Source organism: Scardinius erythrophthalmus (assembly GCF_964197995.2).
Source record: "Scardinius erythrophthalmus genome assembly, chromosome: 12".
Lineage (NCBI taxonomy): Eukaryota > Metazoa > Chordata > Actinopteri > Cypriniformes > Leuciscidae > Scardinius > Scardinius erythrophthalmus.
The window spans coordinates 5965307-6246566 of record NC_138232.1 but is presented as its reverse complement, the minus strand read 5'-3'; the positions used below and the strand labels follow the sequence as shown (position 1 = coordinate 6246566).

Sequence of the window (281260 nt, the reverse complement as noted above, 5' to 3'; positions counted from 1 at the left end):
CTATGTTTAAAGAGCGGTCTTGAGCCTGTGACTAAAAAGAGAAGAGAAAACTCCAGAACCGTAACCCTGAAGCCAAGTTCAGATCCAGAATGGAGAATTCTCTGGTTGATATGAACTCAAGAGCAACAGAATTCCCAAGATTCCAGACTCAGTGTAGCAGAGAACAGCTAATGGTCTGTTCCTCCTCACGACCTTTTGGGTAATCCTTAGAATCCAATAGTGTAGAAGAGATATGGAGGACCTCTATAGTGATGGCTGCCACAGAACGAAGAATTCATTTTTTAAAGGCTTGTTTATTATTATAAAGCAATTGTAAAATAAAAATTAGCAAGGCAAAATGGTTAAGGACGGATGATTATGATTTACTAGATTTATATCTATAAATAAATGCACATGTGTCTGCCATTTTTCCCCTTCACAAAACACCCAGAAATCGGTTTTAATTACAGAGACAAAAAAAGTGCAGCTCTTCAGCAGATGTTTGCACTCACTTTCCTTCAGAGACCCTTTAATAATAATAGAGAAGTGTTGGTGATGAAAAACATCAAACAATTCAATCAAAGTGACATAAAAAAACGGGCAAAGAAAAAATTGCGGTTTCTCTTGTAATTCATTTATTTATATTTAAATGCACGTGAAAACACCACATTTTTTAACATCTTGTTCTGTTTCTGTGTACTCACGTTTATAAGCAGCGTTTCATCCGAGTTCTTTCTGCGCCAATTCAAGTATCATGCCAGAACAATTACAATAAATAAATTACCCACATGCATTAATATTTTGTCTTCTGATTTGACTTACAAAAAGTACCATGATAATATATGTTTTTGGGACATGAATAATAATTGTCTTTGAGCATTACCATGGTGTTCTTTATTAAAGTACCTTAGATGGGGTTATCCTATCATACAATACCATACCATAACATTTGTGAAATATTATTGCAATTCATTTTAAAATATATTTTGAAACTTTATTACATTTCACTTCAGTGTCACATGATCCTTCAGAAATCATTCTAATATGCTGATTTGCTGCTCAATACACATTTCTTAATATTATCAATGTTGAAAACTTTATATTTTTGTGGAAACTAATACTTTTTCAGGATTCTTTGATGAATAGAAAGCTGAAAAGAACAGCATTTATTTGAAATCATTTTTGTAACAAAAATACATATGTACAAAATATATATACTGTATATATAGGGGTAAGTAAGAAATGTTTATATATGTAGCATTGAGTTTGAATAAAGTCTATTTGTACGGGTTTACATTCGTGCTAATTCATGCTACTTTACACTGAAGTTTGATGAGTATATTAATCTAGTGATGAGAGACGTAGGAAAAACAAGCAGCACTGTAAATTATGGTAATCCCAGATGTTTCACACATACCAAGCAAAACATCTGTTGTGTTTGGCAAGAGAACTGAATATCTTATTCTGAGACTCCTCTTCTTGCAGTGGAATTCAAACGTGTGTGTGTGTGTGTGTGTGTGTGTGTGTGTGTGTGTGTGTGTGTGTGTGTGTGTGTGAGAGAGAGAGAGAGAGCAGTGAGCACACGCACTGTATAGAGTGCATATGTACCATATACAGTAAGAAGAGAGGAAGGTTTATCTGGATGATCACACTGTTTCAGTTGCAGATTGACTTGCCTGTGATAAGAGTGGTATGTCTGTGGTTAATGAAGTGTGTGTTCATATGCAGCTTTCGTTCCTTTGATCTTCAGTGTTGATGGATGATGATAAAATAGAAGCAAAGTTGAATGTACTTTTCCTTACCATGGAAAATACCTTGCATATAATCCATAAAATTCCATAGAATTTTCTATTCAGTTTTAATGATTCTATAAATTGTTTAGCCTATAGTTCATGGCATCACTATTTCTCAAACTCTATATGTTCTTCCTCTCTCTCTCTCTCTCTCTCTCTCTCTCTCTCTCTCTCTCTCTCTCTCTCTCTCTCTCTCTCTCTCTCTCTCTCTCTCTCTCTCTCTCTCTCTCACACACACACACACACACACACACACACACACACACACACACACACACACACACTCACACACAAAACCTCACATTCTTTCTAGTCTGAACCTTTGCCCTTCAGATTCTATCCAGTCTGTAACACCTATATAATCATGCCACCACTGCGCCCCCTCTGTTGCATGTGGGCCAATAATAGACAGGCCAGGTAGCTCAGCGATGAGGAATTTCACATTGATATTTGATCCCACCGGCCCGTGTGTGGTGAGAGCTTATGGGACACAGTGCATGTCAGAGTTTGAGGTTTCCTCAGCTCCTTCTGAAGCATCTTGGGTAGCTCATAAAAGAGTAATGGATGTTTTATCAAAGCTAATAGCCTATGACAAGCAAAGAAAACAAAAGACACTGAGAATGTTATTGCTGAGGTGTTTGAAGAATTGAGGGCGCAGAGCTGGAAAAATAGGAGACCCCCAAAAATTGGTGGACTGGTGTTTAACGTCCTGATTAAGGCCATTGAAATAAACTAAATATTAAAAGGTGTCGTTGTGTCAGATATTCATTTATTTGTAATAAAGTTACTCAAATGAACTTCTAAACTAATAAGCTCATAGATAGATGGATGGATGGATGGATGGATGGATGGATGGATGGATGGATGGATGGATGGATGGATGGATGGATGGATGGATGGATGGATGGATGGATGGATGGATGGATGGATGGATGGATGGATAGATAGATAGATAGATAGATAGATAGATAGATAGATAGATAGATAGATAGATAGATAGATAGATAGATAGATAGATAGATTCATTGTATTCAAAACTCTTACTGACCCCAAATTTTTTAATTGTAGTGTGTATTTATTAGGCCATTTTACTGTATATTCTGTAATATTATAATGTTATCATTACACAGTGACTGAGGAAAAAATAAGCCTACCCAATGATGATGACCGTTTAAAGGTGATTCATGGATTGTGGCAGGTGTGTTCAGTTTTGGCTGGCTATGGAAACATGATTCGTTTTGGTCCTCATATCATCATCAATCACCTTTAACCCTTCTCATGTCAAAGTGTCTAAATAGCCAATGTCTGAAAGTTTACACAACAAATACATGCGTTCATTGTAAGAAAGAAACTCAAATGCACTAAAGATAACACAAACAGCCATCAAAAATAACTTTTGTATAATATTTCTTCTGTAAAAATGCAGTTAAAAAGCATTGCCCACCCTGTGTGGAGATCCAGCTGGCGGAGCTGAGTGGCCGGGTAATGGTGATTTATGAGAGATGTGGAAGGAATGTTTGAGGAGCACATGTGTCTACGGCCGCTGTGTGACAGGTGCTGCGAGAGGCCTCGGCGGGTGGCGCAATCAAGCCTACCGCTAGCAGTTCTATTAGCTATTGTAGGCTATTTAGACTGTGTAAACTACATTTGCATGTCACATGTGTTACTGTTACATGTAACAATATTTATGTGCATATTTTAAAATTGAATTAAAAATGATAAGGTTCTATACATTCAAATTAATAATTAAAATGACATGAAATAACAGTGAATAATACTTTTATAGCATTTACAAATCTTGGCTATATGTTATGTAGCCTAGGCCTACTAATTCATTTTTAACATTTAAAGCTGTATAAATTAACATTATGAACAGACAATTTGAGGGAGCCTATATGAATTAATATTGCATATTTACAGTAGGCTATATTTAAAAATGAATGTTAAAAGTGCAGTGTGTGATTTTTCAAAATCGTTGTTGAACAGTGTTGATATCTGAAATCAACCTAAATAAACACACTCCTCCCTTCATTGCTCCGCCCCCAAAATGCACAAACACACAATGCAAGAGTGTCTCTTTATCATGGCAGAAGCAGAGAAAAATAATGCTTTGCGCAAAATAAAGCGAAGACGACGAACGAACGACAAGGAAGCACAGCGCTGCTTTGGCCTCTCCAGCGCTGGAAAGCTGTTCTAATATTAAAGCTACACTGTGTAGGATTTTCTCCCATCTAGTGGTGAAATTGTTTATGACTACCAACTGAGTATTACTTTCTAGCCCCTCCCATTTCGAGGGCGTTTTAACTCCTACGGTGGCCGTATTATTTCAAATCTGCCGGCAGTCGCGAGTAATCTTCCCCTCTCATTCGTCATGGTGCCACTGAGTGTAAAAACGCGAAAGGCAAAGCTTGAATTTCCAGGTATGTCCCTCTTTGGCTAATGTATATTCAAGATGGAGGCGCAACATGGCTGCCACCATTCGAGCGACTCAGTCGTATGTATTCTAAATGGCAGATTCTACGCTTGCGAGAATACTTGATTAGTTGGTAGAAGTAATTACACATTAATGAGCACATATCATTTTGAAAGAACAAAGTGTTTTTTGCTAAGAATCAACTTAAAAAATTACACAGTGTAGCTTTAATGCTCTTGCCTGCATAACCTTCTTTTTCCAGCGATATTCCTCAGAGCTTTTCTCTTTTGTAATGTCTCTCAGCCATCTCTCTTTCTACAGTCGTTCTTCAAATCTCCCTCTTGCTCACTCTCTCTCCTCCCTCATGATGAGTGACACGCCCCCTACTGCTGATTGGCTACAAGTGTGTTGTGCTGCTCGGTCTGATCAACTTTCAACAGCGTTTCTCAGAAATCGCTTACTGCACCTTTAACTAATTGAAAACTTTATGAAAATTGTTACCATTTATTCATTTGGTTGAATGTCACAATGAGCAGTTTTTTAATGACATGCAAAAGATGAGATGCAAGACCCCTGTATTATTTATTTTGTACACACTATGTGGATTGTATCCCTTCTGGCTTCCTTTAAATTGTGATGTTTTGCTAATAGCCCTGCTATCTTTTCAGTGACAGGGCAAATAGAGCAACACTAGGCTGCTGTCACTCATATCCGCTCTCAGGTCGAACAAAATCAAAGAGATTCCTCTTCCGTCAAGGGCAGATAGATGTCATCACTCAGGGCCACAAAGCATGAAAGCACTGTAAACAGTCTGCATTTGCACTTGAGCACACACCATTCATATTACGTACACATGCGTTCTCCTTCCATTCCCCGTGAGTTCCTCCGCGCTGTGGGGAATTGTGAACTGTGAGAGGCTCGCTGTAAAACATTAAAAACCCAACCACAGCCCTAAATTCCATGAGATGTTTGCTAACCCCATGCCTGTGTCTGAGAGAACTGTGGGGGCTCAGGGGGGATGTGATGAATGGGCCGAAGGAGCATGATGAATGTGGCTGTCGGGGTCAGTGTAAAAGTGTGTGTGAGGACGGCCATCGGGTTTGTGTACGCATGGAGGGTTAAGATAAAGCAAAGAGGAGAATCTCACACTGAACTGTGAGGGGGAAAAGAGAGGAGAGACAAGTGTGCGAGAAGACAAAGAAGGACAAAGAAGTGGGGAGATGGGAAAAAGCTTGTAATTTATCATTTAAAGTTATATAATATATAACTTTATACAGTTTATAATGATCTAACTAATGATAAAAGAGATGAGTAAATATTTGAATAAACAAAAATCAAAATAGATGAAGATTACTGGTCTGTGTAAACACTAAAATGACTCCATTAAGTCTGTTCTGCTGTTGGACATCCATTTTTCACAATCCAATCAATTTCTGACGGATAAATTCAAGTCCTGTCCTTTTTACTTTGAAATTTGTTGTATTATGAAAGTAAAATGAATCGCAAATTTCATGTAAAAATTCTACATCATATGTGCCAAATTCCAAAAATAATAATGTGTATATTAATGTGATTATATATATATTATAGAGAGATTTTGCTGTGTATACATACCCCCCCCCCCCCCCCACACACACACACACACACACACACATGCATCACGATTAAGATATGAATGTTTTCAATATTGATAATAATAAGAAAAGTTTCTTTAGCATCAAATCTTCAATGCTTTGCCATTACAGGAATAAATTATATATTTTAAAATATATTAAAATAGAAAACAGTTATTTTAAATTGTAACCAAATCTTACATCATTACTGTTTTTAATTTATTTTTGATTAAATAAATGCAGCCTTGGTGATTATAAGAGACGTCTCTCAAAAACATTAATAAATATACAGACCCCAAACTTTTGATCTGTAATGTACAGTACGTGGCGTGTAATATGGCAAAAATCCAGATTGAGAGTATTGAACAGTTTAGGAAATGGATTTGGGTTACAGAGCTGGTCTTTTTGTGAAATCCTTGGTCACAGCTTCTCTTTTCTGTTACTGTCCAGAAAGACTGCTGGGTTTTGTCTGCTTCATGGCCCCAGTTAACCTCCCTAACATACTACGCTCTCTACTTATGAACTTTTATATGCAATATGCATTCTGTAGTCGTCTGTTCATATTCTTGTTACATAAACCCTCCAGTTACATCTGTCTTTTCTCATTGTGCAACCTCAACTTTGTTTTATTAGGCCTTTATAGTTTATTTAATATTTTATTATGTATACTCTATTCCAGAATATTCTGTAATCTTGGATCTATTATTGTAGTTTAACGTCCAACCGTTCACTCACACATATCTTTAAATGATGTTCCTGTGGGGTTGGCTGCTGGTCTTTGGCAGTAAGTCACAGTTCTTTATGTAGCATGGCAGGAGGGCCCTTTTAAGGTTGTTATAAATTGGCAGTGTATGCAATATTAATTTCACCAGCCCTGCAGAACATCTTTGAAGGGTCGCTCTAAGGTGCACGATTCTAAGTTATATAGACAACAGGTCAACAGGGGTGGGCTCTTACGTAACCCCAGATTTGGCATGTCACACTGGTTAGCACATGGAAAATAAAGCAAACTCTCTCTTTCTTTTCTTCTTCTTATAAAAAAAAAAAAAAAAAAGTAAATACCAGTCAAATCTTTGGACACACCTATATGCGTTCTTTACTACTATTTTCCACACTGTAGAATTATAGTTATGTCATCAAAACTATGAAATAACAAATAATAGATAGATAGAATAACATCTCGACATGTTTACCGTTTTCACAGATGGAGTTTAGACACTGTCTGGTTAAGTGAGATAAATGACTAGTTCCTCTGTTCTGCACATGGGAAAAGCAACAGCAGTGCAGATCCTCAAAGTCTACTTCCCACCAGACACTGGAGAAAGGTATTTTATCATAGTAATCCCTTTAATAGATCCCCAGCGAATAGACATCCATACGTTTTCAACATTTGGAGTAAAACGTTTTCTAATAGCGTTCACACAGAGGTTTCCCCTATCATCTTCGACACTGATGTCAGATTGTGCGTATGATTTTTCAGGTAGGAAACACTGACGCCGTGTGGCGAAACTTCAAATGAAACCGTTTCGCAAGTGCAGATTGTGGAAATGCCAAATGGCGCTTCTGAGGCGCCGTATTATTCTCAACTCAGGAAATGTTATATCATTGTTTTTAAACAAAATTGTTTTTATGCTCATATTTGAGGAAGAAACTAAATTTACGAATATACGTTTATTTATATGGCTTGCAACTAATAAGTTTTATATTTGCAAAACTACCATATTCTTTTTCCATTTTTAACAAACAAAAAAATAAAATAAAATAAAAATACAAACCATAACCATCAACAGTAGCCTAGATACTAAAAAAAATAAAAAAATAATTCAAGATATAAACTGGAATAAAAGAGAAAAAAGTAAATAAATGACATCACTTACTCGTCGAATAATATATCGAATTATATAACTCAATAAACAAAGCAAAATCAGATGTACAAATACTGAAATATTACAATATTGCTTTTGTAATGTGATATTTACTTCACATTTAACTACAACTATAAATAAATAAAAACCGAGTTTCTGATTTTTGCATATTCATTGCCCAAAGCGGAAGTTTCATTGTGATGTCACGTGTACGTATTCCACGTCACGGAAGTCACAGACATGATCCGTTTGCAACCCAAACCAAGCGGATAACTTGGGTTGTCGGTCTTGTAATGTTGTAGTGCTTCACAGGATATAGACTCAGGACTGCATTGGTCTAAAAGAGAGCCGAAAACTCTCGAAATCGGAGGCGCTGAGTTGCTGGGCGAGCCCGCCTGCCGTTTTGCAGGCTAGCTCGCTAGTTGAGTAGCCAGCAGCCTTGACGACGAGCTGAGTAACTAATCTCAAGACAGCCACCGAGGCAGCCTGTAGTTATTTCATTTGACCGTCCTCTTGTATTGCGTAGCCATGGCAACTCGGCGACTAACCGATGCCTTCTTATTAATGCGGAACAATGCAATCCAAAACCGGCAGATTTTGGCTGAGCAAGTGAGTACATACGACCCCCGTCGTACTCTGAATACACGTAGCAATGCTGCGGTGAGTCTAACGTTCATTGTCTGAATTGAATGTTTTCGCGTGTGTGTGTGTTGGATTCTCAGCTAGCTAGACAACATCCCTAGCTAACGTTAGTGATGTTTGTTGATGTGAGTTGTCCAACAAACCTCCACTGTTTTGTTTGCTGTGTGCGGAGCTGGCAGGTCTGTGCTAAACAGCTAGCTGATCATGAAACACTTTACATACAGTCGCATTTTCAGTTAACTCACACGGGAATGGCAATGAAATAACTAAAAAGGTGATGGTCGTGCTAGTTTGCGGACGTTTAGATCATCAATGTATCTGCAAGGAACATCATGATGTCAGTGACCCCACAATATATAACGTTAACTTAAACCACCCCCTTAAATGTAAAGCAGATGTATATTTTCCGACCCATTTTTATTGTATATGGAACAATATTAAGCATTATATTATAAGGAGAAGTTCATTGGCTTTTATATTGTCAATGTAGCAAAAATAAGTGATGAACATATTAGCTGCGTGATAAAGTGTCACTTGAAATTATGAAATTATAATGTCAAATTCAGTATACACTACCGTTCAAAAGTTTGATTAGTTTTTAAATCATGTTTTTGAAAGAAGTCTCTTCTGCTCACCAAGGCTTCATTTATTTGTAAAATAACCTTTTTCTATCTCAATGTTTTATATTTAAATGTGTTCCTTTTGATCAATTTAATGCATCCTTGCTGAATAAAAGTATTCATTTCTTTTACAAAAGTCGTACTGACTCCAAACATTTGAATGGTAGTTTTTCCTGAAATTTGTAACATCATTTTAATTAAACGTATATAAATTCTGGTTATCTGGGAGTTTATATAAAACAAAGTTAAAAGATTTTAAATTTTTTATAAAATCATTATTTATGCCTCTTTATATCACCTCCCCTTAAATGACTCGAGGCTGTTATAATACCTGCTGTTTATGCATTTAAATACATAATTAATAACTGTAATGGTGAGCTTTATTGCTACACTTGTAAAAGGTTTTTGTCAGACAACTTTGATGCTCTAGTCTACAGGATATACTTTGGTCTAGTTATGTCTTTACCGTTCTAAAAATGAGACTCCAGACAGAGGAAGGCAGTATGTTTTGTCTTCCAATCTTCCAATCTTCTATAGATATTTCCTACAGATTAGCTATGCATTTTTCCTTCTCTTTGATGCTGGTGGGTGGCTGGTATCCAGCATGATTTTAGATAGTCCTGTATCTTTATAGGGCAGGGTTCCTCAAATCTTGCCCTGGAGTGAGTTTAGCTCAAACCCTGATCAAACACACCTGAGCAAGCTAATCCAGGTCTTCAGGATCACTAGAAAAGCACAGGTAGGGGAGTTTGATCAGGATTTAAGCAGTGGCCCTCCAGGACCGGATTTGACAAACCCTGTTATAGGGTATTGATTGGGTCTTGACAGACAGATCTGTCAGTGCGATATTTGTACCTGTGAAGAGTGATAAAGTTACTAGCACGGACGTCATTCCAATCATATAGCATGCCTGCTTGTGTTTTGTCTGGTGTAGTGGCTCCATTCCTTACCATCTGCTTGCATGTGGATTTTTCCCTGTTTGCACTTCTTGTGATCTAACTGAGCACTTCTTGCACTATCTTGCAAAAATCCTTACTGAATCTTCTGCCGTGAAATCATTGTGCAGATCTACAGTAATCGTGTCACTTTGTTGTTTTGGGTTAAAAATATGATTTATCTTCCAGCTTAATCATTTTAATTCAGTAACATCAGAAAATGGGTTGGTTTTTTTTTTTTTTTTTTTTTTTTTTTTCTTCTCCAAACCTAACATTTTATCTAGTGTGTTTAGGATTGAGGATTGATATGTTGAAGTTATTGGGCTGGAATGGACAAATCTTTCATGCCTTGGCTTGAACTTTATAGCAACGTTATGCATTTGATATACATAATGCACATAGGCTTCATATGTATTTTCATCTTCTACATTAACATATAAGTAACAATTTGCATTTACTGTTTTTTTTTTGTTCTTGATTTGTCCAGTTCTGTCCAAGTCCTGCTGTCAGTCTTTTTTATGCTGATCACTGCTTTTTGTCTTGGGCTCCTCTGCTCTCACTCCTCTTGTCCCTCCCCTTCTCTTCTATCTCTCCTCTTATTGGATGGGACTTCGCCGGGCTCTTCCAATCACATTAGGAGTTTGATGAGGTAACCTTGATGTTTTAACCTAAGGTTATGGGTAGATCTGAATCAACGTCCCATTGCTAATCTCCGCCCCCTTGGTTAAGGTTGCTAGTTTAGATTAGCTTTACAGAACTTCCTGTTGGAAAGAATTAATTAATGTTCATTTATCACGATAAAAATGTCGATTTACATGCTCATTTAGGAATGAGAGAGTGCATTCAAAACTATCCAAACACACACAACTTACATAGACTTGCATTACAAAAGAGCAAGAGCTTGTCTGATAATAATGGAACAATAGTAGAATAAAGCAGAATTGTCCAGTTCCATTTTTAAGGCGGGGCTTAGTAAAGGGTCAGTTTTTGTGCAGAAATTGAACTGACATTTTTTTGTTTATTAAATATTTTGCCTAATTTGATGATCAGCTACCACTAATAATACTTGGGCTGGGTATCGATGTCCCGATTCGATTCTGATCCACAAGATTCTCAATTCAAATCTAACATCTAATATTGATTTATAAATATTATTAAAGACAAGTAAACAGTCATTAATAAAAAAAAAAGAACAAATAATCAAACAAGCAATAGCACAAATAAATAAATACAAAAGAACAAAGATATGAATGAAATAAGCAGTGCTTTTCAGGTAGAACTAACATTAGTTTTCAGGTACATAAATTTAATAAATTAATCAAATGTAAAACAACACTGCATGCAATCATTGTACAAATTAAATAAAGTTTACAAAAAAAGTTATTCAGTGAAGAGCAGTGTGTGATTTCTTTGTCTTTTGTAGTTTGATTAACATTTAAAACACAGACAGCAGCAGGATTATTAGGCTGCTGTCACTTTAAGACAAATGTACGGATCCAATCTAATGATGCACGTGTTGTCTTTCTCTACTGTTTACGTTCACTTAAGCCATAACTATACTAGGATACTCGCCAAGGCAGGCATTTTAAATAAATCTGAGTGAATTTGTCCAGTCAAGCGCAAGGAGACGTGAAAGAGAATACATTTTATTGTTTGCACATGCACACTGTCTGAGATTTGCAGCTTTCTGTGTGCACTTCGGGTGTGTGCGAACACAAAACTTCACACAGGGAACGCTAACTTAGTTCTCTTTCGGGTCTTCTTACGCTTGAAGGTGGACATGAATCCGCCATGTTAGGCACTGAATGAACGACAGGGTCCCCACTGTCACACAAGGTAAATCTAGCGGAGAAGACTAGTGATAAGACTAACATCAATCAGATATTATGTTCGAAGTTTTGCGAAAAATAAATACGGAAAAAAGTTCGCTTTGTGGCTTTTGAGAATTGACATCTATTCGACCACATTTTAAAAAACTATTAATCGAACAAAATATTTGCCCCGGCTCTAAGTAATAAATAATGCAGCTACTTTTTACAGGTTTACCGTATTTAAATGTACTGCACAGGTATTCTCAACAAAGAAATGTAATGTTTGCTTTCATGTATCTCCTTCTGTCTGTTAGTTGGCTGATGATCGTATGGCCCTGGTGTCAGGCATCAGTTTGGATCCAGAGGCTGCTATCGGTGTCACGAAGAGACTCCCGCCTAAATGGGTGGAGGGAGTGGATGAGGTAATCAGATGATTGTTTTAAGCGTTCTTAAAAAGAAAGAATGGAATGCACTGTTGATCATTGACATTAAAGGAATGTCCCAGTTTCAAAACAAGTTAAGCTATACCGACAGCATCTGTGGAATGCTATACATTACTAGAAAAAATCATTTAGACTCATCCCTTAATTTGTACAAACGATCAAAAATATCTTAAGATTAAAAAATATGAAGCATCTTGAGCAGCAAATCATCATATTAGAATGATTTCTGAAGGATCATGTGACGTGACATTTTAAATATACATTTAAATAGAGAAGTTATTTTAAGTTGTAATAATATTTCACAATATTACTGTTTTTTGATCCTGTCAATGCAGCCTTGATGAGCATAAGAGATTTCTTTTAAAAACATTTAAAAAAAATCTCACCGACCCCCAAACGGATTTTCTTTTATTTTTTATGAATAAATAATTAACTAATTTTCTGGTAGGTCTACTGTTCTAGGTGGATGATGCATTGTATATATTACTGTAAACAGTTTTTGCTTGTATTTACAAATGGAGATATCAGTTAAAATCATTCCTGTATTTATCCTGAACCTACAGGATGGATATCTGACTTTCACATACATAGTCTTCCATCCATAGTCATAGTCATAGTTCAGCTGGAATGTTGATGTCCTCTCTGTTTAGAGACAGACAGTGAACAGTGAATTCCTTGTTCCCACAGATTCAGTATGAAATCACACGTATTCGTCAGAAGATGAAGGAACTGGCTAGTCTGCACGACAAACACATGAACCGTCCCACGCTGGATGACAGCAGTGAGGAGGAGCATGCCATCGAGATCACTACACAGGAAGTTACACAGGTATAATAACACACACACACACAAATCATGTTTTATTATTACTGTGACATCTGTTAATAACTAAAGAGGTTCAAGTAGACACAGGAAAACTACAGCAATTGATCACTGCACACGTCATAAAACGAAACAATTTTCAGCATCTGCATATGTGTGTGTAGATGTTTCACAGGTGCCAGCGGGCCGTGACGGGGCTGCAGACTCAGAGTCATCACTGTACAGAGCAAGAAAACAGGCTGTTGACCAATGTGGTGTCTTCATTGGCCCAGAGCCTTCAAGAACTGTCAATCAACTTCAGACACACTCAGTCAAGCTACCTAAAACGTAGGTGTATGCACACAGAAACACGAAATATATGTTGACAGGGCTGTTCAGTGCGACAAAAAAATCAGTCAGTGCGACTGAAAAAATGTACCTCAGAAGCACACATGCGATGCAGTTTTGCATGTGTGCGAGACGGAGCAGCTTTTTTGTGTGAACTGAGAGTTTGTTGTGTGCTTGTTTGTGTGTGAGGTTGATCTGGGCTGCACAATTAACTGAAATGAAACCAATATTGCGATTTGGCTTAGTGCGATTTATGAAATTGCAAAGTTTTAATTAAATAAAGGGCCGTTTACATTACATCATTTTCACCTAAAAATGGAACACCTTTTATGCGTTTTGGCCGGTCATTTACCCGACAACGCCGTTTTGGGAGCCTGAAAAGGCAAACATTTGAAAACGGGATTAAAATTGCACGTTTTTGAAAGCGATATTGTTATCGTCTCCCAAGTAAACTACAAAATGCGAATTTGTGAAATTGGTGACATCATATGCATGCATATTACGTGTTCAGTCTATAGGCGCGTAGTGTTTCTTTACAAATTGACATTGCCAACTACTGGCCTGGCTGCATAATACAATGTTCTTAGTCATTTTCATGGATCCGTGTGAACGGGGATTGTCATCTGTAGGCGAAAAAAAAGCAAAGGATAATCTTTGTTGTGTACCCTAGGGGTGGAACGGTACATGTACTCGTACCGAACCGAATCGGTACGGGGGTCACGGTTCGGTCCATGCATTTAAACGGAGAATACACGGTACGAAAAAAAAAACGAAAACGTGCGTGCAAAATAAATAGCCCATCTACATTCTCTGGCACTCTGCCGTTTTTGTTAGATCGACGGTCCAGTGAGTGAGTGAGTCAGAGATAGCAGCGACAGCGAGTATGGCAAGTGGCGGTGTTCCACAAGAGGGGGTCGCGAGCTACCAGTAGCTCGTGGCCTGATCTGAGGTTGCTCGCCAAGGAGCCGTTCACATATCGCGTCTTTTGCGCGCTCAAGTTCATTCAAATGTAGGCGCGCGTCAAGCGCGCTCATTTTTTCCAAGCGCAACTTTTCAGAATGCCACAAACCATATGACAAGAACCAACCAATTATTACAGTTGTTTTTCTCTTATCTGTTAATAAATCTTGTAGCAAACAGCAAGCATTTTTCGGTGGTGGAAATCTTTGTCGTTGTTGAGAGTGCAGTGCATGATTGCATAATGACAGACGCCACAGGCAAATCGGACCGAATCTTACTATTAATGATAAAAGATAAGCTAATCATGTGCATTGTAAATGTCAGTAATTTATCTTTGACTCATTCTTTAAAAAAATGATTTAAAGGCTGAAATATGTGAGGTTTATCTTTATAAAACCTTATTTGTCACAAATTGATTTGAACTTGATGCATGTTATAGTAGATAACGTTGCAAGACACTCTTTTAAAACCTGGCTATCATTTTTAATGTTATTATTTTAATGTTTATGTAAGCAAAAAGTGCATATTGATGCTAATTTTATTTGTTGTTTGCTGGTTTTCGACATAAAACTTGGTGAATTGATTTCATTGTGTATATTTATACTCTTTGAACAGGATTCTGTGATAACAGTGATCATTGGTGTCACTACAACCATGAAATGTAATGTTCATGCCATTTCATCTCTAGTTATGATCAACTAAAAAATAATCTCTGATTCTGTACATTTAAGGGTAACATATTTAGGCCTAAAAACTCTTTTAGGTCTAAAACAGTTTTGATAGTAATGAGAGTTATGAGGCATTATTTAAGAGATTTAAGTATTGTATTACATAAGTAGCTCTCGGCCACCTTACACACTTTAGGCTGTTGCATCTATAGCTCGGGGGAAAGACTGTATGAACACTAGGTGGTACAGCTGAGACATGTAGCCTACAATAAAAAAAAGTTGCCTTCTGCATATTTGTTTTGCTTTTCCCTCCATTGTACCGAAATCGTACCGAACCGTGACCTCTGAACCGAGGTACGAACCGAACCGTGACTTATGCGTACCGTTCCACCCCTAGTACCCTCACCCTTGTGTTCCTTAGCTTCCATTCATCCTTTCAATTGAGGCTCTTTGAAATACAAAATGCTGTCATTTTTTACTGTATGCTCAGTTCTTTGATTTGCTTTTATTTCCAGGCATGAAAAACCGTGAAGAAAGATCCAAGCACTTTTTTGACTCTGGTCCTCTTGTGGATGAAGATGAAGATATTGCGTTATATGACAGAGTGAGAATGTTGTACTAATACTCTACATATTAATTCTTTCATCTCTAATTCCAAATGTTGAAGTATTTATACTACATGCATGTTTACATATTGGGGACCATATTGATAATAAGCCAATCAGTGTTTTTATTTTTATTTTTTTGCACTATTGTTGGAAGCAGATAATATCCATTTTAAACATCATACTTTATGCCAAAACTATTAAACACTTATAAAGTTTTGATGCCTAATGTCCTTAGCTTGTAAATTCTAAATTCCAGACTATTTGAGTAAATGCTGTATAGATTTATATTTGATATTGTCCATAATATATAAAAAAAAGAAAAGTAAATATATATATATCATTATTGTCAGTACACTGTTGACATTTGTCTGTGTGTGACTAAGTGTCTTTCTCACTCTTAGGGATTTACAGATGACCAGCTAGTTCTGGTTCAGCAGAACACAGTGATAGTAGAAGAGCGGGAGAGAGAAATTCGACAGATCGTTCAGTCCATCTCTGACCTTAATGAGATATTTAGAGATCTTGCTGGAATGGTTGTTGAACAGGTCAGTGCTCTTCTTGATGAAATAAAATATTAAATAGAGCAGGTTCCATCCTTAACTTGTGCAATTTTAGATTCTTTATATATATATATATGTATGTATATATAGGGAGCTGATTGAGACACACCCTGGGTCCCCAGGAGCAGGGTTGAAGACCTCTGCATTAATGTCAATGTATGTATTCAATTCAGGGCACAGTCCTCGACAGAATCGACTTCAATGTCGAGCAAGCTTGTGTCAAAACAGACGAGGGGTTGCAGCAATTGCAAAAGGTGAGGCCCTTATCAAGCTTGATGATGTGTTAAGCAACATGTCATGGGTTAATTGCTTACATTTACTTTTTCAGTGACTTGTTGAGTAATATTAATGGACTTTGCAATATCCACACAAGTAATATCGCATAGTAGAGATAAAAAGGCACACTAAATGTTTCTCTTTTCTTTGTTAGGCTGAACAGTACCAGAAGAAAAACCGCAAGATGTTGGTCATTTTAATTCTCTTTGTCATAATTGTTATTCTAATACTTGTTCTGTTCGGGACAAAGTTTAGTTGAATCATTCCATGGCCTCTAGGAGGGATCTACCTGAATGTATGAGAAAAAACATATTTCTGTGAGTGTGTATGTGTGAGTGTGAGTGAGAAGGTATGCATGCTGACTTTCAAGACCGTTGTTTGAGGGTGGATTAATTGTTGAACGGGTGAAGCTTAAGTTTTAAAGTACTACACAACAAAATGAAGCAGATAAGGACGCCCACTGCTGGCCACCGAGTGCAGTGTCTGGAGACAGTTCATGGGTTTAATTCTCCAGTGAAGAGGCAGTGTTAGTACCCAGGCTCCTTTCCATTGGAACCATCAGAGGGCCGGTTTTCTTCATTTGTCTCGCACAAGCACAGCACTTATGAGCATGGATGCAAGATGGCAGCATGTTTGTCTCAACCACCCTTGTCATCTAATTTGAAGAGTAAACAGGAAGACGATGGGAAAAGATAAGGTATCCTCAGAGCTCTCCTTGAACATGATCGTATGTGCTTGGGTGAATCTCTTCAAAAGAATGTCCAGGTCATATTTCACCACACTAAAAAGAAATATGAAATCATATACAACATTTCCTAAAATTTGTTTATTCTTCATATTTTCCCATTTTTATTTTATTTATTTTTTTGCATTGTGAATCACATTTCCCCTCTCAGTTATCATTACTGTAATGCATAATTTAATTTTAAAGCAAAAATTAAAAAGTAAAGTTGCAGTATTACAGTATTTTTACTGTATAACAATTATAAAAATCTAATCTGAATCGCCATTAACAAAAATGTAAAGGAAAGTGGAATAAGCCGGAATGGGCTTAATGGACATCAAAATAAATTCTCAATGCAAACTCGTAATGTATATTTTTTAGGGGGTTAAATTTCACCCGAGTGACACTTTCTTGGTTTCGGTAGTGAGCATCTACAGTGAAACCACCATCTTACAGTGAAAGCTGCCTTTGAATCAGATCTTGCTTGTAGATTAGGATGTGTGTGTTTAATGTGACGCCACGAAGTCTGTGTTTTTCCGTAACTCAATCTTTTGGAATGTCTACTTTTGTGTATGTTTGTGCGTGTGCGAGAGGAGATGCACTGACACTCAATCAGCCATGGAGGAAGTTGAAGAAACACATAGTCGAAGCATGTTCTTTCTACAAAACTTTTAATTATGTTTTTTTTTATTTCTATTTGGTAAAATGCATTGGGATTATGACCGGTAATGAATGAACTGAATGTTACATTGTCCTTTGTGAGCTTTATAACAAAGCATTATTTTCTCTGCTAATGTCGGCGGAGGTGTATAATGTACCATCATGTGTTTGTCTGTTTTAATGGCAGTGTTGTTGTCATGATATCAGTATCATTTCAGTGATTTATTCAGTGAAAGCGGGAGTGATTCATCAAGATTTTTGCTTCACTCTCTGTTCCTTGCCTTAAAGTGTGGACATCTGTGTGTGTGTGTGTGTGCGCGCGCTACACTTGGATGTTTTTTAAAAGCTTTGCTTGTCCACGTTTCATTGATGTTGTCACAACCGTATCTTTCAGTCTGACCTGTGATCTTAAACTGAACTTTGACCTTCAGTCCCAGACTGAAGCTCGGTCAGGTCTGCTGACTGACTACAACTACTGTCCCCTGTACAAGATGAAATTATTTATTTTAGATGCAAATACGTGTACAGAGTTTATGGAGTTCTATTGTTGTCTGTTGGTAGCAATGTCTGGAACCCTGGGCTGTTTTTGTTATATTGTAATGATGATTTACTTTTTTCTGTCCTTTCAAAAATCAGTTCTTGTTGGCTTTTGTAAAGGGTAGTTGCACCACTACTGTATGATGGGGTGAGATGATTACGTTGACCAAGATCCAGAGACAGGTTATTCTTATGTTATTTTAGAAGGTAAAGAGACAGTATAACTGCACATTCAAGGCTTAAATCCATTTCATGTGGTTTTCTCCATGGTTTTGGTGTGAAATCCAGTGTGAATATTATAATATTTTTCTGCCATTACGGTACTACTGTATGCTATTTGAACCTTATGTAAACATGTTTTCAATGAAATTAAAACAAATATATATAAAAAGACAAATGTTGTCTGTTATTTTATAAATGCACTTAATACATAAGCTTTTTTTTTTTTTTTACTTTATCACCTCACAAAGACATGTATTGTAATGTAATGGCTTATTGGGAGATGTAGAGTGACAACTGATATCTTTATCTGTTTATATGCAGTTTCTGTAAGAAGTTGCTGTTCTGTTATAAATATATATTTTTTGCTTTAGTTGGTCGTAGTTTAAAATGTTTAAGCCTCTTGCTTTGTCTTTAAATTATAAGTAACACTTTAAAATAAGGTTTCATTGTTGCACATTAGTTATAGTTAGCCTAACTACATTAGTTAACATGAACTAACAATGAACTGTAGGCCTACTTGCATTTACTAATCTTATTTGATAATTTCAACATTTATTAATACATTTTTTAAATCAGAAGTTGTATGTTACCATTAGGCATTAATGCATTGTGAATAACAACTGTTTTTATTAACTAACTCTAACAAAGATTAATGAATGTTGTAAGGAATAAGCCTAACGTTACATTGCACACTGTAAGTTCATTTTAGCCAATACTTTAATAATGTTAACAAGGGTTATTGTAGTGTTACCAAATGATAAAACATGACATGGTTCTTTGATACAGGTATTGAACTGAATGATTAACATATTTGTACACCATGAGATACTGCCCCCAACTGGGGTCATCCCTATGTTCCCACAGCCCTATGTTCTCTCAAGATTTTTCTAATTTCAAAGATTTTTCTCAAAATGAAACTCTAAGTCAAGTCATTTTTATACCGCATTTAACCTCCCCGTCCCCCGAACTTGGTTAAGCAGGAAGCGCCAAGTCACCAAAAGGTCGGGAGAAATCTGTCAGGAACTCTATGATCCCACATTTCTAGGACATTTTCAAAATTGAGTGTTCATACATTTCCCTATAATTTCAGCAGCTAGTCTACACTACTACAGGTAGTCTTATTTATTTATTTATATTTTAGTTTATTTATTTATTTATTTTGTAAGGTAACCTTGGGTGCCATGAAAGGCGCCATGTAACAAATAAAATGTATTATTATTATTATTATTTTCTCCTTTCGTTTCTAACTGTGGCGCAGTTGGGGAGTTGTACAGACTTGCATTTCACTGTGGATAGCACATTGTGCTCATCTTGTATGTGACAAACCCATCTTGTATCTCTTGGAAGCACTTTATAGTGTAACTTGTCCCCACAATATTTGGTGAAGGGGAGCGTGCCTATGTTCCCACAGCCCTATGTTCCATCATTTCCAAGGGTTTTTCTTTTCTTTCCAAAATTAGGCCCTGTGTTCCCACATTTCCTTTATCATCAATTTGCATCAGATTTTATCCCCATTTCTCCCAATTTGGTAGTCACTTACACTAACCCTAACCTTCTGATGACTTGGCGCTTCCTGCTTAACTAAGTTCGGGGACGGGGGGGTTAAATGAGAGAACATAGGACTGTGGGAACACAGGGCTGTGGGAACATATGGTTGTGGGAACGTAGGGCCTAATTTTCAAAATTTTCAGTAAAAAAAAAAATTCTTAGAAATGTGGGAACATAGGGCCGTGAGAACATCGGGCTGTGGGAACATAGGGCTGACCCCTGGTGGGTGGGGAGCTATAGCAGACAGGACCGACCCCCTGGTCCACGGTATTTGCTCAAATGGCTGATTGTATTGGAAGCTTGATCCCTGGAAACCGTGGAGGAAAGGTGTTAGTTGTGCAGAACTTCCGTTTCCACCGACATGAAAGAAGAGGTGAGAAGATTCACTGGCGTTGCTGGCGCCAGAACTGCAGAGCAAAAGTGTACACAAACCTACTGAATGAAGAGGATGACGATCAAGGTATCAGAGTTATTGGGTTCCATGCAGAGGACCATACCCACCCCCAGGATGAAACCATGGTCAGCAGAGCTCAATTCCGACAACGTGGTGTGGCTCAAGTGAGGGAGGATCCAACGGTGCCAGTGAGACGAGTTTACAACGCAGAATTTGTGCGACATCGTCGGACAGTCCAAGGTGGAGGTGATAGACCAGCAATACTAAGCAAAACTAATGTTACTACAGTATTACGTTTTTTATTAGCACTTTTTTAATTATTCGAAAACCACTGAAAAAATATGTTGATTTAAATAAATAAATAAATAAATAGATAGATAGATAGATAGATAGCGTTCTTAGCACAAGGGCTCGCGAGACGAGCGAGAGGTTAAAGTGCATCTTCCTTCTGAAGAGAGACTGTCATTCGGCTGGAAGATGGCGAACGTTCTGCTCGAGTTCAAGGCTTCTGCCGGGGACTCAGAGCCGCAGACCCGCCCGGTCCTCATCGTCGGCCAGCTCGCCAATCTGCAACAGATTAACTGGACCCAGGTGAAAGGGAAACTGCAGCCAGTTGTCACAAAGGAGGTACGTAACTTAATGTTTAATAAAAAGTAACTCCGCTTGTAAACACAGAATGTCGTTAGCTAACAGGCTAAAGTTCTGCCTGGACTGACTAACGTTAGTGTTGTGTAACACCGCTAATCTGCATTTACTAATGAAAACATCGGTTATAGATAATAAATATAAAAAAGATTATTCAGATATTTTAACTAATTAAATTACTATTCTTGACTGGCTCTTAATTTAATGAAATAATGACTCTTATTTTACAGTTCTGATTTCTTTCCACTAACAAAAGGTACCATGGTATTACCCTGTCTATTGATGTTGCACATGATAAGACATGGTTTTCTGGAGATATGCAATAGTAATGACATGGTATTCTTTAAAATATAAAGACCACTGCAATATCATGGTATTTTGGGCGTACTATGGTATTCAGGTACTTCCAGTACTATTTAATACCACTTGGTAATAGTAATACTGTGGTATTTTTGACATGGTAGCATGGCAATATCTTTTTACTTTACTGGGCATGTCCAGCTGTGATAATCATTAACATATTTTGGAACACATGTAAATACCAATGATTAAGAAAATGATAATCATAAGGATGCACTGATACGAACATTTTGGCTTATACCAATAACCGATAGTTCTTTATAATTGAAAGCCGATAACCGATATATTGGCCAGTAAATGAAAATACAGATTTTTATTTAGTAATTGAGGGCATGATTACAAAACCAAAAGTCTCACCATACAAAGCCACGTTTTTTTGTAAAAAAAAAAAAATTCACATTTTTTGTAGCCTAATATCACAGACATCCACTGCATATGTTGCTCTTAACTGTATTTTCCTTTTTTGAAGTGATTGCAATCATATTTCAAGCAATTCAAAACCATCATGGCAAACAGTGCGCATCTGAAGTGTATCAGCTGAAGGAAATATTCCATTAATTATCGGCTTTAATATATTGGGCTGATAATGATAACATAAAAATGAACATAAAATATAATGTTATTTTTCTTCACACTGTAGATTAGGTTTTAGGTTCACAAGCAAATAATATTGCATTGTACTACCATTTTGTTGCCGCACATTTTTGCTTATGTGTGCTGTATCTGTATTTGCATTCAGATATGGCAGGCAGCTTTGTCTTCTCTGAACCCCAACCCTACGGATAGTTGCCCGCTGTATTTGAGTCACGCAGCTGTGGCAGCCCTTCCTTCACGAGTCAGCCGTCACAACAGCCCATCGTCTGCCCACTTCCTCACCCGTCTGGTCCGAACCTGTCTGCCCGCTGGCAACAACCGCTGCATTGTGGTCAGTCTCATGTCACAACATTATTCGTATGCTTATCACTCTTATTGTTCAAAAAAACTAGGGACATATTTCAACTGTTTCAGACTGCATTGGTTTTAATAGCTTGTTGCTTAATTCTTAGTCTTCATTTCCCTTTTCCTTTGCTCGTGATTTCCATGTGACGTGAACAATCTCTGTTTAGACAGATCTGTAACAGTAATTCATATGAAATTACATTTTAAAAAGTAAAAAAATAAGAAATGGTAAACATTAAAATCATAGCGTTTCAAAAGTATAGTCACAGCACGTTAAATGTTAGAGTCAAGATGCAATTTGTTGTTACTTTCTTTTGCAATCAGTATTATGCCACAAATAATGTTGATGCAGCTTGAAACATTTCTTCAAATTTCACGTTAGTTTATTATTGGCTTCTCAGATGGTGTGTGAGCGTTCTGAAGTGTTCGCATCAGCGTGTGCCATTTCCCGAGCTTTCCCGCTGTTCACCCGCCGTTCAGCGTCTTCCCGCAGGACAGAGAAGAAGCACGTCACTGTGGAGTTCGTGTCTGTGGGTCAGGACAACGGCCCCCTGGAGGTCTCCACTCTGGAGGTAAAGTGTTCCTCAAGTTGGCTAACTTAGCTCAATTCACTGTTACTAGTTCATCTATGTTTATGCATTACATCTGTATGAATGTCCAAGTGTTTGTTTCCAGTGCCTTGCCAATGCAGCGGATGGAGTTCGTCTGGCTGCTCGGATCGTGGACACTCCGTGCAGCGAGATGAATACTGATGACTTCCTGGAGGCAAGCGTTTCTCCTCGATGTCTGGATATCTCTGTGAAACACTGCTTTTAGTGTTATTTAAATACTGTTAGGGATTTTATTAATATTTTGAATTGATGTTTATTTTTATATTTTCAGATTACATTTTAATTTTAATTTGTTGTAGAAGGACTTTTGTCATTTTTAATTCGTTTTTTTTGGTAAGGCTTCCACTAGTTAATGCATTAACTAACATTAAAGTCTCCGTGAACCGGAAGTTGCAAACGACTTTTCTTCAGTGTTGACGTATTTCCAAGTGAAACGGAATAATGAACGGAGGGCAGGGTTTTACTCTAGCGCTCCCCCTCTCTTCATCTCTGCTCATAGCAGACTAACGGTTTGAGAGGAGTGGTTAAGCGTTTTCAACCCAAGCCGTCAAACTGACATCATCAGAAAAGGAACGCCATTCCAGACCGGAAGTAACTTTTCAGACTTTGATTAAAGATTACCACGGCAAACCATTTTTTTCTCTGTGTATTAACTTGCACGGATTAATTGTTCACCACAAGATCAGAAATATGCGCTAACAAAGTAAATGGGGTCAAGTCTGATTTCATGTCGACTTTAACAATACATTTGTTACAATATTTATTCATCTTTTTAATGTTAGTTAATAAAAAATACAACTGTTCATTGTTCATTTTAGCTCAGTCCATTAAATAATATGAACAGATACAGCTTTTGATCTTATTAATGTATTAGTAAATGCTGAAATTAACTAAGATTAACAAATGGTTTGGAAATATATTTTCATTGATAGTTCATGTTAACTAATGTTGGGAAGAATAGTTAGGAACTCAAGAGAGTCCGCACACTCCACCAAAGAAAAAGTCATCAAAGAAGCGAGATAAAATCAATCTTTCAGTCACATGTGACCTTAATCAATGTCAAGCTTACAATCTTGCTTGGCATTGATAAAGGTCACATGTGACTGAAACGTTTGCCTTTTCTATAGTAAAGCATTGATTTGATCTCGCTTCTTTGATGACTTTTTCTTTGGTCAAAACTAATGTCGGTTACCTTATTGTAAAGCGTTATGTTTTTTATTTTTAGTTAGTTGTAGTTTTAGTTTATTTTTATTTCATTTTCTCATTTTTAGTTAACAGTAACAACACTGAAATTGTTGAAATGGACTTTTCCACTCATGATATTTTATGCAATCTTCTGCAGGAAATCAAGGCAGTGGGGAATGGCTTAGGCATCACTCCAACTATAATTAGAGGAGAAGAACTGAAACAAAAGGGCTTTGGAGGTAATCATGAGTTTGTTCTTTAAAAAGTCAGCTGATTTTTCGGACCTATGATGAAAAAGATGATCTTGCACAAGATGAGTCAAAGGATATGTTACTTTACAACTGCTGACTTCGGGCTTATTCCTCCAGATGAGGTTTTTGTGGCACTTAAAGGAAAATTGTGCATGTCATTTTAAGCTTGAAAATGCAAGCGAGCATTATGCTGTGCATATGTTCATGTGTGCAAAATCCCTTTCTCTTTAGGCATCTATGGAGTTGGTAAAGCTGCCCAGCATCCTCCTGCATTGGCTGTTCTCAGCCACACCCCCTCAGGTGCCACACAGACCATTGCCTGGGTGGGCAAGGGCATTGTCTACGACACCGGTGGTCTCAGCATCAAGGGCAAAGTAAATACCACACCTCACCGTCAGCCTGGTAAAGGTGACGTAGTGTGTAATTTTTGGGGGAGGTATTCATATTAAACCCATTCCAGTGTAATGTGAAGTAAACAAATTTCACAAAAAAATGGCATCAAAGTGAGAGGACGACAGATATTTTGCAATGCTGTTTGGTGTCGCTAGAGGCACAGAAATGACACTTCACCTTTAAACACCACGCTATATCTGCAATTACACCATTTAAGATATTTGGTTTTTACTTGTTTTATTTTTTCCCTAGACCACAATGCCAGGAATGAAGAGAGACTGTGGAGGAGCCGCGGCCATTTTAGGAGCTTTTAAAGCTACTGTTAAACAGGTACTGCAAAAAGATTTTGTTGATTTGGCATAGTGAATACTAGTTTCATTAGTGTTTACATTACAAATGCACCATATTCGTCCCTGACCACATATGAATGTGGTTCGATTGTTACATCATTGAAATCGCATCGCACAAAGCAGATGTTAATACCAGGTGTAACCTTAGCCCAGGTTTTAAACTGACGTTGACTTCTGTTTTGTCTCAGGGGTTTAAGGACAACCTTCATGCGGTCTTCTGCCTGGCTGAGAACTCAGTGGGACCTACAGCCACTCGACCAGATGATATACACACTCTGTACTCTGGAAAGTAAGTGTTGGCTTGTCAACTACTGATGTATAACTGGTTGTGTCCTATCCCTTTGACTAATGTGTGTTTCCATTGCTTCTCAGGACAGTGGAGATAAACAACACCGATGCTGAAGGGAGGCTGGTGCTCTCAGATGGAGTTGTATATGCAAGCAAAGATCTCTCTGCCGACATCATACTGGACATGGCAACGCTGACCGGCGCTCAGGTGTGTTCGTGCTGACATATTAGTCTGTGAAGATCTTCTTTCTTAAGCCTGAAAAGATATTAAATTTCAACGAGATGTGTGAGTACAGGTTTTGACTAAGAACAAGATCTTGTATATTGATATAAAGTGTTTGAGACAAGATTATCAAATGACACATTGCTGTTTTAAACTGCTTTATGGCTGTTGCACTTTGGATCTCAGCAGAAACTGGTTATATCTTAACTTAGTCTTGTGTGTTCATAATCATGTGATGGAACCTTTTGTCGTCTTCTGTTTTTTTAAGTGTTCACTCTGAATCACTTCTTTGTCATGCGGTTTAGTCACTGAGATCCTCACTGGTGCTGACAAAAATCCCTTTGAATATTATGATGATCAGTGTTGCTGATGTACTTCTATTCAGAAACGATGCATTACATTTATCAAAAGGGACAGTTCTTAAGAACTTTCTATTCTTTAAAGAATCCTGATAAAATTATTGCTGTTTCCACCAAAATATGAAACAGCACAACTCTTTTCAACATTGACAATATTAGGAAATGTTTTTTGAGCAGCTAATCAATCAGCATATTAGGATGATTTCTGAAGGATCATGTGACACTGTAGACTGGTGTAATGATGCTGAAAATTCAGCTTTGCATTACAGAAATAAATTACATTTTAAAACATTATATGAAAATAGAATTTTTTTTAAATTGTAATAATATTTTACATTATCTCTACTATGTTTGAGCAATTAAATGCAGCCTTGGTGAGCTTAAGAGAGAAAAAAAATTCTTGCAGACCAAAAGCTTTGATCTGTAGCGTGTATATTGCATTTTATATCAACATGCAATTTCTTTCTTATATGGAATTGGCACTTTTCTTTATCCGTTTAAAGGGATACTCCACTTTAAAATGAAAATTCTGTCATCATATTGTTTCAAACCTGTATGAATTTCTTTCTTCTGCTGAACAGAAAGGAAGATATTTAGAAGAATGTCAGTAACCAGACAGTTTCTGGTCTCATTGACTTCCATAGTATATATTTTTTCCTACTATGGAAGTCAATGAGACCAGAAACTGTTTGGTTACTGACATTCTTCTAAATATCTTCCTTTCTGTTCAGCAGAAGAAAGAAATATGATGTATGATGACAGAATTTTCATTTTAAAGTGGAGTATCCCTTTAATTCCCAGTAAAAAAAAGTCCCAGTCTACTCAAACATCCTGTTTTATGTTGCCTTTATTGTTTGCCGTTTCCTCCCGTAGGGAATCTCCACAGGGAAGTATCACGCTGCTGTGATGACCAACAGTGAGCAGTGGGAGGCGGCCTGTGTGAGAGCGGGCCGCAGCAGCGGAGACCTGGCGCATCCTCTGGTCTACTGTCCCGAGCTTCACTTCAGTGAATTCACCTCAGCTGTGGCCGACATGAAGAACTCTGTGGCGGTGAGGAAACAAGGATGAGATGGGTGTGGAGTGAAAAAGGGATTGTTTCGGTTTATTTTGTGTACTTTTATTTATTTATTTTTCTATATTTACATTATTGTATTGCTGTCTGAACTATTAATTGTCAGTTCTCCACAACCTAGGACAATTTTATTTTTGATTTAACTTATTTGACTATTTATCTTTTTAAATAATTACTTGTTTTAGTTTTATTTGTATTTATTTTCTTTTGTTATTATTTTATGTTAATATGTTAACATTTTATTGCTGTCTGAACTGTAATAGTCAGTTCTCCACAACCTAGGACAAAATTAAATTTTAAATAGTAATTTAACATTTTTGCCTGAATTGACGTCAAGAGTGTTCTGTGTCCACAGGACCGTGAGAATGCGCAGAGCTCCTGTGCTGGCCTCTTCATTGGCTCTCATCTGGGTTTTGATTGGCCAGGCATTTGGGTACATGTGGACATCGCCTCACCTGTTCATGCTGTGAGTATATACTGAGCATAATTCGAAATGAAGCAAATTTCTTCAAGAATTATTAATAACTCATCGATGTGGATTGTCAACAGGGGGAGCGAGCCACTGGTTTCGGTGTGGCCATGCTCTTGTCTCTGTTCGGCCAGGCGTCTGAGGACCCCTTGCTCAACTCTGTGTCCCCGTTGGGCGCCGGCACAGTCAAACCTGCCTCCGAAGACCAGATGGGGAGGGATTGCAAGAGGAGGAGACTCATCTAAGATGAATTCAACGGTTCTTAATCTTCAAAACAAAACATCAGTTATGCCTTGTACATGTATTTCACAAATGTTACATCTATTAGACACACACACACACACTCCTTGCCCTATACCATCCTGTACTGACCACCACAGATAACCTCCCTCAGTAAATTTGACAGTACATAGTTATGAATTTAAATAAGTGCAACGTTGTCTCAATGTTTCGTAATGTAGTACATGTGAATCTCTTTAGTTGCCATATGGAATGTTGCAAGGAGCACCTGATACTGTACCAAGGTCTTCAATGTCTTCTTCTTTTCAATCAGAAAAGATTGAAAAGAAATAATTCATTAAAATAATTTCATGCAATAATTCGATTTTAATTTCAAACATAAATGTTGACACAATCACAATGTCAGTGTAAGTGATGCTTTTGTTTTACACTAAATGTGTGCTGATGGCCATATACACTTTTGATGACAATCTTGTAAGTGTGGCAAATGAAGAATATGGAATGTGAATGATAAAATCTTTTTACAGTAAATGGTTAAAAAAAAAGTTTGTTCATGTTTGTTAATGCAATTATTCCATGTTAACATTAGATCTACAGGTTGTGCGAAGGGGAATAACATCACAATTTATAACCACCTATTAAATTCTATTACACACTGAAACATTGATTTATAATCATTAATTAGAAATTTGTTACTAATATATTTGATGTATTTCTTTCTGATAAATAAGGTTTAATCTCTTCAAAACAAACTAAATGTAAAGTTACTTAAGCTTTTATATTTCAAATTGATACATGATTTATGTATTGACATTGTAAAGAATGTTTTGAAAAAAAGAGTGATATTTAAATGTTAAATAATTTACACTTTAAACTACACAGGACCACTCCTGATAGTCATTATGTTGATTGTACAGAACAGTAATGAGAATAATCAGGAATTTTACGTTTCTTCTATGATCAGCCTCAGTCAGTAGATTTTCTTTTTCTGCCTTGTGAACTGAACAGAATGCCATGGTCTGGGGGAGAATAAAAGTCAATAGATTCTTCCTCAGGTTCCACTTTAACAGGCAGCTCTGCTTCAGATTTGATTTCAGCCTTCTGAGGAACATCTTCCATCTTTACAACGATGTTCTCGCGAATTGTGATCTGCATGCGTGGCAGAGCAATGAAGCTCTGAATGATGTCTTCTCGTGACGCGTCGGGCTTCACTGCGAGCACTGATCTGATGACCTCGTCTTCAATGCTTGCCTCCACAACATCTCCCGTTTCTGGTTTAAGAACCAGGTGACCGCTGATCCTCATTATGATGGCAGGGGGGTTATAATGCGTTTTGCATGAGAAACAATATACAGTGGGGCTTGACGTTTTCACGTCCTTGAGTGTATGTGAACAAGGACAAATGAAGATATTCTTAATGTTTACCCCAATGATGTCACATTTAATAGTTTTTGTTGGCACGACTTGAACAGCAACTGCTGTACCTTGAGATGGGATGCTGACAATCTGTGTTTTTTTGGTAGTTGAAAGGGATGTTTTGCCCATGAACTTTCCCACAGAGACGTTTGTGATGTTGTACCATTCTCCAACAGTAATGTTGTGTTCACACCAGACCGTTAGACTAATGTAGCCTGTGGTATCTGCAACAGTATACTCAGTTTTTGGAAGGTACCGTCCATCCCATACAACACTGTTTCCCTTGCGCACCTCCTGGATAATCTTTGCATTGATGTTGACCTGTGCAATATGCAGAAAACAAGCAGATGCATATGGGAAAGTGACATGACACTTTTTTTCATGGTCTGGAGTTATTAAAAAAATTCATAAAAATTTCCATTTATAAAAAAAATACTTAAACACTTTTTTTTTTTTTTTACATTTCTGAATGAAATTTATTTGGAATTTTTTTCATGGGTGAATTTTTGTTTTATATATAATTAATAATCTTGGTATGAAAATGTAAATCTAGGTGCATGGAGTAACTGTCCCAAGAGACAATGATAAAAAATACTGGAAAAAATCTTTAACATAATCTTTTATAGGCCTAGTTCTTTTATAATCTTAACAGACTTGCATTAAGCTATTTTGTTGTGATAAAACAAGAAATTATATCGAGAGAGGAGCCCTGTGAAGGGATATAATACATATCCAAGAATATGTTTAAATAGTAAAATATTAATAATCATAAACTACCTACCTTCTTTGATTTTGTATCCAGGTTTAGGAGTTCAGACAGTTGTACACATTGTGGTCTAGCAGACAAGCTGTTAGATGTTTCCCCTCGTTCCCTAACGCAGGACATTTTGGAGCGGTGTGTGTAAAACACGCTCGTTTTTCTGCTGGACTCCACAGATGGCTGCACTACGACATCATCTAGAGTAACGAGACTCCTGTGCAAAAGTTTGATGTTTTAGACAGACATTTACAGCAAATCTGACTACAGAGGTTAATGGGGAGTTGATACTGTATATGTTGTTTAAAATGTTGCTTAACAAAACACCTCAGTGGATAGGCCTATATTTGGCATTTTAGAAACTTTAGAAACATAGGAAACGAAGACTTACCGGGTGGTTTCAGCATTGTGGAAGTGGATGTGATCTTCTGGTCTGAAGGCCACAACTTTGCTATATTCACCTTCATGTTGAAGAATAGCATCAAAATATGGCTTCTTGCTGTCTTTTATAGGGCTCACGTCACAAAGGAAACCCTTGACCTGATTCCTTAATTTTTTGGATGGACTTTTCTCTGTCATGTCTGATCACATGGATAACAGCTGTTACTGTAGTCACTTTTCAAAGTTAAATCGAACTGTTGACATTACAAACATCAAGGATCGTCGGTAGTGGGATGAATGGTGGGGACAATTATAGGGGCCCCGCTGCCCAGGGGGCCCCACAAAATCCAGCAGTTATACTATATAGGCCCCTGTTGTATGAATAATTCTAATATTTATATTAGTTGTATGCCTGATATTTAAATGAAAACCACAAATACATGCAATTTGGTTAAATATTTTTCCAAATATCTGCTTCTCTTACCCTAAAAATGGTTTAGTCCGATCTAAAGTATGTATTAATTATTCAGTCAGTGACAAACATCAGATGGACCCAATAACATTGTAAGTCCCACCCCAGCTCGTCTCGTGACCAGAACAAATCAGTGTTGAGGCGGCAGTGCCTGAAGTTAACGATGAACTTGGAAGAGCTGGAGAGTGACTGACCGACAAAATGTCGGGAAAAAAAAAACATAAATCAGGGTACCAGAAATGCCATGAAAAGAAGGAGAGGGAAGCCAGGAGAGTTGTTGTATCCCAGTCAATCAAGGCGTTCTTAAAGACAGGTTGCATTGTTATTTCGCTGGGAATAAGGAAACTAGCGTCTACAGCCTACTGTCACTCTTCATTAGTGCGCACCACAGTCGACCGAGTGATTACATGCAGGTCAAAATTCCTATCTTTTTACACTATTGTAAATATAGAGTTAAAAAATTGACACGAGAGTCACGACGCATTGCATTATGCACCTTCGTGTTTTCTTGATGTAACAAATACATCATCAGCCGGCAGGTCAGCCATGTCACCTGACACAAATACATTTATTAGATTTGTTTAATAATATTACCAGTTCCATATTATCTTTATTAAAAAATAAGACAATAAATAATTGTATTTTTTAAATTCGACTGCATTCTTGTCCATTTCTAAATGTTTAATTTTTTTTTATGAATTATAACAGACTGATGGGGAAAAAACATTATTTTATTATTATTTAACAATTTCTTGCTTTTTGTTAGTTTGTATTAGCTGTAATTTTTATATAAACATTTAACTTTTAATATAAAGGTTTTACAATAACATCACCATCTTCTGTTATGTGTGGGCCTCCATGCTTATCTATTTACAGTATATGATATTGGTTGAGGGTGGTGGGGGCCCAGATAGGCAATATTTTTTCCGGGGGCCCCGAATCCTCTAGCTACGGCCCAGCAAACACTTAAAATATCTAAGCTGACCAGACATGATTATATAATGTTTAATTTATAATATATAAATTAAAATATGCCATATAGCCTATCTACACACACACACTCTTAAAAATAAATGTTCCAAAAGAGGGTTTTCACAGCAATGCCACAGTGAACACTTTTTAAAAGAACCATATTTTCTTTGTTTGAAGAATCTACCTTTTCCTCTATAAAGAATCTTTTGTGGAATGGAAAGGTTACATGGATGTCAAAGGTTCTTTATGGAACCATTGATGCCAATGAAGAACCTTTGTTTTTAAGAGTTTGTGTAGGCCTATATATATAACTACTGGAAACTACATTTCTTTTCTTTTTTTATTTATTATTTTTCTTTCCAAGTTTCTTGTCCTTACCAATGATTATTAATTGTTCCCTTTAAATGGTGTTTACTTCAGACTCGTTATCACTGTCACCGGAACCACAGACACGCATGCAAACACATTGATAACAACTGACTCAAAAACACCTCTTCTTTAGAAGGATAGAAAAATCAATAATAAAAAAAAAACATACTGATAATTACCATATTCATATATAATATGTTATATTTTTTGTTTGTGTTGTGCTGCATTATGCAGCCCATGATCATTCAGATCACAGCAAACATACTCGGATGGTAAACCACTTCTCAGGGCAATGCATTTGTTTATCTGAAAACAACTGGTCAAAGAGATCTTAATACACTATAGGCTACTACTGACTACTAAGATATTTATGTAAAACTATAGTGAAGAATGTGCTTACCTGTTCTCACTTGTCTCTTACGTTGTAAAAATGAAGTTTGGACTTTGCTCATCTGATGAAATGCAAACATGCTTTATATAATGGTATGATCTTTAAATAGGCTATTAGAAGTACACCGCCCAAATAATGATTATTTATTGTATTTTTTAATATTTTTGGACGTTGTTATTGTTAACTAAAACTAAAACTGTTAGAAAATTGTTTTCATTCATTGAAATAAAGCTAAAATAAAATTCAAATAAAGATGAAAAAATTAACAATTAACTGAAATAAAATAAGTTTAAGTATTAAAATTACTAAAAGTGAAATAAAAATAAATAAATTGAGTCTAAATAGATAAATCGAAAAATAACTGTTAAAACAAAATATTAATAAATAATATTAGTAAACAAATAATACTAACACCGTTTACATAATACATTTAAAAAAATCATGTTGTTTGCCTCATTATCCCAGTTTGTTTGAGAGAGAGAGAGAGAGAGAGAGAGAGAGAGAGAGAGAGAGAGAGAGAGAGAGAGAGAGAGAGAGAGAGAGAAATATGGTATTTAGACGCAAGAAAGCGTCTGACAAACATAAACTACTTTTTCGTTAGGAGATGCCCAATAAGAGAGCTAGTTTCGATACTTTCTCCACGCCTCCTGGCAGACACGAAGAATAAAACCGCAGTGCAGACTCATGTGAGGATCATATGACCGCCTGAGATTCAACATGGCTCGCGTGCTACTCTTTTATCTGGTTACTCTGTCGGGTGTTTTCGCCGGACGGTATTTTAATGAGAACGAGCCCTGCTACAGACCCCAGCCGAGGAGAAACCTACAAGGACTGAAGTATGACAGACCAGTATTTTTCTAAACTTTATCAAACTTACGTTGGATATGATTTATGTAGTCCTGTGTAGTGCAAGAAATCCGACACTAGGGCTGTGTCTCAAAATCTAGTGAGCCAGACAGGCGACTTGCGAGTAATTCACACTGTAGCCTATGCTAAATATACTTTGAACAAACCATACGTGTAGGTTTTAATAGGTTAAGTTACTTCTTTTGAAACCTGTTATAAAAGAGGTTAAATAAATGTTCTACGTAATCTCACGTTGATAAATATGTTAAATAATTGAAGTTATTTCCTGCAACTGTAGTTATGCTAATGTATTTCCTGTTGTGCTTGACTTACAGTTGATGTTATATATATATATATATATTGATCCTGGCTCATATGGGTTATGTTCGGAATAACTGCAACTTTTACTATTTTTGTCAAATATAAAACTAATAGAAATAATTTTCAGCTTTAAACTGATTTGTTAAACTGTTCAGTATTGACAACAGCATATACTGTATCCCGCAATGCACTCAAATTGAGCGTAATGCATGAATCAGTTTTTTCCATTGTTTGGTCATCTCATTTTAATTTTTTGGCTCAATTTTCGCCCAGTGTACTACAGGCGGCTCACGTCATGGCAATTCGGCACATGAAATTATTAAGAGAAAAACACAGCAGAGTGGTGAAAAGGTAGCCATCATGAGACCGTTTGACACCTGTTTCTATTATAATTATAAATGTCATGACCTCAAGGTTCATTTCCCATTTTTGGTTGTTAACTGAAGAACAGATGGCCTGTTGCATGAGGGTTTTTTGCTGGATTTTCCTACATGGCCCGTTGCTGCTTGCTGTGAATGCCCTTTCAGTGTTTTTGTGGTCAGTGAAGAATACACTGTATACGTAGATGGTTGAACAATGGTTTTTCTTGTATTCTCCAGGACTGGACCACGCCCTTATGAATATATGAATTTAAAAGACATCCCCAAAGCATGGGACTGGAGAAACATAGACGGAGTCAACTTCGTCAGCACCACACGCAACCAACACATACCCCAGTACTGCGGCTCGTGCTGGGCACACGGAAGTACTAGTGCTTTTGCAGGTGAGGGAAAATGTTGTTAAAAATGTTAAGAGGCAGGTTTGTGTGTGTGAGTATCAAAAGAGGTTCAAGAAGGGGTGCTCAACCACCTAAAAAGGAGGTAAAACTAAAAATTGATTGGAGAAAAGGTGCAGCACTCACTAGAGGAATAAACTAGAACTTTATTAGTTAAAGGCAGGGTAGGTGATTTTGTTCCAGAAACATTTTTTGTTATTCTGGTTGAAAGTCTCTTCAATCCTGATTGCTATCACTAACATAAGTGGTCTTAATGTATTTATATGCATATATATCGTGTGTGGAAGGTGTAGGACCATAAAATGTTCGTCTAGTCATTGCATTCGGCCCTACCTGCCTGTCAACGTGTGTATTTCCATACCTTTGCACACCTGCTCGTGCAGACATCACGAGTCGTCAGCGTGTTTCATGCTATGCAGAGTTAGACAGATGTCAGTCACTGAGCACCGCAACCGAAACTTTCGAGATTTAGTCAGATTCAGAGGGGAATCAGAATGCCAAATCCTGACTGAACGAAAGGAGGAGCTGGGGAGGGAGGAGGGTAATTAGCTCCTGAGAAACACGATAGCTGCTGATAATACCTAGGGAGCTTATATATGAATACAGTGATAGGCGTCATATTCCTATAGGTAGACGTGGATCAGCTGAGTGTCAGCTGATGCGAGCTTGACTAACGTGGCCTGCCAAAACTGACGCTACGCTTGATTTTTGAAGGAGGTGTGGCTTTGGAGACCCTCTGATGGAAGGGTGGGATCTTATGTTTTCAAAGCTAGCTCGCTATTGCTAGCTTCTCTGAAAATTGCCTACCCTACCCTTTTAAAAAAGGTTTACATTTTGATGTTTACATTCAGACATTCAGGCATTGAGAATGGCCGTTACCTGTCTTTAACCTGTTTTACCTGTTTTAACAAAAAAAGTTCCTGTGAATCACAAATGGAAATATTTAGCAATATTTCTTGGCTGTGTTTTCCCCACGAAAAATTAAAATCCACAGAACATCACCAGCCCTATTATAGCCTCATAATTCAAACAACCATATTTTAGCCACATTCAGGAAAAGCACAGAATGACATGGGGTGATAGTAAAGAAATTAAGAGGTTGTTTAATCATTAAAAGTGCAATGGCCTGGATATGTCATGTGCAGTTATGGCATTTATGCCATTTTATTTTTTCTGTCTACCACCTGACTCTCATGTGATCTGCAGTTATGCCCTAAAGGTGTTTTCCTGACCTACAAGTTTCTGCATGTTTGAGATGAACCAATTCAGCATATTTGTGAACATGATACTTCCTCTTAATCATTAATTTAAAGCTTTACTGACACTTTCCACAAACAGTTTGAAGTACATGTTAGATGAACTATTACATATTAACCAACCATCAATATTAGGTAGGATGACATCATCTATTTTGTACGGAGCTCTGTACACGTCAAGCTGGGAAAAAATATATCGAATTAAGAATTCATTCCCTTGTTTTATTAAACTGTGGCCACAAATTAACAATTTGTTTCCTCGTCTTACTAAATCCTTGCCATATAATAATTTGTTAATTTGTTAATAATAATCAAAATAAAATAATGAATTAGAACAACGTGGCCATGATTTACTAAAATGAGGGAATTAATAAGTTGTGGGAATGATTTTTTAATTTGTGGCTACAATTTGACTAAATTGAGGGAACAAATTAGTAAATCATGGCCATGAAATACTAAAACGAGTGAATGAATTCTTAATGCGTGGCCACAATATTTAGGGGTTCAAGCATGAAATGCTGAAACCCTATTGTAATTGTAAGGATTTGTAAAATTGATCGTGCAGGCCAAACCGTAAGACTTGAAACCTGGCCAGATGGTAGACCTCAATTTGGGGAAAACCTATCAGAGTATGACCCCGATTGGCCCATAGGTGGCGCTACAGCAACCAAAAGTACAAAATCGCTCAAGTGTCTTACACCACTGTGATCCCTGGCTCGAGGCGGGCATAATGGCTATCTCCAATTTCGATTTAGGCAGGAAAAATTCTCTGCTATGTCGAATTTTGTCCAAAACCTACTTTTGCGAACTAGTCCCTGGTTTTTTGCCCGATCGGAACCAAACCAGTCTAGGACAATTCTCTGGACTCTCTAGATCAATAATTATCTAAAAAAAAAAAGTTGTACTTTTGCATTTGGGTGGCTGTAACAGGGTCGTTTAGAAAAGGGGCGTGACAAAATACACTCAAAAGCCTATAAATCCTGTTGGAAACTCAGAATCGAAGACCAGGAGATGTTGGGATCGCGTTCAAACAGAAGTTCTTCTTTATTGAGCGTGGCTGCAGTCCAACAAATCTGAGTTCTATACAGTATAGTTTGTATACATTTACAAGGCGGAGGGACTTTTGGAGGTGGAGACAACTCAAACCAAACCAGAGGGATGATTTGATTCAATCAAGAATCAGCATAACACTATCATTCAAATGATCCAATCAGCCTGACAGTATCACCCATACCTTCACATGATCATAGCTTAACTTGGGACCATGACACTGTTCCGGATACAAAGGTTAATGTCCGACACTTGGGTTGCTTGACTTAAACATGCTAAAATCAGTATTCTTCACCGTGATGTTTATGTAAGGAAGCATATCTGAAATAGATTTCTTAAATTTGTAAGCCTTCAATCCTAAAGGAAAACTCAGAACTTCACAAAAATTGATGAGCATATGTGTCATAACATGCTAAAGAAGTATGGAAAATATTCTGGAGATCGGACCAAAGGTGGCGCTATAACTGTTAAAAAGCTTTAAAACCATATATTTCCTATGGTACATTTCCTGTATTGGCTGTAAATGCTCTTTTCCATCTATTATATCAGTGGTTACATGCTTGCTAATTAAAATTAATAACTTTTGATGCTTTTGTGCTTAAAGGCCTTAACTGCTTTAACCCCGATAAATGCTGCTTGCAGCTTTAATTATATATATTTTTGTCCACGTCATGTGCGGGGCTCCATAATTTTGGTAACAGCCTTGAAAAAAAAAATGCAATAAATAAAATAGTCATATATTTAAAAACATGTATACATATTTTCTAAAGGTGAAAATACTGTTTTGTTTTTTTGTTTTTTGTCAGCTTATGTGACTTTATTTATTTCTTTTTTATTTTAGACCGTATCAACATCAAGCGGAAAGCGGCATGGCCATCTGCCTATCTCTCTGTCCAGAACGTGATTGACTGTGGCGATGCGGGTTCCTGCCATGGTGGAGATCATTCTGGCGTGTGGGAATATGCTAACACTAAAGGCATTCCTGATGAAACCTGCAACAACTACCAGGCCAAGGATCAGGGTAAAAAAAAAGTTGTCTGGTTGAGCATCTTGCTTAATTGGATATGCAGTCAGTGCTTGCCGTTATAATTTAATGTGCATTTCTGTTTTTTCAGATTGTAACTTCTTTAATCAGTGTGGAACCTGCACAACCTTTGGCGTGTGCAATGTTGTAAAGAACTTCACTCTCTGGAAAGTTGGAGACTATGGCTCAGTCAGTGGGCTGGACAAGATGAAAGCTGAGATCTATTCTGGAGGACCCATCAGGTATACAGACTGGATCTGTACGATTAGGTTTTATATTTGAACCAACATTAGGAGATTGTTTTTCACATTGACACTTTGCCTTTGTAGTTGTGGGATCATGGCAACAGAAAAGCTTGATGCGTACACTGGTGGCTTGTATTCTGAGTACGTACAGGATCCCGGTATAAACCACATCGTATCTGTTGCTGGTTGGGGCGTTGATGAGAGTGGAGTGGAGTACTGGGTCGTCCGTAATTCTTGGGGAGAACCGTGGGTAAGCAAAACCTGAGAAGTTATGCTGGTGAATCCCTCACACAAGTTTAGATGTTGAATGTATGTCCTGCTCTTTTGTTATTTAGGGAGAGAAAGGCTGGCTCAGAATTGTCACCAGTGCATACAAGGGCGGCAGTGGGAGCCAGTACAATCTCGCCATCGAAGAGGACTGCATGTACGGAGACCCCATCCTACCCAAGAACTACCAGTAGATGCCCGTGGCGTTTTTCATAGAGACAGTGCAGTCTTCTATCAGTCCAAACTTGCCAAATTTTAAAGGGCATTTGTATCCAAGGCAAGAATGATTATCTGATGCTGCCCAAGATCAGTTGCAGAGGTTTTAATAGTTTTTAATGGAGATCTCAGGAATGATTTACCAGAAATTGTACAGATTTGTTCTTGTAATTCTGCATTTGTTGGCCTCCTTTTTTTAAAAATGGTTTTCTACACCACTTAGTGAACACAAAGGGAAAAGCAATCCATTGTTGTTTTTTTATATTGGGACATTTTGCATTTTAGGATGTTTTTAATGGCCAAATGATCATTTAATGATTTGTTTTGTGCCGATACGTGCCTAAGTTTTGGGGTTTGCAATGGTGTTTTAAAAGCGAAAGTACATTTTGCTTCTTTTTTTTGATGAGAATTTTGCCTTCAATTACACTCAATAAAAGTCTTATCAGGTTTTACTCCAAATGTGTACATTTGCTATTTATTTCATGTTATCCTTTCCATAGTGTACTTTAGAAACTAAATCTAACCAATCATTTAAAACTGGGGATTCTTGCAAACACATTTAAACAGCAGATAAACCTGGATCAAATTAGTGCGATTGTGTGACCTTCAATGACCTTGTATGAAACCGCTTTAGCCCTACCTTATCTTTTGGGTTCATTCAAGTCAGATGTTGGAGATTAATCCCCGCCTTACTTAGTGTCTTTTATGAAACAGGCCTCAGGTCAACTCACCAACATCTAAACTGTCTGTTTTCATTGCCAGTTAGTACAGCACTCAAGGGCCAGACCTTTAGTTTTAACAAATGCTTTGGACCTTTGATTCAAGATTAGAATCTGAATCTGATGAGAACTTTAAATTGCAATAGCCCTTTATTCTGTTAAATCGAGTTAGTTTGGGAATGTTTTGAAGAAACACAACAGTTAAAGTAACAGTCATTTACATCAAATAAATAAATGTATCTACCTTTACTATAGGAATATGTGAATTGTATATACAAGCCACTGTACATAATGAAGTAAAGTGCAAGAGAAGCTTGAGGAACTGTTTGCATTTGAAATGGTGACACTTATAGACTTTAAACATGATTGTATTAAGGTGGCATGAAACAGAAGTTACAGTCTTGTATGTTGTGACATATCCGAGTGAAACGGCTTCTTGAACAAGAACAAATGTAAGACGGGACTTGATTTTGTCCATGGAAAACTTATTTTGATAAAAGTTTATGAAGGCACATGAATTAAAAAATAATTACGTGCACAGATAAATAATTTATAATAAATACTAGAATGTTCCAAAAAAAATGGTCAATTTTGATTTCATGGTGACTTTAATAAAAATAAAAAAATTCAATATACAAAAAGGAAAACCAACATCACAAGAGGCTCTAAGAGTTATGACCTCAATACACACATTCAAAGTTCAGCATTCATGTCAATATTTTGAGAACAAAATATTTTGGTTAAGACAAAAGTTATGTACACTGAAATCGGCTGTCCATCCATGAAGAGTGCTCCGGTCTGAGTGGATCCTTTCCTTTTTCAAACGTCCCACCAATTTCTAATGTGGTTTTAGTTCATCATGATAAAGTTGGATTTGCAGTGAGCTACAAACACAAAATTACAGATTAATAATAAAGTACTGTATGTGTAAATCTGCATAATTGTGAATTGCAGGCAAGTCATGGTTCTTCTCGATCAGTTCCTGGAGGGCCACTGTCCAGCAGAGTTGAGCTCCAACCCTAGTTAAACACACCTGAACCAGCTAATCAAGGTCTTCAGGGTTACTAGAAACTCCAGTTTTGGATCTGGTTGGAGCTACACTCTGCAGGACAGGAGCAGAGTTTGACACATGTGCTCTTGATGAATTTATGCCCCCTTAAGCCTGCCATTGACGGAATTTTCCGTCATTTATTACACAACTGGCAATCCATGTTTCCATGTTCATATGGTAGGGGTCGCTATTAATCTCCGGATCAAAACACAGGCGGAGCAACAGAAAAAAGCGATAGACTTATGCACAAGTAAAATAACGTGATCATCAAACATTCACCAGCATATGTTACTGAATCCACAAAGAGATACAGGACTGAAGCTTTGGAGGTGTTGATGGAAGCGATTTACTCCATACTATAATCCGGACAAAGTCTTTGACAAAAACGTGATTTTCTCTTTTTGCTCAAAATGTTGCTTTTTTAAAATGAAACTTACTTTCAAGTGTTGATAAAAAAAAATGCATGAAGATAGAATAAAACGTTTTTTATTTTTGAATAAAAGCAGCGGCTCTGTTCTTTCTTCTGATATATTGCATGTTCAGATTAAAAAAAAAAAAAAAAAAAAAAAAACATAAAAAAAGAAATTCTGGGGCCTGGAGGCCATGACATTTTTGTGAAACTGATCAAAAACGCTGGCGCTGGCTAGAAACTTTTTTAAAAGGTACTTCCTCAAAAAAAATAAAATAATTCATGGTTCATTCAAATCTCATTGTTGTTTTTTTAAATAAAACTGTGGTCAACTCACCAATGAACTCCGCTACAGGGTCATGTTCTCCCTCTGTGCGGATTGTTCCCGCTATGCTGTCGTTTTCTAGGATGGGCAAAAACAGCTGGACAAAGTCTGAGGTATATGGAGGTGTTATCACATCTAGAACCTGTCCAAATTGAAAGCGGGACAGGAAGACTTTAGAGAACCAAGCTCAGACGTGAATAAAGCACACAACATGTATTCTATTAAGAAATGACGTGATCTTCACCTCTGTAACAAAGTATCTAATGAGTGAAATATCTGTGTTGAGCTTCTCCAGACATTTGCGGATGTAGCTGACCACTGGAAGAACATAACCTCGACTCAATAGGTGAACCATACGGTCCAGTAAGGTCTTCTTGAGCTCCATCTGAAATAACAGTCCGAATTTAGCTATGAATTTAAGCACTGGAGGTGGAAATAAAAATGCTTTTAGTTTTTGCAGCCTGTCTCTTACGAACCTGCTCCATGACATCAAGCTGCGAGTGCTCTGTCTCAAACAGTTTGATGAGCAACTGCAACACCTGAGGATGGAGGAGCGGATGGCACGTGCTGATCTGAGAAATAAAGGCAAATTTATTCTTAAAATATGGCGAATCAGTATCTTCATAATAATGGTTTGGGTAGTGACCAGTTGGTATCTTGTTGGTATGTTTGACCCCAAATATAATAGTTTGACATTGAGGTTAGGGTTACCTCATCCAGTAGTGCGAGATGGACAGGAGTGTGGTCTGTCTGTAACTGAAAGTAACGAGGCTCAGACACCGTCCAGTCGACCCACTTCAGCACTCCCATAGCTACCACTGAAAACCTGCACACAAATACAGAAATATCAACTGTTTAGGCCTGGTTTCACAGACAGAGCTTAGATTAAGTCAGGATTAGCTCTTAGTTCAATTAGGACATTTAAGTTGCTTTCAGTAAAGACAGCTCAAACATGCATTTTAGTCTGGGACTAGGCATGAGCCTTGTCTGTGAAACCGGAGGTATATGTTATAAGTACACTACCATTCAAAAGTTTGGGACCAGTAAGATTTTTTAAAGCAAAGACACATTAACTTAATCAAAAGTGACAGTAAAGACACATATATTGTTACAATATAAAGAGACTTGACCCCAAACCTTTAAACGGTATATCACACCATAGAACATGTACACTTTCCATATGCAGACGATATCAAGTGCGCTCACAATTAACAGCACTGAAGGTCATAGGTGCAATTACACTGAGCAAAAATTCTGCATCTGAGGAGATTATACAGCTTGCTTTGGGTTTCACGTGCACAAGCATTAAAGGGATAGTTCTCCCAAAAATGTAAATTCTGTCATAATTTACTCACCCTCACATTCTTTCCTCTGCTGAACACAGAAGATGATATTTTGAAGAAGGTTGGAAACCAAACAGTTGATGGATCTCAATTACTTCCATAGCATTTTCTTTCCATACTATGGAAGTAAATGGGGCCCATTAACTGTTGGTCTTCAAAATATCTTCTTTTGTGTTCAGCAGAAGAAAGAAATTCATACAGGTTTGGAACAACGTGAGGGTGAATAAGTGATGACAGAATTTTCATTTTCGGGTGAACTATCCCTTTAAAGATAAATGTGTGTACATACCTTATGCACTGGTATAATGTGCTGAGTTCTGCTACTAGCTCAGTAGCTCCCTTGTTTTCATTGCAGCAAAGATTATGAACCGTCTCAATGGCCTTTGAGGTGGACTTCAACTCATCCTTATTTATATTCACACGCTTGTTCTAGAAATAAGAGTCAGTTTATGTAATTAACCACAACATTTCTGGAAAACAAAAGGACTGACAATTAAGTTTTTAAATATATGTGAAAAGTGTGTATTTATTACACACCTTTTTCCATGTTTCCACAACACTAGCGGCGTACGCTAAGATGTGAATGTATTTGTGCTTGTGGTCTTGGTTGATTTTAGCTCCGGGTTTAAATAGCGATAGCATGAACAGATCCAAGAAGGCAGGAACTCTGATCTACATGTTGAGAAGAGCAGTTTAGTTCACAGTGATTTAGTCACTACACTTTTCTATAGGTTTTTGTTAAGCTAGGAACAAAGTGTTAGAAATATAGCAGATTTGTGTGCATGGGTTAGTTCACCCAAAATTTTTAATGCTGTCATCATTTACTCACCCTCATGTCACTCCAAATCCATAAGACTTACATTCATCTTTGGAAGACAAATGTTTTCAATGGAATCCGAGTTATTTCTGTCCCTCCATTGAAAGTGTGCGGTTTAATCCAAGTCTTCTGAAGAGACACAATTGCTTTAAATGATAAACAGATTTAATTTAGGCTTTTATTCACATATAAACACATCTGATAAGCGAAAGCTCAAGCATGCTTGCATGACAAGCAAGTACGGTTGAGCTTCAGTTTACCGTATTTGAGTGCTCTATGTACGTTCGCTGATCAATGTTTATATGTGCATATAAGACTAAATGAAATCTGTTCATCATGTAAAGTGATCGTGTCTCTTCAGAAGACTTTGACTAAACTGCTTTTACGATCTCTTTATGAACACTTTGAACCGTCAGAGGTTTGGGTTCATTTGAATAGACTTTAAATGGAGGGACAGAAATCATCAAAAAGATTAATTTGTATTTCAAAGAAGTCTTATGGGTTTGGAAAGACATGAGGGTGAGTAATTAATGACAGAGTTTTCATTTTTGGGTGAATTATCCTTTTAAACATGAATATACAAATGGGTTAGAACAAGAAGTATTAAGGATTAAGGCCACCTTCACACCAAGAATGATAACTATAAAGATATAGCTCTAAAAGTCGTTCTCAATATTAAAGAATAGCAGAGTTCACACCACAGCTATGATGATAACGGCACAGAGAAACTCGTTGGAATCACTTACAGACCGATTTTATCCAGCAGATGAACAGTAAAAACATTGTCAGACAATCAGAATACATCCTGCTGTAACAAGCTCAAGCATTTAAAGCGGCAGACAAGCACAAGCTTAGAATAAACAGAACGATAACGTCCGCTTGTGTGGACACCACTATAGTTATCTTTATACTTCTCGTTTTTGGTGTGAACCGGTCTTCTCTGCATTTCTCTTTTGCTCTTGCTCGTTTCCTAATCTAGCTTTCTAATAAACCTGTCATTGTATACTATAAATATTGTTGGCTTATGTTCCTCTGATGTAAGGCACTTTAGATAAAAGCATCTGCTAAATGCATAAATGTAAACAGATTCTGACCAGCTCTACAGGAGGTGGATCCATGCTACTGAACATCTTGAATAGGACCGTGATGTCGGCTGGGTTCAGAGCCCCTTTGGACAGCATGGCACCAAGAGCCTGGCATGCACGAGGGTATGCAGCAGCTGTGCCCAGCGCTAATGTGATCTGACTGGCATCATGCCCCCTAGACATAATAATAACAATGTTATTGATTTGTTTGCTAACTAGAAGATCAATAAGGCAAATCAAACAACTTTTTCTGCACAAATGCACCTCTCATGGGCAAATTTCTGTACTTCCTGTCCAATGCGCCGCATTGCAGAGCCGCCCTGCTCCTCCTGAGCGAGGATGGACATCATGGCCTGAGCAAACAAGTACGTGTGCTCACCATGACACACCATCTTCTGCTCAAAACACACACACAAAATGAGATCTGATTATAAAAATGCAATCATAAACATATACAGTGGCCTTAAAAATAAAAAAAAGAGTTTGCAATGCGCACAGCGAATTCAGGCAGATTTTTCTCCAGGTTCTGTTCTCCTCCATCCAGTAGTGTGGCGAGAGACGTTCGTAGGACTCTGGAGAAAACCTCCAACTGTTGGCATGCTGTGGACACGCTTGTGATCTCTCCTTGGTATCCTGCATCTGAAATCAACTGCGCACAACATGCACAAACAAGAAATGTAATACCACTACATAAACTGATTCCAGCAATCTGAACATCTTTGACTCAATTCAGCTCATTTCTCTTTTACCTTGACAGTAAAGTTGAGCATCAGACAGTCTGGATGAGCCTCAGCCAGTTTGTAGAATAGATCTCTCCATGTTGTGTGTGCTATCATCTGCTCCAGCCATGCTGGTGTCTTAACAGAGACGAACACTGCATTCATTAGCCTCAATTAAACGTTACGACGAAACGGAAATAGCCACAAATCTTTTCTTCAGTGCGTGTAATAATGGATAATAAAAAAAAGTAGGGCACTCATGCATTGGTCGTTGGTTGGATTTTGAGATGTGGCCGTTACTGAATCATTCACAATAAGATCTATAACATGCATTTGCAAAATAGATATGGTGAATTTTTATTTCCTGTCACCTTTAACGTGAACACAAATCATGTCTGGCTAGTGTTTTTGGATATACAGTAACTAATACTAAAAAACGCTCACCTCTCCTTCTACAGTGAAGATAGAATCAGCTTTCTGAGGGTCAAAGTGTTTGATCAACAGACTCTTTAAATGATTCTCTACACGCTCCTGCACCTGCGCGGGCTCCACACCTGCAAAGGAGACACAGTGTTTAGAGATGCTGACAGCTTTTTTATAATAGGTGTGAGTGTGACTCTCAGTTCTCAAACTGTTTTAATTTAATCAGCTACTTTTCTTTTCCCGCCTTAGCGTTGAACAGTGTCACAAGTCCAATCAAAGCGCAAGTTTATCCGTTAATTGACCGACCGACGACAGAGGTGTGCAGAAATTCAAGTATAAACGTATTTATGTTGAATAATTTGGCAACATATTGACTGACCCATCTGGATGAGCCACTCCGCCAGTAGATTGACCGTCTGTGCAACAGCAGAGTAGTTCTCTGAGAGCAGCTGGATCACATGCTCAGGTGAACCTCCTGCCTGGAAATACCTGCGCAGACAGGGACACAAACACAGCTGCACATGTCTGACAAAGCTTTATCCATGGAAATCACCCCTCTCTCCATTTGGTTGACTTACGTTTTCAGGGTGTTAAACACGGTGGGCTCCATTATGTAGTCTCTGCTGGAGAATTTTTGCAGACACTCCTCCTGAACTTTTCCATCAGTCTCAGCATCCGCGTATCCATCCTCCTGAAGCGATAGAAAACTGTTAAGCATATTTTAGTTTCTAAAAACTAATTTAAGCTATTTAACGAGATTTTAATGGTTCAAATTATCATAGATCTTACAATCCAACATATTAACTATTGTTACTGAAATATTAGGCTACATTTAACTATTACTATTGTGTTTACGGACATCTACGACAGCTCTAGCAATTTTTGTTGTTGTTGGGCGGTACCATAGTAATACCTCGTTTTGTCCATGTAAGTTACTTTGTTTTATTTGGCATCATGGTAGAATCGTGGATTTTTAACGTACCACGTTATTATTTGAACGAGTTCGATATAAATAATGATATAAGAAAATGGTAAACACAGTATTTAGCAAGTCTTGATTTTAAAGTAAGTTAGTAGTTAGGATATCAGATTATAATTCTAATATCTTGGTGTGTCTAAACTAAGTTACCATGTTGCCGTCGTGACCCTCCCATTCTCCAACGTTGCCGTAGTACTCTTCGTCCATGGAGAGAAATAAATTGAATTATTTTAAACAGAAAAGCGACTGTTTACAAAATACGTCCGAGAACACCGACCGGCGCGCGTATAATACGTAATTTGATAACGGAGTAGAGCGCCGCCTGCCGGCCTGGCGGAGCCTTCAAACTGCTACAAGGGACAGTTCATAGAATGGCTAAGCCATTAACAATCTAAAATGGGAGTTACTAAATATTTATAAATAATATTATTTTATTCCTAAATATGTTTTATGAAATACAATAACAGTCAATGTCATTACTAAGGTGTAATTATTGCCAGATCCGCTGTTGAAGGGGCGCTACCGGCCTTGTCACGTGGTATTTGTTACTTTTTTCAGCGCTTTTTGAGTTTTCTGAGGCAGATTTAGGGTGATTAGAATTTATGCAAGTGATAGATTTAAACTTTTATTTATAAGAATACTTACCCATGTTTAAATGTCACCTTAGGTTTTGAATGCGACCCAAGCGTCAAAAGTTATTTTCTTGTAACGTGTGTCGCCCAGTGGGGGTGTTGTAAACTCCTAAACTGCCAGAAGAGCCATTTTGAGCGCTGGTTGAAATCATTCAGCTCACACAAACCAATGGAAACTTTAGTCAAAAGTCAAGTTTAGAGCCAAATGTTGTACACACTCTGTGTTTATGGTATAGAGAAACTTGCGGCGGGATTATTTCGGATAAACTGTATTATAAATGACAATTATTAAAAAAATACTCAAACAATATACAATAATCAACTAATGTTTAAGCCAGTTTAATGTAAGTTAAGTTGAAAAGACTTAAACATCCAAGTTTTACAGTGTGGTCTGCTCAACCAAAAATACTAATTAAATGGGATTTTTATGGGTTTATATAATAATTTCGACTAATTGTTTTGACTTTTTTGAAGAAGAGGCTAAGTTGAACAACTTGAAGGATGTTCCACTGCGTTATATAATATTTCTCATATATGTACTGTTCTTCAGTCATATCAGATGGAGTCGATCTCTCTCCGGCAGATGGCTCCGAATGAATCTGAGTGTCAAGAAACACATTCAGTCCAGTAGGTGTCCATGCAGTCCATGTCGAGTTGAGAGTGGCAAAGGCTGAATAAAAGCTTCCCAATCCCTACAAAAAAGGTATGGGCTCTAAATAACCTACACTGTAGTAATCAAACTTCAATAAAAATTAAATGTCAGATTTAGATCTAAAATAACCAGCATTGAAATGTCTAAGATATGCATTAGGCCCCTAATACTTTAAATGATAAAGCTAATATTATTATTTTAAAACAATAATTATCAATGACAATGGCTAAGACTCGTAGAACCCCAGATCTTCTGTCAAGAATAATTGTTCAGATTCATTTTTTTAAATATTTTTTGTAAAATGATCAGCTAAATAAAACTAGTTTAGGCTGTTAATACTGTAAAATCTAATTCTGCATGGATTTTAATGAGATGACCTGGAAATCTGAATAACATTCATGAGTTGCATATGCCTATTGTGTGGTGTGTAACACTTCTCTGATGTCTGACATCAGTTAATACATTAAAAATAGCTTCTGTTGCTCTGGTTTAGAGATATAATAACATATAATACATAAAGAGTCTAATAACATATAAACTAAGCAGAATCTGGGAACTCATGATGCATTACTACATACCACCTGCAAGATGGGAACTTTAAAACAACTTATTTTGTCCATTTTTAACAGTAAAATTAATGTTCTTCCAGTCCACTGATGTTTTTCGAAGTGAACCACTTTTATAGACTATGGGAACAGACAATAACATAGGCTTCTTAATTTCCTCTAAAGCTGATGGAAAAAATTTGCTTGGTGAATGTATAAAAAAAAAAAAGTATGTAGAAGTTTCTGTAATGATTAACCATGTGACTGCCTGCGAGACATATGGTGAGAACTAGATTTCCAAAATCATAAACGCAATGCATAGTGCCACTGAAACCATCAGTTTGCAAATGATAAGTTCATTTAGCCTCTTTAGAAACATGTAGCAAATGGTATATTAGACCTTTAAGAACCACCATCACTGTAAGAGCAACTACATTATCCTTTATAGTTTGATTTGGGCCAAAAAACAGAGTTAGCCTTGTGAAAAGAGTGTGTGCATGTGTGTGTCACTCAGACAGTGTTACACTCTTCTTTTACTGCTGTAATTTGAATCTTTGTACAAAATGTACAGTAAGTGTGAGACATGGAAAAAAGCAACATATACACTGAAAACACTTCTTATAGAGTCAGGCAAGGGGGCGTTTGGTACTCAAATCTCACTCACTTATTGCTGCAGCGAGTCTGAATTGGAAAATAAAATACAAAAACAAAAAAGTAAACATACTAAAATGTCATAGCTTAATATCCCCCCCCCCCCCATCCCATCCCATCCCATCCCCGTAACATTATATGAGATAGATAACACCTGTACCACATTTTGCAGAAAAAACAACCGGATGAGACCGGTTCGACATTAGAGTTTTTGATTCAAATTATGGCGTTTTGGGAAAAAAGTATAAAATGACAAATAAATAAAACAAAAATAAATACTTTGTGTAACAAAGTGGACCATTAGAGCACCAAAAGGTGGCCCCTGCTTTCATGTGATTGGATAGCAGGACAGGAAGTGTGGTACAGAGAGGGTTACGATTGGTCATTGTCTGGTGATGGGCGGCCTCTTTTTTTTTTTTGTTAGTATGTCAGTTTGTAGAGCAGCTTTTTTTCTTTTCTTTTTTTTTTTTTTTATAAAGAAATAAACATGAATACCATGGGAGGGGGATATGAACCCAATATCTGACTGTGCAGCTATCAAAACAATTTGTACACTTAATACATTGACAGATTTGCTGTCTTTTTCACTCTTTTTAGCAAAGGAATTTGGTTTTTGACGAAGAGACAAGCAATGTTTTTGCATTTGGATTATTTTCTCCTTCAGAGTTAAAGCTAAAAAAAAAAAAGAAGAAGAAAAAAGCCCCACACCCTGCCTCTAAAATGTTGACTATTGTGTGTCGCCCAAAGAAAAGGCAAAGAAAACCTGTAAAAAGCAAACAAATATATATAAATAATATATTTACACATAAATATATATATTTATATATACTGTATATAATGTTTCTTGCTTTATACTACACAGCATCAGGCATTTCGTCTTGATTCCTAAAATATAAACCAGAGGCAGGTTAAACGAATGAATATAAAAAACAGAGGGGGAAGGGGGACGTGACAGACAGCAGCTCGCCCCAAACTCCACTGATAAGCAGTGCTAGTAAAAGTTGCGCTCGGTCTTCGATCTGACACCGGCGTTGCATTTTTTTTTTTTCGTTCTAGAGTTGTATGGGGAGGCCGGTTCTAGATCGGCACAAGGAGGGGCGGGGAGGCAACATCCACCCAGAGTCTGATGAGCAAACAGGCAATCGGGGAGGGGGGGTTGGGGGGGCAGAGTTGAAGGGAATCGACAGAGGCAGGGCAGAGCCAAACAGCGCAATGAAACATATCTTACTTACATCTTAGCTCATTTTACACGTACAGTCGTGATCAAGGCACAGGGAGCTTCTACAAGTTACTTTTTTTCTTCAATAAAGTTGTACAAAATAATACATTTTACAGTCTGTACAAGAATAATGATCCAGCAGAGAAATCAAAAGACAGACCAAAAGCCAGGCTAAAGGGGAGGAGAGGAAGTTGGAGGGGAGGAAGAGGGAGAGAGAGAGAGAGAGAGAGAGAGAGAGAGAGAGAGAGAGAGAGAGAGAGAGAGAGAGAGAGAGAGAGAGAGAGAGAGAGAGAGAGAGAGAGAGAGAGAGAGAGAGAGAGAGAGAGAGAGAGAGAGAGAGAGAGAGAGAGAGAGAGAGACACTAGTCCATCCGTTAGACATCCTTCTTGAGTCTCGCGTCATAACTCGGTCTTACCCTCGGTCTGATGAAGTCCCCACGTGTCAGTGTACAAGATTTTTTGCAGCAGGGAGGAGACAGACAGAGAGAAAGATAAGGGGAGGAGGGAAAAGAGAGAGAGAGAGAGAGAGAGAGAGAGAGAGAGAGAGAGAGAGAGAGAGAGAGAGAGAGAGAGAGAGAGAGAGAGAGAGAGAGAGAGAGAGAGAGAGAGAGAGAGAGAGAGAGAGAGAGAGAGAGAGAGGAATGATACTCTGAAAACAGGAGAGAGCAACCGAGAAAACTGGAGGTTTAAAATGGTGCATATTAGCACACACAAACTGGGTAAACTAACAGAAAAAGGTTGTATTATTACATACATATAAATTATATATATATGTTTGGATTTTTTTGCACTGCGTTTAGTTCACTGTTCTGCATGAATCTGGCATTGCATGCGCTCGCCTCTCCTGCGATGTATCTAGAGAAGCAAGCCATGTGATGGGTCTTGTGTTCAAGTCATTCTCCGCTCCACACGCAAAGCAACCTGGGGCAGTAAATGCTCCAAACCCTCCATTTTTGTTGGAGAAAAAAAAGAAGACATTTTGCTCTACATTCTGTTTTTTGTTTGTTTGTTTTTTTTAAACGTACGGTCCGTCGTTTTGCTCTCAACCAGGGGGATCTGTCCACCTTTGGGGGGTGGGATGGGGTGTTGGGGAAGGGAAAATGGGGAAAAGTTGAGAGGGACACGCCAGGCTTGCACAGGCACTAAACGTTCAACAGGACCAAAACGGTGGAGGATAAGAATAGCGTGTGTATGTCTTGTGCGTGTGCATCAATATACGTAACGTGTGTTTAGGCATATGATCGGAAAAAAGACAAGTTTGACGTGTAACATACATAGGACTGCGGGTCAGGAGTTTAGCTGGACGCATGTCTGTATGTGTACGAAATGGCTTCCTTGTCCTGAGCAGTCCTGGACAGTTTTTTTTTTTCTTCCCTCTTTTCTCCCCCCCTCCCTCTCCCTCTCACATGTTTTGTTTTCCTCTCTCTCTTTTATTAACATTGGTAGTCCTTGGCTGTGTTAACAAGTCTTTTTGCCAAATATCACAGCCACGCTTTCATCAGTAACACAGTGCATCCCCTTGCCCCAGCCCCTAGTCACTCAGGATGGAGAAAGGCCATGTGTGTGTGTGTCTGTATGTATACATATATGAATATATATATACATACACAGATGTGTGTATGTGTGTGTATATGTATATATATATATATATATATGTATATACATATACATATATATATTATATATATATATGTGTATATATATATATATATAAAATATATAATATGCACGTGTGTGTAAGTGGTGGGGACTCATCAGTTTGAAGGTTTGTGGTTTGATATTGGGGCGTGATGTAGGGCAGGGGGGCCTAAAGAAAGTTCAGGTGGTGAGTTTGCGTCCCGTCATTCCTGCTGCGATCACAAGAGTTCGTACTGTCGTAGGTGCATGCGCTGGATGATGTCTCTGCAGTCGTTGAACACTCGGCGGATGTTTTCCGTGTCCACGGCGCAGGTGAAGTGGGGATAGCAGTAGTGCCGGCCGTCTCCACTCGCTGTACTGATCCTCTAAATAGACAAAACAAGAAAAACCGTAGTTGTTTTATTAGGACCAGCAACAGGACATGGTTTAAATCACAATGCAAGGAAGTCTGACCCTTGCAATTCACTGAAGTATGAGTTCAGGGTATCTGCACATTTTTGATCAACAAATTTAATGACTTTTAAGACCTTTTTAAGACCTTCAAGAATAAAAATTAAGACCATTACCATGGAAAATATATATATATAAAAATGACACTCTAGGGTGTTAAGGTTAACAAAGCACATTTGTATTTGAGCAACAGTGCAAATAGTCTTTTTTGCTTTCGTCAAACATGACAACGAAGCTGCCTTGATTCACACTTGACAGAAGTCCCCTTTTTATGTACTGAACAAGTCCAAATCGAGTAAGAGAAGAGGTTTTGTCCCTGCCACAACTAAATGTTTTTGCACATTCCTCAGGGAACATTGCCCTGAAGTGCTCATGTCTTCGTTGGATGTATAGGAGTGATGTCGGCTAACCGTGTGCAAAACCCACAGCATTTCAGCCTTCAGTGTATTAGTGTATTGACCCTTGCAATTCACTGAAGTATGAGTTTATATGTGTATAAACTAACATTTAGGGTCGTAAGATTTTTGAAAAGTCTCTTATGCTCATCAAGGCTGCATTTTTTTAAAACAAATACAGTAAAAACAACAATACTGTGAAATATTAAAATAGCTGTATTCTATTTTAATACATTTTAAAATGAAATATATTCCTGTGATGGCAAAGCTGGATTTTCAGCAGATGTTAATGCTACGATAAAGATGGTTGTAAAAATCGTTCTAAAATGTAAAAGAATAGCAGAGTCCACACCACAACTATAAAGATAACGATAACTATTGCAAAAAACATTTTCCAGCCAATGAATGATGAAAGCATAGAATCCATCCTAAATATCTTGAGCGTTTAAAGTGGCAGACGACAAAAATGCAGTGCACGCTTATAATAAACAACATTAACAGGCCTATACTCCAGTCTTCAGTGTCACATGATCCTTCAGAAATCGTTCTAATATCCTAATTTGGTGCTCAAGAAAAAATTCTTAGTATTATCAATGTTGAAAACAGTTGTGCTGCTTAATATTTTTGTGGAAACCATGATTATTATTTTTTCAGGATTCTTTGATGAATAGAATTTTTTTGGGGAGGTATCTTTTGTAACATTATAAATGTCTTTACTGTCACTTTTGATCAAATTAACGCATCCTTGCTGAATAAGTTTTGATTTCTTAATTTAAAAAAATAATAATAATAAGACTAAATAAACTTAGTAAAACCTAAATAACCTTCAAGACACAGGGTGATGTGTTGCCATGATGATTTTGGTCCCATACAAGAATCAGACTCACCAAGAACTCGTCTCGGATGAAATATTTTGCTCTCGTAACTCGTGGATCTTCCCCTTGCTCTGGTGTTGCTGTTAGATAGAAAGCAGATAGATCTAATTAATTAATTAATAACACAGATGCCATGATATCCAAAGTTACCACTGTGTGGTTCAATTCTGGGTTGATACAAGAATTTGTATTCAATTCAATTACATGGATGAAAAACTATTCGACTTTACTAACCATCATCTGGTGTAGTGTAGCGTGCAAACTCTGGGAAATAATCCTCGATTTTTGATTTTCCCGCCAAAACTTTCTCAGCCAGCAAGTCCTGCTTGTTTAGGAACAGAATGACAGAAATAGTTCGAAGCCACCTGAAAAGGCAAGAGAGAAAACAATGGAAAAAAAGGTAATCATACAGCTACACTTTTTTAATGAAAATGAAGTAGTACACTCATTAACCCTCTTCTTCTCTACATGTGCAAGCATGTTAGGCATCCAAAAGGTACCTGTTATTCCAGATGTTCTTGAACAGGTTAAGTGCCTCCTGGAGTCTGTTGGTCTGATTGTCCTCTCTGAGCACCATGTTATAACTGCTGCTGGCTACCACGAAAATGATGGCTGTCACGTCTGTAACAGGAAAGAAAAGTGTTTAGCATACACTTTGAACCAGCAATGCAAACAATCCATCATAAACTTGCCTTGATTACAACCAGGGCCTGAAATTTACAAAAATTGGCGTTGGTGAGTATATGAAAGGAGGTTAAACGCCAGTAGGCCTGTAATATTTTAATGAATTCTAACAATGCAATGTTGTGAGAACATAAACAAATGTGAACGGCGTTCGCAACAGTTAACGGGCCAGTGCAGCATTGTCACAAAAGATTGAGCCTTGCCAATTTAAATATTCAAGCGCGTTTTCTGTGTGCAATCATCCAAAGCAAATTCACATAAAATTATGTCAACCCGTTTCTGGTAAGCATAGTCGGTTATGTCTTAAGGGAAAGAAAACAGTAAACGTGTATCATCACATTAGATCTGTGCGTTAGCTCTTAAAGTGTCAGCATCCTAATAGTCCTGCTGCCGTCTGTTTTAATGTTAATCAAGAAACAAAGGACAAAGAGGAAATCACTCACTGCTCTTGACAGAAGAACTTTTGTAACTTTAATAAGAATTAATCTCTGTTTAATTTATACAGTGAAGACTACGCATTTCTTTTACATTTGATTTCTTTATTACATTTATGTATCTGAAAAGTGAATTTTAACCAGCATCTAAAATTTTGGTGGCATAACTGTGTTTTCACAAAAATAGCTTAATGGCAAGTAAAAAATATTTATGGCTGGTAAAGTCACCAGCCACCACTGATAGGTGTGGCAAAAAGATTGTTTTAGGCCCTGATTACAACAAATTAATACTAATGAATAAACCAATATATTGGCCAGGCTAATAAGCTTTATGTCAGCTCTGTGAATAGATCATTGTTTTGTGTGAATTTTGATCATTAATTTACATTTTACACTGTAATAAAAGTACATCTTCCCTTTAATATCAGCATTGGCCATTCAAAAACCCTTCTCAATTATAAAGCAATAAAAGCTCAAGTTACCATTAAAACACTGGATCCATTTCCTGCGTTCGTCTCTCTGTCCTCCAACATCAAACATACTGCAGAAAAAGAGAAAACGCATCAGTCCAAAGCCCACAGACATGAAGGCATGGACCAGTTTACAACAAGCACTTATTTATGTAGTGTAACGGTGTCCCCTTTTCCCACCAAAAAAAAAAAAAAAAAAAGATTATGATGTTGACTGTGTTTATGTTTGCATGTATTTTTGTCTAAATATATAGTATATATATATATATATATATTTTTTTTTATTATATATATGTATATATGTATGAAGGGCTCCTGGTCAAACTTACTGAAAATTAACTTTGTCCACTTGAAATCTTGTCTCAAAAATCCCGGAAGTCAGAACTCTGCATCGGAGCAAGTCCTGAAAGAGGGAGGCAACAAAGAGTTGAAAAAAAAAATTACATTTACAACAAAAAACATATTTAACATCATACGCAATAAAAGAACAATGCCTTATAAGATGAGTACAAGAAAGGCCAAGCTTCAATATCAAGCATGTTTGTGGATTTTTACAGGATCTTTACGCACCTGATCAGTGGGAGTATAGTCGCTCTGTTTCACAGTGTCAATCCTGTCCAGGAAACTAAAAAGAAAAAAGATATAACATTAACAACCGTCTAATATTTCTTCAACACTTCCTCATAATCTATAGGATAAGACTGATATGTTATTTGGTATTAAGAGTAATGAGTAAACAGAGAGCTGGATTAATTCCAAAACAAGTCAAGACAAGGAAGAAGTGTTTATTCATTGCCGAACAAGCACCTTGCCTCAGGAAGCATCCATTAAAAGGCATTACCACATGACTATATTTATTTGTCATACCATCCATCCCTAATAATCATTTTAAAAACTGTGATAAACCCAAGATATTTGATTGCAATATTGAACCAAAAGTTAATTTGCAATCAAACACAATATTCCTGCATCTGTATTTGCAAAACTTCACACACACATTTTCAAATCACCACACGACACACGAGTGGACCATGGAGGAAAAAAAAAAATGGCAGCTGGCAGAATGTGCAGCAGTGGAATGAGCCAGCAGGTGGCGCATGTTTGTGCTGGAGATCAAAGCAGGCAGGGTTCTGAGTCATAGTGATCAGAGAGCGCTCACTCAGACACTGCTCTAGTCAATGGATCGGCTCTAGTGGGAGGAAACGGAGAGGGGAAGAGAGGGCAAAACAGAAGGAGGGAGGGGGATCAAGAAACGCTGTCTTAGTCAAGCTGCTATCCGGTGAAACGGCTGCAAGATGGTGGGGCGGCTCGCACTCGCCTCCTGGTTCTTTTATGCATGCAGCCGAGATCTTAGACACTCGTCAAGAATAAACATATGCAGAAAGCGATAATCGATGTCCCCAATGAAACGCTTCTCATTCAGAACTAGCTCAATTTTTTATAGAATATATCAATCATACTTATGATTATAATGATGCTGACAGAAGACCATACAATTATCTTTCTATAACAGAATATTCTCAACTAGCTGACCCTCAACCTTTTTTTACAGTTTTAGTTATAAAGCTAAAATATAGCTAAAATATATATTTATTAGGGATGTGCGAGACTAAAGATAAAATCGATTAAAGATACTGCTGCTAGTCAACTTTGAAATATAAAGCATAACATTAAATGTGCAAAAAAAAATTGTAAACAACTAGTATTTCCGTTTAAATTTCCGTCATGTTAATGTTACATCTTGAAATTAATATATTATTATTATTATTATTACATATTTTGAAAAGTGTATATCTGCAAAATTAAATTTAATTTTACCTCAGGTTTTGCATGCGTTGGGTTTTTTTCCGTGGCGCTCGCGGCGGGTTCAGAGAAACGTCCACTCAGAGAATGATCAAGATGAGGGAGTGTTGTGAGAGCCTACACAAAACTTTTCCATTTTCTTCTATTGTCATGTCAAACTAGTATTAAACTTGCTTATAGGCTTGTTATACTAACAGGTTATGAGGGACAATATGGTATAAAAATTTTAATTAAAAGCCCCCTGAAATCAAAATGTATGTTTTTAGCTTATAGTATAAATGTGTTAGCCCTAAGATGATGAAAGCTGGTGTTTAGGAGATACAAGCATTCAAAACTTATAGTCCCTCACTTACGCTAAAATGGATCATTTTTATGACATCACCGCGGACTTAAGCTTCTCGTCACATCTTCTGTCCAATCAAATGCTCTCTAGAATGTAAAGCGTCCCGCCCCCTGTTCTTCAAATACCACCAGGCCAAAGCGACCGTTGACACGTCACAGAGCATTATGGGTTGGAGATGTGTGTCCGGTTGCTCAAACGCTCAAGTTTTATTCCATTTTCCAACTGTACGTTGGTTAAGAATGACATGGCTAGAATTTATTCACATCTCTACTATTGAATCCAACGTATCATTAGTGCTTGTATTCGCTTCCATGGTGCTGTCAAGTACGAATTGCAGTCTGTGAGGTAAACGCTATTGGCTATTTGAAAAGGGGGAGGAGCCATTCAATATGTCCCGCCTTAGCTTCCTGTTTCAGTGGAAATACAAGGCTGCACGTTCCAAGGTACTTAAGTGGGCCTTTAAAGGAAAAACAGTCAACTAGTCGGTTGCAAAATGTCCGCTTAAACAGTATTGAAATTAGCCGTTGTAATATTTATGAAAATTAGGGCTGCACGATATTTAAGAAAAATGCGCTATGCGATAACTCGATATTCGATACGATAATGTATAAAGTGTGTAAAATAAACTTAAATTATCTTTAAAGTATAATTAAAAGTATATAACCAACATTACCTGTTCACATTCTTTTTGTGACAAGAAAACACCCCTACAACTTCTGAAAGTGAACAGCAGTGTTTTACTGTAGCACAAGAAGTGTTATTTTAACATCAGTGGGGTTTAGGGTTTCAGGTTATCCTACATTAGGTTTATTTAACAACCGAAACTGAATAATCAAATGTAAAAAAACACTGCTTAGTTTTCACTGTATTAATTAAATATATACTGATTGTTATTAAAGCTACAAAAGTTATTCAGCCAAGAGCAGCGAGTGATTTTCTCTTCGTCTTTTGTTCATGACCCCAGTTATTGCAAGCTGTTGCGATATACATATCGCGATATAAATATTTGCAATATTTCGATATATTGTGCAGCCCTAATGAAAATGAAATAGTTAAAATATTTTTCATAGCAAATGACTCATGAACTAGTTCCTTAATAAATCATTTAAAAAGACTCTTGAATCGCAAATCTGCATCTTAAAAAGTACAAAAAAAGAAGTCATATTTCAAATAATTACAATTTCTCACAAATCTCCCCGCGAAAGTGTAACGCCTAAATCAAAGCATGAGGGAATCAGAGACGGTGAGAGAACTCCGCGCATGTACATCCCCCCCGATCCAAGTCCAACAGGAATGTAACATACAGGGTTGAAATGTGACAGCAAAGCTGTAGGTCCCACACACAGCGGAATGGACTGCACTAGTGTGTGTGTGTGTGTGTGTGTGTGTGTGTGTGTGTGTGTGTGTGTGTGTGTGTGTGTGTGTGTGTGTGTGAGAGAGAGAGAGAGAGAGAGAGAGAATGCATGCAACACTTTGCACAATAGGCCGTACAAATGAAAGTGTGGCACGTCACATGGAAGAGGTGGCATAAACAGAAATAAAAAGAAGCAAACGATGAAAGACAGACAGGATAAAATGCAGACAGACAGATGGCTGAGGCTTGCACAGACAGTTGTATTGTGACCGCAGCCGTTGTCTAACACCATATCTCAATTATTGCCTTTCTTCCTATTAATAGAATGATTCCAACAATAGCCCAGCCAGCTAGTCAGACAGAATACAACTCATGCCCCTCTGGGTACAATAGTTGAGAACTGTCGTAATGCCAAGCAGAAGAGACCACTATAGTTGCGACAGAGTATATATAGCCCTGCTTTCCAAATCCAGCCTCAACTCAAGTGGAATTGGAGAATTCGAACGGCCGCACGGCAGGAAGTTTGTGAAATTGTTGCGCGTCGATGTCTGCCAACAGTTGCAGAGATTCTGGTTTGGAGCAGTGTATAGCACAGACACTTGAAAGCATGCGATAGATGTTAAAAGTCTTAACACACAAGATGGATATTAGCACATATTGAGTTGTTCTTATAGCATGCAGTGTAGATGATTAGGCAGCAACTACAATTAAAATGAAATTGTAAAAACACTTCAAGCAGTAAATGGATGGTCTGGCCAAACATACACACACACAACGCATCACATGAGTCATATGACTTGGCCTACACAGAATTTCTGTTCAGCTCCCTTTATTTATTACATAAAAAGTATGCAGCTCACTCATGCTTTAAGCAATTCACTGCAGTAACAATGCAATAAAGCAAGTAAAAGTGTGGCAACATTACAAAAAAAGTGCATAATTTATGCATTATATATATATATCCCATATTTTTGTCCCATCAATTTGACCCTCAAAACATAGCGTAAATGCTGCCTGTTAAGAATTTTGGATGGATCTAATTGTTTTATTAAACTGCATCTTACTAAAAAAAAGACAGCCTTAAAATGTTAAGTCAATTAAAAAATGTTAATCAATTGATTATTACTTAAGATTTATCTTAAATATTGTAATTATTAAGATGATAACAATACAGATTGCAGCAAAGAGTATGGAATAATATAACTGTTTAGTTACATGCTTATTGTTTTAACACACACAGAGACCCACACACAGAGACCCACTCTCACACACACACACACACACACACACACACACACACACACACACTTAGACGAATCTAACAAGAATTTACAGACAACTGTTTTTTGGAGAAAAACGTAATTCCTGATATTAATTTAAATCATGAATTAAATTAAATAGTGCGGTGTCATTTGTAAACCTAAATATTCTTAAATCACAAAATCTGTCTGTCTATGACAGCAATAATATTAGATTGATCCATAGCAACTTTTTATTTTTAAAATGCATTCTGGACTGAACAGAAGACCGAGTTTGAGCCAAACAGCTGTTCTGGGAGAGATGCCGATGGCACCATTCAGTCATTTATCAAATGTCCAAAATATTATATTTTTGGTGCATTGCTGTGTTAAGTGGTTACAGTGCTAAAAATGATTCAGACCTGCACAAACTTCTACAGTTGATAAAAGATAGCAAACAGTATCCCAAACAAACAAAAGCTTTACTGATGATTAGAAACTATTACAGCATGTCTACACCAGACACGAGTGTGCGACGTACAAAGAGTACGTCATATACAAAACCTGCCTGGTAAAAAGTAAAGTGCACGGGTAATACCACAAACATGCAAAGTCACTTGCAACGCAATCACCCTGATCTAATTGAAAACGTTTAATTTACTTAAAATGCTCAATTTAATTTACAGACTGAAAAACGTTTTGCAATGTTTTCTAATCGTTTAGACTTGAATAAAGAGAGAAGACCTGCACTTTATCGCATCGCAGGACGTGCCATGTCAAGTATAGGGATTGTAGTTGATCGTTCCGGTTCTGAACGCATGTGATTCGTGGATTAATTGCGAAGTTCAACCATCATAGAGTGACATTTTTAAGTCCTGTCAGTTTAAACAAACACAAGAAGACTGGAACCCGTGTGTTTTCTGAGCTGCACACACAGACAGAATGTGAACACCGCATTCTGGCCTCTTTCTCTTCTTTTGAGCTTAAACAGACACGTGCACGCAAAATGAAGTCAAAATCCCTGTCTCAGCGAGTGTTATAAACAATTGAGAAAGAAAACAAATGCATATTATTTTGGATGCATGCATTCGTCTTTAAGTGAACATATACTCGTGTACTCGCAGCTTTTTGTGTCACCATTGTTAATCAAACAACAAAAGAGAAAGAGAAAATCACTTGTGTAGCTTTAACACAGATAAATTGTATTAATTCTATTTAATTTATACAGTGAAGACTATGCAGTGTTATTTTACACCTGATTATTCAATGGATACAGTTAGATTTAGCACTGCTTTATTTCATTTGTATATTTGTTCTATTGTATTTATCTATGCTTGTAATTTGTTTATTATTTTCTGTGCAATCTCAGAAAATTCTAGAATGATTAATTCTTTACAAATAGAGTCAAATCATCAGGTGAAATTGTTTTCATATCGCAATATATAAATCGCAGAAAAACAAAACATCAAAATGTCAGTTTTTTCCCAATATCGTGCAGCCCTAATTTGCAGTCACCAAAAGTAGCTTAAATAAAAATTTATTATGTATACTATGTTTTATATAAAAAGCGAATAAATTATAAATACATATAAAAAAAAAAAAAAAACATTAAATAATTTCTGGAACTGAACAACTGAGTACTATTATTAATATTTAAAAACAAATATATTTACATTTACAATGGACCACAGCATGGAGCATTTAAAATTGAATAAAAAAAAGTACAAATATTTAAAATATTAATAAAAAATTAAATAACGCAAGTCTCCTGATGACTAAAAAGTAAAGCCAAGAAGAAAAAAAAAAAACACACGCAAAGAGAAAAATCTATTCACAGAGAGTGCCGACGGTGTATTAACATGGAAAAGCTGATAATATCCTCATCGCTTACTAATCTGGTTAATGTTACAGCTCATCTAGTTAACAGTCGAGTATTAAGAGTGTGGATTAGGCAGCTTCCGGGGCCAATACAGCAAACACTCTTTAGGCTCAGTGTGGGCCGCGTGTGTGTGCGTGGCATGATACAGTACAGAGGATATCTAACGGCAAGCCTTTCAGAAACAACAGCGGCATTCAACAACAAACTTTTACGTTAAAAAAAAAAAAGTACTTGAATTTTGTTTTATCTGTTAAAAAAAAAAAGGAAAAAGGAAATACAATAATAATAATAAAAAAAAAGTTCAACATTTCAAATTCAACTTACAAAAAGCTACCAATATTTATCTCAGCAAATGTTAATTCAGCGACAACTTGGAATTAATCGATAGCCTCCACCGCATTTTCTCTCTTACACACACACTTCTGTAAGTTTCCAACGCCAGAGTAAGGGAGCAGCAGAAACCGGGAGAGAGGGAGCGGTGGAAGAGAAAGAAAAGAGAGAAGGCTGTGTCTGACATTACAGCGGCGCTCCAAAAATAGCTCCCTGGCGCCCTGGCCTCCAGCTCGGTTGTCATAGCGACAGAACCACAGGCGCTATAAATAGACTATCAGCTCCAAATCTTGTGTGACTGGAGAGAGGCCAGAGAGAGGGAGAGACAGACAGAAAGAGAAAGAGTGAAGAGAAAAAGAAAGACAGAGGGAGGGAGTGGAGCGATTGAGAGAGAGAGAGAGAGGGAGAGAGAGAGAGAGAGAAGGGCCAGTCATAAAGAGAGGGGAAAGCAAAAAGAGAGAACGAGAGAAAAAAACAGGTCTGGTTTCGCAAAAGAGGGATAGGGCAAGAAAAGGGAGAGAAAGAGAGGCGCTCGAAGAGACAGAAAGAAACATGGCGGATGGTTCAGGAATTTTTTCTCTCCATGCACTGGGCTTGTGTTTAGGAATTACGGACAAGCAAGAATGCAATGTTTATCTGGTTTACAAAAAGCTGGTAGAATATATATTTTTGTATATATGAGTATATATATCTTTTTGGTTTCTTTGAAAATAGACAACCTTAATGAAAAATGTTTTCCTCTCTGAATCGCATGCAAGCAAGAATGCAACATTTCTTTGGTTTCTGAAAAATAGAAACCTTTTTATTTTAGAAACGTTTAGCTTTCTCTGAAAACAGGCAGCCATGAAACATTTCTTTATGTTTACAAAATGCACATCAAGAATGCAACATATCTCTGGATTACAAAAAAAAGCTGTAAAAAAAATAAAGCACTGTTTATTTAACTTGTATATTACGTTGTGTATATGTGATGTGTATCTTTGTTCTTATTTTTTAATAACAAAAAAAATAATAACAACAAAGATTTTTTATCTTCGCCTCTTTGGCCTAAATGTCTACCATTCTTTTTTTATTTTATATTTTGTCCCAGGCTTGTAAGGCTTTGTTTGCAAAATAGGGACATTAGTTTGGATGTAATGCTCAGTCACTTGCAAAATAGAAAAAACCAACATGCAAAAAAGAATCGTGATTTATTTTCGCCATAGACGCTCACCGGTTACATAACTTGCCCATCGCGGCCTCACGGCATCGTACAGTTGTAGTACTGCATTGTCATTGTACTGTATTGTTGTGTTTATCACTAAGAATAACAACGAACCCACCATTCAAGCAATTCCTGCTAATTTGAAAGCAAAAGTAAAACGCGCACGGCCACATGTGCATTCACAAGCGATTGAAGAGAGGTGGAAAAGAGGGAAAAACCCCAACATATGTTTTAGTTACCTCATCTGTTGACATGATGCCAGTGAATCGCAGAGCTGGTACAAACATACCCATATCGCTACGATCAGATGCTTTCTTAGCCTCTGTTTTCTCACCACTGTCATTGTTGCGTTTATTTTGTTATTGAGGTGAAAGCATGCATTTACATATTCATCTAAACGTCGCTCTCAGCGGTGTAGACGGCGTCTGGATGTTCACTGTAAATGTATTTCAAACTTTTTACTTCTAAGTGAAGAACGAAAAGAAATTCACCGTGAGTATATTGAGGCCTTTAATCACATTCAGTCTCTTGTACGCTTCACGCATTCAATAAGTCACTGTCTGCAGTTCACTTAAGGGCCACGGTGTCGCTAATAACAAGAGTTTCTGAATTCATTTCTTTTTTTTTCACCAAGATTATTATTTTTTTTAATATAGTAAGCTCTGTTTTTTTTTTTTTTTTAACCCTTCTATCATTATGCAAGCAAAATGCGAACTACCAAGAACATTTCTCTGGTTTACGAAAATATAGAAAGCTCCATGAAAATTCTGTCCACCAGCTTTCTGTAATAATAGATGTGCAATAATAAAAATGTCTTTTGTTTTCTCTATTTGAACACCTCTTGCACACCTGAATAGTTGCAGGCAGGTGCGTTGGATACAGAATATAAAACAAAAGAAAAAAAAACCTGCATACTGCTGTTGCCTGCAAGAAATCCAATTTTTACTGAGATAGCAACATTTCAGTCAAAAGACCTTTGTCAGGAATTAAAAAAAAATAAAAAATCCATGCACTTGATGCACCATTTCTCTGTTTTATGGAAATGTAAAAAGCTTGTAGATAACATCAAAGGAACATTTTTTTCTTCTCCATACACTGTATTTACGCAAACGAAATGCAAAAACGGAGGAATACAAAGTTTCTTTGGTTTATGAGAACAGAAAGACTTGTGTAAAGAAAATATTGCTTTACACTCAATTATTACACACTAACCCTGAATACACTACAACCACAAATAAACATTTCTTCTCTGCTTCTACAAGCTTTCTGTATTTTTGTAAACCAGTCATATTTCTTTGATAATATAACATAATATATAGTACTCATTGTTTTTTTTCTATCTCAGCCATTTTCTGTGACTGCAGTGACGCTACTAGCAGATCCAGGAAGAACTAGTAAGGAGAGGGGAAAAAAAATTTTGCGGGATGAACAAAATCTGTGAGAAGTCTATTCTTCCCTTGCTTTTTGTAGCGATTTTTTTGTTTGTCTCCGCATCAATGATAACATTATTGAGCTCACAATACCGCTGCAGCTTGAGTGTACAAAGAAACAGTGATGAATGAAAACTCTAACGCATACACACACACACACGTTCAATATGGACACATGGCCATGTGACAGGAAGAGCCTTGAAAACGCTCAGACAGAAAAATGAGCTCATAACAGGACGAGCAGTTGACGACGCTAGTTTTCTTGCTGAACGCGAGTACGTGCTTGTGCGTGCTTGAAACAGCACCGTCATTCTCCTCCGTCCCTCTTTGCAGTCTGGGAGATGGGAGTTGCCCTCCAAACCCTCGCAAGAAGCCACCATTATCACTTCAAGCTCATTTTTCTCCTTCAAAAGGAGAGATGCATTATTTGCAATACTTGCGGATCTTCTCTGTCTCTCAAAGCGTCTCCTTCTGCTGCGAGTGAGTGAACCAGAGAGTTAAAAATAGCTCTCTCTCTCTCTCTGCGCTACGTTTACATAAGCGTGGGGGGGGGGGGGGCGCACTTCCGGTCTAAACGGCTCAGGACAGCGTCTGATCCACAACAACCACCAGTGGATGTGGGAGAAGACAGGACACACGCACGCCACAATGCAGGAAACCTTTCAATGTATACCCAACCATTCCTCCATGTCTTCTAAAAGCGTATATCTGTCTAGCGCTCATCAGTCTCTCTTTTTCACGTTCTGTCACTTCTGCCCTAGTCACATTTCTATTTCCCTCCCTCTTGAGTGCATAAATCAGTCCGATACATGCAACGTGCTAAGAAAGTCACACAAACAATTTCACATCAAGTCAAGAGAGTGGAGTGCAACCAATCTGACCGACTATTACATGTATATTCCAATGCGAATCAGCTTGGTTAAAATTGCTCTCATTTAGCTTTCAAATACCAATAATTCTGCACAATTAAAAAGCAATTCAAACCCAGCATTCAAAAGAGTCAGAATACTCACTACTGTGCGCAGTCGATCAGTTGATATTCGTTGGATCTTTCGAAGCAAGCTCTCACCCCTTCATCCTGCCACAGGGTCTTTGTGTGTTCATAAAATTCCTGTTGGGAAGACAAGTGGAAGAGAGGACAAACCCATAAACCAGCTGTCGGAATCCAGGCAAATCTTTTACACCTCTGTAGTTTGGCCACATCATTTTTCATTGTAAACAAAAAGTCAAATTGTATTATTTTTTTTTTTATAAAAAATTCAATTTTAACAGAACAATAACAAATAAAAAAAGAAATTCCATGGACTGGGGACAAAAATAACAAAATGTCTAATGAGGAATGTCATGTCTGTGAATACATCACGAGTACATGAGTTCCCAACCCGACTTAAATGTAAACCAAAGGAAAAATCCTGTTTCTGATTTAGGATTTCATCACCTTGTAATGAACACTGAAGGCCACAAGGAAACAAACGAGGTCTTAAAAGATGAAGAAGTGTGCTTTAAAGCAGGGGTTCCTAAACTTTTTGGGGCCAGGGAACCCATACAGGGGGAAAATAGGACTAATTTAAACTCAGGGATAGTTCATCCAAAAACTAAAATTCTGTCGTTAATTACTCACCCTCATGCCTTTTAAAACCCGTAATACTTTTGTTCATCTTCAGAACACAAATGAAGATATCTTTTATGAAATGTGAGAGCTTTCCGTCCCTCCGTTGACAGAAATTCCAGACATTTTGGACTAAACCGCTCAATTCATATGGATTAGTTTTACGATCTCTTCATGAAATTTTTGAAGCATCAAAGTGTCAGTTGCGTATCTGTCAATGGAGGGACAGAAAGCTCTCAGATTTCATCAAAAAGATCTTCATTTGTGTTCTGAAGATGAACAAAAGTATTACAGTTTTGGATCGACATGAGGGTGAGTAATTAATGACTGAATTTTCATTTTTGGGTGAACTATCCCTTTAAGTTAATGTCTAAGTTAATGTGGGTGAGAATAATTAACACAACATGCTTTTTCTTTTTTTATTATTTGTGAAAATGGTAGCGATGGGGACGAGACCGAGTCTTTGAAGGAACAAGTCCGAGACGAGTCCAAGAAAGCAGAAATCGGTCTCGAGACCGGTCTCGGACTCGAGTACTACATCACTAGCAAATGGTCTCCATCCTATGCACTTTTTAATAAGACAGCGGAATTTTATAATTTACCGTATATATATTTATCGCAACTGAGTATCATTCGCACCAGGTCAAACTTGCATTGTTGAGAGACAAACACATACACAAGTCGCATCAGTGTAAAAATCACTTCTTATTATTAGCCTACATTAGGAAATATTGTAAAATACCGATAAATAAAATGAAACGTTAACCATTATAAACACTATTAACATGTAGGCCTTTTTTACTTCCCCTAACTCCACAAACTATCCTTTAAATTAATGGTATTCAGAACAAAACAAGAATTAAAAATGTAAGGATAAAGTAAAAAATTAATTATAGTGACATTCACCAAAAATTCATTTGATTTTAAACTGATTTATTTGAATCGCACCTGGCGTTGGGCTTGCGCACCTCTCATTCGGTCCAAATGTTTCTATATTTGCGATGTAACACCTGGATGTTAAATTATTATTTACGTAAAGAAGGCTTTGTACTTTAGACAAGAAATAAGAGGAGAAATAAGTTTTGAATAACAGCAAGTCGAAAGTAACGGCACAGCCTTCATATTGTACAACAGACAAATTAAATTAAGCAGAATAACTTATTGTGTTTAATTTACTGGATTTTATTTTGATAATGAACAGGTTGCATGATGTGTGCGTGCGTGCGTGAGGCATCGACGTGATCACTTTCCTCATAGCAGCGGAAACAACTTAATACTCTGTCATTTATGGTCAGCAAGCCATAGCAAGACATCATTTAAAACAGTAAAGTGTATTTTTATTTGTGTATATTCAAAATAACAACAAAATGTCATGCCATTGTAAAATAAAGAAAACAAACAGGATGCGCTTTCAGCTGTCTCAGTTTAAACATCTTTCTGTAGCATGTCACAAAAAAGAACCAAAACACTGTGATTACTTCACGCACAGACATGAGAAATATATCTAGAAACCTTTAAGTGCCTAATTATTAGAAGTCTACGTTTTGGTTGGCGCCGATATCCTCGTTGCAGGTGCGCCGACATGTAGCGCCGTTGTGCTTCGGGCAAACCGAGTTCGAGTCTCGGCTCGTGGACCTTTCCCAATCACGTCCCCCCTCTCTCACCTCACTTCCTGTCTAGCTACTGTCCTATCCTAATAAAAGGCAAAAACGCCAAACATAAATCTTTTTTTTCTTTTTTAAGTCTACATTTTGATTATTTGACGGTAAATGCATTATATAAGTCACTTTGGAATATAAATTGCAGCACGTTTCAGATGCTAAAAATGTGACTTGTAGTCCAGAAAATATGGTATAGCAAATTATTTTGCTGACCCTCTGGCTATGGGTCACGGACCCCACTTTGAGAACCTCTGCTTTAAAGACAAAAAATACAGCCAAATTAAATTACTTCATTTTACAAGCTGTAGAGGACAATAGTGGAGGTGGATGTTGACATTTTACGCATCAGTTAAGCTCTTCTGCTTTCTTCTTTCGGATAACATGCATAAAAAATAAATAAAAAAATAAATCACCAAACAACATACGCACCTCATGTATAACAAAAGCCACATTTATAGAAGAGTTCAAGACAGAACTAAACGGTTCTGACCACCCACTGCGATTCAGATGTGGTGGTGAAATATGAATGAGCATTTGAAATGAAAGAACTTCCAATAAAAGCAGGACACAGACAGCTTTTCCACCTTTTAAAGCTGTTTATATGTAGTGCCCATAATGGCACGAACCTGAACAGCAAACGAGCAGGGACGAAAGAAGAGCAACGCCGTGGTCCCAAATAGGGAACAGGACTTTGTCTCGCTTGATCTTTGTTTGTGTGTTTGGAAATGGCAGCATTCACTTTGGCACAACTCCTTTAACATAAAGTAGTGCCACTACACTGTTGAACATGTAGGACCAGAGCCGCACACTTGAGAATCACGCCACCCAACAACTCTCACTGCTCTTACCATAAACATTTATTTTGTGGGTATCTGAATTTTTGTATCATGCTATTTATGACTAACCTTTTTGTTTCCATCATTCAAAAATGTTAATGGGAATCTACATGTGGCATTAAATATAACAGTAAAATATATATGTAGCTTAAAACTGTTCTGTATTATTATATACATGAAAATGGATAAGAACTATACTTTTGAGTATTTTAACAGTTTTTACTGGTGTTTCTAACATTAAACTTTTTGAATGCACTTGGCAAAAGTGGTTGTTTGGTAAAATGACAGATCCTCTTACCAAAAAAAAACATTATTGAGATTTACAATGAAATGGCAAAAAAAAAAAAAACATTATAGCTGTTTTGCCCAGCCCTAGCATGAGTAATGCTAAAGCATTTTGTGTGCGTTATTTTTATTCATCTCATCTACATCTGTTTTTCTCTCTGTCCTTATGCTAATACTCTTCACCAGCCTCCTCCTAGCTCGATAGCTTCGCAGCAAGTTTATTTTTTAATGGAAATATTATAACTCAGCCATGCAACAGTGTTAAAATAGCAGTCATTTACAAACTTCAATGGGACTTTATATCCTAAAATGACATGACTGAGTTATAAATGTCAATAATTGCTTTGCTTTTTATTTTTGTCTCTTGCTTGCAACACAATCAACCAGTCAGACTGGTTCCCAGCGGGCCCTGGGGCCACCGAGGGCGAGAGAGAGAGAGAGAGAGAGGGAGGGTGAGGCACTATCTTCTTTGTAGTAACGCTAAAACTCCAGCCACTTCCTGCATTCAATTCTAAAGTTTAACACTTAACGATCAACTCGGAATCACGCAGTTATCCAGACAATCCGGTGACATATCCAGTTTTTAGGTGTCAAAAATTCCAATTCATTGTATTCATAAGCTAATAATTAAAGTAATGTTCATGTAATGATGTAGCTAACGATTTAAAACCATGTCTAAACCAGCAGGTGAGCTGTTTGTGTTCTCTATTTTTAAGTCCATAGGGCCACCAAGTTTGAGTCACCCGTAATTAAATCTTGAGCAGGCCCATTGGCGCAGGTCAGGGCGGCTCTCGACTGCCCTTTCCCTAGACACAGAGCACCTGTCGAGGTGATGAGGGAGCAGGGAGACAAGGTGTGTGGCTCAGGTGAGGCCCTCTTAAGGGAGAGTTTAGAGGTTATTACAAGTAATCAGTCGTAATGAACGCCACGCCATTATACCCGAGAGTCACACGTACACACACCCACATTTCCCTCAGGTGGGGTGCTTTTTCAATTCACCAACGTGTTGTCCCCAAGCAAAGAATCGCTGCTAATTATAATTGCACAAATCACACAAGGCAATACGACCAAGGAGAACAGTCAAAACAAACTTGTGCGAACTGACAAGATCCACGACAATTAGCCAGAAACTAGATGCATGTAACAGTTATTTTGTAGATGTACATACAGTGCGCACACACTTCTTTGGCTTTCTACATTTAAACTTGATCTGTCTTTATAAAAATAACTAATACGTCTGTTCAGCTGAAAAAGCACTGAGACGGTGCAAAGACTCTGGGGTGATGGGGTGACAATACCTTTCTACTCACCGTTGTAAACTCAAAGTCCTTCTGATTGGCTAAGTTGAGGATGTAATCAATTCGAAACTTATTTGCTTGACAGGCTAACTGAACTGGAGGTACCAACATGGACATTGCCGTCACAATAGTCTGTAAAGGAACAAAGACAGTCAGAGTTTCAGTTGACTTCACATTTGTACATGTTGAGATTACGAGTTAAACTCAAGAACCTTCAACACTTACCTCTATAGCTTCTTTTATATTATTCTTGATGTCTTGAATTTTCTGTTTTTTCTCTCTGTAAAAACAATAACGCTTGGTTACTTCAGATCAATTCATTTTTAGGCAATGTAATAAAATAGTTTTACCCCTGGTTTCACAAACAAGGCTTTAGCTTAGTTCTGGACTAAAATGCATGTTTAAACTGAAAACAACTTGCACTGGCGTATCTTAAAATATGTCAGTGACATTGTTTTGTCTCAAGATGCACATCCGTAATGTTTTTTTCTAAGGCATGTTTATAAAAGCTACTTAAATGTCCTTATTAAACTAAGGCCTAATCCTGGCTTAAACTAAGCCCTGTCTGTGAAACCAGGCCTAATATGTCATAAATGGTATGAATTAAATAACTTAATACTAACTTAGGGTTGGACGTTACAACAATTTTTTTTTAATCACAGTATGAATCATTTCATATCATTGTAATACATCATAACAAATGTATTATTGCTGGAAATACAACAAAAATGGTTTTATATTTATATTATGAGTTGAAGTCTATGTTTGGATAATCCATTGAATTAAATGGCCTACTTTACAAATTAAGGTGCTTTATTGCTATTAATTACTTTCTCTTCCTACTTTCTCCGTTATAATGGATGCAAAAGGAATAAGTCTCACATTATAAAACACTGGAATTAAAATGAAAGACTTGTAACTAATATTATAAAACTGACGGTTCAGACTCTAAATTCTTATTGGATGAGCTGCAATGGCTGCAAGTTGTTATAAATGAGCAAAAATACAAACACGTTACCATACGTAAACTGAATACCATATCAAATGCATGTAAATTATGTATTAGTACATCAGTATCATGCACAAATATATCTACCACAGCATACATGGTATAACAAAATATCTAACATTACACAGCATATACCGCCAAGCCCTAGCATTAATAATTCAGTTTTCCTGACTTTTCCCTGATTTTTAGTCATCAAATTATAACTTCTTGTCAAAATCTTTTACTATTGACTAATTCATGCAACTATTATTAATTTTGTCTTAAATCTGTAGCCTCCGTAGTATTTTAGCACACCTCTACTACACTGATCGAGGAGTAGATTAGTGTACTAGTGGATTATAGCAACTTTACAAAAGGTAATATCAAAACTGGTTTTAGACCATCCAAGCATTTCTACATAGTAACTACTTATTGAAATAAAGTCAGCATTTAATTATAATGGGATTTTCAGCGCGCAATATCCATAGTACATTAATAAGAAGTCCTATGATTAAACAAAAAGCACTGCATTTCACAATAAATAGATGTACACTAAGGTTATACATATCTCACTCTGAAATACATCAAGAGGACAACACAATAGCATAAGGCACACCTTTACCACAATGATTTGAATTTCAACATCCTCCCAAATCTTCAAAAGGAGGAGTGAGACCATCACCGAAAAACATTACACCAAGTCGACGTTGCCAACAAAATGGCATGATGAATGAAACAGGGTTTGTTTATGCTCTATTTCATACTTGACTGTATGCTATGGTTATGGACGCGATAAAAAACTAGTCTTGAGTTTAACTTAAGCGGAATCAAAAAAGTACATGGATGTGAAAGCCATACTTACTCAGCATTGAAGCCATTGACATGTAAAATGCGCATCTGTTTGACTATGGTGCTTTTCCCCGATTCTCCAGCGCCTGAGAGATGAGCAAAAGAAAGATATAAATCACAAGGGATGTGGGAAGAGTCAGATATCACCTGATTCAACAGGAACAATTCATTCAATTTCACAGTAGCATTTACTAAACAGAAAATTCCTACTAAAATCCAAAGCACAAACTGTTTATGAATTATATTATTATCATTAATAATGCCATCATAACAATCATATTCATAAACCCCTTTTATATGGAATATCATAACTTTGTCCATTACTATGTAAATAAAATGCCACCGGTTTAAGGTTTTTAAATAACCACAAGCTTTATGAATACTGCTTCCATGTTTCATATCACACAAGATTTCAAAAAGATGCTTCACTCATTGATTGATACTTCCTTAAATTGTGAATTCTCCAATAATCACCAATCAATGCAAGTAAACCTAAACTAAAAAGTAACCGGTAGCTATCCATCAAATCAAATAATGTTAAAGAACTATCTAGAAACACCACCTATTTTATCTTAGAGCCACAGTTGTCAAACACTGACAAAGCTAAATGATCCTACAATTTACGGTCAATAGCGCACAGTTGCCTGAGTTTCCAAGTGCTAAATATGAAAAGAGAGTTAGCTTCTCCCCTGTGGATGTGAAGCACCTCAGATTTAGGCTTTCAGTTCAGATGCATGACGAGAACCTCTTTATCACAACACATATTCTGTTACCAGGCTCCAATTGTGTCAAATAGGCCTGTTTGCATACAGGAATTGCACTTCTGTGCTCCAATTACACTGGTACACATCCCTAAATCATATATCATTACGACACACTTCAATCATGGGTATCTAGATATACCCGTTTCCTCACTTAAATACCAGACATTATGATTTAGAGAGCTTCGCTATGTTGAATACATGGGATTTTGATTTAGAACAGGGTAGCCATGTGTATAGCTCAAGCATGCTAAACAAATAGGTTGTTGGAGAACTGAGTTTTATCAAAGTAAGACCAGACCCGTCTCTTAAACGGAGACTAAATCAAATCAAACCAATGTTAAAACATTTTCATGCCTGGCTACGAAAAGTCTATGAAATTGAAATGCTTGCTGATGATATCAGATATAAGGTAGCAAGGCAAGTAGTGTTAGACCAACATGGGTTTTTCAATGGGCCAATATCTAGAGGAACAGAAAATTTCTAATTTTTTCCCCCAGTATTTACTCAATTCACACAAAAAAAGTAAAAACAAAAACAAAATGTGTCTCATCTATCAGTAGATTTTGGAAATGACAATAAGCGAAACTACCATTTCTATTAATCGTCTGGTTAATAATACAACTAACTAATCTAAGATATGAATGTTCAAAGCATATGAGAGAAATTATTAACTGATCTAATCAGTTTCCATTTCAAATTAAAAGTGTAAAATTATAAAGGGGAAATATCATTATCATTTAGGGGATGCCCAGAATGTTAAAACATAAAATAGAACAATGCAAACAACCCTCCATATAAAAAATCAGAATAATTCTAAATGTCTTGAGATATGTTTACGTTACATAAAGTTATTTTATTTCTATCTCAGGCACATTGTTACTTTAGCAGAAACAATCCTAAACTCGTGAACACAGGCCTGAAGAAACATGCAATGTGTGTTTGCATACATCTCTACGAGATAGTTGTAAGTGAATTATAAAATCATGTGAGCCCAAACATTTCCATAATGCAAACCGTATTGAACACAAATCAGATGGGAATGAATGGAGAGATTGAGTGGTGTTGGATGAAGCACCACAGGCCTCCAGCCCTAAGCCCTGAGGTGTCCACTACTACGGCACAGGAATCCCAATCGAAGCGCGTGCACATACATCACTTACTCGGACAAATGAACCAAATTCACACAAAACGCTACGTGTGACAGACCCCGGTGACGTCACACGTGACCTCAGTCCAGCAAGTGAGTGACAGAAGAGCCTCAGCTTTCAGACCAACCTACCTAACAGTAGTAGTCGATGAGTTGCTCTGTAGATCTGTTTGTCTTTCTGGAGCTGTTTCTCTATCTTTTTGTTAGCTTCTCTCTGGGCCTTCTCCTCATTTCGCTGGTCCTCAGTTTTACTGTTGCCCAAACAACCCATTTTCCCGAAAACCCAAGAAAAGTTTTGGGGTGGGGTGGTGGGGGGGAGGTGAATCTACCGTATGAATAAATGATCCAAATTCCTTGATTGGCCTCCGATCAGAAAACTTTGATGGAAAACCGGGACATTTATACTTGTATGCACATGACTCCCCCTGGATTTAGAGTTGATACGGGCAGGGGAGCACGGGGAAATATGAAAGCTGTGGGTGACTAGTATTGGCGAGGATAGGTGCTGGTGAAAACACACTAGGCCAGCCTACAGACGGCCGAGTCCTGTCGAGCGCTTGCTGCTATAAAATATGAGATTTGTGTATGGATGTGCATCCAGCGAAGCCTTCGACGTTACATGAAGGATTTCGGCTTTCCCACGACGGCGATTTAGCACATTTCCCGTGGCGAATCCATGGTCGGTGTCCCGATATAACGACCGACTCCTATTAAAATCATGAATAGCTCCACAAAACGCGATTCTTTTCGGTATCTTGCTGTCGAATCCGTTCGCCGATGCAACGACACGGGCAGAACGAGATAGAATGGGTGGCTACAAATTAAAAAAATAAATATTTCCACCAAAATGACGGCATGTGGATCATTCCGCCCAGCGCCGTGGCCGACATGAACCTTTTAACTCCGTTACGAAACGACGTTTGTCTGCGAGGAAAAATACGGTGGTGCTGCTGAAAATTTCCCCTCGGATTGACGCTATTTTCCCTCCTGTTCTGCTTATGGTGACTGATCGCTTTTTTTCGGCTTGTCCAAATCAAACGAGGCCCTTCGCCGTCTTCTCCGTTACTGTAATTTGAATTTCTGCTCACATCCGTAGGCTTTGCTTTGACGCGAGCGGCGATCCTTAACGGTTCTTACAACCGCAGATGCAAATGTGACCGATTCCGTCGATATTTCACCGGTTATCGCAGTCCGAGTCCGCTGTCAGGCTACGCTTTGTATCCCTCTTGAATTCGGGTGGTAGATCATGTGCATTTGGATACGTGAAGATAAATCCGATACCACAACGACAACGATGGATCCCCTACGGACGGAGCGCGTTGAATCCCCAATTGTGGCGAATGAATCCTTTTCGAGGGTGTATTTTTAGCGATTATTTCCTTTTCTCAGTGAATTGTACATTGAGATAGAGAGAGCGTTGAAGAGATGGGTGGGGCAAACAGCTCTCATTGAACCCTGAGTACGGGCTAATCACATGACAGCCAGAAAACGTCAGCAAGCGGCGATTCTGCGGAGAAAAGGCGCCCTCTTTGAAGACATGAATCATACGTGATAAAGTTCGCGATTCACCCGATCCATCTACGACTACTATTTACAGTTATCGCTGGTTATATGTAGGCAGTGCGATATACTCTTATGTTTAATGGATACGTTTCTGAACCACAGCTTCACCTTTAAATCATGTAAATATGCGCATCTTGCATAGGATTGGGAACCGAGAACTGTAATGCCGGTGGCGATTAATAATTGTTAAGGAATAATGGTTCTTGAACGTGCATTGTGCATCCGAGGCGGATGAAACAGCATTTAAATACTCTGACCAGTGTAGTTCGGTTCCCGAAAGGATGACTCTTATGAGTCGGTTCTTTGTATTGAATCACTAACATACAGCGCGACTAGTGCGTTATGATTCCCAAACGAATGACTCGGTTCTTCTTAGTGAATCAAACAATTATGAAATCGCACGCAGCACTTACTGAACGTGTACTAAAACGTAAACATAATACGTTTGCTGTAATTGTTGTAATCGGTGGCATTTTATAAATAAATAACATATTTTCAAAATTATTTTAATTTTGGGGGGGTCTCATCATTTGGCACTGCACTTCTTTCAACATAAAAAAAAGATTAATATTTAATTAGTCGGCGTTTAGAAATTACAAAAAGAATGTTTGAATTGAAGTGTTCGTCGATTGTTAAAATGTGTCCATACATAAAACTGAGGACTTCTTATTTCAGTGAATGTTAATTAAACCCCCCCCCCCTTATCAACTTCAAGAATTAACACTTAATTATTAATCACTGCAGTGTAAATTAATGTAATTGCTCATAGGAGCATAAAAGAGAGAATACGTTAGTTAGGCTAATTTTCTTAATATTGTGCAAACAATTGGAAGGTGTATTTTACAGCCACTGATTTAAGCATGATTGCAACAATATGCAACCAGAAGTAAAACCTGTTGCAAAGCCTTGTCACAACCAAAGGTGTCCAAACTCATGTTCATTTACATGGATTAAAGTGCTTTTATTATAATTAAAAGCTTCATACATCAGTATTTAGATTTTCCATTTCTAACTGAAAACGTTAAATACCCTTTGTGCAGATTTACTTGTGCAATATATGAAATTCTGAATCAACAAACCAAAATAAATCAGAAATACTAAAACAATCTATGACACCAGCATATTATCTTCTATTCTGACAATTAATGACAACATTCATTAGACTAAACAGGATAGCAAGGACTTCTTAGGGGTTTAAAACAATGGCTACAATCTAAATAGTCTAATTAAGGTTTTTCTCCAAAATGATTTTAATAAAAAGTATAGTCTGAGCATATGCAGAGTATTACTTTTTCTGTGTAAATATTACACATACATTCATCAGACATGCTAGAAAGCAAATATACGCTTGCATATATCTGTCAATAAACCTTATTTATACTTTATAAATTGTTTTGTGTATACACCCCATGCATTAGGTGTGAATTATAGATACAGAGCTGTTTTTTATTATTATTTTCCTTCAGCTAATAAAAGAAAAGACAAGGCACTGACATTTCATTCAAGCTACAGTAACAGCCTAAAGCCAAACATGTATCTGGTGCCTTAAGTCATACTTCAACTTAAGTCATAGACTGTTCAAATATATTTATATTGTTCAAAACAAAGGCTTTAAATAACCAGAAAGTAAACCAAAGAATCATTGTGATGTCAACACATGAGATAAACTACTTTATGGCAGTGACCGAATTGGAAAATGACGTTTCATTGAGCTATTTTTCGACACACTGTGGTCTATTTTTGATCCCTTAATCTTTGTGTGGTGTTCGGGAGCAGAGACTAAACAGACTCATTTGGAAACAAAGTCTGGTTTTACAGTGAGGTTGAATTAAAAGTTAAAAATCAACACACACCACCATCTTCAGTTTAAGTTCTTCAATTAAATTCCATTCTGAGACTAAACCAAAGTTATCACCTTTAAATAAGGATGCATGATAAACTGATCATAACTCGTGCATGGGTTTGGGTGATCTATCACCAGAAGGTGTCAGCATTTCTCTAATATTTGATCTCCAGCAGACTTGTTTTTTTGTGGCACTGTAAAAAATGATCTAATTTTAATGGTAAAAGACTGTACAAATGTAAAAACCTGTTAATAGGTTAACAGTAAGATTCCTTACTATATACAGTGACAAACTGTAATAGATCAAACCTTACATTTGATGTAATTTTACAGTAAAATACTCTTCAATTTAGACTTTGAAAGTGCATAATTTACAGTAAATTGACATTCCCATAATTCCCTGCGTGATACTTCACATTTGATGTATTTTCGTTGAAATAACTGTTTCTTAGTTTTTTCTAATCAGTTATGTACATTAGGGTTTTATGGTATATGTCTAATGTTGTTAAATTAAATGTTTATTGCATTTTTTATGTCATGTCTGTTAGCATGATGGTGTTTAGTATTTGTGTGAATTACACTGTGTATTTACTACCTTGTGGAAAAGCTGCTTGTGATGATCATGTGACTTTCTCATCACCATCTGTTTATGGTTGTTGACAGTGTGTTATACAGGTACAAAACAGATATTAGTATAGGTTGGTATATTAACATTATATCAGTTAATGAAATTGTTTTACTGTAAATTTAAGTGAAATCTATAAAACCAAAAATGTTACTATCGTATTATTTATGGTAAATTTATGGCAACATGCAGCTGCCAGTTTTTTTAACCATAAATATCATGTATTTTTTATTATTATTTTTTTTTACAGTTGACATTCCCAAATTTAAGCTTTTATTCACATATAAACATTCATGCTGTGGTAAACGGAAGCTCAACCAATGATGTTCATTCTTGTTCATTCTCATATTATTGCTTTATATGTGAATAAAGGCTTAAATTAAAATCCATTTAAGGAGTCCAGTATGGATAGACCAGGTATGACTTCACTTTGTACGCGGAAGCGAGTTAGCATTTTAGCACTTCCGGTTCCATCGTCCCGAAGTCAATGTGTTTTTTTAATGGCTGAAATAAGGCTCAACAAGCTCAAGACACTTTCACGTTTTATTCTATGACATAAAATACATCAGTGTTACCCCACTCGTGATTTTTTAAAGCTGTTACGTGTCTTGAATAAGGTGGTTGCTAATGCTAACAAGTAGCTAAATGGTACAACAGAGGCGGAGATTAAACGTCATCATGCTGAAAAGGAAAGCTCAGTCTGCTTTTACAGGCTCATTATGCTTATAATTGAGCTCTTATAAACTAGTCTAACTCAAACGTTCTGGGAAAATGTTTTCAAAAGCTAGTGATGGTGATGTTGAAGTCAAGCGACCGTGGTGTAGTTTGTTTACAGTCAACCTTTAGCTTTTTACTTCTGGCGACTGCATTTAGGCTTTAAACTTCATAAAAGTTGTGTTCATCTGTGAATGTGATTTTGATGGACAAAACATGTAACTGTCATAAACTTTTGTTGATCACAGAGCTTGTTTTTTGTGATAATCCAAAAGCCTATGGAAAATAGCCTTTTGTTGAGGGAACCAGTGTGATGCTAACCGCCGATTAGCCTACAAAGTGACGTCATTCCTGCACCACTATATCAGATAATATTTCTGTGGCCACATTTGCTCTGACATACTTTTCACTATCTACTTTCAAACTGAGGTTAAATCACATCTGTTAAACACAAGCTGTGGGTGATCTTCCTTGAAGGGGGTTTGATTGCAACTGTGTCTGTTTTATGTCTTGTTTTCTATTTATTTTCTATATATAATTTTTTTTCTTTTCCTCTTCTTTATGTATTGATTTCATTTGTGAACCCTCCCAAATCAAAAATTTCAAGTAACCGATAACATCTAAATTTTTCAATTGGCCCAAGTGAAAATCTGTACATTTAATTTTATAATTTACAGAATTTCACTTGGGCCAATTGAAAAATGTAGATGTTATCGGTCACTTGAAATTTTTGATTTGGGAGGGTTAGAAATTTTTTTACAGTGTTGTAATGCACTTTGGGCAACCTTTGTATTAAACTGTGCTATACAAGAATAAGAAAGAAAGAAAGAAAGAAAGAAAGAAAGAAAGAAAGAAAGAAAGAAAGAAAGAAAGAAAGAAAGAAAGAAAGAAAGAAAGAAAGAAAGAAAGAAAAAAAAGAAAGAAAGAAAGAAAGAAAGAAAGAAAGAAAGAAAGAAAGAAAGAAAGAAAGAAAGGCTCCAACAGCTCAATGGAAGGGATGCACCGATATGAACATTTTGGCCGATACCGATATTTCTTTATATTTGAAAGCCGATAACTGATAGCCTAGAAATCTAGACGCACCCTAGCGGCAGCAAAATGTATTTCGCAGCCAGGTACGTCTAGCAACTCTCAATAAACCTTCTCGCTGCAAAAACCCAGATTGGGTCAGGCCAATCACGTTGTGTATAGAGTAGGCGGGGGCGGGCTTAACATACACGACAGAGTTGCGACGGTTACCTGGCTGCTGCTACTTGAAAACAAAGAATGGCGGCTGCTGATGGAGAACAACGGTCTTTCGAATCGGCTTTGGTCGCGACTCTGGAGGACTTGGAGTTAAGTTTTTCTTTGAGAAAAGAGCAAAAAACGGCACTTAAGTCATTCTTAAAAAAAGGAAGATGTGTTCGTCGTTTTGCCGGCCAGATATGGCAAAAGTTGAATCTATCAACTAAGCTCCGCTGTTGGGAAAACGCTCTGGTTGGTTGAAGCGCTGTCCTACTGCGTGCAGAGGGAATTTGAAAGACAGCCGTTTATCCCGCTCCTCGGATTGAGCCGTGACTATGGTGAGTTTCCAGACCTAACATCTTGATGTAGGTCTGGCTTGCCAGGCTAGATAACTGATGTATCGGCCGATAAATCTAAATCCAAAGTTTTTTATAATTTTGAGAGCCTGATTACAAAAACAAAAGTCTCACCATTAAAAACCATGTCCCAAACACAATTATAATGTTCTCATCTCATGATAATTTTTACGTGGCCGATATGACAGACTTTTTTTCCTGCTTTGAAGTGATTTCAATCATATTTCAAGCAATTCAAACCCATCATGGTAAACAGTGCACATCTGAAGTGTTTCAGCTGAAGATAATAATCCATTATTTATCGGCTTTAATATATTGGCCAAATTTTCTCACCAGGCCGATAACGATAACATTAAAAATGAACATATCAGCCGATAGTACTGATATGGTGGCCGATACATCGTGCATCCCTAAATTCAGATTTCATTTCAGAGAATTTTATTGTGTAAAATAAATGTTTTTCTTTGTCTCATTTGCCAAAATGACTTATTAATTATTAATTAATGAATTGTATTATTTATTATTCTTGTTTTATTTGCCATAATTAACTTGTATAATGCATTATTCTGCCTTTATTTTGTATATATTGTGTAATATTTTGTTCACAAAATGAAATGAACAGAACGTGTGCTTGAGACGTGTATACAAAGACATGAGTTTTGTAACTCGCTGAAAAAGTAGAACGAAAAATGTTTTGCTAACAAAATTCGTACTCTTTTTGAAGAAAAAATGAGTAGCGTTTGAGTCTCTGTGATGTTTTTGTCCCTCCTTTAATGTTCTATGGGTTTTTTAGCCCGTTTTTTCATTGGACAGTAAGCGGTATAGCACTGTGTTACACAATGAGGTTTAATACAGTCAAACCTTTAACTCAGGACCCATTTGTGTTATGTCACATTACATAAGACAGTCCCTTTCAAAGAAAGCGGTAATTCTTGGAATTAGTCGCCTTCTCCTTGTCTATTGTTATATTAAGAGCTGCATGCCTTCCTCAAGATTTTAAGATCCACTGAGCAGAAATTAGCAGTGATAAAGTTTGGGGCATGCATTACGGACGATTTGGCTTAATATAGTTGTTTGTAGCCAGAGGTTAACAACCACAGACTCTATTAAAAACTGGATGTGGTATGTGTTGAATGTTTTTTCTATTTCATCCTTCATGAGAAGATGTGATTCTGTTTAAGTGAGCAATAACACCATGCAATCAGTTAAACTAAGATATTACTCTTGTGGGCTTGCAGCTGCGAGCAGCGAGTTCCAGCTTCAACAACAGAGACGGCAGTCAAAAGTGGCCACATCAAAAGACTTAAGCTACAAAAAATTTAATTGAGGTTGATTCTGCATTAAAACGACAAATTATTATTAAAGCCCAAAAGCAGAAAGAAGGCAGTCTATTGACACACTTCATAACCACACTTCCTTTTTAGACGAGCACACATATCACACAAACGCTACTACCAGCCAAGCCCAATAAAACACAAACACACAGATCGGTTTCCAACATTCTAAGGTTGCAACAATCAGCTTTGTATGTGTGTGTCATCTGTTTTTGAACCGAGCGCCCGCATGACTAGAGTATTTTGGTCACAGTGCTTAACAGTTTCTTCGTTTGTGTCGTCCGGCTGCCCTCCTTTTCTTGTGTAACTTGTTAATAAAAAGAAGAACAGCTCTCATAAAGGTAGCAGCATATGAGGCCTTGTGTAATACTACTTTATCACACCATGCATGGCTGATCTAACGCTGTTTACACCTCCAGTAAGTAAAGCCAAGGGGGGAAATCCAAGAATTCAACGAGTTTTAGAAGGAAAAAAAAATTAGGCATTGATGCTAGGAATTTCTTGGGACTCATAACACACCTTTAAATATAGAATCAAGATGATTTCCAGTCGGATGGGCATAAATACGTCGCATCTTATGGTTTACTGAAGATATTCGGTGGAACTTGGTTTTTATCCAAAGAGGAAGTTAAGCCACGCGACTACTGCAGAAGTAGGCGGAAGGGGAAAAAATAAATAAAATGTATATGCCACAAGAATAGCACTGCAGTTTCAGAAAATAAAATGGTCTACGGAAAACATTTTCACTTCACCTTTGTACAATTTTAGAGTAGAATCAGCAATAATTATTAATTATTTTACTCTTTGCACACACACGCAACAAGTAGGGCCAGTTTAGCTGCCACAGATTAGATCTTAACCAGATGTTTTCACTGTTATGACAGTTCATGACAATCACAGAGCCACGTTTAATCCGAGTTAAAGTACTTAAATTACTTTAAATGCTCTTTTTGCACTATATAGATTTTAGAGAACATATTCAGAATTGTAGTCAATTAATATGCATTATTCAGTGCAAATCCCAAAACCAGGATTCCACCAGAATACCGCAAAACAACAGACACTTTCCATGGACAGAGAAACAAAAAGGACGTGAAACTTTAAAAACAAGTAGTCAGAGGGTAACACAAATTTTCACATGGTTTGACGCTATTTTTGAACACTTGAAAAAAACAACTCCTCCTCTAATGCATAAAAGGTTATGGGCAACATTAACTGAGAAGGAATGCATTGATGCAACTTGTGAATTCCACTAAAATAGTATATTATCAGGATCCCTTTAGCATTATTTCGCACTCGATGACTGAACATCATTCTAATATTGTATACTAATTAGGATGGATAGTATGAAAATTAGGATGCGTCTATGTGGAACTTTAAGTATTTTAGGAAAGTGACCATTATATTGGGGTAATCAAATGCAGGCTAATATAATTATTTTCATTTTTAGTCAATTTAAAAACAAAAGCATTATTTTTGTTTTTAGATTTTAATGTTACAATGTTAGAATGAAATGTGATTTTAACCACCTTTTTGCACATAATATATTGCATAGCCTGCATTACATTCACTATATTTGTTTCCATATCCTTCAATATCAACATTGTTTAAGGGATATCATTGGGCAGGATGTGATTTTTTTTTTTTTTTTTTTTTTTTATAAATACAGATTTTCTTTATCCAAATAGAAAAACGTGAGATATACATCGTATATCGCCATTTAACCAAAAAATACTGAGATATGATTTTTTTGGGGCTATATCACCCAGCTCTAGTCCAATATTTTAAATTCTGGTTATTTGCTTATGTCTTCATAAAACAGGAGACAGAAGGAGCGGGACAAGGAGTAACTTCATAAAACACTTGACTTGGAATAAACTCCACCCACAAGAATTACAGAACTAATTCCTCCACCTATCAAAACTACATCTACGATTTAGACAACATTACAAACTAAAGAATCAATGTAAGTGATGGAATAAAAATAAAAGCTTCACGTTTCTGCGTTCAAACCCTCTGCCCTGCCTATCTTGCATCCGCATATCCATAAGCGTATTACTGTAAATGCATTCTGTTTGGTTTTTTTAACTCTCTGGTAATCAACAGCAGGCCACAGATGCTCCCTCTCCATAGATGCTTGTATTTAACTCTTTTTAGTCACGATGCCCTGCAAAAAATATGTAGGCTACTTTGTATTGGGCCTAAATGATGAAGAGAGTAAAAAGAGGAAATGTGACTGAGTAAAGTAAATGTATTTTTATAATTTTAAAATGTATGCAATACATATCAACCAGCACTGTAAAAAAAAAGTTGTTGCCTTAAATTGTTTAAGTACAATCAACTTGGAAAGTCATTTCAACTTAAATTACATTACACTGGCTTAAAAAAAAAAAAGTTGAATCTAGTATGTTGCTTAAAAAAAAGTTGAAAATTGCTATACTTATTTTGATGATTTAAATCATAACTTATTGATCATATAATTTTTTACAATATACAGTAGGTCTATGTCAAAATTATCGAATGGTTCAGGCTGTTTGTTACATACGGTGGAGAAGGTCAACTCCCTAAAGTGATACAGGCCAAAATCCCAACTTTGATGCATTTAAAACTAGTTTTTATCTTGTGCTATTTTTGTTTTAGACACACACAAATCGCGCCCCTAACATCGCCAATGCTTATAAAACTACTGTTACAGTATTACGGTTTAAATGATGGTTACCACGGTAACGTGTTTTAAGGGGCCAGCCACAAACTTTGCGTTAGCATCATCATCAGCTTGCTCTTATTTACCTCGACCGCCAGCAGATAAAGTGGTCGCACCATCCCAGAAACTCGTCTCTTACCTAATAACAGCAGCCTGTGCGTTTGCTTGTACTCTCTCTTCTCAGCTTTCAGGCTCTTGTCAATGTTTCGACTCCGCTTATTCTCCGCTTTGACCCGCGCCCTCTCCTCCTCTCGCCGCCGTTCCCGGAGCTGCGGGTCACAACTGTCCGAATGGCCGGACTCGGCATCTATCCCGGGGTTCGCACCGGTCCGTCCGCCGGTGTAAGTGATGGTCGAATGTGATAACCTGGATCTGAAGCTGTGACACATCCCCATGGCCAATGCTGGGATCGAACCGTAAGGTGATTAACATCCGAATGGACTAGTCTTGTAGGATAAGAACACCATGATGATGATGATGATGATGATGATGATGATGGATATCCAGGTCAGGTGGAGAGAAGGCTCGCTATTCCCTTACAGCCTTATCGCTCAGGCTTTCCAAAGGTGTCAGTTAGCCTCATCGGATTTTCCCTCAGGTTCTGATATTTACGAGTGGACAGGAGTGAACTTTGACCTGACACGCATAGCGTACTTTTCACTGTTTGTTATTCTTGCTCTACTGTTTCTGGACCCCGCTCCAAGTCCCTCCTTGTCCGCCGGAGCTCTCGCGTGCTGATCTGAGATCAGTTCTCTCTGCCGTAACTTTTGCACAGCGTTAAATTTTCACGAGCAGCAGGGGGAGTCACTCACTCCGTGACGTTGTTTAAATATGTGTGGCTTCACAGATTATTTTTAAGGGAGATGGAAAAACTTTTTCTTAATCAATTACATTATATTATAATTGTGATTAAATTACGTAAACATAGAAATAAATATTTATATAAATTCCTTATTGAACTTACACTTATTGAGTGAAACGTAGTATTTACTTCAATTATTCCCCCCTGGCGGTAATATTATCTTGGTTGTTATTCTTGTTGTATAATGTTGTTGTTCATTGTCAATAAAAAAAAGGTCAATCAGTGACGTCACGTGGAAAAAAATGCAATCCGAATTTTACAGTTTTGTAAACGATTTATTCCCTTTTATCTATTTATAATTGTATTATATAATTGTTATTATTAATATATATTTTAATTTTGTTATAATCTATTTTATTGTATTCTATTTTATATTGGGAACTATACGGTTATCCGGACCACACCTATTTGGGTAGGGTTAGGGTTAGGGTTAGGGTTAGGGTTTAGAGTTAGGTTAACCGTTTAGTACATTTACGTGTGGTCACGTGTGGTCCGGATAACCGTATAGTACCTTTTATTGTTTTATAGGCTAACATTAGTGTAAATTGTTATTACGAGCGATAGATAGATAGATAGATAGATAGATAGATAGATAGATAGATAGATAGATAGATAGATAGATAGATAGATAGATAGATAGATAGATAGATAGATAGATAGATAGATAGATAGATAGATAGATACCAAAAAAAATCTATAACATGACTCAGTAAACATCCTGTATGTGTAGAGGGTCGAAAAATTTTAAGTTGTAATAATAATATCCTGTAGGTGGCGCTATTGTACACCATCATGCAAGTTCATGACAAATTTGACAGAAAGCATCATAAGTAGAAGCATACTCGTTCAGACTGAGTGCATACGTGTGTGTGTGTGTGTGTGTGTGTGTGTGTGTGTGTGTGTGTGTGTGTGTGTGTGTGTGTGTGTGTGTGTGTGTGAGAGAGAGAGAGCGTACAGAGCATAATGTTTTATTTTCTATACGTTGTGTCATGTTATGAATCCAAAAGTTTGTACAGATGTCACATGTGGAATGAAATAGTCTGAATAAAATACTGAATATATAAAAGTGAAGCTGACTCTCTTGCCCTTTATCGTTTGCTTTCTCTCATTCCCCCTCTTGTTCCTCTTTCTGTTTGATTTCCCTTACTAATAAAATGTCTTGAAATTATGAAAGACCTCATTGTAACTACAGATCAGACACAGTTTGAACAAACACCACATGCAGCACTTTGCTTAATAAATGACCGCTCTTCTGTTTCTTGGAAGGTTGAATAACTCGCACAATAGTTTGCCTTCTGTTCTTAATCTGTTCTACAACATGCCTCATGAACTGACATTATCTAATTCAACAGCGCTTTCGCTTCACACTTTCCTTTGACTTTGAGTCTTTTGAACAACTAAGTACTTGTGGTTTATCTTTACTTATATTATTTATGGTTGTTTGGATCTTGACAGTCAAGAATCTTCTTAATGAATGATTGAAAGATGAATTACTGAGTTCATGTTTAAATAGGGGTAAAAAATAAAATAAAAAGTTCTTGTGAAAACGACTTTGTGCACAACAGTGGCATCTGTTGGTAAAATATAAATCTGCATGTTATGTATGCTGGCCTCCAAATTACAATTCCAGACCAATAAGATATATAAGATATATATATATGTATATATAATTTGTATGATACTTATCAACCTCTTGACAATATTTATTGACGCCAATATTTGTGTTTTATAACAGCGGCAGAATTCCTGTCTGCTACTGTACAGAAATGCCAACTTCAACAACTGTAACTTGTGGCAGGAAACACCGAGACAATGAGCATGTGGTCTGTCTCTCTGACGGTCTGTCACTGCATTGCGACTGATAGGGCCTGCAGGAGTCTTATCATGAAAGCCAGAGACAGTGACTGGTCGAAGCTCATGATGATAGGACTTTGCATCCTGCATTTTATATATTAAAATGTTTCAACTATCCTTAAAAAATGTATAAATACATAAGTATTTGGTCATTCATAGTGTGCTAAACTTTGACCCTACAACACAGTTGTTCTTCACTGAAAAGCAACAGTCTCTTCTGCTGGTTTGCTAATTCGGTGTCACAATGACTAGTACGTTATGTGGCATATGGGTGACTCCCTCTTAATGATGTCAGCACTGGTATTACACACACAGTGGGCACCTCAGACTCACGGTCAAGGCTATTCCTGCTCTTTCAGCTTGCCTTATTCATCATTATGCGTGAAATTGTTCATCTACAGATCGGACAGTGTGGGAATCAGATCGGCTCTAAGGTGCGATGGCTCAAAATATGTATTTTTGTGTATACTTTATGATAAGTAGCTGCTTAACCATCTTCAACTTAACTTGATTCAAGCATGATGCATGCTTAACAGACAATTGAGCATGCATTTCTTTATTATGAGTATTTATTTTTGGTTTATTTATTAGTTTGTTTGTCTCATACGATTCTTTTATTATTGTACTTTTTTTTGGAGTTTACTGCCATTTTGAACTGCATTCTGCTAATGGCTAAATATTGCAGCAATGGCTTCAGATATAAGCTATAGCAAAAACTTTTTTGTACTACTAAAATGTATTTTTAAACTGAATAAATATTTGAAGTTATGATACGTGCGGTCATAGGGTGTTCACCCTAGTGTGGTCTACTGTAAGATAAGAGACAGAGCCTCCTCTGATGGGCTAGGCCTTCTTTATCATAGAAATGGCCTGTGAATTTCAAAGTGATAGATGCAGTAGAATTGTAGTTAAAAACAAAAAAAACAAAATGGCATCCGGAAGAACAAGTGCAAGTCACTTAAACTCAACACATAAGTCAGTTGTTGAATGTCTTGACTGTTTTTGTCATTTGCAATCTAAGGTTTCCTTCAGTACTGAAGATATCTGTTTGATTAGGTCAAAATGTAATAAATTGGTGAAATTTATGATGACTAAGTTTCAAGCTAAAAAATGGTTCAATGTGTTCGCAGTTCTGGGAGGTGATCAGTGAAGAACATGGTATTAACAGAGCAGGAACATATGAGGGCGACATGGACCTTCAGCTGCAGAGGATCAATGTGTACTTCAGTGAAGCACATGGTATGCAGACCTACACATTACCATATTATCTTAAAATATGTCTGTGCCATTGTTTTGTCTGAAGATGCATACCAGTAATGTTTTTTTTCCCCATAAGGCACATTTCTGTCAGGACCACTATCGTCAAATACGATTGGCAATTGCACACAGTTAGGATTGGCGTTATGGTTCTGTTCTGGCATGAACTCCCTGCGCACATGCAGCCAAGCATGGATAAGAGCAGGGAGAGCAGCGATAACCCCCCTTAGGGTAAACAGAACAGAACCAACATGAATGTATTGCAGATATCATTAATTCAAGATTTTAAAGTACAACATAATTCGAGAATTTATTCTAATTCAAGGGGAATCAGAATGCCATCCTGCCTGGACGAGAGGAGGAGCTGGGGAGGGAGGAGGGTAATTAGCTCCTGAGAAACGCGATAGATGCTTATAATACTGAAGGAGCTTATATATGAATACAGTGATAGGCGTCGATAGGTAGACGTGGATCAGCTGAGTGTCAGCTGATGTGAGCTTGACTAACTTGACCTGCCAAAACTGACGCGACGCTTACTTTGTAAAAGCTACTTAAATGCCCTTATTATACTAAAGTCTAATCCTGGCTTAATCTAAACCCTTTCTGTGAAATCAGGCCTACATGTTTCTGTTTGTGTTCAGTGGTTACTAAAAGTTTTTTTTTTAATCAACTGCAATGGCATTCATACATTTTTAGTGCATAAATAAATGTCTGTATTATATAACATATTATATGTGTGTAACATTCAGATTAGTATTGGGTTGTATTTTGGGATTTTATTTTGTATTGCATTGCTTTTTTCTTTTTCAATCAGGGGCAATGCATCTCGTGTTCATTTAAATGCATTTTTGTTATTATGGTGTGTTTTATATTGTAAAAAACGTTCTCAGCTGTCTTTATCTGGTAAGTGGGGCAGTCTTGCAGTCGAGGTACAGTAACTTCCCAGTAACGAAATTCTCAGTGACTGAGATGTTTCATTGCCTGTCAGGTGGCAAATATGTTCCAAGAGCATTGTTAGTGGACCTGGAGCCAGGCACTATGGACAGCGTGAGGAGCAGCCTCATCGGACAGCTCTTCAGACCGGATAATTTTATACACGGTGAGTCAATAATCATGACCACGATTTAAGTAACCACCACTTAACTCAAACTCTAAAAGCGATTGACAGAAGAGTTGATTCAGGAACAGTTTTAACCTGGCACCATAACGTCATTCCTGATGCTGTTTTCTCTCTGTAAATATAAAGGCAGTTCTGGAGCTGGCAATAACTGGGCCAAAGGTCACTATACTGAGGGCGCAGAACTTGTGGAGCAGGTTGTGGATCGTGTCCGTAATGAAGCGGAGAGCTGCGACTGCTTGCAGGGGTTCCAGTTCGTCCACTCTCTAGGCGGTGGCACTGGTTCGGGAATGGGTACCTTGATTATCAATAAGATCCGAGAGGAGTACCCCGACCGCATCATGAATAGTTTCAGCATAATGCCCTCGCCGAAGGTCTCCGATACTGTAGTGGAGCCGTATAACGCGACCCTATCAGTTCACCAGCTGATTGAGAATACAGATGAGACGTTTTGTATTGATAACGAAGCGCTGTATGATATCTGCTTCCGCACTCTCAAGCTCACAACTCCAACTTATGGAGATCTCAACCACCTCGTATCCCTCACCATGAGCGGGGTCACAACCTCCCTCCGCTTCCCAGGTCAACTGAACGCTGACCTTCGGAAGTTGGCCGTCAATATGGTGCCCTTCCCGCGTCTCCATTTCTTCATGCCTGGTTTCGCTCCTCTCACAGCACGTGGTAGCCAACAATACAGTGCCCTAACGGTGCCCGAGCTCACCCAGCAGATGTTTGACGCCCGTAACATGATGACCGCGTGTGACCCGCGTCGAGGACGCTATCTGACAGTGGCGGGCATTTTCCGTGGACGCATGTCCACTAAGGAGGTTGATGAGCAGATGCTCGCCATTCAGCAGAAGAACAGCAATTACTTCGTGGATTGGATCCCTCACAACGTCAAAGTCGTTGTTTGTGATATCCCGCCACGAGGCCTCAAAATGGCCTCCACATTCATCGGAAACAACACCGCCATCCAGGAGATATTCAAGCGCATAGGGGAGCAGTTTTCGCTCATGTTCCGACGCAAGGCCTTCCTGCATTGGTACACGGGGGAGGGCATGGATGAGCTGGAGTTCACGGAGGCGGAGAGCAACATGAATGATCTGGTTTCAGAATACCAGCAATATCAGGATGCCACAGCCGATATGGATTACGAAGCAGAAGATGAAGTGACAGAAGAGGAGGGTCTTCCATCAATAGTACACAGCACTCGAGTAGAGATTAAGACGGAGGCGGTCGCTGAAACTTCTGACAGTGAATGACGCGAGGGCACGAATATGGCACGAGTGGATGATTGTGTCAAGAGTGAGATCATTCAGTGGCCACAAAACGTATTTAGACACTTAAGATACCCTTAAAATGGATGTAATGAATTACATTGAATTAGATATAGGGGCATCTGAACTTCAAGTATGATAATCACAGTGTCATTTTGAACATCTCTTCAACATTTACAACCTATTGAAATGTATTTTTGTTTTTATATTTTATGTAATTCAATGACACTGTTCCTCAAGTGTTCAAATACTATTTGGAGCCACTGTACATAGCAAACTGTGAAATATTTCTGATCTCCAGGAGAAAATTATAAATTACACATAAGACAGATTTAAAATTCAAAAATAATTTTCCAATCTTTTAAAGATTTTTTCAAGCAGATGTACACTACTGTTCAAAGGTTTGGGGTCGTTCAGATTTTTGTAATTTGTTAAAAGCCAAGGCCTCCTTTATTTGGTCAAAAATACAGTAAACAGTAATAATGTGAATTTATTATAAATGTTGAAAAGAGTTGTACTGCTTAATATTTTTGTGGAAACCTTTGAAATTCAAATCAATTCAAATGTAAACATTATAATTATAAACCTTTGATCAATTCAGTGCATCCTTATTGAAAAAAAGTATTAATTAACTGAACCCAAACAAACAGTAGTTTATAGTATATTGTAAAGCTATATATATATATATATATATATATATATACACACACAAAATGTTGATTGTATTGTCACTGGAGAACACAATACTATTTCTGTATGTCCTGTAATAATGAAAATCTAGACATTTAAGAGAAAGAAACTTAAAGTCAAAACTGATTTTCATTTGTGTGGTGTAATACTATATAGAGGCTTTCTTCTGTCATTTTTTTTATATTCAACAGGCTACATTTCTGTTTTTGTTACTTTTACTCATCCTTTAATAGAAGCATGTTATTAATATAAAACAATTTAAATTAAAACAAAAAAAATATATTAGATGTATCTGCATAGCACTTCACTATTTATAATGCTAAGAACTTATAATTTCCTTTTCTTTGTCAATTATGTCATGCACACATCAGTTTTCATTTTTTGGACACCAGTAAGCAACAAACTATTCAATTTAAGAGGTTTTACATAATGCAAACACTGCCATATTTTAATAAAATGCTAAATACAATAATATCTGTAAGTCCTGCTGCTTTTTATCACATATCTAGTTAAACCTGATGTATACTTGTATAGCCTGTGAAATATTAATTACATACAAAGAGCATTGATAAGCCAAATCTGTCCACATCTTATGCCGAGAACATTTTACTAAAGCTTTAAATAAATATCACACAGCCAAGTGTGTGGACATTGTCAGTACTACTTACATAACAAGCAAAACTGACATGATAAATTAAAAGTAATGCACACATTTTGCCCAATGCACGCTAGCTCTTTAGACCAAGAACACAGAGTAAAGATTGTTTTAGTTTGAGACTCATAATTTATTATCAAAATAATACAGCTATTTTCATTCAATCAACATAACTGCGGGTCCTGTTGTAAATCCGACAGAGAATGTATATGGAGAAGTAGGGATTGCAGGATGTAATTGCAGCTCCTACAAAAAAAAAAAAAGCACAAAAGAACATCAATCATAACATATATCTTAGATAAAACATGGGACTAAAAAATATGTCTAAATGGTCAGTTAATGCATCACTTTCTACAACAGCAGAACAGTTCAGATAAACACTTGAATTGTTTAAAGGCATAAGGGACTCACATTATGCAGTCTTGATTTTAGTGACCTTCACATTGGTTTCTGCGTTTTTAAGCGCCTCAACTCTGATCTGTGGCTTCAGCGCTGCCCGCAGGACCCTGGCGCAGATAGCAGAGTACCTGATGTAACTGAAATGACAAGACAAATATTAGGTTACAGAATAACTCAAAAAATATATTTATATAGGTGAATTATATGTGAATTTTGATTCAAATTCAAAGTGACACTACTACTACTATCAGTCAAATGCATTGCTGTATAGAGCAAGGCCAAACCAAATTAACAGCAGCTTTATAATTTCACGGACCATAGAACGTACAGCACTTAAAATAGAAATTACACAGCTTTTACGTTGTTTAATGTTAATGGTACCTCAGCCCTGCTTGTCTCCAGTAAGCGACCATTTTTCCGTGCAAATGTGTGTCTTTCGTCCGTCAAGCGCTGCTGTGCGATTTGATCAAGGACGAGGACAAGGCCTGTGCGTACACCGGAACTCACGTCATAGGCCAGCGTACAGTCGCATTGGCTGGCAAACCTGCCAATCATTTACTCTGACCACGGAGATTTTCAAAGCGAAAGGGTTGAATTTTTGTGTAATAATATTTTAATTATAGTAAATAAAAACTGTAGATTCTTTAAATAAAAAAAAGTTGCTCCAGGTTTTGTGGCATTTAAAATGATTTAAAAAAACTATTAGCGTGAAAAAAGTCCCTTTAACTCTCACTCTCTTTCTCTCGTTATATATAACATTTAATATAAAATTCAAACGTATTTTGAGTATACATATACTATTTAAACAATCGTATTTATTGTCCGATAATTCTACATAATCATTACTAGATATTTAATATGACATAAGAATTTATTTAAATCAGAAGGTTATTTTATTTAGTAGGAACGACCCGATTTGACGGATGGTTTTGTTGCAATTTGTTTGCGTAAGATTTCATAAAACCTGATTGTTCATACCATAGGTTCATACACTTATGACCTATCAATATTCTATTTAATAATAATAATCCATTCTTTAAATAAATAAAATAATAATTTACATTAATCAAACCCTGCATTATTGTTTAAAATCATGTATAAAATGTGGTAAATTTAGTTAAAAACATTTTATGTATATGGAACTAGTATTTTAAACGTGTAATATGATGTCTTAAAACATGCCACCACCCATTTGTCAACAACGTGACATTTTTTATTATTAGTGCCATAAACCATAACAATACAATGAGACATATTCATTCAAAGATAAAATATAATAAAATAAAACTGTGCAAGAGGACAAGGACAAAATTATAATAGACAAAAAGAAAAGGGTGCCTCATATACGACAACATACCTGCTTAAAATGTTATAAGCTCTAATCGCCTTTTTACTTGAGCAGTTACACGAAACAGAACAATAAAGCTCATTGAAATCATTTTTAAAGTAAGAAAAATTTGGTTTGGAATCAGATCATTTCATTTTATGAATGTAAAACCTTTCCATTAATATTAACAATTGTATGAAGTGTGCCTTATCTTTCTCAATTCCATGATCATTGAAGTTTATTATGTCAAATCCACCCATCTGCAAAACAATGTTCAATTGAATCAAATGCTCCACATCAATCCAAAACATTAAGTATATTTTCTAATGTACAGGGTGGGCCATTTATATGGATACACCGTAATAACATGGGAATGGTTGGTGATATTAAAGTCCTGTTTGTGGCACATTAGTATATGTGAGGGGGCAAACTCCTCAAGATGGGTGGTGACCATGGTGGCCATACTAATGTGCCACAAACAGGACTTTAATATCACCAACCATTCCCATGTTATTACGGTGTATCCATATAAATGGCCCACCCTGTAGTTATTTGAGACTCTTATTTTGTAAAATAGTTAAGAACGTGACGGACAGAACCATGGATTTTCTGACAGAACGGAAGACTCACGATACGCCATCTTGTTTATATATTTTTTTCTCTGTATTAATGACTCTATTTGTGTGTTCTTACTCCTTGTATTGTAAAGATTTAATAAAGATTTAATGATAAAAAAAAATTAATAATAATAAAAAAACTCACGATACGCCATGACGTCAGCATAGGGACGTGAGTCATGTTCTTGTGACGTGATGATGTCATGCGGCCTGGGTTAGAGAAGAGGAAGCTGAAAAAACAACAACAAGCCTGTTGAGTCAGTGGCAGATAGAAGACACTCTGAGGTGACCAGTCAAGACTAGTAGTCACAAAATCAATCCTTACTGTCGTCCCGAAGGCAAAATGTCTTTGTTTGGGAAGTTATTTGGTAGCAGTGGAAAAGGGGGTAAATCTGCAAGCCCTCAAGAGGCTATCCAGCGACTGCGAGAAACAGAAGAAATGTTGACCAAGAAACAGGAATTCCTGGAGAAAAAGATCGAACAGGAGCTTGTTACGGCCAAGAGGAACGGGACGAAGAACAAAAGAGGTGAGAGATGAACTGGCTCACCTGGCATAGATTAGCTGGGTAAATCAGGTTAGGTTTGGCAGTGTGAGATATGGGGTTGTCACAGCTTCGCGTGCTTGTTAGTTTAGCTTTATGGGTTTTTTATGTTGTGTATTAGACAATTGAATTAACTAAATAATGTGTATTGTAAAGCGAAATAATATAATTAGCCGACTAATGAACAGAGCTTGTCATTCAGAGCTGTCATAGATAACTGGGGTAACTTATATGTGAAATGTTTTATTTAGGACGATACTTTTCCTTTAATTTGATCAATTCTCTCCATCAGTTCACCTTTGACCTGCCCTGGTATCCATGGTCATGATAGTTGACTCAGGGACTTTCCTCCAGAAGAGCTTCAAACAAAAATAAAGGCAATAACACACAAATTTATTCATCAATGTTATCCTGTAAATGCAGCCGGTAGTAGATAGATGCATACCGTATGTGACAAGTGTACTTTCTGCAATAGATCAGATATTGATTCGCTCTCTCATTGTTGGATTGACTTTTAAATGGACATGACAGACATTTTTTAAAAAGCTTACTTTACTTTACTTCTGAAAAGCACAATTACATAATTAATCGTTTAATTATTTTACATTCAAGTCAAGAATAGCTCAACACCCCCTCATATATTACCTTCTGTGCCATGAGAGCACAAAATAAGAAAACCATACATATTCAAAAGATTTTCAGATTCATGTTATGGCCCACGTTAACTTTGTTTGCTTGATTTGATGTGTTTATTCTGTATTATAAGTGTTTTATTGTTCTTTCTCACATTCTCTGAACTGTTAAATATGCTCTGTCCTTTTATTTTCTGATTTGACTGTCTGTTACTAGTACTTAAGTGCTAGAAACTGACCGTCTGCTCAACATAAAATCAAAAAATTGTGGTAGATCAATATGCCTTTGCCCTGGTTTCCATTAGAGTCCATTTCAGACTGTGCAAATGATGTAAACACAATTACAAGAAGCAAATTTATAAGGCTGTTTTTTCTTTTTCTGTCCCATCGATACTACTAGGGAAATCCAGAGATAGCTTCATAAATGATTTCAGTGCAATGTCAGGGCCACATTACAGAGCCATCTCTGTTGTGAGGTCTGTAACTCAACTCCACATTTAAAGTCCCCTGAACAGAGGTGATCAATAATTGATCTGATTATCCTACGAGGGCTTCTGGGACACGACAGGTGACGAAGCTGATGGTTTATGACTGCTAGGGGTGTGGGACTGATGTGTGGTCATAGTTCACACTTCCAATGCCTTCATGGAAAAAGTGTTTGTGTCATAACCTTTACGTCAGGTCACAGGTGACGTCTTTGGAATGGCCTTTTTGAACTGCTGCTGTTTTCTCTTCTACGTGTGAATTGGCAACTCAAATCACTGTTTTGTCAATGTTTAGAATTCAAATCTGTTGAAAGTAAAACTGTAACATGTTTGTGTATTGACTTTTTATGGGTGATTCTCACAAAGAACATGGTCTGAAAAATACCTTTTTTTAGGAGCATTGTGTTTTGTGTGTGTGTTTGACGTTACATTAAAATCCATTATCCTAATGTCACCCTGATTTAACAAAATACATAAATTAATATAGATAAATTAGAGGCAACTACTCATGAACAGTGTTATTTTAGTGTCATTGATGTACTATTATAGTGTTTGTTAATATTTAGATTTTTCTATTTTCATTTTAATCTTAGTTAAAGTTTTAGTAATTTTGTTGTGTTTTTGTCTTTTTTTATTATTAATGTCTATAGTTTTTAGTAAGTGTTAGTTTTAGTTTAATTGAAGTTTTAGTTATTTTAGTATTTAAGTAAAAAAAGAGAAATGGTGCTTTTTTAATACATTTTACTTCAGTTAATTTTTTTTTTTTTTATTAGTTTATTTAATGATAATAACCCTACTTAAACAATTTAAAACTGAAACAATACTTTTTTTTCATTTTATGGTTATGAGAATGGGTAGTGTTTGCATAATAATTAAAAAAAAATAATGTCACAATACAAAAAAAATCATATTGGTCCTAAAATAGGCCTTATGCAAAATATCATTTCTTTATATCATTTCGTCTTGTCTTGTTTTTTTTTCTTGTCCTGGTTATGTACTTGACAGGCTTTGCGGGTTTCACCTTTACAAGAAAAGCATATCTGTACTTGTCATCAATGCATAATTAGGCTGCCAACCACATTCTCGCTAGAAAGCAACAGGCCCTTTTCCTCTTTTTTTGCAGCACACTTGCCTGATTAAGTTTGGTGAGTGCGCCTCATTTAACCGCACCTGTACTGAGTCCCTAACTCTGCACCACTGCTTCCCTGAGAAATCATTTGAAAACCATAATTTTGATTTAGTACTGGGATTCATACACTCTGGACTTTCCACTTTACCATTTGCTGTAGATTTAATTTTCTGTGCAAGCAATTTCTTACTAAAGCATCTTGACATATCGTGGCCAAATCCCTGGGTTCTGGGTAATCGCAGGACTGGCCGCCAATAATGCATGATGCTAAATTGTAATTGAAATAAAGGAGTTATTTCAATAAAATCAATAGACCTGTAATTACATACAGTAGTACTCTTTTAAATAAACCCCAGATTTAATGTTATGCAATAATATTCCATGGGGTTCCCAAATTCTCTGTATTTTGTCCTTTAATCGTAACATTTACCTTTCTTCCCTTTTGAAACAGCTGCATTACAGGCACTGAAGCGTAAGAAGCGCTACGAGAAGCAGTTAGCCCAGATTGATGGCACCCTTTCTACCATTGAGTTCCAGCGGGAGGCACTAGAGAACGCCCACACCAACACTGAGGTCATCAAGAATATGGGCTATGCTGCTCAGGCCATGAAGACTGCCCATGACAACATGTGAGGAGTTTCTTTTCTTCTTATCAGTGCTTCCCTTTCCTTTCCAGAGGCCTCTCTATTAGCCTCGCTGTGGCAAGGTTTTGGGTTTATCCATAAACAAGTTAAATTTACCAATGCAAGCTATTGGGATTATGGTACTTTGAAATGGGATATAGCTAAATTAAATGTTAAAGGGATAGTTCACCCAAAAATGTCATCATTTACTCACCCTCATGTTGTTCCAAAACTGTAAGACTTTCATTCGTCTTTGGAACAAAAATGAAGATCTTTTTGATGAAATCTGAGAGCTTTCTGTCCCTCCATTGACAGCAACGCTACTGACACTTTGACGCTTCAAAAAGTTCATAAAGAGATCGTAAAACTAATCCATATGAATTAAGCGGTTTAGTCAAAATTTTCTGAAGAGACTTGATCGCTTTATATGATGAACAGATTTAATTTAGGCTTTTATTCACATATAAACATTCATCAACTCACACATCAGTTGTGGTAAACGGAAACTCAAGCATGTTCGCTTGACGTGCGAGAACCAATGAGGTTCATTCTTGTGTTACGCAGCAGGATTGAGCTTCAGCAAGAACCAATGAGGTTCATTCTCGTGTTGGCGGGACAGAATGGAGGGACCGAAAGCTCTCAGATTCCATAAAAAAGATTTTCATTTGTGTTCTGAAGATGAACGAAAGTCTTACGGGTTTGGAATGACATGAGGGTGAGTAAATGAGGACAGGATTTTCATTTTTGGGTGAACTATGTCTTTAAATATATTGGCAGGAGATCATAAAGTTGAGTTTATAATTCAGTCTGTTGTCTGTGTACCTTCAGGGACATCGACAAAGTGGACGAACTTATGCAGGACATCACAGAACAGCAGGAGCTGGCACAAGAAATTTCAGACGCAATCTCAAAGCCTGTTGGATTTGAGGACTTTGATGAAGTAAGATTAAAACAAGCACACTTCTCAATTTTCGGGAGGCAACGTTTACACCTGAGATGATAACATTGATTAAAAAAAAAAAAAATTACTCTCCCCAAACTTTTGATGTGTAGTGAATGTAGTGATGTACATCCGCTTAAATCCAATCACAAGTGGTCACATTTGAGAGGCATGTAGTACTAGGTATAAACAGATTGTGTGTTGTTTCAGGATGAGCTGTTAGCTGAACTGGAAGAGCTGGAGCAGGAAGAGTTGGATAAGAACCTTCTGGAGATCGGAGACAATGTACCACTGCCAAACGTGCCCTCTACATCCTTACCTTCCAGACCAGGTACTAAACACACACGCACACACACACACACACACACACAGACGTTTGTTTCACTATATTAGTAAGGCCATTGCATAGACTCCCATTGATTTTCTATCAGATTAATGATATTTTCTATGGCCTAACCCAACCCCTACCCTTAAAGGCAGGCATACACTGTGTGAGTTCAGGCACTCGGGACGGGAGGTCATTTGCACGTTGCGATTCAATTAACCTGATAATTTTAATTAAAGCAGCTGGTACACAGCAATCACATGAGCTTTCTTGCTAAACACAGAGACTGGAGCTTTCAATGTTGCTGATATAGCTTTAGATAGAAACAAGAAAGAAAATAAAAAGACGAGTGTTCAAATGATTTGGTAGATCGCAGAGAACAACACAGCCATTCCCTACAATAAAAACAACTAGAGAGTGTATTTGTGTGTGTGTCAGTGTATGCGCACGCTGTAGGGTTGCAGCCACTGGGCTATAATAATATTCATAGATCTAGCGGTTGTGTATGATTTGGCAATAGGGGACAGCATATACACTGGTCAAAACTTTACACTGGCTCGTAATTCCTCTCACACAATGCGAGCCACGACCATAAGAGCATCAATGATTTCCAGACGATTTCTCCCGAGAGAAAAAAAATCTCCTGCGCGCTCATACATCAGCAAAAATCTCACCGTGTGTGCCTGGCTAAAACCTACCCACCACAGAAACGTGCAAAACTCTGCATTTAAATAAAACAGTGTGTGTGGACAGTGTGTCATGCTGCGTATGAGACTGTTAGGGAGAGATTTTTAATTGTAATTGATCATAAATTAATAAATGGTCACTTATTTGAAAAAAGTAACTGGTATTATGTTTTTAAAAAAAATTACTTCACTTGTTACTAATTTTTCTATCACACAAATCGTGTCAAATAACTTCTGGCACTGCATATCGTTCCTTTAGACTCCTGCAAATGTATTTACAATGGGCCTGCCCTGTATTAAATGCAGTTTTTGAATGTCTTTTTGCGCTTGCAGCAAAGAAGAAAGAAGAAGAGGATGAGGATGACATGAAAGACCTGGAGGCATGGGCTGCCAATTAATGCTTGTTCTGCTCCGCCGAAACCCATACTATACAAGGCATAAACCTCACTCCGATACCTGTTACTAAAGGACCTGGAAGGACTCTTCAGTATGTTACAGTATGTTGTCTTTGTGTCTAAAGTAGGTTAATATATAAACACACACGAGAGGAAAACAAAAACATTATTGCAAATGCTCAAAAAAAGAACAGATCCCCACCAGGCTTACAGTCGACACACTCATCTACGCAAGTCTGAGATTTCTCCTGGTTTCTCCTCATCTCTGGATTGTTCTGACATGAAACAGGCTTGTTGTAGATCAGTGTTTGTGTCCGTTACCTGTACTCATATATTTTCAGACTTCCACCTCAAGGAGTCCTCCGCTTGCTCCAAGAAACCAGTACACACGGAAACCCTTTGCACGCAGGGGACACGGTGTCTGTAACGTTTTACGTCATGTTTTTTGGAGAGAACATGTGGTATATTACGAGTTTATATCACTAAAAACGCATTGTTCACGTGCACGCATTCAAGTTCTGTTAAAAGCACTGTAAGCCCTTTTTGATTCTGTGCATCGAGCATTTCAGATATTGATGCAAGTGTAGGTGCTTCCCACGTACAAGAACCGCACTGCCCACGGGACGTCCTATATCAGCACTTAGGCTTTATGACTACAAGACCTGGTCTCCATTTTGGGGCTGAGGTGGGCATGAAGTTGTCGAGATCCTCCTCTTGAACATGCATCAAGTTTGAGTGGTGAGAGGCTTCTACTGTACATAGCATCTCTCTTTAAAGGGATAGTTCACTTTGAAATTACATTTTGGTATGTTTTAGCTTACCTCAAGGGCATCCAAGATGTAGGTGTCTTTTTTTCCGCAGTAGTTTCAATTTTGATATTTTTAGGCCAAACCGTTCTTGTCTGTCAGTTATATCATGCAGGTCTATGGACACTGTCTCAAAGAGCATGCACAGAGTCCAAATTAAAACAATTCCCCATCGTCCAAATTAAACAATTCCCCATCGTAAGTACACATTGATGGCCTAAGACACGGAACGAGCGGTTTGTGTGAGAAAACGAACAGTAGTTATATAGTTTTTACCTCTTATACACAGCCACGTCCAAGTGATCTGAGGGCGCGGGCGCATCCTGGTGTGTGACGTGTGCGCAGACTGGTGCATAGATATATATACACTAGATGTCGCATTAAAGACATTCGTTCCAATGAACTGCCGTAGCCATCTAGTGTATATATATCTATGCACACGTCACACATCAGGATGCGCCCGCGCCCTCAGATCACTTGGACGTGGCTGTGTTATAAGAGGTAAAAACGATATAAATACTGTTCGTTTTCTCACACAAACCGCTCGTTTCGTGTCTTAGGCCATCAATGTGTACTTACGATGGGGAATTGTTTAATTTGGACTCTGTGCATGCTCTTTGAGGGGGTGACCATAGACCTGCATTAAATGATTGACAGACAAGAACGGTTTGACCTAAAAATATCAAAATTGAAACTACTGCGGAAAAAAAGACACCTACATCTTGGATGCCCTTGAAGTAAGCTAAAACATACCAAAATTTAATTTCAAAGTGAACTATCCCTTTAATGGCATGATGGTTTACGGTCTCCTGACAGCATGGGATTCTTATATTGAATAGGAGTCTTCACTCAAGAATCATGTGCTGTATTTGAGATAGTTCAGAAATACTGGCTTGTGACTCCAAGATATCTTTACACTAGAAGTGGTTTATTGAAATGTGTGTTGTATTAGGGGGGGAAACGACTTGGCTCGTTGTAGTTTTCAGACGTTTGTCTTATTTTTGAGGTGTGAATGCATTCAAACGAATTTCTACCTGGACAGACAGCACAGATTAATGTAATATCATGCTATATTTTACAAAGTTCACTATTATGATGTTCTGGTACAGTGGGTTTTTTTTTCTTTCTTTCCCCCTCTCCTGAGAATCTATAAAAACATTTATTTATCAGACTCTGAAGGTTTCATTGACATTGTTTATTGTTTGTTTGTCTTTTTGACACTCATTTATTGTCCTCTGCCTTTCAACCTTACACCTACATTAAAGTTTTGCCAAATTAACACTTCTCTGGATTTTTATTTGCCCATTAGATGTTCGTTGTCGTCATTTTCGTGCATTTCAAAGCATCACTGTTCAGCTTAAAAACATGTTTTTGAATATTGAATATTGAAATATGTATTTGTAGAAATAGTATCACCAGACAAGAGGCCTGAGAGTATATCTTTTTTATTTTAAAATACCCACTGTTCTGTTACATGCATACAGTCAGAAATATTTTAGAGACAATAATGGAATATAATATATTATGGTACTTTTCTGTTTGTTTCTTGCAGTGGAAAGTAAAATGATTTTGAAGCAACATGTAGTAATGGAAACTGATTTGCACAGGATGTGAAAGACAAGCTTTTAATACATTTGTATGTTTTCATTATATTGTAGGTGCTGGATTTGTCATTGTTATATCACTATCATTATAATCTCATTTATTGTTATTAAAATATTTTTACTGAGTTTCCTAGTCCTGATACATGACTTCAGCACAGTAATAACACATATATGAAAAAGTTCATCCATATGCAATATGGATTAAAATTTTGGTTCTGTGAGATTTTTTTAAAGAAATGAATACTTTCATTCAGCAAGGACACATTAAATCGTCGATAAAAAGTGACAGTAAAGACATTTATAATGTTGCATGGATTTCTATTCATCAAAGATTCAGAAAAAATCCATCACGGCTTACACAAAAATATTAAGCAGCGCAACTGTTTTTTAACATTGATAATGAGCAGCAAATCAGCATATAAGAATGATTTCTGAAGGATCACGTGACACTGAAGATTAAGAAAATTCATTCAGCTTTGCCATCACAGGAGTTAATTAAATATGAATATAAATCAAAATATTTATAGATTAAAAATACATTGCAAGAGAAAACATTTAGATACTTTTACAGTATTTTGATTAAGTAGCCTAAATGCAGCCTCAAAAACATTAAAAAAAATCTTACCAATCCCAGACTTTTCAAACCGTAGCCTACTTGAAGTAATAATCTACCTCAACATTTAAATTCAGATCAGTCAGTTGCATTTAATCATTTTATGATCGACAGGGTGTTCTGTAAATCAGTCAGTAATATGTAAATATTTAGTCTTTCATGCTTAATTTCTTCACACAAAACCACAATGTTCACATATGGGGATAAACATGGGGCATATTTTCAGGGTTCACTGAATGGACTTTATACAGGAGGCCCCAGTGTCATCCAAAAGTTCAACTCTGTTCAGCTGAAAATGTTCATAACGTCTCTAGTTTACCAGGATTATACTGGGGGGAAAATCACTCATTCATTTGCTCATTCCAAATAGATTTGTAGAGAATGTAAACTGGTTTTGTCAACAGATTCTGCCTTTAAAACATTTTAAACTGTAACATTTATGAAAAGCCCAATACGCTTTCTTCCCACAAGCTCAGATCCGCTGTTAAATATTAGTAAAAACACCCAAAGCCAGTTGAAACTTGTTGTACTTGTATATTATTCAAGACCTCTCCACATTCCAAATGATATTACATAGCCTAAACAACCGTGGATTCTTATAGGCTACCGTAGGGCCAGATAAACACGCCCACCGCCGTTTATTTAGAACGACAAGGCGTGGCATTTTTCAGCCAATGAGAAACGACATACAGCCTGATCTCATGAATATTACAACAACCGGTTTGTACACGCTTATAATCAAGTTCACATAACAGCTACCTCCTTCTGCACTTACTCAGGTCCACAGCCGGGCTCTTAACCAACTCATATCAGGCTTACCAAACGACAGTACATCAAAATGTCAGAGAAGCTTCCATTCAAAGTTGGTTAGTATAAGTTTATTTGATTTTTGACTTTACATCCGGCGTAATGCTGTTCTGCACAAAAGCGTGCAGTTATGTATTTAAGTTACCGCCAATGCTAATTAGCTGACTCCATGCTGGTGATTTCTACTAAGCGCTCTAATAGCCTCTCGAGAAAGCATACGAATCTTTGCAAAAGGGTATTGGGTTGTATTTTTGACCGAGCATGAATTGTTGCAAATCTTTAGTTGCTAGTACTTATACAATATAACACATGGTAGTGGACGCGCCACTCTCAGCGCTGCCTTGCACAAGACGCTCTACTGCAAACCCGCCCCCTTAAAATCACTGTTCTCGCACTAAATAGGACTCCAGGCCATTACCATAGCCATTTATGGTTACTCGCAAAGTATTATATACGATTTTATATCTAACACCTGTCAAACAAGCTAGCGTGGTTCCATTCGGAAGACGTGAAGAAGAAAGTTTGGAAGTTGTAGTTTTTTTGTGCACTGGAGAAGCTCCTCTGTACGAGAACTGCTTCTCTTCCGAACTACATTTCCCACAATGCGGTGGTCATACGCGCCGCCACTTTTCATTGAACGTACTCATTCATTTTCACGAATCGGTTCTATTGAACAGTTCGTTTCGTAGAATCGGTTCATAAAACAGTTTGGGTGCTCTTGCGTCATCATTTGGACACTGACACTCCGTTATTGCACATTTAATGCTTTAAAACTTTTGAAATATAGTAAAATATTGCTTTTTATTACGGTTTTTCGGTTTAGTTGTTTTATTAACAGGTAATAATAATTGTATGTCTCCCAGTTCTGTTTGTTGTAGACCATCGAACATAGTCATTTAGAGCCTAAAATGATTTGTATATGTACATTAAACAATATTACATTTAAATTAAAAGCTGTTTGATTAATCAACTGGCTAAAAAGTGTTTGCTCTATTTCATAAAATTGTGTGTATTAAACCAGCTATTTGTTTGCATGTGAATATAAAACAATCGATTAATTGAGAAGGTCCAGCTCCAAAGAATGATTCGTCTACGAATCGGACATTGATGGCGATTCAGATTTAACCGGTTCGTGATTAACCATAAATGAATGGTAAGCGCTAAAACGGTGTACTTCAATTTAGGGCTAATTAAACACATATTCATGTCTTAACAGTTGTTTCTGCGTCTCGTTTAGACACGGTCAGCATAGTCACAAGGACCGGACTTGGCACCTGTCTGTCCCTCAGGCATTTGCTGTTGTTGTGTTTTTCAGCAAACCTCTCTGATGTTCTCACTGCAGATAAGGAGAAGTAATTCAATAGTAAATCCAGTCGGACTTTGCTCCATAGTCTTGAACGTTCAGAGTTCAGATTTTCAAAATCAGTGAATGAAATGTAAAAGTTTGACTTTTACTGCCAGAACTAGTACTGCAAACTTATTTATTAATAGCCCATTCTGAAGGCGTTTTACAGGGTTCCCTTATAGGAAACAGGTATAGGAAAATGTCAGGAATTAATAGTTATGAGTCATGGAAATTCCCATTCCTAACAACATCTTCGTATTTCAAGTACTCTGAATTGTTCCTTAGGTCTTGTTATAGGTTTCCGGTTGCTGTTAAAAATGTCCTTTCTGATCAAATGCCATTTTCTTTTGGAATTAAACATTTGTTCGACCACTGAATATTAAGTCAGGCGTGTTTACTTCCATTATCTGCTGTGGTAGGAACACTGGACGTAAAATTAAAGTCAGAATCTCTTTTTGGGTACATGAAACCAAGCACCATCTTCTCCTTAAACAGTCCAAGACACGTTAGGCATGCGGTTTTGGGTGTCATCTGTTGAATTCCTCTTCTAGATGTCCAAGTATGAGACTGACATTTCAAAGGCCTCTTTAACTTGCATGTTATAATGGACATAAATGTCTTTTTCTGTGTCCAGCTGATATCAGCCTGGCCGAGTGGGGACGTAAAGCCATAGACATTGCTGAGAATGAGATGCCAGGTCTGATGAAGATGAGGGAGCTCTACGGCCAGACGAAACCCCTGAAAGGCGCTCGCATCGCAGGCTGTCTGCACATGACTCTGCAGACCGCGGTGCTCATCGAAACCCTGACCGCCCTGGGAGCCGAGGTGAGGGGAAGCAAATGCAAAAACATTACAGAAATAGTTAATACCCAGAAATGAAAAATCTGGTGTTATTGACACACGCTCATTCCAAACTCACTATATTTGCGTTAAAAAGTGTCTTTGTATCGGAAAATACCACACTAACATTCTTAACTTTCATCAAATGATCAATCGCTGACAGAATCTGTATTTATTTATTCAAAAGAAATTAATATTTTTATTCAGCAAGAACACATACAATTTTAAATTTGACATTTGACAGTTACGAAAGATTTCTGCTTATATTAGAACTTTTTATTAATCAAAGAATCCTGTTAAAAATGTAAAAACAAGTTATTTTAAATTGTAATAATATTTCACAATATTACTATTTTTACTGTATTTTTGAATACAAAGATGCAACCTTGGTAAGCATAAGACCATGCTATTCTTTGAAATGTAAAATCCATGATATATAAATAAGTTGTTTCATATTATTACTATATGATTCAATCACACTGCCATAGTACTTTGTTTTGGAAAGGGATAGTACAGTTTCTTCACCCATTTTTTCCTACTCATAGATGCAGTCTGACTGAAATAAATCCCTCTTCTTATCCCTTATTTCCTTTGTCAAACTGGAATTTCCGAGCCCAAGGCCATACTTTAACAAAAAAAAGTTATGGAAACAATGTTTTAAGTCTATATAAGTCAAATGATCTCATTCCTTCTCCTTGATGTCTGTCTGCTGCAGGTCCAGTGGTCCAGCTGTAACATCTTCTCGACCCAGGATCACGCGGCGTCAGCCATTGCCAAAACTGGCGTTCCAGGTAACAGGTGTTGATGTGCTGCGCTGTCGGTCTGTTCCATAAACACGGCTCTGACGTAATCCTGCAGACTGTTTGCTCTAAAGCTGCGCAATCAAATGTAGATAAGAGGAACGCAGGGTTTAGAGACACAGCCGGCTTAAAGCATGTGCTCCATAGCAGAGTAAAACCTAGAATCAGCACAAATAAGTTTAATCATTAGATTTCACTCAACGTTTTTGAAGGACTAACATGCAAGAGTGGGCAAAGGCAGCTTTATCAACTTCATCATTACAGCTTTCAGTCCACAAAAGACTTTACCCAAGCAGTTTTAAGCTCTGAAACCTTCAAAGGGATTCAAACTGAATGATTTTTAGGGTGAAAGATGGCAAAAGATTGCGCAATGTCTATCTAACAACATCAAACGGATTTTATCCCATGCTTTTCCAGTTTCCAGCTCTTAAGTTTTTTCTTGGGCAGCAGCTTCAATACTCCAATTGGCATGCATTATATTATAATAGAAACACATGCATATTGGGTCTTTGCACTACTTTTCAGTCAGGGTTTCCGTTGTCCGGTAATTGCCGGACATTGACCGGAAAAAAAATGAAATGTCCGACAAAATTAAATCTCTCCGGTCAAATTGTCCGATTAAAATTGCCTAATAATCCCGCCCCCCTAACACAATCTGAATTTGAGAATAAGCCTAAAATGTATAAAGCAAAAATACACCGACCTTTGGCTATGTTATAAAGGAACAGGCTCTACCGTTTGAAAGTTCTTAAACATTATTACATGGCTTGGTTGAATTCCAATGTGGAATGCGGTCTTTTATTTCTTGATATCAGACCGCTGCGAAGCACTAGCGGCACCAGGATTTTGATTGTAGGTGGGCCTCCAGAAAACTGGATAAGCCAAAAAATAAAAAATAAATATAAACGGGTTCCCCTTAATCTCCGTTTCAGCGCTTTTCTGGACACCGAGGACTAAAATTATAGGCCTATTATTTTTAGTTTATTAACAGCAACAACAGCTGTAAAGATGAAGTTGACGATCGCCATCTCCGTATGTGAACGCGCCTATAGAGAGAAATGCACATCATGGATTAGGCTACATAATCAGAGAGTAGCCTATTTCTTTTCGTTTTAAATTGTTAAAAAGACATTTCGAGCTTTCTTAAGATATATTTCATGTCTGTGAGGCCTACGCGCAGAGTTTTGTTAAATTAGAATGAGATGCGCAAGTGACCGCGCGGGCGCCGTCATGTAGGCCTATCGTCTGCTAGATTAAAAATGATTATTATTATATTAAATGTAGGCAATTGGTTGATAAAAAAAAAAAAATTACAATTAAGATACAATTTATACAAAACGAAATTCACTTCAAAAAAGGCTTTCTACAAAACAAAAAACTTAAGTGGTCAAGATCATGTCTGACCCGCTCCATTTCTCTCGATATTGCGCATACTATCTTACACGTTTAAAAATAGTTTTAAAAATAACATTATAATATTTTAACAAATATTAAACTAAATGAGCTTATTTAATGGCTGCAACACGTATAGTAGACATACAGTAGACTCTATTTGTACAAATTGCTGCACATTCATTTTATTCTGAATTTTGCACACATAGGCTAAGTTGAAAGGCATTTGATCACTGATAATTATGCGTGCATTTATTAATTATCTTAATGAATAATGAAACAAGGACGAAGCATAGCCTATAAACTGCGTTGTTTGTTTATAATGGAATGGATCGCAAATAGATCCGAATGAAGAAACGTACATAATCATAGTAGAAAATGGGTCTGGAGTTTTCCTGCAGAGAGGGGGTTCTCGCTGCAGAATCGGATCAAGACAAAGCAGTGAAGTCGCCTTGCGGAGAACAAGGTTACGCGGCTTATGCGCATTGCAAGTTGTGGAGAGACACTGGGAAGTTCGCTTGAGTAAAAACAATAGGCTTCAGATAATTTGTGTGGGGAAGGGGGGATGGTTTGTTAAACTATGAATGTGAAACCATAGTAAAAACAATTGGCGTTGATTGACGCCAATCGGACGTTCATGTTTTTTCCGTCTATTTGAAAGTTAGGCTAATAAACATGTTGCATTCTATATGGCCTGATTATGTCATTTTTTTTAAGTTACATAGCCTGCCTCCAGATTTCCTCAACTTGACTAATTAAGAGGCGATATTTGACCGGCATATTATCAAAATGTCCGGAAAACGGAACCTCTGCCGGTCACTTTGACCGGCACCAATTTTTTCTAGCGGAAACTCTGTTTTCAGTATAGAATGAATTCTAAATATCTTATCAACATTTCTCCATCTTTGTCTGCTATCTTGGATGGAGTTTTTTCATTGATCACAGTGCATTACGAGATTGCATTCTCCACAAAGGATAAGCCTAAATGCAGGCCTTAAGAAGGTATTTTAGTAGGCAGCATAATTACGCTGACAGCCTTTTGCAACTGCTCTTTCAGGAGCTTGACTGATGCATTAAAATGCTGCTGACTAGCCCACTAGTTGTGGAACAGAGCCGATTAATACTAGTTAAGACCTTTGAGCAACAATTGCATGCCTTTTTGTCTTTTTAAAACTAAATTGCAGTTCAGATTCATTTAGGGGAATATCTTAAACGGTGAGAACTGAGGTGGTTGACAGTAAGCATGTCGGAATTAGTGTTGATGCAGAGTACATGTGATTGACAAAAAAAAACATTCAAATATCTTGATCTAACCAAAACAGCACACCACTATCTGATATTCGAGTGACAGTAGGGGTGAACTACTGGTTAAAAATATGGGGTTAGAAATGTGTTTATTTATTTATTTTAAAAAGAAGTCTCTTGTGCTCACCAAGGCTGCATTTATATGATCAAAAATTCAGTCATACAGTGCTATGCATAAGTTTAGACACCCATGCTAAAGTTGACTAAAAAGAGGAATAAAAAAATCTTTTGGAAATTGAACTTAATGTCTTAATTTAAAAAATTAGGAAAAATACAACCTTTAAGGACACCAATTTTCTTTGTGAATGAATAATGTATCGTAAATAAATAAATGTTCTTCCTTAAAATACATGGTGCATAAGTGAGTACACCCCTATGTTAAATTCCCATAGAGGCAGGCAGATTTTTATTTTTAAGTATTAAAAAAAAAAAAAAAAAATTTAGGATACTATGCATCCTGATAAAGTTCCCTTGGCCTTTGGAATTAAAATAGCCCCACATCATCACATAGCCTTCACATACCTAGAGATTGGCATGGGGTACTTTCCATAAGATCATCTCTCAATGCAAATCAAACCAGCTATTAGGCTAACTGAAATAAAACCATGCCAATCTCTAGGTATGGTGAAGGCTATGTGATGATGTGGGGCTATTTTAATTCCAAAGGCCAAGGGAACTTTATCAGGATGCATAGTATCCTAAAAAATAAAATAAAATAAAAATACTTAAAAATAAAAATCTGCCTGCGTCTATGGGAATTTAAAGGGTTAGTTCACCCAAAAATGAAAATTCTGTCAGTAATTACTCACCCTCATGTTGTTCCAACCGCGTAAGACCTTCGTTCATCTTCGGAATGCTCGTTAATATAGTCCAAGTGACTCCAGTGGCTCAATCTTAAGTATATCAAGCGACGAGAATACTTTTTGTGCGCAAAAACAAACAAAAATAACGACTTTATTCCACTATTCATTTCCTTCTCTCTGGGCCTCGTAGTGTTTTTGCGCTGCGCGTCTGTGTTGCACGTCATCACGCATCACACACATGACCGGCGTCGGCCAATAGTGAGCCTACGTGGTGACGTGTACACAGACGCGCTGCGCAAAAACACTACGCGAACCAACTAGAGGTCCAGAGAGAAGGAAATGAATAGTGGAATAAAGTCGTTATTTTTGTTTGTTTTTGCGCACAAAAAGTATTCTCGTCGCTTTATAAACTTAAGATTGAGCCACTGGAGTCACTTGGACTATATTAACGATCTCTTTAATAACCTTTCTGGGCCAGCAAGTTTCGGTCACATAGAAGCCTATGGAGGATTCAGACATGGCTCAGATTTCATCAAAAATATCTTAATTTGTGTTCCGAAGATGAACGAAGGTCTTTTACCCGGTTGGAACAACATGAGGGTGAGTAATTACTGACAGAATTTTCATTTTTGGGTGAACTAACCCTTTAACATAGGGGTGTCCAAACTTATGCACCCTGTATTTTAAGGAAGAACATTTATTTATTTACGATACATTATTCATTCACAAAGAAAATTGGTGTCCTTAAAGGTTGGATTTTTCCAAATTTTTTAAATTAAGGCATTAAGTTCAATTTCCAAAAGATGATTTTTTTATTCCTCTTTTTAGTCAACTTTAGTATGGGTGTCTAAACTTATGCATAGCACTGTATTGTGAAATATTATTACAATTTAAAATAAATGTTTTCTATTTGAATATATTTTAAAATGTAATTTATTCCTGTGACGCAGAGCTGAATTTTCAGCATCATTATTCCAGTCTTTGTCACATGATCATTCAGAAATTATTCTAATAATATGCTGATTTAGAGCTCATTTCTGATTATTATCTGTTAAATTCAGTTGTGCTGTTATTTTTGTGCAAACCTTAATGTTTTTTTCAGGATACCTTGAATTGAGCGTTCAAAGGAACAGCATTTATTTGAAATAGAAATGTCATTATAAATGTCTTTTGTGTCAATTTTCATCAATTTAATGCACACTTGCTTAATAAAAGTATAACGTTCTTTAAAAAAAAAAAAATTACCCCAAACTTTTGAGTGATGTGTAAGAGACTCATGATGCCACTTTTTTGATTGGGTGACTTTGCACGTTTACTGACTTTTGCGTTTTAAACCATTTGAAAATTGACGGTTTAGCATTTCGTGTGAACAGTCTCGTTCACAGTGATGACAGTAGGTGCATCCTTTGCTTATTTATCTGCATTCTCAACTAATTGTTATACCAGCTAGAAAATAATGCCACATTAAAAATGTCAAAAATGAGCAGATGTACAGCTACTAACAGCATTCTCTCCACTTTGCACCTTATACTGGCAAAGAACCACTTGGACATTAAAGCACCTCTGTTTGACATGTATTACATTCGTTCCAATAAAATGGCAAATCATTTATTTGTTTGTGACGTCAAGTGGCAGGAAAACTTAAAATTGGATGTAACTTTGAGAATAAGATTGAATATGCTGGTGCACTCGAGCACAAACCCAGTGACTATAACCCAGTGAGTATTTGTAGCAGTCAGGGACACAATTCTGATGTGTATCTTGTCATCTAATGTGTGTGTGTGTTGTTTGTGCTTTGCTGTAGTGTATGCCTGGAAGGGAGAGACTGATGAAGAGTATGTGTGGTGCATAGAGCAGACGATCTACTTCAAGGACGGTCAGCCTCTTAACATGATCCTGGACGACGGTGGAGACTTGACCAACATGGTGCACCAGAAATACCCCAAACTGCTTGCAGGTATATAATATTGTCTGCTTTCTGTTCTGTCATCATCTACTCATCACGTGCGTCTACTCATCTTGAACAGGCAGGAAAGCGTCATTTAGACTACTCGTATAGTACTTCATTACTCTATTGTCTAGATTTCCATTGCTAGTAATAACAGTGCTTCTGATGCTTATCATACAGTTACACTGTACTGCTGTTTTATGGCCACTAGATGTCAGGCTAATCCACGATCAAACCGTTCCTTTCTTTTCTTTTTTATTCAAGCTTTTGACATTGACAGGGTTTAGACATAGTTGGCGCATCTGAGCTAATACAAAATGCCCAGGTGGCTATTCATTTGAATTCTCTACAAAATACACATTAAAGTACATTATAAAAAAAAAAAAAAATTACCACACAAAAGGGTGAGAGGAAGAAGAGAAAGAAACACAGTAAAATGAGCATACCACTAAATTACATCACCATTGGGTAGTTATCTTGACCCAGCAAAGACCGAAACCTTCAATAGGAGCAGTCAAAAATATAAACCTTATAATATAAGCATTCCTGGAAAACTGAAAAGCATTACGATACTTAGGAAAGGGGAAGTTCCCAACAGAATCTTGTTTTATTGATAGAGTATGGAGGTGATGTGGTTAGTTTTACTCTATAAATGTCAAATTTATGAGGCTACGCTATTTGACCTCTACCCTTTAGTAGCATCTGGGCTGGTAACACAAAGGTCAGCTCTCTGATTCTAGGTAGAGGCCAGTAAACTTAATCTAATTCTTTTAAACCTTTTTTTTTTTTTTTTAAAGTAGGTCACTCTTTGATTCCCCCAGTTAGTGAACTGTGAATAATAGCACTGGATATAAAACTCATGCCAAATGTTGCATACCTCTGTCAAACAAGGGTCTGTTTAAAAATATATTTTATAATGTTGCTGTTTATTAATTTTTCTATTCATCAAAGAATCGTGTAAAAAAAAAAAAAAAAAAAAAAATTACGGTTTCCAGAAAAATATTAAGCAGCACAACTGTCTTCAACATTGATAATAGTAATAAATGTTAAGCTGGATGCCAACCGCCGTAAAATCACAAGTAGTAGTTGTAATAAATGTTTCTTAAGCTGCAAATCAGCATATTAGAATGATTTCTGAATGATCATGTGACTGATGCTGAACATTCAGCTTTGTATCACAGGAATAAATTGCATTTTAAAATATATTCAAATAGAAAAGTTATTTTAAATTGCAAAGATATTTCACAATATTACTGTTTTTACTGTATTTTTGGTCAAATAAATGTAGCCTTTGTGAAGAAAAAGGTCTATTAGTAATCCAAGTCTAATTTTAGCATGTCTGGAATTCTGTATTGACCAATCAGAATTCAGAATGATCTGTTTTATAGTTAACAATAACGTAACGTTAACGATAACAGTACGTTAATTCGTGATTCATGTTTTCCATTGCATGTGTACAGGAAACAGCATTGTGTCTCTCTCAGCATCAAACATACTTGAATAATAGCCAGTCTCTCCGTGAAACGGCACAAAATAAAACTAAGACCTGTAGTGATTTTGCTCCTCGTATATTTTCGTTTCGGGTGGCTTTATGCCCGAAATGCTTCATCATAGAGTTATTCTAATACTTTTGGCTGCTGAGCTATAGTACATTTTCCACTGAGGCTATAAAGTTGTCAGAAGGGTTTGTGACAGTCACTTATCTTTCCTTAAGTAGATGGCTGAAAAGTCTTTGATTTTGATTTGGCCTCATCAGTTACACCAGTGAAGGTCAAGCTAACCTACACAACAATAAAATTGATCGGCCAACCAGTTATTCCAAACATATGCACTTAGTTTGATATTCTGGGTCTTTAACTTTTACGAAATAATTCTTCCTGGTTAATCCCTCAGGAATCAAGGGCATCTCTGAGGAGACCACAACAGGAGTTCATAACCTCTACAAGATGTTGAAGAAAGGAGAGCTTAAAGTTCCTGCCATCAATGTCAATGACTCTGTGACTAAGGTAATACCCTTGATATAATAACAGAGCATGGTTTTATTCTGTTATTCCCCGTGGTCATGTGCATGGTTATAATATTATGACAGTTATTTGGGAATGACTTATTCCCCCCTCCCTTTAGAGTAAGTTTGACAACTTGTACGGCTGCCGTGAGTCTTTGATTGACGGCATCAAGCGGGCCACAGATGTGATGATTGCCGGTAAGGTGGCAGTGGTGGCCGGGTACGGTGACGTGGGTAAGGGCTGCGTTCAGGCCCTACGAGGGTTCGGTGCCAGAGTCATTGTCACAGAAATCGATCCCATCAACGCTCTGCAGGCAGCAATGGAGGGTATGGATTATGTATTTTTTTTGTCTGTCTGTGTGTTCCTTTCCTTCCTATTAAAACACCTCTCTTCGACTGATAAGAATAATTTTTATCTGTGTTTTAGTCTTTTTTTTTTTTCATATTTTTTTCTTTGGTATATAGTGAAAGGTGAACAACTTTGCAAAATCTATTAAATGTAGCATTTTTTTTGCGATTCTCATAAATAATCTGCAAAATAATTGAAAAAAATTAAAGGTCTCACAAAAAATGTATTATTATTATTAATTCTGTTGCAATGAATTATTTTCAGGAGGATACAGATGCCAGTGTGTGGTCTGTGTGAAACATAGCAAAAGTGAACCTTTCTAACCTGCCGTCCAACACAAAGCGATTAAGAAACACAGATGAATGACAAAAATAAAACGTACTATTAAAAAAAAGATATTAAAAGCGCAGTATACCACGAAACGACTGGATTTCTGTGCGTGCGGCTGCCATCTGTCAACGCGCCAATACTTTCTTTCTTTGTTCTCTTTTTATTTCTGACTATTTACTTGATTACTTGCTTAAGAACATTTGTTTTTGCTGTGGTTTGCCTATAATATTTTGCTCTATTGCCCACCCTGTGTGATCATGTTATCAAAGCTAGATAGTAAATCGTTAGACTAGCCTAGCAAGCAATCTAATAGCCTAACAATAAAAAAAAAAAACTTTATTATTGTAGATTTGTGAAGACTGGGGAATGCTTTGTACTGCACTCAATATCCCTCAAAGTCTTGTTTGTTGTTTTAAAAGTTAAAAAATATTTTAATTGGGTAAGAGACCCAAAGAGCCCATATTTTAAACCATGTATATTAAAGCTGCATTTTGAAGATTGCTGTAACCGCATGCCAGGCTAGTTTAAGAATATTTGACTTTTTAAAAAAATCTATTTTTATTGGCTACCTTGTGATTCATTCGGCTCTCGTTACGCAGGCTATGAGGTGACCACCATGGATGAGGCCTGCAAAGAAGGAAACATCTTTGTGACCACCACTGGCTGTGAGGACATCCTCCTTGGCAGGTTTGTACAACATTAATCAAACGTACACCAACTAACAGATGTTCAGAATGTGTGCTGTACAGTATTTCTGTATTATGTGTGTCCCCTCGAGAACTGAGAAATTTCAGTTTCGTAATGACACTGTCATTTTAAGATGGATCAACTGGAAAATGTTTAGAAAACAGTTCTTGTAATTTCAGCAGCCTTTTGCCCAATGATGAGATCATTATTATTATTATTTTTTTTTTTTACAATAATAAATCAAAAATAATTTATTATACAACAGGTTATTACCATAGGCTGTAAAACATGGTTATTACCCAATCAAATTTATTGCAGCTGGCAACATCAATGTCCAACATGCTGTGGACTGTCTCAGTATTGCAAAAATGGTGGTTCATTGTGGACAAATCATCTGCGTATGTTATTTCAAAGGAAACATTGTCTTTGTAATAACCCTGAAACAACTTCCTTTTTCTTCTGATGTCACTTAGGCGCCCTGGCTGTTGGATGTTATCTAATAGCCAATTAGCTGTTTATGTGAACATTCATTTACTGTAGGTCTGGCTCCATTCTCGTATGAAATGCCTGCTTTTCTTAATCCAATCAATTCTAGATGGATAAAGTCGAGTTGTTTTTTTTCCCCTTATTGACCATCCTACAAATATTTACACAACCGTTCAAAAGTTTGTAGTCGGTAGGCTGATCTTTTTTTTTTTTTTTTGAAAAGTCTCATATGTTCAACAATAGTTTGATCAAAAATAGTATAAACAGTAATATTGAGAAATAATATATTTACAATTCAAAATAACTTTTCTATTTGAATATATGTTAAAATGTAAATTATTCCTGTGATCAAAGCTGCATTTTCAGCATCATTACTCCAGTCTTCAGTGTCACATGATCCTTCAGAAATCATTTTAATAATATGCTGATTTGCTGCTCGAGAAACATTTCCTATTATCATTATATTGTTTTTGCTGCCACTTTAGATCAATGAATGCATCCTTGCTGAATTAAAGTTTTAATTTCTTTCAAAAAAGTCCCAAACTTGCAAACTACATTGCACTCTCATGGCAAAAACATTCAGCTTCACACACTTCTTAATCTACAGAGAAGTCTCGCATTTCCCGCACACAAACACAGCCTGATATGTTGGACACCTTGCTAAATTTTTTTTTATTGAATTCTCACAGTCTACGCCAACTGCAAAAGGATGTCATCCAGACCGGCACAGCGTGAAAGTTAGTCAACGATGAATCCTTTAAACCTGGTGAAATGGGCTTCTGTGTGTAACAGGCAGGGAGATTCATGTGCAGTGAAAGGACTCCCGGGTCTGCAATCAAACACGCACAGCGTGAGATCTGGCTACACTTTGCACTGCGTGCTTGAGATTCATGTGCTGTATTATTCATTGCTTATCTGATGTTTGAATGTGGAGGTGAACTGGTTGGTTCTGATGGGGTGTGGGCCTCTGTGATGAATGGCAGGGATGAGTCTGCGCAGGGGCCAGTGAAGCACAGCTGCTGTTTGGTATTATCAACAGATGTGAGAACTGTGTCTTAGATTCTCTAGAAGTTTTTGGAGCAGATGGGACATGTTTAAAGGCTTGCAATCTGCGAATGTCTGTCTGGCACCAGTTAAGAAAATGCAATCCAGGTGATTGGATTATGAAAGTAAAATGCAATAGAGGTGAAATATTTTGAACCTACATTCTTACGTCGGTCTGATTCCCTAGAAACGCAATCGCCCACCTCTCCTCAAAAAGGCGTATGATTTGAGGCATCATTCATGGATGTAGAATAAATGGTGCTGGACAATTTACTTGTCAAGTTTAATATTATGTTCAGTGGTTTGTTCAAAATGCTAACATTGCTAATTTATTTAATGTTCTAGAGTATTGTTTTGATGATATTGAGCATTGATATCGTTGTGCCAAGGTGTTTGAAATGGTGCCTTGACTAAATGTTGTTTATCTTTGTGATTCACTCACTCAGGTAGTGTAAACATGTTTTTGTGTGTGTATTTTTTCCCCAGACACTTTGAGCACATGAAGGATGATGCCATCGTCTGCAACATAGGCCACTTTGACTGTGAGATCGACATGAAGTGGCTCAATGAACACGCGGCGGAGAAAATCAACATCAAACCTCAGGTACAGGATTAATATTTGATGGCTCAAGACTGCACTAGGGGAACATTAATGCATGGTGTTTTTGTTGGTTTTAACCAGGAATTTAACCAAAATTTTCTTTAATAATTGTATTAAATTATTAATATCAATAGTGGGTTTTTTTTGTACAGTCTAGTCTCAGACTAAAATGCATGTTTTAACTGAAAGCAACTTGCGCTGACATGTCAGTGCCATTGTTTTGCCATTGTTGCACAGCAGTAATGTGCATTTTGATATTTTCTCCCTAAGGCACATTTATAAAGCCACTTAAATGCCCTTATTAAACTAAGGCCTAATCCTGGCTTAATCTAAGCCCTGTCTGTAAAACCAGAGGGCTGTTCCATAAAACAAAAAACACAAACAGATATTACTCATCTTTATTAAGGAGCATAGGTCCTATGCCCAAAACTATATTTTTTATCTTTATTATATTTGGTTTCTTCCCTGAATTAGGCTACTTCTGTTCAGTCTTCTTTAATTATTATTTTATGAAGTAAAAATGTAATGAGCTATGTTTACCGCAACTTATCCGACATCCTAAAGATCAATTATTATAGTTAGAAGATATTTCTGGTGTTAAAAATATAGCATAGTAATTTTTCAAGTTATATTTTAGTCAGAATAATTGCGCTCCTATTTGGCGAAGAAAAGCGTGCACGCGCAATTATCCAGACTAGATAAACCTGGATCAAATTAGTGGGATTGCGTGAACTTAAATTACCTTTTTATGAAACCGCTTTAGCCCAATTTATATGTTGGGTTCATTCAAGTCAGCTGTTGGAGATTAATCCCCACTTTTCTTAGCGTCTTTTATGAAACAGGCCTCAGGTCTTGCTGTTCCATCATGAACCCTTGCTTAATACCCAGCTTTAAATATGTTTGTTTTGTTGTTGTTTTTCTTTAACCAGGAATTTGACCAAATTTTTCTTTACTTTTCAACAATTTTTTTTTATTATTGAATTATTAATATTAAATCATAAAAGTAAACAGGGTTTTCCCTGGGTTAAAAATGGTCTTTGGTGGTGGCTGACAAACATTGCCATCCACACACACACAGTGAACTGTGAGCCCAGTTCTGGCAATAAATGCAAAGAAACAGTTTGTTATATTAACTTATGCTATTTATTCATGAAATAAAAAAGAATCCCTGTCAGAACGGATCATAAAACAAAGTGCTTAGTGACTCATATTTTTAAATATAAAATGGTTCTGAGTAACTGTTGCTCATTTTATTACTAACTTTTCAATTCAAAGTAACACATTTCATAGAAAAAGAGGCAGGTCTATTATTTAGCATTTACACTCCAAGAATGAATGCACGGATTGATCTATCCGATGCCAGATACGTCTCGATTCATGAAACCCCGTTTAAAACGATGCTTTGCTCAAATAGTAAAGATTTTAAATATTCAAAAAACATGAATTTAAAACCCAATTTACTTTCTAAATGCACATGATTGGCCTTGTTTCCTGCAGACATCACCAAAAGCCAAAATCCTGCTTTTGAATGTCCTGATCAGACTTTGACTAACTCTCCCCAATTTTATACAGGTTGACCGTTACCGCATGAAAAGTGGCCGTCACATCATTGTTTTGGCTGAGGGGCGTCTGGTGAACCTGGGCTGTGCAATGGGCCACCCAAGCTTTGTGATGAGCAACTCGTTCACCAACCAGGTTCTTGCCCAGATTGAGCTGTGGACTAACACCAGCAAATACCCATTGGGTGTATACTTCCTGCCAAAGAAGGTACAGTATCTTCATGTAGCTGTTTTTGAGCATGGGCCGACTTAGTTTTTTCATTGTTTATTTTTCTGGCAGATTCAGCATTTAGAATTGGCGTCGGGCCATCGATGAGAGGGAGAAATGAACAAAAGTGATGAAAGCAAGCGAAGTAGTCAAGACGGCACAGACAGAAGGCCGTTGAAGATGAATTTTACGTCATCTTACCTGACGTAAATTCCACTGCGCAGATATTTTCAGAATAACATGAGTGGAATAAAGAACGTGCTCAGCATGATTGATATTCAAAACGTTAAGTAAGCGCTGATTGATGTTTTGTATACCTGCCGTCTTAGCTTCACTTTCCCTTTTTGAATGACGACTATAGACGAATATATCTGCTTAAATTGGCACTTATCTCCTTTACATGCAGAGGTCAGCGCGCGTGCTAGTTGAGTCGCCTGTAGTCCTTTCAGTGTGTTCAGGCACAGATTATTCTTTTTTTTTTCTCCAACGCGAGGCGACTTTCATCAGTGCTACTTCTTTGACATCGGTTTGGTGTCCCTACCTTTTAATATGCACTTTATCCATGAATATCCAGATTTTAAGGGTGCTTTCACACTGGGTATTTTTGCTGCGGTGAGTGCAATTGTTCCCAGTGCCCTCCCGGTTGGTCTCAATTGATTTTTATCGAACCCTGGTGCGCTTGCGTCATCAATAATATGCACGCCGCAAAATAGAAAACAGAATGTGATCAATATATTGTGTTTATTAAGTTGATGCCATCATGCACAGCAGAGTAAACAACATAAGGGTTTACTGTATGTGTGTTAGTGGTCAACTAAACTCAGGTACTTCAGGTACTCTCGGGTTCGGTACCCGGGTCTTTCACGTTAGTTCAAAACGGGGCACGGTACACATGAATAATTGCTAAACTACCAGTGTGAAAGCACCCTAAGAGTGTTACAAAGCTTGCTTAAAAAACAAGCTGAGAAGCTTATCGGATGACATTTGTATCTGCTATACATGAATATATGAAATGTATGTATTCCTCACTATGTCCTTTGTGTATGTGCAGCTGGATGAGGAGGTAGCTGCCGCACACTTGGACAAGCTTGGCGTCAAACTGACCAAACTGACAGAGAAGCAAGCCAAATATTTGGGTCTGCCCAGTGGCGGTCCCTTCAAACCAGACCACTACCGCTACTAAGTAGCTTTGACCAATCACAGCTTCAGCTGTGGATGGGGACGGACTACACAATCAATGGCGGTTGTGCCACTTACCTTTGCGGCTATAATAGTGCTTAATCGTGTGTCTCTCACTCTCATCGCGAGTGCCTGTGGGTTCTCACCAACACTTTGCATTTATTTTAAGTGCAACGCTAACTTGTGAACACATTGTCACTGTCTTATTTGCATTCCTTGTTTTATGATACGGTTATATTAAAAACAAAACACAAAATTCTTCCATTAGGTCAATTATTTGATACCCCTCAGTAAATTAATATTCTGGCACGTTTTGCTTCTTCCGTGTCTTACTCTGAAGTGATTCCAGTTTGTCTGGTAACTATGAATTGAGCGAGGCACTGCCTTTTGGCCATGCATACTTTTGTAAACCTGTTAAAATAATGAAAATGATGGGGAAAAAAATTGTAATCATTTTTCTGTTAGCAAGCTGTGAGTTTGAGTGGGTCTGGGTAGCTCGTCCTGTTTCATTACATCCACTCATGAAGACCTGATGAAATAAATGTGGTATTTGACTGTAACATGCCTTGTTTACTTGTTAATCCTTTATTTCAGCACAGCGTTAGGAGACTGTGGTTCTCAACAGGTAAAATGCATAAAAATGGGTAATTAATCAATATTGCATACATGTGTTTAGGGATTACACTTAGGGATACACGTATTACACTTAACCATGTAAATTGTTTTGTTACATACATGAATGATTCCTCAAAGGAATATCATAAAATGAAATATATATATATATATATATATATATTAGAAATTAGAATGTTTCCTTGGCAACTATCTGAAATAAAATGTTTAAGTTGAAGTACTGAAATGACTAAAACTAATAATAATAGATTAAAGCTAACAAAAGCACATAAAATTACACTGTAAAAAGTGTTCAGTTCACTTAATTTTAAGGCAACGTGTTTACTACATTTAAGTAAACTTAATGTTTAATCAAAAATATAATGTGGAATTGTCAAGTTCATTTTTTCAATTAAGCATTACATTTATTTACTTTTATTTACTTATTTACAAAAAAATTGTGAACTCAATCCTTTTTTTTACAGTTAAAGGGATAGTTCTCCCAAAAATGAAAATTGTCATAATTTACTCACTGCATTTGTTCCAAACCTGTAGGATTTTTTTTTTCTTTTTTTTTTTTCCTGCTGAGCACAAAGGAAGATATTTTGAAGAATATGGGTAACCAAACAGTTTATGGACCCCATTTTATATATATATATATATATATATATATATATATATATATATATATATATATATATATATATATATATATATATATATATATATATATATATATATATATATATATATATATATAATGGAAGTCAATGGGGTCCATAAACTGTTTGGTTTCCGACCTTCTTTAAAATGTCATCTTTTGTGTTCAGCAGAGGAAAGAAACTCATACAGGTATGAAACAACTTAAGGGTGAGTAAAGGATGATAGAATTTTCAATTTTGTGTGAACTACCTCTTTAAAATAGAATACTGAAAAATCTGAAAATAAAAGCTGATTCAAAATAAAAATAAATACTATAATATATTAAATAATATATAAAATAATACTAAAATGACACATTAAAGAAAACTTTAGCAACAGCCTGGCACTGAGGCAGCGGGTTTTGCACTGCTCTCTTTTAGTTCAGAATTCACTTTAAACAGTTGAAAAGAAGTAGACAACATGATTCCTAAAATTGATCATTTATAAGAAATTATGGTTTGGGTTGAATATAAACTTTTCCCTTCTAATTTTTTTCTTTCATGACTGATGTGTATTTATGTGGTTTGTAGAAATGTTATTTCAGATCTTCTTGGGCTAAAGTCATCCTTGAGGCTGTTTAACAAAAATACTGCGTGAATGTTAACTTTAAAGGGATAGTTCTCCCAAAAATGTAAATTTTGTCAATTATGCACGTCGTTCCAGACCAGACCTGCTTCCTTCTCTGGAACACAAAAAGAAGATATTTTTAATTGTCACGATGACTTTTTTTTTCTTTTTTTTCGTACAATGAAAGTCAATGGGGTCCAATGTTGTTTGTACCCACTGACATTCAAATATCTGCATTTCACTGAAGAAAGGAAGTCCTGCAGATTTTATTTGTTTTTCCTTTTTATTTTGGGGTCTGTTTATCTGTTTATAGCGATCCATCTCACATAGTCTTGGAAATGCTTTTTGCAGTAGGATTTTGGATTACATTTCTTGTCATGATTCTTCCAGTGTTGTGTAATGTGGAGTATTTGATGTTAAACATTATATTGTGAAGCGATTTCAAGAATCTTCACATCATTTGACATTTCCCATAAATAATCTTAATATCACAAGCCAAAACATATCAAATTCTCCTTGTGTCCAGTAACGATTCCTTGAGGCATTCACTGACCGACAATATGCAGTCGGGAACACAAATTGGTGCCTTGAAAAATAGCAGAACCGCTGTCAGTAACGGGCCTAATGAGCCCAAACCGGTTTATACTGTAGATAAGCAATGCCTTAACTCAGTCTGCCATACTAGACACATGGTTTCAATCTAATTTGGCCCTTATTAGTTGGAAACTGTAAAATAGTGTAATTAGTGCTTGGGGGGTAAGAGAGTAGTCTGTAGGCCATTAGATGTTCTGGACCCCTAAAATACCCAGAAAGTGTCCCCTGAGAGACATAACAAAGGCCTATCTCTTTGAGTTTTTCTTTTTCCTCTCCTCTCTTGGCCATTGCTTACTTTCAATGTGAACCAGCTGTGACCTCTGGAACCTTTAGTGTCACCCTGTGTGTATGTGTGTTTTTGAATGTGTGTTTTATTACCTGTAGGACCGATAAGTATTTAAGGTGTTTGGAACTGGTGTACTTCCACTTTGATCTTGCTTTGCTTAATCAGTTGTCTTTAAAGCAAGACCTTGTAAGTAACTAGTTGCGTTATATTTAAATTTTATACTGGGTACAGTATATCCAGTGGTGTGCCATGCTATACGTCATTTAAAACAGCAATTTGATAGTTCTGTTTATACATGCAGCTTATTAAATAAGAGACTACATCGAATATAGCCAACATTGTTATTTTTAACGACTATTTAAAAATATATATTTCAATTCTAACAGGCACAAATAAGTGAATGAAGTAGTGAAAAAAATTGTACTCACCTAAATCTTTAAAAAAAAAAAAAAAAAAAAAATGCGTAAACTTCCTCAAGTCATAGCCTATCTGTAAATGTATGATTACAGAGTTTTTTTTTTTTTTTAAATCTTAAAAGTCTTCGTTCTGTCACGGGGGTCTTATGGGGCAAGTTGTCACATAATTTACAATGCGTGCAAAGTCAATTTCACGAATTAAATTTTACAGACAAAAATAAAAATATTTTATTTTACTATTTTAATCTATAATGTCATTTATGATTTTTTACAATTAAAGAGCGCAATATTCTGCTACGTTCCCCAGTTTATAACTGGGTAAATTGGATATTGACCCTGATTATTTCATTGTGTGAATCAAGATAATGAAATAGATATTGCATCCACAATTTACACGAATATACAGAAATGTGCCATGTTTAAAATCGACCCAATAACTACTATCCTAATCTAGTTCGCCTTTCAACAAAAATATTCCACATTAGCCTTAAAAAAATTAACCTATTATACACAAACGTATATAATCTCTCTAAATCTTTCGTTTAATTTATTTTATTGTCTTTTATTATTTAATGAGAGTGGTGGCGGTTGACGTAAACGCGACAAAACTATTTTGGCGGCAATTGTGGTGATTTTTGTTGTTGTTTTAGTGCACGTATAGCAGCTCAAACAGGTCACGGTTGCTTTAACGGTTTTTTTTTTTCTCCATAAAGTGCTTACAACACAAAGTGTTCATACAAACATTAATAATTATTTTCATTAACGTGAACCTTTTAAAATACGTTTATAAGTAATTAAAAGTTCACTTTGGTAATCACCCAGGTGGCTCTGCTTTACTCCCAGGCGCTTCTGTCGGTTTATCAGGCCTCGGATCGCGTTCATGATTAGGCAGGCAGGCTATATGATGGGAGTGCATGGATAATCGGTTGTCATAATCCCACAGGGTTTTATAAACAAGCCTTTAAGATAGGGACAGTCACATGATCATCCGGATCATGATGGCTCCTGTCAGCAGAGAGTGTTCAGCATTTCGGGTATCCCATGCGGCAGTAGCAGACGGTCTTGAAGAGGCGGCAGTGGCAGAAGGCGCACTGATCGCAACACACCGAGCTCGGCGTCTTACAGCTGCTCCACAGCGGCACACAGTTCGGCGGCGGAGGAGGTCTCTTTATTCGGTTGCCTAATTTCTGAAAAGTATACAATTAAAACATGCATTTAAATGTGCTGCTTCGGCTTCGGACAAATTGTGTACCAGGGTTATTTAAAGTAACCTAAAAAATAACGAGGGACCCATTCAATAGCCTATTTATAATGAAAATGATTTGCATTAAAAAGTAACAAATTACGACCCCTGGTATGGCGTTTATTAGCTAGGCTACTCCATGGCCAACGAAACGAATGCGCCTCTAAATAAACTTTGTTTGAGACTGATGTGTCATAAATGAGCTTGACGTGTGATGTGTGAAAAAGAGCAAAAAAAAAAAAAAATCCAGGTAAATATCAAGCTGCCATTTTGACATTTTATGAAAATAGTATGTAATTGTGTACTTTTCCAGCTATGAAATTAGCCTCAGCAAAACAAAGGAGTCGACCATATTTTATTTCAGTAATGTAGACTAATTTTCACCACAGACTGTCAATAAACAATAGGCCTACATTCGAAATCTATTTCAAATATTTTAATAAACATAGGCTGTATAATGAATAAAAGGTGAACAGTTTATAGACTAAATTTGTTTTCATCACATATTTAATTAGACATTTTTATTATCAGCATATCAACTTTAGTTTAAACATTTTAAATCTCTATGAACTGAATTAAACATCCTTATTGTATGGGTCAATGTATTAAATATCAGTTAATTGAATATATAACAATTTATTACAAACCTTTTTTGGTTTCTTTTCCAGTTTCTTGTTCTTCTTAGGTGTTTTTGAAAGCCCTTCGATAATGGAAAATACAAATAAAGTAGAAGTTTTAAGTGTTAAACAGAGAATGATTTATTCTGATGTGAATTTAAAATAAAATAGCACTTGGCTAGAAGTTTGTGTTGACCATTTGTAGCAATTTATTTGCTACTTCATTAATAATGGTGATCATTTGTTTTGTATATTATTTTCACAGCTTGTGTGTTGGAGAAAGAAGCCTTACCGACTATGAGAACAGGAGGTGCATCTGTTCGGTTATTGACTTGCAAGCTGATGGTTGTTTGGTTGGAGCTGTATTGTTCCTCCATGAGCATGTGTGTGTGTACCGTGACACAGCAGGCTAAACAGAGCAGCAGACAGCACAGCAACAAGGACGGACTCATATTAGGACTTCACCCTGCACAAAACAATAGTTCAAAAACAGAATCATAAACAAAAAAGTGCTGATTCAGTGATGAGCACAAATTCTTGCCTAGCAATTTTAAAGCCCAAAACAAATCATGAAAGTAAACACGAGAGAGAACTAGCCCGTATGAATTTGCTTTCAAATGTATCCAAGCTGAAGCTCAAATGCTTGTGTATGCACAGATGTTAGACACACAGCAAACATATTCATTCGTCATTATACACAACATCAGAACATTTACACACTATAAGAAGCAGTTTAATGCTAGTTAGAATTATAACCTCTAGATTTTGCACAGCAGAATCGTTTTTATATAGGCCAAATAGCAAGTAAAACTAGGACTGTTATATTCCTGTGCAGTTAGTTCAATATTAGTTCCTACAACCGAGAACAAAAAAATCAGACACACTATTCGAATATAAAATTTGCTTACATCTACAGTTCCAGTGTACAGTATTTCTAATGGCATTTGATCACAGTTTATCATTTCTCACCATGTTTAACCTCCTTTTTCTGACAATCTCCTGTTTTTTTTTTATATCCTCTTTCACAGTGCATTCAAAACTGACACCCAGGTAATCTTCAGGAGTCGGTGTTTACAAACTGACCTGTCCTGGTGAGTAATGGGGCACCCCGTTTTCCCTTTTTGTGGCTGGCTTGAGATATTCCCCGCTCCCCTGCTGAGACTGAGAGAGAAATGTCAGACAGACTTTTTAGTCAGGAAATTCAGAAAGGGGCGAAATGATAAAAATTAAGCAGGGGCGGATCCTACGTCCAGACGGAGCAGAGGGGGAGAGAGAGAGAGAGAGAGAGAGAGTGAGGGCTAAGTGAATGTGTATATAGTGGGCTGAATAAGTATTTGCACTGTAAAAAAAAGTTGCTTATAAATGTGTGAATGTCATAAACACTTTTGTCTGAATGAAAATGAGTAAACTGTGGATATACAGTTCAAATTAAAGCATTTGTCAGACTTCATATTTAATGTGATGAACTACCTGTGTGAAATTCAAACACCAATGAAAATGTAAAGTCACCATGGAATATTTTTTATGAAATATTGCAGTATTTATCCATGCACATCATTATTTTATTTTTTTTATTCAGTGACTTGTTATCTTTGACCCTCTGGACCTCTTTGGTCCTCTTTGGAGTTGACCAAAAAAATTTACGTTTTGATTTTTTCTTTTTTCTTTTGCTCCACCAGAATGGGATGACACTTGGTGACTTTTGTCGCATTAGCTATGTGAACTCACAAAAGAATCATGGACATGATTCAGATATGTTAAAGGGTCGAAAAATAAAAAGTAAAACTTGGTACCTTGCGGTCAAAATTAACCGACACAGGAAATTAATATGAAAAACATAAAAAATACGAATACGAATCTTTTGGTGGCACAAACTATGATGCAAAAAAAAAAAAAACACTCCAAAACAAAATAGACACCCACACATACATTTGAACTAGTGTAAATGTGTGAAATAAAATCAACAATTCAACCCCAATGCAGAATGCACAGACAAAAATTACATTAATTACAAAATGTTTGTATGAAGTGTTTAGAATTATCGCTATCCATTCCTTATTTTGTCAGGTTTTTTAATTATTAATCAAATATTGAGTAACAAAAATGCTTTTCATGTGTTCCCTTTTTTAACTATTTTGATTGCAACCAAAATGCAAAACCTGATGCATATCTAACAAAAAATATCCTAACCTTGACAAAAAGTAGTCTTTTCGAATGTCTAAATATACAGTATATCTAAATGCAATATATATATATATATATATATATAAGTAAGAAATTATGTCTAAAAAGACAACTCTTTATGTATTTATAGGGAGCTATATAGGTGGTTACACCATGACATTACACAAATTGTTTTAACGCCTCCAGATGCCACTACTCTCTCTTAAAAAATTGATTTTAAAGGCCTTTGCTCTATTTTAATCTGAAATATTGCATTTATTGAAAAATAATTAATCAAATTAACTTCCTCTCCTCTGGCAGCAACATCTCTTCTCTGATGACGTGTGTAACTGGCGTGAGAGCGGGGCATCCTTACTCACATGAGATCCACCAGTAGAAAACCACAACCATCAATAATTCTACACAGAAAACCACAAGCTGAGGTAATTGACTGTTTTTCCTCTTAGGGGATGTATGATTGCTGCAAGATCATCTGAGCAAATTATCAAAAGAACGTGCTCATTTGAAACGGATTTGTTGTTTTCTCCGTCATCTAGTTTTCAACACAATGGCACTATTCAGGCGTTTCACGACACTTTCAACAACAGTTTCTGCCCAGTATCTTAAGTTTTAGTAACATTTAATAAGTGCCTTCTCACCTTCTGACCTGAAGCAAATGTTCATAACAAAATCACACATTTGTAAGCCTTGTTCTCCAAAGATTATTCCAAAGAGACTGCCCAGATGTTACAAATAGATTCAATGTGAACTTTACTTTAAATGATAAAATCGGATGTATAAAAGGAATCAATCACTCATCAATCCATCTATCACATTTATTTCTACAGCACATTTGAAAACAACACATGTTGGCCAAAGTGCTTTACAAACCAGCACCTAATATATTCATACAACCCACATGAGACCGAGACCAAGTCCAAAACAAACACAAAAATGACTAAATTAAATACAGTTGAGTGCAAGTGTGAGCAAGTAGTCATTAAGTGAGATTTAAAAACACCAAGAGAGGTATGGGATCTAATAACAGGATCTAATCATGTCAGTATTGTTTTTTTGGCTGGTTCAATGGTGGTGACATTACATTCACTTATTTAATGCCAAAGTATGCAATTCATTAGGAATAAGTCTATCATTTGCTCATCTGGACATTGTCAGAGGCTTGGAAACTTTTGTAAAATCAAAGCCATGGAACCGCTAGTGGGGAAAGTCAACCAAGTGAGTGCCGAACATTGCTCTCAGGGGATTTGGGAAACCTTTGAATTGTCCAGAATGAAGAGATGCCGTAAATGTGGGTTTGACAGGGTCTGGACAAGCTAAGAAAGCATGTGTTTCTCAGCCACTTATTTTCTGTCATTAACACCAGTTTTCTGGGGTGCAATTATCAGAAGTTGTACGAGACTGAAAATTGTGCCAGCTGGGTGCAGAAGCATACGATCTAAACCAAAACATAACCGTCAAGGCCTGTGATTCTAATAACAAAAAGTAGGACGTTTTCACCATCTATTCTATAGAATATATTCTCTGAAAACAAATCTTAGTATCCTATCCTATTTTTGAACCATTCTTTTATTATGTAAATGTTATTTTCCATACAACAAAAATGCACGGTGATCACTGGGTATCAAGTTGGTAGTGATTTTGCCTTTTTTTATTACATTTTTTTTAAAAGAGATCAAGTTTTAAACCGTGTTTCCTTTGCACGCTAGCTTAACATGTCTCGCATCTATCTCGATGTGATTCACGAATGGCTCATGTTTTATACGCTTGGTGATAAACTGGTTGATTTAGTTGCTTAATAAAAGCTAAAGAAAGTTATATAATAAATGACATTTAATATGAACAGATTTTCAGCTCTTGCCTATTTAAAATTATTTGCAGAATTTGTGATCTTTTCTTAATGCTTCAAATAATTCATTCTTGTTCCTTATTTAAGGTGATTTTAACTGCATATTCAATAGATATAACTTTTCTTTTATTCATGCAGATTCATTTAGTATATTTTGAATATGTCTATATTAAAAAAATGTATGATTTTGAAAAACACAAAATTAGTTAAATATGTATTTAAGTTTTTTAGCACAGTGAAATCAGGGTCCAAGAGAATAAAAAAACTAAGTGTTTTGTTTGATTCAGGACTTTGGTTTGATAAACATATTAATTCTGTTGTTAAATCATGTTTTTTCCATTTATGACACCTTAGAAAAAGTTAAATATTTTCTCTCTTTGAAGAACTTTGAAATATGTATTCATGCGTTCATTGCTTTGCGTCTTGATTATTGCAGTTCACTTTACTAACCATTCATCCATTGAGCGTCTACAAACGGTGTTGACCGGTAATCGAATATTTGATCACATCACTCCTATTTTAATTTCTTTGCACTGGCTACCGGTTAAATTGAGAATAGAATGTAAAATTGTAGTTTTTGTTTTTAAATCAATAAAAGGCCTAGCACCAGGTGATCTTTCTGGCATGCTACGTTCTCACGGCCCATCTAGGTCACTTTGGGCTGGGGATCTCGGATTGCTCTCTGTCCGCAGGTTAATAGGCTAAAACATATGGGACCGAGCTTTTGCGATAGCAGGACCTAAACTTTGGAACAGCTTCTACCGGTATGGATCCGAACTGTGCCATTTCTCTCTATTATCAAATCCCAGCTCAAAACTCACTTATTTACTGTGGCTTTTACTATTTGATGAATTATTTAGTTTTGTGTACTTAATTCCTCTTATTGATTATAAAGCTCTGTACAGCACTTTGGTCAACCTTGTTTTTTTTGTTTTTTTTTTAAATGTGCTTTTTAAATAAACAATGAATGAATAAAAAAATTAATCACAAACATTTTAATGAATAAGAATTTATTTGTTGTTATAATAAATGAAATAAGCAATAATAATAAAAAAGCATTTTAATTTGGCCAATGTGATTTTATTTTCACTGAAATAGGAGATTTTGTAAATGGACGTATTTTTTAATAGTTTTCCTTTACCGTATAAAAGAATAAACTAAAACAGTATTCAAAGTATGAAGTGACATGAAACAGAAATGCCCACATAACGGAAAAGACGTGGGATATTTCAGTAAGAACTGACACCAAATATACTGTGATGCGTGAGTCGACATGTGTTTCCATTTGTTGAAGCTATTATGTAGTTTGGTAGTACCATGGGTAGAGAAACCTTTGATTTCAACATATACATTTAGTTTCAAAGCCATATTCCTATCCAGTTTCCGAAATCGCAGAATCTCTGAGATCAGTGAAAAACGGCATCATGCATTTAAGTGCCCACAGATTCGAAATAGTTCGCTATCTGTCAACCTAATTTAAGGTTTTCTCGCTATTCTCCGATGCCTGTGACACGTGTGTATTTTCACTTTCAGTGCTAATGCTATACACATAAACTCGAAATGGGCCTATAATGAAAATAAGACGTCTCGGCATAGCTTCAGTGTTTTGATTAGTAATGTGTATAGTCTAAAAACTAGGCTGAACCTCTACGAGAACTAAAGTAACAGAGATTTATTACATTAAAAATGACAGTAATACATAAAATACATAGTAATGATCCGGTTTTGTGAACATATAGCCTAGACATTTTTCTGGCTGTTAAAAAGCCCAAAAGAGGACCTCATGTCACCTTCATGATAACGGCAACACAAATGAAGACAGAGAGAGACACAAAAGAGAGAGAAAGAGTCAGAGGGAAGGAATAAGACACATTTTACCTTCTTCTGCACATATTGGATTTGCTTGTCTGGATTTCTGTCTTCCCTCCCATGCTCAAAAAAGCATAAACTACTTATTTCCTATAAGCAGATTTACACATGAATACATTTTCTTTCACTTCACAGCTTGCGGTAAGAGTCCAACAGCTCTTTTACCGGGAAAATCGAGCTGCTCAGAGCAAATGCAGTATGGAGAATGCATACATTAGCCGTGATCCACCCCATACACCCTGAAACATACTGCTGATCCACTGCTGACCTCTTTAGCATCTATACTGTCATGATATATTACATTTAGGGGTTCAAGCTGCGACTCTTACTCTTGAGACACACACTTTAAAGCCTTAAGCTGCACAACAGAAACCAAACATTGAACAACAAATGATTAGCCTTTCAGCAAAGGGTTTGAGTTAAAAATACCGTTAGATATAATACCTTTATACCGTTAGACAATAGATAGAAAATAAACAACATCATATAAAAAAATAAAAATAAGGAAATGTTGAAATTCATATACAAACAGGTGATTAGGAAAGTAATTTGGTGGTTGCTGTTGCTAGTAGGCCTAATAAATCGAACAGACCTTTATACCTCAGGGGCTGTATTTGATCTAAAAAAAGTGAAAAGTTCACATTTATGTGCTCTATGATTGCATGTAACATTGTAACACGACATTGTTATTAAGAAGCAGACAGGAAAGGATGAAGCAAGGGTTTAGCTCTCTGGGAGCCAGGAATCCCACCGCAATTTTAAACAGATTAGAGGAATAAAATGGTTTGCAAGCCAGTATGAACATAAAGAACAAAAGTACCCAGGTTCAACTCTGGAGCAGGTCTGAAGATATTGTAGTGTAGATTCATAGAATGTGAAACCCCAGATACCTCCTCAAGCCATGCAGTTAGAAACATTATTTCCCAATATTTACTTAACTCTTAAGAGTATTTCTTCCAGCTCACTCATTTGTTCATGTAAACACTCTCAAGCTTGTGTCAGCATGAAGGGTTTTGGTTCATGAGCTCCAAATAATCTGCCCAAACAAGACATGGAGGGACTGGGGAGTTCTGTAATCCCTAACTGTCGAAGTCACATTTCTGAGTGAAAACATCTCTGTGCCACAATTGGTTTAGTTAAATATAGTAATTTTAAAGTTTAAGTAACAAACGTTGAGAAAAATGGGCTCCACTTCGTAGATTTGCAGGCCAAAACTACAACTTCCGTCATGCAATGCGCCTAGGCCAATCTAACGCGCATGCGTACGGAGCTCCGCCCGGACCATCGCGAGCCACTCGCATTTCGAGGAAAGGTGTACCGTGAAGAATAGTCTATTATAACGCTTATTTTCTTCTTCTTGGGTTTTCACAACAACCTGTAACCATGTCAGGAGACGAGGTTAGTAAACAATCGTTGTTTTAGAAAGATTATCTGTTAATTTATGTTTAATTAATTAGACATTCAAAGAGAAGGACAATTGGGCCTACTAGTAAAGGCTGTGAGGAAGCATGTGCACAGCTCGTCTTTTCTAGATCTTTTTGTCATTTGTCAGCTAGTTAGATATACATATCTTACGCTTCTTTAACAGTCTTTCCATTTTATTGACAAATGGTAATATTGTACCACCATGGAAAATTAGACATGATAACATGTTTATTTTTTACATTTAACTCACCGTAGTAATACAGGCTAGCGTTAGTTGGACAGGTAAGTTATTGGGGTACTACCGTGGTTGTTTGGACGAGGTAATAACATGTTATTTTGGACGAGTACTGTGTTTTATTAGTCCTCATAATACAACTATGTTTTTTAGATATTTACTTTGGCACTACCATGTTTTGCAGACGTTTCTCGGTAATTCTTGTTTTGTGGTAACATTACCATGGTTTCTACAACGTTACTGTGTTTTCAGACACATATCATGGTATTCTTGAATAATCATAAAATACCATGCTATATAAATATGGCAATTATTCAATAAACAGCGTCTCATACAAACAAGTACCCTAAAGTAGTAAAATACCAAGTAGCATCATTTCCACCGGAAGAACGTGGTAACGTTACTCAGTGTGTTTCGAGGGACCAGGGAAGTTTTGGGTAAAAATGTTCTCCTCAGATAGTCCTAGTGTTGCCAACTCTCGCAAGACAAATAAGCAGCGAAAAACAAGCCCAATATTATTTATTATCATCAATATAATTTTTTTTATCAATAAATGAGCCTGCAACATATTAAACTGAAACCACTCTGAGTGTGAAAAGCAAAAACAGACGGAATTTGACAAAAATCATTAAATTGCAACAAAGCAGGAAGGCACGCATATCCTCCGATCACATGTGAGCAGAATAGGTTTGGAGATGGAAAAGGAGAAAAAGTGACATAAACCCATCCAAGTTAGTACACACACATTAGGAGTAGTGAACACACATACACAAGCACCATGTTAAAGGCAAGAGCACTAAGGGAGAGCTGCAATATAGACACATATTATAATAAAATAAATTCAAACCATAGGCCTACCTACTGATAGCATTAGTATACTTGTTTTTTTTTTTTAGTAGCCTGTAATGAAAAATACATTGAAACATTTTTTTTTTTTAAATTACATACCTCTCCTCTTTGCACCATCCTCCATCAGCTCGCATGTTTCCTCTCCAGCTCTGTGCATCTCTGTTGGTGGCATTGTTTGTTAAAGGGATAGTTCACCCCAAAATGAAAATTCAGTCATTAATTACTCACCCTTATGTCGTTCCAAACCTGTAAGACCTTCGTTCATCTTTGGAACACAAATTAAGATATTTTTTTGATGAAATTCGAGAGCTTTCTGTCCATCCATAGACTGCAACTTATTACCAATTTCAGGGTCGAGAAAGGTAGTAAATGTAAGGAAAATGTAAAGAAAAAAAAGTTGCTTGTCAGATTTTCCTAACAAGCAACCACATTTTTTTTTAAAAAATATAAGCCCAAAAACCTGTGATTATTATTATTTATTTTTTACTCGACTTGTCAAAAAAATTATAATTAATAGTGGATTATTGACGGACTTGACAACTATGGAAAGTCCCTGCTCGTGAGGTAGTACTTTTTCAATGTTCAGGAACTTTCGGGATTGGGAACTGAACATGATGATTGGTCGACTCCACGCAATTCAACCACCAATTTTAAAAATCTGTTGCGGTGGATGCAGTAAGAAGAGTTGTTTGCTGTTCGAATCAGCAACAGGTCATGGGGAAAATAAGCTCCTGGGACAAATTGTTCCAGGTAATTTCGGTGGAAACGTGGCTTTTGAGGACTATGTGAATGTACATTTCTGCACCATGGTAAATATCAAAGTAGTGTAGTATTACCATGTGATTCCCGTCCAGAGAATTTTCACATTTATTGTCTTGTAATTCCTATGTGAACTGCTCATTATTCAGATGCTGTAAATCAGTGGTTCCCAAACCTGTCCTGAAGGCCCCCCAACACTGCACATTTTCGTTGTCTCCCTAATCAAACACACCTGATTCAACTCATCAGCTCAATTAACCCATGTGATAATGAGCTGATGAGTTGAATCAGGTGTGTTTGAGTAGGGAGACAAAGAAAACGTGCAGTGTTGGGGGGCCTTCAGGACAGGTTTGGGAACCACTGCTGTAAATGACAACTTCAGTTTTTTTACTCGGATAATTAATCTGTTCTTTTTGTGCAAGACCAAAAGCTGAGATTGTCTTAGAGAGCTTTAGTATGATTAGTTCTGATTAGGTGATTATTGCTTGCATTATTTTGCCCTTTTTGATGTCTTTGACAGCCTTTGTTCAATGTTGTCTCATTATTAAACTCCTATTATCATCCTTCCAGATGATATTTGATCCCACTATGACCAAGAAGAAGAAGAAAAAGAAGAAGCCTTTCATGCTGGAGGAAGATGGTGGTGAGGGAGAAGAAGGCCAACAACTGGAAACAAAAGAGACTGAGGCTGACGGGGGCGAGGAGAAAGAGTTCGATCTTGATGATGATGATGGGGGGAGGAAGAGAGGTGAAACACATGCCATTCTGTTGTGCATTAGTGCTCTTGCTTTTTTTTCACTGCCTACTTAACCATAGTAGTAAGAGTGCTATACAGGATAGAAGCTTGCAATTCTGACTTTTTTCTCAATTGCAAGTTATAAAGGCAGAATAGTGAGATATATTATCTTGCAGTTGCGAGAGAAAAAAATAAATATTTTTTTGTTTCGTGGTGGAAACAAGCTTCCATAATATAGAGTAGTGAACACAAATCAGTATTATTATGGGCTTTTCACTCCTGCCATTATTATGGCTAATGAATGTCTAATTTTCCCTAGCATTTCCTACCAGCCATTTTGATTTTTACAATTCAAATCCAATAAAAACAAAACACTGTATATATAAACTTGAACAATCACTCCTTGGCAGTTTTAAGAGGCCAAAAAAGATCATCTCTCTTTGCATTTACAGCAAGAAGAAGTAACAAATTACAAATAACCCAAAAAGTTAATCTTTTTTGATCAATAATCAAGGTATGTTTTCCAATCTGTTTTACAGCTTTTGACTCACATTACTCACATTTACAACATGAAACATTTTTTTTTTGCATCAATATAACAATGAATTGTAATAAACATCAGTATTTGATTCTCGATTTTAAATCAAATTTCGATTTGATGTATGAATAGATTTGAATCTAGTTTACTGTTTTGTTACTTATTTGACTGCAGTAGACAGTTTAATAGATCTTGAAGAAAACATCTCACTGAATTAAATGTAAACCTTGAAATGTATTGTTTATTCTACCTCATTTTAGTCAACCCAATATTATAAAACAAATGCCGTTTAAGCTGATAGCAATCATTTCACTTGACTGGCAGTCTTTAATAAAGCAAGGCAGCCCTGAGACAAATAGAAAAACTACTTAGTACATAAATACAATTAATTGATACAAAAATAAGTACTTTTGCAAATATAAAACTGGTAAATAAATGAAAATAAACAATTGGACAAATACAATAGAAAAAAAATCAGGTACAGTAGCCTAGTTTTATTTAACATGTCTTAATAAATCCTATAGAAATTGAATAAATGTATTAAATTGACTCTTCACTGTTAAATATAAATCGATTCATAACGAAGATACCAGTGATTTAGTCAAAAGCAGAAAGGGATTTTCTTCTATTTTTTTTTTTAAATGAACATTATTGAACATTAATGAAACGGATGGCAGCATATTAGGCTGCTGTCCCTTTAAGAACAAATGCACGGATCTAATATAATGTTACACATCTGATTTATTCCCAACTGTTTGTTCGTGTAGAACTTAACAGACTGTGTTGTGAGATGTGAATACTTCACACAATGTGCATTTTTACATAATTGTGTGTGTATTTCACCATTCAAGCACAATGAGCTGTGAAAGAACCTTAAATTCGGGATTACATGCATCTGAGAGACAGTATCTGTGCCACATTAAGTCTTTTTACGCAGCTTATTGTGATTTAATAACACTGTCTCAATAACTTTTAGCACTGCAAAGTTAAAGACGTAACACTTCCTATTTGAAATTTGTGATTCCTTACGAATCGACGGAACATATAATTCATTTGTGAATTGATCCCCCCCACCCCTAGCATTTGCCTTTTACACACTTTTTTTGTGTTGATTCAATGAAATTAGCTAAAAAAAAAATGCATTTTTCCAGTGTAAAATTGGCTAAAGAAATGTAATGGCCACATAAAAAGCACATTTAAAACAGTCATGTTCGATTCTAACATTGACAACATGATAATATGCAATATTGTTATTAAATATTTATTGCAAAAATCCAATATTTTCCTAATCGTTGCTTTGCACACTGAATGTTGATTGCTTCTCAGTGAAATATTGTGTAATCCAAATGTGGCTTGTTAATTTTTTCTTTTGGTGATGATCCAGAAACATCAGATGACCTGGATGACTTAAACTTCTTCAACCAGAAGAAAAAGAAAAAGAAGTCCAAAAAAGAGAAGATTTTTGATGCCGAGCTTGAGGAGGGAATAAAGGTCAGTTGATTGTTTGCATATGTATAGTTGTTAAACTGTTGATTGTTTTCATCGCTGTAATTGCTTGTCAGTGAAAGATGTTTTGATCATGAAAACGCTATCTTTCTTGTAGACTTGGTTTCCTTTAAAATATAAATTGATAACTGAGCAATCACATCAGAGTCTTTGCATTTGGAGTTTTTTCTGTTCGTGCCCACCGACAGCTGTTGTCATGCATCGTCGTGAACTAACTAAAATGCAAATTTCCAAAAGGAGCTGAAGATCGAAACAGAGCCATCAGAAACACAAGAGGATGATGACTTAATGCTGCCTAAGAAGAAGAAACATAGAAAAGTCCGAGATTTTCAAGAGGACACAGACAGTCAAAGCAAAGATGATAGTAAGTACATGACTTCAGTGGAGCGCTTTTTGTAAATAACTGTACTGTAATGTAAAGCTGCACTACGAAACAAACTGTTGTATAAAGTGCTATACAAATAAAGGTGACTTAACTTGAATGATTGTGTGGTGTTTGTGTGTAAGGTGTCGAAGATGACGACAGTAAAACCATCGATGATATCACGTTCAGCTCACAGACAGGCCCTGCCTGGGCAGGATCGGAGAGAGACTACACATACGATGAGGTGAATGGGAGCTTTTATTTCCAAGCTTGCGGAACATGTGTGCACGTTTTAGGTGATAACTTGATGAAGGGCCTGAGACTGCTGCCATCTGGTGCTTTTCTTGGCAGAATAGCTTTTCTCTGCTAACTTCTCTTTTATGCGACATGTTTGGAATTACTACAGCTGGTGTCAAGATGAGTTTTAGTGGATGTATGAAGTTGGTTCTCATCAAGTTCACACAGGTGTAGATCATCACGTTAACTCAAAGGTTTGACAACCAGAACCTGTCACAATACTTTTACACAATGTCTTTGTTTTAAACAATGGCATGTTATATATAATATATGCATATATATTGTTGCTATTTTGTTATCTCATGCAAAGACAGACATATATTAAAGATAGCATAATTGTCCAAGTACTTTTTGGGACTGCTCTACATTTAATACAATTTTGTAATACATTTTTTTTTAATAAAAAACAGAACTTACTATTAAGCATATGCTCTTGAAAACTTTTAACTAAATAATCATTGCCATAGAGTTTGTGCACTATGTTCTGTTGACAATGACTGCTCTCAATTAAAACTGACTGAAAATATCACGTTATTTTAGCTTTTGAATAGAGTCTTTAACATCATGCGGGAAAAAAATCCAGACATGGTGGCAGGAGAAAAGAGAAAGTTTGTGATGAAGCCTCCTCAAGTTGTCAGGGTCGGCACAAAGAAGACCTCCTTCGTAAACTTCACAGACATCTGCAAACTGTAAGTCAAAACTCAAAATTGTCAAGTTGTAATTAAACTTTTTATTTATGATACTGAGTTTGAACAACTGGAAAGTGAGCTATTATTTTTGCCTTTCTGTTGGGCATTTCAATAGCTTCCAATCAAAAATATTCATATCACATATTTGCAAATGCAATCTTTATTTTGTATGGTTCTTAACAGTACTTTTTATTTGTCAGGTTGCATCGACAGCCAAAACATCTTTTGGCGTTTTTGCTAGCTGAGTTAGGTACAAGGTGAGTTTGTTTTATATTGTTATTGGCTCTTCCTGTGAAAGGCTACAACTTGGTGTCTTGGGCACAAATCCCATGTTTTCATTTCCACAGGAACTATTAGATATGTTTAGCAAGGAGACATTTTAATTGTTTATTAATAAACTAGTGTTTTCTGAGTCAGTGTTGGCCTCAAAGATGAAGGTGACATTCAGTGACTCGTCAACTCTGCAGTTAAATATGTCACGATACCAAAATCCCAGTAGTCGGTACTCGGTAACAATACCATTAAAATTTTATGGTTCTCGGTACCGATTTCGGTACCACAGCAAAATCTGGTGGAACTATTTTCCTATTTTATTGAACTATTTAAATTTTAATTTTTATTTTTAGATTAAATTCAACTAGTTTATTATTTATGATGGTAATCATAAGTAAATAATACATATAAACATTGAAAGCTACATGCTGTTTAAAAGTAAACATTGTTTATAAAAAGATTAAAAAAAAGGTCAGCAGAATAAATGTTTAAATGACCTTTTTGTGGTTTAATATTCACAGACACTAGTTTCTATCGGCTACAGTGCTCCTAGTAAAAAAAGCTATTCTGGAGCCCTGCGCTTAGATAAATATGGAAGCGACTGCCTATTAGTGGGGACCAAATATATCCGGTACTACAGAAATGGTATCGTCACATTTTCAAAATTTCAGCACAGAGTTGGTATCAAAGTACCTTTACTTAGCAGTATAGTGAACAAAAACCATCGCCTATAGAGACAAATTCTACTTTCTTTTGGATTGCATAATCCAAGACTATTTGTAGGGCTGGACAATTAATTGAAAAGTAGTCGAACCCTAAATTCAGAACCTAACCGACGTAATGTTCAAAAAATCATTAATTGTAATCAAGGTAAAAAAAAAATTTTTTTAGGTCATGTCGTCCAGCCCTAGAGTTTGATTTAGTTTAAAAGTAGACATTTCAAGCTTTGTATAGAGATATTTCTCATGTGTGTGAGGAAAGTAGCCTATTCTCTGAGTTTCAGTTCATTTATGTGACTCGCTCTAGTTCTTCTCGCAGTCCAAGACGGAGCAACTTTCTGCTGTTAGGTTTATTCCGTGCTCTGTCAAATGCTTCGTCAGATTTGTCGTGTTGCTGGTCTTGTTGCAAATATTACATCGTGTGCTGTTGGCAAAGTGGTTCCTCTCACTAACTGTTTGCTGCAAAAGAGTTTCTGGCACCGTTTTGTACCATGTTCATGGAAAGTCTATTGTGATGTTCTGTCCTTGTGCAATCTGAAAGTGAATTATTATTCTGGTTTATGGAGAGCACCACTAAACCAATGTTTTTTCTTTGTCGATGATCATTAACCTTGCAAAATATCGTACTGGTGTCTGGCAACCCTCCATCAGGACACTTCATTTTCACTTTTTGCTGGAGGCGTTTCACATAATGTCATAGAAACCTGAATCAGTCGAGAAAGGCATTGCTGCTCTAAAGGGAGCGACTGACCCTGTGAACGTTTCAAAAGGCATTATTAAAAGATTTCCAGGCTCATTTCAGTGCTCAACGCTCATTTCAGCACCTCATTGTGTCCACTGACATGCATCTCAGAAGACACATGAAACCAAATCCATCGATTTTGCCTCCTGGATATTTACAGATGATTGTAGTTTTGAAGGAGATCAGTCTTACACATGTAGAATTCTTCTTTCTGTTTCTGGAAACTGGAAGTTTGCGATTTGGAAGGAATATTGAAAATAATTGGTGGTTTTTTTAACCTAAAAGAAGCCTTTTTTATTTTAGAAATGCACTAACCACTGTATTCACTTTTCAGCGGGTCCATAGATGGAAACAATCAGCTCGTCATCAAAGGCAGATTCCAGCAGAAACAGATAGAGAATGTCTTAAGAAGATATATAAGTGAGTTTTCTTAAACATACAGTAGTTGTGACTCGTAACAAGCCCATAATATTTTTCATGCTTCGTATATTATAATCAATATTTATAGAAATATTTTTTATCTTAAGTGTGTGTGTCTATATATAGACTTTGGAAAGATTACATGTTTTTAATGTTTTTGAAAGAAGTCTCTTCTGCTTACCAAGGCTGCATTCATTTCATTAAAAAAATACAGTAAAAAGTAATATTGCAAAAAATTCTTACAAATAAAAAGAGACTGTTTTCTATATACTTTAAAATGTAATTTATTCCAGTGACACAAAGCTACATTTTCAGCATTGTTGCTGATTTGCTGCTCAACAAAAATGTCATTATTATTATTGTCAATATTTAAGAGTTTTTGCTGCTTAACATTTTTGTTGAAACTGGGGTACCATTCAAACATTTGTGGGAAGATTATTCCGTTAAACTGGTAAAAAGTGACAGTAAAGACATTTATAATGTTACAAGAGATTTCTGTTTAATAAATGCTTTAATAAAATGTAATAAATAAACTTAATGCAAATAAATGCTGTTCATTGAACTTTCTATTCATCAAAAAATCCTGATGAAACGTATCACCATTTCCACAAAAATATGCAGCACAACTATTTTCAACATTGATGATGATAATGATGATGATGATTATAATAAATGTTTCTTGAGCAACAAATCAGAATGTTAGAATGATTTCTGAAGGATCACGTGACTGATGCGAAGCTGAATTTTCAGCATCATTACTCCAGTCTTCAAAGGAAAAACGTACATTTTAAAATATATTCAAATAGAAGAGTTTCTTCTAATTTGTCATAATATTTAGCAATTTTGCCGCTCTGCATTACATGAGGAAAAACCAGATTTATCCGAACTGATTTTGTTTTGCAGAGGAGTATGTGACATGCCACACGTGTCGGTCTCCTGACACAATCTTGCAGAAGGACACGCGACTTTATTTCCTGCAGTGCGAGACGTGTCACTCCCGCTGTTCCGTTGCCAGCATCAAGACCGGATTCCAGGCGGTGACGGGCAAGAGAGCGCAGATGCGTGCCAAAGCCAACTAACGCCTGTCCCTCGACCATCACACACTTTATACGGCCCATCTGAACACCTGCACTCCACGGCCAAACTCAACACATCCACTCACACCCAGGTTCCTACGGAATCTCTGCGCCGTTCAGGAAGTCTGAAATTTCGAACCGAGATCTCGGCCATCTCAAGTACAACACTTAATTTCCTTCGGCTCCTCAGAGCTTTGAAATTGCCTATGCACATGGAGAGAGGTTTGATTTGTTGGGTCTGGCTGTGGAGCAGTGCTGTGAGATGTGAACAGAGAACACGGAGCCCGGAGGATTTTATGAATGAACTGTTGGTGAAATTTGTTGTTGCTGTATTACCTGCAGAGAACCAATTGAAATAAAATGCATACCAGCTGGGCAAACATGTGCAGTCTATGTTTCTGTGAAGTACATCTTGTCTAGAGAGACTGGATGTGATCAAAAAAAGGAGCATTTACTTGCTTTAAATGTACTGTATATTTTATTATGATTCTGTAAACGGACACTTCAATTCAGCCTCCTACGTTTTTTTTTCTGTACTTTAAAGGGATGAATATATGTTGATTAAACATCTCTTAAAAAAACTTTTTTTTAAATGAATATGAAAAATACGAGTTAGCCTGGCTCATGTTTTTTCTGCTCCTGATGAAAATGATTGAATCTAAAGTGTTGCTGTGCAGTTGTCATAGAGTAGTAAACTATTACAATAATGTTAATAAAGGGTATTGTGGGTGTTTTATACTTCAAATGATATTGCCCAGAACTGATAGTTGCTCTGAAGAATGTGATGTGAATTTGGTCTTTTTAAGAAAGTTGTAGCCTTTACATTTCTTCTGTCCAAATGAATCCACCACCAGGCCTGTTTAAGCTCCAAAGAGCCACAAAATCCCACTGACATAAATCAAGGAAAGTTATTTCGACACCCAGCATTCCAGTGTATTCCTAAACGTGATACTTTTACACAAATATCCTCGGTGCAGTGGGCCTCTTTGAGAACCAACTCGATTGTTTATGTGACTGCTCAAAGTAGGACAGCTGAGTAAGTGTTTGATATGTCAGTTAGTCATCCTGGAGCAAAACGCATTGGAGAAAAAAAAAAACATGAAACACGACCCTCAGTGTGCACAATCTGGACAGATAAAATTTTTTTGCACCACATTAGATGTGTTGAAGAATGTAGTGCGAATGACTTTATGTTACTTCTTTTGCAAAAGGCTCATGGCACTGAAAATGAAGCGGAAGGAGAAATCACTAGCATTGGTAAATTGCTTCCTAAAGCAAGATCTGTATTAATTGGCACATGTTTTAGACCTGGCTATTTTCAAAAAATTTGAAGTAGTTCCATTCATACATCATGTATGCGGCTTAGACCTTGATTAAAGTCATTACCAGCTCCAGGGACTAGACTGGTTAACATCCTCGATCACTCACAACACAAGGTCACAGGGATGAATAATGAGCATGGTTTGGAGGACTGGCCCGGACATGGCTGTCTCTGCTGCGTGGGAGGAAACGTGTTGGAGTGCAATAAAAGTCAGTCCGTCTGGCCGCTATGCTTTGAGTGTAGTGCACCTAAAACTGAACTTATCTCGATAGCGGATGCCAGAGCGTTAAAGTGGAATTTAGTCGTTTATTTGTTGCCATATGTTTCAGTTTGACATGCTTAATGCCTTAAACTGATTGCTAAATTTCTTTGCATCATGTCATTATCTTTAATTATGGGGTCCTTACGTCTCACAGCTTGGACGTCAGATACAGTAAATCACATGCAAAACTTACTTGGATGGTCCTGAATCCTAACCTAACTCTACTCGCATATATCCTTATATGATCCATTATCTCTCCTTAATGTCCTCCCTTTAAATTCAAAAGCCAGTTGAATGAACAGCCGTTCTATCGATGCTGTTTAAGGGATATAGCTTAACCCTAAAATGAGAATTCTGTCATTATTTACCCTCACGACATTCTAAACATGTTCTAAACCCTTACCCGTGTGCCGTCATCTATTTAGCAGAACAAAAGAACGTTAAGAACAACTAGCAGTTACCAAAGCGATCAGTTTTGTAGTTCTCAAACCAAACCTACATTTTTATGCAACTGATTTATGGCCAGTCTTTAAATTATTATTTTTTCCTGAAAAGCTTGCCCTTGGCTGTTTGTTAAGGTTCTTGATGATCTTTATAAAAAGTATAATGTCTAACAGGACAATCTGAGGTCTCTGTTACTTCTAATTATTTGTGGATAATGTCGCTAAATACAGTAGAAGACTAAAAAAGTGCAGTAAACACTATTTTAGCACATTGTTAACATGAATTACCATGCTGCTAGCATGTTTTCGCACATTGCTAACATGAATTAGCATGTTGCTATATGTTTTAACAAGTTGCATGCTGGTTGCATGTTTCAGCATGTTGTTAACATGATTTAGCACCTTGCTAGCATGTTGGTTTTAACCAGAGAATGTCTAATATAGCCAGTCTGTACTACAGTACAAGAGGCTTGTTAAAATAAAGTAAATACAATCTCCTCAGTCCTCCGAAGATCCCGAAAAAAATGTCCGTTGGTGCTTCATTGACTACTTTGCTCAGAGAACCTGTCAATCACAGCTACGGCCATATTAGACATTCTCTGGTTAAAACCAACATGCTAGCAAGGTGCTAAATCATGTTAACAACATGCTGAAACATGCAACCAGCAGTCTGTCTATGTTCTCAACCTCTCCTGCAGGCCATGTTTCTGTTTTAACCCTGAAATGGCACACCTGATTCAATTAATTAAATGTAGTTGACTAATTGATTAATTGACTAATTCCTACTCTTCTCCTACTCTAATAACTACTCATTAATTGAATCAGGTGTGCCATTTCAGGGTTAAAACAGAAACATGGCCTGTCAGGGAGACTTAGCGCATTGTCCTAGGATAGTCAGTACGCTTTGTTGGTGATAGACAGCTTCAATACACTATAATTCGTATTGTACAAAGGTTTTAACTACCTCAATGAAATCAGATTTTTTGTAGATTTACGAAAACCTCAAGTCTGATTCAGTTAGAAAAGATATAGCATACAAAGTCAGAACGGTCGGAAGGCCTGATCCGAGTTTGGTGGTTGGAGCTTGAAAACTTGGAGATACTGTTTAAAATGTAGTCTTAGAAGAAGCAGCTTAAATAGTAGATCAGTATGCTGGTATTGTCAAGCCAACATAATAATATAACAACAAACACCAATTTTGAGCTAGAGATGGTGTGGAGGTGCACTGAAATCAAGCCCCGCCCTATTTTCAATTTCCTGGCTGTACATTCTAGCCTGCACAGTCCAGTTGAGCTGTTACCTGCGATAGCTGGAACTCCAGAAAGTCCTCCAACTGAGAATAAAATTGCGATGCGACAGATCTTTTCTTCAGTATTGCGACGTGCATCAAGAGTGTAATGGATTATCGAAAAAGAAAATATAAAGGGTTGGGACTTTGGGACCGATTTTGAAATGTGCACTCAAATAGTGGAGGCAGATGAACACAAGCTTACAGGGGCGGGGGTTTAACTGGACAGTGATTGGAGGAGTCCTGCATACATCATCACAGAGACGTCTGTCGTTTTCACTGCATAGTTAAGACATTTTGAGTAAACATTAAAAGGTCATTGTTTTTAAATGAAACATGCATGGATTAATTATTATAATATAATATCTCTATAATATGCCTTTAGATGTTAAAACTTCACAAATCGCATTGACAGCAAATCTTTTAAATGAGGCAATTGTGTTTTTTCTCTAAACTTTTTGGACCTCTGCTTGTGGAGGAGTTGCGATATAGTGCGCTTCCCTGTACTGAAAGTTCTCTCCCATCCAGACCTCACAGGTTTAAAAAAAGTAGAGACTTCTTTAATCCTCGTACTGGCATATCTAATAGAGTGAGAATACATCTCTTGTCTTAAAGGTAAAGATTAGACGAGGTGCTGAGGATCACTCGATGCATTTGCCTTCAAACAGGTGTTTCACAAGTCATCATAGTTTATTTACATCTGTAAATATCTCTTGCAGTCTCGAAAGTGCAAGCAGAAGAAATATGCACATGTAATTAAAAATAGCCAACCTTTGATTCCGACTGGCATATAAATAAAACGAGAAACATTTCTGGAAAAGCACAAACAGACAGGAAAGAAGGGAGGACAGAAACAGAATGAGGGTATTTACATACGAGGCGCCCAGATGTATAGAAAAAAAAATGCATGTTAATGCATGTGTTTTCTGGGGAGCATGAATGCAGAATGTCTGTGAAATTGATCCTCTTTTGATGTCGCGTGTGTGTGTGTGATGTTGTTGCTCTCAGGAACTGTGGCCTGGTTGTGATGGATTCCTTGGGGACGTCATCCCCGTCTCCCTCCTACCAAACAGCTAGTTTAGCTGTCCGTCTCATTGACAGCTGATGCTGGAGTTTGACGGCGCCTGTTGGTTTCAGTGTCTTCCCGCTGAGTCTGTGGTATTAAAAAAGTTTCCAGTCGACAGTGTTTTCCAACTCCCTGCTGTAATAAATACAAGAAAAGGAAGACAGGCATTAAGATGTGCTAGTGAAGAAAAACAGATACAAGAGCCTTGTACAAAGCAGGGGAGATGAAATGAAGAGCTTGCTGGATCTCAGTCAATTCTCTCATGTGGTTTTATTCTTCCTTAATTCCCTTTAAAGCTAAAAAAAAAAGAAAACATTTATAAAAAGTATTTTCTGCTGAATTTTAAGGACAACTAAAGCAGCACACACTCAGAAATCAATATATCAGGTTAAATGTATAGAGCTACAACCTAAATGCTCTTTTGAAAGTCTATGCATCTTTCACAGTTTGTTGTACCAATTACCATTCAGAGAGTGTGAAATCGATTGAGGTTTTCTAAACAGCTAACCTGAAGTTCTCTATGGTCCAGGACTGGTGTTATCTGACTTTCAAGATGTATTAGTTTACTTGTTCACTCAGAACCTTAAAGCCATGTGGATCAATCTCACAAAATCGGCCAAGAACATGCTTGGGTCATACAGTTTTTATTATTATTATTATTATTTGTATAATAACAATTATACAAAATACTTAAAGAAACGATTAATTATGAATTTCCATAAAGAAAGATTTTTTTTCATTGAGACTATTTTTGACGTGACAATTAAGCACATTCCCCCTCACAATTCTATATATTTGTTAAATATTTGATTTCTACGGTGACCGGGAGGGGACTTGTTCGGTTCACTTATTTTTGTCGTGGCCACAACAAAAATAAGTGAACCGAACATGTCCCCTCCCGGTCACCGTAGATTTCTTATATATGTGCTGAGGTTTTTTCCTATTTAACTAAGATTACCCAATGAATTCAAATACACACACACACACACACACACGTTGTGTTTTCATGTTTTATGGGGACTTTCCAAAGCCATAGACATGATTTTTATACTCTACAAACTGTATATTCTATCCCATTACACTAACCCTACCCCAAAACGGACCCATCACAGAAAACCTTCAGCATTTTTACATTTTCAAAAAACTTCACTTCCTCATGGAGTCTGTGTGGGATAGTCCCCACTGGGATAGAAAAACACGCACGCACGCACGCACGCACGCACGCACGCACGCACGCACGCACGCACGCACGCACGCACGCACGCACGCACGCACGCACGCACACACACACACACACACACACACACAAATATGTTTTACAGATTTAAAAAATAATAATAATTTTAATAAAAATAAAATAAAAAAATGTATGCTTTATTTTCTAAATGCAAAATATAATTTATTACTGGGGTAAAATATGACCTGGGAGTTTTGTGTGTGTGTGTGTGTGTGTGTGTGTGTGTGTGTGTGTGTGTGTGTGAGATTCAACCACAGCTAACATAAACTTCCTCTGAAAGGCTCCTAATGCCGATCATTTCATCGAGGGAAGCGTGACCAATTGCTAATTTGTGGCCAATATGATGGTAACTTTGGTTCGAACTTTCAGGGCAACTGCGGTGGTTAGAATAAGAGGAGGCGGAAGCCGTGTTACTGGTGCAATAAGATTGTGGTCACGCACATTAGTCAGACAAACAGAGCGCTGATCCACAAACAACACACAGAAGGATCAGGTGGAAGCCGCCATCAGATTCCACACTGTCCCGTGCGTTCGTGCAGCCAAACATATGGCAAAGTTTAGAGCGAAACAGAAGTTGAGCCGCTACACCTTGAAAACAGATTAGTAAGAATAACCACAGCTATTTCCCTTCATTTTGATAAACTTTATGCTCATAGGTCACAGACGCTGTATCCAAGCAAGTATGCGAAGCTCGCTCAGACCACCGAAGACGGACCTGATAGAGCAACGGTAACCAAATCACTCCAGTCAGAACGAAACCCTTATGACATTTACTTGGCAAACACCAAGCAGCATTTTCTGTCTGCCTAAAAACAAAAGAGATATTTGACCTCTGGAGAATGTACAAAAATGTATTTTGGGATCATGTAGAACTCATCTTTTGGATGAAAATGATTTTCTTAAGCTGTCTGGAGAATTTAGAAGCCAACACTGTAAATCTGACTCGACTTTTAACAGTTTAACATTATCCAGTGACTTTAACATTAACAACTTCTTTACCCCATTTATTTAGAATTTAAACAGTGCACACTTTAGTTCAAAAGTTTGGGGTCAATAAGATTTTTTGTTTAAAAATGGAAAATTGAGCAAGACATTCATAATGTTACAAAGGATTTCGATTATTTATATTCGAACTCTCTATTTATCCAAGAATCCTGAAATGATAGTCCACAAAATCATCTAAATCATCTAATCAGCATATTAGAATGATTTCTGAAGGATCATGTGACACTGAAGACTGGAGGAATGATGCTGAAAATTCTGCTTTGCATCACAGGAATAAATTACATTTTAAAATATATTAGAAAACCGTTATTTTAAATTGTAATAATATTTCACAATATTATGGTTTTTACTGTATTTGGTGAGCAGAAGACTTTTTAAAAACCCCAAAATCTATACATATAAAATATTGTTCAACGTTTTAAACCCTCTCTCTGTGAGATGTTTAGCTTGAAAAGTTAGCTTTTTGTCAGAAACAAAACCCTAATAATTTCCTGCTGTCATGCTTAATGGATCTTTAGTGACTCCAATTTGAGCTCAAATTACTCCATGAAAGCAGATTTAGTGGTTTGTACTCACTAACTTCAATTTTACTATCTGTTTTCTGCATGAAGAGCAATCTTGGTTAGATCTTGAAAGTCAAGCCTGGAAACTTGTAAAACATCTCATGGTTTGAATTATCACTGATCCAAGAATCCACTGTCCCAGCATTGAGTTCTTGCCTTTTATTGAAGAATGGAATCCATTTCAGATATGTGATTGTTTTCCTGAAGAGAGGAGAGATAAGAAATCATATTGAGGAGACAGTTAACTTTAATGTGTGGGTGTTTGATGATTTATAAACTGATACATCTCCATTTTTTGCCCTGTTTTTTAAGCACACCCTCCTCTTCTTATAGTCTATTGTCTTCAGAACAATATCATTTCCATTACCCATTTACATGTCTTCCTCCCTTTATCAATACATGTATCTCACCATGTCCTCGTCGCACTCCTCGTGTGTGTGGTCCTCGCTCTCCTCCACATCACTGTTCTGCAGGTCCTCTGACTCGGAGCCTGACTCGTCCTGGGACAGTTCGCTCTTCACCTCGTCTGCCTTCTGCAACTCTGCACACAGAGGAACGTTTAAAAACAAACATCACATTTTTGGAAATGCAACCTTTACACAAAATCAGAAAAAAACTTTGAATACATATTGTTGAGTGTTATATTTGATACATCAGGCTTTTATGGCTCACATACTACGATTTAGTGAGAATATGGAGCTCATGTTGAGGAGGAAAGAAATGTGCAGTTTGGTGCAGTTGCTGATATTTATATGGCCAAAAGGTAAGATGAAATTCTGATAGCTTGTAATGTAAATTAATGAGACTACTTGCATTAAAATGTATATTAATATCAGTTGTCAATAACATGTTTTAGTAAAATTAGAGAGACATCAAATCAAAAAATGATTTATTGCTAATTCCCCATCTTATTAGGACACAAATAATACAATTTCATGTTTGTTTTTTTTAAACATGACTTATTTTTGATTTTAATATTTGTATCCCAGAATACGTCGCCCCTTTGGGGGTATGAATGTTTGGAAATGCGTATAACAACAATTTAGCAATTAAAAAAAAAAACATTTATTCTCTTGTAACTTAAACTAAACATTCTTTGTAAAATACTGTCGAACAATAAATATATTGCCTGTTTATGAATATATTAGCCTACTGCATCATATTTAATATGCAAATTTCTAGGGCCTATAAATGATCAATATGACCAAACCTTTTCTGAAAAACCTGTTGTACACAATCTACTTTATGCCTTCTGACTGATAGTTCATACTTTTTTTTCTATTGCTCTAAAATGTTTTTATAAAGTAAAATGTTAGATAAACATTTACTGGACTGAAGCAACTTGGGTCTACTTGATTATTTATACACAATTTTTTCTTTTTACATTTAAAATTCTTTTTACATTTTATCATGTTAATATCAAATATGACACAAAAGGCTTTTGGCCTTGACATTTTAAATTGACATTTATTTGTCCATCTCTAAACGCAGCATCTGTGTCAGAATGCATTGGGGATTATCTGTTCTCTTCGTCATGAAGAATCACCATCCAAATTCTTACATCCAATAAACAACAAAGACATCTCTGTACAGACACAATTCAAGAGCAGTCATGTAAAAAAACAAAAACAAATAATAAACTGTTTTACTATTGCCAAAGTGAAGAAAAACTTGGAGCTTGCTTTAATTTACAAATCAGCCCAGTTGAAAAGTTCTGAGAATCCCAGAGTAAGTGCTAGTCGTCGTTCCTCCCTCACGGGGGCTTTTAAACCGTCTCGTCCTCAACAGTCACAATGAGCTTGGCTGTGCACAGAGTGACATCATCATCGATTAGACACGAGCCATTAGCCACATCATATCAACCCGTACACATACGAGGCAGGAGAACGAAGCTGGTTTCCGTGTGTAAATAAGCACGAGAGGCACGTTACGTTCTGTCGTGATGCTTGTCAAATGCTGATGTGAAACAGAGGGACAAATCTGCGAAGTTTGATTGGAGCCACTGAGCCGTGAAAGTGTTGAACCTGGTGCGACCCTGCCGTGCCGTGCTGAATCAGCGCTTCACACTCGCTCACTGCTGAGTGTGTTTGTGCGGACAGTAAAATGCTTGCTGGGGTTTCATATGATTAAAAAAAGCCCTTTGAAAGCTTTTCTCAAAAAAGAATTACCGAGAGAAAGGTATAACTGGCAGAAAGAGGCATATTTTGATGAAATCGTTCCTAATAGAATACAATCTTGATTTATCACCAAACCACCACACTAGTATTGAACAGATTCTGTCCTACAGAATAATACAGTATTGTGTGCGTACAGTATAAATGCACATTTAAGTTTGGGGGCACTTTATTCAGCAAGGATGCATTAAATTGATCACAAGTTACAGTAAAGACTTTTACATTATTAAAAAAGAAATGTGCATAATATAAGAAACATAATAAGAAATGTGCCTAAGTTAAAAAAAAAGCTTTTTTTAAATAGCATTTTCTTGTAACAATGTGTGTTACGAAGGATTTCTACTATTTAAACTCTCAATTCATCAAAGAATACTGAAATAAAACCATGTATTATGGTTTCCACAAAAATAGTTGTTTCAACGGTTGTTTGTTTCTTCAACAGCAAATCAGCATATTAGAAGTGACACTGAAGACTGAAGTAATGATACTGAAAATTCAGCTCTGCATCGCAGGAATAAATTACATTTTCATTTTAAAATAACTATTTTCTAATACATTTTAAATTGTAATAATATTTATTTATATAATATGGTTTTTAGCAGAAACCCCCAATATATATATTTTATAAAATCTGTCTTTGTGAGATGTTTAGCTTGAAAAGTTAGCTTCTCGTCAGAAAAAAACCCTTATAATTTCCTGCTGTCGTGCTTAATGGATCTTTAGGGACACCAAATTGAGCTCAACAAATTACTCCATGAAAGCAGATTTAGTGGTCAGTTTCCACAAAAATATGAAGCAGAACAACGGTTTTGAATATTGTCAATATTTTTGACAAATCGAAAGTTCAAAAGAATAGCATTTATTTGAACTAGAATTTTATTGTAACCATGTACAAGGTTTGCTGTAACTTTTGATCAATTTAATGCATCCTTGCGGAATAAAAGTATCAATTTATTTTTAATAAAAATCGTACTGACCCCTTTGAACGGTATCGTTTGCGTGTGTGTGTGTGTGTGTGTGTGTGTGTGTGTGTTTGTGTGTGTGTGTGTGTATAGGAGATATATGACATGGCACCTGAGGCACAGCATTTGTCCTCTGTGATCTGGTCAAGACGTCCCAGCAGCGCGTCGATGTTGGACTTGATCTGCGTCAGTTCTGATTTGATAGCTTGCAGCTCTGTAGATTTCACTGCTCACACGTACACACAAGATTAACAAGAGAACACGGTGTTTTAGTTTAAATCAGGTTTATATATTGCCATAAAACCAAAATCCAAAATAAAAGCAGAGCACTAGTATTCTGACTCCCAAGACAAATGTTTTTTCTGCTGCTATATTGAAACATCCTAAATCCTAAACCAGACATGTTAATCGGTCGAATGTCTCAAAGGCCGGTTCAAGAGTTTATCCAGTCCAACAGTCACATTAGTCATAAGTGAGTGCCCTGGCTCTGAAGAAGAAGATCTTGAGATGTCACGTAATAGAATCAAGATCCAAATCTGGAATCCTGACCATGAACTCACTTAAAATACCAGTTGAACTCACACTTGTGTTTGACAGAGCTGTTGGGAAGGAGAGTGGATCTGGACAGGAGCTTGACAGGTAATGACTTCACCCTGCGGACAACCGGCACTGCCACACGGGGGCGCTTTACTGGAACTGCTCTGGGCACTGGTGATACTCTGCCTCGGTACTCAAACAGTCTGGAGACAGAAAGACAGATATATGAAGAAACTAACTGCTTCATGCAGCTACATTACTACTATCTATGAGCATATCTGGGTCATGTTGAACGAAGTTATTTTTTTTTAACCAATTAATTAAAAAAGGTTTACTGTGTTCAAGAAATCGTATTTTCCCCAAAGTAAACAATAAAAACACCATAACCCCTCCATTTTCAATTTACATATGTGAGTTTGTTGATGACAGATTTGAAAAATATAACTGACAACCCAACATATGTTTCATTAATGTTCACCTATAAAGCAGTGCATTCTTTTTTAAAACATTTTTTTGCACCCATCTTGTTAAATTCAAAAGGCTTGGGGGTCAGTGTAAAAAATGGCAAATTTATCTTCCATATTTTTATGGTGTCATAGATATAAAAAAATATTTTGTGAAAAATGAATTCCAAAAATTCAGCATTTATATATAGATATATACAGCACCAGTCAAAGGTTTGGAAACGTTACTATTTTTTATGTTTTTGAAAGAAGTCTCTTATGCTCATCAAGCCTGCATTTAAAAAAACACAACAACAACAAAAAAACAACAACAGTAATATTATGAAATATTATTACAATTTAAAATAATGGTTCTCTTTTTTAATATACTTTAAAATGTCATTTATTTTTGTGATGCAAAGCTGAATTTTCATCAGCAAGTACTCCAGTCTTTGGTGTCTTATGATCCTTCAGAAATCATTCTAATATGCTGATTTATGATCAATGTTGGAAACAGTTGTGCTGCTTAATATTTTTTTTATAACCTGAGATACTTTTTTCAGGATTATTTGATGAATAAAAAGTTAAAAAGAACTGTATTTATTTAGAATAGAAATCTTTTGTAACAATATACACTACCGTTCAAAAGTTTGGGAACAATAACTATTTTTTTTTTAAAAGAAATTAGTACTTTAATTCAACAAGGATGCGTTAAATTGATAAAAGGTAATGGTAACGATTTATATTGTTAGAAATGTTTTTATTTTGAATAAATGCTGTTTTTATGAATAAATGCTGTTAACGTTTTACTCATCAATGAATCCTGAAAAAAGCATTCCAAAAAAACATATTAAACAGCACAACTGTTTCCATCATTGATAATAACTGAGTATCAAATCATCATATTAGAATGATTTCTGAAGGATCATAAGACACCAAAGACTGGAGTATTTGCTGATGAAAATTCAGCTTTGCATCACAAAAATAAATTACATTTTAAAATATATTAAAAAAGAGAACCATTATTTTAAATTGTAATAATATTTCATAATATTACTGTTTTTTTTGTTGTTGTTGTTTTTTTAACTGCAGGCTTGATGAGCATAAGAGACTTCAAAAACATTAAAAATAGTAATGTTTCCAAACTTTTGACTGGCACTGTATATATTTATATTTATACAATATATAGGCTTTATATATATATATATGTGTGTGTGTGTGTGTGTGTGTGTGTGTGTGTGTGTGTGTGTGTGTGTGTGTGTGTGTTTACACTTGAATATCATAATAATTCATTATAATTGCATATATCAAAGTACTATGGTATTACATAGTGTTGTTATCATTAAACTAATGCTAAAATAATTACATTTTTGGGTAATTGAAATAAAGCTGAACAAAAACAAAATATAAATATTTGATGGAAAACTTAAACAAATTAGAAATGTTGCCTTTGCAACTAACTGAAATAATTAAGTTTAAGTACAAAAATGACTAAAACAGAAATAGAAATCAAACTAAAATATAGCTGCGAGCAGCGATTACGGGCCCAAGCCGGTGGCACCGCCACCCTGGTGCCTTTAGTTACATAAAGGCACCGGGGTGGCGGTGCCACCGGCTTTGGCCCTTCATCGCTGCTCGCAGCTATATTTATATATATATTTTATATATATATATATATATATATATATATATATATAAGACAGAAACCTTATTAGCTTATTCTGATTTTATGATACACTCAAAATATCCCACAACAAATCTTTTAAATTTAATGTAAAAATTAAAACGAAAGTAAGCACTGTTGGGCTTACGTAACCCTCTCATTAGAATCAAAATGTTTCAGCATTTGCGATGTATTTGGATGCTAAACTATTCTTTATTATAGGCTTTGTTCTTCACTCGTGTTCCAATATCGACAGAAAAAATCATCCTCTTCACACGCGCAAAAATGTGCTTGAAACATCACAGTGGAGCGGTGCTTACTGTGAATGTACGAATTGTACTACTGACTATTTAGAGCAGTGTAATTTTTATATGTTAGGTTAACTATTTTATTATTATATTTTATTAAGGCTATAATGAACAGGCTGCGATGTCAAGATTGCAATGCTGGAATGTGTGTTTGTGTGTGTGTGTGTGTGTGTGTGTGTGTGTGTGTGTGTGTGTGTGTGTGTGTGTGTGTGTGTGTGTGTGTGTGTGTGTGTGTGTGTGTGTGTTCATGTTTTTCTATCCCGGTGGGGACTTCAACCTGAATGCACACAGACTCATGGGGACTCGTGTCACAGTGGGGACCTAAATAGAGGTCCCCATGGGTAAACAAGCTTATAAATCATACAGAATGAGTTTTTTTTGGAAATGTAAAAATGCAGAAAGTTTTCAGTGGTGGGTAGGTTTAGGGGTAGGGTTAGTGTAAGGAGATAAAATATACAGTTTGTACAGTATAAAAATCATTAAATCTATGGAGAGTCCCCACAAAGATAGTAAACCGTGTGTGTGTGGGTGGGTGTGTGTGTGTGGTGTGGGCGCGATTGAACAGTGGACACATAAAAACATACTCCGTCATTATACAGGACGACATTCAAACTGCAAAGTGTTAACTTATATTTGTGTACAGTTGCAATAAAACACAACATTGTGCTTTTGTAAAATAATTTCAAGCAATCAACCCCCGAAAGGCGCTAATTTTAAAATTAAACTAAAATGCTCATGGCTGCACGGGCATTCATAACGGTGCGCATCCACGGCGAGGAACGAGCAGAACAGAGTGAACGTTTTTCAGTTAATTCCTACTTCCATAGGAATTCATTTGAAACGCTCGCTCAACCACTATCAATGTCAGTGTGGACGAACATATTTTACTTTCGTTTTTAAGTTGGCGATTCAAAAGCCTCCAGCGGTGTCACACGTCGATTAACCGGTGGTAAAATATTCTCACCGTCACATACCTAGTATATTTTTATGTAGATACAATAGGCCTACCTGATTTTGAACACAAGAGGGCAGTATAGCCCTATGTATGACTTGACTTTTATGGGACTAAATAGTACAATTACTATTTTTAAACTTATAAATATTTATTAAATTGAAAAAAAAAAAGAATAAAATGGGTTTAGTTGTGACATTTTTATACTTTTATATAGAAATAAATGGTGTTTAATTACATTTTTAGAAGATGAGGCTTTAAGTGTTACTTTACTTTAGTCCCTCACTATAGCAAAACCGTTTGAGATGTTTAATATCCGTTCACAATTTAGCATCTTTAATGTATCTTTATCATTTTGAAAAAGTTTGGTGTGAATAAAATAAAACCGTTAGGAAGAGTAGCTCAAAAACTCAGAGTCTGAAATATCCAAAAAATCCACATTCAAACCAAAATATCTGACTTCCTTTTGCTCGGAGCTAATAACTGTAAATTAGAAAGTTGTCCGGCTCGGTGAGACCAATATATATACTGATTTTTGTAACTGTTGGTAAAACTAACCCACCCACTTTTGTCAAACGCATGTTGAAAGTGACACACTTCCTGCTGCCAGTTGGTGGCGCTATAACTTTGACTCACAATAGTTACATCCATCTGATCGGCCTCTTACCACGAACATACTGCTAAAGTTTCATCAAGATCAGTTAATGTATGCAGAAGTTATAACACTTCGTCTCCTCTCTTTTCTCGCCATAAATTTGTTTCCTCGCCATGGCCAAACCGTTCGAGATATCAAAAATCCGTCCGCAATTTAGCATTCTCAATGTCTTGACTTCATGCTGACTGAGTTTGGAGGTGATTGAATGAATTCTCTAGGAGGAGTACATCACATTCCACAGCAAGCGTTTTCCAAACAACCCATAATAGCCGACTTCCTGTTGGGCTGGTGTGAAACTTGACAGAGGGAAAGTTGTTCGGCCCGATGAAATCTATATGTGTACCGAGTTTCATATTAATTCATGCAAGCGTGTTTGATATATGGACCAAGTTTTCAGACCCTGTTCAAGAGGGCGCTGTTGAGCCCCCCTGCCACGCCCGTTTCTGAATCTTTTCACATGTCTACTGGCTAATAAGTGTTATGTGTCTGTCGAGTTTCATCCAATTTCAAGCATGCTAAGAGTCTCAAACGCATCCGAAAAGAATATTAAAATTTGATGCGTTGCCACGGCAACAGTATCTAAGATATCAATAATCCTTTCACAGGTCTACATCTGCCGTGTGTTTACATTATACACATAAAATTTGAAGCAAATCGGGTAAAAGTAAGAGGGTGACTTCAAAGCATTTTGAAAGTGACACACTTCCTGCTGCCAGTTGGTGGCGCTATAACTTTGACTCACAATAGTCACATCCATGTGATCGGCCTCTTACAACGAATACACTGCTGAAGTTTCATCAAGATCAGTCAATGTATGCAGAAGTTATAACACACTTCCTGTGTCCCATTATTCGCCATAAATTCGTTTCCTCGCCACGGCCAAACCGTTCGAGATATCAAAAATCTGTTCGCAAGAATTGATCCTCAATGTCTTGACTTTATTCTCACCGAGTTTGGTGGCGATCGGATGAAATCCCTAGGAGGAGTATTTCACATTCCATTGTATGCGTTTTCCAAACAACGTATAATAACCAACTTCCTGTTGGGCTTTTGTAAAACTTAGAGCACGAAAGTTGTTCGGCCCGATGAGATCTATATGTGTACTGAGTTTCATATTATTACATGCAAGCGTGTTTGATTTATGGACCAAGTTTTCGGACCCCATTCCAGGGGGCGCTGTCGAGCCCCCCTGCCACGCCCCGGTACCAGCTTCAGCCCGGCCCTGATGGCCGCAGGTTCTGACGTGTGTGCAAAATTTCAAGAGTTTTTGAGCATGTTAAGGGCCCCAAAAGTGGCAAAAAGGCAAAAAAAAAAAATAATGAAGAAAAAAAAAAAAAATAATCCTTACGAAAACAATAGGGCCTTCGCCCTTTCAGGGCTTGGGCCCTAATAAAAACTAAGAAAAAGGACATATTACTAAAAATGACTAAAACTTGAAGATATTAAAATAAAAAGCTAAATCAAAATATGAATAAATGCATATAAATAATAAAAGGTCTAGAAAAATTTGGTCAGCTGGTCTAACAGCAGCCAAGAAGATCATTGTTCAAGTTTGGGTTCCACCTCACAACTTAGCCCATAAACATTGGCTGAATACGTTCTTAGAGATTCTTTTTCTTGAACTTTCTTCTGCCAAGATCAACGGTGCTACACATACAAACATGGAGCAATGGAATTACCAGAGTTCAAGACATTTTACTGAAAGGACACTAAGTGATTGTTCTATAACACTGACTGTGCTACACTGATAGTTATGTTGTATCCCATGCGGGAGGGGTGGGAGGGTGGTGTAAGTATTGCTGTTGTATCTGTATTGTCACAATGCCTCTTTTATATTGTTACCCTCTAATACAATAAAAATTGAGTAAAAAAAATAAAATAATAATACTAAAGTAACACTGGTATAATATACTGTTAAAATATGCCTAGATAGAATTTTCATCCTTAAATTGTTTTGGGGAAAGTAAAAGCAAAGTGTGATCTTTGAGCAGAGCGTGTTTGAAGTTCTTCCGATCAGAGAATATCTGCTTTCATCCATCACACATCGACTCTTCACGAACAGAACGCGAGATGTTTCCGACTCAGAGGAGCTCGCAGCTACATCTCGCATATACTGACAGTGTTCGTCTCTGCATTGTGGCATGCAAGCCGAAATTTGGCCCAAAGTGAATCCAATCACTATCAAACATGAAGGAGGTGATGTGGCAAGAATAAAGTGGGAGAAGATACGTTTGCCTTCAAAGAGAAGAACGTCTGCTGCCCAGACAGGAACCTAAAAGCAACCAGCTGGCCTCCCACATGCAATCTATGCAGCTTTATTGACTGATCCGCAATCCAAGAGATTAAATTATTGGATGCGTTTGCTGAAAAATATCGACTGCAGTCAGTGTCGCCCTAAGACAGCTGTAAGTCAGGGAGCAGAGATCACAAGAGAGATATCAATAAACATGTCAGCTCATCATATGGACGCAATATCCCTTACATCTGCAAACAAGTACATCCAGCTGAGTCTCTCAGCAGGGTTTCCATAGCTACCGAAAAGGGACGCCGGCCAACCGTGCGCTCGCCAAGCCAAAGTTTGCTTAACGGGTCGTGGAGGGAGTTCTTGAGAAATGCGTATTTTTTCTCTGTCTGTCTTTCTCTCTGCAGCTTACAGCTGTGTGTGAGTGTTTTTACGAGTTCCTTTAGATTCAGCCAAGTTGACATGAGAAAATGTATTATGACAGGAAGAGCCGTGCTAGGGAGAGAACTCTGAGCTTGACTTCATTGTAAGTCACTGGGTTACTGCACTAAAAATGGCTCCACATAAAGCCTGGGTGCCGAGTTAAGAGTTCAGGTCAGCCTATTTTAGCGTGAGCAAAAAGTGCTTTTTGCACTCAATCAATCAAGCATTTCAGTAAATGGAATTAGTTATTGTACTAGAGCATCTTGGTTACGCCCACTGAGCGGGAGAATGCTTTCAGCGTAAAGGCCGTAAAAACACACACAAAGCATCTAAAACGGGAAAGAGCTTTGAGACTGACTGTACAAATAGATTCTAAGAAATCTGAGGAATATTTCACAGAAAGCGAAAAGAAAAGACAAGCAATCGCTGCAGTTCACAGAAACAAAAAACGTGGATCTGCAGTTATCATTTTGTGTCAATATGTTGAATTTTGGGGTAAAATCACACCCTATATATTGTATCTATTGACAACTCTATTTACCATCTTACTGTATATTTTGCATAATATTGGATGTTTTTAAACACTGACAAAAAAGTTTAAGGGCTGGACGATGTGATGTTATATATATAACATTAATGTAAGTCATTGTAGATTACCTACATTTCAACAAAAGCATTTGTGCAAAATCATGGACTCACCTGTCATAGAAGTCATCTCTGTAGTAATCATAGTCAAAATCATAACCACTGCAGGGATTAAAGACACAAAAGGCATCATTTTGAATATAAGTGATAAGGCAATACATTTTCAACATAAAAGGGAGACTGAAGTTGTAACTGTAATTAGTCATTTTCAACTTAGATACTATGAAGTCTTCACTTGATATAAAGCTATTAAATATTTTCAGCATTATTGAAACTGAAAAAGATACACATTATGTGTCACACTATATGGGGCAAGTTGTCACAATGCTAACACACGTTAGAACGATTTATATACTTTTATTTGAAACGCTAAAATCTAAAAATAAAAAGCAGTAAAACATAGTACTGTTCAACTTGTTTCTAATTTAATGTATTTTGAAATGTGATTTATTCCAGTGATGAATTTTCAGCATCATTACTCCAGTCTTCAGTGTCACATGATCCTTCAGAAATCACTCTTATATGCTGATTTGCTGCTCAAGAAACATTACTTATTATAATCAATGTTGAAAACAGTTGCTTTATATTTTTGTGAAGACCATGATACATTTTTTCAGGATTCTTCAATGAATATAAAGTTCAAAAGAACAGTATTTATTTGAAATGGAAATTTTGTGTAATATTATAATTGTCTTTACTGTGACTTTTGATCAATACAATCCTTAGTAAAGGAAATCTCTCTTTTCGCAAATTCGCAAAAAAAACTTCCAGACCCCAAACTTTGAATGGTAGTGTATGTATATTTAAAAAGCAGACTATTCAAAAAAAACATTTAAGCAATGAAACATTTATGAAACATAAATCATGAAAACTGGAAAAGGCAACACAAAAATACTGCATCAAATCATTCTCTTGACCAACAAACTGTGATTAATGAAATGTGTAAAATTACATGTAACTAAACTAAATGTGTTTATGTGTGGTTTGTTGCTAAATATCTCGTTGAGTTGGTTAATAATACACTCTGTAATACTATATTAAATGTTCTGCAATCACCTGTATAATGTCGCTGCGGTCCTCTTTAGTCCTTTAGGCCTGTTGGGTTTGGGTTCACCTGCCATGTTAATATCTGTGAATATAAGCGGAAAACACAAGTATCTATAATCGTCTTAAGAAATGCAGATTTTAAAAACTAATTATATAAAAATGATCACTGAGCAGACATACATAATCAAACAATGACAGATGGCAGAAGCCTTTCAAAATGACATCTGCAGCTATTTGATAATTGCAAGTTACCGGGGCACTTGGGGCTGTTATCTAATGACTCTGTAATTATCAGGGTGCACTGACATCACGGACACTTGTCATTAAGTGGGAGTCCTCTGATTTGCATAAGCACATGCTCGTTGTGTCCACCAGAGGGCACTCCACACCCACTCAACTAGCCTGGAATGATCCCATGTCTCCGGCCACACTTCAGCCTCCTTGGCTTCCACTTTATAACAGCAATGACAGGATGAGAAGCAGAAAGAGAATAATGGATAGCTGCCTCTGAAGCAATGGAAGACATAGCTCTGTCACCAGATTTCATATTTCGAGCACTCGAGTGAATAGAGAAGTGAGGTCTGAGACGGCGAGAGGTGCTTGTCTGTGAGGGAGAGCTGTCAGCTGCAGCTCCGGGACTGATTGGCCAGTGGAGAACGAGTGGGGCCGTGTGAGTGACAGGTCACCGGGGCTGTCAAGCGGAAGCCAAAGGCTCCGTGGAGCGAGAAACAGCAGCTAATCTGACCGCCCAAAAAAACATGTATGTCATCAAGCAGCTGCGGAGGGCTGGAGGGCAAAAGAGAGACAGAGAAACAAAGATTGGAACAGAAGGAGACAGAGATCGAACTAAACAGACGGGATTGAGCAGGGACAAGAGAGAGATAGAGACGTGGAAGAAGGAAGCGAGCAAATGAACAACTGTCTGATGTCCTCAGCGTGACACGAACACCTGCCGCTGACACACCTGTCCTGTTCCTCATTTATCTGAGGGGGGCGGGGTCGGCCCATCGGTTGCCTGGATACCGGCCCAGCTGAGAAACCAATCAGTGTCTAGAGGTCACCTGGTAGAGGACACGCCATTACCGGCTGGCATGATGAGGCTTAAAACTACTTGATAACTGAAATAGCACTGCGATAAATAATATGACCCCCCCCCCCCATTGACTGCGCGTAATTCATTTGAAGGGTGGCACACGCTAAAGACACAGATATAGATTTCCCAGAATCTAGTAGGCTAAGTATGTACTGTATTGTAGGAATTGTTTACAGTCTGTAATGAGTTGCTCCGAACACTGAGGCTATGTTTAAAACATACTGAAATGCGACTCTTACCATTTCCAGTTGTATAATAGCGTGTAATGTTTTTCTGTATGGAAAAATGTCAAGTGTAGCCGACAGCGGTGCATACTGTATGGAATACTTTATCCCACAATGCAATGCGCACTCAACTTTCCATTCCCAGAGTGATGATTGAACTATAATATCAGTTGATTATTAACATCTCCTACTGGCTATTTGATCAGACTGCTGTTTAATAAACATTTCTAACTAAATATTGTTTTAAATAAATAAATGCAATTATTATTTTATTAATGTTTAATTAGGCTATTATTATCAGTAGTACTAGTAGCAGTGTTACTAGAGTATGTAAATATAACAAGAAAAATTCTTCAATATAACTCCTGTTTTAAATATTTATCATTGCATACATATTTCACATACAATAAACAAGCAGCATCCAGTAATCAGTATATTATAGTATATAATCAGTACCTAATAAATAAATAAATATTAGATTCATAATAATTATATAATAAATAAATCATAATTTCACAGTATATAAACATAACAACTCTCATATATAATTATAGTTATTATTATTTATTATATTCATGTTTCTGTTCTGTTTAAACTACTGTTTGAAATGTTTATCAATGCATTCATATTTCACGTACAATAACAAAATAGTAGGCAGTATCCATTAATTAGTGTATAATGGTAAATAATCAGTACTTAATAAATAAATATAAATTGTATTATTATTATTATTATTATATAAATAATTATTATTACAGTACATAAAAATAACAACTCCTCTCTCTCTATCCATATTTATATAATTATTATTATTATTATTTATTATATTCATGTTTCTGTTCTGTTTAAACTACTTCATACATCTTATTTTACACACTATAAAAAAGCAATAGGCAGTTTCCAGTCATTTGTATGCTATTATTCCATTCCAAACAAATCCACACGGGCATAGTGTATGCTTATATTTTTCTCTCTTGTAAGTGTCCCACTTTTAAAATATGAATCAATAAAAGCATCCAACAACTACATGAAAAAGTTCAATGCAATCTCAGAATTGATGGAGGTCAAGTGCCCTGAAGAATGGAGAACGATGTTGTCCCATTGGCCGCCTTATAGCCTAATGTTGATCTACTTGCAGTGCACTATATTGACCTCCGTCTGACCCTCCACAGTGATGGCCACAGGAAACTGTCATCAATAGATATTAATCTTAACAGTGTCATGGGGCTCGCTCTTGGCAGCAGTCATAGGGCTAACCAAACACTCTACAGGGTGATTAAAAAGTCAGCTTGCTCCGACAGCAAATGCTGTGCACCTTTTTTAACCTCGGAGAGATGTCATTCAAACGGGATATATAACTAGGGTAACCAGACGTCACGTTTTTCAGCTCTATTTTTAGTGTCCCAGCTCTATGAAAAAATCATGTTTTGTCCCGTATGTCATCTCTCCTAAACTTTCTTTATTTCTGAGTGATAGAGCGAGTAGTAATCTTGTGTCACATAAGAATAGCCTAATCAAAGATAGCCAATAACGTCATAGTATATTTTGTAGAACAAATCAATCATCCAATCACAATTCTGTATCGATTAAATTGCAGTTAGTGAAGGCAGGATCCGGCGTTAGTGTCTAGTGTTAGGGTAAACGTACCTATTAAGCTCAAGTACCCATTAAGCACACTACCATCTTGGAGCTCAGATTATAAAAAGAAACAGCAATGTATTATCCTATTTGATGTATTAACCAATTGATGTGTTTGTTACTATAAACCTCCTGTAATTTTAAACCAATCAGACCATTGCACACTGAGATATGTGTGTCCATGTGTTCACACTGTCTGGCGGCTATTTTCAAAGCTGTCTGAAAACTTTCACCAGAAGAGGAGCCCCTCAGATGTGCATTTTTTATATGTTTAAGCCTTTATTTTGAAGAAGTACATCTTCTTATTGCAAAATTAAGAGATTAATGTTTAGACTTTTGCATATTATAACCTGGAACCTGGATGTGGGAAATAATTACAGTTAGATCTAAAAGATAGTTTTAGCAACATAGCCCAGATGATACGAACATAGCTAGCTTACTAGCTGTATAAGATTGTGTGCTACATTAATATATTACTTCACAGGAATTAATGGCTTGTACTTTTAAATCCATAATATTATAATTTTACATTTTATTGATAGTCTGTGGTTTTAAACTGCTGTAATTTTTAAAGAATTCATATTATTGTTAGGTGAGCTTAAAGGGTGCACTACTATGACAATCACACAGCTTCAGTGTGACATCAATTAGAAAAAGCATAATTTCATAGATATTGTCTATAATAGTTGTTCATATTAAAATTGGTATAAACTTAATACATTACCTAGATTATTAATTTAGCTAAATATTTTCCTTTAAATTTTAATTTAATATTTATTAATTAAAAAATGTTTTTGCTCCAATTAAGCACAGTGTGTGCTCCCTTTAAGCTCACCCACATTAAACGTCTATGTAAATACTTAATAATCAGAATTTAAATATTAACTGATGGTTGTCACTATGTTAATCTTCAAAAAAATGATTAATAAACTTATTTTCACAGTCTTAAGATGACAAAAGCTAGACGAAACTATAGTGTATGCCCAAAGATGAAAGAGGCATGTCATACAAAGAAGGAGCCATCAGAAACCTGTCGTATCTGTCCAAGAAGTTTGGAGTAGACAGGAAAGCTCTGACCCAGAGAGTTAAAGGGATACTCCACTTTTTTTGGAAATAAGCTCATTTTACAACTCCCCCAGAGTTAAACAGTTGAGTTTTACCGTTTTCGAATCCATTCAGCCGATCTCCGGGTCTGGCGGTACCACTTTTAGCATAGCTTAGCATAATGAATTGAACCGGACAAGACCATTAGCATCTCTCTCAAAAAAATTACCAAAGAGTTTCGATATTTTTCCTATTTAAAACTTGACTCTTCTGTAGTTACATCGTGTACTAAGACGGACGGAAAATGAAAAGGTGCGATTTTGAGAGTATAGTTCCTAGCCATATCAGCCTAGAAAATTTAAACTTTACATTTTCCGTCGGTCTTATTACACGATGTAACTACAGAAGAGTCGAGTTTTAAATAGGAAAAATATCGAAACTCTTTGGTCATTTTTTTGAGAGAGATGCTAATGGTCTTGTCCGGTTCAATTCATTATGCTAAGCTATGCTAAAAGTGGTACCGCCAGACCCGGAGATCGGCTGAATGGATTCGAAAACGGTAAAACTCAACTGTTTAACTCTGGGGGAGTTGTAAAATGAGCCAATTTCCAAAAAAAGTGGAGTATCCCTTTAAGGAGCACATTGGTTTGTTTTGTTATTTGATTTTTCAATATGGGTTACATAGCTGAACGTGGACTAGTCTAGATGTTGCAATGAGTTTGAATGACACATCACTATGAATAGGATAGGCTACCTGATCAAATTGAATGCCTTGTTGCTTGATTTTAGTGTTCTGTTTTTTTGTGATTGACTCTGTACCTTCAAATAAAACTTTTTTCAATTATTCCTTAAAAAGGTTGTTTAAAATAAACAAGATTTTTTAATAAAACTTGTTGTGAGCTTATTGGGAACAGGGGTGTGCTTAAAGGGTACAAAATGTACCCATTAAGCACAGCCAGACTTTTTATATTTAATGATGTACATCTTAATTGAAATACTTTTGTCATTTAAAATAAAATGAAATATTATAGTGTGAGAGATTAATATTTTATTTTAAAATAACTTCTTGTACTAAAACCAATATCTTGTGCACTAAAAATGTCTCAATGTAGATTTTGGTGAGCTTAATAGGTACGTTTACCCTATAGAAAGCACAAGCGAGATCAATTCGGACGCGAAGATGCTGTGCTAATTATAGCACGAAAAAAAAAAACATCAGAGGGTATGTAAAGAAACAGTATACGCTGAAATGTGGACAGCCGACTCAGTGTAACAGCAATGAAGGCAATGCTTTTCGTTTTCGTTAGACTACATACATTTTTTATATACAGTAGTCAAGTCAAGTCAAGTCAAGTATATTTGTATAGCGCTTTTCACAATACAGATTGTATCAAAGCAGCTTCACAGTATTAAATTAAAATAATACAACAAGGTTTGTTTCTAGTGGAATTTATTGATTGATACAATTAAATTAAAGGTGCTCTAAGCGATGCCACGCGTTTTTTAGGCCAAAACATTTTTTGTCACATACAGCAAACATACAAGGATACAAGGATAAGGAACGCGCGAAGTACCGAATTTACATCGGAAATACCTTCGAAAGGTGTCGAGAACTCCGCCGGCAGAAGGGCTTCCAATCTGACATTCAGTTGCTCTGTTTTTGCAGAACAGGTAAATCCATTTCTCTTTCTAAACAGACGTTCATGTTCGCCAAACCAACACAAGGATGTAATTAGCTAGAATGGTGAATACACAACATATATGTTTCTAGCAGCTAGCGATCAATCTCTATTGTAAATTCACAGTATAGGGCGACAATTTGTGTGAATGATCGTTTTCACCCACTGTTTGTTATGAATTTGATTGTTCATTTATAGGCTATTGACAACTTTGACTAAATTTGTTTACGCCGCCGCTGTTGTTTATGCTCACTGGGAAACGCGAAGCTAACGTTATCTTGCTATTATTGCATCCTTGTATGGGAGCTATAATTATAACCTCAGGTGGCAAAACGATTTTAAGATAATGTTTCTCTTTTTCTGCATTCTGTTCTGCAATATATAAAAGCAATTATCTAACTTGGTGACATTACACATTGAATAAAGTATCAGTAAAACTTAACTTTGTAGTGACTACTTTGACTTAAAGGGGCATTCCACCCATAGGAACATTGTTTTTTATTGAAATAAATAAATAAATAGATTTTGAATTTGGTGCCTTCGTGACCGAGGAAAGACAAAAAATAACTTCAGGACGCATTTGTATGAAAGACAACAACTCCCACAATGCACCACATTGCACAGCTCCGCAAGCCACTCCCACTAATCCAGAACAGCGCATATCTGCCTATAAGAGAAATCACTCTTCCGTCTACAAGGCTAGCTACCACCAGAGCTTGAAATTCATTTCACACAAAATGTCTAGTTAGTTGGCGAACTCATTAGTGCATTACTCCTCGTTTGTATTTCTTTCGAAAAGGTGAATTATTGCATGGTACCTGGATGTTCAGTCAGAACATATGCGGTGCGAAACTAGAAACTAGTTCACAACACAAACGTCCGTGTCCTCGTCTGATTCAGAGATTTCGTCCAGGAGAAATTGTCATCGTTGAAATTCTTTGCCGCAGACGGACTCTATCTCTGTGTTCGTAGTTGCATCTTACAGTCTATGAGTTGCATAGTGAGATCACCGGCGCCACCAGTCCGCCCTAACTCGAGCCAGTCCGGGCTCCTCGTCCGCGGCAGGCAGGTCTTCTGCCTCGGCTGCTCTTCGCTATAATGCGGCTTGTAAAGGTAGCCACAAACACCTGATTCAAGCATCAGACTTCCGAAATCCTCTTCTTCTATATCATATTGAGTACTCTCCTCTGCTATTGTCATAACTTTACATCTGTCTCCACAGCGTCTGTTAGCTTAGCTTCAAACAAGATGGAGGATATTGCTTTCAGTTTCAGAGAGTAAAGTCCCACCCACTGATCTGTAATAGGTCTGTAGCGTGAGCTGGTCCCGCCCCCTGGGAAAGATGAGGAACTAGTGCTTGTAGTCTCAACAGAAATCCCCCCCTCTTACACTTCCTCCCACAATGACGCAAAATGACGATTTTTGCGTCATTGTGGGAGGAAGTGTAAGAGGTAAATAACGTATTTCTCCCGTCTCAGGGGAAAATGAGAGAGTGTTGCACGACCATTCAATAGTATGACTGGGTTTCTAACAATGCAAAGCTTAGTGCAAATGGGTGGAGTGTCCCTTTAAGGGAGCGGAGGGGGGAGGAGGGAGGAGACGGGATGAGGAGGAGGGAGGGTCTAGCTAGCCTCCGTTTTGTTTGACAACAATTCGAATGTCAACAAGAAGTTACGACTCCCAGCATCGCTTAGAGCACCTTTAAATATTCCCAAAATATCCCCAACTGAGCAAGCCAAAGGCAACAAAGTAGTGGCCAAAAGTGATGTCCGGAGAGGATAATTTGATTGCACTTTATTTTAGTTACATTGTACTTACCCAAATAAGTACTGATTAATTAACTACATGTACTTACTATAGAGGTACATTTAGGGTTAGCGTTTGGTTTAGGGTTAGTTACTTGTAATTATGCATCATTTACTGTTATTATTACAGCAAGTACTTGTAGTAACGCTTAACTACGTCACCTTAAATGAACTTTAGTGACCGAAATAAACAAACAACAAAATGGAAGTAAAGCGGCAGCCCCTCATGAACGTCTGCGCATATAAACCAAACCAAAACAACAACATGTCTCAGGGCTGGTCCTCTCTTGTCCTTCACTGTCATCGCACCTCCTGTTATCCTCTGAGACCGGAGGAGTTAATGAGCTCATTAACACTCGCACCACCAGCCTTCCTCCATTTCCAAAGCTCTCTGCCCTGCCCTGCTTGCCACAATGTCCATTTTCCTAGGCCAGACATCATTCACATGTCATGTGTAGATATGTGTGCGGTGTGGGGGTGAGGGTGCCTGTCCGTCCCTTATACCACTCTGAGAAATCTGATCTCCCTATATATAACACACTCATGTGGTATACTAGCAGATTCATTTTATTGTCCAACTCACCGAGGGTCTGTCCAGCAAGCACACGTCCATTTTCTCCAATGACTGCTCCACGAGCGTGTCTCTCATTGGCGTATTGAATGAAGGCGTAGCCTTTGTGAACCGAGCAGCCCAAAACTCTGCCATATTTGGAGAAGATCGTCTCAACGTCGCTCTTTTTCACCACCGCTGTGTTCAGGTTGCCAATAAACACGCGCGAGTTGATAGATTTGGGGTCATTTTTGTTGGTAATGTTGCTCGTCTGGACTTTCAGTGACATCTTGGTTAAAATGTGAACAGCAGTCTGGGGAAGAAACAGATCATGAAAGTTTAGACCTTTTGCATACAGTGAAATTAACCATATTCATGATTGGAACATACAGTACATAAAGCTCAATTTTGAAGATTTCTTAGAAAAGATGACTTAAAAATCAAGAAACGAGTGGTGTTACAATTACTTTTGTGGTGGTTAAACTTTCATTAAATGTGTAAAATCAAAGAAATAAGAAATATATAAATGAAAAAAAAAGTTAACTTTCAACAAATTCAAATTATAATAATTACAAGTATTATTAATTATTAAAAACATGTATTATTAATATGTATTATTTATAAAATAATACATATTATTGATAATAATAATAATCAATAATTATTTTTTAAAACATTATATTTTAACATTTTATTATTATCATCATTTTCATCATCATCGTTATAAAATAATAACCCATATTAGTTAACATAATATTAACATTATTATTATTATTATTAGTAGTAGTAGCAGCAGTAGCAATAATAATAATAATAGTAATAAAAAATAATAAAAAAAGATAATAAAAAAAACTCTCATTCCAGGCCCATCCATAGAGAGCCATAACAGATAGGCCTATATCTGAGGCTGTAAAGGTGCTGTGAGCAAACATGAATCAAGCTGATCATGGACACGCCCTGACCTATATATCGCTTAATTAATGAAGAAGTGATCAAAGCTCTCCTGACACAAGCGCTGCACATCTAATGTACATTTCTCATGGGTGAGATTGGCTACACCCTACGCAGTGAAAGAAGACAGGACAGTAATTAGCTCACTGATCAAAGTGTTAATGATAGGCCATAACAAAGAACAATCACACATGAGATCTCTGTAGTGTCTCAGTTGTTTCTCATAGATTGCAATGGGATTCAACTGAGAGCAAATGGAACTTTTGCTTAAGTCTCCTCTAGAGTTTCAAAAGATATCTCAATAATGACTACATTTACTGTACATGCACCATCATAATGCGATTATAATGAGATTTAGGTAATATTACGATTAAACTTTACCTTATGTAAACACAATACTTAGATCAAATTGATGCAATCAAGCTCATAATCGTAGCAACCATAATTATAAAATATGTGGCGTATGTCGATTTTAATCGCAATAAACAGGCATGTAAACACTTTAATCGCATCTATTCCACTCTGACCAAAGTGCGCATTTGACGTACACGGATGACGTCGTCATACGCATGTGACGTACAAGGATGATGTCGTCGTGCGCATGTGACGTACACGGATGATGTCGTCGTGCGCATGTGACGTACACGGATGATGTTGTCATGCGCATGTGACGTACACGAATGACGTCGTCATGCGCATGTGACGTACAAGGATGATGTCGTCGTGCGCATGTGACGTACACGGATGATGTCGTTGTGCACATGTGACGTACACGGATGATGTCGTTGTGCACATGTGACGTACACAGATGATGTCGTCGTGCGCATGTGACGCACACGAATGACGTCGTCATGTGCATGTGACGCACTAGAATGACGTCGTCGTGCGCATTTGACGTACAAGGATGATGTCGTCATGCGCAGATTCGTTAACAAAGTGGTAAAGAATACTTCACAATCTTTGTGATGCTGAAAAAACTGAGTTCATGTTGACAACATTGCACGACATGAATGTAATGGAGTATATTGATGGTCGAAAACACAGTAAATGAAGAAGAGTTTTAGGCGCATCACCCAAAAAATCCAATACGTCCATAGAAACCACATTTCTTAGTGAATAAACACAATGAAAATTGCATGTAAACAGGAGTTAAGAGATTTGCTTTTGTCATCTAAACATCTCACTGCGCCGCGGTTAAGCCTACCCTGATTATTGGAAATAACTACCCGATCGATCTCATGGGAAAACGTAAGTATTTTACGAGGTGACGATTTCGTACGAATTCATACATTTTGATTCTTACAAAAACATTCGATTTTGAAAAAAGGAATCTCATTATGAAGGACCACCCCTAACCCCGCCACTGGGATTTAAACAGATTATACGAAAACGTACGAATGAGATCATACGAATTAGCCACCAATTAAGCAAAACGTAAAATAGTTACGAATTGCCGTGAGATTGTGTTCACATTAGTGATACACATGCAAACATAGTAAATGTTTCAAACAATCCTTAGATTTGCCAAGATACCAAAGTCTAGGGTGAGTGAAATGCCTTATTTTGCTTAGGACACCAAAAGACCCAGAACCGCTACTGTTCATGACACCCACTATTCACAATCAAATCAATTCCCATTGGATACATTACAGTGAAGTAAAATGGACTGCGTTTCATGAGCTACAAAAGAGCAACCTCCAATCAATTAAGTTTTCCTCTGAGAAGATTTATGCTTCATAAGTTTCATAGTGAGGTGACATAAGAAGTTAAGAGTATTTGGAGCTTATTATGAGGACAGAAAAGAAGTCTGAGGTTGAAAGACGCAGCTCTTCTGACCGCTGCACGAGTGTGCCAACTGCTGTTCCTTATTAGCAGCGTTGGAGTACGAATGAATGTGAAATCGGGGAGAGTGAAGACCAAACTGCAAGGTCAGGGTCAACTGACTATGTCCCAGGTATGAAAGAAATAAGGTACTTTGAGGGCCGTTCAGTCCACAGCTTCCCTCCGACAGTGTCTGCTAATCACACAACATTCTCAGAGCAAGCGAACAGGAAGGTCATTTAGTGTGAAAGAGACGTTTCCCCTCTAATTACTTGCGCCTCTGTATATCTCACATTGGTGAGGATTGTACAGGTCTTTGAAGCCTGTGCTGCCTTTCCTTTCTCCTTGTTATGAGGACTAAAGGTTTTTGAACTGTGCTTTTTATTGCACTCTATCATCCCGCTCGCAGAAATAACCAGGCAATTCGTTGCATTGCTCAGACTCGCCTTTAAAACCCTGCCTCCGTGGGACCCATTAACACCCGCTAAAGAGTTTTCTAAAGAGTCTGGTTGTTGAAAGTGTCAAATGGTTTAGGGATCGTAGAATGTAATTAAATGATCGATTAGACTGGGAAAATACTGGAGCAGATTCCTCCATCAAGCCGTTTTGGACAGCATCCTGACAGAAGCATTCATGCAGATGAAAGACTCACACTACCTCCGGCTAACTTAATGAGCTGTGGGTTTGCAGCACTTCCATTTTTCCTCATTATGTCATTCACACAATAAACCCATTGAAGCGTACTATTTTTCATGAGTTTAATCAAAGAACTAAAACAAGGATGCACCATTTTGGATATTTTTGTCATAAAAAATAAAATAAAAAAACAACAACAGGCGGATACTGATATTGCCACTTTTTTTTTTTTTTGCTTTGGAATTATTTAAATAAACATAATATTATAATAATATATAAACAAACATGCCGTTAAAAAGTTTGGGGTTGATAATAATAAATCTCTTATGCTCAATACATCAAAAACAGTAATATTTTGAAATGTTATTACAATTAAAATAACTGCTTTCTATTTGAATATATTTAAAAAATGTAATTTTATTCCTGTGATGTCAAAGCTGAATCACATGATCCTTCAGAAATGATTCTAATAAGCTGATTTGCTGCTCAAGAAACATTTCTTTTTATTATCAATGTTGAAAACAGTTCTGCTGCTTAATATATTTGTGAAAACATGATAAAAAAAAAATAAAAAAATCAGGATTTTTTGATGAATAGAAAGTTCCAAAGAATTTATTGAGAAAGAAATTTTATTTTGACAAATGTTTTTAATGTCACCTTTGATCACTTAATTTTGATTACTTTTGATCACTTTATTTAAATAATAATAATATTTTCAGAAATATAAGAGTCTCTTATTTAATCTCTAAACAATAAACCCAGTTGTGGAACAGTGGAAAAACATTATTACTGTGATTTTGAGTATTACAATTAAAACGACATGCAAAATTTAAAAAAATTATAAAAACTTAAGAACTTCAAAGAACTTAAAAGCATTCTCTTTTTTACAGCAAAAAATAAGCCGTTTGCTCTTTCACAGCTCAGTCTGTTTGATTTTGTATTGCATGAGACAAAGCTGTGGTCCAAATGGATTAAGAAAATACTAGCCATGAAACACGTATTTTTTTATTGTTTTATTTAAAATATATTTGATAATAGAATTATTCATTTTCTACGTTACTTTAGTCACTCACAGACTCCTGTGAGATGCAATACCTTTCACTCGTTTTGGTGATTTAATGCAAGTAATATATTAAATATGTCTCACCACATGACGTTAAGGGAAAAAAATACTTAAAGATAAATACTTCATATAAAAGTTACTTGCACCAAAGAAGGAGGAGAACTGTGCATGTTATGCCATATCATTATGGCTATATCACTATTCATTATAAATATCACTATTCTTTTGATGCTCAACAACATCAGTCTAACTCATACAAGAAGCATCCAACATGCCTTTCATTTGCAGATTTCATTCATTTTCATTGATTAGATTATGAGTAGAAAAAACCCTGCACAATGTAATAAATATATACCTCAAAGTATTAAAATATATGTTTTTATTATTAATGGTTGATTATTAATATTCAGCAATTTCCATGCTTACATACACTATGCTAATCGTTTTAATTAGATCAATAATTGGCTGATACATCAGTGCATCTCAACAAGTATAGCTGGCATATTCAATGTGGTGAGCACGGGGAACAGTTTTTTAACAGTGTAATGGATGAAATGAACAGAGCAGAGACTGAATTGGATAGAGTCCAGGCCAAACAGAAAAGCTGTCTGTCAGGAATAGACACACACACACACACACACACACACACACACACACACACACACACACACACACACACACACACACACACACACACACACACACACACACACACACACACACACACACACACACACACACACACACACACACACACACACACACACACACACACACACACACACACACACACACACACACACACACACACACACACACACACACACACACACACACCTCTCTCATACTGTACTGAGTTAAGCATGTGACTCTGGCACGCAAATGTTTGACTCTCCAGAGATTTGGCAGCGCTGTCCCACCACACGAGTGTCCCAGAAGCAGCCGCTTGCATTGCACAACACACTAACACCAGGTTATTAAAATGTCCGGGGGCTGGATGGATGATCATCTGCCTTTACTGCTGACCTGAAGCCTGTTCTGCATTAGTAACAGTCCAGGTTAAAGTGTATTAGAGGTTTGCATCTGAAACTCAACTCTCAGCACTTTCAGCATACTGATAATGTGCTCACATTGATTTACTCATAATGGATTCAACAATTCTTAATAATATTAAAAGACTATGGATTCTGTATACACTATAGAAAACATTAGGAATTTGGAAAATGCTCTACAAAACATGTTAATTGGTTAAAAGTAATATACAGTTCAATATTTTATTTACTGATTTATTTTTTACTGATATTGTTTTATTAAATACACACACACACACACGCACGCACGCACGCACGCACGCACACACACACACACACACACACACAGTAGAGAGTACTGCACATGGGTGCTAGGGATAATTTATATTCTATTTGAGCTTGTGCCAAAATCATCTCTGTCAGTAATGGTATTTTACAGACAGGCAAGTGTGTTTGGAGGTCACTTAATAGCTCGAAATGAGACCACCTGCCCCTCCCCGCACGTACAAACCTGACATTGCCGAAACAAGCATGAAACTGTCTGGTACCTTTCCCTGAGATGTTGATAGCCCTGTGTTGGAATCAAACAGCATCAAATTCTGTTTGGAAGCAGCACTTTGGGAATTAGGTTTCCTCCACGGTTGCTTAAGGCAACTAAATGAGAGTCTGAGCATTGAGGAAGGCATCAATTCCTCAGCCAATCAGCTCCTCAGGCGCTTTGTATCGGGTGCAGCATGCACAATTGTGGTGTGAGCAGAGACATAAAGAGATTTTTGTTTCATTTGAGTGTTAAAGGAATAAACCCCAAAACAGTTACACAACGTGCATTTTGAGGAATGTACTGAGTGAGCTGCATTTCCCAAAAGTCATCATAAACAAAAGTAGATCGAAGCAACGGCACTGAAAAAAACAGGGTGTAGAAACAATTTTCACTCAGAATTAAACATGTAGTTTCGAAGTAGAAAGACTGAAATAGTATCTTCTTGTAAAAAGTACTCCAATAATCTTTGTTCTATCTACAACTTTGATTTTTTATTTTTTTTGTATGAATGATCTTACCCAAAGCATTGTACCTTTGGTAATGCTTGAAAATTGTTGTAGATCTAGGAAGTGACAAACCACAAAAATTACACCTAAAATGGATGGTTCACCCAAAAATTGTGTCATTATTTATATATATAAAAAACAGGCATTATGTTCCACAGAAGAAAGAATCTCATACAGGTTTGGAAAGACATGAGATGAGTAAATGATGCCAGGATTTTCATTTTTGGATGAACTTCCTTTAAAGCAGTTTCTTTGAGTAAATAATTCAAATAATATTCAATAAATGCATTAAATACATGAATATGTAAATAAACTAATGTGTGTTTGTACAAAGAAAGTGGGGGCGGGACTGTTGCAGACAACTGTATAAATGAGATTCAGAGGAAAAACAGCCAAATATTGCACATCTAGGCTTGTCTTTTTCCTCTTCCTTTCTGACACCCAAGGGTGTCAGTTGTGCAGCAGTGCTGTCACGGTTATCACTCCGGGGAGTAAAGAGCAGACCAGCGCTTGATTGGTGAATGTCCCTCAAGCGTAGCTCTCACCTCCCTATTGTGCACACCTCAATACTGGCAACACAGAGAACCTCAAAATTCAGCTTTGATCACAGGAATAAATTACATTTGAAAATATATTCAAATATAAAACAGTTATTTTAGATTGTAATGATATTACACTATTATAGTTTTTACTTTATTCTTGATCAAATAAATGCAGCCTTCATGAGCATTAGAGACTACTTTCAAAAACTCTTACTGTCCACAAACTTTTGAATGGTATAGTGTTTTATAGAAAACCTGTGAGACTCTTAAGTAGCACTTAAGCACATATTCATGAGAGATGCAGGTGAAAAGTTGCAAATATTAATAATCTTGCAGATACAGAAAAAACATGCAGTTGCAAGTTACATTTCAAACAGGCATCATAAAAGCAATCTACAACTCTTTGACTTTTTCAGTTTCTTCCTCACACACAACTATCATGCAGAATATATAGTGCACAAGTCCCATGGACCAATTTTATAATAAATTAGGGGTGTGTTATTGTGATTTTGGAGATTGACAGCCTCTTTCGCTCTCATTATATTAATCACAATGGCCAGGACATTCCTTAAAATTTCTCCTTTTGTGTTCCACAGAGGAGAGAAAGTCAAATGAGTCTGCAGTGACACAAGGGTGAGCAAATGATGGCAGAATTTTCTTTTTAGATGAACTATCCCTTTGAACCAAGCGGCATGCCAGCTGAGGAATATACACACGGTTGGTGGCTGTTTGTGTCAAATTTATATTTCTACCCCCCCCCCCCCCCCCCTGAAAAAAAAAACAGGCACGCATCCGCTCCAAATACTCTATTTTCTTTTTTCTGGACTCTGAGGGCAGGTGTTGGCCGAGATAAAAGAGAACGCAGAATAAACGAGTGTGCTTGTAATGATGAGGTCCCTTCTCATCCCTTCTTTTCCTTCTCTCTATCTCAGTTCGCTAATTTCCCGTCAGCGTCTGATGTCTTGCTTATTACCAATGGCCTCTGAATCCTCAGAATAATTAGCAGAGGAAAATAAACACAGGGTGCTCACAGATGCATGAAGGTCATTGGGTGTCATACTTCACTGTGAGCTGGATGACGAGGGATTTGTGCTGCAGACGAACGGATGACAGTATTGATTATTTTTCTTCCTCGTTTGAGTTATTGGATCTGTGCTGTGGTTGCATGTCCTGATGCTAAGACAGAGGGTCGGCAGCACTGGGAAATATGATTCTAATGGTCGGCACCAGCTATGTTTTTGTGTGTATGTATGTGTGGTTATATACGTTTATGTGTCCTGTGAGCTACAGGCACCTATATGTCAAGTTCACTGTGATTAGTCCTAAAAACAAAAGCAGGGAGAAGGAAATAGCTTCGTCTCTTTTGTGCAGTAGGGTTTCTTTTTTCAATACATGAACAATTGGGTGTTGGTGTGTCGGCAATCTTGGCATGCCTGCATGAAAATAAAAATCATGAAACAAAGAGGACTGGGTCTTAAAGGAGAACTTGGTAGCTTTTTTAACTTAATAAAACTGTCTAGAAATCATTTGGATGGTTAAACAACCTGTTCTGGTGATATTGGTGACTTTCCCCGCTCCCCCCAGCGTTCCCAGGCGGAAAACCAACCTTGCAACTTGTTCACTACCGTCCCGGCAAGATAGAAATTGGAAGTCTCGTGAGAAGCGAAAGCGAGAACGAGAACGAGCGCGAAACACAAATTGCTTTACGGCAATTCGACATAAACACACACGCATGTATGATGTATTACCAGATTACCCACCTCGGTAGACATAGCTCCACGCGATACAGTTGGCTTGCTCCGATCAAAACAAACGCACATGAGCAGCGGTAGAGAGGGGGAGGAGGCTGCCGCAAGTGAGTTTTTTACGACTGTGTTGTGAAATATACGCCCCACCACAGCTGTAGGGGGAGCTCGTGGGGAAAACATGCGACAACAAAAGGGAAAATCAGCGAAGAAGTGACTAGAGTTCGCTAGAGTTGCCGAGTTCTCCTTTAACAAATATGATGGCAAGAATGTTTCCAGTTGTTTAAAATAACTAATAATTAAATATTATTATAATATATTTTATAATATTTGCATTTGACATGCCTTAATAATTTAACAAAATGTATATTTTATTCATAATTAAGCAATATCACACTGATCGTGAGAGCTGTGTGTATAGCCTACCAGCGGCCAAGTGCAGCAGATATTCAGACTTTGTGATGTTTGATGTTGCTTTAATACAAAAGTTCACCAAACAATTCGTTTGGTCATTTACATTTTAGGCTAAATATTTACATTTACTTCTATTTTTCCTTCAAAGATGAAAATAGCTAGTTGAAACAAAGTCTAAGTAGTTCTATCGTATCCGAGCAATACAAATGTGTTTTGTTCCTGGATGAATCAATGTTTTTGAACAAATCGGTTCAATGAATGATTCAATGACACAGAGAAAGTCACTTGTTGCCACCTACTGGCCTAATAATGTAGCCTGAAGAAAGAGTCAGATTGACACTTTAAACCTCCTGATGTTCCGATCTCCATGCAATGATCGTAATCCAAATAAATTGCATAAATATTTAGAAATACGCTGAGCTCTTAAAAGTCTATCAGATTTTTTCATGATCTGAGCATTGAAAACGCAGTCCCTTCAAACATCCACTGCCTACCTCTTATTACAGATGTGCAACTTCCAAAGAAGGTAGAATTAAAGTAAAATGTAGAGAAAAAATGACTTCTGTCTGCCTTCCTAAGGTAAAATCAGACTCTTTTCACCCCCCATGGATAAGTGCAAAATGTTCTGTATCAAACCAAAGCACATACAGAAATATTAATAAAAAGACTCCTATTTTACATAAACTCATCCAAGTATGCCCAGAGACAGAGAAGACCTTTTCCTCGAGACAGCTCTAAATGGCTTCAGGCTACATCTGTTATTGCTGATAAAGTCTTGCTTTGGCTCTTCCAACCAGATATATCATAAAATTACTAGGCTTTAGGACTGTTCCTTTGGGAAGTCTGACTTTCCCCATCCTTTACTCCTGAACACTACTAAATCAACAAAGCAGCAGCACTTCTGTGGCCTTTGTAGCCTAGCAAGGCCAGAGGGCACGCCATCACTAAGACGCCAGGGAAGATTTGGACCCTCTGGCAATTTTTGTTCAAGTTGCCGGGGCCGGTCCTTGATTTATCAGAGTTAATGCAGATTTAATGTTGCAAAGACTCTCGCCCCCTCTCGTTCTGTATGCATGCGGATTTTAGAAAGGGAATAACAAGGGAAGTGCTTCAAACTGTACATAATAAGACAAAAACAACCTATTCCACTAGACTCATGTTCACATACAGATTCAAAACAAATGAGCCTAAAGCAAAATTGCCCAAAGCAAAAAATAAAAAAAATAAAAATCACGTTGCATCTCGGCCTCTTGTTTTAAAGTCACATGGTACTGTCATAAAAATGCTTATATGTGTCTCGGTAAGAATAGAGACCGTTTCAATAGTTTTATTTACAAGAAGAGCTATGCATTTTAGTAACAAAGCTTGTAAAAAACATGTCAAACTTGAATGCAATGTAAGTCACTTTAGATAAAAGCATCTACCAAATACATAAATGTAAATGTCTTGAGATTTGAGTCACCACCTTTGGAACAAGCTAAAAATACCGAGAATAGCACAGCAACCATAGAGAAACGCCATGGCAACCTCCCAAAACAAAAACAGTAGCGGCGAGTTTTGCAAGGTCAAGCACATTTTCTTCAGAAGATATAGGCTAAAAATCTAGTTTAGATGTTCATGATGGTGAATACATTTAAGCACTTTTCATTGGTTAACATAATGTCTACAAACCACATTTTAGGAAGTCCTGGCAGACACTTTCGTACTCAACTGATATGAAAGTGCACATATTGTGTATAAGACTTGAAGCTGCTGTAAGCATTTTTTAATATAAAGGCTCTCTACCAATGACATCATTTGGAGCGGAATATCAGTTTGACTCGGAAGAAACTTTTTTCCACTTTTTTGAAAACAGAAATGGGCCCCTGATAAACCATGATACAGTGTTTATTTAGGATTCTTTGATGAACAGAAAGTTCAGAACAGCATTTATTTTAAATAGAACATTCTGTAACAATGTAAAAGTCTTTACTGCCACTTTACTTGATTTAGATCAATTTAATGCATCCTTGACAAAAAATAAAATCTTACTGACCCCAAACTTTTGAACGGTAGTGTGTGTGAAAATATAGTCAAGTCAAGTTACCTTTATTTCTATAGTGCTTTATACAATACAAATGGCTTTACAGTGATAACAGGAAAATTATGCATTTCAGCTGCTGTGCAGCTGAAGTCAGTTCAGTGTTGATTCAGTTCTGTTGTAAAGATCATCAATTAAAAAGCTAATAAATTAGCTTATTTAATCTACAGTATAAACCAGTTCTGCAAAAAATGACCGTCCAGCTCAGTTCTGTTCTCATTCAACAGCGTCAGTACAGTCAGATCAATAATATTGTCAATATCAATAATACTAAGCAAGCCATAGGCGACAGTGACAAGGAACCCAAACTCCATCAGGTGACAGAATGGAGAAAAAAACCTTGGGAGAAACCAACACACACACACAAATCCTAATCTTTAGAGTAAACATTAGGTCAAAGAATCAAGGATGACCCAAGCAGAAAGCACTGACCTGACAACTGCATCAGCACACACATCAATTAACTAGACCTCATGAGAACAGCACAGCCATTCTCTCTGACAAGCAACAGTAACATTCACCCAAGCTCATGCAATTCACTTTACTGCCAGTGAGACTAAAAAAGCAGCATTTTAAAGACCACCCAGCAGACTGCTATATATATAGCATGTGTTGACTGCTGGACCATTTGTCAGGATGTGACAATCCATGTGTGGATTAACGCAGAGGGACTAACTGGTGCTGGGCGAGAGAAAACACTCAAATGAGATGCAGGAATGGTTTATGACAAACAAATCCACATTTTGAGAGTATCCACAGGCTGTGCTGCCCATTTATTTCTTCTAAAGGTGTTTAGTATTCTGTTGGATTAGAATATCGTAAATAATGCACACTGGCCTATATAAAAACATCTGTTGTTTGGGGCGTCTTTGTAGATATTTTAAAATCCCAGAACCTGAATTGAAGTGTTTTTCCCTCAAATCACCAGATGATAGAGGAGAAAAACACAGGCAAAACTTTAGATTAGGGAACACAGTTACTATTAACTAGTTGCTTATTAGCGTGCATATTACTAGCATACTGGCTGTTAAAGTACATATTAATGCCTTATTCTGCATGACCTTATTCTAGGTCACTTAACCACTACAACAACTAACTTATTTACTATCAATAAGCAGTAATTAGGAGTTAATATATGTTCACTAATCTAAAGTGTTACCAAAACACCAAAATGTGCTGTAACAAAATAGTCTAACATTAGAATACAATTAGACAATGTTCTGTTTGGATTGTGGTACATGTGCAAAGCTTGTGACGTTTTCTGCATTCATTATAAGTTCCCAATCAGTCTTTAATGCATGAATTACTCATTTAGAAAATAGTTTAATTCTAGTTGTAGATTTGAAAATCATGCTTTCCCCCGTTATCGTTGAATCATGGAAGCTACACCAGATATTTTGCCAAGAGATCTCTATTTGTTATTTGTATACATGTAACAGACAGAGAGAAACAGGCATAGCCGAATAAGGCTACATGAGAGGTGGTCTTCATTCAAGATTTCTCTGTTCCCCATTTCTCTATCCTCTCTCCCCATCATGCCAGCTGTAATTGGTTTCTCTGGGTTTCTCCTCACTCACCCCCTCATGCCTTTGTGTTTCTCTGTGTTTCTCCTTCCTCACCCGCTCATGCCTTTGTGTTTCTCTGAGTCAGTACAGTAAGGATTGAGCTTATATACACCACTGAGGGATTTACAAATTCCTTGTAAAGTAAAAAAAAGGCATCAGTTGAAACATTCCTTTCCTTGTAAAGAACTTGAAGTATCATCATCAGTGGAACATCTCTGCTCAGTGAAAGTTGCATTGCACACATACCTCTAAGCAAAATATATACTCTCCCAGCTCCCCTCCTTGTGTCTAAAATATGATCCTTAAACACGTGTCCATGCAATCTATAGTCTAACTCATGCATTTTAAACTTCATGAGATAATACAACTAATTATGAATACTAATAAAGAATAATAATAATAATAATACAGATACATAATATTAAATAATGAAATTATATTAAAAGATGAAATTTTAGTCTTCATAGTTTTTGCCATAACTCTTAAGGCAAACCGCTGACATTCGCTCTTTTTCTAAGATTGTGTCGTATTCACAAACCAATACAGGTTTGATTTAGTTTTATGTTTCTAGAGCAAAACTATTCAGATTCACTTCTCTCGCCTGATCGGCACGCCACTGCAGCCACTCCAATCAAAGAGAATATGCAGATGAACTATTGTACAACTATTTACAGCATACTTTACCAGTGGGGGTCTTTCAAGCACAGCACGCACAGGATAACTGGTCACCATAGTAACACACCAACATAAAAGCCCTTCATTTGTAGCATGATAAGAAACAGGGGAGGAAAAGTCTCTAAAATATGTGTACCTTCTAAATGAAAAATGCTTTGAAGTCAATTGCATTTGCAGCTCATTTCACTTCAGTATTGGGATGTATTTATAAGTGAGAAAGCATATACTGTATCAGAATGAAGCCAAACCTGAACGTGAATTTGATTTTGAGGGTCTACTCTTCTGAAACACCTTTTTAAAGAGGCTTTTTTTTTTCGGGATGTGGAGGCAAAAGGTTTAATTGATTTGTGAAGCTCTTACATCAGTATATATCTCATCTCAACATTTCTTTATCAGATCTATCATTATTTGGTTTTAATGCCATAATTCAATTACCTTAAAGTTCTCTAGAATTATTGTAAAAAGAAACTTTTTTGCACGGCCTCTGTGTTGTTAGTCAAAAAGATGTTTCAGAGATGATGCAAGTTATTACATTTTCATGGAAGCTCTAAAAAAAGTTTTTTTTTCTTTTGAATAACATGCAGCAATACATTGTTCACAATAGTGTCATTTTTAGAAACATGTCTATGTCTAGTTTTTATTAATTTTTATTTCAGTTTTAGTTTTTTTTGTACATCAAGTGAAACTAAATGAAAATGAGAAATGTTGCCTCCTTGCCAACTAGCTGAAATAAAATAAGTTTAATTTTTTATATTTTATTTTAAATGTACACGTATGCTACGCCCTATGTTATTATTTGTCTGGGGTTGTTAATTTAGTTAGATTATAAATCGTTTTTGTTTATATCTAGTAAGATATTTGGAATTTGGTTTTGCTTCTTTCTTTGATTTGGCACAGTCTAGTTCTTTTCTCTTTACCTCTTTCTTTTGTGAACCTTTTCCTTGGTTATGATTTGTATATAAGTTGTACATTTATGTAAATAAGTATCTTGGGGTATTCTTTTCATCTTGTTTCTCACTGTAATAAATTATCACTTTACCTAAATTAGACTGGTTTGTGTGAGATGTTTTCCAGTACACGTTCAGTGTTTTGATGTTGCACGCCTTATTCTCCCAAGACTTAAAAGGTTTGTAAAAACGTAAAAGGAAAATATATTTTTTATGGGTTTTAGCTGCAGTTGTAGTTTCAGTTATAGAAATATTAACCCTGTGCACCTGCTAAATGCATTAGGAGAGAATATAGGGTCAAATTTGAATTTAAAACAATACAGCGTTGTTTATACTGACAAATTATTCTCTGTGGCCTTTTCTCAGGCAGAAAATCCCTAAAAAAATACCCTGAAATAATTTAGTTTTCTTTATTTCTACAAAATCAGGGATAATCACACTTAGAGGACATTTTTATGGTATTAATTTGCCAAATATAGAATTTGCTTGTGGTTGTATAAAATTTGCATATTCAAATACAAATGCTTATCCTTGTATTTGCTGACAAACAGCATTTTGCTGATGTAAATCCACATCAGATTTGTTGTGCACGTAAACTTCCTCCACTGTAGTGCGTAATGATCCATAGTAACAGTTCAGGCAATTGAATTACTTATCTTTACTGTCTAATAAAATACAAACTTTCTATGCTACAACAACAACAACAACAACAACAACACAGCACCCACTGACATAATGTCATATATTTTTTATAGATCAAATGAATCATTCATTATATAACCTTCTCTTCCCAAATTCAATTAAAGCTCCTTCCTCCAATGGTGACTGCTGTTCCCAGTCCTGCCCGCCCCCTTGACACCTCCCGGGCTATTTATCATTGGCTGTTGTTGCTGCCCGTCTCAATCACTTTGCTTTCCTCCCCTAGTTTGGGTATGATGAACGAGCTGAAGGGACTCTCATCTATCTGCTCGGCACCTCCATTTATCGCTGTGGCTGAAAAATAGATGGTGTATGAAGTGTAATTTGGTGCTGTAGCGAGGCTTCTGTCCCAGTGGATGTGTCGTGGGACTTTGATTAAATCCTTCTTATAGGAAATCGATACATTCTTCATTAGGCCTCTCCTTCTACAAGCCTATGCCTTTTCCTTCTTATGCATCTAACCCACACACATAGATGAGGGGGAGAAGGGAAGAATATTTGGGTGGATGTTGGGGATAGTTGGGGGCTAAAAGGAGGAACAAAAAGGGTAGCCTGACCCAGTAGAGAAAAAAAGAGAAAATGTTGAATATGAATGAAAAAGAGAATGAAGCCACCTTCTTAATGCATACAATTAAATTATATACTAACTAACTTTAAAGAAAATATAATCTTATTCAGGTTCAAGGATGCATTAAATTGATCAAAATTGACCAAAACAATTACAATGTTACAAATGATTTCTATTCCCAATAAATGCTGTTATTTGGAACTTTCTATTCATCAAAGAATCCCGAAAGATCCTATAAGTGTCACAGTTTCCACAAAAATATAAAGAAGCTGTTTTGAACATTGATAATATACTGTGTCTATCAGCATATTAGAATGTTTTTTGAAGGATCATGTGACACTCAAGAACAGCTATTTTAAATTGTAATATCATCTCATTTTTGATCAGTTAAATGCAGAAGAGACTTTTATCCATTGTTTTTTTATTATTATTATGTAACAACACATTATAAAACGAATATTATAAAATGGTTAGTTCATACTCAAGCAAGCGTATACACTTTCTTGCGAATCAAGGGATTATTTTTTCTAAATTTGCCATTTCCATCACTCGTTTCTGATGTGATACTTCAAAATGGGTCACCACATAAAAACGTGATGGAAACATAGGGCCCTATTTTAACAATCTAAGTGCATGGTCTAAAGCGCACGCCGCAAGTTCACTTAGGGTCTAAAAGAGTTGTCCCTATTCTCATAATGAGTAATGAGCGTGTTTTGGGATTTACGTGCATTAAACCAATCAGAGTCTCATCTCCTATTCCCTTTAGATGCCAGTTGAGCTCGCGCCATGACAGATTAGCTATTTACATGACGGAATTTGATAGTGGAAAGACCGAAGCAGTCTCCAGAGCGCAAACCACCAAGCCCACAAGCAGACCATCTACGGGACAAGCCGGATTCCACTATATCTTTATGTACACAATAATAATCTTTTACATTGTAATCCTTTTATTTTAAATATTTGGCATGTTTGTGTGCTGCTGTGCGTTTAATAAGCAGAGTGTACGCGGCCAAAATAAAAAAAAAAAAATATATATATATATATAGCGCCATTGACTTTAGACCAGGTTTCAGTTCGCAGTCTATTTCTGTTGCCTCAAAATAGCAACACTCCAACAATGCGCCAGAACACACCTCATTTTCAGACCAGCACGGCCATGGGCGCACAAATGGGTGCAAATGCATTTGCTATTTAAACAAAGTGGCGCAGGACATAAAAATGATAACTGCGTCGGACTGAAACTAGCAAAAAACACTTGCGTCGCGCTTGCCGCTGCATTGCGCCTGGTGTAAGATAAGGGCCCATAGTGTGAAAGGCACTATATAAATAAGAAAGACTTGACAAAAAATTGTGGTATTTATAGAAAGATATAGCAGTCAGCTGCCTATATTTTTAAAGTCCTCCCTGAGAGACACCTAATTCCCTTCATGCATGTCACACGCTGCACACCATACGACTCTAGTGGATTAAACCGAATCAGAAAAGATCAGCAGTCGATATTCCAAATGCTAAATGGCTGGCACACGCAAGCAGTGCCGCTAGTCATGAATTGAAAGAGAGAGAATAAGAGACAGAGAAACAAAAAACACTGCTAATGACCAGCACTTGCCATATGGGTGGGACGGACACTGAGGCACATGCTTTCATCCGAAAAGACCAAAACTTGACCGCATGACTCACTCTGCAAGCCAAATGCCTCAAAGGTGCTGCACAAATGGATTTATGAGGCCAAATTTACAAAGAACATCAGGTTTTCATTCTATAAATGAGATCTATCACAGCACCTCGCCTCTAAACACACTGGCCAAACAGCTATAAAAACTTTATTGGCAATAAGTTACAAGCAGCGTTTAAACTTTGCAGGTCGTACGTACCATCCAGAATACTTTAAACTCCCTGGACAAGTTACTGAGTTAAATAATTTGAAAGGCCAGAAATAAAACTCCTCCCCGTTCCCAGCCCTGGACAAAATATTTAATTTATCTCCCCCTGTTGATAGACTGTCTGGCCTGCGCTGGCCTAACATAAGGCCGACCTCTGCCAGAGGTATTTTAATGAGTTTGTGAGTGTCACCTGCTGTCAATTTCAATTTGAGGTGAAGAACTCCCTGGAGGCTAATTTGCTCTTGCAGGCAGTACGTTACTTCCAATTGGCAGCTATACCAGCGGACACTGCATGCTTTGTAAGCACCCATATCTCTCTTTATTTCTCTCTTACTCTATCAGAAACACAGGCTGCATCCCAATTCTAACTTGGGGTATTATGCAAATTTGCTATACATATGAAATACCCATATGATTACATGTGCAAAATGTGAATGATCCCATAATGCAATGCACACAACTTCATGTTGCATTTTCTGTGTTGAATTGACTTATTTTTCAATTTTTGATGAAGCATGTCTTAAGGTATGCAGGTGTGCTTGTGATTTAATAACAACAAAATGATATTAAATTACACTATAGTTCAAAAGATTGCATTTATTAAAAAGAAAAATACTTTAATTCAGCAAGGATGCATTCATTTGATCAAACGTGACATTAAAGTATTTATAATATTACTAAAGATTTTATAAAAAAATGCTTTTCTTTTGGTCATTCTATTCATTAAAGAATCCTAACAAAATACTATTACTTTGATAGTAATTAGAAATGTTTCTTGAGCAACAAATCAGCATATTAGAATGATGATTTCTGAAGGATCATGCGACTCTGAAGACTGGAGTAATAACTGAAATAAACAGTTATTTTACATTGTAATAATATTTCACAATATGACTGTTTTTACTGTATTTTTGATCAAATAAATGCAGCCTTGGTGAGCATAAGAGACTTCTTTCAAAAACGTCTAACCGACCCCACAATTTGAATGGTAATCTATATTATATTATAACAAACAATTAACATGGTACCTGAAGAACTTACACTTAAAGGGGTCATCGGATGCCCATTTTCCACAAGTTGGTATGATTCTTTAGGGTCTTCATGTAAAGTTTGTAACATACTTTGATTAAAATTCCTCAGTGGTTGAGTAAAACAACACTTTTTTACCTCCTCAAAAACAGCTCTGTTCACAGCGACCCGTTTCGGTGCATGTCTCTTTAAATGATAATGAGCAACTGTTCAACCCACCCCTCACTTCCATGGGGCGTGTCGACACACAAAGTGCTGCCTTGGTGGACAGTATACAAATGGCTGAGGACGGAAATATGCTAATACAGGACAGTACGTCAGTGGTCGTGGGTGGAGCACGAGCAATATGACATATTGCTTAGAAAATCCAAACGGCTTGATTATTGAGAGTGTTTGAGGATTAACAAACAGGAGAGAATGGATTTTTTTGTTCATTTTATGGTGGTTGTGTCCACACACTGCAAAGACACATTTATATGCAAACACCATGTAAAAGTGAATTTTGCATCCGATGACCCCTTTAAAAAACCCACCCAGCAAACAGCTCTTGTTTTATTTTTCAACCTCAGCTACATTTGGCATTCTGTATATAAGGAAAATAGGCGTATTCAGAAGCAAAGAGCATCTTTTTCTTGACGCATTATTGGACTTAACTGCCAAAAGCTGACATATTTATCCTCATCGCAGGTGTACCCATATTTAAAGTAATTGTGACCCACCAGTCCATAAATATTGCTCAAAAGTATGTACTTTCCTTTCAGACAAGCATACTTTTGGTGTGAAGTATAAGTATGTGAACTGCGATGCAGCCATACACACTAATGCTAAGCCTTCTTCCCGCTCTTGCCTCCTTCTCCCCCAAGCCATGTCTATTTATCTCATCTTTCTTCTCCTCCTTCCCTCTCTTTCTTTCTTTCTTTGACTTGCTGAAGGGGAGGTTCATTATGTGCTCCCCGTCTCAAGGTTTTGTGGCTGACACTCAAGGTTTCTGCTCAGCTTACTGGATCATCCATCAGAGCGAAGCTGCCCGTGCTGCTTTCATTGCGCAACGATTCAGAAACTCTTCTCAAATGATGTGAAGGGAGAAAAAAAAAGGGGAGTAACACCAGCTCGGGGTTACAGGTTGCTTAATTGAGCTCGTTAACACAAGGAAGTCTATAATAGTGTATTATAATATAATTGATCCATTTGCATTCCCATTCATCTAAGGCATGGCTTCGCAGACAAGGTTTAGATTAAGCAAGGATTAGGCCTTGGTTTAATTAGGACATTTAAGTAGTTTATATAAACATGCATTGTAAAAAATATTAGTGTGCATCTTGAGACAAAGCAATATTGCAAGATATTGTTAAGAGTTGGTTTAATTTAAGATAGCTCAAACATGTATTTTAGTCTGAGACTAGGCTTTTAAAGTGTGCGCTTTATATGGGAACACCAGTATCAGAAAGTTTTGTAGGTTTTAGCATGCTAGGGGTTTAAATAACCCACGGTTGGCTTCTCTCCATTTTTGTACCAGCAGTGGGTTGCAAAACAACCCAAATTGGGTCATTTTCAATCCAATTGTTTTTAGAGTGCACTTGTGTGTGGTTGTCGCTAAAATCTGACATTTTTGCTTATGGGTGCTCATTTTTAGATGTAATTGTTGTTTTTTTTAAACAGAAAATTATATGTCATGACAACATTTACTGATTACATTGACAACTTTAAGTGTACTTTAGTCTTTTTGATTGACACCTGTCACATCACCTTGCGCAGACCCGCCATTTCAAGATCACAGACGTGCATACAAAATGAAATTCAGATCTCAATCATTGGCGTCACAATACCACCTCTTCAGTTAATCACACACTTGCATATTTATTAAATTAATAGATAGTTAATGGACCGTTAAATTAAACTGTATCTTATTTTTTTGCGCACAATAAACGTCTTTTGCTCGCCTTGCCTCTCCTGAGCCACCGCTGCTGCCGTTTTCCGCAGTCTGATACTCTCTCGGGCTGTTGTCAGAATAAAGAGGCATTCTGTGCACTTCTCTCTGATGTCTGTGACCCGAAGAGAGGAGAGAAGAGAAGACAGCAAGATACTTAAAAGACACTGCTCTGGGAGAAGGAGGAAGAGGGAGCAGGCAGGGAGGAGACAGAGAGTGCGAGGTATGAGAAAGGAAGAAGAGGAGAGGTACAAAGAAATGTTTGCTCTGTCTCTGCGCTCCTGAGCCTCAGAACAATGAAAAGAGACTAACCTACATTAACAAAGAACTGTGATTTGAAACATATACAGCCACAATAACAATGTAAAAAAAGCTGAGGAAAGGAGCATGGCAAAGAATTGTGATGACGTTATAGTCATATGGGCTTCTGGAAAAGTGCCTTTCTAACTACAAAAGGCTTTTTGAATCAAAACTAAACTTTTATGAGTTGAGTATTTATAGAAGTAGAATAGCTAGTACAATTTTGACCCCTTTTTGAAAAGTGTTAATTGTAAAATGGTTCAGCACTAATAGTTGCGAGACGTATTTATTACATTTGATAAAGAGTTGATGAATACAGAAATGATAAAGAAAGAAAATATATCTGTTTTTTGGTTTGTCACTAAACAGTGACATCTGAATTTCTTATAGTTGCAATAGTTTGGGTGTCAAAAAAATGAAAATGGCAGCCAGTCATTGTATTTTAGTCATACAAATTAATTGATCAGATTTGTCTAATAAAGGAGTTATGATGCATGGACCTTATACATTATACACTCACCAGCCACTTTATTAGGTACACCTTGCTAGTACCAGGTTGGACACCCTTTTGCCTTCAGAACTGCCTTAATTCTTCGTGACATAGTTTCAATAGGTGCTGGAAACATTCCTGAGATTTTGGTCCATAATGAAATGATAGCATCCCGTAATTTCTGCAGATTTGTGCATGCACATCCAAGATACGAATCTCCCGATCCACCACATCCCAAAGCTGCTCTACTGGATTGAGATCTGGTGACTGGAGGCCATTTGAGTATAGTGAACTAGTGAAACCAGTTTAAGATGATATGATCTTTGTGACATGGCACAGTATCCTGCTGGAAGTAGCCATCAGAAGATGGGGACACTGTGGTCATACAGGGAAGGACATGGTCAGCAATAATACTCAGGTAGACTGTGGCGTTTAAACGATGCTCAGTTGGTACTAAGGTGCCAAGAAAAAATCCCCCTCGCCATTCAATCACCACCAGCGGCCTGAACCGTTGATACAAGGCAGGATGAATCCATGCTTTCATGTTGTTTACACCAAATTCTGACTCTACTATCTGGATGTCGTAGCAGAAATCAAGACTCATCAGACTAGGCAACGTTTTTCCAATCTTCTATTGTCCAATTTTGGTGGGCCTGTGTGAATTGTAGCCTCAGTTTGCTGTTCTTAGCTGACAGGAGTGGAACCCAGTGTCTTCTGCTGCTGTAGCTCTTCTGCTTCAAGGTTGGACGTGTTGTGCGTTCAGAGATAATCTTGTGGATATTTGAGTTACTGTTCCCTTTCTATCAGCTCGAACCAGTCTGGCCATTCTGACCTCTGGCATCAACAAGCCATGTCTACCCACAGAACTGCCACTCACTGAATATTTTCTCTTTTTTGAACCATTTTCTGTAAACCCTAGAGATGATTGTGCATGAAAATCCTAGTAGATCAGCAGTTCCTGAAATACTCAGACCAGCCCACCTGGCACCAACAACCATGCCACGTTCAAAGTCACTTAAATCATCTTTCTTCCACCATTCTGATGCTCAGTTTGAACTTCAGCAGATTGCCTGGACCATGTTGAGTTGCTGCAATGTGATTAGGTGATTAAATATTTGCGTTCACGAGCAGTTGAATAGGTGTACCTAATAAAGTGACTGGTGAGTGTGTAATGCTTAACAGATCATTAGACAATTCATTAACCCTTATATACCTGATTTACATTTTAGGGATACCAACATTCTGTCCATGATTTATATATTTATAGCTCATAGCAGCAATATTTTAATGGATGGGTTAATATAGCACTTACAAAAAGTGACAATTTGTGTGTACACTCACCTAAAGGATTATTAGGAACACCTGTTCAATTTCTCATTAATGCAATTATCTAATCAACCAATCACATGGCAGTTGCTTCAATGCATTTAGGGGTGTGGTCCTGGTCAAGACAATCTCCTGAACTCCAAACTGAATGTCAGAATGGGAAAGAAAGGTGATTTAAGCAATTTTGAGCATGGCATGGTTGTTGGTGCCAGACGGGCCGGTCTGAGTATTTCACAATCTGCTCAGTTACTGGGATTTTCACGCACAACCATTTCTAGGGTTTACAAAGAATGGTGTGAAAAGGGAAAAACATCCAGTATGCAGCAGTCCTGTGGGCGAAAATGCCTCGTTGATGCTAGAGGTCAGAGGAGAATGGACCGACTGATTCAAGCTGATAGAAGAGCAACTTTGACTGAAATAACCACTCGTTACAACCGAGGTATGCAGCAAAGCATTTGTGAAGCCACAACACGCACAACCTTGAGGCGGATGGGCTACAACAGCAGAAGACCCCACCTGGTACCACTCATCTCCACTACAAATAGGAAAAAGAGGCTACAATTTGCACGAGCTCACCAAAATTGGACAGTTGAAGACTGGAAAAATGTTGCCTGGTCTGATGAGTCTCGATTTCTGTTGAGACATTCAGATGGTAGAGTCAGAATTTGGCGTAAACAGAACGAGAACATGGATCCATCATGCCTTGTTACCACTGTGCTGGTGGTGGTGTAATGGTGTGGGGGATGTTTTCTTGGCACACTTTAGGCCCCTTAGTGCCAATTGGGCATCGTTTAAATGCCACGGCCTACCTGAGCATTGTTTCTGACCATGTCCATCCCTTTATGACCACCATGTACCCATCCTCTGATGGCTACTTCCAGCAGTATAATGCACCATGTCACAAAGCTTGAATCATTTCAAATTGGTTTCTTGAACATGACAATGAGTTCACTGTACTAAAATGGCCCCCACAGTCACCAGATCTCAACCCAATAGAGCATCTTTGGGATGAGCTTCGTGCCCTGGATGTGCATCCCACAAATCTCCATCAACTGCAAGATGCTATCCTATCAATATGGGCCAACATTTCTAAAGAATGCTTTCAGCACCTTGTTGAATCAATGCCACGTAGAATTAAGGCAGTTCTGAAGGCGAAAGGGGGTCAAACACAGTATTAGTAGGGTGTTCCTAATAATCCTTTAGGTGAGAGTATATATCACCTCCCCGGACTCTCTGAAATACATTTTTAGTATTTGGTATATTATATGGTTACATGTAAAAGTCTTTTCCTTCTTCTATGGTTTATAGTCATCAGCGTATTGTTTGGTCGCACTGCAGATGGTGGTTCTTTGAGTACAGACTCTATTAATTCAATACTAATTTAAAGAACCTGTTTTGCCTCAGACAATTTAGATTATCATAAACAGACCAGAATGAAGAAAAATAGGACATCTGCATTTTCTTTTTGACGCACATTGAATACAGATGTTCTTTTATAGAGTAAAAAAACAAAACAATATTGAAATAATTACACCAACCCTTGAGCCCCAGCATTAGTCAGCATATTAACACTTACAGCATCAGCAGTAATCAATTAGAGCAATCATCCGAGGGCTCAATGAACAATTTATTGACCTCTGTGTCAATACAGTGACCTTGGTTAATCTCAAAAGGAAATCCATATTGTTTAGCTATGATTTTAAATTGCTTCACATTTTCCCACAATAAATGTCAAAGACTTTAATTCAGAGCCAGTGGCTTGCCTTGTAGTATCAAAATCCTTGCTTCAAAAGTTCATGGCTAAATTTGAGCGCAAAACCATATGAATGATTATCCACTCAATTATCTTTCTCTCTGTTTGAACTCGGTCGAATGCTGATCCACCCGCAATATGAAATAACAGGGTATTCATAATACACAGAGCAAAAGCTGCGGCGATTGTTTAGAGAGGGAGAGCAATAGAAATGGTTCAACTGAAGCGTGTCTGATTGCAACACTGCGTTGATTTGGTTTCTGTGCCATACGGCCATAATGCCGCGGTCATTCCGATAGCTTGCAAATCATCGCTATAATTACTTCTCGCCAAATCCAGATGAAGATCCTTATTTCAGATTAATTATCTTAATCACAGCATATCAGAGTCAGATGAAGCCACAGCGATGTGTGATGACATTGAAAGGGCAGCGACGTCTGAGACATTCTGATAATTATGCACGGGCAGGGATCCGGTGACAAAACAAATCAGTTAAATTCATCTCTGAAGTGGAACTAGTGTTTGGATTATGCAAATGTATTGTGTGATTGTGACAAGAAAATGGGTTAAAATCACACATTTGTTGAACTGAAACTTGCATTTTCCATCCACTTAGAGTTAACCATTACCTTACTATTTAACTTGATGATAATTTTGAATATTTATATTCAAAGCATGTTTGAATATGAACCACATTTTTGGTCCTTAGAGGGACATAAGTCCCTTATTCGTATCGCATCTTTATGTACGCCTATGATTCTTTGCAGAATCTTAATGAGCTGTTTGAAGTGTTAAACTATCAAACTGTGTAACCACTGCCTTCCCTAGTGACTTCTTGGCCTCAACGGTATGTAAATGAATCCAAACACATTTAATAATTAACATTGAACAGTTTGTCACCATATTCAATTCATTTTTCAACTTTACTAAACATTAGGCCACCTTGCTTCATACCACAGTATGTGATCAAACATACAATGGAGCACAATGCAAAAGTAAGGGTGATCCTCAGCCATTTTAATAAAACATCACCCCATAGTGTTCTTCTACACAGCAATCAGCAAGCTAATGCAGCCTCTAATAATACTGTAAGTTAATTAATGTCAAGTAAGGCAATCATTTTCCTAGTATGCAACTACAGAATGGAGAAATATTGACCAAACGCATAGTCAACATTATTTTTTCCTTAAAGCGGCACAAGAAAAAATGCCATTCATGAATAAATAATTTACAGTGGTTTTCTGTATCAAGTGTGCTGGGCAATAGCTACAGTTTTTCCAAATCAAAGGCTGACAGCCGGCAGTCTGTGTTGCTGGCAGGAGATGTTGAGGAACAATAGGGCATCCCAGGGAACTGCAATGTTCATGCTTTATGTTATAGATTTCCAGTAAAACACCAGCTCACGCAACCTGCAGAATTTTTTGTGATGAATTCCCAACAGTTTGCTGTACTGACACGGGTGATGCTTCTGAATACAGGAAGGCGGTAGACATTTTTTACTGTAAATACATTTGTCAAAGTAGTAAAACGGTAATGCAGTAAAACGATAAAGCGGTAATGCATACTGAATAGTGTGCTATATACAGTAATCAGAGTACTGTTTGACAAATTAGCTTATTTTTAATTTTGCACCATAACATTTTTTCAAATCCGTAACATTGCTTAATACAATGGAACACTTCTCCCTTATATAACATCATGTACACTATCATTCAAAAGTTTACAGCCTGTAAGATTTTTTTTTAGATGCTTTTGAAAGAAGTCTCATGTTCTCTAGTGCTGCGCTTGATCAAAAATACAGTAAAAACAGTAATATTGTGAAATAACATTGCAGTTGTGATCTATGTTTAATATATTTTAAAATGTAATGCATTCATGTGATGCAAAGCTGAATTTGCAGCATCAAATCTCATCTTGGATCATTACAGTCAGTGTCACATGATCCTTCAGAAATCATTCTAAAAATAGAAAAAAGTGACGTGACGTTTAGCCAAGTATGAAATCCCATACATTTTTGTGCTCTGCAATTCACTCATCCAAGTGCACACACAGCAGTGAGTATTGAACACACACACACACAAACACGGAGCAGTTTTTTTTGCTATATGTCGCGGGGAGCGAATGGGGGTTAGGTGTCTTGCTCAAGGGCACCTCAGTTGTGAGTAATGAGAGTGGAAGAGAGTGCTGTTCATTCACTCCCCCACTTATATTTCCTGCTGGTATTGAGACTCGAACCCACGACCTTCGGGTTACGAGTTCGACTCTCAACTGCCCCGTAATATGCAGATTTTTTGCTCAAGAAACATTTATTATTATTATCAATGTTGAAAACAGTTGTGCTGCTTAATATTTTTGAGGAAACCATGTTATATTTTGATTTTGTTTTTTAAATTTCAGGATTCTCTGATGAATAGAAAGTTCAAAAGAACAGCATATATTTGAAATATAAATCTTTTATAAGATTATAAATGTCTTTAATGTCACTTTGGATCTATTTAATGCATTGTTGCTAAATAAAAGCAATAATATCTTTCAAAAATCTTACTGACCCTAATCTTTTGAATGGTAGTGTACTTTTTTGGCCAGATGCACGATAACATGCCATTTACTTTTTAACACCCTAACCTCACAGCGACAAGTTTTCCACCACTCAGATGTAAAAATCGAATTTTAGTCACACTGAAACACCTGGCACAACACTGCAGCACAAAGAAACAAGTATAGGCTGGATGAACATTATTAGTCCCTTGTAACAAATGATTCCTCTTTAGCGGAGTCATCTCAGGTCTGTCTAAGACTGAGTGGGCTGAGATGGTAGACATCTTCAGAGGCAGAATGTGTCCTCTGCATGTCGAAGGCTGCGCTTACTTGCCATTCGCTCTACAAACAGATATATGAGGCTGAGAAGCACCCTGTGGTATTAATTAGCCAGTCGCTGATCCTGCTTCACTATACAGTGGCAGTCAATGCTAATGCAGAAGGACCTACCAGGATATTTGGCATGTGGCCAGATCCGGTGAATAACATCCCCCTCCAATTACATTCTACTCCTCTCCATGTCCTTCAACTTAGGACCAGTCATGAAATCAAGATGGTAACCTTTGTACTATGGAAAATCTTTTGAGATTTACATGCAACATTCATATGCTGTCTATCAATCCATTCAACCATGTATATCCAGCCATCCATCCATCCAGTCAAATCTATTTTTAATACACATGCAAAAAAATAGACATTCAGTGTTGTACAATAAAATAACAGCAATGGTAACAAAATCCATCCATCCATCCATCCATCCATCCATCCATCTATCTGCCAAGCGCTTTACAATAAAAATAACAGCAATCTAAATTTATAAAATAACCTGAGAATCTATCAAAGGAGAATCTATCAAAGGAGCTAATGGTTACACCACTCCAAAACAACAGGAGTTACCAAAAAAAAAATGTTGACATATCCAGGTGAAAATGTAAACTGAAGAGTCTGATTTAACCTGCCAATTGTCTCTCAGTGGAGTAGAGAAGTCAAGAGAGCAGTCAGTAGAAAGACTGGCCTCTTGAATTTATCATGCCTGGAATCAATGGTTCTTCAGTCTCTAGCTACTTGTTAGTAGAGATCAAACCACCTTTTGAGGTCTCTGGAAATAGAGGCAGGGAACCTCAATGACCCTAACCTTAACACAGACGCAACCGCGCCACCATACAGAACACAGAAGTGTGTCGAACCCTGAAGATATTGTCCTCCTGTGATAATTTACTCCTACCTGCATTGCGATGGATTAATTAGGCCTGCAGAGAGCTCTGGCACTGCGCACAATCATTTACAAGAGGCTGGAGGGGTCTTACCATCCCAAACTAATTGGCACAACAATCAAGAGTGCTTTTTACAGAGGTAAGAGCGGGAAAGAAAAAACGTGGAAGTATGATAAATTGACACAGACAAAGAAAAGACACTTCAAGAGAAAGAGATATCTCTGTCTGAAATCTACACTGTAAAACATATTTTTTAACCTGTAAATAAAAACAAAAATGAAAGGAGTATGATTTACAAGGAAATATTATTTCATGTTTAATTCAATGTGCTAAGTTACGTTTTCTTTGCAATTATTTGTGAAAATTGCTTTAATAATTTTTTTTCTTCTTCAGTGTATAGTTTACTGTGACTGGCTAATAGGAAAACATTTTTTATTGACCAATCAGAGTTTAGGGATACAGAAAGGGTTAGGTTTAGTCTTATATCTTTATCAACCAATAATTTCCCTGTGATTTAAGCGGTGACTTCAAAAGGACAAAATATGTTGATCCATGAAATACATGTTTGTGCATTTAAAAACATTGAAACAGAATGAAAGGAAACAGAATTCAAGATTAATTTAGTAAAAGTTTAACTGCTGTCTTAAAAGAAGGACACAGAGGAAACAGACACAGTGGGGGAAAACCCAACACGATGTGATGCAATGGCGAAAGACATCCATCTGACACACGAGTACACAGACCAACAATTAAAAAAGTAACGTATCTTGCGGGAAAAGTGCTTTCATTTTAGGCAGCTCTACAAGATAATAAGCAAAAGACCTAAAAGATTAAACAACAAAACCTCAATGTCACTGGTATTACAATGTAAAGAATATGACATTTGTTCCAAGACATTGTGCATTAGGGATTAATGTGTTATTTCATTAGATGCATTGATGCGACAAGTAGGGGATGTAGAAAATCACCTCTGCTGCAATGAGATTTTGATTGTGTCTATGGCAGTTTGAAACTGGCAATCTATCCTCAAAGCAATCTGCAAAGGAGCCATTCTTCTCCTCTCCCTCCCCGCCCGTCCTCTCAGGGGGAAAACCAGTGTAACTCTTTATAAAGAGTCAAACAACCAGACCTAAACAACCGCAAAGAATGTTTAGCAGGGCAGAAAGTGCTGTTTCCTCACTGATATCACACGCCAAACCTACTCTGCCAGAAAGACTTGTGTTCACAAAGCAGTTAGATGGGAACAGTGCTAGTGCTAGTGCAATGATAATGAGTTGTTGTCATCTGCAATCAAAGTATTAATTTCTTTCAAATTATAAAATTATAAAACACCTTTAATTAATCGTTCTGGGTTGTACTTCAAAGAACAAGCCAATTAATTTGATCAAGGCACAGTACAGTAAACCATGTGTATTTATTCATATATATATATACATTAACATTAAATTAACAAAAAAAGAAATATTATTTTTTAATGATGGCACAAATAAATAGAATCTGGACTGATGTGGAATTAAAGTATAATCAGAAATAAAAATGGAAACATTGTGAAACAAGTCAAATCACAAGTTTATTAAGAAAACATAATGGCCAAATAAAGATCTCGATATTCACTGTGAATATTCAATATACTTTATCGCTCAGTCATAACAACTAGCATGATAAATATAAAGGGAACACAGACACAACAATCCCAAATATCCTAAAACAGTCCATAGTCTGTCACAGCTTAAGGGCTCTATCGCTGATCGATTTTCATTTACATTTCAATCTGCTTGCTTTCACCGACTGTCTGAAACACAGTCACTTTTCCACTGAGAGCTGCACCCACTCCTAGAGTTTTAGACACTTGCCAATTGTTCTCCGTTCATTTCACAAGCCTAAATACATAAATTACCCCCACCAAAATTAAAAACCCCATCCAAACAAAGTAATGGGAATCTTTGCATATTTATGAAAACTGGAAGAGCTCTCCATCAACGTAGGTTTGGTGCTGATCTCGCTCTCGATAGCTTCCATTAATATGCACACCGCACGTATTTTTGAAGTGGGTTCGTGTGACGGCGCGCTGTCTTCTGTCAAACTCCACAAACACTCCACATCAACAGACTGCAGATAATAATAGAGATAATAGCGGGTTGAAGCCTGCAATACACACAGTGTTGTTTTGTGACGTTAACGTGTGGGCCTCGTCTACTCTGGCTCTTCTCAACAAGTGTCTACGTCCCTGAAATCTTTCTGCGTCCAGGTCCGGTAGAAAGGGCGTGTCTGACCCGTCAATCAAATTTGTTTATGGCGCTGCTGTTGGCCAGCTACATGCTGACATTGCTGCTGCCGTGAGACCTGGCGAACCTGCCAGGAACAGGAGACCATCCATCAAGCCGACAGTCAGGCAATACAAACCACTCGGAGGGCGAGAACACACACGTCCTTCCAGTGCCAGATTTATCGCCCTCATATATTCACTCCACTGATGGATACCTCATAAATGCCCTATCAGAATAGCTGGATTAAAGCCCCACCCACAATGTCATTCTTCACTCTCACTGGCTTGTACATCAGCAAAAAAGGTCATCTTATGTTATTATTATTATATTTTTTTTTATCATGGTATGAAAGCTAGTATTTCAAAATTTCATTTCCAATTTTCTCATCTATAAGTGTTTTCTTGACCTTTCTACTACCTATATTTGTAGAGAGATGGGAACAGGGTCAGGAAATGACAAAAGCTGGATTCAAACTCGAATCGCCTACAAATAAGCCCTAAAACATCAGAATGTGAGCAAACCGCAAACCCACGGTCCTGATGCCACTATTAAAGCAACAATTAGACACTTAAAACAATGTGTAACAGTGATTGGCATATCATTTAAATAATTAAATCTATCAGAATTAAATGTAAATGTAAATCCTAATTTAAAGGGATAGTACACACACATAAAAATCTTTCATCATTTACTCACCTCATGTCGTTCCATGTCTGTATGACTTTCTTCTGTGGAACATAAGAAAAGATATTTTGAGAAATGTGTTTTGTTTTTTGGTCCACACAATGAAAGTCAATGAGCTCCACATTCTACAAAATATCTTCTTTGGCGTTACACAAAAGAAAGCAATGCAAACTGGGTTTTGAACGACAAAAGGGTACAGTATATGATGACAGAATTTTCATTTTTTGGGGGAGTAATATGGTTTAAATAAATCCAATTATATAAATAAAACAGCTTGATACAGTTCGAGCCTAATTAATGGCATGCAAAATAGCAACTTGGCTCATTATATATACAACAAAATTGAATGTGGCTCATCCAATCAGAAATAAGATTCAGAAAAATGCTGCACATTACAAACAATAGCAAATATACATCTTTAAATCCACGCTGAAATATCACATTAACTGTAAATGGAAGTGTAAGATACAAACAGAATGACTGTAAATAACAAGCCAAGATACTTATGACAACAAATAACCTGACAAGAAAGAATTCTGACAAAAACTTTTTATATTAATCCGCCTTTTAAAAAAAATGGCAGCAACATTTCCAGAAGAATCAATCACAGATTTGGTGCTCTGACAGTTGTTTAAGAAACTCTTTGTTAGACGAGCACACTCACTTTCACATAACTGCTGATGTTTTTTTTTTGCTGAAGTAGCAGCATTTTAATACTGAAGGATTACAAAATGAAAAATGCAAAAATAATAATAATAATAATTACATTTCCAATATACTTTGTTCCTTGCACTTGTCATCCTCATCATTTCATCCACTTTTCTTGCTTACACTCTCACTCTGTTCCAAAACCTAGTGCGCTTCACAAACAATTTTTTCCCCATGCATAAGGTATACACAGTATCTTAATTATGTTGTCTTCTAAGAATATATTCACCATTGAAAAGCTTGGGGTCTGTAAGAAGTCTTTTATGCTCTGGGAACAAGGAATGTGAAATATTACAATTTAAAATAACTATTTTATATTTGAATATATTTTAAAACAAATTTATTCATGTGATGCAAAGCTGAATTTTCAGCAGCATTACTCCTTCGGATCCTTCAGAAATCATTCTCAAGAGCAGCATTTGAAATAGAAATATTTTGCAACATTATAAATGTCTTTATTGTCACTTTTGATCAATTTAATAATTCCTTGCTAAAGGTATTCATTTCTTTAAAATAAATCTTACTGATCCCAAATTCATGATGGCAAGAGAAAAGCTGACCTTAAATAAACAAAAAAAGTACCAATAGAAATTGTTTGTATGTCCTATTTACTTTTATGTTAGAATATTGTGCCAACATGCGAATGCCAAACTGCACTGAAATCTTTTGAATTGCGTCTGTCATGCAGAGCGTATTCCATTGCAAACACTGATTATGTAGGCAGTAGGCAATGAGGCAACACACTAGGTTTTGAAAACAGAGCTTTTGTCTGTTTTCATGCTTGTTTTAGTCCTCACCTCAGACATTTCAAAGGCTAACACTGTATCTAAAGGGAAACCTGTGGAAATGTATTTATACAATGGGCGTCCCAGAATTGAATCAGAACCAAACATCATAACTGAGATGGCTCTATACTGAATTATGGTTCTCTGAAGCACGTTGAGTAGATTCTCATATTTTTTCCAGGCTGACTGCAGAGCATCTATAGTGCCTGAGATAAAAAGGACAACATATGGGCTAGATTCACTGAGTTGAATATGTATTAAACATCTAAGAAAGAGATCATCTACAAAACCTTTGCTGTGATGTGCTTGAGGCTGATCCTCAAACCAAGATGAAAACAGAAATAAACGTGGTGAAATTATTTGATTGCTATATGAAAAGAGGGACCTGCACAATGACATCAAAGCAAACACTGAGGGGATATTGTTTGGACAATATTTGCAGACTTTCAAAGAACAAGTGGATGGACACGGACATTAAACTCAACACAAATTGTTATTCCACTTCTGCATATTTCCAGGTAAAACGTGATGTTCTGTCAGGAGTTTATATTTGTCTATATATGATATGCATTTTTTCTTTAGAATAACATGCACTGGTGAATCATGCACAATAACATGTATGAAAAAAAATATGTTACTGGTCTTATCCAATTCGTTTTCATGAGACAAATTTAAAGAGGAAAGGAAAGAAATGAAATGAAAAAATGTCATTCCTTAGCAGCTGTCAAACGTAGCTATGTTTTATCTTGTGTTATTCAGTAAATGTTCTGCCTATAACGCAGGGAGGAAATAATATATTGTTCCTGTCTTGCCCAGTTGTACTGCAGATCAGCTGTGAAATTCTTCATTGTTGTTTAAAGCAGGTACAACAAGCAAATCCAGACACTAGACCAGAGCTTCTCAACCAGAGCCGGGTTCTTTGAAGAGGCTAGAAAGGCAGTGCCTCTTCAAAAACATAAAAAAAGAAAAGAAAAAAGAAAAAGATAGTACCACAATAAAGCAAAGCAAATATTATCAAATATGAGATCAAATAGTATTTAACACCCACACCCTGATATCTCTCTCTTTTGGCTTGTCGCATTCCCACCATGCAACCACAACGGGACCTCTGACCATGTTGAGACTGGGTTCACCATTCTTTGACGTCTGTGTGACCTTTTATGTGCGAGTGAGAAATAGTATGCGTGCAACCAAAAGATCATCAACCCATTTCCATCCTGTCCCAAGACTAAAAAGTGTGGTGGAGACCTTTTAGGGCTAGACAGATTAAAAAATAAATAAATAAAAATACCCCACATCAAGCAACCACCTTTGGTGGTGAACTGCGCTTTTCATTATCACCTCCATAGAGGTTCATTAAGGGACAGCATATATATATATATGAAGAGTTCAGATGCAAAAGCCTCTAAGTGCCATCTGAAATTTTCTTATAGAATGATCATGTTAATCAAGCGCGTACTGTATTTTTAAATTCAGTAATTTCACTGAAATGGCTATGAAAATTACCTATTAATTGTCATTTAAGTTAAATTAAACTTAAAAATACGAGCTTGATAAAAATGATCATTCTAGAAGAAAATTTCAGATGGCACTTGAGAGGCTTTTGCATCTGAACTCTTCACATATATATATAACTTTTGAACTGCAGTATGTGTGTGTGTGTATATGTTTCTATCATGACAACTCTCTAAAGATTTTTATCATGGTAATGGATTTGACAAAGTTAATGTAATTGGTCTTGGCGGAATAGATCTGCTACACTGCTGCTGAATTATTGCTGTTGTTGTAGATTATTGCAGCTGGAGAGCAAGAACAGGAACTTGCTACTGCAATACATACGATACGCTGCTGTGAGTATGGAAGACATACTGCTGCTGCACAAATAGCATATATCAATTACCCATAGCAGATCTATACAGGTGGAGCTGGGGAAGGTGGAGGATTTAAGACGAACTCTGATGTCATACTGCAAACTGCTATAGTGAATGGTAACCAGCCATTTAAATGTTGAGCAGCAAGCTCATTGGCTGCAGATGCGACATGAACCAATCAGCTTGCATCAATTAGTTAACGCTGTAAATATCATCAGCCTGCGTTTACGACCCATCAGCCTTCGCCATCTTATACACATACTACAGTTCAAAAGTTTGGGGTCAGAAAGATTTTTTGAAAGACATTAATACTATAATTCAGGAAGGATGCATTAATTTGATCAAAGCTAAAGTAAAGACTTTCAAATTGTTATAAAAGACTTCTATTTAATATAAATGCAGTTCTTTTGAACTTTCTACTCATCAAAAAATCCTGAAATTTCTGTTTTCGAAACTGTTTTCAACATTGATAATACTAAGAAATGTTTCTTAAGCAGCAAATCAGCATATTAGAATGATTTCTGAAGGATCATGTGACACTGAAGACTGGAGGAATGATGCTGAAAACTCAGCTTTATGTCACAGGAATGAATTAAAATAGAAAACTGTTGTTTTTTTCTATGCAAATAAATAATTTATTTTTGTTTATTTTGATTTCAGGGTTAAATGTAACCCGGACAGGTCTTTGTGAGATTCACAAAGTCTTTCAACAACTCACAGAATAAAATCACACAAAAATGTATCAATTAGTTTAGTGCGTTTGCAATGCCAGTGCTTGTGATACAAAGATTGTGGTTCTTCTATAAATACAATTCATGCCACCTTGTTTAAACACGTTTTGTGTCTGCCAAGTGTTTTCGATCTTTCAAACATGTAACCTTGACAACATATCCATGATAAAGCCATAGCACTATCATCTTTATACATAGTATATGAACTAAAAATCTGAATCTGATTAGCTGAAGTCTCAAGGTCTTGAGTGGGAGCTGTGTGTGACTGTGAAAAGTGTCGAAAACATGGAGCACGAGAAGAGAAAGGATGCTGTTGGACAATGAGCAAGCAAGGCCACATATCCAAGACTGCAAAATGATTTGTTTAAACTTCTGTATGTTCCAAGAGATGAGCCTTTGAATACATATGTAGAAATTTAATATAATAGAAAAGTAATATAACTAGTAGTGTAACGAATTACTGTTGCCAGTGTATAATAAGAAAAGTAATAATATTACTTTTGAAAGGAGTAACCAGTAACGATCAATTAATAAAATGTTTTGAGTAACGAGCCCAACAAACTGTCTGTACATTATGAAAACTTAATCAAACTGAAAAACTGCTGTTACCGTAAAGCTAAATATTTAACGGTCACAGTATTAAAAACGGTTATCTAAAAGTCCCTCCTCACCTAATCCGTATTCATTAAACAGTAACTTTTCAACTAAGCAAGTCTGACTGATTTATTTACAATTCGACATAAAAGAAAGTCACGCTGCACTGTGATTCTTGCATTTGGGTTTGGGTGGGGGGGTTTCTCATGTCACATTTGTGTTGTTCCATTTACATCCATAATTTCGGGAAGTCTTTGAACCTCGCAAAGACAAACTAAAGGCTTTGCATGAAGGGAACTCCAGTGGAACACTGATACCCAGCACAATACAAACAGACTTTGTAATACCGGCGAGTACACATTACGATCACATATTTGCCTTGCTTTGGTGATGTTTAGATGATGTACACACAGTTGTCTCAGCATTTGCAATGCAAACCAGTGAGAACTTGCTGAGATAGCAAGTGGTATGAAGGAATCGATGATGAAACCCAGTGGAAATGTGTGGCTTTTATTTCAAGGTGTTTTTTTTTGTTTACTTTTGTATGATGTCCAGTATAAAATCCTAAAGCAAAACCAGGTTTTAATGCAGTTTAATAGAGAACTGAGCTCTGAATTAAAACATTTGAATCCTACCTGGCACTGACCACTGGCTGAGCAAATTAATTTAAGGGATTGTACACACACACACACACACACACACACACACACACACACACACACACACACACACACACACACACACACACACACACACACACACACACACCTTCTCGGTAGTCTAAGCAGTGAGATACTTTAATGTGCATACACACCGTAATGCATGGCAGATTTTAAAAGGCTCACACTTAAACTAAACTGGGCTCTGCTGCTATATAGGGGCAGACGGAGGACAGCCAGAACTCTAAACGCCATTTTAACGTTGTACCGCCCTGAGATAGGGAAAATATTTGGTCCTCAAACAGCCTAGAGTGTGACAGATGCAATCTGAACTTGTCAGCACTGCCAAAAGATAGCTAGGACCACTAAAATACAGTGACATGAAAATAACAACTGTATGTTGCTCCCAACATCTTCATGTATGACACAATATGTCTTGTTATTCGCAAAACACAAGGTGGTTAAGATGCTGGCAAGATGTCATTTTCTCCTCTCGTTGCACACATTTCCTATTTTCATTGCATCTTTATTCAGCATGTGGAAAAGTACATACTTGTAAAGCCAGCTAGTTGGTGGGATACCTGAACAACTAGTCAACAATCAGATGCATTTACTAGAGATATATTGGTAACACTTTACAATAAGGGTCCATTAGTTAACATTAGTTAATAAATTAACTAACATACACAATACATTTTCGCGGGTCCCCTTATATTGAAAAGCGCCGACATGTTTCAGTGGCCCTAAACAGACAAATGCGTTTCGTTCCTATGTTGTTCTTCGTGCAAGGAAGCTAGCTAAAGTCAACGAATAAAACACTGACACAATGATGAACAAGTAACAATAATATTCGCAATAACATATCGTTTTACTGAATAATAAAGTAAACCTAATTTCTTAATTTATCTTTGTAAAGAAACCTCATTGCTTAACTGGCTACTCTCTGCTGTCTCAGACGACAACATCTTTTCCCGTCGGCCACTGTAACTTTTGATGGTTAAAAATCACTAAAAATCACACACTGCACCTTTAAGTAATATTAACAGATACAAATTTTGATTTTAATAATGTATTAGTAAATTTAAAAATAACATTAACTAAGAAGTTAACTTAAGTTGCTTTAGAAGTATTTTAATTGTTAGGTCATGTTAACTAATGTATACAACTGTTAACACCCTTATTTTAAAGTGTTACAGATATATTTATGTATTTAATTAATTAATTTATTATTTAAATATATTTATATTTAAGTAAACACCTATATTTTCATATATTAATTATTAATAAAAGTAAGTGTTTATTAAAAATTTACAAAATTTAAGTATATTAATAACTTAAAAAGTATATAATAAATATTTGCACACACAGACACACACACACACACACACACACACACACACACACACAGACACACACACACACACACACACACACACACACACACACACACACACATAGAAGTATGTCAAATTACAGAAGTGAAATATGTTACCGTAACATTTTGAATTTAAAGGGGATATTTTAGGCATGCATCCACACACGCAAAAAAATCTTTCTAACTCACTATCTGACTAGTCATCCCCTTCATAGCTGACTAGTAGTGCACTGTGTTTTCCTGAGCCAGTCCATTATTTTCCATTGTTTTTGGCTTCTTAGTGATCAGTTCCAGGCCAAACTTCATGTCTCAGTACGCTGATCCTCCTCCACAGCTGAGTGATGAAAACTAGATTTATTTTTGCTAGAAGGTTATCCTTCAGGGCAGTTCAAAGGCCCCTCAAAATCTCCACATTACATTGACATGGCTGTGAAATCTTCAGTTTCACATCCCTACCTTGGGCAAAGAGATACAGCGAGCACAGCTGGACTTGGCCTAGTTAGTATTCCGCTTGACTGTAGGGTACAACATTGGGGTTTATACTGTTCTACTGACAGTAAAGGTCAGACCTCAATGGGCAAGCAATCTGTTAAGCCCTCTTCAACTGTGTACTGCACACACACACACACACACACACTCACAAAGACTCACAAATACACACAGGGCAAGATTACATGACTTGGACCAGTTCCTCAGACACAATCACACTCTTCACTCACATGCACAATAAGTCTCTCTCTCTCACTTGATCTACTGCTCACGCACATACCAGCATATGGGCAATTCCAGCGTTATGGACAAGACATTTGCAGTCAAAACTTGAAATATAAATTCTCATAGAATGTATTCATTACCAATATATTGAACCATGAGTTTATATTTTCCTAAACCCCTTACAGTGGAGTCTAGCCACCAAAAACATATCAGTCTATAAATGTGTTTTATATTTTAGATGAGGGAAATAGACATGCATTACAGATGGAACAAAAAAAAATAGAGAACATATTTTGTAGACTTCCTGTGAATTATAATGCACAAACTAGAAACAACAATATCCACTGAATGCAGAAGGTTTGGCTCTCCACAGAACATAAAATATCTATTTTATTTCACTGTTATGGACGTGACAGATCTGAAAGCGTAATTTATTAGACTATGGAAACACATATAAAATGCTTAAAAAACTTTAAAAGAGACCTAGTGGGTATTTAAACTACCAAACTTTGACCTCAGTTAATTGACTTAAAAACTGAAATTGTACTGCAAATGGTTATGAATTATTTATAGCATGCGATTATATAGCATGCGTTCACGCCATCTCTCATGCTGTTAAGTGTAACCAGTGTGGGACCCGCATTAAAATAAATCTACTCCAGTCTACATCAGAGACAGATGCAGTTGTAACCCAAAAACTGTATTTGACGTTTTTTAAATGATCTAACTCAAACTGCTGCTCCAATTTGGTGTTGAACATTAGTTGTTGATCAAGATCATTTAAAATGGTGACTGTCTTAAAAACTTTTTTTAATGAGACTTTATTCAAACATACATTTAATAATTATTAAGATACAAAACAGGTTAAGTAAAAATATGCTGAATATAGGCTATAATATCGTACAAACATTTATAAAAATGCTCATTTATGTTCATTTATGAATACATTAAATGTTTATCATATCAGAGTTGAAATCATCTGTTTTTTTTTTACTCATTTAAAATTCTTAATTCATAATATGAATAATGTGTAGGATTATTCAATTCAACATGATGGAATTTTACTATACAATTGAAATTTGGGAAATCTTCAAAAAAAAAGGCGTATTTTTTTTAAGTGCTATTCAAATACGGCAAGAACAATAACATTGTAGCGATCTGTAGACTAAATCCGCATGATGTTCTCGCTGATATTAGAATGTAATTTCTAAAATGTTATTCGAATAAATTAATTACCTAGTTCTGGCATGAAACTCTAGATGGCGCATGACTCATTTGGTAGCGACCACATCATTATCTACATAGCACAGCCGATTGCTGTTGAATCAAGTCAAGTCAAATTTATTTACATAGCGCTTTTTACAATACAGATTGTTTCAAAGCAGCTTTACATGTAACAGGAAAATAATGCAAAAAAGTTTGTTTACAGAAGAAAATAGCTTCACAGTCCAGCTTAAAGGGATAGTTCACTTTGAAATTAAATGTTGGTATGTTTTAGCTTACCTCAAGGGCATCCAAGATGTAGGTGTCTTTTTTTCCGCAGTAGTTTCAATTTTGATATTTTTAGGTCAAACCGTTCTTGTCTCTCAGTCATTTGATGCAGGTCGATGGTCACTGTCTCAAAGAGCATGCACACAGAGTCCAAATTAAAACAATTCCCCATCGTCCTAATTAAACAATTCCCCATTGTAAGTACACATTGATGGCCTAAGACACGAAACGAGCGGTTTGTGTGAGAAAACGAACAGTATTTATATCGTTTTTACCTCTTGTAACACAGCCACGTCCAAGTGATCTGATCTGAGGGCGCAGTATAGGTATATATACACTAGATGTCGCCTTAAAGACATTCGTTCCAATGAACTGCCGTAGACAAGGCGACATCTAGTGTATATATCTATGCACCAGTCTGCGCACATGTCACACACCAGGATGCGCCCGCGCCCTCAGATCACTTGGACGTGGCTGTGTATAAGAGGTAAAAACGATATAAATACTGTTCGTTTTCTCACACAAACCGCTCGTTTCGTGTCTTAGGCCATCAATGTGTACTTACGATGGGGAATTGTTTCATTTGGACAATGGGGAATTGTTTTAATTTGGACTCTGTGCATGCTCTTTGAGACAGTGACCATAGACCTGCATTAAATGATTGACAGACAAGAACGGTTTGACCTAAAAATATCAAAATTGAAACTACTGCGGAAAAAAAGACACCTACATCTTGGATGCCCTTGAGGTAAGCTAAAACATACCAAAATTTAATTTCAAAGTGAACTATCCCTTTAAGTAAGTTCAGTGAGGTTTCATTTTTGTTGTAAAAAAGTTATTCATTTAGTTCATTTATATAGCCGCTCTGTAGTAAACCGTGATGTCATCGTCCAGCTAAGTTCAGTTCTTGTATAATGGTGTCAATGCAGGCAGATCTATATTATTGCTGAATATTAGCGTCCAATGAGCTGCGGCTCAACATTCAAACAAATACCGGTTTGTTGCTGTTAGCAGTATGCAGAAACCCTCCACCTTCCCCAGCTCCACCTGTATAGATCTGCTACAGGGGTTAAATCATGTACAGCAGCAGCAGCAGCATGTCTTACATGCTCACAACAGCATGTCTGTGAATGTATTGGCAGTAACAAGTCCAAAGCAGATCTATTCTGCCAAGACCAAATACATCAACGTTGCCATATCCATTACATGCCAATGTCTATTACCATACCAATCTCCCAAGAGTTGTCATGACAGAATTTCTAAAATGTTATGATACGCCAAGCCTGAAACAGATCACAGCAATAGGCCTTGACAGTATATCAGTAATCATCAACGTGGTAAACATGCACACCGGGCCAATAGCTATGGCTATGCATATGATTTAATACGAAGCGTCTGTAACGGTCACGTCCATAACACATTATTATGGTTACACAGAGCAATGGAGGGAGACGAGTTGTTGATCATAATACGATTTAACATAATTTGGCTGTGTATAGAACATTTCTAGTTAATTGCATTTATAATTATTATGATATAAACAATCTTTAAAATGTTACAGATGTGACACAGCACTGAAGTGTTGTGACTTCATAAATCTAGCCCTTATGTATCCAGAAATCATTACAGTTATGACAAAGTGTATTTATTTCTCAGACAAGTCTCCATCTTTCTACAAAATGCTTCCTGATGACATACATTTAAAAAATGGGCAGCCTTCGATCTTTCTTTTGAAAACATTAAATATTATTGAATGAAAATGTTGTACTATTGTACTATTGGTGGATAAACATTGCAATTTCCTTCAAATTTCTATTGAAGTATGTCAGTGCAGTAAAATACAGGCCTAAATGCACAACTTGAATAGAGTTTTGTTCTTTTGGCAAAAACTAAATTTGTTTCATGGTATGGTTGACATTTGCAAGGAACTGCTCATATGAGTGAATCATATGGAAAAACATGTTTGGTTTATATGCTCCCAAAATCAAAAGAAAAATAAGAAATTTGATTTTCCATAAAGAAAATGAAGCCTGACTATTTTAATAAGAAATAAACACTTTTATTCTTAAAATGTATATTACTGCAGTGCGTCTAGATAATTTGTATTATGTTTTATTTATTTTCCTATTACTCTCGATGATTGCATTTTAATACATGATTAAATTATGTAAAATAAACAGCTAAAATAACTTTTAAAAAATGGGATAAAATGGAAGTCTGACTTTTTTGGGTTGGGGGGGTGGATTCACACATCAAAGGCCTTTGGAGTTTAGCTTAATTCTTCCAATATGGTTTGCAGTAGATAACGAACAGTATGATAGTTTCATTCAAATACCACAGAGAATATGATCTGATTGGAATGGGCCGTTTAAATGTGCATATACCAGCTTTTGTTTACATGTAATCTGTGTCAGTACAACATACCTCATAATGTAATAGAAAATCATCACTGAATCTTTGAAATGGAAGCGTAAAATGCAATGTCATGGATCAAGGCAAGCAAGCCCTGCTTCCAAACAAACACACCGCACAAACATATGTCTAGATTTAGAATAAATACAAAATATTTGTATGTTGTCTCCAAGCACACAAACAGCAGCAGTAAAGGAAAGGTTCACTATTGTCAGACCATAAATCTAGCCAAAAATGTCCATAGATTTACATTGAATGATACCAGACACATATCTAGAGACCAGAATATGTAAAAGACTTGGTGTTGGGCACTTTTGATTAGTAACAGACTAGAACATCCAGCAGTGTGGAGGTGATTTCTGCATGGGTAAAGATTGCTCACATTGTGAGTAAAAAATATAGCTGGCAATTTATAGCAAAAAAAAAAAATAAAAAATTGTAGAAAACAATCTGAAATTAAATATATAAGCTTTAAAGTGCAGGTGCACATTCATGAACAAACATACATACATACACAAAATCAATATAGCTAAATTAAAAAAAATAACCAAATAATAAAAAAATATATTAAAAAATAAAATAAAATAATGGATAATAAAAAAAAATCTTGATAAATAAATATCCCATCCCAAGCCATTATGGTTACGGTTGCAGCTCATAGAAAATGCGGGATTGCAGATCAGTGTAGTGTATTATGAAAGAAATACTATACAAAAAGCCTATGGATGTCCTTGAAGTCTGCTTGTATAGAAAAACACAGAATAAAAAAAAAGAAAAAAAAGAAAGAAGCTTCTATGGATGGGATGAAAACATCTGATTGCTTGTATGAGATAATTAGAAGTACATGTTTTCCGTGACCACCGCTGCTTTTCACTCCCAAGTAAAATGCATTTCACTCCGGGTATTATTAAGCCGCATTGCATAAGAGAAATGTGGCCAAGAAACATAATTGAGAGACAGACTGAGACTAGAGCAGAAAGATGGAAGGAAGAGGTATGGACTGCAAAAATACTATTTTTGATTAGCTTCTGTCTTGTTTTTTTTTTTCCGTAAAAACATAATATCTATAAAAGAAGCTATATCTACAGTATATCTATACATATACACATATATTTTTTTAGATAAAAAACCCCCCACATTTTTCAAATGCTGACATATTTTGGTCAGGTGAGCATAAAAAAAAGACATGCCTGAACTAGTAATTCTGTATGCAGTCAGTCGTATCTCGAAACAGGCAAAAAACCTATAAATACAAGTAGAAAAAATTATAAAGTAAAATTAATGAAACATCAAGCAAATGATGTTTACCAATATACCAACGCAGAAAGCAAAAATGACTTGGTAAGAATAACTGAAACAAGCAGAAATGTCCAGCCACTTAAAAAAATAATAATAATTAACGGCTTGAAGAAAATCTTGAAGGAATAGTTCAGCCAAAAATAAAAGTGTAAATGATTCTTTCAACATTTACTTATCTTCATGTTTCTCCAAACTCACATGACTTTCTTTCTGACAATGAACGCATATGTGGACAGGGTCAGTTCAGCTCCATAATTGAAAAAAAGACATATTATTTGTAATATATTAATAAGTCTTCTGAAGTCATACGAGAGCTTCTGTGAGGAACAGACAGAATTTTAGAGTAACAGAACTTTAATTTTTTGGATGATCTGTTCCATTAAAATTAAGCAATGTAAATTTTTTATACAATTGGAAACATTTTGTACTCCAGTGTAGTAATGCTGGTGAATTAGATCACGATCCTTCATAACTCATGAAGATACAACTGGTAATGTCATTTTTAGTGCAGCTTTCATAACGGCAATATTATGTGGAGTCTGATATATGCGCGATGGTCTCTGAAATCCATTCAGTGAAGCAGTCAAACAGTGAAACATGGATTCTGACTCTCATTAAGAGGTGTATGAGGCCGAAAGTGTGTGTGTGTGTGTGTGTGTGTGTGTGTGTGTGTGTGTGGGGGGGGGGGGGGGGGGGTGGGGGGGGGTATCTCTGCAAGCTGGTCGGCTGAACAAATCCAGTTTTCAGTTTTAGCAATGAATGTGACATCCACAAAGCAATTCCATTTCCACCAGCCATATGGTGAGGGGACTATATACCTGCCTTTCCATCAAACATAATTGACAATAAAACACATTAAAGCCCACATAGAGTGCAGCAAGTTCAGTCTCTTATCAGCTGGTGTGTACTTCCGTGTCTTGCTGAAGGAAAGTGCTAATTCCGACTCGTCAGTCTAAAAATACCATCCACATTTCAGAACCCCTTGGCCTGTGACATTTCAGTGTCGGAACTTGCCACCGGGACTCGCCTGGATCACTCTGCCCCTCTAATCTGATGCTAACTGTTTTTGAATATTCTAGCTGATCCAAACACTTGAAAATTGCTGAAAGGTCACTGGCACAAAGCTGACAATATTTCACCTTCACTTACTCTGCCAAGGTCACCCTAACTCTCTTGCATGGGACTTGCATGTCCTGTTATTAAACTCTTGTAAATCTCATAGAGGACATCTCCTTCAAAGACCAATTCACTCTTAAAAATAAAAGTTCAGCAAAGACCCACTTGCTTTGCAGGAACATCTTTGGTCATTCATTTATCATGGATATATGATGATATCATGTATATACAGTAGCAGTCAAAAGTTTGGAAACATTACTATTTTTTATGTTTTTGAAAGAAGTCTCTTATGCTCATCAAGCCTGCAGTTAAAAAAAAAAAAAAAAAAAAACCAAAAAACAGTAATATTATGAAATATTATTACAATTTAAAATAATGGTTCTCTTTTTTAATATACTTTAAAATGTCATTTATTTTTGTGATGCAAAGCTGAATTTTCATCAGCAAGTACTCCAGTCTTTGGTGTCTTATGATCCTTCAGAAATCATTCTAATATGCTGATTTATGATCAATGTTGGAAACAGTTGTGCTGCTTAATATTTTTTTTATAACCTGAGATACTTTTTTCAGGATTATTTGATGAATAAAAAGTTAGAAAGAACTGTATTTATTTAGAATAGAAATCTTTTGTAACAATATACACTACCGTTCAAAAGTTTGGGAACAATAACTTTTTTTTTTTTTTAGAAATTAGTACTTTAATTCAACAAGGATGCGTTAAATTGATAAAAGGTGATGGTAACGATTTATATTGTTAGAAATGTTTTTATTTTGAATAAATGCTGTTTTTATGAATAAATGCTGTTAACGTTTTACTCATCAATGAATCCTGAAAAAAGTATTCCAAAAAAATATATTAAACAGCACAACTGTTTCCATCATTGATAATAACTGAGTATCAAATCATCATATTAGAATGATTTCTGAAGGATCATAAGACACCAAAGACTGGAGTACTTGCTGATGAAAATTCAGCTTTGCATCACAAAAATAAATTACATTTTAAAATGTATTAAAAAAGAGAACCATTATTTTAAATTGTAATAATATTTCATAATATTACTGTTTTTTTGTTTGTTTGTTTTTAACTGCAGGCTTGATGAGCATAAGAGACTTCTTTCAAAACCATTAAAAATAGTAATGTTTCCAAACTTTTGACTGGTACTGTATATATATATATATATATATATAGGGCTTAGTTCATTGTTTTTGAAGCAGCATAGAGCTTTAGAGCTTAAAATTTTTCTGCAATGGCATGGTAAAAACAAAAACATTCTCCAGGCATTGCACTGTTAACCCTTTACTAAAACCTTTTTTTGTTTGTGTGTGTGTGTGTGTGTGTGTGGGGGGGGGGGCTAAGATCTAAGGAGAAAAGCAACGAGGCACTGTTCTGAATCCGTCACTTAGATGTTGATTTACATAGTCTTATTTAAATGTATGACTCAGTTATCAAATTCACACTCAATAACAACATGCACATGCATGAAGATAAAGCTCCTCCAGGGCCTCTTGCTTCATTAGCCAAGCCAACTGTGGGCTTTCAATTGACAGAGTTTATAAATGGGTAAAGATTGCATTTTTGACTTCACCCCAAGTTACAGGACAGTATGAAAGACGGCAGTGATATCTCAATTGGAGCTACTGAAAAGGGTGTGAAGAATGACTAAATAAAGTGTCTGACATGAGCAATTTTGATCATTATTTTTCAAAGGTGTCTTCATACATGCAGCACCTATCAATTATGGTATCAAGAGTATGTGCCAAGTCGTCTCCAAGTGTCATTCAAAGCTTGAAAGGTTCAGTAAAGGAACGCCTGACATCCTGACTTAAGGACTTAATTGAGCAACAGAATGCTTGACAGGAGAAATGTGCAATGACATATCATCAGAGACAGTCAAACGAGAGAGTGAAAACATCTGCAATTTATGCATTCCACAGCCATTTCAGAGCTTGCCAGAGAGGTCTAGTACAGGAGCTCTGGAGAAGCATCCCTGCATAAATGTTGCAGGACCAGATTCACCAACCAAAATGCTGGTTTTACAATGTCTCGACATCTAAAATGGATATCTAATGTTTCAAATGCATGACATTTCCATGTCTATCAGAACTACCCACCTTTTCCAAGCTCAGCTTTTCAATGCACATGAATGCTTTTATCAAATGGAAGTTGTGAATCCAAAGTACGTGCCCCAGATTTTTCCAAAGTTCCTCTTGTTTGTGGTCCAATACGTGGCCCCTCTGGCTATCCAGTCCTGCAGGCTGAATTAGTTATTGGATACATCACACCATTAAAGAAGATTAACCGGGATTAGTGGAAACCCTTAGAGACACTCATTAAAAGAAGCTAAGTGTAAATGCTGTAGGGTACAAGATGTGCTAGCTGGATTACGCTCAGATTTATCACGGTAAAAGGCAGACTGAAAATATGCTCCACTGAGATGTTATGATTTTATGCAGAAGCTTCCATCGTGCAAGTCTTACTCAAAAATGTATTCAGGATATCAAAGGGATACATCAAACTTTCAAAGATGCAGACGTGATTTCATAAGGTGAAGAATCACTATTTGTAACCGATGGTAATTAACTCGAGCAAGGAATGTAGAAAAAAAATTCATTAACATCTCATCTTTACATCTCTAAGCCTGTACAGCATTCAAAAGGCAGAGTAGCGGACAGACTCAAAGTCTCATTCTTCAATAATCATATTAACATTTAACAAGACATTCCTTTTGACTAGTTCTAAAGCTTTACCTTCAGCCATTTCATGGAAGCAGATATTGAATTATGAAATAATTTTCATAAAAAATTAATCAAATTCAATTTCATCTCTCTCATTCACTGTTCATTTTCCATGTCATGGAAGGCTGTTGTACTAACCGTGAGTCTCATTTGGAAGGACTCTTTTCAAGGAACCCCTCAGAATGGAGACCTCTAAGGGTCAAGTAACCAATTATCCATTCAAGTGGAAAAGAATAGAATAATTACACCAAGAGACGGTTTCAGGACCTATTCCAGGAACCAGAAAAAAATAAATACTTGTTTATATCTATTAATATAATATCTATGGACAATAAGTAACTTTTTAGGTATTTTATTATCTAAAATCAATATTTTTATTCATAAATATGTCCTCAATGGTGTCCAAATACCTCTGCCAATGATCTGACTTATCCTCGTAAACGAAGAATTTATTATCTTTATATACATGGGACGGGTAGGTCCACGGAGGCTTCCATGTAGTTCCGCCATCTTGAAAAACTATAATAGCAGAGAGGGACAAAAAGTACTAGGCCAACGCGTTTCCACAACGCGTTTTCGTTCAGAGCCCCCGTCAAGTGACTGAAGCAGAAACGGAGCAGAGCAGTGAGAGGCGCTTTTGTCACTGCCCCGGCAAGTTTAAAAGGCTGCACTGCACGATTAAGTCAAAGGATAACGAGTCCTCTTAGTCGAAAAACTCCACAATAAGACCGTAAAGGGAAACGTGATCGGAGATTACAAAAACAAGGGTTATTAGCTATAATGTCGGGGTAGCTAATGCAGGAGAAAGCTTTCAAAAGAGACGCTGAAGTTGCCTGCTTTCTTCTCGACAGGTAAGTCAATGTTAAGGTCTTAATTACAGGCTTTTTGTTTCTTTATTAGCCTATATAGACCAGCGTTTCCCAGCGGGAAACTGTGTAAAAAAAAACAAATCTTTACCATCAATCTCGGATCGTCGGAAGTCTCTAATAACAACAAATAATGCGCACAAATTTATAATACAAATGCAAATCATAAGTTTTTGGCGTTGAATTGCGGAGGTTGCGCTTCAGGGCCGTGCACAGACCTTTTGAGGGGCATGTGCTGAAACTGAAAAAGGGCACCCCCTCCCTTTTTTTATATCAAAAAAAATTATTTAGTAAGCCTACATAAAAGGAAGAAATGGTCACGTCTTCATGACAAATTCAATAACACAAAACAATAGTCTCAAAAAGCTTTAGATTTATTCACGATTAATAACAACCATAATAATAATATAGATAATATAGATAAACAGGGTTTTAAGGGCCTCTTAACCTAAATACAACAGCAACCTTCTGTTGCTCTTGTGTACTCCCTCTTTTTTAAATTGCATTTATAGAAATATGTCAAAAATACTTGACTCATACATAAACATGTTAACCAAATAATACAAATTAGCTTACAAAACCAAACAGAATAGCTAAAAAATTCAGTTTTTTTTTATTGAACTTTATGCACTTTTTTATGAACTTTGCAGAGAAATATATATATATATATATATATATATAGAGAGAGAGAGAGAGAGAGAGAGAGAGAGAGAGAGAGAGAGAGAGAGAGAGAGAGTTCAGATGCAAAAGCCTATAAGTGCCATCTGAAAATTTCTATAGAATGATAATTTTTATCAAGCTCGTATATTTAAGTTCAGTAATTTCACTTAAATGACAATAAATAGCTAATTTTCATTGCCATTTAAGTGAAATTACTGAACTTAAATATATGAGCCTGATAAAAATGATCATTCTAGAAGAAATTTTCAGATGGCACTTAGAGGCTTTTGAATCTGAACTCTTCATATTCTCTTTTTTAGCTCTTCTGTTTGGTTTTATAAGCTAATTTGTATTATTTGGTTACCATGATTATGTATGACATTGAGAAGAGGGGAAGGTAGAGCAATGAGTCAAGTATTTTTGACAAACTATTTTGAAATATAATTTGAGTAATTATGTCCAAATCAATTCCAGATTATAAGAAACTATAGCCATACCTTTACTATATCCAACATGTATCCGCCTACCTGGCAAAAATTTGATACTGTGCTGTGGAGGACAAGGGATGTTGGTCTCTTGAAGGTCTCTTATTCACTAAAAATATTTCACAATATTACTGTTTTTGCTGTATTTTGGATCAAATAAATGAAGCCTTGGAATGAATTACATCATGAATTACATTCTGCATGATACAATATAAAGATTTCACAGTGATCTTCTGTAATGTTTTTTTTTTTTTAGTTACTACTACAACATTACTGTAGTAAAACCATGTTTTACTACATTTTATACATGTGAGGATGAGCGGAGAGTATAGAATAATATAGATTAAAAATTAGCTAGATAGCGAATACATACATATTAACAGCCTTGAATTAACCATAATTGAATATTATTACCATAACACGATTAGCCTAAATGTTAATAAATTAAGTGTATCAGCAATCATAAATCAAAGAAGAAATTTCTTAGAATGTTACCTAGGTGATGAGGATCGCTTTGTGTAAGTTCCAGTACGAAACAGCGCGGGGCGCACCTGTTATGATTTTCCGATGGTAAAAACAAATTATATGTTGTTGTATTACTTATCAATATAGTTTTTGACCAGCGAATGTGTGCAAATGTGCATTTTTTTGTCCGTCATTAAAACGGCGCCGGCGGCATCACATTACATTTTCATCAACAGGTTACAAACTAGTTTGTTTTTCCTGTTGTAAAATACATTTGGCCAAAATCGCATTTTATAAAAGATGAAATACTACTGTATGCACAGGATATTTAAGTTATTTGCGTTAGGCTATGTATTGGCTATGACTAGATGGCAAATGCTAGCCTAGACCTCTCTCTCAGGCGACGTCCCACGTCTCAGTCAGTGAGTCATCAAATAAATAAAATATGAGCCTTTATAGACATAGTGTTTAGTAGCACTTATTCAAACAACAAGATATTTATTTACCCTTCGCAAAACTTCGTTTAGCTGCTGTCTACTGTGCGGCTGCTTGTGGAACTTCAGTTGATGCAGTGAATATAGAGGAGGCGGAGTTATCAGCTTACTGACAGCTTGAGGATCGAATAAGATTTACACAAGCTCGGTTTAAGAACTTTCATTGGCTAAATATTTGTAAAACAGACAGATAGACGTAAAGGATGACCAATAGCATTGATAAAAAAAAAAAAAAACACCAAAAAAAGGGCACTTCGGAGTGTGAGGGCAAAAAGGCCATGTGCTCTGCACAGGTTGAGCCCTACCTGTGCACGTGCCTGTTGCGCTTGCATGTGATTTTATTCCCGTGCCTCATTCCCAGTGCGTCCACATAAAGCTGCCTATTTTTCATTGATGCGCTTACAGTCAAATACACACGAATTGTCACAACGTCCGTCTTGCCGCGTATTCACATAAACACATCGGTTGTGCTGCTGTCAACGCAACGCGTGCGATTAATATTTTTCAGTTTAACACGTTAAAAATATTTAACGCAATTAAAGCAGCATTTTTTTCTGTCATCCTTTGGCTAGCGTTACATTATATAATCACGTTCTTCTTCATGCCATGCAAGCGAGAAAATACAAAAGAGAATGCGCTGTCCTGTGATGCTGACACGACGCGCGCCAGACTCGACTTCTCTTTCGAGCTTTCGCTTTGAGTATCCTCATGAGAGCAGTCTTAAATTAGTTAAATAAAGTCTTAAATGAACGTTAAGAGTTGTGAGAAAATGGGACGCGTGTGGGATCCACATGTGACAGTGCAGCAGTGACATCAGAATCAAATAACACTTCATTCATAAAAAGATGCCATTAAACAATTATTTGAAATATACTGTCTTTATGATGTTTCTACATTAATTTGGAGATTTACTGTGAAATTATTAGGCTACATAAAATATAGTAAAAACAAGCTATCTTGTGCAATTATAACAAAATTATATATTATATAAAATTAAAAATGTTTAATTCATTCATTCATTTGTAACATGCATGAACGAAGGAAAAAAAGGAACAGGAAGAAGAAAATCTTATGGTACTGGTAGCCTACCTGTCATTTATTTGTGCACATCAAAAATAATAATAAAAAACAAAACCAGCACATTTCAAAGTATAGTATCAAAGTAGTATCGTGACAACACTAGTGTGGGGTGCCACACATTTTTTTTAAATTTCAAAGGGTGCCTTGACTGAAAAAAGGTTGGGAAACACTGATATAGACAGTAGAACATAGTTAAAAGTTAAACAGGCTTTTTGATGAATAGCAGCTATTGAGTAAAGTAGAGAAGGTCCTATAAACAAGGTTGCAAGTTTTGTTTGTTCAAAACTGTAACATTCGTTTGTTCGTTGTGTCAAGTTGTAGTTTGTTTGAAATAACAAACCAGTTCACCAGAAGGAAAACTCGACGAGGTGCTATTAGAAGACATCCTGTCAAAGCTTTTTGGTACATATCGCTTACCGTAGATGCAACGCGCATTTGAAAACGCGAGGCGCTGGAGAGCAAAATTAGTTTGATTGCAAAATACAAATTCACCACTAGATGGGAGTAATTCTTACTTACTGCCCCTTTAAAGTGGCATCTCTAGACTCTTCCAAACTTTACTGTGCTAAAGTAAAAATGCAAGGTGATTGTGATTGGCTTGTAAAAATACATTTGCTATGCAGTTAAAAGTGAACTACTGAAATAATCTTTAAAGCATATTTAAAGGAAAAGTTGAAAATATGATACACAGTAGTAGTCATCAAACGTCATCAGAGTTGAAAGCCTCTATATAAAACAATAGACTGCTTTAATTGATTGAGGAGCAGCAGGACATGCCCCAGCACCAATGCTTATAATAAGCAATTCATGAAGAAGAAAATAAATCAACAGGTCTATCAGCAGTCAAGACAGCAGCAGATACACATGACTTGGATGTCTTTGCATTGACAAGCACAAAGGAGATGAGCCCAAAGTAACACAATTATCTTCTTTTCTTTTCACCTTTTTCCGCTGCCATTAAGGGAGAATTAATTGACACATTATCTTCCCATTAAGTGGTGATTTTCCTATCAGATACAGCCACTAGTGATAACAGGACAGCAACACACACTCATTCATTCTCCTTCAGGATTACACGCTATACCTTAGGACAGAGGTAAATGTTTTTCTGCACGGATGTAATGGGCTATTCCTAAATCAATTTAGGATTGGACTGCAGATGGCCAATTTACTGACTACCTGTTCATAATTGCACACATTTTGCAAATGTCATGAAAAATAATGTGAACTACAACGGTCAGACAAACCACAGTCTAAGGGTGTATTCACACCAGGAAAGTCCGATAGTTCATTTGCTTTGGTCCGGACCAAATACAATGTTGATTTTTTTTGGTTTGGTACTGTTCGGTTTCACACTGCTCTTTTTGCAAGTGAACCAAAATTTGTAAACAAAACCACACGGTCATCTAAGGTCATCCATTCATTGGACAGGAATTCTCAAGCAGGGAAAAGCAGGAAGCGCAAAAACAAGCTCAGCATGGAGATATTTCGTAATGCAATATTTGTTCTTTTACTGATTTGGTGTTATTCTCTACAAACGCAATATGAAGAAACTACTGAGCATCATATGACACAATGTCATCTATACCATGTTGTAATTAGGATTTTGAGAAGACAACGATGTGCTGCAAGACAGTTCCGGCAGAGAGAACATGCTTTTAAACCATTTAAGCGCGGTAAGACAAAAGAGAACGCTCTGTCTGTGAATGTCCTGATGCACACACGACGCACAGACAGCGCCCCAGAATTCTCTTTCGCGCTTGAACGAACAATAAGACACACCATTATGCCAAAATGTCCGTTTTGTTAAGTATCCTCGTAAGAGCAGTCAAATAAAAAGGCGCAGTTTTCTGCAGTTGGGTCGGTTCATGTTCACATCATAAACGAACCGTACCAGAGTTCGTTTGGAACCGCACCGAGACCACCTCTTCAGTCGGGTCTCGGTTCGGTTGTTTGGTCCGCACCCGAGTGCGATTGCTGTATTCACACCTGCCCAAAAGATCCGCACCAAGGGGAGAAACGAACTTGAGTTCGATTCAATCGAACCAAACAAGGCAGGTGTGAATACACCCTAAATGTACTGGATGCAATATTAAAAAAAATTTTTGGTGGAAATCACAGTTAAGTGAATATAGGAATGAATTTTTAATATTTAAAAGAATTTTGATACTATTAATAAACAGATAAATAAATAAATAAATTTTAATAATGAATTTCACTACTGTGAATAATTGGCAATTAATTAGCCTTTTCTCTAATAAAAATGTTTCAAACAAAAGATGTTTTCTTGCAAATATTGTTTTAGTTGGTAAATACGTTTTTACTGTGTCCTTGATATCTTAACAAAAAAAAGTTCCTTCATGATATAAATGATTCTTGCTATATTGTATAATTAATTAAGACATGATCTAAATTGAACTGACTGAGCATGACTGAATATTTTTGTATTCTTAATATTAATCATTTGAAGCTATATATAATCCTCAAATAATGCATTAATATAAATAATACAAAAATATGCTCTACAACCTTATTATAACATTTAAGTGTCTGAGCTTGACCAGATCACATTCCTGAAAGTCTGATATACCATTTTAAAGAAATACTTCCTTACAAAAGCATATTAAATATTCACGAGTTACAGACTTCAAAAGGTACTGCAGAAGAGAAATGACCCTGCAACCAGGCAGAAAACAACAAAGTCTGAGATCTGAAGTCCCAAGGTTCATGTTCCTGAAGAGAAGAGATTTTAAAGCTCAATACGCATCTCATCTGGAATATCCTGAATGAATCTGTGTGCCAAAGATGGGGATTGAACGCTGATGCATCCTTTCTTACCCAAGACCATATAAGCAGCTCTTCTGGATGTGAAGCTTAAGGTCTTTCTTCATTTGTGCATGTTGTTTGTTGGCAGAAACAAGCAGGCGAAAAAAACAGAATTCCATGCCATGGAACGGCTTCTCTTGTAAATGATTCAAGGATCAGTCATGCCTGATTAGGCCTGAGCCAGAGATATTGGAGAAAATGGAGGGCTTGTGTACTTCTGAGCCCCGCTGAAGCTGACTGACAACAGTGGGCTTCCAACATGTTCGATACTGTAGACGGCAAAGCAAGCTTTTATTTGATGCACAATAAAAGCTTGTAATGCTCCATTCTTTGCCAAATTGGTTCAGACAAGATGACACAATGAAGAGAAGAAAGGCATGATGGGATATGACTTGGTCTGTGTCAACAAAAAGTCAATCAAAATAGAAACAAAGACTCAGCATTGAAGCAGTTTCTTTTAACCTCTATGGAACATTATACACAAAATAACAAATTCCTAGTAAAGATTGGAGTAAAGATTACTAACGTTACGATTTTACTTCCCAATGTAATAATACATAACAAACATATTTGCATATAAAAAAAAAATCATAATCTAAAAAAATATATGTTTTGCCGCATATGTTATAGTCACATTAAGAGATGAAAAGCAGCAGCGAGAGACTGAAGGTTTTTGGCATGCAGTGGCAAAAGTCTTGTCAGACGTCATATTGTAGCAGAAAAGGGTTCCTTCATTAATTCAAAAGCTTGACCCCGGGGGGTACGAGCAACGACTCATGAACTATAGAACCTGACAGGAATGCGCACCACCAGAGCCTGGCAGTAATGCATTTACTAAGCTAGATAAAGCATGGACAATGCATCTCAATTGTATCACCCAAAATTTAAATCACAGCTTTTAGCATTTATTTAATGTTATAAGCCACTGTAGCATGTTACTGAATTTTTGCTGTGCATATGTACAGTGTTTTGTTGCTCAGGGATTGCTCTTTTTATAGTTCAGGAGACTTACCCCCGTTTGAGCAGATTTAACCGAAAGCAACTTGCACTGGTGTATCCTCAAAAATGTCAGTGCCACTGTCTTGTCTCAAGATGCACACCAGTAATGTTATTTTCAAAGGCACGTTTATACTTAAGGCCTAATCCCTGCTTAATCTAAGCCCTGTCTGTGAAACCAGGCCATACTGTTTAAACATAATTGAGATGTCAGTTCATTCACTTTCATTAAAGTATCAAATTTGTCGTAGATTATTCTGGGAAGAAATAAAAATATTAACAAATGAGTCCACTGTTGACATACAGTACATTAAGAGTAAAGAGCTATAAAACTGTGAACAATGCATAGCTTAGATAACTTGGTGAGAAATATTTCAGCCTACATTGAGATGTCTGACATTTGAGTGCAGACCATGCAGATTGTCACTGATCTCTTCTCTCATGTGAAATTACTGGAGCCTTTTTTTCATAGGAGATAAAACCCCCTCAGAAGCAGTAGACCTACAGTATAAGCAAAGTAGACTTTATAAACAGCATATAATATGAAAACATGTATTTTTGATTCTGTATTTTGCTTCATGCAGTAGAATCATATTTCTACATGCCAAAACAACAACAACAAAAACAATATTGTCACAAAGATGAAAAACTTTGCAAGACAGGTTGACAATCTTTGTATAATGGCCTCTGGCAGATGAGGTTTAGATGTGGAAAGGTTGTGACACTCTCACACGTATCTCTAAGTGCTGTTATTTTAAGAAAACAGCTGAATAGTACAAGATCCTTCTGATGTCTTTGAGAACTTACAGTCATACAGTGAGTTGCATTTTCCATCTCTAATCAAAAAAAAAAAGAACAGTTCAAAAAACAAATGTAAAAGTGATTTGCAAGCGAAATGTTCAGAATATTACACAGGAATGTAGCAAATATTTGTGCAAATTATGTCCTTATTATAAAGTATAACACTTGCAGCAATTACTTTAGGTGCCAGAATATTTAATATTTCATTAGAAATGTTTGTGTTTTCTGTTTTTTAGACAAGCTGGTGCAAAAAAGTGAGAGATAGTGGGGGTACAGTCTCAGTGTAATACATCACTAAACACACACACACAAAGACACACACAAAGACACACACGCATGCACGCACACACACACACACACACACACAGAGAGAAAGAGAGGGAGAGGAAGCCTAAATTAACCCATAACTCATGGCAGAGGTCAGGCCTTCTTATATAGAAAATATTCCTTTCAGCAAATACTGCAGGAAAAGAACATTTATTATTGATAGAAAAACACCCAGCAATATATAATAAACAGATGACTTGGCTTAAAGCTCACTGGAATTCCATCCATCAAATAAATGTTCTCTTCATCTAGCAAAATTGACTACTGTCATGAGCTTTGTACAATGGACAAGACCACTTCTGTAAATAAGCCACAGGCCGGGGTTAAACTGAGCCAGACTGACACATAACCCATAGACTTGGAGAATATTTGTATATTAAATATTTGTATATCCATATGAGTGCGTTTATTTATTATGCTGTTTAGGTAGGGTTGTTCATTTTCTAGGAAATATTTGTAGGGTACTAAAGTTCATTTTAATGCAAAAAGTGCCTTACTTTACTGTAAACACCCTATATGTACGTACGTCATAAACAAGAGGTTTATGTTAAACATTTAACATACACTACCATTCAAAAGTTTGGGGTCGGTACAATTTTTTAAAGGCTTTTGAGAGAAGTCTCTTCTGCTCACCAAGGCTGCATTTATTTTAAATAAAACATTTATTTAAAAAAAATAATATATCGTGAAATATTATTATATACAGTACTTATTATCTATTCATTTATAATCTATTGAAATATATTGTAAAATATTTACATTTGAATATTCATGAATTTAAATATACAAATTATATTTAATTTATTGATGTAATGGCAAATAATAGAAAGTTCAAAAGAACAGCATTTATTTGAAATAGTAATCTTTTGTTACTTTTCAGTAAATATCTTTTTTACATTCACATTTGCAAATGCATTTTGCTAAGTAAAAGTGTTAATTTATTTCTTAAAAAAAAATAAAATCCTACTGACTCCAAACTCTTAACCGGTAGCATATGTTATTATGCTTTCATCCACCTCCGAAATCCCAATTTAACCGCTGGCTGCAGGCCCCCCATGTGGGTAGCGTTCCAAGGATAGGCTTACTCATTTCCATGAAACACATCAGATATATTCACTGGAAGCTCATTTAGTTCTTACTTTAAAAAAATGTGCTTTTTACTAAACATACATAATTGTGTCTGATTGGCAAAGCATGGGCCTAATTGCAGTCCTGGTGAGGCAGGTGATGGAAATAGCTCATGAAATTGACTTCAAAAGAAGTTCTTGTCTTCCCTTCTGTAGATATGAATGAATCCTGACTGCTAATTTAACTTAAGTGCAGCAGTGTATCGTTTTCTGTAGCCTCCTCTCTCTCTTAGTAAGCAAGATTTGCCATGCTCTCTGGCCAATGTTGCGCTCGATGTTTGACATATCTGAACACACAAACAACGTTTTCATGAAATTTTCACAGAGGTGAATCTATAATTCACGTGCCCTCTCTTAGCTGGTGCTGATTAGAGAGAGACGCTGGAATCACTGCCAGGATCTGCTCACCGCATCTCTGATGCACATTTACCATTCAAAACACTTTCATCAAGACTCTCGTTCCAGACATTTTTGTCTAAAATGCCAAACCGACCTTGTTGCAGTGCTTCCTCTAATTAATGCTCATTCAAGACTTTACACATTTAGCTCAGTTCGTCTAAAAATACTCAACCCACCCACATTCAAAACAAATTTGCAAATCATATTCTCAAGATTGCAAGATTGTTTGCTGTTTAGTGACTGAATGAAGAGTGATTTTATATGCATGCATTGAAAAGTTAATTAGTTACAAATTTACTGATATTACACAGATTGTATAAACACAAAATCACATACACAAAACCCTTTCAGTTCTGCAATCCGTAGTTTTTACTCTTTGTCACCATCTCTGTTCGAAATCTGCAATTGCTGTTATTTGCGGAATTATCAACTTTACGTGGGTTGTGCCTCGACACGGCACAGCGCGGATGAATCCAATGTTTTGAGGAGAATGTGCGGCTGTCAGTCGCCGCGCCGGTGTGGATACTGGCATTCGGAATCACAGATTCTACTTTTGGGAAGTATGACCAACATAAGAATATTCACCGGAAAATGTAATCTGAACAAGTAACATCCACTTTTGTTCTGACCAACTACGGGGATAAAAGCATTGCAGTAAATCACGCTGATTAAATCTAACGATCGCTTATCATATCACGTCAAACCGTGCAAATTATAGTTTGTTCTCAAATTGTTAATGTTAACAACATCAGCATTGCGTGACTACATTTAATGCCCTTCCGATATTATTCTGGTTTTCGCATGAACCCGGTTGCAGTCTCTTTTTTTCTGTAGCAACTCCGAAGTCCGAAGTCTTTTGCGTTTTACTACGAGTGAATCTCCAGTTGTCACTGGTGATTGTCGTTTGAACCTTTCTGGATCCGCAATCAAATTGATAAGTTTAATTATATCAAGTGCTGTGAGAAAAGGCTATAAATTTCCACCTCCAACATCCTCACACTCATAGCCTACTAGCTGAGACTCCTTTATGTGTACAGACGTGACGTAATGACGCAGAGACATGCTCGAATTTCCCGCAGAAATCCACCAGTACCGCTGGAATTAAAAACATTATTACAAGCTTACCGTTTTGAATCAAGCTAAGGCAAGCAGATAGTTTTGAACACTGGCTGGCTATGTACTTGCTAAAAATGTATGGAATGCAGCTTTAATATAGGCAGTCTGGAAGTATAAGCATGCTGTCCAAACTCTCCAAATGGAGAACTTTATTGCTTAGAGGATAGAAAGGAATTTTTCATTTTAGTATCAACTTTGTCTCAGATACCTCTCCTAACATTTCTAAGGAGAAATAGAAAATCGACATAAATGAGACCTCTGTTGACATACTGTAATACTAAACAGCTATAAAAATGTGAATATGTGAATAGCATAGCTCAGATAATTTGGTCTTGAAATGTCATTACTGAAGACTGATTGCAGACTCGGCATATCTGAGCACTTATTATGAACTCTTATGAAACTCTACAGTGGAGACTTATGATGAGAACTTCTAAAAAGAAGGAAACTTTAGCAAACTGGCCATTTGCACTGCCTTTAATCTCTGTCTACAGTTCAGGTAAAACAACTGAGATACCAGAGATCTCATTTGTGATATTTCTTTCCTTATTCCTTGGCTATTAAACTTTAAAGGTGCTGTAAGCAATGTTTTTAATACCACATATAAAATGTGCTGTACTGAATCTGACAGATATAACTGAAATAGGTGCCCCGAGAAATTACACCCGTCTTTGTAACTGCCATATAGGCTTTGCAAAGAGCATAAAAAGTTAAGGAGTGAGTCACGTTTTTTTTTTTTTTTTTTTTTTTTTTGCCATTTATGAACTTATCTCTGTGAATCATTTTGTGCATTCTGGTTTTCTGATATTTAACACCTTTAATATTTAATGCTTTCAATTCTGACAAACCAATTCAGATAACTAGAGTGATAAACCAATGATGGAAGACCTACTGAAATCAACACCTCAAACACAAACTAAGGAAATCAACTAACCACTAAAACTTCCATCAAACCAGTTTTTATCAATATAGGGGCCGTTCACAGAACGCATTTTTCACACAGAACGAATAGTATCTAATTGCAGGCGAAGGTACTGTAGAGTCGAGAAAGTTGCACTTCTTTTAGCTTGACATGGCATCTTAGAGGGCACCTATTATGCCCTTTTACAAAGTCTTGATTTAGTTTTTGGGGGTCTACTAGAATAGGTATTCATGCTTGAATGTTCAAAAAACACATTGTTTTTCACATATTTGACATTGTTACAGCACCTCTCGTCCCTGTCTGTCTGTAACACTCTGTTTAGTTCCTGTCTCTATGAAGCCCCTCCTTCTGAAAAGCACAATGAGCTCTGATTGGTCATCTGAACCAGTGTGGCGTCAAAGGTCAATCACTTTGAGCGTGTTTTGTAAATGTCAAGCCTTGGGTGGGAATTATTTAAATGAGGAATATTGTGACGTACGTTCTCGGAAGAAAACTCAAGACTACAATCGAGGCGTTTTAGGGAGTTAAGAAACACAGCGCACTGATATAGAGAATACTGAGCCCGATCTCACGGGAAAACGTACAAATTCTACGAGGTGGCTTATTCGTACGAATTCATACGACCTGACTCGTACGAATTAGTAAGTTTTTTGCTAAATCGTACATATTTTACGAATTGGCCAATTCGTATGAATTCATACGAATGACCTACCCCTGACCCCGCCCCTAAACCTACCCATCACGTGGGTTTAGACAAATCGTACAAATTCGTATGAGTAAGGTCGTACGAATTAGTACGAATTAGCCAACTATTTATCATTCGTACGAATTCGTACGAATTGGTCGTGAGATAGCGTTGGAATACTGTAACTCCCTTTGGAGTGACTTTGTTCTTTGTAACTTTGCAGACCTTTTTCATGCTCAAACAGCAACATTACACACTAAAGAAAGATAAAAATGTAAAACAGCATAATACATCCTCTCTTTAAAAATGTATAACGGTCAAAGACAACCATCTAGTGCATGTTTACATAGAAAAACAATTAAAAATCAGCGCAAAATGAATTCTGTATGAACCAGCCCTTACAGTATGTGTCTAAAAACATGTAGCGGCTTTAAAATCCCCTCTCAAGATTTGCAGAGAACATGCACGCTGCTTGTGCACAATGAGTTCTGCACATAAGTCCTGTTAACATTTATCAGTAAACACTGAACTTTAACACCTCTGCTCAGATCAAACATGCTCAGATCAGTCTATGTTTGGAGAGACTCAGGCTTGAGAGCCGAAGTTGCACATACCTCTCTCTTCTGTGACCAGGGGACGGATGTGGATATGCTGATTGGTCCCAGCGCTTGTGACCTGGAGTGTGTGAGGGATCCTGCGGTTTAAAACAAAGCAAATACTTTAAGTAGCAGGATTTCAGCAGCTGAACATGAGAACACAAGAATAATACTACATTTTCAGATTTAAAAAAATAGTTGTGCCTTCTTATGCAGATCTCACTGCCTCAGTGATGTGGGTGGTTATCAGGGTGTTGTGATTAAAGGAGATCTCCGGTCAATTTTAACATTGAGCTCATTTTTTTGTAAATTTGGATTGCTGTCAGTACAGAGAACAACGACAAAAATCGGTGTTGCCTACACCGTGTTATCCTCTTTTTAAAATTTGCACCTTGTTGACTTCAATGGGGCAATATTTAAACCTGCTTTTAGCCTCTTAACATCCTTGATGTGACATTTCAAGTGCACAGGTCATGTGAGTGATTCCTTCGGAGTGAACGTGTGTGACTCTGACTGCAGTAGATGTGAAAGATATGTATAAAAATGATGTTATTTCAGTCAGCGCACATACCTGTATTTACATCCTGTTTTTGGTCGAAGTCCATAGTAATCGATTGTAGAGTTCACGCGCATAGGTTTAGTACGTATGATCACGCGCGTGAACTCGACAATCGATTACTATGGACTTCGACCAAAAACAGGATGTAAATACAGGTATGTGCGCTGGCTTAAATAACATCATTTTTATACATATCTTTCACATCTACTGCAGTCAGAGTCACACGTGTTCACTCCGAAGGAATCACTCACATGACCTGTGCACTTGAAATGACACATCAAGGATGTTAAGAGGCTAAAAGCAGGTTTAAATATTGCCCCATTGAAGTCAACAGGGTGCAAATTTTAAAAATAGAATAACTCGGTGTAGGCAACACTGATTTTTGTCGTTGTTCTCTGTACTGACAGCACTCCAAATTTACAAAAAAATGAGCTCAATGTTAAAATTGACTGGAGTTCTCCTTTAAGTTGCTATAGGTTTTCTGAATGGTTGCTTATTAGCACAAGTCAAAAGAGGAACTCAATGTGAGTCTATGGCCGAGGTATACAATCCTGTTTCTAGAACTTTACCATAAAAACACCATGGTGATATTACAAACATTAGAGGATGGCGTTTTGGTGACTATATACAGTATTTGGCATTAAAGGTAGGGTAGGCATTTGTTTTCATAAACACTGTTATTCTGGTCAAAACTCTCTTCACATCCTGATAGCGATCAATAATACAAATGGTCGAAATATTAAAAAATGTACATTTATCTTATATACTCAATATATATATATAAGACTTATATATACTCAATGTGAGTCTATGGCCGAGGTATACAATCCTGTTTCTAGAGGGCCACTGTTAAACACCAGTTAAACACCTGAACCAGCTACAGTAGTAAAGGTCTTACTAGGCATGCTAGACACTTCCAGGCAGGTTTGTTGAGGCAGGTTGGGGTTAAACTGTGTGACAGTGGCCTTCCAGGAGCAGGTTTGAACACTATGCAATTTTTTTCACCCACCAAGTGAAAATAGCAAGCCTGATCACTAAGTACAAGCTGCTTGATTTGAGGCATCATTCATGTCTGCAACACAGTGAGGAAATGTGGATTTAAATAGTTAGGGTTCAGGGTTTGTACAGTATAAGTAACAATAATGCATGATAAAATTTGTTTTACAATCTCCAGTTCACAAGCAATTTTACTTTTACTATGGAATTTTCCATTGAAAAAACATCACTTTTTCAATCCAATGTCTCTCTCTTGACCCTTGGAGATTCATCATATGCCTCCTCTTTCACAGTCACGCCTAATGGAAACTTCCATTGACAGCATAACTCATGAGTAACTTGAGATATTCCATCATTTCAATCATGAAGATGCTGACAAACATAAGCCTGTTTCACATCAAGGCCAGCCAAATGTAGACTCAAGTGGAGGACGATCAATCTAAGCACACTTCTGATGTTTAATTCTGAATGTGTCGCAGGGGCTTTATCGTGGGATTAGTTGTTTGGGTGGCGGTAGCCACTGACATTTGAGGAGCATTCCAGTCATACAATATCCCGTGTGCTCAGCCACTGCCCCCTGCTGCAATAAGCACTGACAGTCACGCCACGCATCCTTCCCAAAACATCAGTCAGTAACATTAACTGAAAAAGAAATGTTAGACGACATCAAACACTGAAGTTGAAATGCCAAACATTTAGAATCAAATGGTATAATTATTTGATGAATAAATAAACAAATGAAAAAGACACTGTGGTTGGCAGAACTTTACCATAAAAATATCAACTGAAATAGAAATGTTAGACGACACCAAACACTGAAGTTGAAATGCCAGATATTTTGAATCAAATGGTATAATTATTTAATGAATAAATAAACAAATGAAAAGACATTGTGGTTGGCAGAACTTTACCATAAAAACACCATGGTGATATTACAAACATTAGAGGATGGCGTTTTGGTGACTATATACAGTATTTGGCATTAAAGGTAGGGTAGGCAATTTTTTTCATAAACACTGTTATTCTGGTCTCTTCACTCTCTTCACATCCTGATAGCAATCAATAATACAAGTGGTCGAAATATAAAAAAAATGCACATTTATCTTCTGTGGAGGTCTCAGGAGCAAAACATTGCATCCAATCATTGCATTCGGTCCAAATGCAATGATGGGATGTCCTACCTGCCTGTTAGCGTATGTATCTCCATACGTCCGCGCACCTGCTCGTGCAGACATCACACGACATCAGTGCGAACAAACAGCAGCCAGCTTTTACAGTTCCTCCTGAACCAAAACAACGAGCTCATACTGCGTTTCAGGCCATGTTGTAACCGTAATAACGAGATGACAACCCGTGACGTTCTACCCGGAGCCGTTCACGTACTCAGACTTGGATTTATGCATTTCTCTGGCAACACTATCAACGCCGAAATGAACCTGCAGCAATCAGATGGTACAAGTCAGAGTTCTGTCTGTTGTTTATGTTCATTATTATTGTAATGTTATGTGCTTTGAGACATGAAGCTGTGACGCTTGGCTGAATCTGCTCCGGCTGTGTGCGATGTGTGTGTTCATGTGTTTTGAAGGAGGCGAGGCTTTGGAGACCCTCTGAAGGGAGGGTGTATCTAACGCTTTTAAAGCTAGCTTGCTATTGCTAGCCGCTCCGAAATTGCCTACCCTACCTTTAAATTATAGAAAGTTATGTAATATAATATACAAACCATTTGGGCTTAAAATCAGTAAGTTACTGTAAATAATAACAAACACAAACATTATTGCAACAATGCAATAAACTTACTAAATATAATAAAATGGGACACTCAAATGTATAGACAATTTATGGCAAGAAATTCTTTTAAAAAATAAAACCAAAACAAATGTGATGTTTCATGCAGAGAAATTAGGACACAATTTTTTTTTACATAAATTTTGACACAACAACAACATCTTAACAATATCTGACCATAAATGCATTGGCCTACATAAAGAAATGCCTTGTTGTACACTTTTGACACTTGACTGGCTGACTGAATTCATTACACATCACAGAGACCTTGATTATGTTAAGAGCACAACTGCCAATTTACTCATAAAACTTTCATGTACATGTAATCTAAATTTTTAATTCATTATGTGCTTGATATGACAGAATTAAGTAATTAGTCTGATAACCATATTTTTTTTTTCATTTTTGATATTCCAAAAGTATGAGTACGGAACGTGAAAAAGCTTGAAAAACATAAAAATACCCATGAGACTTTAATATTCCTGACATTTAGCTGGCTTAAAGTAATTTTTGCCACCGGCTTTTGATGGAAGAAAAAAATTAATGACTAATATCTGAACTTTTCACAACAAAGCTGCAAGCTAATGCAAATATATGCAACTGCCATGTCAATGTCCAATCAGTGGTGCTGCTAACTACTTAAAAAAGGGTTATATTTAGTATCTTGAACATTGGACACAACAATATAAAGTACATTTCTAGAAGTCAAGAAATAATAATAAAAAACACTAAATAGCCACCTTAAGAAAAGTGTGAACACTTATGAATAAATAAGCTGCTTTGAATAAAAATGTAAATAGTATTCTTTTTCTTGTATACACAAACATATTTTACTATGTTTCAAACATATAAACTCCGTGAATTTTGTATTAATGTGTAGATTTTAATTTAATTTTAATGCATGGAGCCATTATTTCATTTAAGCTTCACTTTTAGTGCTGGCACTGTATTCTGTTATTTGAATTCAGTAGCTGTAAGTGGTCAACTTGAGGTGGATATCCATAGGCAACTAATGCCCTAGATAAGCTAACGGCAGTACAAGTGGAGAAAGACCGTAATTGACCAACCAAAACAACAAAAATCACCCCCAAAACACTGTTCACGGTCACATCTCTGCCTTGAAAGGAATATTCTGTTATTTACAACTTAATGACAAAGATTATTATTATTTATGCATAACCGGGAAAATTCCTTTATGCCATGACAACATAAAGATAATAGTGTCCTTTAAACACTTTTATGAAAAAATACAAGTGCATCAATGGGAGGGCATGAGCAATAAAAAGCATTACTGTAGAAATGCATGAACAAATGGCTTAAAGTGCTTCACTGTTTTTGAAGGTCAAACTGTATGTTTTTTTTTTTTTTACTAAAACGTATGGCAAAGTAGTATAACCTGGACAAATGCAATAATGGACTTTTTTTTAAAAGTGAAAGTGCATGCACTGAAGACCTTATAGAGACATGGAGGTCTTTCAAGAGAAGCAATTGGGTGCATTTATGTCTATAGAGACAAGAAGCATGAGATTGGAAAAGAGACAGAAGAAATCATTTGACTCTTGTTTGTCATGACCTCCAAATAAAGTCTTGTGGCAGCTGAAGTGGCACCGTGGGCAGAAATACATCTCAATCTCCAACTTTTTTTGTTCTTTACCACGTCTATCACATTTCTAGTGTTCAGTTGTGTTCCTTTAGGTTGAACATGACCAACAAACATACCTTAAACAAGTTCTGAATGCATATTTTTTTATTTTAGTTCAGGGACATTGCACATCACAAACCTTTATTAGGTCCAGTTATATCGTCTACAGATCAAACTGTTGCAAATTAGATGCAATTATAAGGCCACAGCTGACTTGCAAGAATCTTGTACAAGGTAAAACAGTGACCCATAGAGTGCATTTTTGAGACCATAGCATGTTTCCAGTTAGCTGTACTGCGCATGATGCCCAGATATGTTGCCTAAGTAACTACGTTTTGAGACACAGCCAGTAAATCACAGAAGCAATTTCACAACATGCTTGAAGGGTCATTCCACAAATAGGGTGCCTTTGCTGTCCCTAGTGCTAATATGTGTAAACAATATCTTACACCATCTTTTACTATGTGTTATTACAGTATATGCATTTTCCGACACATCAACAATTGTTCCCATATTCTTGGCTATATACATTGAATACTGAATATATGGAGAAATATCAGCATAAAAACTTAAAACGCACTTTTATAAAAGCATTCAGTAACTAAAGTATAACAGCATACCTTTGGCTTGAGATGGCATAATGCTGTATTAACACTTAAAATATTCTTTGTCTGACAGATCTGGAAAAAGACATTTACTTTTATAAGCTTTTTAAAAGGAAAAAGCACACATTTCGTGGAATGCCCATAAAACAGACCTCATCATCAAACTAAATCAAGTCAACGTATGCGCAGCATGTCCACATTCCGGGTCTCTTAGTACCTAACATGGATAAGTACTGTAGAATAATAGCAGATCTAGGGTGTTATTCAACAGTCCAGACGTGTTTAAATGTTCGCAGAGATCTGCAGTGGAGGAGTCGCGCGCTGCGCTGCATTGACACGCGCTCCAAAACACACTGACATCACATCAGTCCGCACAGAGAAAAAAAAAAGAAAAAAAGAAAATTTTTGATAAAAGAAAAAATATATATCGCTCCACATCTTTGAAACATAACTGTGCTCTCAAAATAAAAAAATAAGAAAAATGTTCTCACTGAGGTAATTCGTCAGGAACAGCTTGTAAATGTCCAACTGATAAATACAAAGAACGAAAGAAAAACAAAAATTAAAAGCAAAACAAAATCTTGTCCAGCACTTGCTCCTATACAGGATATTGCACAAAATAAAGAAACGAATACACTCAAAAATTAACTACCAAAGTTAACCAAAACCTGACGTTCCCCCTCTCCAAGAAGGTAAAACATTAAAAACCGTCTGTCAGTTGAATTCAGAAGAAGAACAAAATTCAAGCACTTCTCAAATCAAAAGAGGACGAAGAGAAGAGGTAAAGATGAAGAAAGAGAAAATTAAAAGAAAGTACTCACCGGTGAAAATGTCAGAGAGCAAAAATGTTGAAAGAGCAACAAGAGAAAGTGAGTGAGGAGGAGCTGTCAGTGTCAGCGGCGCAGTGACCGGGGAAAGCAGCGGCTCAACAGTATAAACAGCGCTGGTGTGGAGCAAACCATCGCGACTGCGCAGGGGGAGACACAGACACATCATGGATCTTCTTAAAGGTGCACCCCGTAATTTTGTCATTAAACTCAGTCATTTGCTAATTAAAAAGTTTAACACGTAAGTAATGCACAGTGTTTTGATAAAAAGCATTGAAATGATATTTACTCACACGAGATGGCGAGTCCAGTCACATGAGCCTTCTAAAAAGTTTTTTTTTTAAATTATTTTTATTTATTTTTATAGCAACATAAAATACATTTTATACAACCCCATTTGGAGACAAGGCATAAAATGGTACAAATATAAGACAGGCAGTTTAAAGGTTCCACAGCCTCTAAATAGGCATATATTTGAAAAAGAACATGCATAAGGTCTTATGTCCTGTAGATGGAGTTTTTCCAGTCGTTGTTGATATGGGTAAGAAAATTATATATATACACACAGATATCAATAAATTACGGTTATTAGTGTTATATATGATTTTTGTTACCATGTTTTACTTGTTACACTAGCTGTTTTGTTCTACATGGTGTGTTGAAATCACATTGCTGTCATGCAATTGAAAGTTAATATATCAAAAGTCTGTCAAGTATTCCTATAGCACTTCTATCCAGTGCTCAAACCCAACAAACATATTACATTTATACCAAATGTCAGAAAAGTCTGACATTCGCGCCTCAGTTCAAGACAGTGATGTGTACATGTTGTGCAGTGGTTGTCCAGACAACACATTTAAAATTTTAATTTATGGTTCAGAACTGTCATAAAAAATCATTGTGACAACCTTCAGACAATAATGTCAACCATTTCAGCATGTTGTCACAATTCTGTTTGCTAGGTTTTTATACATACTATGTGAAATAACCATAACTATGTTTAGAATAGCATACTGATATACTACTATTTCTGCAGAAAATAAATGTCATACTGTACCCAGTATGCATACTGAATACTGCACAAAAAACATGCATAGTATGGCAGCTATGTTATTTCAAAAACTGAGAAGGTCTATTGTCTTATAACTTTGAGAGAGAGACACTTCACGTAGCCAGACCTTCAGACTGATGGTAGAAGGTCTGGAGTCCAGAGCAGCTTTCATTGGCCCAGGATCGCCCAGAGGCCGTTTGACTGACGTGTAAAGCAACCAAACACAGGTCATTTTGTTCCGCATCATGTTTAGGGGACTGAAAAATTAACGTAGATGTCCCTACAATAACAGACAGGTGTGTAAAACTCTTGGACGTATTTTAAAGAGTCTATGCAATGAACTTTTCATAATTCACATACTTTCGAAAATCCAGCATTTAGTTGATCATGATAAGCACTCATTGTCACAGTTGTAAACACGACGGGTTTCTTCTTCCATGAGGGGGTTTGGCGTCACGGCGGCTTTGTTTCCAGGCGGACCGTTAAAGTACGCGACACACGTCTCCCGGAAATCCTGTAAAATTCCACCAGTCAGATGACAACGAAGTCCTGAAGTCTTTCCAATTTTGTGTGTCATATGCATCAGACGTTGACCCAACAGTCATTGGCCATGACGTCTGAGGCCGAGACTGAGGGGCACTACATAAAATATTTCAATTTGTAGCAATGTCAGATTACAAAATTTGTTGGACTATTTATGTGCACATCAAATATCTTGAGAGATTAAAAACAGTATTCATAACTATTATATAGTTTCTTAGGAAAAAACAACAATCAAAAGTTCACACCACAAACAGTTTATCTGCATGTACACACACACACACACACACACACACACACACACATACACACACACAGCCATGCCTCTCTTAAAGATATGAGACAATGCCAGAAAGCGACACTTAGGGCAAGGATTACCAAGATGTTTTTCTCTGGTATTTACCATATCTCCGTGGGGCTTATGTGCCCATTTCACATCTATTTTTTGTTTATGTTGTGATGGAGACATCATACTGTGTGCAAGCAACAGCTTAGCCTAGAGCCCAGAGCTACAAGATAAAATTAAACTGAAAGCTCAAGATTTTAATTCAATTCCTCAGAGGGAAGTAAAAATTTATCAGGACAAGCAAATATAGATATGCCACTATTAATGATAACATGGGAGGTAAGAGGTATAGGTGACACTCTGAGGGAGTGTGGGAGGAAAAAATGGGAACTGCGAAGGGGTGACACAGAGTAGAAAAGGAAAATGGAAAGGCAGCGAGTGAGAAAACAACTGAATGAGGATTTAGGAAACAACCTACCAAAAACAGAAGAGCAGCAGAGAGAGAATTCCAAGCATCAATAACGCACATTAGTCCTTGCACATCTGCTCCAGTTGAAACTCCTCCAAATTCACAGCTTCTCACCGTCCCTTGAGAGTTTAACTCTCTCCATTGTGCTCTCAAGATTTGCTGAATCCTGTTAACGGGGAAAAAAACACTAAAGAAGTGGAGACAAAAGAATGGATATGTGTGTAGATTTGTCACACTCTGATTTGCTTATTTAAAACGCACTGAGAAACAGAAGCTAAATGCCACATAGGTCCTCTGAGAAAACACCACAACAGTATCAAAAAGAGCCTAGATTTTATGCTCACCGGTAAGAGGGCTGAGAGAAATCATTATAGAACAAAGACAAAAAAGAAGACTTGGAATTTCGTCAAACATGTTTGCAACTTCTTTCTTTCCAGTCAGTCATTAGTCACAAAGGCAATGCTGATGCCGTGGCAGTATTTCAAAAGCAACAACTTAGGTAACACAAAAACCTGAGCTGGTGGTAGCCCAAGATAGCCTGTAACTCAGCCTGAAGGCCAGAATCATAAATATACAGTGTTTGGGTGAGGGTGTTTGACATTTTTCCAGTCAAATAAATGGTTCACACTGGGTGTATTACTCATTCTACTGAATAATAGAGGCTAAAAGAGGTCTGGACTGTCAAAACCCTGACAGCGATACTTCCTCTTACGTTGTTCTTGCTTAAAAAATCAGGTGGAAATATCCAATGCTAATTTGGTTGTTTTATTTAACTCGTCATCCAGAGGTAATTATGCAGAGCGATGGCTGGCCGTTAACTAATACAGCCCCTCGCTGCCTGTAAACATATTGACGAATCAGGAGTCTCAATAATTCTTTGACGCTGCACTGAACACCTAAAGTCAACACTGAGGGACCTTTTAAATGAGGACAATCCTGGGCATGTACAAAAAGGAAAGGTCAGATGATGCCATAGCACCGGAGATCATGTGTTAACACATCATCAAACACAAGGCGGATAGTGTGATGGAGGTGAAGACGACTGAGAAACTGCCAGATGTCCAGGATTGCTCTGCCCTTTCTGTTGAGCTCTGAAAACAAGCTAGAACAAAAAGGGAAAAATACGATTTTACAAAATGGTTAAAGAGATTAAAGCGACAGTTCACTTGAAAAAACATTATTCCTAAACCTTTAGGACTTTTAGTCCTTTAGACCTTTAGGAAGATTTGAACACTGGAGCCATGGTTCTTCTATGGCATTGTTGCGAAATCATATTTAGAAATATCTTATGCTGTGTTGCGCAGAAGACCAAATCATGTCAGAATTGGCATTTTTGGGGGAACCATCCCTCAAAGAATGATTTGAATAATGATTCTTTAGTACATTGTAAAAAAAAAAAAAAATGGTGTGAAAAAATTTCTCACTCAGAAATTGCAAGTAAATTTTACAAAACGAATACAAAGAAACAGCACGTGATGTGAAATTTTAAAGCAGAAAAACTAAACCAGTATTTTCTTATAAAAAAATATTTTTTTAGCACTGTGGCATAATACATGATCAGGCATTTTAAACATCAAAATGAAATGCATCTGTGTGCATTTAAATAACACTAACACAATAACGCCAGTTATTTGTATCTCTGTGTCCTTTACCTAAGGGGTCAAAATTTCCATTCCTGAAAATGTATTTTATTTTTTATTTTAATTAATTGGGAATAGCCTAGTTCATTGGAATTCATCAATGAATTTATGAGATCTTGAATAAACACTAATGTGCAATCTATGTTTTCCTACAGAACAGTATTTGAACTATGCGACAAAAACAAAATTGTGGCTTTTATTCCATGTTAGGACTATTTGCTTTGCTCCTAAACTGATGTCCTTTTATGGACCTAAAACACTCATCCCCTTATAGACACAATATGCCAAACAGTGTGAAAATATACAAAGTAGTTTGCATTCTTATGATGTTTATCATTGAACAGTCAGTGGGTGGGTTGAACTTTAGGTTAATGAGCTACTCAATAATGTATTGATATATTCCTCAGGTCAGTGCTGCACAAGGATCTATCTCAATGACGCGTGAAGTCAGAGGTTATAACCTTAAAATATAATGCACGTTAAGCTGCTCACACCTGTCTACCTGATGTAATGTGTGTGTTTCTTCTTATACTAAAGCAAATAATTCACATACCTGAACATCTCACAGGAGTTTAAGGTCCAAGGGTACAAGGCTGAAATTGAATTTAATTTTGTTATGGCATTAAACAGTGCACTGCATATCTAGGCTATCTGTTCATTGCATATCTAAAAGCTTTTAGAAGAATGTTTAAAAAATGAAAAACTGGAATTGAATCGCATTTTTGATGTTTGTTTGCTCAGATTTGGTCTGTCGATATGTCGCAGTGCACACAGGAACATAAGCGTTCTTGGTTCACACATCATTGATGTAGAAATGGAAAGGGTACATTGAAAACGAGGACTATTGTAAGAGGGCTAAAGTAACACACTAAACTTCGCCAAAAATCATGATACTCTGCGCATGCGGGATAGATTCTCTGTCTGCCAGAGAAAAGGAGGTTGGATCATTTCACCCCATTAGAAAAAACACAAATGTCTAGTTTTGTCCTGCTTCCTGAAGTTCTGATGTCTCTGAATGAAAGTTTATGCTTATATCTTTATACTCTTAAGGCGAGACACCCCAGTTGAATAGGGTAAAAACCCAAAAAACTAATAAATATCACCATACTTCACCAGTTGATTGATTACATTAATAATTGCAAAAAAAAAATTTATTAAAAGTTTTCTGAAATGTTATGTTAAAATATGCAAATGAGGTGCAATCTAATTAAAAATGCATTATTTTGCATACATTTCAAGAACAAAATTCTGAACATCAGATGAAGTCGGGTTTAAAATTCTTGTTTCATTTTTTTTTAATATATATATATTAGACCTATATATATATATGGGACCTCCTGGTTAAATAAAGGTATAATCATTTTTTACTGAAGGGATTTTGGATACCCCCATTTATCATTCAGAAAACACTGTCAACAGCCAAAAATAAATACATTTTCACCAATTTATTTGTAATAAAATGTTGTATAAAATCAGGAAAATTATATATGAACAAACCCCTCAGTAAAAACCTTCAGAATATAGATAAGAATAAAACTTTAAAGTTTGGTGAATGTAAACCTGCTTTTAGCCTCTTAACATCCTTGATGTGTCATTACAAGTGCCCAGCCAATGTGAGTGATTCCTTCAGAGTGAATGCGGGTGAATCTGACTGCAGTAGATGTGAAAGATATAAATAAAAATTATGTTATTTCAGCCAGCGCACATACCTGTATTTTCTTCCTGTTTTCGGTCGAAGTCCATAGTAATCGATTGTCGAGTTCATGCGCATAGGTTTAGTTACCTATGATCACGCGCGTGAAATCGACAATTGATTACTATGGACTTCGACCGAAAACAGGAAGAAAATACAGGTATGTGCGCTGGCTGAAATAACATCATTTTTATTCATATCTTTTACATATACTGCAGTCAGATTGACCCGCGTTCATCTGAAGGAATCACTCACATTGTCTGGGCACTTGTAATGACACATCAAGGATGTTAAGAGGCTAAAAGCAGGTTTAAAACTTGCCCCATTGAAGTCAACAGGGTGCACATTTTAAAAAGAGGATAACACGGTGTAGGCAACACCGATTTTTGTCGTTGTTCTCTGTATTGACAGCACTCCAAATTTACAAAAAAATGAGCTCAATGTTAAAATTGACCGGAGTTCTCCTTTAACAGGCTAGCGAAATGCTAACGCATTGTGCTAGCGATTTACATCAAAAGCTAACAAGCAGTGTCAGATTAAAGTGATAGATAATATCAGATATATGGTGATGATTAAATTATATTTAGCAGTTTAAATGACAAAGAATGACAGCAAGATACAGCGCTACAACCACTCAGCTATTCTGAAGAGATTACATGGACTGATAGCCTATAGGATCCCTGTGTCCCATCTTTAAAAATATTAATTTCACTTTTTTAATATTACCATCTTTAAAAGGATAAATCCATCCCAAAATAAAAAATAAAGAAATAAACACCATAAACGAAGTACATAAGATGTGTGGTATTGACACTAGTGGACTTTATTTGGCATTTGCTGAGAAGCGCCTGCCCCTCCTTTCAATGACTTCTCCATCCAGTTACCTGATCGCAGGGAGTCCCTGGCATTTGAGAAGGGTCACACATTTGAGGACAGTAGTGTATAGATCTTAGACCAGCCTGGTATTTCAAAGAGGTAATGTTGAGCCAATTTGTCAGCTACTCACAACACGCAGTAACATCTGTACTCTGTAACATCTTAATACTGGCATCTCATCTCAATTCACACCTTCAGGGAGGCAATTCCTGCTGTGCCTGCAAGTCTCCTGAAACCCCAGTGCTCAAATGTCTTTAAATGCCAGGGATTCCCCATCATAAGACATGTGAGAAAGCTGCTGTGCTGAAAAATCCAGTTGCTTTTGATTCAATTCTTGAAAAAAAATGCTATGCCTTTAGAAAAGCAGGTCAATAAACTACAGTAGAGCTTTAGCAGAGTAAAAAAATATTCATCCAAAACTCTCTGATGTCTACTGTAAGCCAGTCAACCTAAAAATAAATTCCATGGTAACGTCTAAATGACCTGGTTTTACAGTCAAATCAATTATTTAACATACCAAACAGAAACCTGGCTATCCAGGGTTATATTTTACTTGATTAAAGTCATTTTTAAGTATCAGGTAGAAATGGCTCTTTGAGGTAACAATGGAACGTTTGTAGTTTTTGAAGTGACGTTTTTATTCATTTTTACTCTTACATCTGGATAAGGTACTTTGTTATGCACTTGTCAAACAACAAACCCTAACTGTTTGAATGATAAAAGAAGCAAAACAAATGGACATTGACAAAGCACTTTTGTGTATTTGTTGCTATCATAATAGACTCAAGAGAGAAAAAAAAATCTTTTTGTTGTGTGAAGTTTATTAAAATATGTTTTTTCCTTTATCAGCTTGATTGTCTTGCTGTGTTCAGTCTAACGGCACTAGACGTCTGTCCTTCATAATCTGAGGACGGGTCCACTACATGCACAAAATACTTAAAAATGCACATTATTTACTGTTACAATGGTCCAGCCAAGGTCATATGAATATAACCGACCTTTGTGCAGTTCTAGTTTACTCAATTAAGTTATAAATGTAATTAACATGGGTAATGACTGCCAAATGACGTGACATGTCAAAGATATTTGCGGTACAATAAAAAAAAATCAGTAAAAGGGTCAATGAGCAAAACTGTAAAATCCTTGCTTTTCCCTATTCCCATTATTTAAGCCTTTATGTAAACACAACTGTTAAAAATAAAATAAAAAAAAGAAACGATGAAATGATGTTTCAATTATTTACCATGCTAAATTAGGCAGAAGACATTACTCTTCTAATCAAATGAGCACATCAGGAACATTGTGTTCTGTGCCGTTTAATATATAATATCATGCTGTGCAGTCGGAATAACAAGAGACATGACAAGAGACACGAATGTTATAAAGTAAAGAATGATTAAGACAGCATATTCAACTCACAAATGAGGTTGTCTCAGTAGTACAATATTCCTGCACAGGGAAATTAAGTGTCTCAAAAACAGAATATAAAAATAGGCTATGTCTAAATAAGTACAAGAGACTGCCGACTTTCGATAATTCAGATGACTTTCGTGAACTTAGACTAGATGTCTACTGCAACAAACTGCTCACCAACTTTCATCCATTCATCTGCCTTCCATCCATTCAGATGTTCAGTAAATTAAGGTGAAAGCTCTCAACAATGAGGATGGCCAAACAAAAGCTTAAGTGCTGAAATGGACTGCTTGTGCACTTTAGAGAAAATTGCATTTATCTGACAAAAGTGGTATGATAGACAATGAGAAAAATATAATTCATTTGCTCTGTGCTGCGAATGTCAACAAAACACATCCGCATGAAGACCAGTGATGTGTACTTCATTCAACAGATTAGAAAGTTAGTGTACTAGAGTTGTCAACAGAATTAGGGTGTTTACTTGACAAAAAAAAAAAAAAAAGTTTTTCCTTTACGTTTTCGAATAGTTACATGTACAGAAGTTGCAAAGTTGTCAAAACGATCACTGTTCACACAGATTTGCGAAAATGAATAAAAACGCTGTATTTTGCAGCCTGGTCAGTACTTTGTAAAGAAACACTAAGCATGATGTCACCGTTTTCACAAATTAGCAGTTTTGTAGTTTACACAGAGGCGATAACGGTATAAATTTCAACAACTTGCACTCAGAAATATGTTTTCAAAAGTTTGGGTTTTCAGGCCCCCAAAAACGCTGTTGTCGTGTAAATGAACGGCCAAAATGCAAAAAAAGGTTTCAGTTTTTAGTTAAAAATGGTGTCGTGTAAACTCCCACTTCATTTTGTACTGAATTGATTAACCCACTCTCAGAAGAAAAGGTTCAATATTAAACCTTGTAGGGTTCTGTCTGGTGCTAAACTCTTTCCCCACCATGGACAGAATTTTTCCCGCTTTCCGTGTTTTCACTGTTATACGGTAGGGGGCGCTATGACATCTTCTGAAAGAGTACTGAATATCCAGATCAAAACACATGCGAAGAAGAAGCAGATGCATATGTAAAATTAAATCAGAACTGAATGAAATGTCGACCCAGGACGAGGTGTAGGACTGTGCAAGCATTAGGGGTGTTGGTGGACTCGATCTATGTTTTGATCATTGTTCTGAATCACATCCAGACGTAATCTTTGACAAAAATGTGATTTTCTCAGCTTTCGCTCAAAAAGTAGCCTTTTATTAAACTTACCCACATTCACTTTGATAAAAAGTGTTGATAATTTATATATATGTATATATATATATATATTCATTCAACAAAATATTCTGGGGGCCATGACATTTTTGTGAAAATGGTAAAAAAACGCTGGCGGTGGCTGGCAACTTTCTTTTTTTTTTTATGCTGGCGGAAAAGAGTTAATATAACATTTTAGGCGTTCCCATCATGGGATCATTTTAAAGATTTTTTGTTTTAATTAATTTTGTTTTCAATGATTTTTACATTTACTTAAATTTTATGAATTTAGCAGCTCTTAAACATATGTTATCAATCAAAAAGAGTTTAGCACCACCAACCCTTAATCAAACACACCTGAACAAGCCAATCAATGTCTTCATGATTACTAGAAAGTTACAGGCAGGTGAGTTTTTATCAGTGTTGGAGGAGCTAAACTCTGAAGTTGCCTATCCCTGATTTAGGACATTTCTCCTTATATAGAACCCTTTTGGCATAAATTTATAGAAAATTTTAAACCTGGAAATGAACGTGGTGCTACAACTGTTCGACTAGTCAGTTCACGCAGCAAGGCATGTTACTAATGTGTATCTCTCTGTCATGGCACAATTTTTGACAAAATGGTGTTCAGGTTTGGCTAATCATGTTGAGTCTCCTATATTATTTAATATGGGGTGCAGACATGTCCTCTCTAATGTTCTCTTCAAAATAAAATGCTACTGATCTCTCATCTCATAATTCAACATTCGTACACACGAGTCCGCAGGCTGAGTTCAACAGGGAAGATCGAGAGTCTTTCAGTCTCCCCACGCCCAAGTATGCAGCAATCTGAGGTACAATTTTCAATCACAGCATCCTTTCATCAACAGGCTCTCAACTAACAGCTGTCCTTGGGAGAGCCCTTGACCAGGACACTGCTAGTTCTGTAGGCTAATGTGAAGAGATCTTCCACCGCAAACTGGCACGACATGAATCCAGATTCAGCACAGCCAATCTCTGTGATCTACAAACCTGCTCAGAATTATTTGGAGGCTATGCATTGATTCTAGAATTAATTGGACTTTTTGAAAGTTTATATTAATTGCCATTTGTTTGCCATTTATTTTATTTGTTTATCTTGATTTTATCGTCTGGAATTGTGAAAGGTTTGCTAAAACAATACCTAAATAGGTTTTTCTGTCATGGCAACTCTCAGCTGTGATGTGATTGCAAGCGGATTGAGATAAGGACCTATCAGTCTGTGCCATCTAGAGTTTCATGACAGAACTTTGCATTTGGCTAAGGTGCTCTAGCGATGTTGGGTAACGTCACTTCTTGTTGACGTTCGAAGTATTGTCAAACAAAACGGAGGCTAGCTCGACCCTCCCTCCTCCTCATCCCGTCCCCTCCCCCTCCCTTCAGCGCGTTCCTTCTCCTTTTCCCTCTTCTTTGCTATTTGTTCATCGGAACGTCGTCTTTTTGGTCGTGTGCCGGCCATATCAAAATTCAAGAGACTATAATTCTAACGTTAGCCGTTGTCGTTGTCTAGGACATCTCTCCTCTGGTTAACTTCCCTCTTCATGCTTCTCTCTCCTCTACTCCCCACACCCCCCTTCATGTGCACGGGCACTAACCCCCCAAGCTCCACCCCCAAATCATTCTTGTCGGTTATTGGCTGGAACACTGTTTGTTATGTTTCGTGGTCCAGGCTGGGCCAGTTTGTTTTTGTTGCCGTTTGTGGAGCCTGGGCTGTCTACAGAGACCGCGGTTTTTTACAGTGTGTTCAGGGGACAGGCAGCTAGTGGATAGTGAAATGTTTGCTGTATGTGACAAAAAATGTTTCAGCCTAAAAAATGCGTGACATCGCTTAGAGCACCTTTAACATTTTACAACAGCATTTGAAGTCAAAGTGACATCTGCAGAATAACCTGAGGAAAAATAAGCTATCGCATTTGATTAGAAATTAAAGCATGCACAATAAGACCAGGAATATACATATACAAAGTGTATACTACTACGTTTCAAACGATTGGGGCTCTTTAAAAAAAAGTCTCTTTTGCTTACGAAGGCTGCATGTATTTGAAAAATAAACATACAGTAAAGACAGTAATATTTTGAAATACTAGTACAACTTAAAATAACTGTTTTATTAATTATTCTTTACACTCTTAAAAATAAAGTTTTTTTTAAGAACCATACATAGAACCTTTGCGTTGCACAAAAGGATCTTTAGATTTTAAAAAACTTTCTTTGGGGAACCAAATTTGTTTTTTCTAGGGCATCACAGCCAAAAAAAACCTTTGGAACCTTTTGTGAATGTAATTTATTCCTGTGATGCAAAGCTGAATTTTCAGCGTCATTACTCCAGTCTTCAGTGTCACATGATCCTTTAAAATCACTCTGCTGCTCAAGAAACATTATTGATTATTATCAATGTTAATATGCCTAATATATTAGTGGAAAGTGTGATTTTTTTTTTCTTTTTTTTCTTTGATGAATAGAAAGATCAAAAGATGATTGAGATCAAGATTTATTTGAAATTCTTTTGAAACATAATAGATATCTTTACTTTTGACTAATTAAATGCATCTTTGCTGACATAAAGTATTAAATGAATTAATAAAGTATCTCTCAGGTGTCCTGGTTATATTGTTCATATGCATCATTCATAGTGGATTTTTTTAACACTGCAAAGAAAGAAAACAAAGAAATTAATTAACAAAAGTAGTCACGTATAAAGTATAAAGTACTCACCTACAGAGCGGTACACATTATCATTTCATCTCGCCAAATAAATTCATATTTTTGTCACAGATGTGGATGTTTGGTCAAATGCCATGTATCTGTCAAACAGGCTTGTTATCTCAGATAACCTGTCAATGTTTAATTTCAGACTGACTCAGTGACAGCTGGTGGACGTCCTACGTGTTATAGAAATTAAACACAGCGCTCATCTGTTTGGTTAGGGATGATCTAATTGAATTTCTGTTTCCTCATATCTGGCTCACAAAGAGATCGAATCAGATAATCCATTCCTGTTGTTGTTTACAAGAAAAGATAATGTAAACAATACAGAAAGTGTGTGTATACTGAAGAACTAAAAGATTATCAGTATGAATTCTTTCTTTATCGCTGCTCGAAGGAAGGACTCCAGTCACAATATCATAGAGACTTGGGGCCTGGGGCCAGTAAGAAACCACCCAGAAACGACCATTCAAGCAGCAACACACTAATAAAAGCCAATTAGAAAACCTAAGCAACTGCATAGCACCACCCTAACAAATGCACAGAAACACATTTAAAGCCACCCAGAACACACAGAAACACACCAGCAGCCGCAAAGCAACACCCTGGAGACCACCCCGTATGTAAACGTAAAAACCTTTTTATTTAATAGTTTACAAGACATACTAATTATTTAATAGACAGGGACAACAGAACAACATCAGAAATAACTCTTGCATTCCAAATAACATTAAAATTTATAAAATTGTGTAGTCGGGGAGCAATTATTATTTCTATCACCTGCAAGTCATTAAATGACTTCTGGTTTACTCTAGCCAGAGTCTCTATGTCCTCAATCAAAACTCCAAATGGTACACACTTGCGCACCGCAGGTTTCGCTCCACATGTGGTGCGTATTGGAGCGGACAGACAGCAGGCCATGCCAAGTGCGTTTTAATTAACATCTATCCGCGCTCGCGCCAATGCCTGCTGACCCACTACTGTGCTGCCAAGACACATCTGAATCAATTGTAATGAGCACGTTAGCTTAGCATGTTAGCACAGGGGAACAGGTTGAAACCAGACACAACAACAACAACAGACCAGTCATGCTCAGAAAGCAAAAGAGAGGTGGAAAAGACGAGAAAACAGGATGAGAATGAGCAGAGGAGAGTCTAAAGGGATGCAAGTGGGAGAAAAATGCTAGTTCATCTAGTTTTCTTCTCAAATCTCTTTAATTGGTGATGTGCAATCATGCTGATTTCTAGGAGGTCTAATCAATGATGGCCGCGGCGTACATTTCCTCTGTGATTAGCTCCTGCAAAGGCCTGCCCGGTCTTATTGGCAAAGCATTTCTAGTATCCTGGTCTGACTACACACCACTAATTCTAAACCATCAATACGCTAACAAATATCAAGTCTGAGTGAAATAATGTTTAATTCATCTATTGGTTCCAGGGTTTTTTATTTCCATTTGCAGTGCACAATTTTATGCAGTATGCAATTCATAATTTACAATTACTGTTGGCCAGAACAATGGTTTGACATTTTTGACATGATAGTCTTTCCATTTTTTCAGTTTCATGAATTATTTAGAGTTTATATTTAGCTGAAGAAAAAAAGCCAAAAATTCACTATGAATACTAATAGATATATTGTGGAAGATGATCCTATTTATTTCTCAAAAGCATTGTTCTTAAATCAGTGACAATAAACAGCAGTTAAAATACAATTTTTTCACCTGAATAATACTGCTGGAAAACTTTAAAATGAACCAAAACATAAAACAATCATAACAAATATTCACTAGAGAAAAACACTTGGTTTTACTTTATTTTGATGGTCCCTTTAACACATTCTGTTGACTAGATGTAATGTTGCAAGTTTGTCAACTAACTCTCTAAGTTACTTATAGTCAACAGAATGTTCAAAAGGGACCATCAAAATAAAGTGTTACCAAAACCTTTTACTCCAGTGAGCTAATGATTGCTTGAATTAAAAGTGAGGTTGTAATTTTGGCACCAAACAATATATATTAATAATTACATATGCAATATGCATATTAATACCTTCTTATCATTGACACTTTTGTATACATTCTTATACATTTTGCTTTTAAATGAACAGAATTGAAATGACTTAATTTCAGAAATACTGTCATTTGGCTAATAGAAAAGTAGCAGGAAAATGGTAGTAAATTAAGACAGAAATTACTGAGAAGTGGAGTAAACAGTACTGTCTATGAGTTGCTGACGGGATGTCTTTTGGGAGAGGAACTCTGCTGATGGAGGGAGAAAGACCCATTGGCTGTTCACACACATACAAAGTAATAAGTGAGACAAAGGGAGATGTGGATTAGATTTAGTCAAGGAGTCTTAATATTTTACACATGCAGCTTGCGGCCATTCCACTTAGTTCCCGTAGATTTACGTTTTGACGCAAAATTTTTGGGGTAAACAGAGAGCATGAGAGAAACACTGACAGAGATTCCTTTCAACTTCAGGGGATTGGGGAGACGACTATCTATACTCCCTGTGCGTCATCATTAACTGTGTTGTTGTATCCATATACAGTTCTGGCCCTGGATGATAGTTGGACAGTGACCAAGCTAAAACACACAATATAGTAACAGTGATGACACAAAACATCTGTTCATCAGCTACCCATTGAAAATATGTACCGTTATTGTTTACACAGAGAATAAATCTTGAGAAAAGCTTGAATTTATCCATCAGGAACTCACTGGATGGCAAGTAGTGCTCTCTGTATGACAGATGTTGAAGGGGTGGAGAATAATGTACACCGATAAATCAAGCCCAATACGATTAGGATAAAGTTTTAGGGTCAATTTTGAGTTAAAAAAAAAATAAAAAAATTGTCGTAGATTCATTTTTTTTTTTAAAAGCATTCAAAAACCTCTTCTGCTCACCAAGTATGCATTTATTTGATTAAAAATATTAAAAAAATCAATATTCTGAACTATTGTAATGTTATTTTAACTTAAAATAACTGTTTTGTATTTTAATATATTTTAAAGTGTAATTTATTCCTGCATTTTCAGCATCATTCCTCCAGTCTTCAGTGTCACATGATCCTTCAGAAATCATTCTAATATGTTAATTTGGTGCTCAAGAAACATTTCTTATTATTATGTTGAAAACAGTTTTTTTTTTGTGTGTGTGTGTGTGTGTGTGTGTGTGTGTGTGTGTGTGTGTGTGTGTGTGTGTGTGTGGAAACGTAATTTTTTTTTTGAATAAATGTATAATTTCTTTGAAAAAAAAAAAAAAAAAAAACTTCCTAACCCAAAACTTTTGAAGTATGCATTCTCTCTTAATCATCCTCAAAACAGATCTGCAATCAATCAAAAGCTCTTTACATAATAAAAAGCTTTATAAAAGAAAGCTTTTTATATAATACAAAACTTGATTGGTTTTAATGGGAGATTTTACTCTCTCACTCTTCAAATTCATCTCAAGACTTAACTGAAATCTACGGTGACCGGGAGGGGACATGTTCGGTTCACTTATTTTTGTCGTGGCCACAACATATAAACTCGTGGGAACGTGATATTAAGTCGTGGGAACGTCATAATATCTCGTGGGAACGTCATATTAAGTCGTGGCCACAAGATCATTTTGTTGAGGTAACGACATCATTATGTCGTGGCCACGCGATGCAAAGTCGTGGCCTCGAGATCATATGTTGAGGGAACGATATATTTTTCTCGTGGCCACGAGATCATTTTGTTGAGGTAACGACATCATTATGTCGTGGCCACGCGTTGAGGGAGCCACAGCGGCCAATACTGTAACCGTACCACCTGATTCAATTCATCAGCTCATTAACCCATGTGATAATGAGCAAATGAATTGAATCAGGTGTGTTTGATTAGGGAGACAAAGAAAACGTGCAGTGTTGGGGGTCCTTCAGGAGCAGGGTAGGGCACGTTTATAAAATTGAACCAAAGCCTAATCCTGGCTTAATCTAAGCCCTGTCTGTGAAACCAGGCCCAAATCTCAAATCTCTTAACATATTACAGATTTGAAAAATTACCCTAGCACAACCTAATATCTGCACCATCTAAAACAGTTCTGAAAACAATCTAATTACACGTACTGAGTGCAAAAGTAAAATAATATCCATGCTGAGTGGTGAACTGCTTTGAAATATTAGATGAAAAAGATGATGATATCATCAATGAATCAGGAAGCACGTCTGAGGGTTTGCTCTGGTCAACTGCCGTTAAGATGTCTTATTAATTATTCGGCATCAGACCGACTACAAATTGAAGTAAACAGCTCTCTTTGCAAATATGAGGTTACTGACAACCTCACACACTCAAACTGACGTACACATAGTCGCATTCACACGCCTAAACTTCTTGTGTGCTATTAAAACGCCCATCCGCTCTCGCGGCCTGAGCTCTGTGCTGACGTGGGAGAGAGGGGATGTTAAAGAGATATATATGAGACATTTAAACAGCCAGCTCATGACAAGGTTATTGTTGTGTGCGCCTCCAGGTCGGGTGAAGATGAGGAAAGAGTAATTGAGCACTTTGGAGGACATGCAGTGGATGCAATTACTGCGCTGTTATAGCGTGCAGTGAGGGAGTGCCTTCTGCCATCCATAAAAATGTCCGAAAGCAAGTAAATCAAGCAGTCTAGAAGAACAGGAATCACTTTATGCATTTCTAGTCTTCCCTTGCTCGCTCTTAATCTGTGCTAGTTTTTTATTTATTTAAAAGGGCTTGAGTAATATTTAACAGACCTCAAACTAAATTTTAAAGAGGACCTATTATGCTTTTTTACATTTTCAACTTTCTTTAGTGTGTAATGTTGCTGTTTGAGCATGAAAAGATCTGAACTCCAAAGGGAGTTACAGTATTCTCTATATCAGTGCGCAGTGCTTCTGAACTCCCTGAAATGCCTCGATTGTAGTCTTGAGTTTTCTTCCGAAAATGTACGTCACAATAACCCTCCTTTAAATAATTCCCACCCAAGGCATGTGCAAAAAAAAAAAAAAAGAGTAAAGGTCCTTGCACACTGAGTTTGAAATTTTACGTATGCGTTTTTTCGTATTCGTCATTCGGTGGCTCTGAATTGTCAAAACACCAAAATTCAAAATGCTTGCTACTGATGCAAAAAACGCAGAAAATCGAACCCAATCCTAATTTTTTCATGACGGACGAAAGTTTCGGAGGCAGTGTGTAAATGTGATTGACAAAACATGAGGTCGTATTTATTTTTAACGTGCAAAAATTTCGAACGCATTTTGGACTCAGTGTGCAAGGACCTTAAGGCCTGGTTGATTTGCGTTAGTAGTGTGTATAAACTAGCAGTTATGGTGAAGGGTGTGACATTTTCCAAACACGCTTTAAGCAGATGACCAATCACAAGACACTGGTCCAGCTGACCAATCAGAGCTCATTGCGCTTTTCAGAGGGAGGGGCTTCATAGAAAAAGGAATTAAACAGAATGTTACAGACAGACAGGGAAGAGAAAAATATATGTCAAATAATATGTGAAAAATAATGTGTTTTTTGAACATTTAAGCATGAAAACCTATTCTAGTAGAGCCCAAAAACTAAATCAAAACTTACAAGGGCATAAAAATTCCCCTTTAATTGACTGATAATTCCATTAAAGGTGACATATCATGAAAATCTGACTTTTTCTGTGTGTTTGAGTTCTATAATCGGGTCTCCGGTGCATCTAACCCAGAAAACGTGAAAGTGACAACCCAGTAACTTTGTTTCGGTAAGTCTTTCTCTGCAAGCATGTCAAAAATTAAGCCGATCAGATTTCGCTCCCCTTCTGAAGTAGGAAGGGGATCTTATTAGAATATTACCGCCCCTTAATCTGCACGTTTCCACCCACGGCACCGCCGTTTGGTTTTTGCAAGCAACAACAGTGTAACCAGCTCTAATTTGAATAGATTTTTATAGCGAATTTGACAAGCTATAATAAATGATCGGGGGTATTTTGAGCTGAAATTTCACAGACACATTCTGGAGACACCATAGATTTATATTACATCTAGTGAAAAGGGGCATAATATGTCACCTTTAAAGATACAAAATGCAGCAACTGACAGTGTCTACAAATTTTTAGTTTGCAGGCTTTCAAAATCTTGACAACAGTACATTTCTTAAAAAACAAATGTTACCAGTGGAATGCGATGAAATGTTCTGGAGGGTGAAATTGATCTTTAGCTCTCACATCCTGGTCAAAATCCTCCTCAAAAGTGTGTGCTGGAGGTGTTTCAGGACGGGTGTTGTCCTCCACAATCGGCTGCAAACTAATTCAGGTCTGGGACACCAAATTTTCATGGTCCAATGTTTTACTAATGGATTAAATCAAACATCCTTTTTCTCTTGCACTAATAAAGTATTTAACATTATGGAATCAAATGGGTTGCAAACAGGGTTTGTTCAAATTCCTAACCCTAAAATATGAGCAACAGTAATAGTGATGCTTTGGCAGAGATTGTAGATTTAATTTCTATGAGTCAGTGATGTGGACTTGCATTTCAAGGACACAACAACTCAATACAATAACTCAGTAAGACAGCGCTCAATTAGACAGAAGCTAAAACATATGCTGAGAGTCAGATGCCTTATTGACTCATCAGGACAATTCAATTCTTTATTGGTCTTATCATCTGTCTTACAGGTACATTGCTTCATAATAGCTTACTTTTTTTCATCTAGCTTGCAAAAGAAATCACTTAAAATATTATAATAGCCCCTGTTTTACCATTAAAAACTACAACAGCTGTTTTCTTTTTAATACTACAGTAAAGTAATTGTAATTGGCACCTTGGGGTTGACAAGTGCACTAATATTTCATACATTAAAAAATGAATAGTACATTTGAGAAATATCATTAAACACGTTTACTCACATTTGATGAAAACTCCAGATATATCAGTCTTCTAGAAAAAGTGTTTTTATTCCTCATGGGATGGGTCACATGGCCACCACTTGACCTAGTTAAAACAACATAGACAAGAGGAACAAAAGATGAACTCACAGCTTTAATGGGAAACGACAGCAGGCAACTTCATGCATTCGCACCAACTTATATCAAAAGTCCAAGTCCACTGGGAAGAAGAACTGTGCGCCCCTTAAGAACATACAGTATATTCACCAATGCAATTGTGTTGATGCATCACTGTTATATGCGCCAAGGTTCCCTTTGTACTTGATGTTTTCCTTGGCTAAATGTAATTGTTGCAAACACAATATAAGAAAGTCACTTCGGTATAAAAGCGTATGTGAATGTAAATTTGTTTATTTATAATGGCATTTATTGTGTCTTAGGGCTGCTGTCAATCCATATTTATATTTCACTATATAATTGTTGAAGCCACATAATCGACACAATACACAAATCAGGGAATAAAAGAAAGGAAAACAATGGTCAGGATGTACAAATAACTTTCACATCTTTACTTCAATGAACTTTACAACCTCATTTCTAAACGACAGCAACAGATTTCCACAGAGACTCCATGAAATTAGTTTTCTCTGCTATATAGATTTCCAACAAATAAAGAAATAAAAATACATACACACAAACACATACTGTATATATATATATATATATATGAAGAGTTCAGATGCAAAAGCCTCTAAGTGCCATCAGAAATTTTCTTCTAGAATGATCATTTTTATCAAGCTTGTATAATTAAGTTCAGTAATTTCACTTAAATGGCAATGAAAATTACCTATTAATTGTCATTTAAGTGAAATTACTGAACTTAAATATATGAGCTTGATAAAAATTATCATTCTAAGAGAAAATTTCAGATGGCACTTAGAGGCTTTTACATCTGAACTCTTCATATATATATTTATAATATATATATATATATATATATATATATATATATATATATATATATATATATATATATATATATATATATATATATATATATATATATATATATACACACACACACACATATATACACACACACACGAAACCATTCTTCACCAATCAAACTGTGATCATGATTTGATCTATAAATGTTTAGTGAATGGTGAAAATAATACGTGCAGCATCTGTATGTTTGTGGATTTCTCTGTCTGTGTGTGTGGTTGTGCTCACATGAGGGGACAGCTAATGAACTAGCATTAGCAGCTGATTGTGTTACTGTCCCTGGAGAAATGGAGTTATTCATAGACATGGAGCTTACAAATCAAGAAGGATGAAGATGTTAGCGATACATGGTGTGATGTGCGCCTGTCAGCACATTTGACATGATAAAAACAAGGCAAAGACGATACATGCACAAATGAATGTGCGAGTGTAGCACGTTTGTGAATCGCTTTCATCCACACAGTACCAGTCAGGAACAGTGTTTATATGTACATCCATGCATGAAGCCACGAATAGTAGGTGTGAACTCATGCATTAATCATCATTACTAATTCTGTATGCATAGATCTACAAGTACAGAGAATATGTATGTGACTGAGATCCTGAAACTGCCTGCAGTCCAGGCCATCTGCTTAATTAGCCTCTCCTCTGATCTGCTGAGAACGAACATGAATTGATCGTTTGGTTGAAAGTCACACATAACTTAAAAAGAATCATAATGAAAAAAAAGCTCGGTCACATGCAAAGTACTGATCCAGCCATTTTCAAAAGAAATGGCAAGAATGAATTTGAGATTTCTTTTTTTTTTTTTTTTGCATGCTACAAACGCTACAGCATCTGCTGCAATTTTCAATAACCCTTAACACTAGAACCACCACGGGGTAAAATTTACCCATGGCTGTTTTTCAAATGTACATAACAGATTTTCAATAAAATATCCAAGTCTCCCAGTCATTGACTTTAAATAAAATTGTGTTATTTACAATCCTCTGTTGTTAAAAATTGTTTAGATAAAACCAGATTAAAAATGGGGCATTTATATAGGCTACCTATAAGTGCCAGCAGGTCAAATTTACCTTTATTTTCATGCTGTCACTTTCGCGCCTCTGTTTTAACCTTATTTTTTTAGCAGTATTAGGTGTTAAATGAAAGCATGAAACTGCATTCACAACACTTTTACTTGCGTAATGTGACATATTTCTGAGTGAAACTGGATATTCAATGGGGAAAATAAAGCCTGGCAAATGTATCCATTAGGAATTAATTGGATAGTGAAAAGTGGACGTTCTATACCTACAGTAAATGCAGCCACACACGAATACAAGGGCTTGGCGATGTCATTTGTCTTGTTAAGGCTAATTTCATTGCTAGCATTTTATGTAAATACACTAAATTAAATATATATCCATAGTTTTTGCATAATTAAACAGCTTGATAGGTACTAAAAATATTCTGTTAACAATACCTTGAGTCCCTGCCACCCACACACACACACACACACACACACACCCACACACAAACTTTGAAAAAGGTGACGTCCTTCTAATGCAGTTTTAATGTGACCTTCATAAAACAAGGAAACCTGTAATAGCAGTCAAGCCCTGGGAAATAAAAGTGCCCCTAGTTGAAGAAACACTTCTGTATATGACCGTTCAAATGTTTATAGTCAGTAAGATTTTTTAAATATTTTTGTCTCTTAAGCTCACCAAGGCTACATTTATTTGTTTAAAAATACAGTAAATCCTGTGATGGCAAAACTGAACTTTCAGCATCCATTACTTTAGTCTATCCTTCAGAAATCATTCTAGTATGCTGATTTGCTGCTCAAGAAACATGTATTATTATCAATGTTGAAAACTGTGATATATACAGCTCTGGAAAAAAATTAAGAGACTACTGCAAAATTATCAGTTTCTCTGGTTTTACTATTTTATAGGTATGTGTTTGGGTAAAATTAACATTTTTGTTTTATTCTATAAACTACTGACAACATTTCTCCCAAATTCCAAATAAAAATATTGTCATCTAGAGCATTTATTTGCAAGAAAACGACAACTGGTCAAAATAACAAAAAAGATGCAGTATTGTCAGACCTCGAATAATGAAAAGAAAATAAGTTCATATTAAATTTTAAACAACACAATACTAATGTTTTAACTTAGGAAGAGTTCAGACATCAATATTTGGTGGAAAAACCCTGATTTTCAATCACAGCCTTCATGCGTCTTGGCATGCTCTCCACCAGTCTTTCACTTTGATGTTGGGTGACTTTATGCCACTCCTGGTGCAAAAATTCAAGCAGCATCTTCCTCTTGATCACATTCCAGAGGTTTTCAATGGGGTTCAGGTCTGGAGATTGGGCTGCCATGACAGGGTCTTAATCTGGTGGTCCTCCATCCACACCTTGATTGACCTGGCTGTGTGGCACGGAGCATTGTCCTGCTGGAAAAAACAATCCTTGGAGTTGAGGAACATTGTCAGAGCAGAAGGAAGCAAGTTTTCTTACAGGACAACCTTGTACGTGGCTTGATTCATGCGTCCTTCACAAAAACAAATCTGCCCCATTCCAGCCTTGCTGAAGCACCCCCAGATCATCACCGATTCTCCACCAAATTTCACAGTGGGTGCGAGACACCGTGGCTTGTAGGCCTCTCCAGGTCTCCGTCTAACCATTAGACGACCAGGTGTTGGAAAAAGCTGAAAATTGATGATCTGGGGGTGCTTCAGCAAGGCTGCAATCGGGCAGATTTGTCTTTGTGAAGGACGCCTGAATCAAGCCACGTACAAGGTTGTCCTGTAAGAAAACTTGCTTCCTTCAGCTCTGACAATGTTCCCCAACTCTGAGGGTTGGTTTTTCCAGCAGGACAATGCTCCATGCCTTGAAGTCGCACTGTTGAAAAAACTGCGTTAATCCATAGTGACCCAAGTGCTGAATATTTATGCCACAAGGACTTCATTATCAATCACTGTCTTTATCAATATTCATGTTACTTCCAACAGCTCCATTATTACTTCCAACAGCTTCTTATTAGCATGTTAGTGCCGCCATCATATTTGGCCTGCACTTCTGACTTCACGGTTTGTGAATAGCCCAAATTTGTGATGAAAATGTAGATATTGGGAAACAGAGACGTCCGTGTAGCTGTGTACTGTCCCATAAGTCCTGAACACATTTGTCATGCTCGCATCCAAACTCTACAACTGGCAGTTCGGCACAGATTCAAGAGTTTCTCAGAATATATTTCTCAGAATGTAAGGCTTTGCTTTGTCTAGCATTGTAACAAAAGATTCAATATCAACAACATGCCTTTTATTGTAATACTGCACAACGTTATTCACATTCTCAATGTCTATTCAGCCGTTAGACACAAAGGCAGACAGTTCAGCATATGGGCTGCATTCATGATAAGTTGTTTGGAGTGATGTTTGTGAAATTAAAGACGTAGCTGCATACAATTATGCCAGAGCTGTTTCTAAAAAAAAAAAATAGCTGTGGAAGTACTTTGTATTCACATCATATCTTAATTACATTTTTTCAGGATCCAATTTGAAAGAGGTTGCATCTTACAATTTTAGGGCTGTTAATCGATTTAAAATGGTAATCAATCTAATTACGTGAAATGCAATTGATCACATATCAATATTTGCGTATTATTATTCAAAGACATTATATTGTTGTGTGGCAAATTTTTTGGAGAGCTTTTAAAAGAGTGAAACAGACTTACGTCAGAATCTCCATGTGAAAAGATGGCAGAAAGTTGGTTGAATACTTCTGAGAGTTCCTGTGCCAGCCAACAAACTGCAATTGCGATGAATGGGCTTGCTAATGAATAGTTCTCTCCAGGTATTATAGACCTTCTTGGTTCTGAGAACCCTCCTTCTGGAAAATAGAAAGCAAGACAGGTTTCATCTACGGGTCAGTGCACGTTACTGATCTCTCTTCCTGCTTTCATTGAGAAGACGCATCTTTCTTTAACATTCAAAGAGGATTTTGGCAACACTGACACATTTTCACTGTCTCCTTTGATGCAAAGTGAAGGTTTATCATGGATCAGAAAAGACACATTGCAAAATAAAACTAGTGAAGTTAGTAAATCAACCGAGTTAGCTCAACTATACTGTAAAATTATGCTCTTACGACAGATAAAAAAAATTATACATTTATGAATATATATATATATATATATTCTCAGATAATAATATAAATGTTATTTGCAATGGGGTTTATGCAATTAATATTTTTACTTTATAAAGTTCACACCTAAAAAACAATTTTTAGGTGTGATTTCTAGAATGATTTTAAAATGTTGTATATGTACATACATATGTTGGCTACTGTATGTCTGTGTGTACATATCTATATGTTTCAAAAATATTATATAAATCACAGCTAAAAATTATATATTCTTAGGTGTGAAGTTGTGAACATATTATTACATAAAATATTAATTGCGACTTGTATAATCATATGAAGAGCCCATAGAGGTTCCTTCAGAATATACAGAAGATGAACAGGTTCTCTTCTGCCATATTAAACAACAGGTATGGAACTGACATCATAGTGACATCTCCACCTGCTGTTTTATGAATGGCTCCCCACGGTGGCCATCAGTGCAGAATAGAGAAAACACTTTCCATCATTTTACACAGTGATTAATTCCACAGCTTCATTACCCAGTCTACCATCTATGAAACTGTGAGTATGTGTGTGTGTGCACGTGTGTACTACTCTCTGTGTGTCTGTGTTTGTCTCCGCAGGTAGTTCTACCCTCTCTGGAGCGACGGGGAATTAACAAGAGCATTTTAGCATGAAGTTGGACACTGAAGTGCTTCCCACGCATCAGGCACAGACACAGCATTCGCCACACCGCAAGGATCCCGGCAAAACCATCAACTCAGCCCTCTTTTTCTTTCAAACACAGCCCTCTTATCCACTTCACTTTGTGCTTATTCATTATGAACGGACTTTATGAAATCTAAAAATAAGTTGTCTGAATGCAGGTTAAACTGATGATGACTTTTCAATGTCAGTAGTATATTAATACCACTTGCCAGTAAGAATGCATAAAGTTTTTGTGGAATCTCTTGGACTAAATACCATGAATCTCATGAATTCAATGTGCCTTTAACCTAAAAACTCTCCTTAGTAGAGGAGATGCTGGTCATTTATAGAGCAAATGCACACTTTCAAGAGGTGTCGTTGAACAAAGTCCCTAAATTGTGTTCATACTCGTACAAGAGAGTCCCATCTCTGATTTGACATAATTCACCTCATTTGCCTCGAAAATATGCAAATACATTTGTTTAGTTGGCACAAGGGCTATGAAAAACGGCCACTGAGTAATGATTAACATGCTGTTACTCTTCTCAATCAGAGAGCACATAACTTGTATTTATTAAAGAACTAGAATTCTTTACCATGAGAGTTACGCAGCGCTCCATCAACTCACAGGTCAACTTTCATTTAGAAATGTGCAACTTGAACTTGGAATTCAAACTTGGAAATCCACAACATAATGCATACCTGGTGGCACACAAAGAGATATACATATTTTTCAAAGTTTTGGATCAGTAAGTTTAATTTTTTTTTTTTTAAATAAATAAATTATTTTATTTAGCAAGGATGCATTAAATTGATGAAAAGTGGAAACTACATAATGGAAACAAAATGGGAAACAGTAATTCAATCAACCAGTCATATACAGTTCATTTTGGCAGTAAGGTGACGACTGTTTGATGGGACAATTGATCAAGAAAAACATCCTACTGTGCTAAAATCACTGCATGACGAAAAATGTTTAGAAGACGAGAAATTTTTGACGTTTGTCCTCCACCTTGGACACCATCCACATCTCACACTCTGCAGGTTGTGGACAAAAGAGCAAGTGGTCACTCTGTTTTAGAAATCTCTCGAGTTACAGCTGGGAATAGGAGCCAGCCAGACCTTGAGGGTCTATTTTAAGAGTCAAACAGCTGAGAGTGAGAGAACGAGAGAGAGAGAGAGAGAGAAAGTGCAGCGAGCTGTAATCATAGAGGCAGAGAGTCCCTGAGGATTCGCACAATGCTGTCAGCCCACCTCAGTAACCCCTCGGAGCTAAGCCTGTGCAGGTCTTATCAAACACCTCAAGCTATGCACTCCAGACTCCATCACGGCTCACTGTGCTGTAGCATTGTTCCACAGAGAGAGCTATTTAGCTGAAATTTTGAACTACACAAAAGCCATGCACTGCACAACTATCTTTTGTCATTGCACACACGTGTTTGAAGATCTCCAGCAAAAGCAATCCACTGGTCATCCTCAAGTTTTTGTGTCTGTGCCTGAAATCACAGGGAAACTGTGCAAATTTACGAATGTCGCTGGCAGAAAAAAAAGAATTGGCCCATCAAATGATGGACGCAAAGAAAGTTTCACCCAAAATAAATATTCAACTGTCATAACAGTATGAGACTTCACCTCATCAAAACAGAACAGAGATAGTCTCGCTGGGCAGCCTGCCTTTGGATATCAAACTTGGCTCAGCTGGAAGCCCAGCTTTGATTTTTCAAAAGGATGATCGTGTATGTCTGATTGCTCCGACTCACTGCACAGCACAGTGGGAAGATATCAGCGTGTTTGTACTAATGTCACGGAACAGGTAAACATGGCTCATGGGAGGGTAATTGTATGGGGATCCAGTGCAGGTTAGAGTTCACGCATCAAACTGGACTTATGCTTGGACATACTAAATATTAATATACTGTATAGACTATTTCAACAGCCATAATAAAAGATTACAAATAAAATTAGTATGCAAGGAAGAAGAATTCAAATGAATTGAATTCAATTTCAAAGGAATTCATATAACTATAAAGTGATAATTAAGTTTTAGTGTTTTTAATATGCTTTAAAGCTACACTGTGTAGGATTTTCTCCCATCTAGCAGTGAAATTGTTTATGACAACCAACTGAATATTACTTTCTAGCCCCTCCCATTCTGAGGGCGTTTTAACTCCTACTGTTATTATTTCAAATCTGCCGGCAGTTGCGAGTAATCTCCCCCTCGCATTCGTTTTTTGCTAAGAATCAACTTAAAGGTCCCGTTCTTTGTGATCCCATGTTTCAAACTTTAGTTAGTGTGTAATGTTGTTGTTAGAGTATAAATAATATCTGTAAAATTATAAAGCTCAAAGTTCAATGCCAAGCAAGATATTTTATTTAACAGAAGTCGCCTACAAAAAACGGCTGGATTGGACTACATCCCTCTACTTCCTTCTTTAATGACGTCATTAAAACCGTGTTTTGACTAACCTCCGCCCACAGGAATACAGGCGTATTGATGGCGAACGACAGACGTGGTTGATGTTTATCTATAATCGGATACCGCAAAAGTTTAATTTGAAGTTGTTAGTTTGCTCTGTCCATTTCACCACGGACTGTTTTTCTAACCTGGGATAATATCAAGCAGGCTTCTCTCAGCGTTTCATACTGACGAAGGGGGCAATTTCAACTATATTCCAGCAAGCGGGAAGTAGTGATTTACTATGGAAGTAGCGATCAACTTCACATCGTTTCTCTTAGTAGGATGAAAATAATCTTACTTAAACTGTGATTAATATACAGAAAACGATCAAAGAACAATCCCTTTCCAATCGCCCAAGCTGTCAATCACACAGCGCGAGTTTATCTGGACACTTGCCAAAACTCGTTATGAATTCAATGACGCTGTTACACTGCACAACGAAGCTCTTACTGTATTTATATACCTCATGTTTGCATTGGTGAAATCATTAGTGAGAGCAGAAACTGCGTTGCAAATGATAAGATCTTTTTTCACGCGATCAACAGACTGTCATCTGCTCAATGCTCATCACTGCAACCTTTTATGTGATTGAAATAGATCTAAATACTTAAACTTCTCACGATTCGTTAATCCCGATAGCTGTAATAGTAAAAACGTATAATAGCTGTAATAGTAAAAGTTTTCCAGATAGTTCCACATGTAATGCCAGATATTTCATATGCAAGCATGTCAGCCAATCACAGCAGTGGGCGTTTACACTGAAGTCTCACAGCAGACACGCCCCTTCAAACAGAGCGTTCAAAACAGGTGATGAAATCAGGCTAGGAAAAATGCCTTTTATTTCTAAATTATAAAAAAAAATTGATCTAAAAAACATACTAACATTATAAGGGCACCCCAGGAAACATTATAAAATAATAAAATTATCCATGGAATGGGACCTTTAAAAAATTACACAGTGTAGCTTTAAGATAAACCATGAGCAAATTCATGTCAACACCATTGCTGAGTATTATCTCCTTAAAACTGCAGTGAAAAAAAAAGACACGGTTTGAAATCGCCCTTGTTCTCTACGTCACAAATATTTTGTAACCAATCCCATCAACGTATGGGCGGGCTTTAGCATATCATTAAAGGGCCCCTATAATGGATATTTGAAAATGACCTTTCATGTAGTGTATAACACAGCTCTAAGTGAATGAAAACATCCTGCAAAGTTTTAAATCTGAAAGTGCATCGTATATAAAGTTATTTTCTTTCAAAATTAAGAGTCGACTTTGAGTCAATGAAATGAATTGTTTTTCAAAAAGAGTCATAAGCCGTTTCCTTGCAATGGAGGTTCGGGTTGAATAACTAACTTAGTTCTTCCAATGTTTCATCATCGGACTTGTGCTCGCATTGATAGGTAAAATCGACGTCATTGTTCGTTACTGTGTTTAGTTTACGGTGTAGGATGCTTCAGGACAGCTGACGTTGTTATGGCAATGGGCGTTTTTGTGTTCGACACGCTGTAAGCGGCAGACCAATCACAACAGACTGAGCTGTCTGGCGAATCAGAGCAGAGTAGGAGGTCGCGGAAAGGAGGGATTTAGAGAGATTGATTCATTTGACGAGTTGTTTGAGAATCATAGAAAATGTGGTGATGTGCAAATGTACACTCACCTAAAGGATTATTAGGAACACCTGTTCAATTTCTCATTAATGCAATTATCTAATCAACCAATCACATGGCAGTTGCTTCAATGCATTTAGGGGTGTGGTCCTGGTCAAGACAATCTCCTGAACTCCAAACTGAATGTCAGAATGGGAAAGAAAGGTGATTTAAGCAATTTTGAGCATGGCATGGTTGTTGGTGCCAGACAGGCCGGTCTGAGTATTTCACAATCTGCTCAGTTACTGGGATTTTCACGCACAACTATTTCTAGGGTTTACAAAGAATGGTGTGAAAAGGGAAAAACATCCAGTATGCGGCAGTCCTGTGGGCGAAAATGCCTCGTTGATGCTAGAGGTCAGGGGAGAATGGGCCGACTGATTCAAGCTGATAGAAGAGCAACTTTGACTGAAATAACCACTCGTTACAACCGAGGTATGCAGCAAAGCATTTGTGAAGCCACAACACGCACAACCTTGAGGCGGATGGGCTACAACAGCAGAAGACCCCACCGGGTACCACTCATCTCCACTATAAATAGGAAAAAGAGGCTACAATTTGCACAAGCTCACCAAAATTGGACAGTTGAAGACTGGAAAAATGTTGCCTGGTCTGATGAGTCTCAATTTCTGTTGAGACATTCAGATGGTAGAGTCAGAATTTGGCGTAAACAAAATGAGAACATGGATCCATCATGCCTTGTTACCACTGTGCTGGCTGCTGGTGGTGGTGTAATGGTGTGGGGGATGTTTTCTTGGCACACTTTAGGCCCCTTAGTGCCAATTGGGCATTGTTTAAATGCCACGGCCTACCTGAGCATTGTTTCTGACCATGTCCATCCCTTTATGACCACCATGTACCCATCCTCTGATGGCTACTTCCAGCAGGATAATGCACCATGTCACAAAGCTCGAATCATTTCAAATTGCTTTCTTGAACATGACGATGAGTTCACTGTACTAAAATGGCCCCCACAGTCACCAGATCTCAACCCAATAGAGCATCTTTGGGATGTGGTGGAACGGGAGCTTCGTGCCCTGGATGTGCATCCCACAAATCTCCATCAACTGCAAGATGCTATCCTATCAATATGGGCCAACATTTCTAAAGAATGCTTTCAGCACCTTGTTGAATCAATGCCACGTAGAATTAAGGCAGTTCTGAAGGCGAAAGGGGGTCAAACACAGTATTAGTATGGTGTTCCTAATAATCCTTTAGGTGAGTGTATATTATGAGAAAATGCACTTCTTCTGAATCAGTTTCTGGCTCAAACATATATGGCTGAATTAAACCAGTATTTCCACTTGCTATTGTTCAGCATTTACTACAGTAAAGTTGACCGAGTGTATCAAGTAATCTGAGCTTGTGGGATTGAGTAGAGGTGAGGCTAATTTGCATATTTATGTATACTAAATGAAGCAAGGGTGTCGAGTTACATTCAAGCTATTTTAAGGCAGGAAAAAAAATTCAAAGGAAAAAAACATTTGAATATGTAATTTTGGTGATCAAAGATGTTTTAAGGGATAAATTATTGACTACAGGGGGACTTTTAAATATATCAGACAACTTTAGGAAATCCATTTGTAGGCTGGTTTACCTGAAAAGTGAAAAATCTGTGGTGCTTTCAAAACAACCTGACTAGCCCAACAAAACAACATTGGCTCAGCCAATGGAGTGAGACTGAGGCCCCCTATTGGCCCAACCAGAACTAGCACTCTACATGACAGTCCCTCCCTGGCCCATTCCTCTGAGGAAGGACCTGCTTTCTCAGAGACAGGGCACCCTATGGCACCAGCGTCCAGACCTCTGGAAACTCCTTGTCTGGTCCCTGGACGGAACGTGGAGGTTCTAGGTGACCTACCCCAGGCGTTGGTAGACACCATCACTTTTGCTAGAGCCCCCTCTACGAGGCGCCTCTATGCATTGAAGTGGAACCTATTCGTTGAGTGGTGTTCTTCTCAACGGGAAGACCCCCGAAGATGCCCAGTTAGAGTTGTGTGCAAGATGGGTTGGAGCGAAGGCTGTCTCCCTCCACCCTCAAAATGTATGTAGCCGCTATTGCCTTGCATCACTATGCAGTTGAAGGTAAGTCATTGGGAAAGCATTCCTGAGGGGTGCAAGGAGACTAAATCCGCCTCGTCCCCCCTCTGTACCCTCTTGGGACCTGTCTCTGGACCTCCCTTCGAACCGTTGCAGTCAGCAGAGCTAAAGATCCTGTCACTAAACACAGTGCTCCTGACGGCGCTGGCTTCTATCAAGAGGGTAGGGGACCTACAAGCGTTTTCGGTCGACGAATCGTGCCTAGAATTCAGACCGGCTGACTCTCACGTTGTCCTGAGAGCCCGGCCCGGAAATGTACACAAGTTTCCTACCACGCCCTTTAGAGACCAGGTAGTGAACCTGCAAGCGCTGCCCTTGGAGGAGGCAGATCCAGCCCTGGCTTTTCACTGTCCCGTCCACTCCTTGCGGTTATATGTGGACAGAACGCAAAGCTGTAGGACCTCAGACCAGATCTTAATCTGTTACGGAGGCCAGCAGAAGGGAAAGGCTGTCTCCAAGCATAGGTTAGCCCACTGGATAGTGGATGCTATTGTCTTGGACGACACCCAACACGTTCACTAGATTCTATAGCCTTTGTGTAGAGCCGGTATCCTCCCGTATACTCGCCCCAAGTGGTCAGTAGCGTGGGGAACCCGCTCAAGTGTTGGCTTGCTACGCCATTCTCACCTGGTCGGCCCGATACGTCTGTCTATTTGCTCCAGTGTGTTCCCCAGAGACGGCTAACCGTTGAGTTCCTCCGTCATCGCTACGGCAGTCAGACGTTGTGGAGTGTCTGACACCAGGCCTAACACTCGTTTGCATTGAGGAACCTGTGCTAGGCTGGGTGTCCATATGTAGCGGTCCCTGCGGCGACCCCATTTGTGTAAATTTCACGGTACGGCACAGTGTCTTTCCTTTGGCAGAGCCGTCTCTGCCGGTGCACGTCCCCCCTAGGATTAGGCTGGAACCACCCCAGAGACTTCCATATGTTGCACTACCCTGCTTGGCTAGTCCATATGTGTATTCTCCACGTTACATGTTGTCCCGCACTGCGTGATATAAGCAGGTGGCGCAATTATCGCATGCCAATGTGCATTGGCTCGTTTAGTTTCTCTCAAAGTAGAATGGTCTCTCTGCGAAGATCCCATTTCTGTCAGATCCCTCGGATGAACGTCTCCGTTCCCTCTTTCAGGGAACGTGGGTTACCATACGTAACCGAGACGTTATTCTTGCAATTCCCTTTAGTGACACACACTACTGACAAGAAATGACACACTTCACCCTGTAAAGGAAAATATTATTTTTGTAAAAAGATTATTAGTAAAAAGATTATTCAAACATTTCCATGGAAAACAGTAGATACTTTTTTAAATGACATTGAGGCTGCATAAATCATGACAGAATTTTCATTTTATGGATGAATTGTCACTTTAAACTGGTTATCCTTCATGACTACTTCAGTTGTGTTTATTCTCATGCCGATGTGTTTACAGATGTAGTCAAATAAATAGTTTACATGCCTATAATTACTTTTAAGTAATCACAAGCATCAGCATTAATTAATAACTAATCTAGGCTGCAATCATCTGTACGGTATTTAATGTAATTGAATTAAAATGCTTGCATACACCTGGCAATCAAGAGCTTAAAAATACCCTTGCCTCGCTTTGTTGCTAAGAATCATTTCACAGCTGATGAGACTTGCATTAATTTATTACTATTTACATTTCTTCTAAACCTTGAATGACTTTGAATTACTAGGTCAGGCTGGCAATTTATATTCAATCAGTCACATTTACCAACCCTTTAACTGACTCTTCACTACGCCCCACTGTTAAAAACAATTCTTCCAAAGCGTTTGCCCATCTAGTGCAAGTCTATGGAGGACCTGTATTAGAAATAACACCTAATGTACAAGATAATGTTAATTTATATATTGATTTAGGTCAGAAGATAGAGTTCACAGTACCGAATGCGTTGTAGAAATGTTAGGAACCATTCTATTCACTTCCACAAATGGTATCACATAATGTCAGTGGCTGATCAGATGTTTATACATGCATTATAGAGCCAATTATTAACAGGGTCATATAAAAAGATCTTTATAATAACTGTGTTCCAATGAGATGACTGGTGTGCGTATGTGTTTATCAGGCTGCTGAAATGTTGTATAATGAAGTGCCACAGCTTTGGTTGAAGGTTGTCTTCATTGTTGTAAGTCGTGCCTATTGCGGGGCAGCCATAAGAAATACCAACTTGTAAAGATGCTCTTGGGTGCATTTGTACACTTCTAGATTGCCTGTGTGTGGGACAAATTTATTGTGTCCTGTTGTGTGTCCTCCATGGCAAACTATTGAGAAAGACGGAGCAAGGTTTTGTAACTGAAGTATATTTCATTGAGTGCATAAAGTGAAGATGGGAATTAAGAAAGGCTTTATGTCAAGGTTGCTGTGCACAAAAACAGTAGAAGAGCAGAAGTCATGTGATGCATTGGCTTACCTTCTTCAATGTGAGCACACGGTAGTATGGTTTCATAAGCCACCGCCGCAGTGCCCTTGAGCAATACACATAAGCCCAGGTTGCTCCACGGGTATTGTCCTTATATATTGTATACATACATTTTTTCTTTGTACAGTTAGTTGCATTGAATAAGAAAATTAAGATAAAATAAATCAACAACACTTTGCAAACACTTGCATATATGGAAATAAAAATAAATGGCCCAATAACGGTTCCAAATTTTTATTTTTTTTAAATTGTAATAATTTTTCAAGACATTGTTTTTCAGTATTTGTTTGCTTAAATAAATGCAGCCTTTGTAAGCATAAGAGACTTTTTAAAGAATCATTGAAAAAACTAGTTTTATTATTAAAACATTATTTTCTGATTTATATTTTATATATAACAATTGTAAATTGAATCTTCCATGTGCTTCACAGGTGTTGCGGTCTATTTAGACTGTCCCAAATCGGTCACTTATGAGGTTTCATAATGTTTAGGATGCAGCAAGGCAGGTTTTAAAACATTTATGCGGTCTGGAGCCCGGACGGAAATAATATGGATTTACAGTAAGTTAAGGGTATAAAGGGATAATCACAATGCTCCTTATCTAAATAAATACATGGACATAATTATATTAATTTTGAGTTATTTTATTAGCGTACTTGTAGAGATTTCAGTGAGACAAAATAGGAGCACAGCTGTAGGAAACACAGGTTTGCCAGATGCATTCTACATCTCACTGCATGCATGCAAGTTTTACAGTTCTGCGTGAGGTAGTGTCACAGCCACCATTGTCATTCACCCTCACCACCGCAAAGCAAACAGCTGACAGCAAGAAAAATGACCAGTGTATCTCTAACCTGATTCTGATTTCTGTTTCTCTCTCTCTTTCTCTGCCCCTCTCTCTCACTCCCTCCTCTAATTTACATGGAATGAAATAGGTTATGATTCCCAGACAGTGATTTAGCATCCATTTGTCTGTTAGTGATTTTATTTGGCATGAACTGACTTATTCAGAAATTATATTATGCAGCATATTTTTGTGGATTAATCAATGCAAATGGTATGCTAATTGGATCAGATTAAATCTGGTCGGCAGATGGTTTCTGTGTTGTTCTAATACTGACTGTAATAGCACTTGTTGTAAGTTGGCAGTGAATATGTGCTGGTGTGTGTGTGTGTGTGTGTGTGTGTGTTGTAAACAAGGTCTGCATCGAGATTTGTGTGTCGAGGCTCAGCTAACACTGTTGCCTGCTTAGGTCAGTGGGCAGAGTAACTCGCAGTGTAAATAACATAATCCCAACACGCATAATGAGCTATGCTGCTAGTGTCTTTGTATTATGAGTTGGCTTAGAATTCAATTACAGTGCCGGAAGTCATTTGCCACTAGCGGAACCAAACAGAATAGCAAATATATCAAGATTTTTCATAATTTAGACACACTCATGAAGAACGCTGGGAAAGTTGAAGAACTATTTCCACAGTACAGAAACACTGAAATCTAATTAGACTCCCTTATATGCACAGTTGCTTGGTCGTACATCTTCATATACTACCTAAAATATATATTCTCATATTAATAATAATCATAAGCTCCTCTAGTTACCATTAGTTACAGTTCTGTTGAAACTGCACATAACATTTCACATAAACCTCTATATATTTAAATGAAAATTGTATTGTTGTTTTTTTCAAAGCATAACTGATATTTGTATATTAATTCATATTACTGGGAAAACCTCAGTTCATCCATTTACATTATTCTCAAGACTTTGTGAAAAAAACACAAGAAATTTAATAATTAATATATAAAATCTATGCATTTCATGCAGATGGGGATGCGTTTTAATTAATATGAATCGTACTACAGTAATAAAGAAAAAATGCTGTATGTGTATTTTTGATTAAAAATGCAGGACAACACTGCCAAAAATCAAAGATTTCTCTAGGCAAAATATTATTGATGATGGGTAATTTGTCTTGTAAATTAGAAGAAAAATATCTCTTTTACTCAGAGGACATTCCAACCCAATTACCATAAGCTTATTAATCATGTGCATTGTGCAGAAAGGGAGCTTTGCTTTCACATCTTATTAAACCAGCACAGTTTACTCTTTTAGCCAAGAGCTGAGGGACTATGATGCACACATCTTTTAATCAAAGAAAAAAAAAAAAGCCACTGTATCTTACTGTAATTTATGGGAACAACCAATACGAGCGATCCATTAGTCTACAGGCACAGCGCAGGAGAGCCGTTTGTAACCTTAAACACAATAAGAGCACACATTAGCTCCATCGTTCTGAAATGACTGCTTGATCGTCTGAAATAAAAATTCTCATTACTGTAAAGTGAAGAACTAATATGGGAATTTATATATCATGTTAGCATATGTTGTATATTGCCTTTAATGTCTGTGGAATTAAATGTAAAAAATATTAGATATTATACTTTTACTGTAAAGGTTCATATTAAGTCCTCATACCAATAAATTAGAGATGCACCGATACTAAATTTCTCCACCGATAGCCGATTATTCAGAATGATATCTGCCAATACCGATATTTGAAAATTGAAATGTTTGTATACAACTCAGTTGCACAAGGTAGTTTTCATATACACTTGTCCTCATGACAATTTTATAAAAAAATATATATTTAACAGTAAATAAGCTCCTCTCTAGTGTTTATTGCTAATTAACGAACTGTGAACATTGGATAACTTTCCTGAGGTAAGTTTTACTGTATCTTTCAACATAACTTTTAATATGATGCATGTTTTTTGGTGCTATAACTTGTATTAAAAACACATGAACCTGGCAACCCTGGTTTGAACTACGGGTGATATATACGCTACGTCCGAAATCTACTATATAATATGCAACAACAAAAAAAAGCAGTACACCAAAAGAGTAGTATGTCCGAATACATAGTATTCGAAAAACTGTAGGGGAAAAGTCCCCGGATGACCTAATACTTCCCCCGAGATTCTGAAGTGTTTAATGGACACTTTACAATCCCATGAGGCCACAGGAGGGGATTTATGAATGGAAGTGAAGTGACGCAACTGACGCTGGTAGGTCACGTGACGGTAACAACATGGCAGATGTACGTCTGAATTACTGAATATACTATCCATATTCATACTAAATAGACTATAGAGTGTACTTTTTTAATGATGGTGAAGTAAATTCAAATGATACGGTACATAGATGCAGCAATAGAGTCAAATAGAGCCTGCGTTAAAAGTCGCTATTTTTTTAAACTGTTAATGCAATATTATCACGTTAACATTGACAGCCTTAGATTCAACACATTCAGGGATGGTATTTATTATTGGGAGATTCGAAAGCCAATTTGGATCATGTGTACCACGATAACCAATCACATTACAGCCTTGACACCTTGAGCTAAGTGACAGCCAATCACTGTTTACGGATACCATAGAAATGAATGAGAAGTGCTGTAAACTGAATTCTACCTGTCGTGCAATTGTCTGTGACTTCTCATATATAACAGCATTTTTTCTGGTGTAAACTCTAAAAATAGATCAATCCAAAACAAATGTTTAAGAGCAAGCATGTTGAAGATTTTTCAATAGGCTGTCGATTCATTAAATGATAAGCCGTTTTACCACAAAAGCCATGTATTCAGCGGAGAGAAGTCTCTCCTCCATTGACATCCATTAAAAAACGGCCTCTGGTCGTCAGTGTACCGCAGCGCTAACCTCGGAGACTTGCCTTAAAACGGCTTTGTTTTATAATTTCTTTTATTGCCGATAACCTACACTCACCTAAAGGATTATTAGGAACACCTGTTTAATTTCTCATTAATGCAATTATATAAACAACCAATCACATGGCAGTTGCTTCAATGCATTTAGGGGTGTGGTCCTGGTCAAGACAATCTCCTGAACTCCAAACTGAATGTCAGAATGGGAAAGAAAGGTGATTTAAGCAATTTTGAGCGTGGCATGGTTGTTGGTGCCAGACAGGCCGGTCTGAGTATTTCACAATCTGCTCAGTTACTGGGATTTTCACGCACAACCATTTCTAGGGTTTACAAAGAATGGTGTGAAAAGGGAAAAACATCCAGTATGCGGCAGTCCTGTGGGCGAAAATGCCTTGTTGATGCTAGAGGTCAGAGGAGAATGGGCCGACTGATTCAAGCTGATAGAAGAGCAACTTTGACTGAAATAACCACTCGTTACAACCGAGGTATGCAGCAAAGCATTTGTGAAGCCACAACACGCACAACCTTGAGGCGGATGGGCTACAACAGCAGAAGACCCCACCGGGTACCACTTATCTCCACTACAAATAGGAAAAAGAGGCTACAATTTGCACGAGCTCACCAAAATTGGACAGTTGAAGACTGGAAAAATGTTGCCTGGTCTGATGAGTCTCGATTTCTGTTGAGACATTCAGATGGTAGAGTCAGAATTTGGCGTAAACAAAATGAGAACATGGATCCATCATGCCTTGTTACCACTGTGCAGGCTGGTGGTGGTGGTGTAATGGTGTGAGGGATGTTTTCTTGGCACACTTTAGGCCCCTTAGTGCCAATTGGGCATTGTTTAAATGCCACGGCCTACCTGAGCATTGTTTCTGACCATGTCCATCCCTTTATGACCACCATGTACCCATCCTCTGATGGCTACTTCCAGCAGGATAATGCACCATGTCACAAAGCTCGAATCATTTCAAATTGGTTTCTTGAACATGACAATGAGTTCACTGTACTAAAATGGCCCCCACAGTCACCAGATCTCAACCCAATAGAGCATCTTTGGGATGTGGTGGAACGGGAGCTTCGTGCCCTGGATGTGCATCCCACAAATCTCCATCAACTGCAAGATGCTATCCTATCAATATGGGCCAACATTTCTAAAGAATGCTTTCAGCACCTTGTTGAATCAATGCCACGTAGAATTAAGGCAGTTCTGAAGGCGAAAGGGGGTCAAACACAGTATTAGTATGGTGTTCCTAATAATCCTTTAGGTGAGTGTATATTGGTGAATCCACACACACTTATACATAAACACTTGCAATTTTTAGAAAAAAGTCTCAGAATTCTCAGAATTACGAGATATAAACTCACAGCTCATATTATTGCCAGGCAGCAGAACACTAAAATGGTCCAGAGTGTCACTGAGTTCATCAGTGTTCTGTGGGGAACAAACTCCTTTTATAAAGCTTAATGGCCACCAGTGCTGAACTTACTTTGAAATCATCACCACTTCTGGAAGGTTCTGCGATACTAGTGTGGACAAATTGACCCTCCACACCCCAGCCGTCATCATAAGAGGTCTGCAGAGAAGAAAAATAATCATGCAGTGCCCTCGGCACCAGAGACGTCCTGTACTGCAGCGGTGAATCATCAGGTACTGAAATTGATCACGCTACAGGATAAGAGCTAATGGCAGCAATACTGCACAACCTGCTTAGCTTCCTCAGACTCGCACACTCATTTGGGACTCTCCATAACCAAGAGCTTTAACCACTTTAGTTTTGTTTGGTCCCACCCCAATTGACTTTCCCGCTAAATTGGAGGCATGCTTCATTCAATTAAGCCAGTGATGTGTTGGGAAAGTAATTGAATAATATGGAAATGCTGTTTTCTCAGAGGAAACAAATCGCAGCTGTGGGGGGAAACAGCAGATTACTGGGAGACAAAGCTGTTTTTAAATACAGATGCACCATGGTGGGAACTGGGAGCCACTACAAGACGCTCGGCTAAGAATGGGAATTGTCAAAATAAATTAGAACTGTGACTGGACAATTTTAGTTCTGAAAAACATGCAAATGCATGGATCATTACACAAAAAGACCTGTTAAATCCATTACTTTTTTACTCAGCATGCTTATAATTAACCTGTCTACCAGTGAAAAAACCAGCAGACAGAAAGTACCTGTAGGTGTTCAATGCTAATGCAGTTCTCTCTTCAGTTATTGTAGCAGGTGATAATTCATTTTGATTTCCAACGTGATCTCATTATTATTCACATGTAAGGTTCTAACACATGTACATCAGCAAATGTTTTGAGATAAGCTTAATTATTGGCTGTTTTAATCAGATAACAGGTACAAAAAAAAGTGGACCTACACTTGAAATGTCATGTTTTGACTGTGCAAATTATCTGTGTTCTTTAACTGCTTTTGGCTTCAAAACCATAGAAAAATATAAGTTTAGGTGTTAATAGCTGTAAATCGTTAAGTACACAAATAAGGCTGTAGAGAATACCCATAAGCCCTTGTACATGAATAATTTAATGCAGTATTTTTGTTCAAAACATCTAATGGTTGTTAGATAATATACACTGTAACATAATTCTTATATACCAGAATTTTATTTTTTTTATAACAACTTAAAAATTGTTGATAACTTAAATATCTAACTTAACTAAACTTAATATTTTAAGTCAAGCGTGAACACATACTCTTTTTTTTAAGTTGAAACAACACATTATTTCTTATTCTAATGTTGAATTTTAATAATCACAGCAATAATTTTTTACAGTGTAGTTATGTATGTTTCAGTGTCTAATCATGTAAATGTAAAGTTTGTGACAGTGTTATTTCAGTAGTACTTATATACTAGTTGTCACCGTTAGTTGAATCCAACACAAAGGAGTCAGGAATAGACTTAAATGAATCTCAGGAGAATAAACACGTTAACCACACTTAAGCAATAACCAACAAGGAACAGAACAAAACAGGGAGTACAGAGTTAGCAAGGGAAACTAGCAAGGAAACCAGGCTAAACTGAACTGACGCACAAGAAACAAACACAGGAATGAAAAGACAACTAAACAAACATAATCCTGACAATAGTATTCATTAGTATTTAGCTTTTATTTTTATAATTTCAGATTTCATTGTCATTTTTTTGTTTAAATTTTAGTAATGTTGTTATTGTCATTTTTATTAGTGTTTTTTATATATTTATGTATAGCTTTAATTCCTTTTTATTTTAGATACTTCAACTGAAACTTAAATGAGAAATTTAATTTAGTTCCTAACATTTCTAAAGTTTTTAATGTAATCTTTATATTTTATTTTATTCCAGCTTTATTTCAATTACCAAACGGTTGTTAAGGTTTATAAAGAGTTATTGTTATTTATGTACATTTTACATTCAAATATATTACTAATATGAATGGTTTCAGCTACACGTCGCTAAAGCAAGGCTTAGCTTTTGTTCCCACACTTTTCGTCTTCATTTTGTAGTGTCGCACACCTTATTCAGCTTTCACTCATGCGAGAGAAACTCTAGCAGGGGAAAAAAAACAGTATAGAATTGTAAATTGAATGCAAATACAAGGACAGAAGCAACAAGACAAGTGTTTATTGTTCTTGATTTCCATATATTTGCTTTCAAAAAGCAATCCAAAAGAAAGACATACCGGTACCTTATAATATTTTTTTTCTGAGTGTTACTTTATGGCAACCTGGTTTCTAAGATATTAACAGTAAACCGATAAAACAAGTATAACTTTAAAATTGATTATTGTTGTAAAAAACAAATGTATTTATTAATCAGACAGTAACAAATACTACTATGATAAATACTTACATTTAAGTAAAAATTACATTTAGATAATACACTCTTTTCTTTTATTGAGGTTTTTCCCATAATGGAAATGTCTTAATTGCAAATAAATTTCACAATGTAAAAAAAAAAAAAAAAAAAAAAAGTAGGCGTAACTTTTTTTAAGCAAAATGTAATTCCTTACTTCTAGCGTTTGATTTTGGGGTAAAAATATGACCCAGACATGTTCTTGACAGGTTTCACCAATGAATTACACTGTATTTTAGCGTTATTAGTTTTTAAACCCTTTAGAATTTATATGGCCCCTTACATTTGAACTGTGCAGAACTGTACATCAACAAGAGAACAAAATCCATCTCATAATGACTGAACTGTTTAAAGTGTCATAAAATATCCCATAATACTAAGCTGCATTACCGTTAACCTTGAATCCTTCATCAGCACACAATGAACGGCCATTAGCAATGAACAGTACCACACATGCCTGCCGTCGCTTTAAAAGTCTTCATCAGCTTATATAGCGGTGTGAATAACATACACTACGAGAGGCACTTAAAGGCCCATTTCGGATTCAACCAGCTCAGCAGGCACACACCCGCTCAATCAAATGCCAAATCAAGCCGTATATAAGCCATTAAAGCAGCAAGAGGAGTGGCAAACTTAAAAGAGGGAAATTAATACTGAAAGTGTGCTGCTTGAACACACAGTTTCAACTCACATTCATCACATCAACATATTTAAAACAACCAACGCTTCTAAATCAATAACCACCAACAGATCTAATTCATGAACTGTCTCCACTTACGTAGAATGCTCTAGAGCTAAATTGCCTTAGCGCTATATCGCTCGGTCTATACAGTAATGAGTTTTTGGCTTTATATTTTAATTACATTGAGGAACAACCCAACTGGCTGTCTCACAGCTGTTGGCAAGCTCCTTACAAATGTGCTTCATTTTTTACACTCGCGCGCACCTTGAGTCCCAGCTCTCGAAAATAAACGTCTGGCCCAGAAAATGGACTGATTTGTCGTTGGAAGTTAATTAGGAGTTGGGTTGAAGTTATGAAGACTGTGGAGGAGTGCGGGTGAAAGGGCAATATTTAACAAGCTGGCGTATTGTTGTTCTCCATGCATGATTTTTTAGCGGAGGTATATGAAGCATTGCCGAATATCCTCCTGTTGTTGAGTAAAGCATTAATTGCATGCATTATTTTTGGCCACATGCCTTAATTGCATTTATTCCACATGGTTTTCAGCTGCTTGTTTATGCCTCAATGGAAGGTTCACTAACAGTTTCAATTCCCAACTCCTTAAGAGTTTGATATATGGGATTTGGCTTGTTACCATCTGTTATGCTGCCAACGGCTCGGGGAAAAAGGGAGTAAGTGCATTTTAGTAGACATTATACTCAGTCTCAAATGGTTTTGTGATGTTTAATGTACTTATTAATAAGCCAATGTGCTATTTTGATGCATATGGGCTCATATAAGGAATATTCCAGGTAGTTTTGTCAATCGCAACGTAAAATGATTTCAAATTAATCAAAAGTGACAGTAAAGATTTCTATTTAAAATAGATGCTGTTCTTCTGAACTTTCTATTAATAAAAGAATCCTTAAAAAAAAGTATCACGGTTTCCACAAAATATGAAGCAGCACAACTGTTCTCAACATTGATAAAATTAAGAAATGTTTCGTGAGCATTAAATCAGCACATTTGAATGATTTCTGAAGGATTATGTGAAACTGAAGACTGATGCTGAAGATTCAGCTTTGCATCACAGAAATAAATTACATTACATTTAATCATTTAGCAGATGCTTTTATACAAAACGACTTGCAAATGAGGAGAACAATAGAAGCAATCAAACCAACAATAGAGCAACTATATATAAGTGCTGTGACTAGCCCCAATTAGTCTAGCACAGTACACATAGCGTGCTTTGAAATAAATAGAACAGAAAAATAACAAGTCTTGGTACTAATGGGTCAAGTGTTGACGAAAAAGATGCGCCTGAAAAAATGAAAAAAGCTGCTTGGGAATTTTGAAATATATTAAAATAGAACATCGTTATTTGAATAATATTTCACAATATTACTGTTTTTACTGTATTTTGATCAAATAAATTTAGCATTGGTGAGCAGAAGAGACCTCTTTTGAAAAGCCTCTTACCCAACCCCTAACTTTTAAACGGTAGACACACACCCATATGCATTTATGCAAATATTTATTTATCCAAAACAAATAACTTAGTGGTATTTAATACGTTAACTAAGTGGTATACATGATATATGCTTCTACATTTTGGCCAAAACAACAAGAATAACAAAAACTGATTAAGTGGTCTATAATGAGACATGACTCTCTTTGGTTTTGACTTTGCTGATTATGATCCATTCTTATTGGATAGGAAGGAATAGGATTTAGACAATGATTAAACGAAGTGGTACTCTGAAACAATACAGCATTGCGGGGGCAGCAGGAAGGAAGGAAGGAAGGGAGAAAAGGGACTTACAAATACAGTTTGTTCATGGATTGGAACAAGGAACATCTTATAATGATGAAATGTATTGATTCAGTCGATGCATTTAGACACTCAGATATACTCTGAGAGAGATAGTGAACTACCACTGTGGAGTCATAAAAACAGCTTTGATTGGCCTGCGAGAGCGGAGT

The 281260-nt window shown here is 36.8% G+C and overlaps 13 protein-coding genes across 29 annotated transcripts; 7 read left to right on the top strand and 6 right to left on the bottom strand.

The window, feature by feature from the left end:
* Positions 1 to 7851: 7851 nt before the first annotated feature.
* Positions 7852 to 18627, top strand: stx16 (syntaxin 16). Of its 5 annotated transcripts, none has more exons than XM_081381324.1 (8): positions 7852 to 8276; positions 11986 to 12093; positions 12802 to 12942; positions 13101 to 13263; positions 15407 to 15495; positions 15901 to 16044; positions 16233 to 16313; positions 16490 to 18627. In XM_081381324.1, the coding sequence occupies exons 2-8, from the start codon at positions 12001 to 12003 to the stop codon at positions 16592 to 16594; spliced, it is 816 nt and encodes a 271-aa protein (XP_081237450.1). In that variant the 5' UTR covers positions 7852 to 8276; positions 11986 to 12000; the 3' UTR covers positions 16595 to 18627. The 5 variants fall into 5 exon arrangements, with proteins under 5 accessions (XP_081237450.1, XP_081237448.1, XP_081237449.1 ...); XM_081381322.1 differs by having other exon boundaries at positions 7861 to 8272; XM_081381323.1 differs by having other exon boundaries at positions 7861 to 8334.
* A 1599-nt stretch (positions 18628 to 20226) lies between these two features.
* npepl1 (aminopeptidase like 1) lies at positions 20227 to 28565 on the top strand. Of its 2 annotated transcripts, none has more exons than XM_081381767.1 (13): positions 20227 to 20666; positions 20875 to 21047; positions 22165 to 22350; positions 22766 to 22936; positions 23040 to 23129; positions 24318 to 24399; positions 24643 to 24785; positions 25057 to 25134; positions 25343 to 25443; positions 25527 to 25650; positions 26898 to 27074; positions 27452 to 27562; positions 27646 to 28565. In XM_081381767.1, the coding sequence occupies exons 1-13, from the start codon at positions 20306 to 20308 to the stop codon at positions 27808 to 27810; spliced, it is 1962 nt and encodes a 653-aa protein (XP_081237893.1). In that variant the 5' UTR covers positions 20227 to 20305; the 3' UTR covers positions 27811 to 28565. The 2 variants fall into 2 exon arrangements, with proteins under 2 accessions (XP_081237893.1, XP_081237894.1); XM_081381768.1 differs by having other exon boundaries at positions 20269 to 20660.
* LOC308700243 (uncharacterized protein) lies at positions 28155 to 33133 on the bottom strand. Its single transcript, XM_081381769.1, has 4 exons — positions 32573 to 33133; positions 30370 to 30559; positions 30003 to 30195; positions 28155 to 29542 (listed from the first exon to the last, which is right to left on the bottom strand). Exons 1-4 carry the CDS (start codon positions 32640 to 32642, stop codon positions 28772 to 28774), a joined length of 1224 nt encoding a protein of 407 aa, XP_081237895.1. The 5' UTR covers positions 32643 to 33133; the 3' UTR covers positions 28155 to 28771.
* ctsz (cathepsin Z) lies at positions 33042 to 39026 on the top strand. Its single transcript, XM_081381770.1, has 6 exons — positions 33042 to 33399; positions 34330 to 34493; positions 37653 to 37832; positions 37927 to 38077; positions 38165 to 38330; positions 38416 to 39026. Exons 1-6 carry the CDS (start codon positions 33281 to 33283, stop codon positions 38539 to 38541), a joined length of 906 nt encoding a protein of 301 aa, XP_081237896.1. The 5' UTR covers positions 33042 to 33280; the 3' UTR covers positions 38542 to 39026.
* Positions 39027 to 39515: 489 nt separating this feature from the next.
* nelfcd (negative elongation factor complex member C/D) lies at positions 39516 to 46750 on the bottom strand. Of its 2 annotated transcripts, none has more exons than XM_081380226.1 (15): positions 46584 to 46750; positions 46033 to 46145; positions 45834 to 45943; positions 45476 to 45585; positions 45062 to 45169; positions 44809 to 44961; positions 44577 to 44707; positions 44322 to 44487; positions 42948 to 43082; positions 42700 to 42839; positions 41779 to 41893; positions 41544 to 41639; positions 41312 to 41452; positions 41080 to 41209; positions 39516 to 40166 (listed from the first exon to the last, which is right to left on the bottom strand). In XM_081380226.1, the coding sequence occupies exons 1-15, from the start codon at positions 46638 to 46640 to the stop codon at positions 40132 to 40134; spliced, it is 1740 nt and encodes a 579-aa protein (XP_081236352.1). In that variant the 5' UTR covers positions 46641 to 46750; the 3' UTR covers positions 39516 to 40131. The 2 variants fall into 2 exon arrangements, 1 of the variants encoding a protein (XP_081236352.1); XR_014031187.1 differs by having other exon boundaries at positions 39876 to 40166; positions 41080 to 41202.
* Positions 46751 to 51549: 4799 nt separating this feature from the next.
* On the bottom strand, positions 51550 to 85215 carry gnas (GNAS complex locus). Of its 3 annotated transcripts, none has more exons than XM_081380945.1 (12): positions 74228 to 76494; positions 72198 to 72270; positions 70573 to 70627; positions 70360 to 70479; positions 65672 to 65769; positions 55648 to 55702; positions 55407 to 55480; positions 55090 to 55148; positions 53990 to 54110; positions 53724 to 53854; positions 53502 to 53569; positions 51550 to 52134 (listed from the first exon to the last, which is right to left on the bottom strand). In XM_081380945.1, the coding sequence occupies exons 1-12, from the start codon at positions 74364 to 74366 to the stop codon at positions 51988 to 51990; spliced, it is 1140 nt and encodes a 379-aa protein (XP_081237071.1). In that variant the 5' UTR covers positions 74367 to 76494; the 3' UTR covers positions 51550 to 51987. The 3 variants fall into 3 exon arrangements, with proteins under 3 accessions (XP_081237071.1, XP_081237070.1, XP_081237072.1); XM_081380944.1 differs by lacking the exon at positions 74228 to 76494 and adding an exon at positions 84598 to 85215 and having other exon boundaries at positions 51860 to 52134; XM_081380946.1 differs by lacking the exons at positions 65672 to 65769; positions 70360 to 70479; positions 70573 to 70627; positions 72198 to 72270; positions 74228 to 76494 and adding an exon at positions 64964 to 64996 and having other exon boundaries at positions 51860 to 52134.
* A 2242-nt stretch (positions 85216 to 87457) lies between these two features.
* On the top strand, positions 87458 to 91433 carry tubb1 (tubulin, beta 1 class VI). Its single transcript, XM_081381642.1, has 4 exons — positions 87458 to 87608; positions 88305 to 88413; positions 89420 to 89530; positions 89678 to 91433. Exons 1-4 carry the CDS (start codon positions 87552 to 87554, stop codon positions 90808 to 90810), a joined length of 1410 nt encoding a protein of 469 aa, XP_081237768.1. The 5' UTR covers positions 87458 to 87551; the 3' UTR covers positions 90811 to 91433.
* An 843-nt stretch (positions 91434 to 92276) lies between these two features.
* On the bottom strand, positions 92277 to 93079 carry atp5f1e (ATP synthase F1 subunit epsilon). Its single transcript, XM_081381643.1, has 3 exons — positions 92951 to 93079; positions 92582 to 92706; positions 92277 to 92416 (listed from the first exon to the last, which is right to left on the bottom strand). Exons 1-2 carry the CDS (start codon positions 92980 to 92982, stop codon positions 92583 to 92585), a joined length of 156 nt encoding a protein of 51 aa, XP_081237769.1. The 5' UTR covers positions 92983 to 93079; the 3' UTR covers positions 92277 to 92416; position 92582.
* Positions 93080 to 94700: 1621 nt separating this feature from the next.
* Positions 94701 to 102353, top strand: chmp4ba (charged multivesicular body protein 4Ba). Of its 2 annotated transcripts, XR_014031258.1 has the most exons (6): positions 94701 to 95040; positions 97753 to 97930; positions 98753 to 98864; positions 99075 to 99195; positions 100209 to 100802; positions 101848 to 102353. XR_014031258.1 is itself a non-coding variant. In XM_081381318.1 (5 exons), the coding sequence occupies exons 1-5, from the start codon at positions 94857 to 94859 to the stop codon at positions 100271 to 100273; spliced, it is 660 nt and encodes a 219-aa protein (XP_081237444.1). In that variant the 5' UTR covers positions 94701 to 94856; the 3' UTR covers positions 100274 to 101139. The 2 variants fall into 2 exon arrangements, 1 of the variants encoding a protein (XP_081237444.1); XM_081381318.1 differs by lacking the exon at positions 101848 to 102353 and having other exon boundaries at positions 100209 to 101139.
* A 1641-nt stretch (positions 102354 to 103994) lies between these two features.
* Positions 103995 to 121541, top strand: ahcy (adenosylhomocysteinase). The gene is made up of 10 exons (XM_081381828.1): positions 103995 to 104159; positions 106080 to 106270; positions 107001 to 107076; positions 112390 to 112542; positions 114427 to 114539; positions 114658 to 114865; positions 115817 to 115904; positions 117921 to 118038; positions 119608 to 119802; positions 120854 to 121541. Exons 1-10 carry the CDS (start codon positions 104132 to 104134, stop codon positions 120983 to 120985), a joined length of 1302 nt encoding a protein of 433 aa, XP_081237954.1. The 5' UTR covers positions 103995 to 104131; the 3' UTR covers positions 120986 to 121541.
* A 3320-nt stretch (positions 121542 to 124861) lies between these two features.
* On the bottom strand, positions 124862 to 134585 carry asip1 (agouti signaling protein 1). 3 transcript variants are annotated; one of them, XM_081380951.1, is made up of 5 exons: positions 134526 to 134585; positions 127102 to 127179; positions 126311 to 126484; positions 126049 to 126101; positions 124862 to 125345 (listed from the first exon to the last, which is right to left on the bottom strand). In XM_081380951.1, the coding sequence occupies exons 3-5, from the start codon at positions 126468 to 126470 to the stop codon at positions 125181 to 125183; spliced, it is 378 nt and encodes a 125-aa protein (XP_081237077.1). In that variant the 5' UTR covers positions 126471 to 126484; positions 127102 to 127179; positions 134526 to 134585; the 3' UTR covers positions 124862 to 125180. The 3 variants fall into 3 exon arrangements, with proteins under 3 accessions (XP_081237077.1, XP_081237075.1, XP_081237076.1); XM_081380949.1 differs by lacking the exon at positions 134526 to 134585 and having other exon boundaries at positions 125044 to 125345; positions 127102 to 127208; XM_081380950.1 differs by lacking the exon at positions 134526 to 134585 and having other exon boundaries at positions 125044 to 125345; positions 126988 to 127115.
* eif2s2 (eukaryotic translation initiation factor 2, subunit 2 beta) lies at positions 133105 to 143153 on the top strand. 2 transcript variants are annotated; one of them, XM_081380947.1, is made up of 9 exons: positions 133105 to 133315; positions 135756 to 135933; positions 137844 to 137950; positions 138203 to 138329; positions 138473 to 138573; positions 139167 to 139315; positions 139516 to 139572; positions 141384 to 141469; positions 142373 to 143153. In XM_081380947.1, the coding sequence occupies exons 1-9, from the start codon at positions 133301 to 133303 to the stop codon at positions 142546 to 142548; spliced, it is 996 nt and encodes a 331-aa protein (XP_081237073.1). In that variant the 5' UTR covers positions 133105 to 133300; the 3' UTR covers positions 142549 to 143153. The 2 variants fall into 2 exon arrangements, with proteins under 2 accessions (XP_081237073.1, XP_081237074.1); XM_081380948.1 differs by lacking the exon at positions 133105 to 133315 and adding an exon at positions 135479 to 135659.
* A 3247-nt stretch (positions 143154 to 146400) lies between these two features.
* Positions 146401 to 237885, bottom strand: raly (RALY heterogeneous nuclear ribonucleoprotein). 5 transcript variants are annotated; one of them, XM_081381400.1, is made up of 11 exons: positions 237757 to 237885; positions 231367 to 231446; positions 201022 to 201053; positions 169848 to 170127; positions 161791 to 161863; positions 160789 to 160836; positions 153449 to 153606; positions 152979 to 153092; positions 150141 to 150271; positions 149887 to 149931; positions 146401 to 147060 (listed from the first exon to the last, which is right to left on the bottom strand). In XM_081381400.1, the coding sequence occupies exons 3-10, from the start codon at positions 201034 to 201036 to the stop codon at positions 149890 to 149892; spliced, it is 861 nt and encodes a 286-aa protein (XP_081237526.1). In that variant the 5' UTR covers positions 201037 to 201053; positions 231367 to 231446; positions 237757 to 237885; the 3' UTR covers positions 146401 to 147060; positions 149887 to 149889. The 5 variants fall into 5 exon arrangements, 3 of the variants coding, with proteins under 3 accessions (XP_081237526.1, XP_081237528.1, XP_081237527.1); XR_014031260.1 differs by having other exon boundaries at positions 146534 to 147060; positions 149744 to 149931; positions 237757 to 237841; XM_081381402.1 differs by lacking the exon at positions 201022 to 201053 and having other exon boundaries at positions 237757 to 237873.
* Between the last annotated feature and the right edge of the window lie 43375 nt (positions 237886 to 281260).

Bases quoted from the DNA above. Each gene is read 5' to 3' on its own strand.
- stx16 (XM_081381321.1), top strand. From the start codon at position 8,192: ATGGCAACTCGGCGACTAACCGATGCCTTCTTATTAATGCGGAACAAT. The intron at 12,094-12,801 runs GTAATCAGATGA...TTGTTCCCACAG, and splicing joins GGGTGGAGGGAGTGGATGAG to ATTCAGTATGAAATCACACG. The intron at 15,496-15,900 runs GTGAGAATGTTG...TCTCACTCTTAG, and splicing joins ATATTGCGTTATATGACAGA to GGATTTACAGATGACCAGCT.
- npepl1 (XM_081381767.1), top strand. From the start codon at position 20,306: ATGGCTGATTGTATTGGAAGCTTGATCCCTGGAAACCGTGGAGGAAAG. The intron at 20,667-20,874 runs GTGATAGACCAG...TTCCTTCTGAAG, and splicing joins TCGGACAGTCCAAGGTGGAG to AGAGACTGTCATTCGGCTGG. The intron at 25,135-25,342 runs GTACTGCAAAAA...GTTTTGTCTCAG, and splicing joins TTAAAGCTACTGTTAAACAG to GGGTTTAAGGACAACCTTCA.
- LOC308700243 (XM_081381769.1), bottom strand. From the start codon at position 32,642: ATGTTTGCATTTCATCAGATGAGCAAAGTCCAAACTTCATTTTTACAA. The intron at 30,560-32,572 runs GTAAGCACATTC...CCATGTGATCAG, and splicing joins TAAGAGACAAGTGAGAACAG to ACATGACAGAGAAAAGTCCA. The intron at 29,543-30,002 runs GTAGGTAGTTTA...CATATTGCACAG, and splicing joins TGGATACAAAATCAAAGAAG to GTCAACATCAATGCAAAGAT.
- ctsz (XM_081381770.1), top strand. From the start codon at position 33,281: ATGGCTCGCGTGCTACTCTTTTATCTGGTTACTCTGTCGGGTGTTTTC. The intron at 33,400-34,329 runs GTATGACAGACC...TGTATTCTCCAG, and splicing joins AGAAACCTACAAGGACTGAA to GACTGGACCACGCCCTTATG. The intron at 37,833-37,926 runs GTAAAAAAAAAG...CTGTTTTTTCAG, and splicing joins CTACCAGGCCAAGGATCAGG to ATTGTAACTTCTTTAATCAG.
- nelfcd (XM_081380226.1), bottom strand. From the start codon at position 46,640: ATGGACGAAGAGTACTACGGCAACGTTGGAGAATGGGAGGGTCACGAC. The intron at 45,586-45,833 runs GTCAGTCAATAT...TCTCCTTTGCAG, and splicing joins GGAGTGGCTCATCCAGATGG to GTGTGGAGCCCGCGCAGGTG. The intron at 44,962-45,061 runs GTAAAAGAGAAA...TGTTGTGCGCAG, and splicing joins TGCTCAACTTTACTGTCAAG to TTGATTTCAGATGCAGGATA.
- gnas (XM_081380944.1), bottom strand. From the start codon at position 84,853: ATGGGGATGTGTCACAGCTTCAGATCCAGGTTATCACATTCGACCATC. The intron at 70,480-70,572 runs GTAAGTGTTGAA...GTTCCTTTACAG, and splicing joins ATATAAAAGAAGCTATAGAG to ACTATTGTGACGGCAATGTC. The intron at 53,570-53,723 runs GTTAGTAAAGTC...TCTATCTAACAG, and splicing joins CTACACTACACCAGATGATG to CAACACCAGAGCAAGGGGAA.
- tubb1 (XM_081381642.1), top strand. From the start codon at position 87,552: ATGCGTGAAATTGTTCATCTACAGATCGGACAGTGTGGGAATCAGATC. The intron at 87,609-88,304 runs GTGCGATGGCTC...ATGTGTTCGCAG, and splicing joins GGAATCAGATCGGCTCTAAG to TTCTGGGAGGTGATCAGTGA. The intron at 88,414-89,419 runs GTATGCAGACCT...ATTGCCTGTCAG, and splicing joins GTACTTCAGTGAAGCACATG to GTGGCAAATATGTTCCAAGA.
- atp5f1e (XM_081381643.1), bottom strand. From the start codon at position 92,982: ATGGTCGCTTACTGGAGACAAGCAGGGCTGAG. The intron at 92,707-92,950 runs GTACCATTAACA...TTGTCATTTCAG, and splicing joins TGGAGACAAGCAGGGCTGAG to TTACATCAGGTACTCTGCTA.
- chmp4ba (XM_081381318.1), top strand. From the start codon at position 94,857: ATGTCTTTGTTTGGGAAGTTATTTGGTAGCAGTGGAAAAGGGGGTAAA. The intron at 95,041-97,752 runs GTGAGAGATGAA...CTTTTGAAACAG, and splicing joins CGGGACGAAGAACAAAAGAG to CTGCATTACAGGCACTGAAG. The intron at 99,196-100,208 runs GTACTAAACACA...TTGCGCTTGCAG, and splicing joins ATCCTTACCTTCCAGACCAG to CAAAGAAGAAAGAAGAAGAG.
- ahcy (XM_081381828.1), top strand. From the start codon at position 104,132: ATGTCAGAGAAGCTTCCATTCAAAGTTG. The intron at 106,271-107,000 runs GTGAGGGGAAGC...TGTCTGCTGCAG, and splicing joins TGACCGCCCTGGGAGCCGAG to GTCCAGTGGTCCAGCTGTAA. The intron at 114,866-115,816 runs GTATGGATTATG...CTCGTTACGCAG, and splicing joins TCTGCAGGCAGCAATGGAGG to GCTATGAGGTGACCACCATG.
- asip1 (XM_081380951.1), bottom strand. From the start codon at position 126,470: ATGAGTCCGTCCTTGTTGCTGTGCTGTCTGCTGCTCTGTTTAGCCTGC. The intron at 126,102-126,310 runs GTAAGGCTTCTT...CCATTATCGAAG, and splicing joins ACCTCCTGTTCTCATAGTCG to GGCTTTCAAAAACACCTAAG. The intron at 125,346-126,048 runs GTTTGTAATAAA...TATACTTTTCAG, and splicing joins TGGAAAAGAAACCAAAAAAG to AAATTAGGCAACCGAATAAA.
- eif2s2 (XM_081380947.1), top strand. The intron at 137,951-138,202 runs GTCAGTTGATTG...AATTTCCAAAAG, and splicing joins AGCTTGAGGAGGGAATAAAG to GAGCTGAAGATCGAAACAGA. The intron at 141,470-142,372 runs GTGAGTTTTCTT...TTTGTTTTGCAG, and splicing joins TGTCTTAAGAAGATATATAA to AGGAGTATGTGACATGCCAC.
- raly (XM_081381400.1), bottom strand. The intron at 153,093-153,448 runs GTGAGTTCAACT...ACGTGTGAGCAG, and splicing joins CAGCTCTGTCAAACACAAGT to TGAAATCTACAGAGCTGCAA. The intron at 150,272-152,978 runs GTGCCATGTCAT...CTCTGTGTGCAG, and splicing joins GGACAAATGCTGTGCCTCAG to AGTTGCAGAAGGCAGACGAG.